Consider the following 288,358-nt stretch of genomic DNA (forward strand, 5'->3'; position numbering starts at 1 on the left):
ACCATCGTCCTGTGCTCATTTTCTTGCCAATATGATTCAACAAACAAACTGACTTCTCTCTCCCTCTAATTCAGCCCCAAGCTGGCACACACTCAAGCTTTCAGGTTTAGCACACAGGTGGACGTGCCGATTATAAAACCCCTGGCTCTAAACTTTGCCAAACACACACACACATATAAAACCTAGCTTCAGACCTGACAGGGTCATTTTTTTTTTTTTTTTTTTGCACTTTGGCAGCTCCAAAATGGTGTAAGAGGGTAATTTTCCCAGAGATCAGTCCCTCTGAACGCTCTCACAGGTCTCTGGAGCTGGAAGACGGTTCGTGTGACTTTTCATTTACCGTCTCTCTCATTGTGCTCCAGAGTCACATTTGAGCAATGTTTAACATGTCAGATATTTGGGATGAGGCGCTTGTCTCTGATGCTGCCCATCTTTGAAGTCAAGGCTGAGTTTTTGTGTTGAATTTTCTTCTTCTTCTTTTTTTTTTGCAAAGAGAGAGAGAACAGCCTTTATATCCCGTCTTTGATCCGCACCGCCAGTAATACAGACAAGAAGAAGCTTATTTCAACACAAGACAAGACGGAGGGACTGGCTGAACCTGGCTCTGCTCAACAGGTCCTCCAAAATAAAAGCCCTTGTCCTTGAGAGCCATGCAAGTGTTTTCTGATCTGAAGCCACTATCCACACACACACACACACACACACACACACACACACACACTAACACACTAACACACACACAGCTCCAAACCAACCCACCATGCCATCGCCCTGTAACATCAACAGATTACTTCCTTTGCTCCAGTTGTAGTTATTACAGCTGTGGGTTACAATATAAACATCTGGTTTAACCACATCCACCTTTCAACCACACTAAAGCTCAATGATTTATCTGTTTTACAGCAGGTGTTTTGTTCCAGGTTGACTCGTTGTCCTGGATTAAACACAGTTGTATAAATTGTATTAGCTACTGAGTTTTAAAGGGATAGTTCACCCAGAATTCAAATTGCACTCATTATCTACTCACCCTCATGTCGACTAAGGGCTGGGAGAAGTTTCAGAGTCCTCCGTGGCTTCTCTGAGTTACAGGGGGTCTCGGCGTAGCAGTGCATGTCCATATAACGGTTGCAAATGGATACCACTTTTCTTCGTAACAAAAAGACACACCAAAAAACATCCAAATACCTCCATACTGCTCGTCTGTAGTGTCCGTCCAAATCTGACACCGGCGCAAATCGCGCGAAATTTGGACGGACCAGGAAGAGGAGCTTCCGCTACAAACAAACTTGAAATATAGACTTAATTAATTTTTTTCGGAACAATTTCGTATTTCGGGGCTTAAATACAAGACAGACATTATATACATGGAGGTATTTGGATGTTTTTTGATGTGTCTTTTTGTTACGAAGAAAAGTGGTATCCATTTGCAACCGTTATATGGACATGCACTGCTACGCCGAGACCCCCTGTAACTCAGAGAAACCACGGAGGACTCTGAAACTTCTCCCAACCCTTAGTCGACATGAGGGTGAGTAGATAATGAGTGAAATTTGAATTTTGGGTGAACTATCCCTTTAAAGGTGCTGGTATTAGACAGAACCAGGCCAGCTGCCCCCCCCCCCCTGTTTAGAAAGTTTATGCTAAACCAGCTTCAGGGTCTATCCTTAATATTTACCATGCAAAAATAAGTGTAACACCACTTTTATTACCTAACGAGGCAATGGAGCCGACAGGTGTATTTCTCAAAAATGTCAAAAACTATTGCTTTAAATTCATAATTTTTTAGAGCAACTGCGGGGAAACTTTTAAAACACCTCTGTGCTGTGGAGCGGATCAAAAACATTTAGCTTTAAGGTGAAATTTTGAACTTCAGTCAGTGGCACAAAGGCTTGTTTTCTCAGCTGTCGTTAGTATTCACTTTGCATTCTCACAGATTGCAGATGGCAGATTGGGTCTGTCCACATAACAGTAAAATCTGATTCTTCTCTGCTGAAATGCAGAAAAAGATAAGGTAGAAATAAATTAGTCTTTTTATGGGGGTCTTGAGGGCAGAGGAGGAGGAGGAGGAGGAGGGGGTCCTATGATGCAGCAGTAGAAACTATCACAATAAAAAAGACACAATAAAGAAGAATCTACATATGAATGGATTTCTGAATTTGGACCAGCAGAGGAAAACTTCAGCTATGGAGCAAGAAGAAGAAACATTTTAAGTAGCAGCAGCAGAAGCTATTGAAAATGAAAGAAAAAGAAAAAAACATAGAAGAAAATAATGTTGCAGTGATGAAAACACTGGTCGGACGTGAACCTGAGCTTCGATTTAAACCTCCATGTTGTACCTGAATGCAACAGAGCAGTGAAACAGTACGTTGGGGCAAACTTAATCTAAAGGATATGAAGAAAAATGTGTGATGGGAGACGGCCAATGAACACAGGATATGAAAAAAATATGTATCGTGCTGAGGTGAAACCATCCATGAATAATCGGAGGTGTCTCCTCCGTGTTTGGACGACGCGTCTTCCACATTAGCAGACACCTTCGCAAGAAGTATATTTACATCAGACATTCAAGACTGTACAAAATGTACAGATCCCCTGTCCATCATTCTTACACCACAGCGGGAAACGGTGCACAGTGTGAGAAAAACCATGACATGCTGCAAAGCTCTTTGTGCATTAGCCTGTTGATAATCAAAATATTAATCAAGCGGGCTACTTTTCACACAGAGACGAGACATAAAACCATAAAAAATCATAGATGAGAGTGAAATAACAGTGAATAACGATTCAACAAATTGAATTAAATCCACAAATCATCTTAGCACCATGTAACACAGTGACACAGATGTTTATAATCCAAGCAATAGAGATTGAGGAGTCTTCTACTGTCAATACAGTTTTACTGTTGGACTGGATTCTGTGTTTTGTTCAGCTTTATGTAAATGATTTAACACATTTTATTAAATCTGCAAATCATTGTACATACAGTATACTTAACATAGAAATTCTGATCTCGCCCCTCCTACTTTACTTTATTTATTTAATTTCTTCCCTTCTTCTTTATCATTCTAATATTTTACTCTGTTTTGTCTATTTACTTATGTTGCTATGTAACAATTTAGTTGTTTACTGTGACTACATCTGACCTTGGCTGTCGGGAGGGATAATGGGATTCATGTCGGTGGTTTTTTTCACTCCAATGCAGACACTCTGACGTAAGGTGAAACTGATGTACTTTTCTCTACTGTCTGCAGAAACCGAATAAAGAAATTTGGAAGAGAGAAAAAAAGGTTAGTAACATTAAAAAAAACATATAATATCAGTGAAACGCACACAGTTTTAGGTTTGCAGTCTGCAGTGACGGTGCAGGTTGGTGCAGCAGGAGAACCTAAACAGACTCGAGGGTGGGAGGTGTCGTCAGTCAGAGACGGAGTTGCAGGCTGAGTGATGCCGGCTGCTGGTGGAGCTGGTGTGGGAAGAAGAAGAAGAAGGCTGAGGATGTGAGTGATGGACGAGCTGGAGGAGGGGAGAAAGGTCTGTCATCTCCCCCCTTGTGCTGCTATATTTACATCTTTTACTGAATTTGTGCGCACATCACACCAGGTTGTCATGGCACAGTCACTTTTTTCAGTCTTTTCTTTTCTTTTTTCTTTTTTTTTAAACTTTACAAAACAGATGAGGAGGAGGTTTGACACAATTTGCAGAAGCCTTGGCTGAGCTGGCAGGGAGTGAAAAAAAAAAAAAAGTTGAAGGGTGCTCATTTGTCAGATTTCATAAAGAAAGAAACACCGAGGTTATTACTGGGGGCGAATATTATAAGTCAAAAGTTTTTCAAGCACCATGGCTTCTCTTAAGGGTTTAGGAAAGATCAGTGAGCAGTGGGAAGCGCCCCAGCATGAGGAGGGTCCTAAAAAACACTGGAAATAAAAGTTTGTTTTTATCTGTAATTTGGGAATTTCACAGTATTATCACTGTAAGTCAACTTTTACTGTTGCTTGACAGACTAATCCTTCCTAAAAACAATATCGGAGGCTCACAGGAGTGAACATGGATTAGTCCACTCCTGCAGTAAAGAGGACAAAAACATTTACATTTCTTTTTGTGTTGAAGCCAGAGACTCTAAGTAAAGTTTAAAAGAACTATGTAATTTAGAAATAAAAGTCAAATTAAGGGCTAATAAAAGGAGATATAAAGACAGGAGGAAAAAAAAAACTGTGAACATAAATTGCTCATAGTGTTTCACATGGATTAACATTAGTGTTGAGCTGATTAAAATCATAATAGCTTGCTGATTAATGAAGCAGAATAACCCTTAGTATGGTACCAACCTTGTTCTATAGATATAAACTGTGTCTTTAAGTTGTATTATGCCACTTTTACTTTCCATTTTCTTGTACTATACATAAAATACAGTGTTCGGCAGACAGTGGGATGGATTCACACCTTTATCTTAATCTCAGGATGAAACGAAGACTTGAAAACTGTGGTGGTAAAGATGTTATATAACACTGTGAAATCCTATCGTAGCTGTAGTAGTAACACTTTGTAACGCAGCCAAATACTTACATGGTCATTTTGTTGTATGAATCAGGTACAAATTAAAGCCAGAAAAAAAAATTGTTCAGGCCCGAACCGCGTCAGCTGCATAACGCATGAACACTCATTAGTATGTAGTTTATAAATACAGTTAGTGCCAATCCATGTTATAAATGATGAATTTTGTATTTAATGCTTAACTAATGCTTACTAGTGTGTACTTATTATAAAGTCTTACCTTATAATGTACAAAAGCCAACTGTATGGTTATTTAGCCTGTAACTGTTGCTCTTGTATCTCTGAACAGAAACATCAGTTGTTACAGGAGAGAAGAGCAAATGTACCACGACCGATTTCTTCTAAAACGCTCTAAAGCTTCTCTCTTGTTCTCTCTCGTCTTGTTGTTTTTCCACTGTGTTAACATTTAAATCCCAGTGGGAAACAGTAAGTATTTACGCAGTACATGATTCATACAGTAAAAATGAAACTGTAAATAGCCATCCCACAAATTCAATTTATATATACGACTTGACTGCGATGGTAAATAACATTTTGTAGAGAATTAAAATGTTGGATAATGCTCATGATCATCTTCTGACTAGATATACTGTTGAATGTATTAATAATAATGAGGCAGAAAATAAACACCATGTTTGATAAGCTCTGTATCAACATATTAACACAATATGTAAATGAACATATACTCATTAGAAAACATAATCAAGTTGCAAATGCAAAAAAAGATATTTGCAATTATAGTGTTCAACACTACAGATGAATGTGTCTGTGGTTTTGTGCTTATTTGTGCCGAGGCTCAGACAAAAGGCAGGAGCGAGCAGTCTGCGTCTCAGGTGGAGCCATATACTTCACTGACAGGTTTTCAGCTTTATGTTGGACTAAACAGCAGCTCTGAGGCGTTTGTTGTCTCAAACAGTGTCCAACTGAGGAGATAAAGTCTGCCACTGCCAATATCTTTAGAGAATGGAGTCTGTGTTTTGCTCAGAGTCGTAGCTTTTAAAACCACTTATAACTCTAAGTAAATGTCTGTCTGGATGTCCCTGAACAAATTCCACCTATTGTTGATTTTTGAAGTGAAAACCTGCAATAATTTAAAAAGTTTTTTCAATTATTTGATTTTTTTTTTTTTTCTAAAGGTTGAGGAAATGGATGTGGCCTGTGCCAATGTTTGTAAAGTGCTACTTTCATTAACAGGCTATAACTGATGCATTAGGTCTTGTTACTGTCATAAAGTAGAGCATTCACATTTTAGGACATTTTAAATCTCTATTAATGCAGTATTTAGTGTTTCTTTGTTATATATATTATAATGACTTTATCCAGGAGGGTCAAACACATCTGTGCTGTTTAGTATTTTTCCCCTTACGCCTTTCCCTCCCTGGGTTGCCCGTCCTTTCACCTTCTTTTTCTTCTTATTCTCTCTCTTTATGGAGCCTCAGGGGGTAAAGATGCTGCTATGACAAGTCTAATCAACAAAATGTTGAACCCACCATGACTCTCAACTCCACAGGTTCCTCACAACTTGACTTTCATCTCTTTCTAGATCCACAATTGATTCCTTCCCTCATGTTCGACCCTTATTTCATCTCGTGTCCGGCCGTTCTTTGATCCCTGCAGTTTCCATAAGCTGATCAATACAATAAGTACATTTAAGATAATTAGCCGACAGACATCTATACCCTTAAAGGACAGATTTACTGTAGAGCTATTCTATAAGTAATCAAGATCAATAAAGTCCATGAAAAGACAACCAACAACTAGCCTGTTACATCTCAGAGCTCCACTGTTATTCATAAAACTATTAAAAACACATCAGTGAGTCACACCCATGCATGTTTGACACGTTCCTTCATTATGACCACGGACTGTGTGGTTAATTATGAGTCAGTCCCACATACTGCACTCTGTCTCACTGGTGTAAATACTCATTAAGCAAAAACTGAAGTATTTATTGCTAAAGTAAATTGTTCATCTTTTTTAAAATTACTTTTAATGAACTTTTGCTGCACAACTCCTTGCAGTTATTATAACAATAAACACCAAGGTCCCGTTTCTCTACGCAAGCTCCAGTGATGCCCCTCACTTTGGGTAAAAGTGTTGAAATAATGAGTAAATGAAAGTGTGAATAAAGTTTAGTGGATGCAACTTTCCCTTTACCTTTGGATGCTTCTGAAGCAGGGTCGGCGTCGGCAGCGTGAGCGCCTCGGATCACATTCTTGATTGTAACTAAACATTAATAATTCGCACAATCATGATGAGTGTAGCTTCTATATTGTTCTTTCTGTTGATTCTGTCCTTTAAAAAAAAAAAAATTTGCAGCTGCAGACCTCTAGACAACAGTCTCAGATGGTGCATTGTATATATTACGCTTGTATTTGTATTTGCAGTACAACATGACCGAGGCCAGTGTTTATTATGTTATCAACTCATGACTGACAGTTCAGGGACACAGCATGTCCTTCGTTGTACCAATGATTAATTAAAATATGTTAGAGCAAATTATGCTGTGCAAGAAAACAAAAGTGACACTATTATATTGTCTAACCTCTCTTGTGGTGCCCAGCCTTGGCATTTTGTCCCTAAAGGCGGCTGTCTATGTGTCTGTCTATAAGAGCGTTTCCACTGCAGGAACTCCAGGGTAATTTTACAATAGATTACGTCGCCTCAAGAGTCCAGTCTGTCCTGCTCTGCAGCGGAGACACGGCAGCCGAGAGTGAACAGTTCCTGTAAAGTTCCTGTTGGGTACTTAAAGCAGTGCTTACCAAATTCAGAATTAACTTTGGGCACGTTTAATAAATAAAACTCGTTGGAACGTAAGCGGTAATTGCTTTGGGATTTGGAGAAATAATTACATAAATAGAGAGTTGGACCTCTGCGCAAAGTCTTCTCCAGCACATCCCAAAGTTTCTCAATGTGACTCTGTGGTCACATTGGACCACATTTCTTCCTTGAAGATGATGGTAGTTAGGTTTAATAAGTTGTTGCCAGCTGAAACATAATCATCCATGCAGTAATCATCCAATGGGAGGCTCTTACCTATTAGCTCAGTTAAATGCAGGTGACTTTGCACTGTTGGTGCTTTGTACCTTTATTTTCCTGTTTCTGTTCTTCTCTGTCTGAATGACCTCTGTGTATGATCACGTGCTCTACACATAAATTTGCTTTGCAGAGCTCCCGCAAATCATATGGGATGAAAACATAGATCCATCATCAACCGCTATGTTTTATCATCAAACAGTGTGCAGCTGCTACGATCTGAGTGTGACAGAGTGTTGTCGGATCCGAGAGCGTCGCTCAGCTGGAAAAAATCAAGCAGCCTGAGCGTGTACTCGCTTCTTCATCTGAAGGATTTAGTTGTTGTTTTAAGAAGGAGGTAATCCCAAGCTGTTCAGATACAGAGAGAGAGACGTTCGTTACTGCTGCCCACTATTAGTTGGAAGCTGTACAACACAGAGCCTGTTATCCCGAGGTAAAAGGGGACTCATTGATGTAGCAGGAGCCAATATTTTCAGGGAATGTCGCCTCTTAAATCCTCACAAAATAACGCCGTAACTCATACTTGGCTGCTTTTTGTGTTGTTGCCTCTGCTTGAAAAGACAAAGAGCCAGTGAGCAGCAGTAGCACAAAAGCTTTTTTCCCCTCTCTTCTGACTGAAGCTCTCATTTCAAAGCTTTTCCCCGAGCTCCATTATATCAATTACATACACCCCCCCTTCATACTAAAATCCTGACTTGATTTTCTGCTCTTGAATTTGAAAAATGCATAATTACAAACAGCAGCTGGGGTGCAATTTCCAACATCAATTTTCTGTGCTGCCTGATGGCCTAATAGGCCGATTTAAGGCAGGGACTTGTCTTTTTGATGCAACAATTTTGAAATGTAATATATTGCTTCTATTGTGTGAGGTTTCTTTTGAATGAATCGTAATTTACAGCAGGAAAAGGGGGCCTATTATTTGCGTCTCCCTCTGTCCGGAGAGATTACAGTATGAGACACTGTTGTATATTTTCCTTCACATGTCAATCACTCCTTTTCAGGCCTTTTGAAAGTGTCAGAGTCGATAAGCAGAGTGCTGAAAACCATAAAAGCTACTGTTGGCTAAATGAAGCTTGCAGTTTGCCCACTCTAAGCGTCTCATCCTCTGGTATCAAATACTTTGCCAATGACACAGTCATGTCATTAGTGTAGCTGGAAGCCAAGGGGAGGAGGAGCTCTCGGAAATCAAATGGATCCCTGTGGTGACAGCTGGAGAGGCTGAGCAGAGCAGCACCAACCTGCAGCACTTCAGCTACTACATTAGGAACGGTTTCTATTAAAGCAGCTGCGAGGACGTGCGACAGACTTAGTTAGCCCCCAAATGATCTACTGCTTTGAGTTATAGGGGCCTGTAATTGACATCGGATACATAGTCATGATTTTAAATTAGAGGTCGACAAGTTAACAAAGAGGATTCAAGGTTCAGGAGGACTTAAGAGGCAAAGTCGGTCCGATTCATCAGAGGTTTAAAGAATAAGACTGATTATACATACTGTGTATTTGAATGGTTTTTTTTCTCTTTTTTGTGTTATTTCTACAGTATGTTACTATTTTTTATTCTTTCTTTTTGTCTTAAGGAAATAAAATTGAAAATATCTAATTACTATGTGCTATAGAGCTACTTCTGTGGTCAAAAACACTTCAGATAGCCACATTAAGTCTTAGCCCTCCACTATGCACATTTCATATCAGGTCTCCCAGTTCCCTTTTGGATGAAGGGTAACACAGCCCTTCACAAAGAGATTTCTCAGGATCACACTATACAAATTAATGGGTATGACAAATTTCCCACCAGAAACACCAACAAGATGGCTTCACAAGCAACTAGAGAGACACATAAATATTTGTGTTTTCACCACTGATATGAATCTTAAAAACCACATCAACCACTGTATAACCCATTCAACCTTATGCCCATATTACACAGCGACCTCATTCTTCATAGAAACACTTTTAAAAAATCCTGCTAAAATGTTGGTTTGTTATGTCAACGGAAATGTTTTTACCAGTGCATTATGATGCACATGTAAAGTGATGGTGTCTTATTAGGGGAATACTACTGGTGCAACAGGTAGGTGAAGGTAAAGGGGCATTTATGAGCAATGGGATTGGACTTTTCTATAGACTTCACAAAATTATCCTGAGCATTTAAATGTGAGAGTAATTAAACAAGAGTAAATGTAGTAATTGCACTGCCTGCAGGTGTTGTTTTCTGAATTTTTTTCATTTTTTTCATCTGGTGCATCAGAAACTAAATGTTATACGTTGGTGGAGAAACAATACTTATGATACTTCAGTCTTACATGAATTTTGTGTGACAGGAAATGCAATAATTAGAAGCAGGGATGGACTAATCAGAGTGACTTTACATGCTGAAACAGAGTAATGAACACATTTAATCTTGCCACAACTGGCAGTTTTATTGAATTACCAATTTTTTGTTGGTAATTTGGTGTCGTCACTTACGCAAAACTACGTCTGTTGTCTTTCACAGCTAAAGCAGAATTAACTCAATGAGACAATTTGTCCCGGAAAACTAGACAAGTAACATGATTCAGTAGTACAAACTCCTCTTTTTTATTGTGCGCCAGTGTAATGACTCTGACAGATCTGCAGACAGGCTGCGTTCGGCATTGTTTTGTTCATAAAAAAGGAAACATAAAGGGAGATTTGCAGACAGAGATCGGAGGGGTGAGATAAGTCTTGAGAGCATAAGAGACGTATCAATAATGTAAAGATATTTCATCAGCGTGAATTTGTCTTAGGTTGGCAGCGAGAGAGCTACTTTACAGGCGGCACTGCAGCCCAGACGGATCTCTGAAGACAACAAAGTCTTTCTCTCGTGTCAGATTTGTCATTATGACTGCAGTCCTGATGGAGGAGCCTCTGCCGGGTCTATTTCCTTTACGGCTCCTCATTGGACACACACAAACATTTTCCCATATACTGCTGCTGCTGCTGCTGCCCCCTGAACATAATGAGGTGTGGCAAAATAAAATTGTACCTTCTGTCGTTTCTTCAATGAAACTTTGTGGTGGAGAAAAGTAAAGTATGTGGTCATGCCCACTGAGTGAGGAACGACGGCATCATTAAAATACAACAGTAGCAGAAGCAGCATATGGTCCTGCAGCTGTGTCACATGAAAAATGACTTTTTTTTGTGACAAAACCTAACCAGTCCTTTTCACTTTCACCAAAATCCAATTTACTCGTCACACACACAAAAACACTCTTCCTGCTCTTTGAGTATGATAATCTGGAGATCTGCAAGAACTGGTCGATGAGATAATGTTTGGGACGATTAGATCTGTAAATTGGGAAAAAAAGCTCCTTGAATGATAAACATGTTTTATTCCTTTACTCTGGCAACAGCAAATTCTGCAGAGATTTAATTAGAGGTAAAAATGAGTCACATCGCTCACAGAAGAACACGACACACTCTTTATATCCAGAGTATCCGTCTTATAACGGTCTGGTCAACATGGAGCCTCCTAACCCCATTAACTAGATATTAAAGCTGCCACTGGCAACTTGATACGTCAGTTAACCCAAAACAGCAGCAGGTGGTGACTGTATGGCCGAATCTAAAAATGCAGACGTCTCCACACTTGCAGAATTAATGGCCGCCCTCCCGGTGAATCATGGATCTGTCCGGATCTACAATTCATACGAGTGCACGCCTCAAGAGCCTCAGGCCACAGGGCCTCGTGTTGGCTTCCTGTCAGTCCGCCTTGGGGTGTAAGCTTTACAAAATTAACCATAATCAACTGCATTGTGGATGTGAGGGTATTAAAAAAGGAACATAAATAATGTTACGCATGAAACAGCGGAGCAACTAATCTGTAGGCTGTAGTCTATTTCTATTCTCGACTGGCTTCAGTAATCTGATTAGTCAGAAATAAGCAGTTATTTGCATCACTGAAGTACAATGACAACGAATGAGGGTCCAACATTATTAGTCAATTATTTCTTCTCCCAGCCTGATGAAAGATCTTTGTGGAAAATCCTAATTTAAAAAGGAACTATGCTACATTTTTACCTTAATTGATGGTTAAATAAATGAGAATGGAGCCTCTCTGCTTTCCACGTAGCGTCTCTTGGCTGGAAACCAACCTTGCAAGATCAGCGTGTCCAACATGGTGTCCCAGATCTCGTCTCGGCGGCACTGCAACACAAATATACACATCAAAACATTGTATACGATAAATAACTTTATCCACTGCTCCATGGATTGATTTCTCGCCGGCTTTGTTGAAAACAAATGCACATGGCCGGGAGGAGGGTTAGCAAAATGGCAGAAAAGCGATGGGACTTGCATATTGTCCTAATGTTGATTACTTCATAAATATGGCAGAACCAACTAATCCTAATGCTACCTGATCCAGGGATGGGCAACTCATTCCACAACAGGCCGTCATGTTGTGGCTGCAGGTTTTTGTTCCAACCAGGCAGCCAGCAGCACATAAAACCTAACTCATTCAATCAACTGATCTCAGTCTTCAGTTGATTGGTCAAACTGTTGAACTCTTGATTGGTTAGAATAAAAACCTGCAGCCACCGCGGCCCTTAGTGAAATGAGTTACCCATCCTTGACCTAATCCAATCAGAGCAGCGTCAGCCTTCTCTGTCTTCAAGAAATTTCTTAAAACTCATCCTGTCGGAGGAGAGCACCTCCTCACCTGAGGTCCTTATTTGTTTTAACTAGCACTTGGCGGCGCACGTCCTTAATGAACCGTTTTGGTTAATTAGGTTGGAGGACTTGTTCACAGAGTACGTCTGAAGCTAGAAACATCAAAATCAAGTTGTGATAAACCACAGTGTGTTGGGTTGAACAGCCTCGAACAGATCAGCAGCTTTATCGGACTAAAGGTATCATCACATACACACACACAGCAGCAACATTAAAAAGCTTTTATGCCAAGGTGCAGGTGCTGGTGCGGCGTCAACGACTCCATCAGATCTGTATAATGTCATTCACAAAATAAAATTAAAATGACACCCAGTGGCTGAACGCGCCGCTCCACCTCTTGTCCTCCAGTGCTTTCATACATTTCTAACACACACTGAAGTTAATGGCGTATAAAGAAAAAGCATGAATCACTTCCCATTCTTTAATTTTCTGGGTTTTTAACTCTCTGGTAGCTAGCGGGCAGGAAAAATCATTGACTTTATACAAACTTGGTGGAAGTGCAGAAAAACTTATTGGAAAAGTGATTTGATGTTGATTACAGCGGTTGGTGTGCTGAAGGAACAGCGCTGTGTGCTATAGTCGCCGGAGACATTGTTGAAGAAGAAAAAAAAGAGGGTAAATTCAATAAAAAAACTGGCCTGACCTTTTCAGTGTAAATGCAGGCAATCGTTGGCGCTTATTTCCCCGCCGCGCCGCATCCAGTCACCGAAGCTTTAATGGAGCCGGCACTGAGTAAATGATCTGAGCAGGGGGAAGCAGCGATGAATAGCCTTTCAAAAATAAATGTGCAGAGGAAAAAATTTACTCCTCAAAGTCAATTTACTAGTCACAGCTCATATTTCACCACAACAAGTTTTTGTTTAGTTATTGTTTTCACCTTGTGTGTGTGGGTGTGTGTGTTTGTGGGTGTCATCATGGTAAAACTGGAGACCAACACACCAGCCGCAGATCCAATCAACATGTTGATGCTCTGACCCAGTAGTGCTCAGTTCTCATTACTACATTATTACCAGCAGCGACAGCCAGGCTGCTAAAGTGTGTGATGACAGTAAAATGTGGTGCTAGAGGCACCAACTGTATCTGGATCTACCCCAGAGACGCCTTTGACAAGTTTGGCATCTATCTATCTATCTATCTATCTATCTATCTATCTATCTATCTATCTATCTATCTATCTATCTATCTATCTATCTATCTATCTATCTATCTATCTATCTATCTATCTATCTATCTATCTATCTATCTATCTATCTATCTATCTATCTATCTCCATTGATCCATAAATCTATCACATAGAGTAATTACCATGCAGCAAAGGACCATTAGTTGGATTTGAACTCATGACTGCCTGAGTCACCATCCGTTTGTTTTCATTTGTTACTGTAATACAGTAAAAAAGTCTACATTTCTTTAAATTTCTTAAAAGTTTTAGAAACGTTGCCTCTTACTTACTTACCTAGTATCAATTACCATTGTTTTTGTTGATGAAACCAGACCGTCTTTGATGAAACTTGATAATTTGCAACATTACAGGTGCTCTCACGTCTTCGTAGGTGTAAAGGAAAACTTCACACATCAAGAAGAGTTAAGAAGTTGTAGTCAGAGAGAAATTACTTCAGTTCTGTACTTTTTCCATGCGTTGGCCAAACCTATTAAAACAAAACCCAATTAGCGTTAACCTTCAACGGTATTTATAAGTCTGATGTTCTTTCTCTGACTCACCTCTGTCACGATCACGGTGTGTGCTGTGCAGCCTCGTCGTTGCTGTGCTGCCGCTACAAACAACCACCTCCTGATTACTACTTGTGATGGAGACAGAGGACCAGCGCTGCGGCTCCATCACCATTCATCCCAAATGGGAGTCATTTGTTGCCACATGGCATCGCGCCTGAGAGGAGCTTATGAGAAGGAGAATCTGCGATAATAGATTTGTGGCGCCGCCATGCCTCCTTGACTCCAGCAGCTGAAAAATTTATGCAATTAAATTTCTAATTTCAGCGGGATAATCAGGTCAGAACTGTCTGACTTCATTATGAAGAGCAAAAGCTTGTTATTAAAACTGGGCTGTGTGAATGATTAAGTCGCCATGTTAGCTCCGTGTACATGTGCAAGAGTCTGTGACTAAAAATCTTTGAAATTAACCAAACTGAGTCATTCAAATCAGTAAAGCGATTAATAATTTCTATAATATTGAGTTTAGAGTCACTTAATGACCTGCACACACTTGTTCTTTCTACAGGATTGGTTCTAAATTTAGCTATTGCTCTATAGCTAGCGTTAGCATTAACAGCTATTGTAAGTAGCCTATGCTATTGCTCCATAGCTAGCGTTAACAGCTGTTTACTTGTTAAAAATAAACTTTTAGTATCAAACTTCATAGTCGCTTTATTTCCTTTTTTCTTTTTTCCTTTTCTCCTTTTCCTCTTCCATTTTTGTAGTTCTTTTCATAGTTGTGAGTGTTGCTAGCAGTAAGTCAGCTGCTTAAGAAGACATGTTGCAAATTTCATATTTTTTCCTTGGCTCCAGCTAAACAACACTAATGTTAGTAGCTACACCCCCGACCTGTCATGTCAATTTGCAATAGCATCAACTTTCAATAAGTAGCACACACTTGGCTATACTGACAAAAAACCATGTTTGGCGGGAAACTATAGCCCTTTAACCTCACTCAGCTCATTTGAACTTTACATTTCTATTACAAGTGAAACGAAGCATCTCTCTCCATTAGTTTTCCTTTTCTCCAATTGATTTCAGTTGTTTAAACAGTTAATAAGAAATGCATCCTATGTTGTATGTTTTTTATCACTATGCAAGTGTAAGAAAAATGGCACATATGGACTATACGCTGGTGACGTCCATTCGTTGTTCTTTTTGCCACTGACAGGCTCTACGGAGAGTGTCCCTTCAGGACTAACAATGTTTTAAACCATAAACAGCTGTTATATTGCTCTGTTCAAAGTCACCACACATTCACAAAAACATCATTTTACTTGTCCCCGCAGTCCTTTGGATTTTCAACGGCTGCTCTGATTCTTACGATTGCTCACTAACCACAATGCCTCGTCTCTCTCCATCTGCTTTTTTACTAGACTTGATTTGAAATCAGCCCGTTTTCTAGCAGCCTACATTTATGTTCGCCAACACAAGACTAGAGCTACTACAGCAGTGTTGCTTGCCAGATTTCTGACACTTTTCTCCCTTTAATTTATTAGCAATATTACAAACTTGTAAAGACCCAAATGCACATGAAAATTGTTGCACATTGTAGCTACCTTGTGATTTTCATGTCACTTCACATGTTTTTACAGCAGCCCATATTTATGTACCTACAACACTTTTGCCAGAGCGCTACTAAACCACAGTGATTAAGAGTAGGTGTAATATTTGTACTGAAAATCTTGTCTAGTAACAACGCAGCCTTTTTGCACATTATGAAATATATGTGTATTAAGGCTTGGTGTGACTTTGATTTCAACTAATGTTTAAAAACATTCAGCACATTGTTTGGTAGAGAGGAATTTCTTGGAGAGCATTTTGTAATTTCTTGCCATTACTGAATTTAAAATGTTGTGTAAGAATGGTATTTACTCAGCTTTAGGAAAGAAATAAAGGGGAATTACACTTGAATGGTTTCAAAATAAAACAACATACTGATGTGCTTAGTGTTATTATGTCTAGTATGAGACTTTTGGCCTTTTTGTTCTTTCAAGACGATAATAAAAATGTGCAATTTAAGTGGGCACAAACAATGTCAGTAGTGCACAGGCCGACTTGAGCTCCACACTTAAAACACATCCTTGCATCTCTGATCGCAGAGACCAAGACCCACCTAACTGCATTATTCAAAATGCAGATAATATTGAGATGATAACGGCCTTCAAGTCGTCTCTGCTGATTTAATATCCTTGTGGAGCTCCGCCGTCTTCCTGCCTCCAACACCTGAACCAAGAGAGATGGGGAGAGAGAGAGAGAGCTTTATAATCGTAGCTGCACCACCTGTGCTCATGCAAAGAAACCAACACATCCAGATCTGTACAGTCACAGTGAACCCCCTCACCCACCCACCCAAACACCCAAACACCACCACCACTTTCTTACCTCCAGCAGTCAGGGGCACAAATGCAAGCAGAGAAAACACATTATTGATGTTCTTGGATGTGTCTTTTCATGTGCTTGTGTGTTTTCTCCAGCATCCATCCCAGCGGACTGATGCAGAAAGAAACCCCTGCACAGAGAAGGTGTTTTGCCAAAGGGGCGGTGGGGGGTGGGAGTGGGGGTGGGTTTCAGTTAATATTAGACCAGGCGGCCACTATGGCTCAGTTTCAGGAGGATGGAGGATGAATTTAAGTGAATGAAATTTTAAGAAGAGGGAGAAAAATAGGTATAAAAGTGTCTTTTTCTGCTGTTGTGGATCCTGCACCTGCAGCACGAGTCTCGGCGGCAACAACCTTCACGACAAAAAGGCGGGAGAGGCTTTGATGAGAATCAGCGCGGCTTTCATGTGCAGCCAGAGGGGAAGAGAGCTCGGGGAGTACAGCTCATCTATCTCTCCTATAAGAACAGTCGCCTCAGGCACCAACAGACAGGAACTTGAAACACACACACACATGCACACACGCACACACACACGTGAACAGGCTTGATTGTTATACTCCACTGACTTACATTTACTGCCTAACTCCTGATCTAAATTCTCCACTCCGTTATGACGAATCACCGCCGTCACCCCAACCTTAAAAATAAGCTCGGATTCTGACTCCCGAGCCTAAAAATAAACCTTTGTGCTGCAGGGGAGGAGCAGAAACGCAGATTTCAAACAAACTTCCACAACACAATTGTTTCTAAAAACGCACACTTTTAGTCGAAGACAGAAAAAGACGGTTGAATCATCTCATAGCATCATCTTCTTCTCTGGGAGCAGAACTGATAGAGACGTAGTTATTGCTCAGTCTAAAGCAAACCAAGAATTTTTATGCACCGGACAACTCACTCTCTCTCTCTCTCTCTACAAAGTCTGTGCTGCATGTGAAAGCAAAGCAGTGAGTAAATAATTTCTACAAACACTGTAGTGGGTGATAAAACCGTGCAGATGGGCAACAGTCCTAGCAACAGGCAGCAACGTGGGCACCAGGATAAGAAGATGGGAGAAAGAAAAAAAGAGCTAATGTTCCCTGGCAACAAGGTTTTCCAATGGGATTTAAAAAAGAAAAAAAAAGAAAGAAAGAAAAGATGATGAGTGTGTTTAGAAAATCAGATGGGAAATTATCTTGGTTTTCTGGCCCTTCACAAGGAGGTCAGTGGTTCACGGCGAGAGAGGTGGTGAAGAACTGTTGAAGAAGAGGATCCTTCAGGAGAGCAGGAGCTCGCTGTGACGCAGGTTCATGTGCAAGACGTTTTTTTTTTTGCAAGTGACACGTTTTCTCCTGCACATTTCTGTCAGGAGCTGCAGCTAAAGATCTGTCTGTGTGTGTGTGTGTGTGTGTGTTTGTGTGTGTGAGTGTGGAGGCTGACAGATATTCCACGGTGAAATTCAATTTTACAGATAAAACTTTTGGAGATATCAGCAGTAAGGCTGGTTTTGGTATCCGCCTCCCCACCCCCCCCCCAAAAAAAAAAGATTTTTGACTTTGACTTTTATCCTATAATCCTATAACACAATATGTATCCTCATGAGATAGTCTCCACTCGCGGGCGTTGAAAGGTCACCGACTGGTTTGATCTGCACCACAGACTGTGAATAAAGACTGACGCAGCCTCTGTGACGTCACCCACTGGTTTTCTGAAGAAAAGCGTGTGATGCTTGTGATAGACATAGGTTCACCCACCTGTCACTCAAAGAGGCCACGCCCCCAATCACATACATTTTAAGCCTTAATAAAATTTCAAAGGGATGAGATATCTAAAAAAAAATCTCACTTGCACAGTTTACATGAAGGCGGAAAGTAGAAACCAGTTTATTTCTGTTAAGTTTATCATTTTAACATGTGCGCCTCCTTCCTACACCCTGACGATTTGCATTTGTTTTCAACGAACCTGATGAGAAGGCAATCTGTGGAGCAGTGGATAACGTTATATAACATATACGATACGTGTTACGACTTGTGTAGTCTCATCTGTCATAAACAAGAGATTATGGGTTACGTGTTGTGGTGCCGCTGAGACGAGAGCTGGGACACCGAAGCGAAGCCTCGGATCTTGCAAGGTTGGATTCGGTCCATTTCCCCCGTAACAAGTCATTTAACCATCACAAATACTCCTAAACTGTTTAATAAATTAATAATTTAAACTTAATAAAGGTAAAAATCTTGCACAGTTCCTCTTTAATTGTTGACTTTCAGCCTTGAAGGTTGTTGCTTGATGATGTTGGACATGGCACTCCACCACCACCATCATCAAACCAATAACATGTCGACACTTTCCCAGAGACGATATCAATCAAGTCATTTTTACGATAATGTGTTTTGTTTTTAATTCGTCACCCATCTGTAGTTTAACTTCACTGCTTTCATGCCTTTGTTTGTTGAGACTGTGTAATCGCATCGGCGTTTTTATCTCCCCACCCACCCATGTGGCTTTTAAAGACACAGTCCACACAGATGGACTTCCTCTGGGATAAACTTGATGTGTTCAATGTGATTCCTGAATATGAAAACATATGGACGCCACTCTGACTGAGCTTTAGAAGAAATATTAAATCTAAACTGACTGGATCCAAAAGCGAAAAAAAACCAAAACAAAACCCATGCAGCTTTGTGCTAATCTAGATGAGATCTCTGATGTTTGAAGTGTTGTTTCCTGTTTTAAAATGCATCACGACAGGAGGACGAGCTTTGATTATGTTTACTCCGTCAGTACAAATTAAGGAAGTATTCAGCAAAAACACAAACAAGGTCGGTTTTGTCAGGTGTTATTTGTAGCCGTAACAGCGTCCCTGTTGATAAATACCAATTAGCTCAGTTTAGAAAACAAATAAATAAATAAAAGATAAATAGGAGGGAAAAAAAAAAAAACTAAGCGTCATGTTTTTCCATTTTAATAAGAACACCAGCAATTAAAGCTACAAAGAAGTCTACATGATAAATCAATGATGTTGAGGTGGTCAATGAAATCTCTCTCAAGTCCTCACATGTACAGGCTGGTAAAGCAAATGTGCTGAGGGGGGAGGAAAAGCCTTGAAATGTCTCTGTTGTCGGATGTGGCTGGTGAGTGTGGATGTACACAGTGACCGTGGAGCAGTCCGGAGGGGAGGGGAGGGGCTGGGGAGGGAGGGGTGGGGGCTACGGGATGGCCCGGTTGGGTCTCTTTGGAGGGGGAGGGGGCATTAGCTCAGAGTCCGGGTCCGGCGGGTGTTTCCGGTTCTGGGCTTGGACGGCCTGAGCGCAGCGGTCCACGTACTCCAGCAGGATTTCCTTCGTGACGGGCTCCTGGATGCTTTTACACACAGCTGGGGAGGGAGAGAAGAGACACACACACACACAGAGGAAGAAGGACGTTACTACGGATACGGACGTGATGGTGAGAGACTCTTTCAGCTGCAGTTTCAACGACACCACGCGTTTCTCCACATTTTTAACTTTTAACACAACAGGGACGAGACTTCAGTTAAGAAGGACAACTTGACTTTACAAGAGTTTCTTCAGACGTCCGCAATCTGCATGACTGACTGACTAGTTTAATCAGAGAGGCTGAGAAAGGAGACGATTCACTTCCAGTTATTTCCTGTATCTGTGTCGCCACTTTAAAGGGATAGTTCAACATTTTGACAAATTGGCCCATTGCCATAATCCCTATAGTTTTAGGAGTAGGTTCGTTACCTTTAATTGTCGGTGCAAGCTGTTTTTAGAACGGTGGAGCAGAGCCAAGGGGCTGCTCAGAGCTACGCTACGGAGGCTCATGGGATTTCTTGGTTTCCCTCATCAAACTCATCAAATACACAATCCAACAACTCCAAAACGCTCTGGTGGACAAGTTGTGACCTGCACGTTCACCACGCTATGAGATAATAACGGAGCGTTACAAGACAGAGTTGTTTTAGAGGTAAATTCATGCAAAACCGCTGATGCGCGTTCCTGTCGGGGGCAGTTTTTTGGCAAGCGGTCTCTGCACCGACAATTAAACAAACAACCTACTCCTAAAACTATAGGGATTATGGCAATGGGCCAATTTGCCAAAATGTTGAACTATCCCTTTAAGAGACCAGCAGCAACAGGTCTGAGTCTGTTCGCTCCAATGGGAGACGTGAACTTGGCCACAGATCATCACTCATTCTTTCGCCCTGTTGTCAATGAAATAAAAATCTTTTTTTTTTTCACTCACAGACCCTACGAACATCCTGACATCAGACATTAAAGCAGATAACAGCGGCACGGCCGTTTCGGCTAATGCTGTGTTCAAGGCAGGCTTTTGAAACCGTAAGTTACAGCTTCAAGTCACAACTACGACTTGGTAGCGTTCCAGGTAACCCGTAGCTCGTGTTTTTACCGTCCTGTTGTCTGTGAAAGTTCCCTATAACGGCCACTCGTAACTTCCGACCCGTGAACTCGTACCAGAACGAACTGGTATGACTTCACAGGAAGGAAAAACACAAAGTACGAGTTTCCTTGAACGCACCATGAGTTAGCAGCCCCCGCCCTTGTCAGGCATCAATTGGTCCTCGTGCTACGTCACCACATTCACGCGCATCCCTTGGCTGCACACACAGCCCTTCATGCCGTTCTCTCCCCTCATTGGATAACACTTGTATCCCACAAGGAAAATTTTCTCCTCGGGTTACAGCAGAGCAGAGTGACGGAGAGACTCGTGTTTAGGCTGAAATACTTCATGTAAGTGATTGCTGACGGAAAATAGGACTATTTAGGACTTATATTAACAAAAACATTCCACTGATATCTGCTTTAAGCAAATGGATAGAAACAAACTGTATCAGTGATGCATTGTGTATTGTTGATATTTTTTTTTACATGAACAGGAAGTGTAAAAACTTTAATTCCACTGGTGCCGTCTGTGATGATGAGTCATCTTCTGTGTAAAGTATATTTAATGTTCACGTTAGTAACCAACAGACTTCACATATGATAACTAAGCGTTTAAAATTGATCACCTGCTGTTTGTGCCTCACATATAAAATAGTTTATTAGTCGTTATTTATTTATTGGATCTCCATTAGCACCGGCACATTAGCTTATACGTTATACGTTATGTCATTATGCAGAGACCTCTCTTTATCCATCTATCCATCCCTTTATCTTATGAAAAGCGTATGAAAGCCTAATAAATTGATTGATTGATTGATTGATTGATTAACTGACAGTGGCTGAAGACCTTGTCACGCTGGCGCTCGGCCCTTCTGGTTCAAATTTTGAGAGAAAGCACTTATTTTTTGTGCCAGTATTGTCGTGGTGGTGAATATTTCAAAGCCCTGTGACGAGAAGCTGGTCGTAGTTCAAATCAGAGCTCAACGGCCAAAATCAAAATGCGCGGTCGCTGCGGTGCCACGGTCGGCGAGAATCCGAAAGCAGAGCGACGTGAGCTTCTGCTGCTTCTTCAGCCCCTCCGACAAATTATCTGTAGCCTCCACCGACTGTTTGCGGAGCATGCAAGAGAATTTTAAACTCAGTAATTGGACGTTTCGTGCTGAAATGCTCACTGGGAGTTGTACTTAACTCATCACTTCATGTTTTTTTATGTACGCAGGCTTGTACCCTTGGAAACGGATGAGATGTGTACACTGATGATGCATCCGGGAGAATTTAACTCTCTCTCTATATATATGAAAGATCAGAGGGACTTTCTGCAGCAGCAGCCCAGACGTGGCTCTTCCCACTGCAGCGGCTCCATCGCTGCATTCATGACCGAACCATGACACCAGCAACATTTCGATGACTATGTATTACTCTCCAAATGGAGCAGGGTGTTGTTATCAGCTCGGGGAGAAATGCGGTCTGTCTAGATTTTTATATAAAGGGCGTTTTTGCCATCTGGGCTCCGAGGCTGCAAACAGCCTGCCTCAGGATCCAAAGCTTAATAATTCAGGACTATCTTCTCTATCTTCTTCTATCAATTCAATTCATTCTTTAAATGTGTTTTCTCTCGCTTTGCGCTTCTTGTTTTTATTGCTTCAATTTGTACTTTTATGTCCTTGTACAGCGCTGGAAAGTCAGCATTTAGGTAACTGCTGCACAAACAGGATTTATTACTGTGGCAAACTATTATTTTTTTCGTGCCATTATTCCTACTCCATCTACTTTTGTTTTTCTCCATTCATCTCGAGAAAGCCGTTACGGCTGCACAATTTTCATAAGGCCGGGGTTCGGGATTGAAAAAGAGTTAATCACTCACTCTTTTTTCTTTTCTTTTATTGAACCAGGGAACTTAAATTACTCTAAGATGAAAAAGCAGCTCGGCAAATACACTATGAACTTTTACAGAAACTTTGGAAAATCAAAACATTTAATCAAAAATACTTCAACTAATTCATATTTAACTGTAATTTAAACTAGTTTTTACAGCACTACAAAGTAAGCACGCCGATTATGTTCCAACAACTCTGCCCTTTTCCCACTTATTTTACAGTATAATTATTATTATTCATATTCAAAGCAGTGTTAATTACACTTTTTGCATCCCTGGGGACAAGTGTAAACAAAACACTGACATATCACCAGTGTGTGTTTGCCAACTCCTCCTTGTTTATGCATTCAGCAGCGATGGAGCAACATCTTCACACATTTGGACTCTCCTTCTCTTTTTATTTTGCTGTTGTTTTGTGTCTGTCTGCTGTTTGGTGCTGGGCAGGTTGTGTGCAGCGGGTTTATTAGAGCAGCTCTTTGCTGGAAACAGCTGCTCGCTGAACTGATTAGAGCAGCATTAAAAATAAAACCATTAGAGCTGCAGGTCACAAAGTCAGAACAATAAACTAGGGAGACTCGGCGCAGCTGAAGGGGAAACGGTGATAACGACACGATAATTATCTCTCACATAGGTGTTATCAATTGATCTATTCTTAATACGAAAATAATAAACAGTGCAGCTTTAAGATATAATAACACATGTACTGTAATGGCTGATGGGAGCTACAGATAAAAACGAGCCATTAATCGCAGGGATTGTTTCGTTGTTTTTTTTTTTAGAGAAGATGCTGCTGCGATCTTTAAGAGATACTGTAGTTTGGCAAATTGCCCATTGCCATAATCCCTATAGTCATAGCAGTACGTTTGTTACCTTTAATTGTCAGTGCAAGCTATTTTTAGAACGGCAGAGCAGAGCCACGAGCTGCTCAGAGCTACGCTACGGAGGCTCATGGGATTTCTTGGTTTCCCTCATCAAACTCATCAAATACACAATCCAACAACTCCAAAACGTGTATTTGATGAGTTTGATGAGGGAAACCAAGAAATCCCATGAGCCTCCGTAGCGTAGCTCTGAGCAGCTCGCCGCTCTGCTCCGCCGTTCTAAAAATAGCTTGCACCGACAATTAAAGGTAACAAACCTACTGCTATGACTATAGGCATTATGGCAATGGGCCAATTTGCCAAAATGTTGAACTATCCCTTTAATAAATAATGTTGGTGGTCTCACCCATGGCCGTTTCGTAGGAGTTGGGGAAGCTCTTGTCCACCCTCTGCCTCATGAACACCCAGGTGTTGTTGGCGAAGGTGCACTCGATGATCTTGTTGTCGTACTGTTTCAGCTCCTTCGTGGCCTGTGCAGACAAAAGATGGAAGGACACAGAGGGTTTTGTGCTTTTCCAACACGGGAGTCAAAGAAAAACTCTTGCGAGGTTTATTATTTTGTTCCTGTTATTGGTAATCATGGAGCTAAAACTGTGGCGGTGCTGGCATGTGTAGCTGCAGCTTCAAAAATGCCACAAATAGTATCATTATCTTCACTGTGCCTTTTATGACTTACCAATGGACACTTTTAGTACCAGATAAAAAGGCAAAATGAAGCTTCAGGCAGCTTGAAAGGAAACATCAGAATCCAATAAATGAAGTTAGGAAAAAAGTGGAAATAGTGCAACAGTGACTGATGTTCAAAATCAAAAAGAATAGGACGAAATACTATAAATGTGAATCCCGTCGTGATGGTTTTTATCGGTTCTGCCAGCAGCTGCAAATACATTTGTTAGTCTTTCATTTTCGCCCCAAAAAGACAAATGTGACTCTGGTATCCCTGTTTAAATCAGCAATAACAATTTTTGTACGTTTTAGGCTCCACATGGAGGCAAGAATTTTCAAAATAAATCAAACTTTGAGGAACCAGAATAGTTTGATTGATTTGTCCCATCAACATGTTCAGATTGAAGATATTAAACGTTATCCGAGAACCTAGAAGCATCAAATACTAAAAAAAAAGGTGATTTATAATCAAAGTTTTATTTTCTGTTGGTAAATTACGTATTTACTACTTATACTTGTGTATAAACTGTTTATAACCTGTTGTTTTAAGCTTCTTTTGTCTGTAGTAGTTGTTCATAAGTCATGTACAGTTCACATCTTTGAACGTCGTACCTCCATTTCTGCTGTTGTGCCACTTGAGCTTCTTTCTGTTTATTTGAAAGTTTATTTGATCAAATGTTTCAGCACTACACTATAACAAAAGGGGTATCGAGTATTTACAAATCATTTTGACTTATTAGCTTTTTCAGAGCTTTCCACCACATCTCAGATTCAGAGCACAGAGGAAAACCATGGGTTTTTACGTGAAAGCCAGTAAGGTGATATTGAGTTAATATGATTATGTACGACATTTTGAAATCAAAATGAAGATTCAATATCACACGGATATGTATGAACACCAACACCCAGAAGTGGCTGTAGTGTGACTTTAAGGAGGAGGAAGAAGAAACGCTGAGATTTCAAGGTTGAAGAAAAAACAACTATTAAAATAAAGATGGGTTATTCAAGCAGTTAAATGTATTTCTTTCTTTGGTGCAGTGCTGCTTAAGGATTTAGGCTGAAAGTGATGAAAAACACAGACAGACACTCGCACAGTGCGAGCATCTTCATCTCTTTGATGTAGCCTCCAACAAAGCAGAGCAACAGAAGTTCCTGCTCATCCCACTGAGCTACACGGGATCACTGACTTATTACATCACGCTCTGCTTTGAAAACAAAATCAACTCGATGCACCGAGCTCGCTGCAGCGCCGAGCTCGAGTGTATGAAAATGGCACATGATACCGAAGATCAAGCATGAGTCAAAGAAGACATTTGAGCATCTGTTGTTTATTTGTCGAGGGACTGTGTCTCACCGAGAGGATTCTCAGGACTTGGAAAATGCAAACCCAAAGGGGGCTGCTGGGAAGCGAAAAGTGCAGCTGAAATAGGGTAATGGTGGGCTTTCAAACGAGTCAAACAAGGGGGAGTCATTATCCAGTCTGTGATTTTCAGAAGGGGACGAGCGTGTAGGCTCTGTGGGATAAAGCCGGCCACCCTCGACGTGGCCATGTCACCTGCTGCAAAGGTCAGAGTGGAAACGCTGCTGCTGCTGCGGCGAGAGAAAGAGGGAGGGAGAGCGTCGGTGTTTGGCATGTTGCAAAAAAAAAAACACCACAAAGTATAAGAGCTTGTCTGATCCTGGAGTGTGGGGCATCTGGGCTCACAGCAGGAGGTTGGAAATCACACAGGAAGCAAGAAAAGTGTGTGAGAAAGGAAGACAAAAAGGGAGAGAGAGAGAGAGAAAAACACGGCAACGAGAGAAAATCTGGACGTTGGATTTCATACGACGACCTTGAGGGTTCAGCGCTCGCATTGTTGACTCGTTGTCATTTGTCAGTTTGATTCGTCTCCAAAACCAACTTCCTTTGATCGTGTTTGCATGTCGATAAAGACGGTGAATCACACGTTTATTTATTTATTTGGGAAGAAGAGCGGACGGACGACGATTGTAAAGCGGCGGCGATGACAGAGTCTCTAAGCAGAAGCTCCACGCCCCCCCCCTCCGCTCGCCGCCACAGAGCCGTGAAAGGGCGGCGCAGGCGGGAGGGACGAGCTGCTACAGTACAGGCTGGGATCTCTTCCTGCTGCCGAGGGCTGACGTGTTGGCTGCCATTTTTCCATCGCCACTCGGTGCTTTAATCCGTCCAAAATCTATCTCATTATGGCGGCGCACATGTGTCACCAGTTATCGGGGACTTTGTCGGTTGAACTCTTCATCAGCCAGTGTTGCACTAAGGCAGCAGAGAATAGTTCAGTCTCTCGGCTTTTCTCTTCCAATACACAAGATTAGAATATATCATAGGGATTACTAATGAGCCGGCTGGTCCGTCAACTTCTTCATTTTCTTTTTCAAAATGCAAAGTGAAACTACTGAAGTGTAACTTTTTGAGAAAAGCCTTTTTATGTCGACAGTGTCGAACAATATTTACTGACGTGCTTCACTTCACACACTTCACTATGCAAGTCTGGACGTTTCTTTTTTGCTGTTTTGGTCGCTTTTTTTCTCTCCCCTACAGTTTTCGCATACCGTATTTTTCGGACTATATGTCCCACCGGAGTATTAGTTGCATCTGTCAAGAAATATGTTGCAAAAAGGAAAAATACATATATAAATCGCATCGGTCTGTAAGTTGCATTTATTTTTGAAACATTTATTTCATAAGAATCCAAAAACAAATGCTTAATCTGGAAAGACTATTCAATTAGTCTACACATGAGCCTGGAACAATTCCGCCAATTTTGATATATACGTAAGTCGCTTCGAAATATAGGTTGCATAACCAGCCAAACTATAAAAAAAGTGTGAGTTTTAGTCCGGAAAATATGGTACACAGTGCATATTTTCACTGTTGTAACTCAGTTAATCCTCCTCCCTCCTTGACCATGTTCATTTGTTTTCAATGCAGTGGCGGAAAGGCAATCCATGGAGCGATGTCTACCGAGGTGGGTAATGTTAACAAGACAGTTTACCAGGCGTGTTTTCGTAGTGCTGTATGCAATAATCGTGACAGGCCTAGACGTTATATACTGTACATTATGAGCAGATTACAGAAAACAGTAGCTGTGCGCACATCCAATCCTGCTTTGGGCCAGGTGCCAGATGATCAGGGGATCCAAACAGAGAAAAGAAGGGGATATATTCATCCCTTGTTAAGCACTTTCAATTGCGAGACCTTGTAAGGTTGGTTTTCTGCAAGCGTCGCCAGGTGGAAGGCAGAGAGCCTCCATTCTCCCTGTAACAAGTCATTTAACCATCACAATTACTAGATGTTTAATTAAGGGGCAAATCTTGTATAGTTCCTCTAATACTATAAAAGGGCACAGGAAACATAAAAAAAAACAACATGTTCTGCAATTAGGGACTTCATTATTGTGCATTAGTTTTGACACACAGGCTCATGTCCCTTCAAACACTAATTGTTCCTGATGTGTTTGTGTCGCTGCAGATGCAGATTCACATTAAAGCACAGACCCACTGATTTATTTCTTCTACTTTAATAATTACCGTCTCTCAGGAAACATTTTTTTTTAGAGCAATTTTAAGCAGAACTGCATAAAATTAATGCTACAACAATGTTTATTCAAATTGTCTACGATTTTTGTGTCACATCTGTCAGATTCTGGGATAAAGTCGACAAAAAAAACCCTGAAAATAACAAACTACATAATCGTCTGGTACTTACTAGTTTTTTAGGTTTTTTTTTTTTTGGCTTCAAACACGTTTGACTCGTCATAGAGGGAAGAGTACAGGTGTAAACAATATCAAGGTCAGACCCTGACGCTGACGCAGCTAAATGCGATTCAGCCGCCATTACTGTTGTTATTATTTACACCAGACCCTTTCTTTTTTTCTCTTTTCTGCTGCTGTCACACGTCAAAGTGTTGTGTGAAAACAGGCCTCGTTGTTGACAGGTTGTTTTTGTGCGCTGACAAACAGGAGGGATGTGACGTTCGCTTGTCAGAGCGCCTCTCGGTACCGACGCTTTTCACACTTTTTCTAAGGAATAAGTCACAACACAGCTGGACGAGAGCTGACATTTAGTTACTGGACGGACAAAATAAGTACATTTACTTAAATAGTGTAGTTAAATACAAATTTGAGGTACTCGTACTTCACTGGAGCATTCCCACTCTACGTATGCGTTTACTTTATAGCTGGAGATACAGGTTTTTGTGTGTAAATATGATTGATCTTCTGAAATATAATGCATTTTCTTTGATTAAACAAAATATTAGTATTGTTCAGATTACGTACCTGTACCTGCTCTGTATATTATATTTATATAACTGTCTGAATCCTTCTTCCACCACCGGTTATATTAGTGTAACAACATCATTTTAAAGTCTGACAATAACTCCAGCTGCAGCGTTAATGATGTTTGGAGGAGGCATCGTTGTCTCAGCAGAAACAACAGTCTGTGGTGCAGGAACGCTGCCACAGACACACACACAAACACAAACACAAACACACACAGACAAACACAGACACACTGGGTTTCTACGAGTGTTTTTAAAGATAAGAGGCGAAAGTTTTTGGCGAGCGTTCTCAGACAGAACCGGCATCCAGACGTTACAATTTACCCGAAGACGAGGACGACGAGACCGGCGTACAAAAATACAGCCGTTATATGGAGCAGTGAAGCAGAAACTGGAGCCAAGAAAAAAACAAAAACAAGCAACAAACAAACAAGTTACTGAGAATTCATGACATCTGACCTTTTTTCACCAGCCGGAGAAACAACGAGGACACTCAACCTGCTTCTTTATCAAATATTAGAATCTGTGCGGGCTGTTGTAGCCTACGAAGACACTTTATTACAGCGCTCTCGCAGAGAGATGGCGACACGGATGAGTAAACATTCAAGAGTTTGCAATTTCCTTGAATAGCTTGATTTGTTTTGGTTTTTTTGCGCGGCCTACTCTTTGTTTCATTCTCGACTTAATCAGAGCCGTCCCCGAGGTCTGCGTCGCTGCAACGCTCGGGTCCATTTTAATAACGAGAAACTAGATGAAAGAATATATAAGCATAGAGGAGAGGATGCAAAAACGTACGAACACGGACAGACAACTCCCCTCAGAGGGAGCTGATGCAAAGTATAAAGACTAATGTTCAATCTTTAATATATGCTTTCAAAGAGAATGCATTAGATGTCCTCTGTCCATCTCCATCAGCTTCAACTGAAACATACACATGTCTGCAGAGTGACTCAGCAAACTGTGTATTATAAAAGTGAAAAATAGTCGCCTCACATGCCGCAATATCCGTTATGTAATTACTCCAGATTACAGCTATACGTGGCCTTCAGTAGCTGTGTCACAAAACAAGCAAGCGTGAAGCCAGGCGACTCAGCGGCTCCTCGTGAACCCATTAAGACTCAGGTCTCTGGCGAATATGTATAATACCGATCATTACCCCCACGCGTTCAGATGGGCTGTCACATCAGAGCCGAGGAGATCTCGCAGGAGAAAAACGAGGTAATAACGTGCGACAGAGATAAACGATGGGAAAGCTGACGTACGTTGTTCAGGTTCTGCCGAGTTTCAAAGTAACAAAGCACAAGAAACAAGCAGAAAAAACAAAACTTCCACCACATGACTCCCTCCAACTTTTAATTGATTTGTTTGTTGTGCAACTCGATTGAGTGTCTTTCTTAAGTTTTCTCTTGGCAGCACATTCAGTTCCTGGCAGGAATTGTAGTGTTTTTCAATCCCACATTTCATTTCATTTCATATAATGGACAAAAAAAAAGCTGGTGGGAGACAAATACCTTAAAAAAAAAAAAAAGGAAGTGAATGAACAGAATGAAAACTCACTTAAATATTTTAATTGAACTTCAACGGAGGAAAGTGTCACGGTTGATTACCCGGGAAAAACACTTGGTCTCGCTATCGCTTAATGATGCGCTCGGAGTCGGACAAATTGGGGGAAATCATTGAAGGTGGAAATCAGTCGGAGGCATTTCAGCGCTCGGGAGGTGGAGCGCACGCTGCCAAACTCTCCCCGCTTCATCAAAGCCGGCGGTCTTTGACAGAGAGCTGCTCTTATCTTCGTCTCTGGTGACTGCATCCGTCAGGCACCATTCAGATTATTTATGATTAATGAGCTCGACTTGCAGGCCACATATAGCTCGGCACAGGAAGCCGACTCCATCAAAGTGTGGGACTAAATCGGCGGGAATCAACAGCCATTACTTAACCCAGGTTAGTCGGTTCAGCTCGTACTCCAAACAGCTGATGACCCCTGTCGTCTGAGCTGGATATGAATGATAATATAAGTTAAGATGATGACTGTTGTTTGGTTAGTGTGAGTACAGCTTTTCAAAAAAATCTATTTAACTGCATCTAAAACTCCTCCTCCTGAATGGAAATCATAAATAAATGTAATTTACAGACCATCATCACTGGTGTAATGTTTGTGTTGTTTTTCCAGTTCTGGAGTAATGGGTAAAAAAAATAAATAATGCTGCTGGTCTGAACAGCCTGTGGGCTACAATGCTAATGTCATTATACAAAAACGCCACCGGGGTTCAGTGGAGGGGAACAAAGTATTGACAAAACACTTTCATTTTTTTGGTGCATCCACAAAACGTAATCAACTCATGTCACAAAAATTGATTTGCAGCGTCTGTGAATGGATTCAGTATTAAAGATGATACGAATCTCGACTCTAATGTGAATCGTTTTTCACCCCACCTCTCATAATGTCTCCAATCTTAATGCACTGTGTTTATATATTTCATTAAGACCCAGCACATCCCTGCAGGTGTCTTGGAGGATGTTACAAAACTCTACGGACCAGTAAGAGAGAGATATTTGTCTTCAGTGCTGCAACTAAACTTACAGAGGTGAAATCGATTGTCAATCAAGACACTCACACACACACTAAGAGGAGATCTCATCGGACACTGAGTGAAAACACAGAGGTGAATGGACTACGGGTTAAACCTTTTGGACTGGGTTACAGATGCACATTAAATACAATCGATACTTTTCCACTTTGTGTGTTTTAATGAGAAATAGTCCTTCACATTACGAGGCTTTTATTATTAAAACTTCAAGTGCTTGTAATGAGTTTCACCATAAGTTAACAAAACTGCACTTTGCAAGACAAAACATTTAAATGCACAATTACAGCTCGACTATAGGCTGTTTGATTGGGCTGCTGCTCTCGTCCCGGTAACAACAAGCAGAGAGAACGGGAATCGAATTATCGACCCAAGTATGTCCGACTCTTTATGTGTCTTTATGTTTACTCTTATGTCTTTTTTTTCCAAGTTCGACCTCATTACATCACAGACTAAACACCTGACAAACAGATTAGTTAGCAGCAAACTGGTAGCATGTGTAACAGTGATATGGACAACATTTCGTACATGCTGCACACTTATGTCATCTTAGTCTTGTTATGCACTTGTTCGGCTGTGGAGCATGCACAGAGTGAGTGCCTTGGTCGTTTTGTGTCCGGTTGAGAGAGGGAAACCACGCTGTCTGGGTGCATTGGTCCATTTTTGAGATACCGATTGAGCACGAGCTCAGTCGAACTACGTAACATGTCCACATGTATTTTAAAAGTCTGGGTTAATCTGAACTAAACACAATGTCATATAAACGTAAGATTTTCAAAACTGAGCACACTTCCATCACATGTTGTGATAAAAGGCAGAAAATGATGATGATTTATCACACAAAGCTCTCGCAAAACTACAGCGGTAACTGTGTGTCAGACAGAGACGTGATGGATTGTGTCATTATTTCATAAACCTTCAACAGGCAAACTGATTCTACATTGTCATAAAAGAGCTTCACTATGAGAAAAAAGACGGAGAGATTGGGCACCAGAAGCAAAACTGTAGGAGAAACAGTCAGATTAGTGAAACGTCGGTCCAACAGCAGCAGAGATCAGACAGGTCTTAAACCCGCTGATCTTTTAGCCAGCGGAGTTCAACGTTTTTTATAGGAGAAAAAGTCTTTAGTGTGTTTGATAATCCATCATCGCAGTGGAAAACCGAGGCGAGGGGTGTTTACAACAGACCGTCTGGGTCGTTATTCGACTCTTCGGAACAAGTCTACCAACTAACCAACTAACCTGGGAGACCTTGTGCGCCCGGTCGGAGCGATACGTAGCGATGCTGCTGCGTTTTTTTCCAGATCTCACTAATTACTTTGGTGATTACAATGTGATTATAGCCGGGGTAAACTATGGCTGAGTAATGCGGCGGCAGAATGTGCTTCAGTTGCAACATAGCCTACATTATTATATCATTAGAAGTGATGAACAAGCAGAAAGAGGCTGCAGCCGCTCACCAGACTCACCACCTTTATACGTTTCTGGAATGGAGATACAATCAGTGAATCTCTACATCATCCAGACATGCTTTTCATAATTAAACCATTTTTTGGGAGGGGGATAAATGCTCATGAAGTCTAGACACTGACCAGACAGCAGAGTCTCACCCGGCCTGCTCTTTCACAATATCTGCTCCCTTTTTCGAAAAAGGCTAAGCCGATAAAGCATCGTGAGAGCTCCCCTGCAAAACTCAGTTTTGCAATTCCCTGTAGGTACCAGCAGTGTAAGAAATGCAACAACACGGAGCTAAACTGGACGGATTGAGCCAATAAAAGAGGTTTTCATGAAGATTACAACATCTTTCTAATTACAGGAAAAAAAGTTGGTTTCATTTCTTTATTTTTTCACAGCAGCTGTGAAGCTTTGAGACGAGGCGGCGGCTGAATGTGCCACAGATTGCATCTAATCGACTTCCAGTGATTTCCAACATGCCCCTGAGCAAGGCAATGAACATCAAAACTCCTCGTGGAGAACTGCAGGCCACAAACACACAAACACACAACACAACAGCCTGTATACAGAGGTGGCACTACACTACATGTCAGATTTATCGAGAACACATTATATACGCAGGCAGCAAAAAAAACGCAGGTCGCCATGTTCGCACTCGGACCGACTGTAAAACACACGTTTCACACCGAAAATAGCAGCACGAGTGATGAGAGAAGACGACGACGACGACCTCGGGGCTGCGGTGTTTCTGCTCCGTCTTCCTCAGATGAGCTCGGAGACCGAAACAATAGAGCCTCCCTCCACCTTGTTCGGTTACGGAGCCCAGGGCTGAAACATGGGAATCTGGCAGCGAGAACGGCACCAGAGGGAACAGAAACTCTTATTCACTGTGACCGTGACGGCTGGGAAGCAGGAGAGTCATTTCGTCCAATGTGCCAGATTTAAACCGCATTAAAAGAAAAGCGCATGAGGACGGAAAGAAGTGAAACAAAGTTCTTCTCATCACTGCCCCCAGACCAGTGGATTTCCATAAACAGCCTCCTGTAATATGTACGAGGTGCTTGTTACTGTGGAGTGTGCTCGACTGTGTATCGCTGTAGGTCAAAAGTCTGAGTAAGTGTGTGTATGACGATCCCAAACAGCACAACTACACACTCAGACAGACAATATGCAGCTCTTAACTCAGTGTCGTTACAGTAAGAGCAGCAGCTGATGACGAATCCCTCTGACGGTGCAGAATACACATTAGCTTGAGGTTAATGTGGTTAATGCATTGATTAGATGCTTGATAGAAAATTACTCGGCTTCTATTTAATAACAAAATAATCATTGTAACCTATTTAAAGCAGAAATTTACTACTAATTTGCTAGTTGAACCTTCTTAAATGCTTTTTTAATAATGTCTGATTATTAACTGAATATTGTTTTTGAAGTCTTCGGGCTGTTTTCTCAAATAAAAACAAGCGACTATCTGAACGCATCATGTATCTTGAGCTGTGGGAAATGACAGCGACACTTTTATAGACAAAGGATTCATCAATTAATCAACGTTGTCATAAAATAATTGTTTTGTGTTTTTAATCAAAGAAAATATTCAATTTAAAACGATATAAAACAAAGAAACTCCTCACTATTTTTGTCTTAAAACTGTTGTTGACCAGCACAAACTTGTTTCTTTTACGTGCTCGGCGTAGAGGAGGCACCAAACACTTTGCTTTGCTCGTCTCTAAAGGGGAACGAACACTTTCCAGTTCAGCAAACATCTGTGTGAGGAGGTGTTGATTTTCACCGACGGAGCCTCAACACCGAACAAAAAAAAAAGATCAAAGTGCGACAGACCGGCGGGAATCAAAAAAATCCTTCACTTCCGAGAGCTGAGCAGCCTGACTGGAATTAATTAGTAAGCAAAGAGGGTGTTTGGCTTAAAGAGATAAATTAAGAGCAGTCGGGTGAAGGGAGGAAGGCTGGGTATGAGGACGGTGTCACGCTGACGTCCATTAATCTGAGTTTACCAAATTAATTTAAGAGAATGGGATAACACAGGAAATAAGGCACCGTGGGGTGTCTCTAATAAAGAGCTGGTTCTCTTGTGTGAGAATTTAGATAAAACAATTAATTGGGAGCACAGCTGTTAAATACTGGATCTACATGTCACAACTACATCTCGTGAACCTGCCTTCCACAAAAGTGAAATCTGGAAACTGGGAAAAGCAGCAGCAGGAGGGAGGGAGGAGGGTGCAGTGGGCCTTCAGCGGCTTGTTGTCATCAGGATGAACTCAACAAAACAACACGTTTAGTTTCTCACCTTCATCTTCGCAAAGGGCCTGTCATAGCTGCCGACGTAGAGCAGGCCGACAGTCTGTGGAAGCAGCCTGCAAAAAGACAAAAAAGACCACGGTTAGTTAACACACACCTCTGCAACGCGGTGTGTAATGTCTGAGTGGTAACGGTGGACAGACATCACTGCGTCACTTCCATTTTTCCATTTTCTATTTTCCAGCTAGTAACAGAACAGCAGAGATGTGAGATTACACCTCCTATATGAGCCCGTCTGTCTCCGCAGGCAGCGTCGTGCTGCTAAACTTACAGCACGGGCGTGTTCAGTGGCCAAGGCAATAATATTAACAACGATAATAACAATGTATAAAGAGACTGAACACAGCGCTGTGGTATTATAAAGGTTATGGAACCAGTTAACATGCTGACAATAATAAAGGTTTTTATATTGGATACACAAATAACTGATGTATGTGCCTTGTGTCTTGTATACTTTTTCATCAGCAATGGGCTGGTGAGACATGGACTGCAAACATTTATGATGATAAAACTTGAATATGGTGCTAAGAAACAAACATATAAACCCAAATATATAGTCTTATGGTTGAAACTGGACACTATGTATTATATTGATACAGATTCAGATTTTCTGATATAGAAAATGAGTTTCATTTTGTTTTCTATCATCCTTTTTACTTGGAAGTGAGCATAGTTTTGTTGGTGAAATAAAAGCAGATATTGTTTCATTACACAAGGAAGACACATCAAGATTAATTTAGCTATTCACATCTGAAATATGTGGACTAGGTAGTTACCTGGAAACATGGCAGATGAGAAAACAAACCTCTTTATCAAGATAATCTGTAGTGTAGACTATTAAAATTCATTTGAAGTGTGTTTTATTTTCTTATTTTCTCTATTTTTAAGAATATTGGTCACCGTTTATCTTGCATCTTAATCTATTTTTGTGAACTAACCAATATACTGTAGCTACCGCATCTCTCTGCACCATGAACATGTGTCTGAGCAGTGGGATCGTGCCCTTGCAGATGTCTTAATCACACACTGTCCGCAGACACGTTGCGAGTGCCAGATAGACCGACGAGCGCTCGCCCCCCCCGGTTTCATATCAGTCCGCCACTTTTAGAGCGGAAATAAGGGGGGCTATTGAGCCAAATTGATGGCTGAGCTGCAGCGCCTCTACGTAGTCTGAGGCCCCTCATTCAGAGATTTCAATTGGAGCTGAAATCAGAGACAGAGATCTTCCCACCACCCCCACCACCCCTCCTGTGTAATGATAGCTAGCAACGAGCAGGAAGGAAGCGGCAGTAGACATTAAGAGAGCCAAATAGCCGTGCAGTGATGGACACTGTTCAGACCTTTACAGCGCCAACTCCGTTCCCGTCACTGCTTCTATTAATACTGCTGATTTGCAACATTGTGGGGTTAAATACTTCTTGAACGTGCAAGAAGATCATTGCAGCACCAGATGATGATGATGACGCCACAAAACAACTGAACTGTCTGCAGCAACATCAGGGAGATTTCACCAGAGGCGGCCGAGCAGATGAGATGAGGAAAGAGACTCGGAGGGATCAGATATCAGGGTGCTTCAGAGCAACGGGCTCTTTTGTTTGTCTCCTTCTCGAGCTGTTTTCAGTTCACGACGCTCCGCTCAAAAGCCTGAACGTTTGAGGTTCATGTGCAATTGAGAGACTCCTGCTGTCTTAAATTACATTGCAATCTTCCCTCAGCATCAAGGTCAGATGAATTGTCTTCAAAAGAGCGCTGATATAAATAAACACTATTTTTTTGGGGTTTGTTTATTTAAAACAATCACGAAGCTGTTAAATGTCACCGTATAGTGTCAGCAGCATCCAGTCAGACCTGTAGCAGCTGTTAAACGATTTGTGAATTCAAAAACATAAAAAAAAAAAAAACACCCCCGTGATGTTAAAAATAGAGAACATGAGGTACTGTCTTTGAAAACGAAATGTTGATTCTCACAGCTTTCATAAAAGTAAGTAGTAAATCACACATTTGTGGAGCTCTAACGTTCACACACTCTCCTGTCAGGCTGGTGACACAAGTCAAAATGATTTTCTCTGGCAGTTAGCAGTCAGACGTGTCTGTCTCTCTGAGCTCCTCATCATCTCTGACAGCGGTAATTCTTCACTGCTCAACTGAAGACTCGGCGGTTCCCCGGCGTGTTTCTGCAGTCGCCGTCCGGGGACGCGTTCAACTCGTCATGAATTTATTCCCTCCACGGCTGTAAAAAGCTTTACACGAGCCATCAGACGTCTGGTTGAGCTGGGATTCACCAGGGGACTGACTAACTTTAAAAGACAGAGGCTGGCGTTGCAACAATACGGCTGCAGCCAACCAGTGGTGGACAGTAACAGAGTAAATTTACTTACTAGTACATATCCAGAGGATTTGTACTTTACTTGAGTATTAGATTTCTTTGGTACTTATTACTCTTACTTGAATACATTTCCAAGACAAATATTTTTACTTTTACTCGAGTTAAAGCAGAAGTAAGCGATCCGGTCGTTTTGGCTAACTTCCTGTCAGCCGATGGAGTTAGCAGTCCCCGCCCTCGTCCCTACGTCACCACATTCACGCGCATCCCTTGGCTGCACACACAGAGAGGACTGCCCCTTTATGCCGTTCTCTCTCCTCATTGGATAAAGATTGTAGGATACAAGGAAAGTTTTCTCCTCGGCTTACAGCAGAGCAGAGTGACTGACAGACCCGTGTTTCAGACCAAACACTCTATATAAGTGATTGCTGTCGGAAGATATAACTATTTAAGACTTATATTAACACAAACATTCTGCTTACTTCTGCTTTAATTTCTAGGAAGGCTGAAAAGTACTCGTTACTTTCAGGTCTGCTCTTTTTTTTTCTAAAATACTATTGGACACGCTGTTTGTCAGAGAAGGAAACCCTAACCCCTAAAAGCAGCACATCAGTGCAGGTGGTTTCAAAGAGTTAACTCTCAGAAACAAGAGTTAAAAGTTCCTTAAATTCATTTAGAAAAAAAAAAAAAGTAATTCATTGATGTGAAAAATAAGAAATTTACTCTTACTCTTACTTTTACTTAAAGTAAAATTAAAAGCAAGTACTTTTTTACTCTTATTCGAGTAACATGTCGACTGAGCTACTTTTACTTGTAACGGAGTAAATTTTAACTAGTAGTATTTGTACTCTTACTCAAGTACTGGGGTCGAGTACTCTGTCCATCTCTGCAGCCAACCCCCATAATGCAACAGTCTTCACTGAAATATGACTGAACTGTACATACAGTACTGCTCAAATACAAAACAACTTCTTTAACAAATTTTCCTGGATATTTTTTTTCTTCTATTAGTGTGGCTTCATGTTTTTTTTTTCTTACACAATCCAAACATGCTACATGAAATTAGTGGCAGAATGATCAGTCTGATTAGGAATTGATGAAGCCGTTACTCGTTCTCTTCCCCAGTGCACTCCAGTTTATTTTGACACAATCACCCACACACTGAGTCTCGATGACGTTCGTGCTCAGTAACGTACCATGTGTGTATTAATCAGCCAGGTCGCCAACATGTTCAAGATTTTCTGCTGTTTCAGTAACGTTTGCCAACACCCACAAGGCCCAGCTGTTTTAGGACATCACTGCCTCTTTCTTTAGAAATAATTGTGAAGTCGTCATCTGCAGAGGGAACAAATGGGCTTGGGGCTACGTTGCCATGGAGCGAAATACAGTAAGGCGCCGTTTCATTAACCCTTTCTGTCCGTTTGGAGGATCAATACGTGGAAGTCTTTACCCATGGAGCTCAAGACGAATCATAAAGCTTTTATAAATGAAAATTAGTTAAGATTTCATGAAGGAACTGGAGCTCTAGGGTTGGTATTTAGTTGTATTGTGTTGTTGGCGATGCTTTTTGCAAGGTTTGGCTGTAACTACTGTGCTGTCGTATCAGTTCATGCTACAAACTTGTAAATGTTCAATAAATATTGAGAGATGGATAAATGGTGGTGGTTGATTTTGGTATTTTTATGCATTTCTTGCATAAAAATATATTTATATACATATATTTTTTACCAAAAATCATCCCCTTTAGATATGCTGGCTACTATTGGCCAGTGAGGCATGTTGTAAAAGATTAACAACATTAATGACCTATAATTATACACGCTGCCAACATGGGTTAAAATAATCATAAGAACCCAGTTTAACAGCAGAAAATTAGACGCTAAGAACCATAAAATGTGAACGCTGGAGTTCAGCCAACACATTCCCTGTGATATGATGCCAGTTCGATACAGCTGGGCCAACTCCAGGAATCTTTCCGTCCATACAGAGGCATTTATTGATGGGGTGGCGGAGGTTCAGCCCAAAGACAGGCTTCATGTTTGTTCTGCAGAATCCTTCATGTTTGTGCTGACGGCAGAAACTCTGCGAGGGCTCACTTGACATCTTTGACCCCCCCCTTATTGTGAACTTCACTACACAAGTGCAGTGAAATGTCTTCCTCACCCTAAATCCTTCTCTGCAGCTTATAAAATCGGTCTGTGCCAACTGTTTGCATTGAACAATTGAAACTGCAGAAATACTCTATCTTCACGCTTTATAAGACGTTTGGAGTTTCACAGCACAATGCACAGAGAATAAAGTTTGTTACTGACATTTCAGATGGTGTTTGGCAAAATGTGGGAAATTAATTCTTTATTTCACCAAATGTGACAAGTAAAAGTGTCCTTATGGATTAATCCTAATTATCATTTACTTTGTGCACTTATATATGTCCTACAGTATATGTACTATGTTAATCTATTTCCATATTGATTTCTATTTTTTTGTCCTTGCCACTTCTTCATTTTGCTTTTTCGTCTTTCGTCTCTTTTCTCTGTTCTAATGGATGAATGGATGAATGGAGTAATGTTGTAATCTTTTCCTTCAAGAGTTAATCAGGATTATGTATATATGTGAAAACAAATTGGGACAAAAAGATGAAATAACAGTTTCACAGACATCAGGAACGATTTTTGAAAATGAAATATAATTTAAGAGATTAAGAAACTGCGATGGAGTGATACTATGATATTTGTTTCTTACTGTCTCTTACTAAAAACCCACCGACAAAGGGTCAATTGATGAAAATGGGAAAAACTAACACATCCATTCACATTATCCAACCTAAAAAAAAAAGAAGATGACATCATAATGGCGCAGTAATCCAACTAACTGCAGGACTGTATGGATGAATGAATTTCCCCCAAAACCTCTGAATCATATGTTGCACTTAATGTCACTTTGGCTCTTTTACATCGGCGATGAGGAGAGTGAGTACCTGAATTGTGAACAACACTTCACACGGAAAAATGGACTGGGATGCCGTAATGACACTCGAGTCAACAGAGTAGAAGGACCGGTAACAAGGAGCGGCCTCCTGGGAGCTAATCCGAGCCAGACGTACAGTATCGTTCTCCGTTCCTGGGCCCTCAAAGTCACTACACACCTAATGAATGATGATGTAACCATTAGTCACCGCCTCTTCAGAGAGATTCGCTGGCTCGAATTATCCCCTGGTTCAAGCGATCCTAGACAATACTCAGGACTGTTCAACCACCAGATTTGGGAGGGGCGCTACTGTATCGTTGCCTTTCTGGGTTTGCGTCAACTTTCCATTTTCATTCTTCTCTCCTCCTCCTCTCCCAGCCTCACGATGATCACTGTCTGCCTCTGTTCTCCGTCTTGGAGAAGGTAATAAGACTTGCAAGGCTGTGTGCCTCGGCGGTACACAAAGACGTGCTCAAGGATTGATTGTGTGGGCTGGTGAATAAACAGTTGTTACCTACTTGTCCATCTCTCTTTCTCTCTTATTCTCCCTCTCTCTCACTCTCTCAGTAACTAAGGAGAGATCTGAAAATCTACATCGAGCGAGATCTGGAGAGAGTGCTCCTCTCCCTCAAATTCATCTTTCAGCGAAACGTCTGAACGTTCTCAAATGGCAACAACAATCGTCTGTGCTCTCCCACACAGCGGGGGGGAGGAAGAGGAGGAGGAGGAGGAGGAGGAAGAGGAGGGAGGAGGAGTCCAAGAGCTGTCTAGCTGGCTGCCTGGCTTTGGAGTAGGATGAGTGGCTGTGCCGTGCCGTTGCTCCTCTCAGCTTAGGCTCGTGGCTAAAAAGCTGGGACAGTCAGTCAGCGAGGTCACCTGGCTCCCGGGGGGGTGAGGGGAGAAGGGGGGTGAGGGTAGAAGCAGAGGCGCTACTTGTGAACAGGCAAGGCAGGCAACTGCTTGGGGCCCCGAGCCATTAGGGGGCCCCCGAGGGACGGGGCCCGAGGGCAGTTTTATCGACAGAAATATTTCAAAATGCGCTACCCGCAGTGACCGCACCCCCCTCCCCGTATCGTCGTATAGCGTCGATTTGCAATGACATCGCAGTAGGAAACCCCCCTGACGGGGCCCCATGTCATTCTCCGGACCTGATCCCATCTAACGTCAACCTGTATGATGCACCTTATCACTGGGAGTTTCTAATGAAGCCGAGGGAAAAGAAGAGTCCACCTGGGAGCAAGACGTGAAGAAAAGAGAGGCTGAAGTAAAAATTAATGCAAGACAGTGGTGGTAAGTGGAGCAGAGTGTAACGTGAACAGTAAATAACTGTTGAACAAATGCTAATAGTCTAATGTTAGCTTCAGACCAGTGGTGACCAGTTAGCGAGTGGGACTGCACTGGACTGAGGGACTCGGTGCGGGCGGTTCTGGTGCTCCACTCGGTTACGGTCGTTAAGTGACAAAAAAAAAAAAAGAGCAAGGTTAACTTAACGTTATCTGCTGGCCTCCTTGGCAGCAAGTAACAACACTATTAACTTGCTAGCTAGCAGGGTGACATAGTAAAGCTATGTTACAGTATTGAAGTGAGTAGCCTATTATTATTATAATAATATGAAAGTGTAATATATTGGTGCTATGAAAGCTATGCCCAAGGAAAACATTTAAAAATCACTCTCTTAACTCTCCTCAGGATTATTATTTAGGTTTCTGACAGCAGCAAATCAGAAGGACAAAGTGCCCCCTCCCAGTGCTGACAGTGAAAACTGTAAGTATATTGTCATAAAGAATCTTTAGAGGGCATGGCATATTATCAATTAAAGTAAAACTGTCTTTTGTTTTTTGTCATATCAGTTGAATGTCCACCTCCAGTGAGACAGCAACACCTGCCCATCATGAAGACGACATGTCACCAGCTTACACCATAACTGGACATTTGGAATAAAAAAAGTTTAAATTTCATACATTTTTTGTTGGTGTTCGATTATTTATAAAATTATGGTGATAAACACTGGTTGGAGGGCCCCCTGGGGATTTTTGCTTAGGGCCCCAGCAGACTCTAAAATCGCCTCTGGGTAGAAGAGGGGGGGCAGCGTGAGCAGAGAGCCGACAGCTGTGGGTCTTGTTTGTTCGCGCCCAGACAATGCGCCCAGTTGAATAGCGGCAAAAGTACACAGATCAAAAAGAAGTGCATTGTGCTGCTGACATAAAGAAACTGAACAAAAAGAAAAACCAAGGACGCTACAGCAGCATCTCTGTGAGTCTGTACTTTAGTGCAATAATCCTGACATCAGCGAGTGAGCAGGTAAATGGATGACTGAGTGCTGCTCTATCTTATAATTTTCCTCTTATTCACTCGATTAACATGACAGCAGTTGATCGACCATGTGAGGCTCTGGCCTCCCCACAGCTCAGTGTCTTGCCCAACAACACTTTGACATGTGGACAGAAGGAGGAAGTCAGTAGTGCATGGGTTGCTCTTCTGTTTTTTTTCTTCTTGAGTTTAGCATATTAACTCATTTGTACTTTGCACTGTCTTTGTGGACACAGTGCTGCTTATTGTGAACTATTGATTGTGGGTTATGTGGCCGGTTTACATGGGGTTTTCTTCCTTTTTTACTCTTTTTCTGTAATGTTTTATCTGTAAAGCACTTTGTGAAATTGCTTGAAAAGTGCTACTGTACATAAATAGAACTTATGATTATTATGATTATATTAGCATGCTAATCAGTAGCCTACAATCACACTATGCACTCAAAAAACTACTTTTTTTAAACCCGATGATGTCATCAAATGAAAATGAACACCAAAGGACATCCTATCACAGGATTTCACCAAGATGTGAAAATATCAACCTGCTACGGGAGGGAAAAACAATCGCTGCTTCTGATGTGACGTTATTATCAAACAACAAACTTAACTCACTTCCACCCGATTCGAAAAGGGAGAAGTGACTCACAAACTTTACCGCACATTAAAAATCGCCAGATATTCCCGTCCCCATGCGATTGTAGAAAACCAGGAGGTTTCGCTCTGTCTTATCAACACTGGAGCCGAGATGCAACATCCCACCTTGTTGTTTCTTTAACGCGACAACACCGATACACCTAAACATGTCACAATGCCCGGACCTCCATCGCCACCGGATCAGACATCACTATTAACGCAGCTATCTGTTTATCCTCATTACTGATCATTACAGATCTGATGTCTTTTACAAACAGCAGGTAGTCACATAAAGAAAAAGCATTTTTGATGCATCAAGACGTATGGATAATCATTAGGATTCATCCCTTCGGGGAACATGTGTATCTGTGGAAAATGGAGATGGTAATCCAGAGCTGGGATGGAAGTGGGAGCATTGCACAACAGGTTTACTATTACATGACTGCATCTGAAACTCTGAATACTCGTGTCCAAGGCCTCTAATTACCAGCAGGAAATCGATTTGTCTTTTCTAGTATAGAACTGTTTTTCTGCGGATTTGTGATGTGATGTCTACCAGGAGGATGAGGACTACTGTACTGTAGGAGGAGCACTGGGAGATGTGAATAATTTATACTACAGAGGGTAGAAAAAACAAAACACAACATAAAACGGGAGAAAATGGGAAGGGTTTGCACATATAGACGCATAGAGCAAGTCAAGATTTTTTTTTTTTTTTTAGGGAGGGGGACTGCAGTCAAAAAACCCCCCCAAAAAAACGCATATGTAGGTGGGATGATGGTGAAAGGGATGAGCTTTTGCAGACTGTAGCAACTTTACTGTTAGAAGAGACTGAACCCCAGAGAGAGAGAAAAAAAAAACATAAAGGTATGAAACAGAGGAAGATGAGTGTCAAAGAAATTCGGTTCATTTCTTTGAAAAACATGCCTCACACAGAAACTGTACGTGAGCATGTGTGTATATGTGTGTCTGCGTGTGTGTGTATCCATGCATCAGAAAATGATAGGTGCTATTAGATTCATGAAGCAGAGCGTTTCCCTGGCAACAGCTACTTACCCCTCTCCTCCGACTTTGGTGATCTTCAGGCGAAAGTCCACAGAGTTGAGATTGGGGGGCTTCCACTTGAGGATTTCATCACACCTCCCGGGTTTGTACCTCTGCAGGGACAATGAGAAAATGACATTACATCACATTAAATGGAGGGAGGTGTTGGGGTAAACGAATACAAACACAAAACGCTTTCATCGGAGCGAGGTTGACAACCCTTGACACGGCAGGTTTTTAATGGCTGGGTAATTTGTGAGTCGAGCAGAACGGCTGAGCAGCAGTTTATGGTCTGAAAAGCCTCGAACAAATTAGGCTCCATTATGATTCACTGTTGGTATCTAAGTGTCTGGAGCAGCAAGACGTGGAAGCGAAGAAGTGATCTTCGGTTAAAAATTAGTCTCTGGGTATCAACCGTGTCGTGAAATGCAAACAAGTTCCCCGACAAAAACAAAAGGGAGCTAATTAACGAATTTGTTCAAGGACTCTGCGTTTGAAATGAAATGATTATAAGTGGAAAATTGCACGGTAGGAGCGTATTAGAACAGACATGTAAATATAATTAGAAGCTGACAAACTCTATGATTCAATGCGATTGCAGTTTTCCCCCCACGCCGTTACTGCCGTGGCTGAGCGAACAGCGACATATGACGCCCGTCACACAAAGAAGAGCAGCAGCTCTCCTTCTCCATCGTTTGGATTATTTATGCCTGTGTGCTTGACATTTAGGAGGACGTGAAACAAGCCGGCGCCGCACGGAGGGAACATGAGAAATGTAAAGGCATGACGGGTGGAGGCGGGAACAGATGACCAGATTCTGTCACTGTCAGGTTGCCCGGTAACAGAAGTCTACACTCCGAGGAAATGTGTGGAAAATGCAAGACAGGATTCCTCGGGAGGACCTGCGCTGTCACAACTCATGACCGGACGAGGAGTTTTCTTTCTGGCTCCACCCACGTGCAGGCCGGTGGCAGGACTTAAAGGAGAAAAAGAAAAAGAAAACTCCTCCACAGACACACGGTCGCTGCTGCTGCTGCTGCTGAGTCGCAGCCTGACACAAAACTTTCCCTAATGGCTTTCAATAAACTTCAGGGTCCGGCCCCGGTATCGCTTTTAATTATTGTCAGTTAGGTCTGTTTTTGTCTGATGATGTCAAAAGTGCTGTGACAAAGTTCTGGGTGTCTGTCGAACCCAATTAAAAAACTGTACTTGTATCTGACAGGTTGAAATAACAGCAGCAGCTGATGTAATCTCAAACCATGACACGACAGTTTCATCCACATCCTGGAATATCCTGGCGGCTCAAAACAAGGAAGTTGCTGTTTTTAAATCACCAATTTAACTGGTAAAATGTTACATGGGAATCATATAGTTTTGGCCCAATTTTATGTGAATCACATGTGAATTCCCATGTGAACCCATTTTCCACATGTGGTTAGACACATGTGCTCTACATGCGCCACAATTAGTTTATCGTAAAGATTCCTAAATACTGTCACTTTCCAAAAAATGATTATGTCTGAACCATATCGGCAGATGTGCGCCAACGTAAAGGTAAATGCACAGATACTGGTCCATTTACGTGACATTGAATTGGTAGGAATTTAAATGTTAGAGTCTCATTTGTAATTTAAAAACATTCATCAGTACAGACACCAGCTTGAAGAGCGTTTAATTTAAATTTAAAGCAGATATCAGTGGAATGTTTTTGTTAATATAAGTCCTAAATAGTCCTATTTTCCGTCAGCAATCACTTACATGAAGTATTTCAGCCTAAACACGAGTCTCTCCGTCACTCTGCTCTGCTGTAACCCGAGGAGAAAATTTTCCTTGTGGGATACAAGTGTTATCCAATGAGGGGAGAGAACGGCATGAAGGGCTGTGTGTGCAGCCAAGGGATGCGCGTGAATGTGGTGACGTAGCACGAGGACCAATTGATGCCTGACAAGGGCGGGGGCTGCTAACTCATGGTGCGTTCAAGGAAACTCGTACTTTGTGTTTTTCCTTCCTGTGAAGTCATACCAGTTCGATCTGGTACGAGTTCACGGGTCGGAAGTTACGAGTGGCCGTTATAGGGAACTTTCACAGACAACAGGACGGTAAAAACACGAGCTACGGGTTACCTGGAACGCTACCAAGTCGTAGTTGTGACTTGAAGCTGTAACTTACGGTTTCAAAAGCCTGCCTTGAACACAGCATTAGCCGAAACGGCCGTGCCGATGATATCTGCTTTAACTTTGGCCTGATCAGCTTAGTCATGGAGCTAATGTTAATTAACAGGTAACGGTGGTTGATTTGTCACCAGCTGAGTGTTTTGTTCACCCATCTTGGCTTCAAAGAGGAGAAATAACAGAGTTGTTAGAAGATCCAGTCTGCCGTTTTGTTTTGTTTTTTCCATTCTAGCTTTCACTCACACTGCACCGTGGAATAATCAATAAGGAGAGCAGCACTGCAACGCTGGATTGCACATCGATACTGATCCCTGTCATCAGTTCAGGACATCTCTAGCAGGTGGAGCAAAGAGCCTGCCATTAAAGCCTCCTCCAGGCCGCCTGCCTCATCTCCATTTCACTTCAAACACCAACAATGAATATGTTAAACGTTTCTTTTCTGGTTAACTTGGTTTAATTGTGGTAAATTTGTCGGGTTAAATTGTGTAATTATCACTTGATCGCCCATTATGGCCTGATGAAACGATCATTCAGTTGACCAAAAGTTCAGCAGATCAATTCAGCTGAGTCATCAAATTAAGTTACATGGAAACAATGTTGGCTTTCTTGCTGATACTTCCCAGCATGCACTGCATTTAAGTTTGAAACCTCTTGTTAAACCTCATATCTATGATATAAAATAGTATCCCAATGCATGCATTTTCATAAACATAAACATGTCTCTGATCAGCATTACAACTATTTTATAGTAAGTTGTCCATAGTTCACTTCACACACCGTCTGCAGCCTTGTTGTGCAACATAAGGAGTCTGGTAACTCTTGTTCGCAATGAAGCAAAAGGTGCAATATGAGAATGAAAACAAGCGTCTACACAATGAAAGATTGGAACGAAAAAGTAATGAAAGATCGATTAGAGAGTATATTCAGTGTCACTGTGTTCATCACTTAGCGTAGCCATAACTGCCACCCTTTATCGCAGGATTTCAGTATTGATGCTTCTAAGTGTAATGGCTGGTGGACTTTGTCGTCTTAGGTGTAGAGTGAACACGTGCGTGGCCGCGGCGTGGCCTTCGGATTTGTCCACGGTGGAGCTCTCGGTGTGGGAGGCGGCCTTGGTTCGCCTTTGAAACCAGCACACTTTACAAAGGCTATTCACTGCAGTTAGCTTGAGAGCAGGAAAGCAGGGCAGATCTCTTTTTTTAAAGAACCTCGACTGAGCACATCTTTTCTTCTGAAACGGTGAGAGTGAAAGGGAACGGTCTTTGATGCACTTAGTTATAGCTATACCGCGCAGCCAGGCATCAAAATAAACTCCTCTAAAAAAGAGACTTACTCCACTTATGCAGCTCTTATGTGAAATAAAGTCACTTCATTAATGATCTGGGTGAGCCAGAGCTTCTGAAGGGGGAGAAAGTCTGTGCAGAAACAACAGCACATGTACAGCTCAATTAGTTAAAGCAGTCTATGCAACAGTCAGCCCTCGGAGAAGCCGATGCTTCAGAGCTGAAATGTGTATGCTACGTTTTAACCCAAAGTAGAATTTGCTTTAAAATGAATCCAAGCCAGTAAAACCATAGCAACAACCCGATGAAAAGCCAATCAGACGGCAGATTAAATAAATAGGCGACCTTCAAATTCACTCCAAAATGAAAATGTGCTGCCAGTTGTACTCTCGCTTTCATTGCTATTGTTAGTCTTGTCAATAAGTGACTGCACATACAAAAACAAGAGCTTCATTATTGAAGTGCAAAGCAGACCTCCAAACCCGACCTTGCATTCAGGAACACATCTCTCATCTATCAAATTCATTTTCATGTAATGATGTTCCATTGCATATAAATTGCCTGCTATTTCAGGTTAGAAATGCAGAGGCTGGGCTGCCACTGTCAGACTGAGGGGAGGAGAAACAGAGGCCGATGCACAGTGAGAGTGCAGCTGCGTAACTTGTTAAATTAAAAAAAACAAAAACAAATAGAGAGAAAATGTAAAAGCAAATATTATATGCAATAGTTATTTCTAGGGAAGGGATAACTAGACAGAGGTTGTCAGCTCTAATAAAAATGAGAAGCACTAAGGGGGCCTAAAAATGGGACCAATGGAAGCTGACACTAATGCTGTTATTTCACATTTTACACCTCAGGAGTTGTTACTCGTTAATTTACACGGATCACTCCACCTCCCTTATGAATGTAGTGTAGTGCTTCGATTGAGTCCAAAAAATCAAACGAGCCCATCCCATTAGCTGTATTTATGAGCCCGAGCCCGATTTAAACCTTACATTTATCAATCAGTTGGCTGCTATTGTTCAAGTTTTACACAACCATTTCTGTTTTTTTCCCCCCGAAATCTGTTCAGATGAGATCTCGATGAGCAACACTGAAGCATGAATAATAGAACAGAGCAGCAGCTTTATTATGATCCTAAAACAGAAAAACTAACTAACAAGAATTAACTTTAGACTTCGTCTAACATAATATAACATGGTTTTATAGCCTCATATAAAATATTCAGTAAAGAAAATGAATGATTAACTTTTATCTGACCTCAGGACCGGACGCCAGGGACCAAAAGGAGGAAGGGAGGAGATCCTGGCCTGAATCAAGCTCCAGGGCAGAGTTGGGGCAGATAATCAAAGCTCTGATTTACATTTCATACACACACACGCAGTGCTGTTTAATAGTAGATGGCACGCAACAATGTAAATAGTTGGTCTGTGCTAATTCCTGAAGGAAACATCTGGCTCTTTAGCTGCTAAATCCTCCGCTATGTTCAGTTTGAGGGAGAAATTTGAGCAGATTACATATTTTGTGTGTTTTGTGTGAGAAGAAGTAAATATAAACCCAGCAGCAAACACACAGAGAGAGAAAATGAGCCTTTCTTCAAACGGCCACTCTTCACTCACTCACTCACCCACTCCTCTTCACAGATCCCTTTAAGTCCTGAGATATTTTTTCGACTGTCCTGGGCACACAGCGTGTTTAAGACCTGCCCTCTCAGATTTTCAAAGATGTCAAAGTCGGCAGCGCTAACAGACCGTTCCCCCAAAGCTTCGGCTTGATTTCAGTTTTAGTGTGTTTGTGTTCACGGTAGACTTTGGGCTCTGCTTTGAATCACTGCTCCTCTTTTTTTTTTGGGTTTCACTTCCCTGGCTGCAGGACATTTGCAGCCAACATTTGTAGACATTTAGTGGAATCAATTCTTCCCTCTATCTGCGTCCATCTCTATCTGAGTATTTTGGTTCACTACATCTAAAGTTGAAGTTGTTATCGAGTTTAAACAAGGTTGCATCAACACATCATCATTTACTCCTGTGTTGCTGAGCAAAGTAGCTTTTTGTCAATTTGTCAGCTGTCTCTGCTGTGTGGAGTCTATACATCTCCACATTTTCTTCTGCTTTGTTCAACCAATGACTCTATAGTTAATAATAACAATCATTTGTATGCAGAGGCTGCAAAGTGTCTAACTGCAATATATTCATTGCTTTCATGCAATTCTCAAGTGGAAATGGTGTATAGGCACTGAAATACCAATGTATACAGACAACATTCCCTTTTACTTCTATTGGAGTAAAATATCTCGTAACAGACTCCATCTCCGCTGATGATGATTAATTGGTAGGTAAACAAATGGCAATGGTTACCTTAAATACGATGAGTACGTTTTATTTACATGCGCCATGCCTTCACATTCAAAAACCTCATACCTGTAACCAAAGCTACACCGCTAGACGTAACGTAACATAACGATGGACTTCCGATGGGTCCCTCAGATACCACGAATGAAATGCATTTACGTGGCATCGCTCTGTACTGGCATGATTTCTTGTGTTTAGTCAACTTATAATGTTTGAAGTTTCTTTACAGCATGCAAGATTTCCACATCGTCTTCTCGGTTTTTTGTGTGGCAGTGTTACAGCGCCACCACAGGCCTGGCCTATGTACTACAGCGATTTGAGTCACTTTCAGTTAGCAGAGTTCCTACTAAAGCAGATGGACACAGCACGCCTGAATATTTGACTATTTATCGCAAGTCTTATCGTCATCGCAATATTGAACAGTGCCATCACACATCAGACATTTTGCTGATATCGTGCAGGACTAATTGTTGGTATCTATCGTCTTCTCTACCTAGTGTATATTTGCAGGTGCAGGCAGCTCCAGCACTGCAGCTACAGCTTTGAAATCCTTCATCTTTATCCATCCATCCTGCTTAAAGAAAACCTCTTTTTTGGTGACTGAGATAAATATTGAAAGTAGTCCACAAAACAATATTTAACTTTCAAGAGAACTGTCAAAGAAGCTCAAACAGACAAGAAATCCACAACACAGAAAACACACCCACAGTGTTTGTCCAAGCATGAATGGTACCATCACAGCTCCTCAAGGAACCAGCAGCTCATGAATAATAACATGTTGCGATTCATCAAAACAACAATGCATTACTCTTTACAGCACTTGACAGGCTATCACACAACCAGCTGTAGGGACGCTATTTAAAAACGGGGCTGCGGCTGACAATCAGTTATAAGTTTGTTGTGATTGATAGAAGAGGTCCAAACTGTAGCCCCCTCTCTGCCGACAGTACAGAGGAATAAATAACCGTGGGTGGGAGGTGGGGAGCACATATGAGAACCAAGGGAAAGAACAGCAAACAGACAATGTGACAAGTTATTGAACGGCGGCAGGTCTAAGATTTGTTACCCTTTTAAAGTCCAGAAATAGCCAGGTTGTGTTTGATCTAACGCAATCCATATTTCCACCAGGAAGAAACGGTTCCCTGTCATTTTCATTGCGCCTCAGAGTATGAGAAGAAATGAAAACGTGGAAAACACAGAAGCTGAATACTGATAGATGAGGCTCTTTTGTACACCAGAGTAAATACACCCCGCCAGAATAAAAGGTCAGTTGTTGGTTATTCTTAAACACATACTCCTAAAGGATTACTATTGATTAAACAATCCTTTTTGTGCTTTTAATACAACATTTGCTTGCACGTACTGATCCCGACTGCATTTTTTTCCCAAGAGCAAACCACACAGAATAGTAGACTTCGTCTTTTAACGAGACAGTCTGCAGCCAAGCCGGCGGCGACTCCGAGTTTAAAAATCCAAAACAAAGTTACGTAAATGACTGTTATCTAGCTATACTATATGTATTCACCATTATGTTTGCTCTTTGCTCCTGTTTTCATATCCTTTGCAAAATATGCAGCACTGTGTCTACAAACCACTGCAGAGATTTTAAAAGTTTACTGTACATACATAGATATAAGTATCAAATCTCCCTCTTGCTATTGTTTTGAAATGTTTTCACTTTTGTGCAAACAGAGAACGAGATAAATTGTATTAAACACCAACATTCATTTTAAGAGCAGTTTCAGTTTTGAACTGATTATTTGGCAAAGATAGGAGAACAACAAATGCTGCAGCTCAATTATTCATAAACCATTATGAGCCTCTTTACCGTAAAATGGACGATTGTCCGTTATTGTACACATATTGTTGCAGTTCACAATTGATACCAGAAGCTGCCCATAATAAACACATGCCTAATGAATGTAGGAAGTGTAATTCCACTGAGGAAAAAGAAGACTCCTTGAGGGTGTGCTTTAAGATAAGTCCTTTGATTACAGTGTTTTTTCCCTCTTTTTCTCTCTCCACCATCTCATTTCAATAACAGCTTTTTGCTCCGAGGCAGACTTATTGTTTGAGTGTGCTGCGGATTACAGACAAAAGGCTGGACAAGTCCAATAAATCTGTTCCCCAGAGAAAAGCTCCCTCTGTTGCAGCTCAGACACACTGGCCCATTTCTTAGAGAGTCACATTGACACTTCCTCTGTGTGTGTGTGTGTGTGTGTGTGTGTGTATATCCTAAAGGGTTGGGTGTAAATGGTGCTGTGGCATAAAAGATTAGTCTGAGAATAAACAGGGTTGAAGGATACAGGGACAAGAGGGCAAATTAAAGAAGGAAATATTGAGTTGACACGCAAACAAAAGAAGAGAATGACCACATATTTGGTGGATATTCTCATTCATGAACGCCACAAAATGCACAGTAACCAATGACCTGCCCTAAACTCCCATATCTGCCTCTGGTAATCTTTCACAATATGATTCAAAAGCTTTTATTTCAAAGCCGATATAAAAAAAAAAGACCTTCTGTACCGACTTGGCTTTTTGAGTGGAGTCAAAAGAAATGACTTGAGATTGCGAAGCGAGAACAGAAACCTCGTCTTTGTAGCCTTTGTGCAGAGATCACCATCTGGAGTGCTCTCTGATTAGCAATTCTGCCATCTGCGGCAACGGTTCTGTAAGAAATCCAAAAAATCTTTCAAATGTTCCCTCACGCAAAGAAAAGCATATTCCAAGGACACCGTGTGTTGGGCGAGATAACACACCCACCCAGAGACTGCGGCGCCGCTGCAGTGGAAACCAAACCTCTGCTGCTCTTATATTAATGGACCTTCACGGCAGCGGGACCCCGACTGAGATTAACCTCGGGAGCAACACCTAATCCCATTCACACGACAAGATCTTAACACCGCGTTGGTCGGTGCAGAGGTCAACCAATATCAATGACTTCTGGAAACCAATCTCAGTGTGAGGCAGTGCTGCTGACCCCCCCCTACACACTTCAGCGTATGCATGTAGTGTTGCTGATGAAATGATTTTTATTCGTCCCCACTGCTGCATCTGCTGCGAACAGACCTTGCGATATAAAAGTGATGAGTTTGCAACAAGAGTTTTGGTTTGATGTTGAAAAAGAGCAAAGATCAGAAGCCTTTCGCCTCCTCCTATCGATTTAAAGTCACAGCGATTTCTGTCTGTCCACTACCTCAACTTCAAGTATCCACAGATACTTACAGATTAGACAACAGTGGTTTCCTTGTCACAGGGTGTGGCTCAATCCTTTTGGTTTTTCTTTTCATTCTTATCTTGTTATCCAACATCCCTTATCTAAAGAACTCAACATGTTTGCTCCCACTGCTCAGCATCCTCCACAAATAATGGCTTAGCTACATGTGCTGGCATATAAAAGGGGATTTCAAACAAAGAGCTCCCAATCAATAATCCAATGACTCAGGCTAAAGGTTGAAAAAACTAAACACATTTTAAAAAGTGAATTAATTCTGTAAGCCACCATTACTTTTATATTCACGGTGTCCGGAACAGCATGGAAACGTGGATGGTTTACAGACACACTGTTTGACTTTGGGTGGAGCATTACGGGTGAGTGGCTTTGAGTGTGCGCTGGAGATAAAGTAGATGAGAAGGGGCTGCAAACATACAGCAAAAAGCATTGCAACATTGACTATTTTCATGATATGAATATGTTATATTTATAACAATGACAATAAAGTAAAGTAAAATCAAATGTTTATGGTCTCTGTTTTCTATAGTGGCAACATGTAGACACTGTAACACTGGATAAGACTTGCAGACTATTTCGTTGGTAAAGTTGCCATACTGTAAATCTGCTGCAGTAACACATTGGCACTGATGACTTTTTAATTACAGTAGATTTACAAAGCAGAAAACTAAAATTATTCCTATTCCCATTTTATGTGTTATGTTGTTTGTGCTAAGTCTGTCAGCCAGTGTTTGCCAGGCCTGCGGTGGTTACGGTTTGTTATTTACTGTTTAAATGAATCTTTTTTTTGCAGTATTTAAGTGTGAGGCTCTTGTTGTGACGATACCCAGACCACTGTCTCTGCTGCTCTCATTAGCAGAGAGAGTGTGGTTAGATGCATGTGAATAAATCTGATATAGTCTAAGTAATAACCGCAGTAGGGGTAACCCTGAATGGTCAAGGATTTGTTGATTCAATACCATTGACGTGTTCTCCGTCTATCAATTGTGCAGCTTGTATATACAAACAGCGCTGTCCATGGTGCTGTGACACTCGACCTCTGAACCGGCTATACAGGCGCTGATGCACATATCATGGCCACACAATAATGGGACAAACTCAAACACTCGTCACTACACTGTCCCCAAAAGAGAGACTGCGATGAATGTCGTGCAGGCAAGCCTTAATGAGTGAGATCAGGAAAAAGATGCCATCTGAAGAATCAAATTTGGTTTATTTGGGTGTTTTAAATCTTTTCTCTGGAGCGGAAAAAGATGAACAAATTAGATCATGAATCAAGACAACATTATTTGACGATTAGACGACTGAAAATCTTTAGCCGGGAACACCCCGCCCTCGTAATAACTGTTGCTTTATCGCAAAAACTGCTTGTTTTTCTTTCATTTCCGTCTTGACTCTTTCTCTTTGTCTAGACTCTAAAGCATATTCATAAAACCCTCATTAACAAGACGTATAATTGTTTAATGTAGACTCTGTAATAGACAAGTAAAAACCAAACACTGTTGCATAACATTTTCTTTGGTAATGTCGTATCAGATGGCTGACTATTTGCATCATCTTTCAGTCACATTAGACGTGCCTGCTTTTCCAGCCCGGCCCATTTGTCAGAGCAGACAGGGACCGGCTGCGAAGCTTCAGGAGTTCAGAGAGATTTCCTTCTGCCAGGTTCATAAAAACTGCTAAAAAAAAAAGAAAAGAAACATCTTCATGAACGATGATTTGATAACAAATCACACTGTCGACAGGCAGCTAAAATGAGACGCATTGAAATTTGTGTCTGCAGTGGTAATTTCTGGAGATTAACTGTATCTTGTGCACAGCCTTGCGGTGCTGTGATGGATTGTTATCTACAAGTCCAGGATTATATAAGAGGGAGGAAAAAAGCACCTGATAACAACGTAGACTCGTCTGAGGAGGGGGGGTGACCTGTCCGTGCAATCGGGTTTCAAATTGACAGGACATTTGCGCATTTTCCCCGGCTGATTGTATTCTTCTACCATTGTTGAACAGCAAGTGTGAAAAGCTGCTGTCAAAACAAATCAAGCCCTGGCTGACGGTGCGGCCCTAATCCATGACTGGGGATGTGGATGTTGCAATTTCCTCAGATGGCTCAATAAGAGCCATATACACCCTAACATCAAGGGGACCTCTGTGCTTTCAAAAGCCTCTCTCCTGCCCAGATTTTCCATCATCAGATTTACCGCGGCAACGTGGCAGAATATGACTCCAAATCGATGACGGGCTGCATCAAAGGCAGCAGCCCTAAATCCCAAAACTATTTCTAGTTAGATAATCTGGAAATTCAATAAAGCCTCCAAAGATATTCTCAAAGGCATCTCTTGCATAATGTGCAACTAAAAAAAGAAACCAATGATCACACCCTCTTTAGATAATTTAGACCCCCCCCCCCCCAAAAAAAAAATAATAAATAAAAAATAATTTCCCTGCAGTTCTACAAATCAGTATCCAATTGTGGAAGTAGGAAAAATTAACATACTAGACTCATCATGTAGATGAGACATGCAGCAAAACAAGCACTGCCTCAAAACCACCAAGACAAGAAAGACACAAAGAAGAGAGTCAGAAACATCTGCAAAAATACAACATTTAAGCCCACGTTTAGGTATTGATCAAGGCGTTGACACTTCAATTAACCAGCCTCGTAGTCACGCTTGTTTGGAAATGCAGATCATCTCTGCTTGTGCTGTGTTGGAGATAAAGTGCAGCTGTGCAAACCTGCCGCCACCAAATTTCATTGCCAGCTCTCCTGAGAGCTGTTGCTACCTGATGGCTGTATGATAATTACTTCACAAATCACAGAGAAGAGCTGATATTGCCCAACAAGAGGGGAAACAAAAACAAGAGCAGCAGCTACTGTATGCTATTTGCTTGAAGCAGGGGCCGACTGTGAAATCACTCCTTCATTCATTTTGCACACTGATGTGACACTTAGTGCCAACTTAAATGAAGACGAAGCATTTCTAATAGGGAAGTACCGAATCCTGATGTTTGAGGTTCTGCCGAATACCGAATCCACTGTTTACGTTTTGGCCGAATCCGAACCGAATACCGATTCTGACTCTCATCATCGACCCTGACAGTAAACATCACACAGTGTGTTTTAGTCTAACTGTAAAAAACAATGGGCAATAACCTTCGCCACTATTTTGCATTTGAATAGAAAGCTCACACTCATCACCGATCATTTAAGCTTCAAGTCATCCAGGATACAGGCTCAAGTATTTTTTCTCATTGAAAACAAGAAAGAAAAAGACCAAAAAGTGAAATTATTCCCACAGAGCAGAGGAAATATATGCCTGTAAGTATACTTATACCATGCTTCTGTTAAAATAACAGCTGTTTGTTGGTTTATAATAACCACAATAGCAGTGCTAATTCCTATTAGCCCGTCTATGATGTTTGCCATTATATGTTAGCATTGAGTTAGCAGACTTTATATTAATTTTGTGATAATGACAGCGATGCTGACTGTGCTGAGAGTGCTTTGAAACTTTGTCATTCAGGGAGGGCAGACTATTGTTCGTAAACCTTCCCGTAATTGTTTCCGGCATCTTTTGAAGGATTTGGTTCGGTTGATGTCCCCATCAAAAAGTCAAAAAATGTCTCATTTCTGATACTTTGCAACCTGGTCAGACTGCTGAAAATACGGCTTTGAATGGTCCAGATTCACCGTACCTCGCCACAGGGCATGAAGTATGGCTCAGCATGCAAACTGTATGGTCAAGTTAAGTCGTTGTGTCCCACAATGCACATACGAAACCAAAGGCCACTACAGTTCTGCTTATGCCCCCGACTGTTTCCTTGATATATGGGCAGCACCATCAAATGTCTGACCCCTTAAATCAGACATGGGAATATAAAAGCCTCAAGGTAACATCTACAGCCACTCAAGCAATCTCCTCCCCGGCCGTCCGTCCCTGAGACCTCCTACAGACCCAACAAATACCTCCTGCGGTAACCAGGTAATTCTCCACATATCTGAAAACATACAGACCGTTCCTCTTTTCCTGAGGTGTCTCGAGTGCCATCTAAAATGACTGGGTACAAAAAACTGGTAGAGACTCAAAGGACAGTGCAATACTTTTGACAGAACAATTTCCTCACAATTGCCAAATCTCATTTTGCACTGGAGGAGAGGAATAGTCATGACAACGGGGCGGCGGACCCAGAGAGCATCAGCTTGTGCTTTGAATTTCAAAAACTATGATAGATCCCCCATCGCGCAGGTCATGGTCTGGCCGTGCTATACTCTGCCTGGTACTGTAGTGAACTTACAACATTTCACAGACTGTAGCATCTAGCACCTACTCATTGTTTTCTCCAGGCACTTAGGGGGCTTTCACACCTACCTCGTTTGGTCCGGACTTTCGGACTTTCCAGATAGTTCGGATCAAATTAACAGGTGTGAAAGCTCCCCCGGACCACGGTCCGGACTAAAGACCGAGTCTTTGGTCCAGCCTCAGAAGGTGGTCTCGGTCCGGACTATCCTGGACCAAGGTCCGCTGCTGCGTAGTGTGAAAGCATTTTTTTGGAAGGTTCGAACTATCAGACCAAATACAGGAAATAACGTCAGATGCGCTCGTGCCGAAAAAAGTAAATAAACAGAAAAAAAGGAAAGAGGAGCCGCGGCAACCGGCGGCAACACTTGGGGAGAGGAGGAGATCATATCCAGATTTGGTCAGAGGGATGGGTGTGTCAGTGTAGGCTACACTTGTAAACATTTATACACGGAATTAAACAGTGGAGTGTTTAATATAAATCCCCAAACGGTATGCATATTTTTATATAGCCTATTTTTTTATATAATGACCCGAATACATATTTTTTCCGCCGAAAAAAGTCTGAAAAAGACGGATCAGCGGGTGACACCAAACAACGTCTGCCCCAGCAAGTCAGAGCTTTTATTTCTCTCACACTCACACACACAAGTGACCTGGAGAGATGCAGCCGCATCTGACAGGAGGATCACGCGCGTGTGCGCATAGCGTGTGTGTCCTCCACTACACAAAACAGCTGATCGCTGATCGCTGCCACTCTGATCAATGAGAGCAGCACAATCCTCTTTTTTTCTCTCCTTTCATCAGCTCTAAACTCACTCTTCTGCACCGCGATTACAAACCACAGCGTGCTTTCCAGCAGTAGGCTATATTTTTTCTTTTTTTTTTACACATATTTTTATTTTATTTTTTTCAGAGCACTTTCTATGCGCTAACGTCAGACGCACGCTCATCCGTCATGACGTCGGTAGATCCTTTAGTCCGCTGTCATAATAGCAGTGTGAAAGCGAACTTTGCTGGACTATATGGAAACAATGTAACAAAAAAAAAAAAATTAAGTCCGGACCTTGGTCCGGACTATTAGGTGTGAAAGCGCCCTTAGTTGAGAAAATATTGGATCTGCCTCTCGAGCACCAAGTGTTGTTGTTAGCAATTACTACGACTATAAGCAGCTTTAAGTGTGTTTAATCTGCTGCTTTCAACCTTCAACTTTTTATGGAGTAATTATATTATGGTTATTAAGTTAAAGTCCTCCTAAAGAGGCTTTGTAAAATTTGTAAAATGCTCAGCTATTACTATTTTTTGATTAAAATTGCTTTCCCACAAAAAAAGTTGTTTAATAAAACTCTCAAAGAGGCTGAAAACACTTCTACTATTTCTCCCTCATTGAAACATCCAGGTTTATTCATGAGTATTCAAATGCGTCAAGACTTGTACCCGTTCACGTCAGCGGGGCAGGGGAGACAGAGGGGCGATGTCAAAACATTAGGCTCGTATTGAGATTCGAATCCTGGTCTCCCGCATTCAAGACGGCACGTCAACCAATGATAGTGATATTGAACATCTAGCTGTATAAGTAGATGTGAAGTGTCACATTCACAGTGAACAACAAACAAAAAAATCAACGGTTACTAGGGATTCTGACGCATTAAACCCGACTGGGTGCTGAAAAATTGAATCCAACTTTTTCAGACTCTGGCTTTGAAACTGCATTTTCAAATCTAAAATGCTCAGTTATGGCGTGCATTAGCGACTTTGTTGCTGAAATGTCTTGTAGCAGAACCCAAACACTACCATTGACATGTTAATAATTTCCAAAAAATCTATTTTTGGTTTAGGGGGACTTTAATAATTGATCAGAGTTCCAAATAAACAGGAACATTAAACATGGTTATCCGTTCCCGTGTGAGGACGGTGGTGCCCCTCCGGATAACTTAGCCAGTAACTGATGAACCACATAGGCCCCAATATAATGGTGCCTCCTGTGAAGCACCAATGCCGAACTAACCCTGTACGATGGTGATATTTGATATTCTGGTGGCGTTCAGTGAGAGCATTCCTCCTCTTATTGTATCCAAAAGGAGCAGACAGACAATGTGCTGTTCTCTACAGAGTAAGCTTTCACACTTGACAATCTTTTTTTTTTTTTATGGTGGTGCTATAGTGAAGCCACAGATACAGTTCATACCAAGTGTTACACTCTACCTGAACTACTACCTGCTGCTACTGACAGAGATGCATGTCATATCAACAGTGAGACAACATGTGCCTATAGTCAAACACACAGTGACAGGCCACTGTGACGGAGCTCACCATCAGCCACACATTTGTCACAACATGGAGTCTCTCCACTAACACACCACCCATCACCGAGCCGTTATCTGACCTCGCCTGCGATGTGGCTGAGTTGCTTCTGTCAGTTGTCAAAATAACACACCGATGCACACCGAATGAGCACAAGGAGAAAACATCCACGACTGTGTTGAGTGTTATTATGACCATTAAGCTTCAATTACCCTCCATTGCTAACACGGAGATAGATACCTACGATCGCCAGATGCTTATTCTGATTTTATTTTACTTCTTTCTAGTCCATTTTGAAGACACTTGATACGTGCAACGAAGCATTTAACACACTATATTTTCAGTGTAGTAGAGTGAGCAACCAATGTTTATTTGTCATTGTCTAGAAGTAGGGATGCAGGATAACTATCGGTACAGATAATTAACGGCCCGATAAGCCAATAACTATTGGCCAGAATACAGATAAGTCTGATAACTACAGTATGTCATAGTTCTCCAGCATTGCATTGTTTATTTTTAGTCCATTTGCCTTCTGAGTTTATTTGAAACAACAAAAAATGTAGATTTTTCTTGTTTTTGTCGTGATTACAGTAGTGATGTTGGTTATATAATGTTAAGTCAGAGGCAGAGCCATAAGGTTAAATCCATCTTTACTCACTACATCTTAACCTTTCTTAACTTCTGGTGTCTATATAAACTATTAAAAATGTTATCGGCTATCGGTGAAAAAAAAACAGTTATCGTGCATCTGTATCTAAAAGCTTTGGTTCTTCTTTGCCAGCTACATCCTCTCATATCTTAGCAATCCTTTTAGCAATACAGGGTTAGGAAAGTGGTTCTCATGGTGGAGAACAAGATCTTAACTGTTAACAGTCTGCGTACTTCAGACATTCACTCGACACTGATGGAAAGCTAGGTGGCAACAACTCAGTAGCAGTTGTACATTGGGAGAAACATGTTCCTACCATCTCTACCAAATCCAACACTGTTGCAAAATGTTCTTTTCAGAATCAACAGTCAGGAGTTCATTGTGATCACGGTACTGATAACCACAAATTGAAATGGTAGTATCTCTTGCGTGCAAATCCTGCAAGCTGTGGCACCTAGTGTATGTTTTTACTGCTGCAACACGGATGTCAGTGAACATAATCAATACACGTTCAATGAATTCCACATCTAACAGTGACATAACATAATGTTTAAAGGGAATTCTTCATATTTTGAATGTAAGATGCTCATTTCATCCAGGGGAATAAGCTGAAAGTTTTTTTTGTAGAAATCCTTGTAAACATCAAGACAGCAACAACCAGTAACTTTTCTTTTCACTACAAACACACAAGGCACGAAATCTCTGTAAGCAACATCTGTGAATTAAAATTAATGTTGTGCTTAAGGAAGCACGGCAACTAGGAAAGTCAAATCCTGTGTGAAAACACCTGATGCCAGCTGTGAACTGATGCCAGATTTGAACTGCAGCCAGATCAGCAATGTGCTTGAACTATATCATATACCTGAGCCGTGAGATAGCAGTTACTCTCCCAGTTGTTTGGCTTTGCTTGAAGAGATACACAACCTTACCAGGGTCAATTTGCAGGTGTGCACATTTTACTGGATTCAATCCAGCCAAACAACAAATTTTCCTGCTTTTGGTGCATTAATAAAATATTACCTCCCCACTCGAAGGTGTGTAAATACAAAAAAGAAGCTTGGATGTAAAAAACAATACTTTAAATAACATCCCATGACACAGAGCGGGATTATTTAGACTGCAGTAAAGTCGAACTTGGCATGTTTTATACTTTGGAAGTCAAAGCTGTAATTGGATGTTGCTGAATGCATTTTCAATAGAACACTGTTTTTTTTATTGTTTGCATATTCTACTTGTGTGTTTCTGCCCTTTTCCTTTCACTGCACTTTATAAACTCTGGTTCTGAAAAGTGTCTTAAAATCTGTGATTTAATTAAAACATGACCTTCTAGTGGCTTTAACAATAACTTGCAATATGTTTATCTATTTGAAAGATGAGTGAACATATTTCCCTGAGATTTTAAGAAGACACAAAGCAAGTAAACAAGTAAAATGAGACAGATGCCTCAAGATAAAAGTAATCTACAGAGATTAGAGACTGACTTTGATACAGATGCTTCACATATGGAGAAGAAACTGGAAGTGCATGTGAAAGCTTAGTTTTATACGGAGAAACCTTCACTCTACGATAATGTGATTACTTTCCCTCAGCAGCATTCAAATCAGCAGCTTTATCCCATATCTCAAATACCTTAAATATGACTTGGCTCTCACATCCACTGCAGATACCCGCCTGTCCTGGTGCAATAGCAGATTTCATATTCTACAAAGTGGAATGTGAGTCCTTGAGTCCATCACAGGAGGAGAGGAGAGGAATAGTAGCACTGTCACAGATAAAAATGATTTTCTGCTCTTCTAACCAAGTAAATTGGTCTTGCAACCAAGGCCGCTTCTGTCGTAACACACACACACACACACACACACACACACACACACACACACGTACAGTGCCATGTGTAGGCTTTAGTGTGCAGCATCTAACACTGAGGTCTGTGTTTACGTGGATTCATGTAGGAGGCTGATTTCCTTTAAAATAACAGAGGGCAAGGCTGATATATGGAGTGACAAACAGCGGGTGGTAGTGACAAGCTGTCTGGTTCTCATGTAGCAGCTCGGTGGAGGAACGGCCGAGCATGACAATCGACTCGTGGCAACGGGGGCTACAGTTTTTTGAGAAAAAGAAAAAAGAAAAAGAAAAAAATCTGATGGCCATACAAAGATGGACGCTTACCCCGCATGGCTGGAAGATAAGCCCGTCGACTTCATGGCTGACTTGTGATGTGAAGCTGCCTTCCAATAGCTGTAAAAAGACAGAAAAGCAAAGGAGAGCAGAGTTTTAGGCAAACCAAACAGGTGACTGACAAGATGCTAGAGTGAAATAATATTGATTCATGAAAGTGGTTAGAGCTATAGAGTGTGTCAACAATACCTGAACCTCCAAAAGTAAAGACAAGTATTGAATTGAAACATCATTGCAAACCTCACCCCTGACAAATCCTGCAGAGTTAGATGCACAAGTCTGATAACTTGTCTTTCATCCACCTAGCCCCGAATCTAAGCGCTTATCTCTTTGATTGATAATGCATGACAGAGAGATCAATATCTGGAACTTGACAGACCAGGTTGAGGACAGGAATAGCTACAAATCATTAGGTTCCTGATGACTGGAAAGAGTGGGTTTCATCTCCTCCATTAACATCAACCATCAAGCACCACGCTCTTGTGGAAAAAAAAAGAAAAAACAGAAGGGAAATCACAGCATCGTATCATATGAGGGATTCCTAGGGGACGTGGCAGAGGTACCGCACAATGAAAGTAGATTTTCCACATCATGAAGCACATCAACAGCCACAGAAACAACAACTAGGATATTAGAGGTACTAAAATAAGACTGGATATAATAACTGCATATGGAAACAGATGAAGATGTTCTCTCTCTCTCTCTCTCTCTCTCTCTCTCTCTCTCTCTCTTTTCACCCTGTCTGATGGGTTCAACTCTCCCACAAGAAAAACTGAGGCGGCTTCATTATTGTATGCGAGTGGAATATTTACCATTTTCCAGCAATGGAAATTATGCTTAACAGACCCCTGACAAACTCTGTCACCTCAAAGCTGGATAAATTAGACATCCAATTTTAAGTCTTTTTTTATTATTCATAAAAAGTTCATGATTCCTGTGTTAAAAGAAAAAAAAACTTCAGGTCTTAAACCCTAACCCTCGGAGGAGTCCATTAAGTAAAAATCATTGGCAACCCTGAATTTTAAGTACATAATTCAGAATGTCTTGAGAAATAAATGCAAATGAATTAATTTTGTATAATAATATTTTCTATTAAAGGGGTAGTTCAACATTTTGGCAAATTGGCCCATTCTCATAATCCCTATAGTTTTAGGAGTCGGTTCGTTACCTTTAATTGTCGGTGCAAGCTGTTTTTAGAACGGTGGAGCAGAGCGTGGTGAATGTGCAGGTCACAACTTGTCCACAAGAACATTTTGAGTTGAGTTATTGAATTGTGTATTGGATGAGTTTGATGAGGGAAACCAAGAAATCCCATGAGCCTCCGTAGCGTAGCTCTGAGCAGCTCGCGTCTCTGCTCCGCTGTTCTAAAAACAGCTTGCACTGGCAATTAAAGGTAACAAACCTACTGCTATGACTATAGGGATTATGGCAGTGGGCCAATTTGCCAAAATGTTGAACTATCCCTTTAAAATTTCTAATATCACAAAACAAAAGGGAGGAAAAATCAACTGCTGTATAATAGTGAGTGCAACAACCGATAGCTCTACGTGGATCATTTTGATAGTGAAGACGACATAAAACCTTGATAATTTTCCTATGATCTCTAAGCACATTCACAGACGCTTAATCTCCACTGACATTGAGGATAATGATGATAACCACAGGAAGTTTAAGTCACACTGCATCTCATAATATTCTTGTATTGTTGTCATAATGTGTTTTCAGATTTGACGGAGTTATAACTCTGGCAGCCAGTAAATATTTTGATCCACCTTCACCTTTCTTTGAATTGAAGTCTTTTAAAAAAAAAAAGTGTCACTTTGTACTTTCTGTATTTGTCACCTTGCACATTCTTCAACATGTTTCACAGCGTGTTCTTATGGATTCATCATGTTCTCTGTTGTGCTGGCATTTTTATGAAGGACGGTGGCGGGCGAACCGCTTTAATGACTGTGAAGTCGGGTTTTCAAAAGGAGAAGCTAAATTGTACAATGTCAAGAATTCTAGGCAGTCAAGTATGAATCTGAGGACTTCGGGGCTTTTATGTGTTCAGACAGAGAAGAGACAATGTGAAGATGTCAGCCAAGGTTAGTTGAGTGCCCCATCTGCAGTGATATTTGAAAACCAAGCCGCTGGAATGCAAGACCTTCAAATCAATGTTTTGAGAGTGAATATGAGATATGAGATGAAACTCCAACTGCATGGTAACTCAACCGTATCCCTTTCACCAAACTAAAACAGCGTAGAGTTTAATGTGATGTTGTGCTCTTAGTGATGGATTACTGAACTGAAACGAGTTTATTTGCATACTGCGCTGCGTATGAAGAAGAAAAAAAACTTGCTGCTGCTGCTGCTTGAGTGGTGGGAAATCAATCTAAAAAGGTTTCATATGTCTTAGAAAATGTTTGGCTATAATGGAAGAACGATTTTGATATATGATCACAAATAACTACACAGAGCAGAATCAGATGAAAGGGTAGACAGTTACACAGATTGCAGGCGGTGTTTACGAGAGCTAGCTCAAAAGTAATTTCACAAAGATTCAAATGAAGTACTTCACATTCATTGGGTCGCAAGTTTCAAACTTGAACTAATTTCACAGTCCAAAAAAATGAATTAGTTCATGTTGAGTCATGTCGTATTTTTTTTAAGAGTTGTGCACAGACTGTGTATTCAGTGAGTTTGACTTAGGAGGAGGAAGTTTGGGGCAGTCGGCTCGGCTCATGGTTCTCCATTCAAATTACATTTCCTTTATTTGGCTGAAGTTTTCATCCAAAGTGAGGATGAACATCACTAAAGCTTCGGTGCAGTCGGAGACATTTGTGAAAGTAATACATCTATTTGAAGGGGAACTTTGCAAGTCCTGCAGCTTTTCCGCTGCTTTGCTAACGCTCCTCTTGTCCATGTGCATTTGTTTACAACGAAGCCGGCGAAAAATCAATCCATGGAGCGGTGAATAAAGTTATATAACATATAGGATGTTACGACGTGTGTATTTGTGTAGTCTTAACCATCATAAACAAAAGATTGCCGGTTAGCCTGTATGATTGAATTCAGGTATGTAGGTGCAGGACAAGAAGTCAAGCCAGCGTAGGTCTAGAAGAAGAGGGTTTAGGCTTCCGTAATGATGAATTGAATTGAACTTAGTGTCATACACCAATTAAGGTGCCCAGCTTGTAAGAGCTTACAAGACACATTTCATATTTAGACAACAAACAAAATCATCAGAGTATAAACAAAACAAAAACCACATGGAATTCACATAAATAATTCACGTTTTCTTGGTGTCCAGGCACTTTTTTTTGATGAAAGTAGCAATAGTAAAGACTTCTTTTCTGAAAAACCATTCCAACTTTACCTCTTGTGATCAGTGATTCACAGAGACTTTTAAAAACTTGTGGGACACTTCAACTCAATATGTTGTTTTGAATTCATCACTGATGTTTGGACTTGTTTTTCCAGACCCAACAGACACAATTTGCTCCCCGCCCCCCCTGTACTGCACTGATTTGTTCGTAAAAGCTGTTCAAATATTCATCTGGACTGGCTTCAGCAGTACCAGTAGCTGTTATGTCTGCATCAACAGCCCATAAGTGGCAGTCAGACAAACATCCCCAAAATTGTAATGACATATATATTTTTTAAAGTATATGTCCATCTTAGTCTGGAGTGCTTTAGAGAGAAATTGGGGATGAGTCATGAGTAGTCAGAGAAGCTTCATCATTATTCTCTGCGGAGGTACTCTTTTTTTTTTTTTTTTTTTTAAATCATTCATGCGAAAACTTGACAACCTTTCTTTGCTAGTCTTTATGTTCATGCTGGGTGTAAATATCTTAAGGCAAGCAGGAAATGGTCAATAAAACAGAGAGCAAATGCATTAGTGCACTACAGTGGATATCAGGTATCATATAGAGCCCATCAAGAAGACCTAAAGCAGAAAGCAGTGCATTTTATCCATGAGAGACGGTGCTGAGTGGAACGGCAACGTAGCTCCAAATCACTATATGTCTCGGCTCTGTCTGAACGATAGAGGCAATAAAGTGAAATTATGAATTTTTAATCAACAATGCCCGTTATCTCTGCACTCGTTGTCCGGCTGTGTCATTTCAATCAGCAGCCATGGTCACTGTAAGTGTCTGTTGACTAGGAGATAGTGAAGTGTGCAGCAGATATGAAGACTGTCAACAATGATCAGAGCCAAGACACATTTCACTGTGCAGGAGATGACAGATTGTCATCATCTGTCCCGGTGCTGCCTAGAGACAAACTAAATTATATCCTCAATTATACATACAAGAAAGCGTGTAATATAACACAACTATATCTGTACTTAGTGCAAGACTGGCAAACCAGACTAGGCCTTCCTATGAAGGTACCTCTGCTCTGACCCGTGCATTTTGTCCAGCATTAGAGCAAATTGGTCTGTTTCAGCTGCTCTCCGGACAGATAATCTTCCACGATGACACATTTTGTCCTTTGCAAAAATTCTCTTTGAAGTGAGCAGAGTGCAGTAATAGTACATCAGATAATATTCCCTGCAAAAGTAGGACATTTATTCATATTATGAAAGGACTGTGGACACAAAGAAAGATATTAAAACAGACAAAGATTAGAAGTTCTGATGTCATGTCTTCAACTAGCTTCTGTATCTCAGTCCATCAAACATTTCTATCATCCATTTCCTGGACCTGTCATAAAATAAACTTGATCCTTATAGTTTCCATTTTCTATGACATATTGACATCCACCACATCTGTTATTATTAGAGGTCGAAACCTTTAATCATTTTTGGCTCCTCTTGTAAAACAAACAACAAATGTAATGTGCGCTGTGTGTATTTTTGACTTACAGTCTTTATCTTGGCCCTTGTTGTGACACATCTAGAGAAATTTCCTCAAGGAATTGTGGAGACATTGAACCTAAAATCATATTTTGTGAAGTCACTGTGACCTTAACCATTGACTACTAAGATCAGTTCATCCTCCAGTCTTTTTCAATGTTTGTACCAAATTTCCAAGTTCTGTCAGGATACTAATAATAGATTGTGTCTAAAAGGTTAGGACACAACTCTGTATGATAATACAGACAAATGTAAAATTGCAAAAAAAAAAAAAACTACTTTACCCATTTTTATTCTTTTTAACCAACCAACACCTACCTACCTATCTATCTATCCATCCATCCATCCATCCATCCGTCCATCCATCCATGTGTGCAAAATTATTTCAATGACTTCTTGTCATTTCTCAAACAGAACTAGAAAGGTCTGGATTCACTTTGCTGCTCCGTATACTGGGCTTGGTGAAGCTCTCAAGCTGCAGGGTTCAGACTTCACAACAGTAAACTAACCTCTGTCTTCTATATTTATACCAGTGGATGATTTCACATTTCCACAGAACACTTTCATGGTAAAACATCACTATTTTTCCCACAGTGCGTCCCAGGGAAGTGAGTTAAGTCATCTGCCCCTTAACAGAAGAAGTGCCACATACATTTATCTACAGCAACAACGTCAACGACAACAAAAAGCACTTGCTCTCGGTCGCATCTGCAACGAAAGCGGAGCAACATCAGGGCTCTTCAGGATGATGAATGAGTCACAGCGAATCACACAAAGCTTGACGATCATGCTGACATGGAGAAGGCAGATAGCCAGACTAGAAAGAACCGGCGCCTTTATGAGCGAACGGCACGTAGGCGTCAAGATCTGGGAGTTCCATTTCAGTTCTCCTGCCATCTTAGCACACCCACCCACCACCTTCGTCGAGCACAGTGAACCTTGGAGGGAAGAGATGAGCTGAGAGAAGACTTCCACTCACACATCCTCCTACATGAGGAAGTTCCTTGGAGCGATAACGCAGAGAGGGGGCAGCGACCCTGCTTTCATGGTAAAACCCTTTTAGGAAGACAACAACACAAAGCTGTGTGCTGCATGGGTACAGTAGGACTGTGTAGGTGGAGGCGCAACAGCAAAGCCCCATTAAGAGATCAAGCTTTCATTGGAGACCCCCCGGGGCAGAGACGGGACAACGGAAGCACAATTCGACCGCCGACACGCCAAGCAACGTTTCCCCCCCTAGACAGTTGAATGTGAATGTCAGGGTGATGGAAGTCAAAGCATTTTCCTTTCCACTGTTTCATGTTGGGGCTCATTTGACATCGGGACACGCTGATGAATGATATCTGGCTTCATAATAGTCTGACAGCACAGACACGACAGGAGGTATATGTCATTCACCTCCACTCTCACTCATAATAGTCTATCTTCTCCTGAGCAAAGGCTGACTTTCATTTGCCAACGCCACAGAATCAAATTGCTCTCCATCAATTCTCGATGTCGCTTAAATCATGAAGATATGAAATAAAAGAAGACAATAAAATAAATATTGTATCAAACCTCACACACAAGACAAGGAGCCAAAGAAACAACACAACAACACAGAAATGCACTAGCAGCAGTTACTTACGGTAAATTAATCAGTCAAATCTATGTGCAACTGCAACTACTGAGTACTTTCTTCATCATTAATCAATTTCTTGATTAAATGATTGACCATTTGGTCTATAAAATATCAATGAACCATTCCCATTAACTGATCTTCTTTCCATGACTTGGTCTGTCTGACCAACACTCCAAAATCCATAAATACTCAGTTTTGTTTTGCTTTCCAATCAATCATTGGCCCCGAGTTTTGATGACTTTACTAGCAAATATTCTTTATAGTGAATAAATGATGAACAAATCTGAAAACACAGTACCAACTGAGACAAAAAAGAAACAACAACAACAACAAAAAACAATAAAACCCATAACTTCCCCTGCTGTCCTTGATCAAATAATAATAGAGCAATAATAACTATTCTGGGGTTATTTCACAGAATTTCAGCAGCTGGTTATATTGTATAGGCAATTCATACACAAGTGAAGAAGCCAGGCTGGTTGGTTTTGCAAAGACTACTTTCATTGCTTATGAATATTTTAAGGACTACAAGCAAATGCTTTGAGGGCTTTGTGTTGTGCATGATTTCCATAACTCTGCCTTAATGAAGTTACCCTTGTTTTAAATAACGTATTTCTTTCGTTTTAAGGCTATTCAAATGTGTCTCTGTTTCAACATGTTTTTCCAAACACAAAAGCCCATGTGTGAAAATTATAGTTTTGAACTTGACTTAACTTTGAGTGACCATTTCCCATTGTGGTTCAGGATAATAGGCTGCACAACAGCCACTCAACTGGAATACATAATCAGCTAAATTGAGTGTAGTAGAGGATAAGATTTCTGCTCAAGGTGAAATCCACAGGATCGAACAGCAAGGTGACAAGAAACAAGGAGGCAACTATGGTGTGCTTAAACTCTTCATTCAGTGATACACAATTGGCAAACACTTAACTGAGGAATGTCACCACCACCGCAACAAATATACAATATTAAAAAAGAGCAATGTGTTATACTAAACGAGTGAACAATCCATTTCTGTAAAGGCTGATGGACTGACTGGATTTTTTAGGTTGCGCATTTCCAATCCATTGTTAGCATAGTTAGCATGCATTAGCTTGTGGATCTGGCTTGTTTACTCTACTATGCAATTCGCCAATTAAAATAAAACATAAAATAATCTGTTTTGAAAAAGAAACCTACAGTAACGCTAATTTTTGCAAAGACCAGGAAATTGGGAGTTGGACATGAGTCATGCGATATGTGAGTTAATTTGGTCATTATTCAAAATGAACGTGTACAGTATCATGACACATAATGTATTGTGGCCTCTGTATCAGGATACATATTGTATTGTGAGGTTGTAGGCAATACCCAGCCCTAAATCTATATAATATATGTTGTATTGCACAGCCTAATACAAACTGACTGACTAAATTCTGAGTCAAGAACAGCCCCACATACTGGAAAAGCACAACTCTGCTCCTGTTGTGCTCTTTGCAATTGAGTGACTGGCATATTCAAAATATTTCTTCACCTTAGAGCCTGTTACTTTGCAGAATATGCGATGTAAGCTGCAGAGTGCTATGCGCTCTCATTAGCAAAGCAATGTTGTGGCTCATTTCCGATGCAGTGTCACAAGCTTTTCCTCGGCACACCTGGACTAATATGATGCACTTTGTATTTTCCTGCCGTCTGCTCATCCTCATCGCTCTGAGGAGGTTTAGGTGCGGGGGCTGAATCAAAGGCGGAGAGGATGGATTGATATTCCAGTCAGACCATGGGGCTGTTGCTGGAGGCTCCTTTCAAGCCTAATGTGAATGGCCCTCTGAAGCCAGTTTGCAGTTCCCTATTAAACGCAAAAACCCACATCAGAGCGAGCCGGCAGGGCTGCTAAACCACCGGCTGGCCCCGAGTCAAACAAGGTTACGCAGTCTGGAGAAGTTAAACGCCTTGGAAAAATTGTCTTTTGATTGATCCTGGTGGTTTCATAACATCAGCGATCCAGATCAAATTTTATACATTCATTTGCGGTGACAGGCGAGAGATGAACAGAGACATTAACGCTCGGCGGATTAAACCAATAAGGGATGGAATGAGACTAGAAAAAGGCCAGGATGATGAGATATAGCAGGGCACAGCGTGAAACTGAACTGTGGTGTAATAAAAACCTGTGGTGAACTGGACAGGTGTGTTGATGAGTGACTGGAATTAGCTAACTTAGCCCTCCCTAAAAACCCTTAAACCTTGAGGCATGAGGAATTGCACTGCACTTAAACTGATATATTTCGAGTTGATTTGCATTAATTCAACACATTGTTAAATTAGTGCAGTCTTTTTTTTGTTGCTAGAAATAAATGAATCTATTCAAGCAACAGTGGATTAATTTTCAGTCCACTGTCAGAAAATTAACGCGGCTTATCCTCAGGGGTTTTAAATTAAGTGTTTATGCCAGTAAAGCAAGTGGAAATAATAAGTGAAAGGTCACAGCTACACATTATTATGTGTTTATATCAGGTTACTACATGCAAGATAAATCACTGCTCACCCACCAGGCCAGCTGAGGGTGCAAATACTGGTGGGACCGAACATTGAAATGGATATATTATGTGTAATGTCAATGAAATGAAATGAAAAATGGAAAAAATACAATCTTTAGTTATCACGTTGGAGGGATGGGACTTGGGCCTGTGCTACAGCTCGACCACTGCCAGAGCTACGCTGCCGGACTGTCTCCGGGAGAGTAAAGATAAACCGAATCCACAAACGCACAGGAGTGCCGAGCACAGCCCACACACTCAGACACATCTAGTCACACTGATACAGACAGCAGACAGACAGTCAGTGTGAAGAGGCAACAACCAGGAGGCAGCCCTTCACTGGGCTCTGACAGCACGCTGGCCGAGCTGCAGAGGGAGAGGACTGAATCTGTGCTGAGCTAAAGATGGTGTTTAAATCTGAGTTTAAAGGCGTTTCTTTTACAAGTGAGCTAGGGATTTGGAGCTGACTATTAAAGATGTATTGTATTGATGTGCTGAATTAAATCATAACACTGGGCCTCATTCACGAACCGTTCTTAAGAACAAATTTGTTCTTAAGTCCTACTTACGAAGTTTTTACGAAGATTGTGGCATTCATGAATGTTTTCTTATCCAGAATTTGTTCTTAACTAAGAACAAAATCTAAGAACAGTCAGGAGTATACTTACGCACTTTTAGGTGCTGAGACTTCTGTAAAAATAACCGATTATAGCGTTTTCTTTTGTTCTGCAGTTGTATGATATTATATGATTTGAATAAGAATTATTTTCTTATCTTTTATGATGTTTTTAATAATCATATATATTAATAATAATAATTGACAAATCATTGCAGTCTCTTAAAAAACATTATAGACACTTAATTCATATCATATCTTTTCTTTGGGGGCGGGGGGGGGGGCATACAGCTGCCGATATGATTTTTTTTTCCTAATTGCGGGCTGCAACAGTGCACTTACTGTAAGTGTTTACACTACACACAACTGTTTTTTTTTTTCATATGTGATAATATGATGATATTTATGATGGCACACGTGAGAGTGTGGTCTCTCTGATAACAACCGAAGAGCTGCATCAACTGCTGACGCTACTAAATATAGCCTAAATATAAATATAAAAATATAAACTAAATATAAGCCTTTCGGTTGTTTCTTTGTTTCATTCCTGCCGCAGTAGCGCCACTTCACTACTTAAGTTCTTTTTATGTTTGGAGTCTGGTGCTCCCTCCCAGATTTTCATTTGAGCATTTCAACTTTCTTTCTCACTTCACCTTCTCTGCTCAGTGCCTGTGGGTGCTGTGTGCACACGGCCCTGCAGTCTCATGCCCTTTTACGGCCATTGATGGGGCGGTTACCTATGCTAATCCTATGTTAATTAGACTCACCTGGCACACGCCCTCAACTTACGAGGAGATGGCCTAAGAACACAGCTGCGAACAATTCTGAGGCTTACGAACGCGTTGATGAATCTGACGTAGGGTTTTCTTAAGGAACTTCTTAAGAACAACTTAAGAAAGAATCTAAGAAGGTTCTTAAGAAGATATTGGTGAATGAGGCCCATTGTTCCACTACTCTAAAGACCATGGTGCTACGTTAAAGACTGGATCTACGACTGACTATTGTTGTCTTCATCGGTTAAAATGTGGATTATTTTCTTAGAAGAACCACTAATACTTTAGTCAATAAAAAGATATTAAGTTCAAATATACCCACTGCGACTGCCTGAAGCTCTGTACTGCACTGTTTGACATTTTTTGCTTGACAAAGGTTAGAACAGCTGCAGATTCATTTTAGACTATTAACTATATACACATGATGTCAACCTGATCTCTCTTGGTTATCACATCTCTCTATACACGAAGAATTGCAGAAGGACTTTATATATATTTCTGTGACTCCACTACACTAACTGTATCCATTACTCACTAAATGAAATGTTTATTTCTTGCAGTGGTAGAAAAATTGCAGAGCTGCTTCTTGGTATGTAAATGTACATTACCACTCATTAAAGTGCAGCTTCGTTCCAACTGTGTTACATCAACTTTACTGCCAAGTGGATCTGCATAAGGCTGTGGGAGATTATATTTCAGACACAACTCTAAATGATCAAATAAACATTAAGTCTTGCATTTATAAAAGTGATTAAATAGCAAATGCATGCCATTAAAAAAAAGGCTGTAAACATTTAACAGGTGTTTTGAATACATTTAGTTTAATTTATTGGCTTTAACTTAGCTGTCTTGAAAGAATTCAGTTGATTTTACACATTTTTATATTTTATTGCAAGTGTAATTATTAGTCAAAATCTGAATTCATTTTCCTAACCTCACAGACACTAGGACCTGTATCCTAGTATTTGTCCACTTTAAGAGAAGCTAGCCTAGACTTTCCAAATTTAACACTTGAAATTTGTCAGGGGAGAAAAGGCTGCACAGCTGCTAGTCAATGATGCTAAAAGACAAGTGAATAAACAATCGGGCACCAAGGAGGAGATCTTCAGTTTGACTTAACATAAGTGGAAAGCTGCCTGACACTATTAAAAATGCAATACTTTGAAAAAACTAAACCTTCTAGAAAAATGCATCTGGGTTTCTGGTACTGCAGCAGCTGTGCTGCTAATTTCAAAAGGATACACAGTATTGTTCAGATAGAAGCATGTCATGACATCGCCACAGGTCAAACAGAAAAGGATGGACAAGAGGCGGTGGCGAAATGCAGAAAAAAAAAACATCAAGAACATCTAAAGAAAAAAACAAAAAAAAACAAACACCTGTTGACCCGACCCAGAGGACGCACATTCCCTTCCTCAAGTACATCATCTCTGAGCCTGCGAGGCACGAGGAGACCAGGCAGGCAGAACAAATAAAACGAGCCACTACGCTCCACACTGCCACACATTCAGCCCCTCTCCCTCTCCGGTGGCGTCGACCTTTACTGTATGGATGTGCCATGCATCATCAGACGTTGCATAATGTCTTGGAGGCTTTGGAGAAAACTAAAAAATCTCAAAGCAACTGAGGTAAACAAACATTAGTCATCGAGTCCATGTCGTGTGTTCTTCCAAGCAGCATAAGCCCTTACACAACAGTCAACATGTTTCCCTCTGTGAGTGGGTGCAGCAGTAGCAGAGAGAGAGAGAGAGAGCGAAAGAGAGAAAGAGAGAGAGACGATGCAGGTGATAAAGTGCAGCTTGTTCTTGATCTTAACTGTGGAGGATGGGTGTATTACCGAGGGCACAGGTGCAGGCTGATGAATGCTTTATTGCATTGTGTATTTCAGAAATTAAGTGGGACATGCGGTTAAACTGTGAGATATCAACTGTCTGTGCCAAAAGAACCCACATTCTTTCTGTTATTAACAACAACAACAAAAAAATACACTAGGTTTACAGGCCAGTATGGCAGATTTTACTTCACTAGTTTAGCAATTATCCACAAAAAGGCTTTTTAACAAGACTGTGAAGAGACCAAATCCCAGATAGTATTGAACCTCAAAGCACCTTTTATATCTTAATTTATATTTGGGTAGATACGCTAGGAGAGGAAACACTAAAGTTCGATGCAAAGCTCAGGATAATAGCAAACCTTGACTTCACTTTGCGAAAAACACCCACGCAGAAGAGACAGAGCCGATGGAGATCAGCGGGGCCTTGCTTTTTCCATCTTCAACAGCTGGAGACTTGACAGCTGAGGAGGTGTGAGGTCAGTGAGCAACAAGGAACCTGCAGACCGACAGCAATCAGGTAATGAGACATGCTGCTCGGGAGGAGGTTTTTTTTTTTTTTTTTTTCCCTTTTTCCTCTTCAGGCCAGGCCACTGCAAATCTGCTTCAATGAGAAAAGCAGGACCTTGACTCATCATGGGTCTGGGTATCAAGTCAAGAGGACATTTACATAGAATCAAAGGCTCTTTCCAGACGACCGAGTCAGGAGAAGATAAAGAGTCTTGTCATCACACTTGCGCCTCTGGCTGCAGATAGTCAACACACTGTCTGGGATCAACACTCCTGCCCTGCTACACCTGAGCAATCACTTCTGTGTTACCAGTGTGATAAAGGCAAAAGCTGAATGCAGCTGCTGTGCAAAGGTTGCAGCTCTATAAAATGTAATTATGTAGGTTAGAAGTTATCCAAAAATGTAGACATGGCCAGAATGCATCTGTCCTTGCAGAAATAAAACACTGGCTTGACCTAAAAATAAATATGCATTAGTTTGTCTTTAGAATGAATATTTTATTTCTTGAAGAATAAGAGACAGCCTAGGATGGTCTGTTCTGACTTTCAGCACTGATTCTGCAGAAATTTGGAGTTGATGTTTTTCGCATCTCAGTGTTAAGGTTAATTTTGCCCGTTGTTGTCTGTGTTTCTACTGCAGCCGAAGGTCTTGGGAAGATTATGCAACCTCATACATATTTTGGTATAGACCTTTTTTTGTTGCGGATCACCGATTCCAATTCCTGCTGGATATTTTCTTCTACATAAATGCCTGCACCTTGATGCAGGTCCATCTGTTGTACAATTTCTTCTGGGACTCCATGTTGAACCACGGTGAAGAAAACGGTCTCGAGTCAAAACAAAACTGCTGGATTGGGGCTGCAGGCTTCCAATGCAGTGGATGAAATAAAATGCAGCAGGTACTAGATCATTCAGAAATATTCAGCACTACGGACCACAGCACCAAAGTCGGCTAACTTTTGGAAAGTTCTACCCTGCCAACAGGGAAATGCACAGTACTTGTAAAGGTTTCTAGTTGCTGGGGAAAGTCCCTGCAGTCAAAACGAGGCTGATGTTTCCAAAGGCAAAGCAGCTTGGCATGGACTTGAGTGTTCGCCAGAAACACACAATGAGAAACATGAAACTGAAAATGTCAGGGTAAAGCTTGAGCTGGTGGTTGAGGTGCTTCGGGAATCTGATTCGGACGCCTTCCTTTGGAGGTTTTCCAGGCACATCGAACTGGGAGGAGACCGAAGGGGGGGGAAGACCCAGAACTTACTTGTGGAATTACATGACCCATCTGGTCTGGGAATGACTCCAGGTCCTTCGGGAAGAGCTGGAAAACGTTGCTGGGTAGAGGAAAGTCTAGAATACCCTGCTTCGACCAATGCCGAATAAATGCGAGAGGATGGATGGATGGATGGATGGATGGATGGATGGATGGATGGATGGATGGATGGATGGATGGATGGATGGACCTTCAATCCTCAAACAGGGGTTGACCTTCAAGCTCAGGTATGGACTGATTTCTCCTCCAAATATCTCAGAGTGGTCAGTATGCAAACAAAATATAGCAGCAGCTTTTTCAATTAACTTGCTAATCCTGTCTCGATCATTGGCAATTATGGTAACTGGTGAAACCATATGTCCATTTGATTGCATGCCGTCCATAGGCAGCAGTGACAAAAAGAGGGAGAGAGTGAGAAAAGAGCGCCAAAGAGGCATTTCACTGGCTAGGATTCAGTTATATACTCATATATGTGTGAGGAACCTGCAGCAGCAAAGTGGCCCTCCACAAGGCAAGATAAAGTAAGTGTTACAATGCACATCAATGAGTGTGATTTCATAGAGCAGTGGCCCTGAAACCTATTCACTTCTCTATTTACATTCCCCGGCAAGTCTATTCTCTTGGCTGTTTAGTATTCAGTATGTATGCTACTACACCTTTATCTCACCCACTGTGATTAGGTTTGAGCTCTGTGAAAAGACTGCAATCGCAACAAAGGATCCAGATAACTACTATTCAGGTCTCTATTCAAATTCAATCTCAAAAAAAGGTATTTCAATACGAAATGTACTCCCAGGTAGAGAAAAGTCTCCTTCTCCTTCTCCATCCCCTCAGCCCCACCGCTATGTGGACGCCTGGAGGTAGCTGGGTGACGACGTCCTGGGGTCAACTGGAGATATCAGGCTCACAAGGGGAAAATGTATTCATCTTAGGCCCTAATCTCTTTACAGGTGTGATAAATGAGTAAAGGGATATGAGATATTATGTGCAGGACAAAGACAAATTGGCACTATCTAATTTCCTTTTGCAATTTTGATGTTACCAAATTATGACTTTGTTGAATCTGGACATGAGCCACGATAAGTCAGTGAATGTAAATGTTGTTTTTTTCTTTCAAGCATACCTTAGTGTTGTTTTTTTTTTTCGAGGAAAATAAAAAATACACCATCAGTCACCATCAAAAGTTCTGCAATAGTTTTTCTTTATTTTATTTTTTTATTACGTTCTACGGTGTAGATTCATACCTAAGACATCAAAGCTATATTATGTAGTAAACAAAGTAGCCACCTTTTGCTTTGATGACAGTTTTGCACACTCTTGACTTTCTGTCATCAGCTTCATGACGTCGTCAGCTGGAAAGGTTTTCCAACAGTCTTGAAGGAGTTGCCAGAGCTGCTCAATTGGGTTTAGGTGAGGTGACAGAAAGCACTTTTGTTTTAATTACAGGGGTGCAAACTCATCAGGGGTAAAAAAGGTGACAAGATACCGAACCCCTAGGGGGGTCCGGGGGCATGCTCCCCCGGGGAAATTTAAAAAAAAAAAACAATTTTAACTCATTGAGTGCCGCGCTCCTTTCCAAAGTTTTAGTCAAGTGTACCGGCAATTTAGACCATTTTTGACTTTTTATTTTAGAGCCATAGTGTATTCTATATTATTGCCACCAACACATACTGTAGCTCAATTGAAAGGTTTAACTTTATGCTTCAAGTGACCACAAACCGTTTGTTTCTACGTGCCTCCGTTCCTGAGAAAAGTCAAGCTAAACATGGCTGGGTTTCACCAAAATCCCTCCTTTTTTTCTAGAAAAGGAGATAGAGCGTCTTTTATGAAAGGTGCGCTGTTTGTGCCTGTCGCTCTTCTCACACTCGCATTTCTGGATCAAAGGGCTCGTATAAGATAAATATACACAACAATTGTTGTTCTATTCACAAAACCACCATCGGGGGCGGGGGGGGCGCCACTAAACAACAATAACACAGACGCACCGTGCCGTGTCACAGCCTCTCGCCGCGGAACGTGAGGCTCTGCCGGCCACAGCGGCTCGCGAACACCGGTCCCGCCGGTGGTCGCGGTCCGTCTGTGGTACGGGTCGGTGACGGCGGTCTGCTTTGGTCCAGAGACCATCAGATTTTACCGCGGGAGGACTTTGGGGAGGACACGGTGTTGCTCCAGATGAAGACCGGGCGGACTGTGGGCTGAGAGCTTCCTGTTTCTGCTCTGAGCTGCTGGAGCAGCTGGAGCAGGAGCGCAGGTGAGGGCGGAGCAGCAGCGGAGCAGCTGCGCTGCATCTGCATGCAGAACTCCGTTTGCAGAAGCTGAGTTATGATAAAAACTTCCAGATCATGAGCTGTCATGTGACTTTGATCGTCATCTATTTCAGTTCTCCTCGTCGTAGAGTCCCCAAATTTACATATAATGTGTATTAAAGTGTCTATTTTCATAATTTAAAAAAAAAGCAAAAAACGAAAAATTCCGTTTTTGGCACTCAACGCATGGGAACGAAAAACGAGAAATTACGTGGTTGGCACTCAATGAGTTAAAGGTGAATTTACAGTCAATTTTAGCATGAGACTAGGGTCCAGATTTACTCAGGTTTGCACAGCTTTTGCTCCTGTTAAACCTGCACAATCTGTCAAAAGCTGTGCAAAACTTGGAGAATCTGTCCCTTGATGTCCATCAGATGAACCTTGCAAACCTTGCCTTCAAACTAAATAAAATTTAATACAGACTGATTGGTTCATTGTGAAACATTTGTTTATTGATGTAAATGTGTTTTCTGTAGGCTACGTAGGCTATGCTCCGAGGCAGCGCTGCTCTTTCTGTCCAATAACACACATGAAGCTTAAAAATGCCATAGGCTACATAAAACATAGTAAGCGGCAATATGCATTTAAAAGATGTTCAAGTAAACGGTTCGGTTCACGGTTTTGTGGTCATGGTTTTCGGTTCGGTTTGGTATACTTTGATCGTTGGGAAAATCAATCATGTCTTGTATATTCAGGTTAAAACTGAAAGAATGAGGCAGTCTGACATCTGATACATCATTGTGACAGTCTGAGGTTAAAAGTAGGTGAGATTCTGGCTGCAAGAGAGGAGACATGATAGTTCCAACATGTTTTAATTTATTGGGCAAATAAAGTTATCTAACAAATGCTAAGAACAATTAGATATTCACTGAAATATATAACCTATATTTATTAATTGTGGTTCTTACAAAAAATATATCTTATAAAATATAAAAGCTAAAATGTCTCTTAAAGTTCTGCCCCTTTAATTAGTGCATACAAAATAATTTAACTTTAGCCTACTACTTTTACAACCACATTATTTACCAGCAACATAAAGTGAAACAGAGACAACCTCCTCCTGCTCCTCCTCCTCTTCCTCCTGCTGCTGCTGCTGCTCAGGTCGCACTGGAGCTGGTCTCGCTCGCCAGACCCTCCTCCAGAGAAGGAGACACTGGAGCTAATAAATGCTAAACGCGCTAATCGCTAATTGGTCGCGATCCCGATCATCACACACACGCGGTCCCATACAGCACCTTCAAAGTCGCGTTAGTTAGTCTGTATTAAAAGTGAAGCTTCAGGTGTGTATTGCTGGACAGAAGCAGCGTTGCCACCACTTGTTGTCATCCAGATAAGGTGCACGCGCCTTAACCCTGTAAAACCCAAATATAGAAAAACGCAAAAAAAAAATTTTTCAACCATTAAGATGTTGTTGTAGGAGGCCTTTGGGGCTGAAAATGGAGTGTTTTAAAAAATTTTATGTTTTAGTAAGGTTTTACGGAAATGTTGTAATATTGCAACGTTGGGCTTAATTGGGAGCAGAATCTCCTGTATTTCCACTCATTGTCTGAACAGCAATACAGAACTAAGGATTCATTTGCAGGGTTTTGCTTTTCCCAAGCCAGTATATAACATGAATAATAATCTCAGTCATGTTGTTATGAAGAGTCATTTATTCCAACAAGAAGAACTTTGACATTTATTTATATTATTTACAGTGATAGTCCCAGAAGCAGTTCTTGTCCTCTGAAAAACAGAGGCAGACATCCAACCCAGTCTCACAGCATCACACTTGCTTTGGGTATTAGTATACCTTTTTGAATGATGTACTCATTCATATTTGTTGCCACAGCTTCAACCATGTCTTCTGACACAAACTTTTGGAAGTATTGCAGTGGTGTGAGGAGGGAGTTGACATCATCAGTGAGAGCTGGACCAGAAAAATCAGTATTGGGACTGATAAAATCTTTTTTTTTTGCCTGCGACATCTGTCACGGGGCATGATGTGTTTGTTTGATTGGGGCTCAATGTCCACATTGGCTGGGCAATCAGTAGGTTCTTGGTTTTCTTTGTCCACACAGGCATCGCTATCGGATTCTTCGTCACTTGCATCAGTGTCGTCGAAATCCATGTCCACATGTCCCATGTCCTCTCTCCGTTTTGGACGATGGCAATTACATCCTGCACGCTGTACCGATGATCTTGCCTTGCGGGTGGCATTCTGAAATGGAAAAAATAAAAATGAAACAAATGTATATACAAATAGCACACATGCTTACTAGATTCTAGATGGCCAACAGGAATGATGGGGTGGTGGGGAGACTGATTTCATTATGAAGTGTTTACAAATTGCACTGAAGTAGCCTGTTCACACATTTCACTGGTCACACAATACTGACCTATTGACCTATTGGAGACTGTGATTATCATCGTAATAGGAAATGCATGTAGCCTCCATCTTACAACCACACCTTACATCCATGAACATTAACACCTGTTCCAGGACAATGCCACAGATGCACCAGGAGCATCCCTGCTTTGACTATGAATTGCTAGGAACATTTTCTTATCAATAGAGACTAAGACAAAGGGCAGACATGCACAAACTGAATTTCTTTGTAAGAAAGTCCTGCATTCTGTGATAAGGAGAAAATACTGAGTGTTGAAGGTGGTTAGAAATTAAGTAAATTAAAATGTTTAAATATGGCAATATATCTTTGCTCTTTAGTTTCTAATACAATACAAATGTGTAAACATGTAATCCAATATAAGGCTGAAGGCTATAATGTGTAAATCATGTGTAGTTTAAAGTTATATTGTGAAAATTTCAATTGAAGTTCCTCTCAAAAACAGGCTGTTTTGGCTACCACTCTGACCCAGCGTTGTAATATTGCAACAACTATAAAACAAGCTCTAAATAAAATGTAGGGCATATTTTCCACAAAAACTATATATGTTCATGTTCTAGACATTGTAATAAACACAAAAAAAAATATTCAAAGCATTTTACTTACTTGAATTAGATGAATCCAGTCCAGTGAATCGAAGGGATGTTGCTCGATCAAAAAATTGGAGGTTGTGTGACTTCTTGACCTGAGGGCGGGCACTTATATACAAATGTTGGATCCAATCGCAATGTGAGAACAAACTATAGGACCCAATGATCATGTTAATGTGGTTGAACCAAAAAAAAAAAAAAGAATTAGACGTTTTTTGGGGATAATCAAAAATGTTGTAATTCTGCAACACTGGGTCTTACAGGGTTAAAGAGACAGGTGCATTGCCTCGCCTCGCCTCGACCCCCCCCCCTCTCTCAAAATTTTTTTTATTGCGGATTTACACGAATCACACAAATGATCAATTTGGGATCCAAAACGGCGAATTTCGCCGAAAGGTGACAAGTTTGCACCCCTGTAATTAACACTTTTTTGTTTACTCCATAATTCCATATCATAGTTTTGATGTCTTCAGTATGAATCCCAAAAACCATTGGATGAGAAGGTGTGTCCAAACTTTTGAGTGGTACTGAATGTAAATCTCCCATTTAAAGTGTCTCTTGTTTGGAGCTTGATGATTTTAGTCGGGCAAAAATGTGTAAAAATATGTTGTACCTGTAAATTCAGGTGAATAATTAAACATAGACATTACTGTTCAGATGAAAAAAAACATGTGAATGCAGCTAACTAAATTAGAAGTTCATCGTATCCACTTGGCATTACAGCTTGATATTAAAGCTGCAACTAGCAGTTATTGTCATTATTTACTGATATCTATTATTTTCTTGTTGAATCAATGAATCATTTATCTATAACAGTCAAACAGTGAAAGAGGCTCAATGTGACGTCTTCAAGTATTTTTTTTGTGTGTGCAACCGACAGTTTAAAACCCAATGACATTCGGTTTATGAGCTAACATTCATATTTGATTAGCTAGGACTGAAAATTATTAACAGTTGCCAATTGATTTCCTGCCACTTGTCTGTTGTTACAGCTCTACATGTAATTACATTGCCATTTCAGCGCCCAGGTAAATGAAATATATTTGTTCAAACTTATCACATTCAATTAATCATTTTACAGATTTTCAGTCCTGATGATTTATCCTCAAGATCAAGGAGTAAATGTGCCATAAAAAGGGCCATTTTATTTCTGCGTTAGGATTTTCACTATCTGGAACAAAAGCACAGAAACACCTGACAAGAAAAGTTTCACTTGGAGTTTTTTTGGCTTGTTAAGCCCACTTTCTATGGAAATTGCGAATATCAAAGTCTTACACTCATTCCCATAATCCTGGGGAGGGAATAAATGAATTTCTACCTCAAACAGATTCTCTGTGCAAATTGCCAGTGCTGTTGCCTTCAGTGAGCAAGAAAATGACCAGAAATCCCAGTCTTGACTTGATTCCTAATTCCCTGAAAGGAATACACAGATCTGCCAAATACACTCTAGGTAACTTACCACTGTCCATCACTGTCAGGGAGAAATTTCATCTCTATGTATCGAGATCGCTAATGTGCAGGATCCTAGAGCCTCAAATCCTATTAACACAATTATACAAGTGCACTACATTAAGAAAACATACTAATTTCCTTGTTGGCACACATCGGTGGGTTGACACAAGAGCTTATTTGACAGCCAGTAAGGGTTTGCTCATAAGAAAGAAGGAAACGTGAGCAGCATTACAAGTGTGTCTGCAGAGCTCAATGTGCAGCACTTGAAGGTACAGACATTATTTGCAGCCCTTAGTTTTTTTCTATACTTCTAATGTTTTAAAGCCTGACGCCAAGAATCTCATCATATTTAGTACTTTGTGGACAAAGACACACAATGCACAATAAAACTGGTAAATGGGATTTCATCAACGTGACTATTGTGACTGCAATGAGGCTGCATGTTGCCAAGGACGTCAGGCTATGATTGGATTTTGATACTATGGGTGTCTTGGATGTTACTATGGAAGAATCAGAAGGCCTTAATGAAACCAAAAACAAGCTAAATGAGGAACAAATTGATTTGTCTGCCTCTAGTGCATATGTCTAGAGTACATCCAAACAAGCACATACTGCTTTATAGGTAGGTGTAAATCAGAAATAGTGAAACCAGTAGTTTTCCATACTGGAGCAGAATCCCAACCTGACCAGGGGTGGACTATGGATGCTGCAGTAGCTGCTGGGATTACCCAAAAATTTAAATGTGAAAAAAACCAGTCTGTCATGGCTGCCATCAGCTCATTTCAGCCATGATAAGCTCCATGAGGTTCATGCACCCAAGCGCCGGCTTGACTGTCAGTTTTCATTGGTATTAATGATGCATTTCAAAAAAAAGAAAAAAAAGAACAGACAGATAAAGACAAAGATCCCTCACAACTCTACACCACCTCATGAAAACTAATGACACCTACTTTGCATTTAGTTTTTTACAGGTTTATGAAGTCCTCTGCTGGAAAACACTGAAATGCAATGTAGCTCTTCATTGTGTTTCTCGTGATTTGAAGTAAATCTGTCATGTAGAATTAACTTTTTGAAGACAAGATGGTAAATAATTATCTTTTCAAGTGCATACTTTTTCATTTAATGATTACAGTGAATACATGCACATTTTGCGCATTTTAAATCTTCGATTATTTTCATCGGTACTGCAGCAGCAGTATCTGCTGTAAGTGAGAGGTTTGGTTCATGTCTGTTACCAACAAAGCCACCAGTTAGAGTGAAGTAGAATCTACCAAATTGAAGCAAGTATTATTGCAACCAAGGTATACAATTAAACATTGTACCTGTGATTTACTGTGGAACAGGCACCACCAACTGGGCTCAAGTTTTATTAAATTGGGGGAAATTCCAAAAAAAATAAATCTGGTTGTGCCGACATGCAAATTCTGTTGTACAAAAAGGGATCTTTGTAAGATAATTGGACCGGTGGAGGAAGCAAAAGAGAATGAATGGTCCCAAATGGTGGGGAAATGGCGGCATGAATGTGTAAGTGTCTGAGATGAAAAACAGCAGCCTAGCAACAGACAAAAGCCATCATACAACTCCAGCTTGAGACTGAAATATCCCCAAAAGGAATCTCTGGTCGATATGCCAGGCAGTGCAGTGTTGTGCTGCTATGAATTAATGAGCCAGATTCCAGTTTTCCTCTTTCAATGTCCCGTACAACAGGGATATGACTGTACAGGGAGCAGATGGTCACCGCACGAAACAATAGAGCAGTCAGAAACCAGACAGAGCTCCAGTGACTTCATTGCTAGAGTATCATCAACATGGAGCCCAAAGGGTTGGGGGGTAACTCTTTCATAGAGATTCTTCGAGGAGTGGGTAGCACAGGGGTTAGATGGGAGATAGCCCAACCATTCATACCAGGAATTTTACAGGACACAAAAACGCCACAACACCAGTGTTGGCAGAAGAACCCATGTGACAGTATCACAAGAAATCCCCAAAGCTTCACTCCCAGTCCCTCCATATACTTTGATCATTTTGTGAATGTGCAGGGCCAAGAGTCTGGACTGATCTGGGCCCAAGCAGAACATTGTACAAATGAATTTGACTCTGACCTCCCACAGACCTGACATTAGGGCACAAATACACGCCTTAAAGGAAGACTTAACAGTTATTCAGGATTATAAAAGCTCTGCTGTCCTCAGGCTGGACAGCACAGAAGTACAGCAATACAAAAGGCATTCTCACATCTAAAATGAAAGCAGTTGGGGGACAAAATGACTCAATTATCATAAATACAATATGCACTTGTTCTTGCTATTATCAAGTAAATTACTCCAATACCAGGAACAAGGCAAGGTCCGATAAAATCTATCAAATTGTGTCCTTTCATTTCCTATACCTACCACTTCATGAAATGCAGATTCTCATCAGCAGTGTATTGTAAGGCTTTACTCCGCTGTCATTTATTCACATGAACCTACTTGTACCTCATGACAAAGGCATGGGAAGAGGCAGTCATTGTCAGTTGTAGCATTATACACACTCAGCGGAGATTCATGGTCAAAGCTCAATGTATGTGTTCCACCAATCAATGATACACAGTGCTGCAATCTACAGCAGTGCAGTTGCTGGGCTACTGAGAGCATTAACCATAAAGTAGGAACCGGAGCCTGGTTTGAAATAAAGTAAACAAGCCTGAGTTCCTAAAGAAACGTTACTGGATTTCTGGAACAAGGTACTCCACTGAGAAAGGACATAAAAATCAAAATCGATGACAAGGGTCCACCATAAATGAATAAGAGATTATATAAGACTTCATCCAGAGCTGTCACTACAGTTATATATGAACCTGATGAAAATAGCCCACAGCTCAATTTTTACATCCACAAACTAGAACACATCATGGACATGGTTGTAAAATCCACAATACATGTAGAAAATGAAAAAAAAATATGGTCCATTCCTGCCCAACCTCCTTAGAAAATGGCAGAAACCAACTTCTAGGACGGTGGCGTAAGTCTGTCCCTGTAGGTTTTGAGCGCCAGTTTCCATGGGAAGAGGTCACAACATTTAGGACCCTACTTTTACCAATGAACTCCGTGGCTCATCGCAGCGGCTACTGGCAGACAGACCAAGTTACTGGCCACTCGTCGGGAGTTTCCCTGCCTCAGGCCTGACTCCAGAAGGAGGTTTCCTCCTGGACTCAAGACCTAAGGCAGAGAAACCCCAGGCTCCAGGTTTCCCTAATGTGGAAAAGACTGCTCTTCCCAGAAGACACCAGCACAAGGATCTTTCTGGTGCTCTAGCCCATCACCTGAGACTAATTGGCCTTGGAAGACCCTACGAAGAACTATTGCCCTAGAAAACCTATGTTCCCAGGAGGTAACTGGGGCTTTACTGACTCACGAATCCCATTGGTAGATAGAAAATTTGGGATTTCAGGACCTAAATTTTTAATGGATTTTGGAATGGATTTTGGCTGGGTCACACCAGCGTAAGAAATGGAAAGAAAAATGAGCTTGGAAAGGGGAAAACAAGGCTTTGTTCACATTACCTTTCGTGACGCATGAATGTCAAAGAAGGGTTTATTCCGGACACTGAAGGGCTCCTTGGTTTTGTCAATTTGTCCGGTCTTCATCTTCTCCATCCGGGGAGAAATGATCTCCTTCTCTATGCACAACAGCCGGATATTGAAATCACACTGGCCAACGGGCTGTGCCTGAAAAACAAAGAGACACGGTCATTTCCCTAATGTGACCTGGGAATGTTACTCAATCAGACATGCATGTATAAAAATTACATTCACACTTTGCTAGAAGAAAGGTCATCATTATCGATATTAACGGAAAAGAAAGAAAGAGTCTCCAGATGGGCTGTTCTCCACTGTTACACTGTTGGCACACATCAGACATACATACTAAAATAAAATATCTTTTGGAAAAACATTTTACAAATTATCCAACATTAATCAGCTGCCAATTCAACACTGTTAACAAACTTGTTACAAGGTTGAAGACGAACACTTTTGTGAGGCTGAAGAAGACAGGCATCTTTAAAAGTAGACACAGCTACACCGCTGCCAGGCCAACTCTGATATACACTTTGTGCAGATTTTCCCTTGGAAATATTTCTCATCAGCCGACATGTAGGAAAGCGGTGATGGAAATAGAACAGTGCTGGGTATGAAATAATTAGTTGATGAAAAAATTAGTCAGTAAGTCAGTCGTCTGAAATGAAATTGTCAAATACAGTTTTTCAAACAGATAAAACAGGGAAATGCCCTCAAAGTAACATGTGGTCATATTAGCACATTTTACAAAACCACTGACATTTTAATCAAGAAAGTGATCACAGATTAATAGATAGTAGGAAAAAAACGTATACTAATTAAAGGGATAGTTCAACATTTTGGCAAATTGGCCCATTGCCATAATCCCTAAAGTCTTAGCAGTAGGTTCGTTACCTTTAATTGTCGGTGCAAGCTATTTTTACAATGGCGGAGCAGAGCCGCGAGCTGCTCAGAGCTACGCTACAGAGGCTAATGGGATTTCTTGGTTTCCCTCATCAAACTACATTACATACAAATACACAATCCAACAACTCCAAAATGCTCTGGTGGACAAGTTGTGACCTGCACATTCACCACGCTATGAGATAATAACAGAACGTTACCAGACAGAGTTGTTTTAGAGGTAAATGCAGAGACTGCTTGCTGAAAAACTGCACCGACAGGAACGCGCATCAGCGGTTTTGCTTGAATTTACCTCGAAAACATCTCCGCCTGGTAACGTTTCGTTGTTATCTCATAGCGTGGTGAATGTGCAGGTCACAACTTGTCCACAAGAGCGTTTTGGAGTTGTTGGATTGTGTATTTGATGAGTTTGAAACCAAGAAATCCCATGAGCCTCCGTAGCGTAGCGATGATGGGCAGAGTGGAGTGTATTTGGGTTATTACATCAGTCATTATCTACATTACAGTGAATGAATATCAGATGCAAAAATCTTAAGGTGAACATGTTATATTTTTCTTCTATTACTGTATATGCAGGTTTGATGTGTAATGTTGTTGATAAAATATGTTAGTGTCGACTGATGGACTTTGTATTTCTATTTCCTGATGTGGTAGAGACACTTTAACCTAGTTCATGGAAAACAATCAACAGATGAGCGTGGAGTGTAAATAACTGTTTGCTGCAGCGCTTTATATTTTCCCTACAAAACTTCAGCATCCACAGTAACACCTAGTGTGTGTCTGAAGCGCCGTGAGTACAGTACACTAAGCCACAGCCAATAAGACCTTGGCTTTGCTTGAGCTCATGGGAATAACAACTCCAAAGGTACACGGTACAGTTTAATGAGGTTTTTTCTTGTCACTATGACAACAAATCCACACACATTCACACACACACACACACACACCTCCATCATTTGCCAACCACACACAGTTACACACTCACACACAGATGAGCACAGCAACCTCAGCCATCACTGCCTCTCAAACAGAGAGGGCCACTTAAGCAGAGCAAAAGGTGACAACAAAACCATCTGGTCGACCACGGTGACGGTGGCAGAGAAACACACACACACACACACACACACAAACAAAAAACAAACACACATGTAACACTACTTGAGTTCTTGCCCTTAGGCTATAAATAAAAACACTTAGAAGAAAATTAGAGCAGCCAAGTAACACAGCTGAGCCAAACATGACTGCATGACTACTTTAAAGTGTTAAATGGTGCAGAGGAGTTGTGATGAATCTCCCTGGTAAAGCAACGGTCAAACCGCCACATATCTCCGATGCTCAGTTGACAAAGTTATTAAACATAATGACTCACAGATTCCACTTTTGTCAGCACAAAAAAAAGGAAACTCACTGACAGAAGAAGAGGAAGAGAAGAAAAAGAAGGAGGAGAAGGAAAAAGTGAGTTCTGAAAGTCTGCCAGATGGACCAAAAGTATGACAACAATTTGACATTTAATATTTCTCACAAGTTATCAGAGACGGAAAGAAAAGCAGCTCAAACTCAGCAAAGAAGCTGACATTTCTTTATTGCCAAGAGAGAAGAGAGAGAGAAAGGGAAAAGTGTCAAATGTTTTATACGTCAGCTGGAAAAAAAAAAAAGCTTTCTTACAACTTTTGCACAATTGTAATCGATCCTATCAGGCAGAAAATTAACGTCTTCGAAACACAGAGTGATTTTTGTGTCCCTGTGATCGCTACATCCAATACTACATGCAACACTTTAATCAGACTAGAGAAAGCTATTAAAAACACTATTTGCCAGTTTGGTAAGAAAGAAAAACTTAAGTCATTCAGTAATATGAATAGAGACCTTAATTACATTTTTTTAAAAGACAGGATCAAGTTTTCAACACTGTTAACTCTAATTTTCATCACAAAGGGTTGGGAAACAGCAGGGAAAACATCATGTGTGATTCCTCAGCTTATGAAATAGAGGTTCATTGGGTCCAGAGCCATAATCTAATCTTACAGTTATTTATTGATTTATCATTTTGTCTATAAACTGAAAGAAATTGGTGAAAAATAACCGTTCTATATCCTTTTTACCAAGGTGATGTTTTCAAATGTCTTGTCCAACAAAGACGTTCAGTTTAGCGTCACAGACGACAGGTGAAAACATCAAATCCTCATGTTTGTTTCAAGCTGAGAGCAGGAGAGGTTTCGGATTTTGGTTGAAAGGAATAAGACGAGAATAATTAATCAATACTTAATTCTTGAAGCTTCTGGTTCTTCTGGAAGAGTATTGCCCTGAATTGGGAAATCCCATCTTATTTCTGTCTAAACTTTATTGTCAACAAAGAATAAATAAGTTATTAGATTTTTTTTTTACTTACTGAAATGAAATGAAGCTAAGAAATATATGATGAAACAATTCCACCCTTATTGCGTCTACACCGGCGGGTTATGGATCAATATTTCCTGATCTGTATCGGAAGGCACTGAGCGGGGGAGGAGGGGTGGAGGAGGGGACTCGGGTGCATTTGTATTCTGCTTTGCTGCCGTTTGCTAAAGGCCACTTCTCTAGAGCTTTCTGTGGGATTATTGGAGATGAGGGGAGGGGAGGCAGGAAAAAGACTTCTGTTCAAAGTGAATGAGGAGGTGGATGACCAATAATTAGTTAAGATTAGATGCAATTATAAGACTGTGCTGCCTTGTGAGTCATAGATCAGAGAATTCTTTTAAGCACGTAGTCTTATGTGAGCAAGTACAACAAAAAGCCTTATGGACACATCCTCAAACAATTACCTTTCATTTATAAACGTACAACTACAACAAAAGACACCATCATTACTATTCAAACACGCTGGGAAGGATGACAGCTTTCACACTTTCCTTACTCTTTTCAATTACTCATATTATTTCCTTGAAATACAAAGTCTAAAAATGTGGTCCTTGGTCAGTATTCAAATGTTATTAAAATCCAGATTGTAGGAGAAAAAGATTCAGATTCAGATTCAAGGCAAAGTTTGGAGACCAACTAGTAGTTTCACCATCAAGACGACATATTATAACCATGGAACTTAAGAGATAAAGCAATTAGTTGATCAGATAGAAAATGATCCAACTTTATGATGACGAGATCAAAGTGTAGGTCATTTTAAATGCAAGCAGCTCTCTGGCTACAGATTCTCATGCCTGTTGATTTACGTTTCCATCTACTTAATGTCAATGTAAATTGTAAAATATTTGGGTTTTGGATGATAAACTGAGAATCAGAAAAACTATTTAGGAGGGTTTTCACATTGATGAAGAAAAACAACACTTGAAAATGAAAACAATTGGGTATTTGCAGACTTTATTCGGAGTTTCTGCTGGTTAAATTGGGGATTGTGGTTCAAAACAGTAAAAAAAAACAAAAAAAAAACAGGTATAAGTGGTAATTTATAAACAACAAATAAGTTTACAGGTAAAATTAAGTGTCACCTGCGACTTTGAGGATTACTTTGAGGACTTGTATTAGTTTTAGGGTGTCCGCAGAATGAAACCACGGTGCGTTATCGTGGAGCAACAGCTGGTATCATGTTTCACACGCTCTGCTCCATCTGTCAGCTGTGTCATCCGGAGGGAACAAGATGTAAGTGACGTGTGGGTGATTCAGGGCATGTGCTGCTGCCCATGCCTTGTTCCACAGGAAAGCACAGCAGATATGAATCTTGTTAATCCAATGTTACTGGGAATAAGGACGATTATAATTGTGAAATTATCCTTTCTTTTCTTTTTTTCTTCTTTTTCCCTCCAGTGGTTCTTGTTGTGTCTCTCTCCATAGCCATAAAGTGTACAACACTGTCAACTCAAACTTGAGGCTGCGGCTCCATGTTCACTTACTGTACTGTCGTCACTGAGGGATTCTGTGCACAATGTTTGACACAAAACAGCAACAAACAGCTGATTCCAATCTTTAAAGACAGATCAGCTCCGACACACACTGTGTTAGAGCTCAGAGTGGAAAATACTGCAGGTGTTTTGGAAATCTCAAATTTCTACATTTTTTTAAAAATGCTGAACATTTACTGGTTCCTCGTTCATAAATGTAAATATTTGCTGGTTTCTCAAGATTTATATAACAGTGGGGCGTCATGTAGCTCAGTGGGTAGAGCAGGTGCCTCATATACAGAGACTATTGTTATTGCTGCATGTCATTCCCCCTCTCTCTCTGTCTCTTTACTGTCCTATCCATTAATTAACAGTCTGAAAGCCTAAAAAATATACTTATAATAAAAAGTTTTATATGGTAGTAAACTTTCATCTTTGAGTTTTGGATTATTGGCAGAAAATAACAAACAACTCCAATGTTTCATTTGGGCTCTGGTAATGGGCATTTCCCACCATTTAATGACATGACACGCAAACTAAACACTTAATCAAAAATATAATTTGCAAATTAATTGGATAATGGAAGCACAACCATTAGTTACACCTGAAAAAAAATCCAAATTAGTTTAGTAGAGAGAGATATATCCTTTAGTCCAAACATTCACTTGTAGAGCACCATGTTGTCATTAACTATAAATAGATTAAGTTTATAACAATAATTTAAATATATATATATATATATATATATATATATATATATATATATATATATATATATATATATATATATATAATATATATATATATATATATTTTATATATATATATATATATATATATATATATTATGAAATAAAAGATAAGATTATCTGTTAAGATTGCATCAAGTCCACAAAGATACAGATCAGTGCATCACATAAGATCCTTTGTGGGTAAACTCAACAGAGCGCCTAAAGAATCTATATATATACCACAGATTAAAAGTTAAACACCAAAGAGCCACAGAATCAGAAGATAGAGAGGCTGAAGGATGAACCCAAGAACAGAGCCACAACAACAACAGCAACAACAGCACTGGGAATACTGTTGAAAGCTTTGTGACCACCTCGGATAATTTGGGATAAATGGCATTATACACTGGTGACAAAAATCAGTGTTGGGGCCGGTGAACAGAAGCTTAATGTGCAGCTTCCCTGGGGACATTTCTAACAAAAACATTTGAGGCTTTCAAGCTGTTTTGGCCTAAAACTGTTATCAGGCACACAGTCTGCTTATCTGCCTGCATCAGAGAACCACCAGTGATATTTCCAACAAATATCAGACCCACCTGTTTTTACTAGCATGTGGTTTATATTGTGATGGGGATGGGGGATGCATTTGCAGAATTCCTCTCTATATAATTTATAATATATGAAGACATTTCGCAAATTGGCGACGATTAATGAAAAGTTTCCAACATATTTCCAGAAAGTTTTACATGCAGGGTCCAAATAAGGTGAACGACCCACACAGAGCAGCTTCTTTATTAAAAGAAGCTGCTCTTCTTTGACGTAAAAATGTAGACTGACAGGTCGTAGGTAACAATTTATGACTATAGTCTCTCTAGTTATATCGTAAGCGCCCTGAGGCCAAGTGTTTCTGCTCCCGTATGAGTCACTTTGAGGCGGACAAAGGCTTTTACCTCTCAGATACGGTTTCAAAGCAGCATTAAAAAAATAAATAAATAAAAACATCTTAAACACTGCAAAGAGCTTTAGAATCAAAATTCAGATTCATGACTATTTTTATCTCAAACACTGAATTTATTATCTTCATATGATTAATCCAATAAAGCAACACGAAAAAAGGGGAATAACAGGCTTTGGGGGTGAATTGTGCTAAATAAATAAAAAGGCAGTGGAAGTGGTGGTGGCTCCCAGTTGATAACCAAGTACATTAGTATTCCTAAGAATCCACCACACAACACCAACCTGCAGTCCTGCAGTGAATGTTCAAGCTTTGTTGCTTTTCACACGGAGAGCGAGGACTCCACAGACACATTTTTGCTATAATTACTTCCACAATAACCAATTATTTCCTTAATCGACGTCCGCGTTGAGCGACCACATGTTCAACATGGAAATGAGGGCGGAGGCTGATGTGGTAATCAAAGGCAATAAGGCTGACTGTGATTTAAACTAACGTGACTGAGGTGAGCTGTGAAGTCGCTGTTAGCCAGCTGCTGAAGGACAAATCTACAAACCCGTTCAGCATCAGGATCAGTGTTGATCCACTCGAACCAACCTGCTTTTATCTGCTTAAAGGGATAGTCCAACATTTTGGCAAATTCTCCTATTGCCATAATCCCTATAGTCATAGCAGTAGGTTCATAATCGGTGCTTGTTGTTTTCCGATCTGTGGGGCAAAGACGTGAGCTGCTCAGTGAACGGTGCAGGTCCCCTGTCCCTCATCAAACTCATCAAATATACAATCCAACAACTCCAAAACGCTCTTGTGGAGAAGATGTGACCTGCACATTCACCACGCTATGAAATAATCATGTACAATTATGCAACATTACAACACACAAAGCAAATACTCCGCTTTTGAAATCCCTCCTCCCAGCAGCCGTGTCTGGGATGTAGTTACGTCTACACATTTGCCTCGAAAACAACTCTGTTACATTATTATTTCATAGCGTGGTGAATGTGCAGGTCATAACTTCTCCACGAGAGCATTGTGGAGTTGTTGGATTGTGTATTTGATGAGTGATGAGGGACAGGGGACCTGTACCGTTCACCTCCATTGTGTTCACTGAGCAGATTAAGGATTACTTTGAGGTAATGAACCTACTCCTATGACTATAGGAATTATGTCAATAGGTGAATTTGCCAAAATGTTGAACTATCCCTTTAAGTACAAATCAATCCCTCCATAGGGAAAAAGCGGATGGTGAAATGCGACTGCGAAGGAGCGGTAGCGTTGTCAGAGTGATGCAGCCCAGTGACTATTCTTAGGGTGGAAAGTCCTGCAGAGCTACAGACTGCACCTGCAGACAAACTCCTCAAGCAGAAGTAAATGGAGCTGATGTAGGTAAAAACTGTCCCGATCCCTGAACAGATGAAGTTTCTGCGGTGAATTCTTTAAGCAGCTTTCTTTGTGCTGCAGTTATTAATTTGATTGAGCCAATTATCTTGTCTAATTGTGCACCTAACAGCGTAACCAAAGTTTCTTTGGCGAGATGAGCGATAACAAGGTCAATCAAAGTGTCAGGAGATAGACGGCGATGTCAAACTCAAACCTCCACAGCTTCATTATTTCAAGATAATAGCTTTTCTACTGGAACTTGAAAATTAAGGACATATGTAATTGTTGTTGTGTTTTCATCACATCTTGTCAGTTCTCCCCCACAGTGGGGGAGCTGACAGTGACTGACAAGCACCGGCGACTTTCAATGAGGACGACAAAAAAACCAAAACGAGCCGTTTTGAAGGGAGAGCAGAAATAGAAACTTCCCTCCATGTCTCAGGGTGACAGCCAGAGTCAATCAGTCACATGCTTGGAGAAAAGGCCATTCACGTCAGCATGTAAAAACCTCTGTAAGGCTGAGTTATAACAGTCTTGACACAACTCATTTGTATTCATCAAAAGCCACAGAACTTAGTTGAGTCTGACCGGTCGCACGCTGCCAAATCTCCCATCGCAGAGCGAGAACACAGACTCCTCATTACTCTCTAATCCCAGAGCACACTGCTATTGTGTTTCTCTCGACTCTCCAAACAAGCGAGATGTCACGTTAGGCCACGGGGCCTGGCAGGTGGTGCCATCTCCCCCCCTCCTCCCCCGCTGCATTTCCTATCCTCGATCTCAGGATGGGAACTTTCGGGTGCCGGGGAGCGGCCCACCACGTAATAATGGAGGAGGCTAATAATGGCAAGCGAGGATCGATACCGCGGCGCTTCGGTGATGGCTCGATGGGAGCCGTGTGGAGCTGCTAACCTCTGCACCGTCTTACAAAAGGCGTTCCCCCTCGCGGCGTGTGGGCCCTCTGATCGGAGGAGGGAAGAGGAAAAAAAGGATGCGACATACAAACATAATCGCCAAAGCGTCCCCTCTCCACTCGCCCGCTTTGTCTCGAGGTATTCATCAAGTTTTTAACAGCGAGGGAGTGAGAGCTGGGGGGCAACACTGTGAACTCATTCGTCTGTCTGCTTTGCCATTAGCAGCACGGGATGAATTAATTTACAGTTCGGGAGAGTGTTAACAGTTAACAGCCTTGTTATGCTGTCCTCGGGCTGTTCGAGAAAAACGGGCCGAGTCAAAATAATATAAGAGGAGAAATATGCTATTACACATATAGGAGAAGACTGACGGACCAAGGCGACTACTGCAGCCAATCTATAATGCACCGTAATGTTATGACTCCGACAAGTGAATGTAAAGATCGTCAGAGAAAGAATAAGTCAAGCACAAGCACCAAAACGTCATAAATATTAGATACGGATCACATGCAGTTCAGCCGCTGTGTTGTGGTTAAGGTCAGGCTGTAGTAAAGCCCAGTGTGCGACAAGGTGTGGGGTCAGACAGAGTCATGCTCTCCCCCTCCGGCCTGCAGAGCGCTCGGCTTCGGCCTTAAAGGAACCCAACCGAGAACTTGATTTCCCAGGTTTGAGGATGAGCAAATCCCAATCCACCTTAATACGTTTTCCTTTGATGCTCGGCCTGGCAACTCAGTCCGATTACATATGGTGGCAACGGCTGAAAGGCTAGGACCACAAAATTACATTTTTTTCTGTTGAACTGTGTCAGACAGTGGGTAAAAAAAGAAAAAGAAAAAGGGAGACCTGCTGATGGACCACAGTGTTAGAAACATCCTCCTCTATCTGCTGCCCGTTTAGAGATCTTGACATGATTTATTTTCAGGATTGACTGGTTATAGCAGGGGTGTCAAACATGCGGTAAGTGTGCCAAAACTGGCCCGGCAGAGGGTCCAATCCGGCCCTCAGGATGAATTTACCAAGTGTGAAAATTTGAAATTGCACATATTTTTATCAATGTCAGGTTGTTCATAACATGTTTTGTAATAGTTCGGTAACACTTTATTTGACGCCTATCTCTATAACGCATTATAACCATACTTATGAGTTATAATGCAGTTATAGCACTGTATAACTATAGTTATAAGCACTCATAAATGATCATAATGCTTTATAACAATAATCATAACACACTATAAAGCATTTTACTATGACTTATAAGGTCAGGTATTATAATATGTTATAATTGTTAGTAACTCGCTGACAATGCCCACATCGATAATGCATTATAAATATAGTTATAATGTATTATAACTACTAACTATAGTTATACAGTGCTATAACTGTATTATAAGTTATAATACAGTTATAGCAACCATACTTATAATGAGTTATAATTTATAACTCATTATAAGTATGGTTATAATGCATTATAGAGATAGGTGTCAAATAAAGTGTTACCAATAGTTCATTAACTGTAGAAATATCTTTATAATGTACTTAAACAAAGGGAAAAATTAAAGGTTATTTTTATTTATAGGTTATCATGCTATTATTTTACTGGTCCGGCCCACTTGAGATCAAATTCTGCTGTTTGTAGCCCCTGAACTAAAATGAGTTTGACACCCCTGGGTTATAGGAACAGACAACACGTTCTCTACTCACATTGAATTTGATGATGTCGTATATCAAATAGCGGGGGACGGGCTGGCCGTTCACCTTGTCGATGATCATCTCCTGCAGAGATAAAGACAAGAGCCACTTCAGGAGAAAGCAGGAGAAAAAATAAACACAAAGAGACACAGACAGACAGTTACTGTTATACAGATTTATGATGGAGCGGAGATGGATGTAGAAAAATATATAGAAAGAAAGTTTCTGAATGTGTCTCTTAACGTGACAGCGAGTTGAAAATGACGCTTGTTTGAAAGTAGTTATGCAGGATGGGACACAAGGGGGGTGGGAGTGCTCTCAAGGGGATGTATGTTCAGAGAGGGAGATGCCTGTGGCAACGGGAAGGATAGCAGGAAAATGGGAAGGAGTGTGTGTATGTGTGTCTGTGTGTGTGTCTAAGGACCTGAAGCAGAAATAGCCCTGCACATCCATTATGCAAGACTCTCAAGTTGAGAGTCAGGTGCAGCGCCGGTGCAGGACACCCCGACGGACACATGATTACTTTTGAAAGAACTGTTACACAACCGCACGATGACGAGACAGCGGAGATGAGCTTTGCAAACGTCACCGCTGCTGAAGTATTGGTATTGTCAGCGGAGGAACGGTCGCATGTCGCAACTCTGACGCCTAACCTGGCTTAAATTTGAAAGTTAGCGTTAACATTTTTCTTTTTTAAACTATATTTATTACCTTTCCCGTCATTAATGATTCAAGTGGATGCACTCTGTAACCGAGAGGTAAAGGAGAAGTAGGCAACATGATGGTCTTTACTTCAGACTAGAGTTACTTCCTCGTGGTTGCACTTGGGTCAACGTGAACTGGCAAGCAGCTGGAAATACATTATGGTCACAGAGTTACATCACTGAGTAATGGACAGAAAAGTCTAAGTAGCACGTTATGAAGTGAAGTTGACCTTTGAATATATTTATACAGTACATACATCTCATTTTATCCTGTTTGACATTTGCACAGAAAATTGCCCCTTTGGGAATAATAAAGACTGATTGAATTGAATTGAATCGGTGTTAAATTGTGTCAGGTCACCATATTATGAACCAAACTGTGTTTTGTAAGGTCACAGTGATCTCTGTCTAGTCAGTTAATTCTGGGTCCAAGTTGTTTGTACCAACTTTAAAGAGAGTCCCTTGAGGAACAGCTGAGACATCGTGTTCACACACACAGGACCTAAACTGTGTTTTAGAGAGGTCAACGTGACCTTTGACCACCACCATCTAATCAGCTCATCCAGTCCAAATCAATGTGTGTGCCAAATTTGAAGCAACTCTCTCATGCTCTCAGACATGATTATATGTAACAACAAGATTAGGAGAATATATATTTTTTTAAATCAAATGTGTGCTTTATCCGATTGTTTTCATTGTATATTTTAATAATTACATCATTTTTTTTATAATGTCATTATTTAAAATTAACAATGAATGCAGCCTTCCTTTGGGCAAGCTGACATTTAAATCATGCTGTCAGTATTGACAGTGGGTTTATTTGGGCCCCGGGGACTGTTCTATAGAGCCCGTGCCGGATGAGCTTATCATAAATACTGCACCGTGTTTGACTGCATTCCTGGCACTGCTGATTAATGCCCCATTTTTATTTCATTTCCTACACAAAGTGGCCCCAGACAGTAGTTTCTCTCTGCTGGACCTGTTACATCCAGACTACTGCTGCTCCATCTGTGCTCAGAGTTGTAATGTTTTACGCTCCAGCCCTGTTGAGCTGTTGAGAATAATTATGTTTCAAATGTCCCTTTACAAACATACTACATTTGTTGGATTAAATGTAGAAGAAGTACACACAATATTTTGTTCTTGTATATTTTCAAAACAGCCAGACAAGACGTGTTGATTACAGCTAATCATATTCTGTCTAAACCAAATTAGTATCCACACAAATATTGCTCTGTGCTCTATTTGTGTCGGGACCGTTTCCTGTGGGAAAACGTAACCTCCACAGTTTCCAGCAGGGCTGACTGAGGCCATGTCAGACTCAGCACCAGTCACTTCTGCAGTCTCTCCTTGTCTGCTGGCTTCACAGTCTCCCTTCGGGCCCTTCCAGCTGACGGGAGCTGATACTTTGGTACCAAGAAGTCGATGCTGAAATTCTAAAAACGTAGCAACGCGCGTTTTTATACGGTTCCATAAATACAGTAAATGCGGCGGGTACTCTTCTGGCGCTGAGGAGGCAGTTTAATAACCCTATAAATGTGCTCGTCTGACATCAAACTTGGTGAGGGGAAGACAGGTGCAGTAAAAATCAGCAGGCAGGCAGCCAGGTACAGCTGACTGGTGCTGAAGTGTGTATGAAGATATTTTATATTTGACACAGATCATCGGTGACAGGTTATAGCCCAAAGGCCAGGCTGCTGACGGTGCCACAGAGCATTTCTGATGAAGGAAGGAAACACCTCGTTAAGCAGCTACAGAACTCAGGCTCTGGAAATTTCACTTGTTAAACTTTTATTAAATGTCCTGAAATGTTATTTTGTTTGTGTTTTATCCACGATACAATCGCAATGTTCACAAAGGCTGACATAGAGACAGCTCATAGTTTTAGCCTGGTGGTGGTCACACCATTATCAGGCTACTGTCACTACCATTCTGTCAGTGTAAAAATATAATCAGAGGTTGGAATCTGCCCCATGAGACAATATTTTCACAATACTGAAGTCACAATATGACATTACTGAGTATTGCAACAACAGTGTGATACATTTGCAATTTGTGACTTTCTTGCAACTGCAAGTTGTGTCCTCAAGGGAAAACATCCGTTTTATCTAAGGTAAAGTTCTCAGTCTGCTCATCTTACTTAAATCATTTTTATTCTTGCAAAATAGGATGGTCAAGTCATAAAAAAGTACTGTGTTGTATTAAAAACTTAAGTAATAAAAGATCAATACTCAGAGTTCATGTACCGACACAATATTGCCACACAAAATAGTGTGATTGTATGAAATATTGATTTTTCCACCCACCTCTGAATATGAGAATGCCTTTGAAATGGATATTTTCACACCATGGGGCTGTCACCGATTTAAACTACTGCTGTGTATATATGCGTATGTGTGCGTGTGTGTGTGTGTGTGTGTTGTGTTTGACTATTTTTCTGGTGACGTGATGACATCCCCTCGTCTACAAAGGGCCCAAACCGTCAACACTAAACAGGGATGAACTGGAGGCGGGCTCAGCATTAGAGGAAGTGTTAGAGACATGAAATGATGTCATTCTAGGAGGTTGCTATCACTTTGCATCTGGTGAACTGAAACTATCACACACACACACACACACACACACACACACACACACAGACACAGGCATCGGAAGAACACATTAATATGACCAAAGGAAGCTGCCGGGGAGTTCAATCAGCACTGCACACTCATCCGATATCGGACCTGGAGTTGATGTAAAGCTTGTTATAAATTGTAAAGACAAAGGCTTTGGGCTATAGATGAAACATATCAGACGATACAGCTGGGCTTTCTGCGGGGCTACACAGCCAGACGCAGCCTCTCTGAGCTGAAAGCCAGAAGCATCGGCAGATAGATGAATGAATGAACAGGAGTCAAAACAAAGCTTGTGGCAATCTAAACACACTTCCGCACCGATACACTACAATTAGACGTCCTGTCTAAGTGCGGGGACTGAATTCGCCGTATCACTCAGCGACTGTTAAGCCGAAGAGGAAGCACAAACCTGTTTTAGATAATTCTGCTAAAAGGGGGCGGCAGCAAAACAAAAACAATGACGAGAGACTTTATCTGTGATCTCCAGGACTGGAATAAGCAAACACAGGCAGCGCCAGATGTTTCTAATCCAATCTGCAGCGATGACATGAGCATTTCCCTCGCCTATGTTTTCAGTTATGGACGGTGATAATGACTCATGCATGTGTGCACCTGCTGCCGGGGAGAGCTGGGACCTGTGTGACCTACAACCGCCCAAACACGCCAATAAAAAAGTCTGAGCCTGGTATTACAGGGCGAGGATAAGTCACAGGCCCCCGCCGCCACCTGGGGAGCTCGCTGCCGCACAACGCCGACTGTAAAACATTTAATTAGCAATTTTCCCAGGACGGATATGATCATTTTCCCCGTCACTCCGGTCTTTGACACTCCACCGTCGGACTGAAACATGCTCCTCTTTCACCCTGGGGTTTTTTTTTGGAACCGATGTCAATTATCTGCAAGAGTGAGCAGCGGGGGCCGGATGGGAACGCGTTACAAGCCCGGAGATGGAGGCAACATGCGCTTCCAGTAAAAGAGAGAAACAGGTCAACTTATAAGAACGTCAGCCAAGTTTCAAGAAAAAGGCCTCGGGGTCACAGTTTCAAAATAAAACAACAACAAGAAGAGAAAAGTAACACTCACCCCATCCAGTAGAGTGTTTGCTAAGTGGACGCGTGGATCCTTCCGGAAAGGAAACTCTAGGTTTGCTATGTGGAAGATGGTGTTGTCTCTGTCGATCATGAAGACTTCATTTTTCCCGTTGATCAACATCATGTACCTGCGGGAGGAAGAGGACGAACAGTTACGATGTGGTTTGTTTGACTCACAAAAAAGGTAGCAAGTTGTGCTTGTTGTGCCGGTGGCTGTTGTTATTAAAAATGCCATCTGTGGGTTTGATGTTGTTGTGTGAGTCATTCCCATTTACATTTAAGGAGGAATCTATTAGTGAAGACGATGTGGCATTGAGCTGTGCCCCCTTTAGTTATACTATGTTCCTCAATCTAGACAGCATGAAAAGAGCTGGCGCCGTCTTCTGCTGAGTGACAGATTTTTAATATATAAAAAAAAGGATTTAAAAGAATATTTCCGTGAACTGTAGCACAGAGGAACTTTTATAAAGAAATTTGGCAGCGAATTAACGTTCATGCTGGATCTCATCACTCATACTTATAAGCTTATTGAGAATATGTTTTCAGGGCCGTTTAAAGGGGCTTTTCAAACTCTGATCAACTAGACTTGAATGAATGTCATTTAATTAAATTAAGGGTAACATGTATTTTTCACAGCAAGGTTAGTGTTAACTTTGTGTCTCTTTTGGTTTGAGAATGTTTCTTTGAATGTAACTTTCTTTTTTTTTTGGGACAGTTGGATGATGGTAAATGTTCTGCACGGTTTAAGAGCTTTTCTAGTCTTTTCAACCACTCAAAGCTCTTCAGCATTCATACAGCACTTTACCCTGCTCATGCACTGGCAAACAAATGAAATGATATATACGGGTGGCAATTCAGTATCTTATCCAACACATCCAAATGCATGATTCGTCTTCTGTGTCATCCGATGTATATGTCTGTCTCACTACACCGATCAGGGATAACATAATGCGCACTGACAGGTGAAGTGAATAACACTTCATCATGGCACCTGTTGCAGGGTGGGACACATCAGGCAGCGAGTGAACATTTTGTGCTCAAAGTTGATGTGTTAGAAAAATGAGCCAGTTTGACAAGGGCCAAACTTGGACGGATAGACGACTGGGGCACAGCATCAGAAAAACTGCAGCTCTTGTAGAGAGTTCCCGGTCTGCAGTGGCGCGTGTCTAGGGCTGTCACGATTCTGAATATTTTAGTTGACGATTAATTGCCATACAAATAATTGCAATTAACGATTTGATTATCTTTTTCTGCTTTTAAAACTTTTGCATTTTAAGTTAAATGCTGGGTTTTCAACCGCATTTAACGGCTATATACACTGCGTTACACTGTCTGCTAATGTGCGCCATCTGGCTTCAGGAATAGACAGAACTGCGGCTGCGACTGTCTTTCTAAGTTTGGCTCTATGGGTCGGGTGGTGGATCCGTAACGAGATGATGTCATTAACAGAGCAACAGTCAAATCTCAATCGGGCGGAAAGCGACGAGAAAATAATGAGGGAAATATAAGTCACATTATTTCACAAACAGAACTTAAAAAAAGGAAATACAGACTGGAGCAGCTTCACTTCTTTATGATGACGAGGGCCCGACTGATTTAATCATTTGAGCTTTTCTCAGACATTTCAGTATCAGCAAATTTGTACACAGAATATATAACATCTGTGTTTCACTGTCATCATATATTACACTTCATACAGTAATACTTTCCTCTGATAAAAATCCATTCCTCTGCATCAACAACCCTGCCTATCATTTTCTTAATTAGTTTATTTGGAGGATTTAATATGTTAATCATACTTTAAAACCAGACTGCTGTAAGCAAAGAGAAACAACACTTGAGACTTGGGCTCCACTCAACACAACAAAGCCTCTGTGTGCATCTCTAATGTGCATTCCGAGCAAAAACAAAATTCCGAGCAAAAACAAAAAGGAGAAGGCGTAAAAGCTTTTCATCGTGTCTGAAGAGAAGAGGAAAGATACCTGCTAATTACGACGTATTACCAAAGCAACTGCTCTTTAATCTGGCAGCGTTTCACAGGATCCATCATTGCAAACAGAGAGCACTTTTGGTCAGAGTTACTGAGGACTTTCTTGGCTCATAGACACTCTCTGAAATACAGCTTTGTGTTTAAAATGTTTCTCACATTAAACTGTAGGCAAATGTTCTTTTCTACCCTACTATAGTCTGCAGTTGCTTTGCCCCGTCACCAAAAAAAAAAACCCTTTCCTTGCAGGAGATTACTCTATCTTCAAATTGCATACATCACCAGGGGTTGGGTGAGTTTTTTGCATTAGCATGAAGCTCAACTAATCCATGGCCAGTCTTTGCAGGTAAGATTAAGTCTTAGAAAAAGGGAAAAAATATATTCAGTCTCCCACAAATTCAACCTCTGCAGCAATGCAACAATGAAATACTGTTGTGAAGCAGCAGAAGGTTTCCGCCAACATGCAATGACATCAGCAGTGAGCACTTTAACTAGCTGTAGTAGCACTTTAGCACCTTATAATATATATATTAATATTTCTCTAATTGTTGCCTTTTTTTAGATGAACACCAACCTGCCTGTCGCACTACAGACAGAAATTAGCCGTGGCACAATCTTAAACATATTTACATGAAAATGTTCATTAACATGTGTGTCCCATATTTAAAAAATGAATAAATCTCAGTTAAATAAGGACATTTAGTCGCCACCAGTTTTCAACTACAGTATATGCATCCAGGGATATCATTTTGTCCAGTGCAACACCACCTTTAACTATAAAACCATTGATAAAAATGTAATTAATGTTATTGTTACACATTCTGACAATAACATTTAAAACTGTAAACATCGCAAAGGTAGAGTACATGTCTAAAGAGTTTAGGTGTACCTAAAAAAATGGCAACAGACTTTATACCATTGTTAAGATTCAGGCGCTTTCTGTTGGTCATTCTTGAGCTCACTGCCACTGGATCATCCTTTGCTGTACATTTCCCTGTTCTGGCTTCAGTGAAAGTGGAATAAAGTAGACCCGAAGGAGAAACTCCAAAGACAGTTTAACACGGGAAAATTACTTTTTCCCCCCCTCAACAAGTGCACTCGACTGAGATATTCAAGAACTTGAAGGCCGTGATCGTTAGACTGTTAAAATATCTGTCAAAAACAGGCCAGTTCACCCGCATTGGTCACGACACAAGCATCTGGTTGGTGTTAATTTGACTCCACCCGTCCTGCATGCAACACTCACAGGTGTGTCAGGTTGCTGGCGCATGAAGCACAATCATTCAGACTCTCACACTTTGCTTTTCAGACCGTCGCTTTTCAGCATTGTTCTTTCCCCAAAATCTCTGCTCAGAGGAGGCAGGTATCTTTAAAAAACTTCAGGTGTGAACTCAGATCTACTTTTTGGGATAATCTTCTCTAATCTGTTGACAGTTCTCATGCCATATGTGCTTATCTGTTCCAAAACAAACAGCCCATCTGGACAATAGTCAAACCATTTGAAACCCAATTACAATTTGAAGCAATCATTCTTCTCTGCATGAGCTCCTCAAATTAGAACGATTAGCCCAATACGTAATGGGATGTTTCGGTTTGATTGCTGCTAAATTAAACTATGCTTGATGAGTCATTAGAAATAGGTCACTTTGTGTAATGCCGACTGTTCGTAATGTAAAAACTAATAAACAAAGGGCTTAGTTATTTTCCACTTTACCCCCAATGGGGCTAAAAGTGGAACCACAAAATCACAGACATAATCCCTGATCCTCCCTATTGCTGGTTCAAACTGAAAAGATAGGCCACACCCCAAGAAAAAAAAAAACAGGCACCGTTGTTGGCTCTGAAATAGGCATCAAGTCTAAACAGCAGCAGCAGCAGCAGGAGGCATTTACTGCTTCATTAACAACAATTTAGGTTGCATGGATTTCTTACTCTGAAAATGATAAGCATTTTCAAAACAACAACGGTAATTTGCATATGAATGTATTTGGGTGCTCTGAGCATAATGTTGCATAACCCCAGAACTGTTATTAACCCGTTGTCATTCGTCATTCATAAAGACTCATCAGGTGTGGACGAAGCCTGGACACAATTTACACCTCAGAGGTCGGCGAGCAACTCGCCATCATGTCCACCGATGCATCAGAGCGACAACCAAACTGGTGACCAATTACGCTTGTTTCAATCCCCACCCTCCCTCCGGAAATGGGAGCACAGCTGCTTTATGCCACATACAAGTACTTCAAACTAAATGGGAGGGAAACCTGAAGAGAAAACTGCCCAAGTAGTTAGCAACAAAGGTTTATTTCCATTATGAGTAAAACTGTTTTTTGCCCCCCTACTGCAAATTAGCCCATCAACTGTTTCGTTTACAGATGTCATAAAGAAAAATGTCCTGACTTGTTTCGACAGTTTAAATCTTGAAGATATTTGCTTGAGAAAATCAGCGTATGTCTGCCATGTTTCACTGGAGAAATGACTTGAATAATTAACTGACCTGATAACATGACTACTTGTCTTCCACACTAATTACACAGCATGGTTTTGTTTTCTGGTTGAGTAGTTACGACTGGAGGAGGCTTGTCTTTGAAAAGTCCCCTGAGACACACTGCTGTCGAGGAGGGGCTGGATTATAGTGAACCAGCTCAGCTGTGAGATAGATAGATAAATAAATAAATAAATAAAAAGTCTATTGACAAATGTCCGTGTTAAGCAATCTGGTGGCTTCATTACACACCTTTCATGAGCCCAATTACACTTTGCAGGCTGCCTGCTGCTCTTTCACACAAAATACCAAGTGGTGAATAAAGTAGGATGAACTCGTGTTCTAATGAGCAACTACAGTCCAGCTGTACTTTGAAAGGTTAAGTATCCAAATCAATGTAACTGACAACCGAAGCTAATTATCTTGTACCTTTAGCCTGCGATGTATTCAGGCCTGTTCCCTTTGTCACATTTTATTATGTTGCAGCCTTCTGCGAAAATCCTTTCATTTCATTTCCCCCTCATCGGTCTGCACTCAATAGCCCATATGCCACAGCGAAAAATGAACTTTGTCTTCTTTTTTGCAACTAAAATGTCACATCGAAATACGTATTCAGACCCTTCACTGTGTTCGAAGCTGAAGCACCGGTGGCAGTGATCACGGTCTCGACTCTTCGCTCTTGTGTGATGCAACGAGCTCTGTTCACCTGGATTTAGGGATTTTCTACTATCTTCTCTACAGGTCCTCTCAGGCTCTGTCAGGTTGGATGAGGATTGAAAGTTTTTTTTTTTTTTTGAATGGGTTGAAGTCAGTCAGGGCTCTGGCAGGGCTTCTGAAGAACACTGACATGGTTGTCCGTAAGCCACCTCTGTCTTGTCTTGTCTCGGCTGTGCTCCTAGGGTGACTGTCTTGTCAAAGGGTGAACCTTTGGCCCAATCTGAGCTCCTGAGCAACTCTGGACCAGGTTTCCACTGAGGATATCTCTGTACTTTTTGCTCTGTTCAGCCTTACCTCCACTGCCTGATTTCCTCCAAACACGATTCTTAGAATTGAGGCCAAATAGTTCAAACGCAGTCTGCTCTGTTTGGCCGTGAAGCCAGTTCAAGAAGAGTCCAGGTTGTCTGAAACTTGTTCCACTTGAGAATTGGGGAGGTTATTGTGCTGGAGTGGAAATCTTCGATTCAGAAATGATACTTTTGTAGCCTTTGCCGAATCTGTGCCATGACACAATCCTGTCTCCAAGTTATCCAGGTAGTTCCTTCCACCTCATTGTTTGGTTTTCGATATCCATTGTTAGCTGTGAGACCATACCTGTATAATCTGATTCCTACCTTTCTAAATTATGTCCAATCAACTGAATTCATCACAGTTGTACTCCAGTGTTGACAAATCTCAAGGATCATATAAATAGAAATGTGAGCCATAAGACTTTTTAATGATCAATAGGGTGCAATAAGTTATTCTTATCTCAATCAATGTTTTAATTATTTAAATGTGTTTTATTTAATGCTTGCTGTTTTCTTGTGTCTGTACGAATGCTGCTGCAACAATTTCCTTTACGGATTGATAAAGTATCTTGACTTGACTTAAATTCTAGTGTCACAGCAAAACCTCAGAACACTTATGTCAATGTGATTCGCTTTGAGGTATTGAGTATTGATTGGAAAGGGGAAAATTATAGATTTCAGCACAGGGCTGCAACATTAGTAAAGCTTTATAGAATTATTCATGCTATTAAAATGGACAGTAAGCTTTGATGGTGAACAAACTCAGAAATAACACAGACCAAGTGAAAGTGCAGCTTTCAGGAAAACAAAGTCTGAAGACAGAGATGGATTTCAGATTAATGACTTCCTCGCTGACAAAGCTATGCAATTCTCATACCTGCTGTGTCTCTCCGCCATTATCACAGAGGGATTAGATGCAATAAATATGCCATCAATACCAGCTGGTTGAAAGCGGGAAAGTTGACAAGCTTCCAGGGATAAGTACGTGGGCATAATGCAACGCCAGCTGACAAAAGTCTGCATTGTGAGCAGAAATGTGTTCCTTTTTACGAGAAGTGTACTTAATAGTAAACAGTTTTTCCATTGTAAACATAAAGCTACAACTCATGATTGTTTTTACTGTTGATCAATCTTCAGTTCACAATGTCCCAGAAACTCATGCCAATTTAAAATTGGTTATTTTTTTGTCCACTTACAGGTCCATAATGTATTGAGTTGATTACTACAACTGATAAAAGTGGAAAATCCTCACAGGAAGTTGTAAAACTAGTTTCAACTGGAGTAAAGATAAACTATGACTTAACTTCAATAGGCCAAAACTGAAATGTACTGCACCAGTAGAAAGAAGTAACAACAGGCTGATAGATATCACCAGTGCTGCTGACAGTGCTTTAGTTTGTAGGTCTTAATTCTCATTTGTTTTAATTAATTTGAATATGCTGCTCTTCATTAACTTTTTATACTGTTTATTCTATTGTATTGCTTTTAGTTTGAGAGCAGCCAAACCAAATTTCACTGTTCAATATTTTCAAAACAGTGTAAAATTTCAATTCTAAACTCAGGTTTAATATTTCACCTCAAATACTGTTAAATTAAAAACTATCCATATTTTTTTATTCCCTCAACAATTTTCTTTTGGCATCACAACATGCCACCAAACAGACAAAACTGTGCATTTCTTTTTTGCTATGTCCATCACTTTTAAGGAGCAGTAAGGTGTAAAATTACAAACTAGCTCTGAGGGAATTACTATTTTCAGCAGCTAGCTTGGCAGCACAATTTTTCAAAATATCAGCAAATATTTTGATGTCATTGTGATACTAGGTAGAGCTGTGTAGGCATCACAACACAGCAACTGTCTCCAATTAATTTTGTACCTTGGGGAATAAATGTGTAGGTAGATGGCACTCCCTGTACTGTCACGTGTGATTGCAGAGCTAGACATATAACCTAATTGTTTCCATTAAGTCGAATGCTTCTCAAGGATGCGGGGCCAAGGAAAAGTGGTAATCACAACCCTCATCGCACTCTTCTGTTGACAGATGAGTGGAGAGCTCAGAGCTATGAGTTTCACCCTGTCTGCCCAGTCATGACAGCAGAGAGGAAGACAGAAAACACCAGCCTGAAGATATGACTCGGGGTCGTTTGAAAGTCTTGTGGAAACTGCAGGGAAGAACAAAAAAAAAAAACGTGGGAGGAGGAGAGGGAAAAGAATGATGAGTGGGCCAGATATAGCTGCACTTACATTTTTCGGGGTGGGAGTGGACCCACAATGAAAGCATTAAAAAGACATGCAAGCAGTGAGAGGCGCACCGGATAAGAAATGGAACAGGAAATGCCTGAAAATGTTAAAAGCAAATGATGATTCCCACAGACATGAAGGTCCTCTTGTGCAAAAAAAAAAAGGGATGATATTCTTTATCTCAGAGAAAGGGACGAGCGTGTGAGGGGATCAGACAGACAGGCTAAGTGTCACAACAGCGCAGATCTGTCAGCCACTAAGGACACAACAGGTCTGTGCAAAGCGGCGGTTCCTCTGCTGTCTAATTGGCCGGTTAGCCACGGCAAACGCTGTCAAGTATGTTCAGAGGGAAGCAGGAGGAGACCATTAGGACGGTCAGTGTAACTCCCACTTGTCCTATTCTTCATTCCAGCATCGCCTTCATCTCCAAGTGCGTCTGAAGTTAAGGTAACAGAAGACACAGAGGTTTCTTTTTATGACCAAAAGGAAAATACTCAATCTAATGTGCTGCTTCATTCACGCCCCTCCCCTGCTGCCGGCTCACTCCCTTTTTCCGTTTCCGTTCTGATGATGGGCGCTGTGTGAGAATCAGTTCTCATTCTCATCCTCATCCCCGAGCCCTGTCCCCCGAGCACTTTAGCCCTAATGAGGCACAGACGGCCATTGTGTCGGCTTTGTCAGTCTAGTCCCGCAGCATGACTGGCAGCAGCTGAGCTCCGGGGGGAGGCCTTAGATCAGATCCACAAGCTTTGCACATCATTAGTGGTGCATCAACGGGCTGGGCTGAATCTCTTATAGTTAGGGTTGATTTCTCATTTTAGATCACAGAGCCAAAACAAAACAAAACAAAACAAAAAACGTACAATGTTGTGGAGCACAAACAATATCTGATGTTAGATATTTATGATGTTGGTTTGTTTTTGAAGAAGAAGCGACAAGGGAGCACATGAGAAACACACCTCGTGGGTAAGCTGCATTTGCCCCAAAGTCCATTTCTGTACAGGCTGTTCATAAACAGAATAAATTCATTCTACATTTGTATTGTGAAGATTTCTGTTTATTTTTCAGGGGAAAAACAAAAACATATGAGTCTTTGCAAAAACTCAAATCACGAGTCACTGCAGAATAGAAAAATATAAAGACATGCCACAGATTCACCCACATTCAACTGGAACTGAAGCAGACTAATGACAAAACCTTGTTTACATCAGCCCCGGACTTGGAAGTCCATGTTGAGGAAACTGGGACTTTCCAACTTCACCAAAAAAAGCACCACGGATAAACTTTTAGTAGAAGCAACACAAATGCAGCACTGCTGGAAATGTCACTGAAACACTGATACAATCCATTCAGCTCATGTTATAGACTTGATAGACCGCTTGATTCCAGCAAACTGCTACAAATATGTATAAGAGCAAAAGATGCCACTACAGCCTGTTTCCATGGTGTAGCATCATGTCACATCTTGTTCCTACCATTGTGACAACAACACCTGAATGCAGCATTATCATTACCCAGTTTAAGGTGCACACACCGTGTGTACTTGTGTCATAAATGCTGCATATAGAAAAGCTCCGATCAATTGGGGGGTTGAGGAGGTAAATCAGATGTGCACCTGCCGACCCATTCAGTTACTCCTTGTTTTGTCTTGTGAGACCAAAACACATCATCATCATTGAGTTTTGTATTAATCCTAAATACATTCATTCAGCCTTCCTTTTACAGCTTTCTTTGATGTTCAGGCTATTATTTCTTTGGTATACCTTGACAGTGTCGACTGCAGTCTTCTTAAGAAGAGTCATGTGATGTGTCTAGAGTGGAGTGAGGTGTCACACATGTATGCACTTTGCACTTTCCACTGCAATCTATCTATCTATCTATCTATGATGTCTGCTGTGACGTCGGAAAACTGGACGGTGCGTTCCCCCTACATCGGATGGACCAAGGGACAGCGGAGAGCCATGCCCCCTGACACCAGGGGGCACCGTCAGGTGAAATGACGACACAGTACAGCAGACATCACAGAAAAATCCTGTGACTCTCCTGAAAAATACTGCGGGAACAGCAGTCAAAACTGTCAAGGTGTGACAAAGAAATAAACACCTGAACATAAGAACATAAAAAAAATGAAGTGTTGTAGCCAAAGGACAGAAAATATAGTTGGATCTGCAGCTGCAGTGAGCCACCCAGGCTGCTAAACCAGCTACTAGTCTGACCTTAACAAAAAATAATCTGTTCAAATTTCAACCAGAATGAACTTTGCATCCGATGTTGCATGTGATACTGAACAAATGTCTCTGCCAGTGGAGAGAGTGACAAATACAGAGAGAGGTGCAAACCGTCTCCTAACTGCAGACACACATCTAATAACTAAAACACGTTCTGTAACTCACATCCCCTGTGGTTCCCCTGACAGAACAGGTGTAGAAGGAAACGAGTGTGTAAGTATTGCCGTTTACAAATTCTCTCGTTTTTTACCATCTCTGCTTTTGTGAGCTGAGAATTCAGCACAAAGCTTCAGTAGCAACATCACATCAGCCTGGATATGGTGGAGTCGGTCTGCTGTCCTGGCACACAGCAGAGGTACACACACCATGAGTCAACTAAATGAGTGTAAAAGACAAGTGACAAATCACTGACCAATAAACCGAAAACAACCAGTCGGCAAACTACGCTCACTGCAAAGATCTAATCTGGCACGTCAAAGAAAACAAGGGATTATTGATTTCTCATTGGAAATGAGTGACTGCAGAGTTAGTCCTGTTGGCGCAGGACTCTGAGGAGAAAATTAAGAAAGCCAGAGTCCAATTTCTTTAATAAAGTCCAAGTTGAGCAGCGTTGTTTGTTTAAAGTCCCAAGGACATAATTGGCTCCTCCTTTATCCTCCTTCATCCTCCTCTTTCTGGGGCTCAAACCAATCTAACCCTGACAGAAGACTTTACAACAAGATGAGTTAAAGCCCAACTCCGCCTGTCGTTTCCCCTCTTGGCAAATCCACTGATTTTGTTGTCCTTTCCAAAAGCCCATTAGAGGACACCTTCTTGGCAGTTTCTCCTCTGTATGACTGCTCAGTGTGTCATGGATGGCTGCATAATGGTTCTTAGGTGAGTGAGGTTGCTGCGGCACTTTGTCACCGTCTTTCTTGTTATTGTGCAGCTGAGCAGACGTGGTTTAGCAGCCAGAGCTGTGAATGCAGGAGTCGTTCATGTAGGACTGGAGAGTTAAGTATTAAAGGAACATTAACCTTTCCCTCTTTAAAAATTGACGCTGTTCTAGGAGAAAAAAAAAAAGCAAATTACTCATTCTGAAACTACTAATGAGCAGCATCACAATGGGAAACTTTATTATCTTCAGCAGAATGACAATGGAAAGCTGGAGGGATTCAGAATATGTCATAACTTGAGTGAGAACTTCTGGTAATATGCAAAAAGAGAGAGAGGGGGGAAAAGATCTTTCTAGACCACCTTGAAGAGACAAATTTCCAATTAAAAATCCATTTCAGGTCCTCAGGTGCCCCTGGGGTAGAAAGTAGGACATTTAATAAGAAATGTTCCGCAATGCATGCAGAGAATGACAAACTGAGATCACGCCTCACCCCACCGCAATCAGGAAATCTCACTCAGTCGGTATACATACAAGCTCATTACTCAGCAACACCAGCTGATGGATTGTAAGTCATCCACACATGAGATGATATTTTTCATCATTGTGGACATATTTGCATGTAAAGAGGCCCCCAAAAATGGTTACAGGTATAAATGAAGCAGTACGATTTTATTTGTGTTCACAGTTTTGGTGTTTTTGCTCTAATACTTTTTGACAACTGATGCCTGAACAAAAATCCATCTTGGCTTTCACAACAGTTTTTGTTGTCCTTCAACCATCATAAAATTTCATATCTGAGGTTTTTTAGGTTTCTAAAATGTCTCTCATCATCACATTTTGTTTGTGCAATTTCAATCTCACACAAAAGCCAAACTCAGATGTGTAAAGGTTTATTTTCTGGATAAATTAAAAAAAGAAAAAAAACTGGTGGTTCAGGTGTGACACTAATAAGGCAGCACAAAAGGCTGTGATCCATTTCTCGGGGGTTGGTGGAGCGCAGTAATAGGAGAGGTAATAACAGGCCCGCAGCTTCGGAACGAGCTGTCCCTCACAGACAATGCAGCCCCTTCACTTTACTGCGCATAAAAAAAAAAAAAAGCCCGAAAGCTTCCCCCAAATGAGCGTGCTGTCTTATTACCTGCATGAAGCAAAGGACACACACAGGCTACAATGCTGCTGTGGAGTCTGAGTGGAGAGAAGCAACAGAAATGCCGACAGGAGACCGATAGATACGACGCTGACAAGATAGACACACACAAAGGAAATCATCAAAGTTTACCGTCGGCAGAATCAAACCTTTTGCTATGTAAATACTGCCGAGGCGCAGGTTCTGTGGTTGTTTACACACACACACACACACACACACAGAGGAGGAAATGAACAGCGGCTTCAACCCTCTGTAGTGGAGTGTCAACAAACTTGAGGATATTCTACAAGGAGTTGGGGGGAAAAAATATTCTTTTTGATGAGACTGGGCGCAGCGTGGTCTCACAGGATCAGACACAGTGTCTGCACCTGTAGCACCTTTAGTTTGGTAAAAAAAAAATGATAACAGGTCCAAGAAGAAGTGAGTATAAAAACCACTGAGCATCACTTGGTGAAGACCCAGGCTTTACTAATGCAACACACTCACCCACACATACGCATACACAACCGGCACTGATTGAATTACGCCTAAATAAATTAGTCTCTCCCAATTAGACTGGGGCACAATATGTTCTGGTGAGACTTAAGTCTAAATTGTTCTGGTGGGTGGGACTGCTCGTGTCACAGAGCTCATATTAGCTCTGGAGACACAGAAAGTCATTAGCATTCACCTCAGCTCCAAGCAGCAACATGTCCAAACCAGCCTCAGCCGAACTAACTCAACAAGCACCAACTGCATCAGGTCCACGTGGAGATCTACAGTTGACACCTCATTTAAATATCATTAAAACATGGTTTATAAAATAAACGGCAAAACAAATCTGCACAATTTTCATGGCTAATTACTGTGGTGATCACTGAATCTGTGAGTCTCTTAAAGGGATAGTTCAACATTTTGGCAAATTGGTCCATTACTATAATCCCTATAGTCATAGCAGTATGTTTTTTAAATTGTCGTTGCAAGCTGTTTTTAGAACGGCGGAGCAGAGCCGCGAGCTGCTCAGAGCTACGCTTTCTTGGTTTCCCTCATCAAACTCATCAAATACACAATCCAACAACTCCAAAACGCTCTGGTGGACAAGTTGAGACCTGCACATTCACCACGCTATGAGATAATAACGGAACGTTAGACGGAGTTGTTTTTGTGGTAAATTCATGCAAAACCGCTGATGCGTGTTCCTGTCGGGGGCAGTTTTTCGGCAAGCAGTCTCTGTATTTGCCTCTAAAACAACTCTGTCTCGTAACGTTACATTATTATCTCATAGCGTGGTGAATGTGCAGGTCACAACTTGTCCACCAGAGCGTTTTGGAGTTGTTGGATTGTGTATTTGATGAGTTTGATGAGGGAAACCAAGAAATCCCATTAGCCTCTGTAGCGTAGCTCTGAGCAGCTCGCGGCTCTGCTCCGCCGTTCTAAAAATAGCTTGCACCGACAATTAAAGGTAACGAACCTACTGCTAAGACTATAGGGATTATGGCAATGGGCCAATTTGCCAAAATGTTGAACTATCCCTTAAAGATTGTAGCACAACAGGATCTGTGGAAAGATTTTAACAAGTGGCAGCACTTCAATCCTTTTTTTTGTGTTTCTTTAATTTGACAAAATGAAGTGTTCCTCACTAATTACAAGGACTGCAACTAATGATTACTTCCATAATATTCTCATCAGTTACTTTGATGACTGATCGGTTGATACTTTGTTTATAAATCAGTGCCCACTCTCATTCCCCACAGACCAACCGAGGTGTTGTCTTAAACCTCAGGAGACATTCAATTTACTGTCACTGGCAACAGAGAAGAGCATCGAATACTTAATTTCAGGAACTAGACCCTGCAGATGGCTGATAGTGTAGCTTAAAAAATGATTTATATGATTACTCTGATCAGACTTCATTAATTTAGATTAAACCTAATTTTCTGTTGATCAACTAAATGATTAATAAACCTATCCCGGCAGCTGCTGCTCTATTACAAACCCACTCTTTCCTCTCTGGGATTTGCTGCTGTTTTGATTATTATGAGGAACATCTCATGTGCTTTCATCAAATAAATAATTCTATGTTGCTGTTTTTTTTTTCCCTTATGAAAAAAACAACTCAGGTTTGCTTTTTTCCAATTTCTTTAAATATGAAGAGAAAGTTGGACATCCTATTCTCAGCATAGTGGATATCCCGCAGTGGAGGGATGAGTCATACCTAACATACTCTGGCGCTATGCATGAAAAAAAAAAAAAAAGACATGAGCTATGACTGCTCTTCAAGGCTCAGGTGTTGCTGCAGGGCAAAAGAGGGTGAAGGACAAGAGCTGGAGTTAGCAGAGGAAGAGCTCGCCGTCACTCTCTATTCAAATCTAAAAGAGGTAAAACTTTGCAGCAGCGCTTTGCGAGAGATGACGGCGGTCGATTACACACACCAGCAGCAGCAGCACCTTGGTCAGAGGCCAGATCTCTGCTCTGCTCTGTCTCGCTCCTGGAGGAAATTAAAGCGCAGATATGTAAAAATTCTTGAAATTGTCTGCAGTCATTAAATATTCACCAGCACACGGCACATTTGCACCAGCGCGAAAGAGAGAGAGAGAGAAAGAGAGAGAGACAGCCGACTACTGGCACATTAAAATGCCTTTCCCCCCCTCTCACCTCAAGCTTTTGGCAGCGGAGGCATAAAATTAGAGAAAACAACAAATTCCCACCCCAAATGTGACGCCTTATTGCATTTCCTATTCTACACTGGACGCAGTCGAGCTGTTTCCTCTGTGCAGTTGATTTATAATCCAACATTTCCACAGCTCCACAGCTCCACCATCACCACTCAGGTGGATGTAAGCTACACGATTACCTACTAAAGCCTAATAAGACGCAGTCACGTTAGCGTTACCTCTCGATCTTCACTAACAAGCCGGGGGGAAGTAAATGAACACCTCTGATGTACACACAACCTTTATAGACAACTCCCATGGCCCTGTGTATTGACTTTAAGGAAAAGGAGACTAATGAATGTGGAGGAGAAAGCCATCGGTCCAGTCCGAGACACAAAGAGCGATACCTTCACTGACAGCTGTGGACGAGGAGGAGAGTGTATTTGTTGTGAGGACGTTTGTTTGAACAGGCGGACCCACCGTGTGCCGTCGGCCTTCCAGCTGACTTTGTATGGATTCTGTTCCAGGAAACGAAGATTTTGTCGGTCCATGGACACGGGCTGCGCACCAGGGAAACCAGACCTGCAGCAGCATGGAAAAGCACAAGAAGTGACGTTTATCTATCAACAAAAGTATTTGCACATGGTTACTTATTCTCTCATCTGTTAGGATCGACCAACAGAGGCAATATTCATTTTCTGGACCCCAAACCCCAATACAAAACAACAAAGTGTAACGTAATAACGTAATGGATTCAGCACAGGGCTCCAGACTGCCTCTAAATGGAGGCATTTTGTTCTTAAAACTTGAGACAGTGCAAGTAAATTATAATCTACTTGCACTGGAGCCCTGCAACATAAATGCATTATATCCATAGTAAGAACAACAGTTTTTATTATACAATCTGCAATATGTATACAGCTGTCCTGGAGGCCTGCTATTGGGCCGATTCAGCTCCCTGGAGGGGGTGCGGGTGAATTTTTGGGAGATATAATTGTCGTCACTTAGAGGATCTACAAAGAACTTTCACTTTGTGTTGATTTTGGCGTCCCCCGTGGACAAAAGCGGTCATGTTTTGCCGGAATGAAGACTGCGTTTCCCATGAGCTCTAGCGAAGATTGTCGCAAAGACGCTTTTCTGGCTTGCGTGCCATGAATCATTTTGTCCGGTGGACCGACCCGACCACTGCCTCCCGAAGGTACAGAGTTACACCATTTAGAAACAGCTTATCTTCCCACCGATGGCTTCATTTGCTGTTGTAGGTCACACAGAGACATCAGCAGAAACGAGAGACTTTTGCAAATCCAGTTGAAAGTTTTTTGTAGTTGCTTTAAGTCCAGATAGAAATTATTTTAATTATCTCAAATATGTTCTGACATCTATCTAAAAAGGGGAAAAGGTGACGTCAATGTCGCCTGCAACCTGAACTCACTGAGCAGCCTGGCAGCGCTGCGGAGATTTTTCCTCACTCTAACCTATCGGAGAAGGCCAAACCTTAGGGTCGGAGCTCATGGCTGTCAATCAATATTTCACTGGGTAATCAAACAGGTGCACAATGACTGTATGAGCTAATGGAAAACATATTGGGGAATATGTTTGTAGTATTTAGAGAACACTTTGTCTTATATCTGGTGACAGAGTGCCACAAGGAGAACAGCAGATTTTGGCTCTAGACAAACAACAGATCCACTGAAAACAGTCACTGTATGGAAATACTGCATTCACATCTACATTTGGATGTCATATTAGAAAATATAGGCGCACACAGGTAATACCAACAGCAGGTTAATGGAAATAGCAGCTCGCACTGTTCCCTCTGCTCCAACAAAGAAACAGCAGTGGAGCCGTCCACTCTCTCTCTCTCTCTACTGCTGCTTCATTACAACATGATGCAGCAGCAGCAGCACATTTTTGCCAGGAAAAGGAAATATCTATTCCCGACTGTGCCAGTTGTCATGAACGTGTCATAATCTTCAAAAGAACAGGTCGATTGGAGACGAAAGAGTCGCTCTGAATAAACATTTATGTACAGGCAGATGTAAAGAGTTTCCCCAGAGGCGCATGAGGAGGAGGAGGAGGAGGAGGAGAGCGGCTGTTACCTGTCCCACTCGGCCATCTCCTGAACCTTTCTTTGGATCTCGCCTAGTTTGGGTTGTGTGGTGACCTGTGAGACGCCTTTCACCGTGATGCCCTCGAGGAATACTGCACCCTGGGAGGCAAAAAGATAAAGAAAACAGAAGCTTGAACTTGGGATTGATTTAGGGGGAAAAAAAAAACACACACACACACAAATCCAACCTACACATACAAGAAATACCGGTGATACTTTCCAAACAGCTGCTTCTTTGCTTTATGAATCCCTGTGTGCAGAGGCAACAGGTTGAAACATTATAAAGTCTTTCCTTTTTCACTTCTACACATTTAAAACCGTTTTAACTTTAATTATTTTCTATGAATCCACGATTCCACTTTATAAAAATCCTACTCGTCGGCTTCAACTCCCAGGAAACTGGACTCACTCTACCCACTCGCTCCCATTTATGGTCAATACAGGAATCCACTCATGACTCCTCTGATAGAAAAGTTGGCAACATCTGTGGCACTCGTTTCCTAATCTCACTTATTTCTCATTTGGCCTGACCTTTCTCGCTCTCACTCAGCCCGGCTAACTGGTGTAACATGATAATTTATGCCAAGTGTAAATGGCTGCGGCGAGACGAGAAAAGCCGCCATCATCTCATATCGCATAAATTAATTTGCCACCTTTCAATCCAGACAGGGCTAATGCAGCGCTACATGCTTGGTCTCGTTCATCTGCCTGAAACTCAGGGATCATTCACATCAGTTCACCACCAAGGACGGCATTCATTAGAATCATCTATTACTCAATGATCGCTTTTTTTTTCTTCCTCTTCTTCCAGCAGCATATAACAATATCTCTAACGATGTAATTTAATTAACATGGCCTGGCAGGGTAAAAAGAATAGATGGATAAACCACAGACAAGTGATTTATTGAAGTTCATTTCAGTCTTCACTTATATCTACACTCGTCTGAGAAGAGTTGTTGAGCTGAGTTTCCTCGCTCCTGTTTACCTCAGGCAGAAGTGAAACTTTACAAGTAGTGACGGAAGTACTCAGATCCTTTACTCAGGTTACATTTAATTGTAGATGCAAGCTGTTTTTAGAACGGTGGAGCAGAGCCACGAGCTGCTCATAGCTACGCTACGGAGGCTAATGGGATTTCTTGGTTTCCCTCAACAAACCCATCAAATACACAATCCAACAACTCCACAATGCTCTCGAGGACAAGTTGTGACCTGCACATTCACCACGCTATGAGATAATAACAGAACGTTACGAGACAGAGTTGTTTTTGAGGTAAATTCATGCGAAACCGCTGATGCACGTTCCCAGCGGGGGCAGTTTTCGGCAAGCAGTCTCTGCCTTTGCCTCGAAAACTTGCGGCTCTGCTCCGCTGTTCTAAAAACAGCTTGCACCAACAATTAAAGGTAACGGACCTAATGCTGTGACTATAGGGATTATGGCAGTGGGCCAATTCGCCAAAATGTTGAACTATCCCTTTAAAATGAGTAAAGGATCTGAGTACTTCCATCACTACTTGTAAAGTTTCACTTCCACCTGAGGTAAACAGGAGCAAGATAAAGTACCAATGCCGCAGTCTCAAAGTGCTCTAAAGTAAAAGTTCTCACTCACTCTACCTACTCAGTATCTTATTTTACAGTATATGTATGATGTATTTGGATTATTATCACAAAAGTATAAATATTTAAGCAGCATTTTAATGGTGAAGCTGGTGGCAGCAGGCCCATGATATGATACCACATGATACGATATTATTGCGATTTTTGAAACATTTTGTGGTATCTTGGGTAAAGGTATTTTTATTTGTCACTTGTTGTCCCAAACGTAAAACTTTGTGTGTTTTATCAAGTCAGATAAAGCTCTCAAGTCTGTTTATCTCACTCAAATCATTTTTATCCGTACAAATTGAGATTGTCAGGCAGACCAATTGATCAACACAGTTACAGAAAGTAGTTAAAATTAAGATTCGTATTTGCAATTTACACATTACAGATCATTTTATGACACAATATTGCCACACAAAAATACCATAACACTATGCTGTATGGTTTTTTTCCCCTCTACCCCCAGTAGAGGGTTGAAATAGTCGACCTCGGCCACGGCTGCATCTCCCAGAACAACAGGGAGGTCTTGTTGGGCTGGATTAAAGTTTACTTTTGATGAATGTTTGATGCTATAGCAAAGCCCCACTGGAACAAGCTCCAACTTTCGCAAATACAGTACATGTCAGCTAGTAGCTACCATGTGGTGGTTCAACAACCTGGCCATCTCCTCCTGTGTTGTTTTGTTTGGGCCCTGTTCAGACCCGGGCCGATCGATGATTAATCTGAGTACGTGCTGTCCAAAACAGCAGAGCTGCATTTCTACTTTTCAAAATCAAAACTCTGTTTCATCCAAGCGGACTTTGTGACATTTCTCCTCTTAACAGCCAACTGGCCGCCGACCAGTCTGACTGTGAGGCGGGCGCTCCACTCAACCAAGAGACAGTATTGCTTAATGGCAGTGAAGTAATGCAGCCTGCGAGAGCTGCTCTTTCTTCCACGACCTGTCTGCCGTATCACATTCTCAGCTATTAGATTTGCCTTGATCCAAGTTTTCGGTAATAACGTTGGTAAATAATCCGTAAAAAAAAATCTATGTCCTGCTTTACCTTTGTTGTTTTTTGTCTTAGCAATGCCTCCATTACTCTGCCTGCTAGGGATGTTGGCAGTGCCTTTTTATTATTCTATTTTATTTTTTTATTTAAGCTTCTTGCAACTACTCAAAATTATCTGGAAGAAAGCATCAGCTGGATGTAAAGGGGAAACCTAATTATACGCAACTGGATATTATTCAACACTTCTAATTTCACTAAACTGCGCTGATGAGACTTTACATAAAGGATATGACTTTTATCTAATTAAAATGATACCTTTCCCTGCGGCTGAGAGGATGTAAAGCTTCATTTTATCTGAACACGAGACTCAGTTTGTTGGATTATTATATATAGTTGAACATAAGAGTCTTATCACTTAGGAGGGAAGCCTCCCTGGAGACCCTGCATGAGGCCCGTGTCGTGCAGATAGGGGGCCGACAGATATCCACTTAACAGTCCATTTCCTGCAGCTCCCCGGAAGTCTTACCAGTTTTAGCTTCTCTTTCTTTCGTTTGCCCGGCGCCGACCCGGAGGAGCTGGGGCCCGACTCCTGGCCGACCGCGTTGCCGTCGTCGTCCATTTCCCCGCCTTCGTCCTCGAAGCACCATTCGGGCAGCTCGGGGGCTGGGGGCGCGTCCTCCTCGTCCCCATAGCGACGGAAAAGCTCTTTGAGGTAGTCTCCCTTATAGATCCCTGGGGCGCGGGCCTGGGCGAACGCCGCCACGGCTGCTTCGACGCTGATAAGAGACAGAAAACACAGACAAAGAATCTTTTTAAAAGCTTTAGTCTTTGCATTTGATAGTGCACTTTCTAAATATGCTTTACTTTGACAAAACTGAAAAAGGAAGTCAGTAGTATTTAAAGGGATAGTTCAAAATTTTGGCAAACGGAGTTGTTTTCGAGGGAAATTCATGCAAATCCCGCTGATGCGCGCTTCAGGGGCAGTTTTTCGGCAAGCAGTCTCTGCATTTGCCTCGAAAACAATGTTCCGTTATTATCTCATAGTGTGGTGAATGTGCAGGTCACAACTTTTGGCATTTTGGAGTTGTTGGATTGTGTATTTGATGAGTTTGATGAGGGAAACCAAGAAATCCCATTAGCTTCTGTAGCGTAGCTCCGCCGTTGTAAAAGTAGCTTGCACCGACAATTAAAGGTAACGAACCTACTCCTAAAACTATAGGGATTATAGCAATGGGTCAATTTGCCAAAATGCTGAACTATCCCTTTAAGGCTGCAAATGCCAATTAATGAATAAAATACAAATTAACCTTCATTAAAAATGGATATCATCAAAGTTAACTGTAATATTTTAGTGCAAAAAGGAAAAGTGTTGAATATTTGGGAATTTGTGCATCTCTAATTTCATCATCGTTATGATACCTGGTTTATAAGGTAAGGTAAAAATTCAATTAACTCCTTATCTGATTGAGACAAGAAACAATCAGAAAAAATTTTAAACATTTCATGGTTGCTGGTTTAAATGAGAGAAGTAGCCACTTTCCCTCGTCTGGTTACAACAAGAAAAGCGGGAAATCGTCACACTGACGAAGCGGAGAGGAGGGACACTCAGCATTTATGTCTGAACATGGATTAACTGATCGTCAAAATGGTGTCCAATCATCTTTCTGTCATTGAATAATCCATTAATCAACTAAATGTGTCAGTTCTCAAATTAAAACAGATCAAAATTTGTCAGATATTTTGAATTTAGAGAAAATTCAGCAAACTAATCAGTACTGAAAATGATTTTGATCATTAACAGGCTGAATATTTCCTCCCTCCGGCTGTATAAACACAAAAAAAGACACAGAGACAAACATCTAAACTAGTTTCGATCACTTAGTGGTTGAATTATCTCCCAACATGTGACACAGGATGAGGGCTGTAAAGGCTCTGCTCTGAGAATATTCATTACACAGGAAGAAGTGGGTGGTGGGAGGGTTTTATCAGCCTACCAGCTTCCAGGGAGACTCTGCTCTCTCAGACCGCTGCTCCACCTCCTGAGTGGAGACACATACCACCCGCCCACCCCACCTCTGCTCTGCTCTGCTCTGCTGCTGTGAATTATTTAGACATCTCTGTGATGGGGAAATGAACTTGGTCACTGTTGAGAGGGCAGCTTCATGTTGGAGGGAGGGAGGAGGGGAGAGGGGTCACGCCATATGGTTTGTGTTACCATGCAAGACGATTTCTTTTTTTCTTTTTTTTTTGCGAGGATGAGTGATCGAAGGAGGTCAGCGCTTACCTCCAGTCCAACTTCTCCACCAGATACGCACATATCAGAAAGCCTGTGCGGTTGAAGCCGTGCGTGCAGTGAACACCTTCGGGAGAAGAAAGAGGAAAAACTCAGACAAAAAAAACACAACACAGGCATTTTCAAAAACACTCTTCGACGTGTATTGATGGAACGTTTTGGGAGTCACATCATCAACAGCTCCTCTCTTCCCTTATCTCCACTCGGTGCCCTCGTGCAATCAGTTTAATGCAACATAATGTGAGCAAGGCGTCACAGTTTCGACAGCGGGTGGTGGTTCAGCACAGAGTTCTCCTCTCACATCAATAACGTCAGGTCTCTCTGAGATGTGCGAAGGCTGTTTTGATTGAGTCACACAATCAAAAGCCTCGCAGGCAGCCCCTGCCTTTATACCCACATCAAAAAAAAACAAAAAAAACAGTCCGACTGACACCCTGACACACAGAAGAAACCTAGAAATTGATGAAACATTCAGGAGATAAAGAGTGGATGACAAGGGGAGCAAGGGAGAAAACAAAAACAGCTCTTTAAAGGGATAGTTCACCCAAAATTCAAATTTCACTCATTATCTACTCACCCTCATGTCAACTAAGGGCTGGGAGAATTTTCAGAGTCCTCCGTGCCTTCTCTGAGTTACGGGGGGTCTCGGCATAGCAGTATTTGTCCATATAATGGTTGTGAATGGATACCACTTTTCTTCGTCCAAAAAGACACACCAAGAAACATCCAAATACCTCCATAGTGCTCGTCTGTAATGTCCCTCTTGTATTGAAGCCCCGACATGAGAAATTGTTCCGAAAAAAATTTAATAAGTCTATATTTTAAGCTTGTTTGTAGCGGAAGCTCCCAGTGTCTCAGTTCACTGCTCTTCCTGTGTCAGTGCAAATCTCGCGTGATTTGCACTGACCGGCGGAACAATTTCTCATGTTGGGGCTTCAGTACAAGAGGGACATTACAGACGAGCAGTATGGAGGTATTTGGATGTTTTTTGGTGTGTCTTTTTGGACGAAGAAAAGTGGTATCCATTCACAAGCATTATATGGACAGACCCCCACGTAACTCAGAGAAGGCACGGAGGACTTCTCACAGCTCTTAGTTGACATGAGGGTGAGTAGATAATGAGTGAAATTTGAATTTTGGGTGAACTATCCCTTTAAAACAGCTTCTGTAGAGGACTGGACTCGGAGCCACAGCCCCTCGGAGAAAGTGGCGTTCTCCCAAAACAAGCAGGTGCAAAGCAGAGTTACAACTACACACAAAAACCTGTAAAACCAAAAAAGCATCTGACTCTCATGCTTCCGCTGCACAGGACGTTTGCCTGGCAACACCAGCGCTAATGAAGACAGAACGAAGCGGTGTCAGAGGACGAGGGGGAGGTGGGGGGGGGGGGTCACGTTTTACCGACCCAACTGTCTAATCTGGAACGCGCGTATCGTCAGGACAACAAAGCCCTAATGACCGGCTGGACAAAAGGCGGCACATGACATTCACACATTCTGCTGCTTGCGACGTCTGAGCGCTCTGCTTCCCGAGGCCAGGCAGCAGTCAGTAGGTAAAGGAGGAGCGGGTCTGAGCGGGAGGATTAGCAGACCAGACGCTAGAGGGAGGTAGGAGAGAGCGCCCTGCTGTCTGCGGCGTGAAAGCACACTTCCAATATCCCATCCCATGTGCACTTGATGGCGTCCCTCAAGCTGCCTTTGGGCGCATTGTCACAGCTGAGTATCATTTCAAACTAACTAAAAAATAAAGAGCAAGATGTTCAAAAAACAGAACGAATGCAAATAAGAGAGAGAGAGAACCAAATTGTTCATTTTAATTGCACGTGAGGATTCTTTTGAATACTCGCAACTAAAATAAATTCAATTCAATACAATTAATGAAACTGTTTTGGGGGATTTGTCGAGGCTGCACTCCGTGGCGCCGTTTGTAGTGGATTTGCTGGCGTTTTACTGACAGGTGTTTCTGTTGTTTTGACAACTAAATAACACAAGACGCCCCTCTGCGATCATACAATTGAATCAACATGTCTCTAAAACAGTTTTAACAAAAGCTGAACAAAACAACTTTCATGCGGGGAGGATTAGCAGCTGGATTAGACTACATCAGTCTGTGCACCTGCCTACCTACTGAGTGGATAAACTGGAATAAGCACAATTTTCTTCTCTATTTTACACATTCACACCCGTGTTGTATAGTTTTGATGTTCATGATAAGATGTATCTGCAGTTCTGAGGCTCTCTTCTGACTGATTTCTTGGTGCATGAATAAAAAATGGCTATTGCAAATGCAAACTTCAGGTGAACACTCACAGAAACCAAAACCTGCAAGGTTGGATGACCGACATACTGATACCAATACATCTCTGATAAACTAATACTGGTATATTGGACTTGAATGCACTGCAATATTCCTCTGTATATGCAGCATCTCCTGTGCAGGGTGGAAAGTATTACATATGCATGAAAACATCAACACTGAGCAATCAGCATGATGCCATTCATATTACCTTCACTTATGAGAAGCGTAGACTGAAACATTTCAGCTTTTAATGATATGCTGAGTAATGGATAGATGTAGATATACAATTTCAATGTGATTGAAAAAGAAAATACAAAACAGTTGGAGCTGCAAAAAAAAAGAAAAAGAATCTGCCTACATATTAACTTTTAACCAAACTGATTGAGCCACGTTTCACCTAGAAATCACCTACACAGTGCACTCAGTGGGAGAGAGGAGCTGAGTCTCATGTGAAACTCCTACATATTTATAAAAGCAAAAAGCAAAAAAAACTGGTGAATTGAAAACGAAACTGTTTTCTGAAGGACATTTGTTTAACGGCCATGCACGTTTGGAGAAATGCAAATGGGGCTCGACTCGAGGGACGAAATGTGTCCTGACTGAGCAACATGATACAGCCGTTTGACCTCCAGCTCTAACACACAGTGACTCTGTGGCCGTCAGCAGGCGACTGGCTGCACTGGGAAACAGTCTGAAGTTAAGAGACGATGAGTATAAGTGAAAAGAAGATAAATGTGAAACAAGTGAAAATAACCACAGCAGCTTATCTGACTTTAATTTGCACTGATCCAACTGTAGAGTAAGGCTGCTCTCTGCTGGACACACAGGGCAATGCTGCTCATAGGCCACTGTAGTTCATCACTTGATGGACAAATATTAAAATATAAATGTTAGATGCTCTTTGCCAACATAAAACCTCAGGTCAAGGTGCATTCACAAGATTTTTCAGTCGATCAAATTCAAAAATCTTCTTTCACAATAGAAATAAATGTAGTCTCAATTACAGTCAAGTATCAAGTACAAACTGCTGCACCATAAACTGGATTTATGGTGTAATTTGAATGAATGTATTTACTTACTTAGCATAGTAACAAAATAAAATCAGAAACTGAATGAAAACAGTTCTGTTAAATTCAAGTTGCACAATGTTTGTAAACCAATTCACTATAATCATATCAGTGCCTTTTGACATTCTGCATCAGTTTTAAGTCATTAAAAGTGCTCAGTAATTTAACTTCTGTGTAAAAGGACAGAGCAAACAAACCTTTCAAATTAAACTGAAATTGTGGGATACAGAGCCACGACAATAAATGTCCTATTAATATAATGTATAGTTGGTATTTGAGGACACTTTAGGCTACTTAGGAATATCACATAGTGACTAAATGTATTAAATGACAGCCTGCTCAGTAAAACATTAGTGTTTACCGAACACCGAGAGACAGTAAATGTTCTCAGAAATCAAGCGGAGGTGCTGCAGGTGCTTCTACTTAAGATTCAAGGTTTCTGAGACGTTTATTCCGACATTAAGATTCACGCTGAGCCTGATAACTGGAGGCTCGAGTGCCAGCGGAGAGTGGAAATCTGTGGGGTGGTGAAACATCACAACAAATATAAATGAGTTATCGCTGAGGCAAACCTCTTCCTACAGTCTGAGGAAAATGATTCACAGTGCAAAGTCATTTACACTCCCGACTGGTTTTATATCCACTGAAGGTCTACTTTTATGCATCCTCATATTCTTCCTTGAGCAGAGGCAAAACACAGAAAACCTAAATGGGTTTTAGTCGCTTCAACTGGATTTTTAGGAGCTGAGAGGCAGACGAAGGCCGACGGTTTTCTACTGTTTTCAATGTATCATCGTTGGACGTTAACAAACATAAAACCCTGAAGCTCTTCAACACTGATTTTGACCATTTTAGTCACTGTTGAACTAAAGCTCACCATTACCTACTTACTAAACCTTTACAAGTAAATCCTTTGCTTATCAAAGACTGAACAAAACTCAAAAATGTATCAAGGACATAATAAAAATAAGTTCTGCTTTCATCCATGACATCAAGGTCACATAGGGTGACCGATTAGTCCATAATTTCCAGATATTCAAAAAGGGTTGGTTCATATTATTACATAAGAAATGCAGTAAAACCAAAGAGGAAGGAGCTAAGTGCCGAATAAAAGCACGTAGTAATAGGTTTTTCAGCCTAACCCTCCAATTCAAGGATGTAACACACAGTAAATACGGTCACAATAATCTCAACTCTACCATTTCATATCTCTCCAGAACATTAACTCCAGACGTCCCAAGGCTGTGATACAAGAGCTTGTTCACAGACATGTAACCGTGGTTTCTGTCACTGTGGAGCGGAGGGTTTGCTTACCTATCAGTTCTGTGGGATTCTTCTCCATAAAGTGTTCGCACAGCGTGATGAACATGGCGGTCGTCTCTTTCGAAGGACATTCCCCGTGACTGGAGCAAAGACAGAATGACATCAGAGTTAATACTTCACCTCTAGATGAGCAACAGCAAAACGATTACTTCAACTCAAGGCAGCGACTTGGCCCCCGTACGTACCCTTTACACTGAAGCTTCACGTATTTTATGCTTTCTTTTTCAATGTCGTTGCGGTCGTAAAAGCGAGTAGTGTTCGTCAAATCCACAAGCAAACCCATCTTCACCTGGAGGAAGAAACAAAAACAGACGACAAGGTGAGTCATGGGATTTTCAGGAGTTGAGTTTTTCCCTCAGAGCTTCAGTCACCGAATGTGGAGTTACTTACTTTTAGACTTTTTAAGAAGTTGGACAGCATGCTCGGGTGAAACCTGTTCTCCTCTGCAACTTGCTCATCATATCTGGGACCCAACATTGTTTTCATAGGCAGGAATTTTCCTGTGAGGGAAAAAAAAAGCAATGAACCATTTGTCTTACAGTTCAAAACCTCTGCACTACTAATGCGTTTCATTGATTATTTTATTGCAGAGTGCTGCAAAGCCCGGTCTAATAGAGTTTCACATTTTGTCCCCAGTTGCCATGATAACCACTCTTTACCATACCAAATCAAATTTTAAAAATAATAGAAAAACAATTATCTAAATTTGATCAACTGACAAACACAGTGTGGTCACAGAGGGGGAGGATTTGTTTTTCTTTTGACTCTGATTACATATGGCAATTTCATTATTTACCCTGCACCCTGGAAACCAACCAGCTCTCTAGAGGTGAAATGAAATATTGATCAATTGATTGGCTGATGAACAGAAAAACATGTTCAATGACGTAAGTCTGATCAAAAGGATAAATGCCAAAAAAAAGTGACACACTTGCTATGTCTTGTTTGCAGTGACAGTAAATTCAGCATTTTTGACAGCTGGTCAGACTACACAAGACATTCAAATATGTTAACTTTTTTTTCACTACACTTTCTGACATGTCATACACAAACACAAAACAAGCATTTGGCAGTTAATGAACATATTGCTTGTTGCAGCCTAAAAGCTATCCTATGTTAAAATAACATGACCTCATACAAGGACAATATTCTGTGTATACATGACTTCACATAAGGAGAAAAAAAGACCACAATATAAACTAAAACAATTCAGATGTAAAACTCAAAACTCAAATTCATATAATCTATCACTAGGAGACCTGGAGGAAGACTGCAGACCTGACATTGCTGATGACACTTGTTGTTTACATAGTTGGTCAGGATTTAAAACAGATTTGTGATCAATAAATTGATGCAGATCTTTGAGTCTGGGGCCCTTCGGCCTGCACCAAGGGAAACAACATGTTCCTGCCTTGAAACTGAACACCTGTCTAAATTGGTGCTCTGGTGAAACGCAAACGTAAGTGGAGATGCGTCTGGCTGGCTGGCAATGTTGTTGTCCAAACAAACACGTACAGACAGAAACACACACAGGTTTTTGATAGAAAGGAATATAACCACCATGGACAAACACAGACCCAGCTGCTGCTGCTGCTGCTGCTGCTGCTGCTGCTGCTGCTGCTGCTGCTGCTGCTGCTCGCCACGCGACAGGCTCCGGTTTGTTTTGACACGTGACGCCTCGACAACGAAGGAGAAGCTAACCAACTCAGCACTACTCTGCTCAACCCCTCATTTCTTCTTTTACTTTTTTACTTCTGGGTATATTAAGTTAAAGATTTATCCGATTTATAGTTATTAAAGTAAATTACGGCTCAGTTTAGCTTTGACAACCCGTTAGCCACAGGTGCCAGGTCAGGCTGGGCAAAGCGCGCCTGAATAAAATATCACACTGAACTCCGTTTAAAAACAACACGATGGATTCACTGAAAAATTAAAAACGTACACACCGATTAGAAAGCAAATTTCACTTTATACATTCATTAATGTCATTTAATTAATTTGCCTTCCCAAATCCACACCGCAGCCTCATTTTATTATAATAAACTGGCCTCATGTTATAGACTACGATATAATCCACTTAACATTGCCATTTTGTGATGCTAGCCTTAGCAATAATATCTTTCATGCCTGATAGTAGACCAGATAACAGCTCAGCAGCTATACGCAGTTTGTAAAATCGGAGGAAATAAAATACAATTTGTGATTAAAAGCAGGTTATAAGGTTTTAGATATATCATTCATCATCATCATCATGTTGCTCCTGTATCACAGAGCTGAGCTAGCATTAGCATTAGCATTAGCCGTTACCAGCTGGTTTATTCGTTTCTGCGCTCACCTGCCACCGGTTGTCCTCGTCTGGGACAGTTCCGCCACCGTGAAGGAGGTCCGGTGTGTGCCATGGTGTTCAGGAGTCAGGGGGGAGGAAGGAGAAGGAGGAGGAAGGAGGAGGAGAAGCAGGTTTCGGTGCAATGAGTCGCTGGTTGGTTGGTTGGTGGGGCGGTAGGTAGCTCACCTCCCCTCCCGGTCAGACCGCGACTATCTCCGGCTGTGGTTCACTCGAGCACCGCGGCCTCAAGGCCTCGCAGCTGCTGCTTCACCCGAGATCATCCAACGGATCTTATGCCCGGTCAAGCTCCTGACCTGGCCGGCAGGCAAAAACACACCGCTTGTATGTTAGTAAAGACTCTCCGCGGATCAGCAGCAGCATCCCGAAAACAACAGGGTTTTTTCCCCCCCTCTTTCTTTTCCCTTTGAGTCCGTTTTGTTTTGATCCACAACAGACACCAGTCGAGCTAACTAGCTAGCCTGGGCTAAGCATGCTAGCCTTCTTCTTCTTCTCCTTCTTCTCTCTGTGGTTCACACGACTTCCTGTGTCGTAGCGCCCCGCTGCGGGAGTGCACGAGAGGACACACAATTATAAAAACTATACCAGGGGTCAGGCACCCCTAATTTAAAGCAGAAGTAAGCAGAATGTTTGTGTTAAAGCAGAAGTAAGTGATATATTTGTGTTAATATAAGTCTTAAATAGTTATATCTTCCGACAGCAATCACTTACATAGAGTGTTTGGTCTGAAACACGGGTCTGTCAGTCCCTCTGCTCTGCTCTGAGCCGAGGAGAAAACATTTATCGTATCCTACAGTTTTTATCCAATGAGGAGAGAGAACGGCATGCAGGGCTGTGTGTGCAGCCAAGGGACGCCGTGAATGTGGCGACGTAGGGACGAGGACTGTTATGGTGCGTTCAAGGAAACTCATATTTTTCCGACCGTGAACTCGTACCAGTTCGATCTGGTACGAGTTCACCGGTCGGAAGTTACGAGTGGCCGTTATAGTGACTTTCACCGGTAAAACAGGTCGGAAAAACACGAGTGGGTTGCCTGGAACGCTACAAAGTCGTAAGTTGTGACTTGAAGCTGTAATTTACGATTTCAAAAGCCTGCCTGGAACGCAGCATTAGCGAAAACGACCGGACCACTTACTTCTGCTTTAATATAAGTCTTAAATAGTTATATCTTCCGACGGCAATCACTTATATAGAGTGTTTGGTCTGAAACACGGGTCTGTCAGTCACTCTGCTCTGCTGTAAGCCGAGGAGAAAACTTTCCTTGTATCCTACAAACTTTATCCAATGAGGAGAGAGAACGGCATAAAGGGGCGGTCCTCTCTGTGTGTGCAGCCAAGGGATGCGCGTGAATGTGGTGACGTAGGGACGAGGGCGGGGACTAACTCCATTGGCTGACAGGAAGTTAGCCAAAACCACCGGATCGCTTACTTCTGCTTTAATAAAAAGAAAATGTGTATTAATGTTTTTATTTGAAACGTGCAAGGTACAGTGAGTAGTGGGTGGACATGACTGCCATTTATATCCATATAAAGCAGAGCATATAGCAGACCTTGCAGACCTTGTGAACTGATACCAATGCTGATATCAACTATGTCTGTCAATTGCATGATTATCATGCACACAAGGTTTTTCATTTCATTTCAATTTATTTCATTCATGGTATACATTCTCACATGGTTGCACATATTTACATAATGTACACATTTTCACCATGAATGAAAAGGAACAGGATGAAGAAAACTTATAGTACCTGCCCCTCTCTGTTGTTACAATTACATTGGCTTACTTCAACACCATTTTTTTTTCAACTTTACTCAACCAACAGTTCAACGACCCCCCATCTCCACAGACCCCCTGTTGAGGACCCCTGTACTATAACTATAATAACTTTATACTATATCGTTATGAATGACTGTAACATATATATAAACTATAACCATACAGTGGCATCTTTTTTAGGCCCATCCCTTCAGATTATAGAGCTGAACTGCAATATTGGTTATAGTATATAGCCTATATATATATTTAGTAAAAAGAAAATGAAAAAAAGAAATTTGAATTTTTTTCTGTTACAGAAATATAGTTTTTGTGTGTGTGTGTGTGTGTGTGTGTGTTTTTAATGCATGATTTTAAGCCCTTTTAATGTTTCCATCCGTGTGTGTGTTTGTGCGTGTGTGATCTACTCCTCTAGGCTGCAGGGGGAAGCAGCTACCTTCACTCCCTGTTAGACCATATGAGCCAAGCAAAATGTCTTCATGGCAATGTCCTTGGGTTCTTAAAGTATGAACCATTTAACCATTAATATCATAATGTTTCTGTGGAAAATAAAATTGTTTATTTTTGGAAGGTGGCAAAATAAAAAACTACATTGAGTGACAACTTTATAGTCTCAAACATATTTACTCTTTTTTAAACAAGTGTGGGTATCAGTGATAACAAACAAGGAAGAACAGAGAATACCTTTATAATACATAGCTAATATTATGTTAACATTACTCTTCCTATTTACATTTGCATGCACAACACAAACTTATACATTACATGATTTCAGTCTCTGCTGCATTATCTTGTGTGTGTGTGAGTAAAAAAAACAACTTTTATTTACAGTGCTGAATGTTACATTTGGTCCGTATTACGTAGTAGTGCTTAACATACACAGCCATATACACATCTAAATATTCTTACATCAGGTACATGCAGCAGCTTGACTTAATAACACTGCTACTGTACTACTACACACATAAACATAACACATTTCTATCAATAAGGCATAGACAGTGACAAAATGTACATTTATTTACACATCTGGGTGATGAGAATGAGATGATAAGATAAGATATAATTATTCTTATTTAGGTTCACTCCACTTTGGACAACACAGCTGAGCTTCATTCAGAGCTGATAGTCCGTGTATCCTGTTGTATGTTTCTGCTACTCTCACCTACCCTGACCTTGTTCAAACATGTTCAGCGTCACATACACAGTCATCGGTGCTGTTTTTTCCTGCTGTTTCCCTGAAATGGGCTTACATGGTTTAACTTTCTCGGGGGACTTAATTTCCACTGAACTCTGACTGCGGTACGGATTGAGTGAGCTGTTGTTGTTGACCGGAGGAAGCAGCAACGCGGTGGATTCTCCAGAACCCACGTGCTCCGTCTCTGGGAGTTCAACTTCAGCCGGTTGCTCATCCTGTACGTTTGGTCCGAGAGCAGCTGGGTCGGTGTATTCCTCAGTCTGGTCAGTGGCTCGGTTACAGCCTGAAGCAGGTGGAGAGATGGACGTTCCCTCAGGCTCCACTGTGTAAATCGGGTCACATAAACTTTCAGATGGATTACTGAACGCCTAGACGGGGCAGATTCCATGTGGAGAAAAAAAAAACACAGAAAGGAAGAAAAATAAGATATAAAGCACTGCTGTTTGGTGATTGGGGTTAATTGGGAAAATTATTAAATTGAACCAGATGTCATTAATCAACCAGATGAAGGTAACAATACAAAAGTATACATGATACTGGTGGGGCCAGAGCAACTTTTGACAGTGAAATTATTTCCACATTTTGTTTTGTTCTTTAACTGAAGCATATTAGAGGAAGAAGTATCCATGAAAAACATTAAAATGCCTCTGAAAACGAGGAGGTCCAAAAATGTTAGGTATTTGGGTTGAATCCAGTATGTCATTTTAAATCTGAAAACGTTTAGCCCAACTTACATGTAGCAGTGTGGAGAAGTCTTAGGCGTTCCTGATAAACAGCTGCCTTTTTGTGACCTCCACACAATGGTTGTTTTTTGTTTTATTTTTTGGCTTTTCATGCCTTAATTAGATAGAACAGTTGAGAGAGACAGGAAAAGGGGAGGCAGAGAGAGGGGGAATGACATGCAGGAAAGGGGGACTGTAGCCTTTATACATTGGGCGCCTGCTTAACCTGCTGCGCCACTCGACGCCACTCGACCTCCCCACAATTGAATGTCTCTGGCTCCAAAACCACCAAGATTTCTATGTTTAGCTGTGTCTTTACTTTTGCTTTTTAAAAATCTCTGTGGCCTTGTGATTTTGTGGAGAAATACTACCACATACAATTTTGTGATTTTTCATGACCACCAACTGTATAAAGGAGCACTTGGTTAATTTTTTATTTTATTATTATTTTTTTTTATCTGCTGCCTCAATATGAAGGCAACTCATTCCTCCCATTTCACCTTTTGATGATCTGACGATGGCCACAACGCCAGAGAGCTCAGGCCTGGGTTAGGAACCGGCTTCTCCCTGAATTTCTTCCACCTACAGGGCAGATTTAGATGTAAGAGACCAGTTTTAAGATTTTATGGTTATTGATTCAGTGTTTTAAAGGACAATTCCGGGCGAATTCAACTCTGGGGTGTATTTTCATATCATTTTAGGCCTAAAAGAATGAATCTGAAGATTTTCAGTTTAATCGCTCCTGTTTTGCGGTAGTTGCATCTGTCCCCGCGTCCCCACGGCAGCAATGAATGGGAGTGGATGTAAGTTCCGCTGTTTAGGCTGTTTACAGCCCTCAAAGCCGCAATTTTTTTCCACAGACAGCGTCAGATGGCTACTCAAACATGCACCGAGAAGTTTATTTACTTCAAGCAAGCCGACATGTTTGTAAAAGTCGATCTAATTCAAAGTCTCCCGGAGTCTCGCGCGAGACCCAGTTGCCGTGCTCGGTGTGTTCAGGTGCAGTGGGAAAAGCTACCGTTTGTGTCATAAACACAGGAATATCAACTCTTTACTTGCTTCAAGTAAAAAAAACTTCTCGGCGCATGTTTGAGTAGCCACCTGACGCTGTCTGTGGAAAAAAATGTACACTTGAAGCAAGTCAAGAGTTGATATTCCTGTGTTTATGACACAAATGGTAGCTCCGACTGCGCCTGAATACACCAGCACTGCAACTTCGGGCTCGCGCGAGACTCCGGGAGACTTTGAATTAGATCTAGTTTTACAAACATGTCGGCTTGCTTGAAGTAAATAAACTTCTCGGTGCATGTTTGAGTAGCCATCTGACGCTGTCTGTGGAAAAAAATTGCGGCTTTGAGGGCTGTAAACAGCCTAAACAGCGGAACTTACATCCACTCCCATTCATTGCTGCCGTGGGGACGCGGGGACAGATGCAACTACCGCAAAACAGGAGCGATTAAACTGAAAATCTTCAGATTCATTCTTTTAGACCTAAAATGATATGAAAATACACCCCAGAGTTGAATTCGCCCGGAATTGTCCTTTAATTCAAAATCAATCCTTATTGCATCATGGAAGACACAGAGAGATCGAAACTTACTGAACAGCACAGCATAATCCAAGAGAAAACACCAGAATTATAACGATGCTTCCAGAGATGCTGAGCGCTGTGAGGAGCCTCGGATCTGCCATAGAAAAGAATTTATGATCATGTTGCAGCAGTTTGGTGCGCGCAGAAAATGAATCACTCCCACAAAACTCTGTGAATTGCTTGCAAGGTATTTCTGCAAAAAAACAACAATGACTGAAACCATGATTCATGATCATTTCAACAACTACGAGCCATCAATCCAAACATGTTATGCGTCACTCAAGATACCCTTTGAGTAGTAATAGCAGTGTAGGTGAGTAGTATGAGTAATAATATGATTAAGCTTGTTGTTAGAGAGGGATTAATCATACATTTCATAACATGACAATAAAGTAAATGATACATGTTACATCTGATCCAGTAATGACAGTTAACTTCATATATTAATTTTATAACCACTAAACAGACTCATGTCATTTTACAAATTAACAGGCTTCAGTCAAATTTACTTGAGGCGTCGTACTGTTTTACAAACCCAAACAAGCTGTTGTTGAGTGCTGCCATCCAGGGGTCTCTTTACTGTAGAGACAAAAAAAAAAAAACTTCCCTTCCTTGTGGCCTTCCATGTCTTAGGTGTTGACACTAATGTCCGGAGCTTGGGTCATACCAGACTGAATACGGTAATGCCAATGCAGCTCAACTCAAGAGAAGCAGAGCGTTATTTTCTCTCTTACTCAAAAATGTGATTCACTTCAGAAGAAAAATGCCACTGGAGATTCTCACTCTGACAAAACAAACAGGCATGTTCATACCTGTTCATGGAAATTCACCAAAAAAAACATTAATACTTAGGAGATGTTCAATGTGTAGAACCAAGCTATCAATCCTCCCCAAAGATCATAATAAGCCACTCCTGGCAGATACGTCTGGGTGGTGGTAACATTAACACTTGAGCCTTGGCGCAGCATCAGACATGGGTCAGTAATCGTATCATGATCATTCGCAGAAGAAACACAGATGGAGGTTTTAATCTAACTCTGGGGTGCAGAGTTTAGGTGATTGTGCAATGATCCAAAGGCCACATCTGCAAGCCTCTCTACCAGAACAGAATAGTACTCTTGTTCAAGGACATGGTCAGATTTTAACATTTTCCTTGTTTATTAACATTAACAACAACTTGCTCATGTTGAAGCCCTGCTGCCCGTCAGCCAAATATATATAACCGATGAGGGCTGCAGCTGTGCACATATTACTTCTTTTTTTGTTTTGTTTTTTTACTTTTACTCAGCATATCAGCTCCTACTTACCAAATCTTTTAGTTTTAAAGAGCCTCTCGTTGCTTTTGGTGGTTCCATTATGAGCTGTGCCCTTGATGTAGATGGTGTATTGGGTTTCTGGATCCAGATCTTTTAAAGATATGTCACGTTTTGTGCTGCCAACAGTAATGTCTACAATAAAATCACAGAAACATAACAATGTTAAAGGAAATATATTACTTCAATCCATGGGCAATATTCATCAGAGAGTGTGGTGGACTTACTGAACGTTGGCCGTTTCTGTGTCCGGTAGAAGATTGTGAAGTTGTTAACAGATTCACTGCATTCCTCCTGGGACTTGATACTCCAGCTTACATAGGCAGATGTGTCATAAGGATGAACACTGTCAAAAGTGATATTTCCGGGATCTGTGAAGACCATGTTTTTAGGTTAAACTGTTGTTTTTGTTTTTTAGTGCGGTTTTTTTTGAGAGTCATAAAAAAACCCTAAGAGTAATGAAATACCTCCTAGTGTGGCACAGACTGGCAGCGCGTCTGTGCCATGACCTGTCCTGTCATCGAAGAGGGGCGTTACCGTGATATTGTATGACTTCTTATCCAGCAGGCCTGCAAAGAAAGGGGGAGATCTGAACGTCAATTACAAGGTGTAGGCAAGTGATTTTCAGGCATTGATCTAGTTGGTACCTCATGTTTGTTTGTGAGGCACTTTGGTGCAAAGACTATTTGCTTTTAAGGTGCTGTGTAAATGAAATAAACTTGAAACTTGAAACTTAATTCTCCCTCCACTAATGGCCCTGCTCAGCTTTTTAGCCAAGCTATCAGATGGTCAGTCGGTTTACAGTTTTGCTCCAATCTGACATGTTTTAAAAACGGTTGAAGAAGATGTCATGAAATTTTGTACAGACAACCTCCAACTCCCCAGTTACTGTACGACGGTGAGCAGGGCAAACATTACAAACCATCTCAACCATCATGTGTTGAGAAAACTCTAGACCTACGGGCATTTGCTGAGTCACTGTTGGCAGGGGAAGAGTCTCAAGTAAAGGCAGGCAAACCGGGCAAATACAGGCACTGGTAGAAACATGACTGGAATGTGAGAACCATAAGCGTGAGCGTGTTAGCATGCTGCACCTCGCTTGTGACACTGAAGTGTCCAAATGTGACCTAACACAGTCGCAAGTGTGTTTTAGTCTCAAACTGTTACTGACTGTTGTTACATAAGACCATCTGACATCTGAAATGTGAAAAGGTGTCACACATGTCAACTTGGTTGAATAAATTAATCTGAAAAGGTGCTGGTATTCATAATTGTATGTTGTTTGTGTGATTTTGGTCATTAGTCACTTATTTTATCGTAATTTTATTTTTTAATTCATTTTTATCTGTTCTTTACTAATTGTATTTTAAATCTTATTCTGTTATTTTATTATTGTAATTTATTTAATTTCATCTTTTATTACCCCGCCTCTCACCCGAAGTAAGCTGAGATAGGCTCCAGCTCACCCATGACCCTAGTACAGGCTGAGCAGAAAATGGATGAATCATCTTTTATTAATTCATCAATTAGTATCAACTGTTTTATGTTTTGTTTTTTTTGTTTGTTTGTTTTTTTTTTGGGGGGGGGGGGGGGGGTGCATATGTTACTATAGATTTTTAAATCTATTTTATTGTATTATTTGGTATTGTATCTATGTATTGTATGAAAAGTGCTATATGATTGATAGATGGGTGGATGTGAGCCATAGTTTTCAAACACTCAACTGTTAATCTTAAGATCTTTCCAGTGAATGTGCATCAGAGCAGCTTTTAAAAGTCTCTCTCCACCGCTGCATCCATTGTTTGCCCAGACAAATTAGTGATGGGTTTGATGAGTCACTCACTCTTTCCATGTTTTCACCCTATGACTCATTAAGTATTTATCTCAACATCCATCTCTCTATCTGACACTCATTTACTCTTTCATTTGTGCTGTCCAACCTACCAAACAGTGTCATGTTAGTGTACTCAGTCTCCATCCAGTAATATTCATGTCCATTGTGGGTCCAGTCGATCATGTAACTTCTGACAGGTTCAACAGGAGGCTGCCAGCTGACCAGAATAACACCTCCTGTGGTTGAAGTCTCGACTTCAGAGACTTGAGGGAGGCCTGCCAAGTGAGAAGATGAAAACTGTTTGATAATGGACCACTAACATGCATTAAGATGAATCAAAATGATCAATAAAGTGTTAGTCATGAAACAAAAAAACAAAATCAATAGCATTACAACTCACTCTCTGCGATGGCTGGAACATAAACAGACTCCTCGGCCAGCTGGGTGCCATTACGGAAAACTGTGAGATTTAGTTGATGTGCCTGTTGGCCCATGTGCACATCACAGGTTGAACTGTTGCAAGAAGTGTCGACTTCAGTCTCGTTTTCTTCGTAGGCAGTCTGTTTAATAGTGTAGGTGAATGTGCCTGGGCATGTTGCAGGAAGCCCCTGTGTAGACAGTTTGAAGCACTTCAGGTCAGGAAATATCATGCAGCAACCATGTCTCTTAGGAAATGAAGGAAGTGAATTTCAAAAATATGTAAAAGCAGCATTTAGTGTCTTCCTTACCGTCCACATTGCATGAACTTTTCTGATTCCATTGCTCTGTGGTTTGGACACTTTTCTCCACAGCTGTAGCTTGACGCCAGTCTCTGTTAAAGTATGTTCAAAATAGTTACTGACTGGAATACAAATACAGAAACAACTGGACAAAAATAACAGAACATGACCTGTTCTTTCCTGGAACAAAAACCAAAACAACTTTTAATAATAACTATGGCACCCGCTGCTCAGCAATTACTGTATGTCATTACCAGTAGTCACTGCTTTTGTTTTGGATTCTGTTATCCTTCCGAGGAAAGTACCTCCCTACTCGTGAACCACTAATTGTTTACAAGAATTATCTGGAACAAACCATTAATCTTAAAGCAGAAGTAAGCGATCCGGTCGTTTTGGCTAATGCTGCGTTCCAGGTAGGCTTTTGAAACCGTAAATTACAACTTCAAGTCACAACTTACGACTTTGTAGCGTTCCAGGCAACCCACTCGTGTTTTTCCGACCTGTTTTACCGGTGAAAGTCACTATAACGGCCACTCGTAACTTCCGACCCGTGAACTCGTACCAGATCGAACTGGTACGACTTCACAGGTCGGAAAAACACGAGTTACGAGTTGCCTTGAACGCACCATAACAGTCCTCGTCCCTACGTCACCACATTCACGGCGTCCCTTGGCTGCACACACAGCCCTGCATGCCGTTCTCTCTCCTCATTGGATAAAAACTGTAGGATACGATAAATGTTTTCTCCTCGGCTCAGAGCAGAGCAGAGGGACTGACAGACCCGTGTTTCAGTCCAAACACTCTATGTAAGTGATTGCTGTTGGAAGATATAACTATTTAAGACTTATATTAACACAAATATATCGCTTACTTCTGCTTTAAGATCTTTCCAGTGAATGTGTGTCAGAGCAGCTTTTAAAAGTCTCTCTCCACCGCTGCATCCACTATCCTATTCCTGCTTTTCAAATCTTTATACTCTCAGAACCAGTAATAATGTTCCTGAATTTCAATTTTTCTTGAATTTTGTTTTATGCATACTGTATATACATCTAGGGCAAAACCAATCGTGGGTTTTAGTTGATTGTCTGTAACAATGTGCAACAATCGAAGCAACATTTGAAAATACATACAATATATGCTTGTTGTGTCCCTCCTCTTTAAAATAATATCAGTGAGGGTTTTTTTTGTTGTTCTTGTTGTTAGGATCCCAATGCCAGTATCTCAGTGTTAGTTAGATTTCCTTAAGAAAACTGTGGGGTTGGTCAAACTCAAAAGTAGATAATGTTGTTTATACTCTCTGAAAAGGTCTATAATCACCCCATTCACTTCCTGGTTCTTACCATTTAGTCCAGTCTGAGCTGTCTGTTCCGCGCTCCAGTCGCTCCAGGGAGCTTTGTCTAAAGCACAGCGGGCCGAAACTTTGTAGGTACTGCACGACTCCATTTTTTCCTTGACTCTCCCATTTTCATCCTTGGTCAGAGTCCTATTGACAGTCGTCTTGAAAAAAGGAAAAGGAGCCATTCAGTCAGAAGTTTGTTTTGTTGAAATCAGAAACAACATCCAAAAAGCCATAATTATTACTTGCTTAGCCTAGGGTGCCATCACAAATAGCTGTTAAAGTTTACAACCTTCTTATTTCCACAAGGAGGGATAAAAATGAATAACAAAAACACAGTGTTTGCCTTTAAAAAACACTGTGTTGCTATGGTGACCACTGCCGTGTCTAAGCTCGAGTGCCGTTTATTGATATTAGACTGACAAATCTGTGATCAAACAATTAATGACATGCATCTTTTATCCTACAGCTATTCAATTGATGCTGGTTGTAATTAGTGTGACTGCTGAAGCAGTCACACTATTGTTCTTCTGTTTGGCCATTTTCTTCCGCCTTTTTACGGTCTTCTTCTAGTCCTTCATACTTTGTGCTATTTCAACAATTCATATATCAAAACGTGCAGCTTCTTTTGGACTTTATCGGCATTACTTTTCTCTTTTTAACTATTTATACTTTTTCAAATATTTAACTTTTTCTGATTTTTTTCAGCTTTATAATGTGTGTGTATTGCGTCTAACGAGCAGAGCCAGAGTGGTGTCAGAGTGGAGAGAGGCAAAAAAACATTCTAGAGTTTTTCTGGCTAAACTGTCAGCATGGCCACAAATTAAACTCTAGACAAATTATTTTCTCCAGTGTTGTAGCCACACTTGTCTTCTGGCTAAAATTCTGGTCAAAAATGCAAAGAGACTTAGATAATAATTTTAAATATTTTTTAAATGCAGCCAGGGAGCTCTCTGCTCTCATTAAGCTCAATGCATTTTTTTCACATCAGCAGGAGAAGGAGCTCAACTTTGTAACTTGCTGTTAAGTGCTTTTTAATTCATTTTAATTCACCAAAAAATAGTCACAGGTCACAAAAAAGTCCTCTTCCTTCTTGGTGTGGCTAATTTATATTAATTTATTTTTGTTTTAAGCATCATTGAAAAATCTCACATTCATCAAAGTCTCAACCTCTCTTCTTGACAACTCCTCTGTAGTGTAGGGGTTAGGGTAACTGCCTGCCAACCCTAAGGTCACTGGTTCGAATCCAAGGGAAGAATTCTTGTTATGTTATGTTCAATTCTGCTCTCCTCCCCCGCCTTCAATTGGTTACAGGTGTTTGTTATCTCCTTGATTACTCGTACCAGTTTGCAGCACATCATCACATTACAATGAATGACAACAGTCTTGAAAGCAGTGTGCTCTCTGTAGCTGAGTGGCAGAGTAAAGGTTTAGTGATCATATGGTCATGGGTTCGATTCCTGCCTCAGTCATTTCACATCATTGCTTGACTTTTGATTCCAATTATTCAACTGTCATTGGACAGTCTTTGATTCCTCATAGTATAAAGCTCATTGTAACTCAGGTTCTCTGTGGCCATATGGTTAGTGTGTTAGGTGTTGTGCTATTTCAACAATTCATATATCAAAACGTGCAGCTTTTTTTGAACTTTATCGGCGTTACTTTTCTCTTTTTAACTATTTATACTTTTTAAAATATTTAACTTTTTCTGCAAATTAAACTCTAGACAAATTATTTTCTCCAGTTTTGTAGCCACACTTGTCTTCTGGCTAAAATTCTGGTCAAAAATGCAAAGAGACTTAGATAATAATTTTAAATATTTTTTAAATGCAGCCAGGGAGCTCTCTGCTCTCATTAAGCTCAATGCATTTTTTTCACATCAGCAGGAGAAGGAGCTCAACTTTGTAACTTGCTGTTAAGTGCTTTTTAATTCATTTTAATTCACCAAAAAATAGTCACAGGTCACAAAAAAGTCCTCTTCCTTCTTGGTGTGGCTAATTTATATTAATTTATTTTTGTTTTAAGCATCATTGAAAAATCTCACATTCATCAAAGTCTCAACCTCTCTTCTTGACAACTCCTCTGTAGTGTAGGGGTTAGGGTAACTGCCTGCCAACCCTAAGGTCACTGGTTCGAATCCAAGGGAAGAATTCTTGTTATGTTATGTTCAATTCTGCTCTCCTCCCCCGCCTTCAATTGGTTACAGGTGTTTGTTATCTCCTTGATTACTCGTACCAGTTTGCAGCACATCATCACATTACAATGAATGACAACAGTCTTGAAAGCAGTGTGCTCTCTGTAGCTGAGTGGCAGAGTAAAGGTTTAGTGATCATATGGTCATGGGTTCGATTCCTGCCTCAGTCATTTCACATCATTGCTTGACTTTTGATTCCAATTATTCAACTGTCATTGGACAGTCTTTGATTCCTCATAGTATAAAGCTCATTGTAACTCAGGTTCTCTGTGGCCATATGGTTAGTGTGTTAGGTGTTGTGCTATTTCAACAATTCATATATCAAAACGTGCAGCTTTTTTTGAACTTTATCGGCGTTACTTTTCTCTTTTTAACTATTTATACTTTTTAAAATATTTAACTTTTTCTGCAAATTAAACTCTAGACAAATTATTTTCTCCAGTTTTGTAGCCACACTTGTCTTCTGGCTAAAATTCTGGTCAAAAATGCAAAGAGACTTAGATAATAATTTTAAATATTTTTTAAATGCAGCCAGGGAGCTCTCTGCTCTCATTCAGCCCAATGCTGAGAATTCTCCACAACTCTGTCTGAAACATGCTTATGTCTGTGCTCTCTGTGGTGAAGTGGCAGAGTAAAGGTTTATTGATCATGAGGTCATGGGTTCGATTCCTTACTTTTTTTTTTAAGCAGAAGCCAGTGATCCTCTTATCAAAGGTTTTCTTTACCCCTCACACACTGTCTCTGTCTGTAGCCTAGTGGTTAGCTTGCTGGTCTGGAGACCTGAAGGTTGCTGGTTCAATTCTTGCCTCAACAACAATTATAGTGAATTATTTTCCCAGTTGTCCTCTGTTGACTTCTGATAACTTGCTTCATGTTGAAACTGCTGCTCTCAGCCTGAAATTCACAGACATTTTCATTCTAAGTCATTCAAGCTGGACTCTCAAGCTTTCTTGATGTTGACAGTGTGCAGATCATTAACAGACAACAGTCTCTACAACTGTGTGTGCACCGTGGCCTAGAGGCAGAGTGGAAGTCTAATGACCATGAGGTTGTGGGTTCAATTCCAACCTTGGTCAAACATTTGTATGGTGATCACTGCTTGCACTATTTGCTAATTCTGCAACAGCGTTCAGTTGCTATCAGCAGTCACACCATTTCCATTCTTGGAAATGCTTTTTCTAGTTTTGAGATATTATTACCAAAAAGCAATAAACAGTTTGCAACAAAACTGGGTGGAGATGTGGAGCATGGGTGTGGATTTTTTTTTTTTATCACATTCTTCAACATTTCCATATATGCTCTGTTGAGAGCCATTCAAGTTAATTTGTTTGGGACAGGGAAGAACACTTAAAGTTTTCATTTAGATTTTTTCTGTGATCTTCATAAGGGGAAAAACAAACAGCCATTACGTTACCTGTGCTGATGAAGCTGTATTCATTTTGTCACATCAAAGTTAAATTGTCAGTTTTGACTTTGTGAATACCATTTAAGTCAACATCACCATACAAGAAGCTGAGATGCCCTTATTATGTAAACCTGCCCTTACCTCTTCAGTTCCATCACTGACAGCCTGGGAGAGAAAAAAAGAGAAACGATAAAAGCCTCATTTAGCCGTGAGTGCTTTTTGAAAAAAGAATCCAAAACAGCTATCCAAGCTATCACATTACGGTTGAACAAATCGAAGTTTGGCTGACATTGCTACAGCCATTCGTTGAATCTGTTACCAATCAGAAGACATTGGGCATCTTTTATCTACTGTTAAACATCATACATGAGCTATTTTATGACCATTTATTGCTAAATAAATAGCTATTGTAACGTCCTCAAATAAACTATAGTACAAGCCAAGACATGCAGTATTTTTTCATATTTTAATGAATACATTTATCTTTACTTTATTCTCCATTCTTGGGAGAACTGGAACATAACGTAATTTCTCCCTGATGATTAATAAAGTATTTTTTACTTTCATTGGGGATTTCATTTACATTTACATCCCAGATAAATCACTCACTCTTTTAGGGTTTTCTCTCAAGAACTGTAGCTACAGTATACATTTCCTACACTGATTATTGTGTCATGTGTGTACTTTGTTTCTTTCTGGTCTTAGCAATAATGAAACATATGGTCATGTTCTTCTGATTTGTAATTACTATCACCGAAATTGTGTTTTATACTCTGTTTCATAATTGCTGCATAATGCATCAGAGAAAAACAGCTGTCTTCAGTAGATTGTAGGACATACCTTGCTAAACTTGACTTCACAGTGACACTGTATTTTTAGACATGGCTGTTGCCGTTTCCACTCAACCAGCAGATGATCAGACGAGACAGTAACTTTAATCTCCGGTGGGTTAATTTTCACTGAAGGGAATATAAACACAACAGCATAATTTGAATGCAGAAATGTGCAATGTTGACATGCAAATAAATGATTGAGAAATGCATGTTTTCATAAAATTTACCTCATGTTACTTACTTATACTACAGCGGGCAAATTCATAAGAGTCAGACTCGGCTTTCCAGCTGTCAGTTCTGGCTTTCACAGTAACATTAACTGTGCTATTCCCTATTTGAGGTATTACATTTGCTTTCATTGTGCACGTAGTTACACTTGAGTTGCAGTATGCACTTAGAGGTGGTTGTAATGAAGAGACACTGAAAGAAAATAGAAAGAAATATGTTTTATATTAAGTACAAAAATCAACAAGAGAAAATGAATATTTCTATAATAATTCTTATACAAAAGAAAATGTGGAACCACTCACAGCACAGTGTACTTTATTTTTTGAGAAGAATTCATGTGATGCTTCCAGTTGCAAGTGAACAGATTTGGTAAACCCGGCAACGTCTGATATTCATAATGCAACATGCATGATATTTCACTGGGTTTCGCTGTGGGGAAAAACAGACGAGTAACTAGTATTAAATATTTCATCTTATTGCGGGTAGCAGAACGATAGGGTATAAGTCATCAAACTGGTTCTTACTGTAGGTTTTGATGGTGACGCCTCCGATGACTTGGTGAGTAGCAGCAATGTGGCATTGCAGTGTAGCACTGGGGTAAGTGAAGTTCTTCAGTGATAACGTCGTGTGGGAGGAGTCAATGGTTTTGGACAGGCTCTCATTGATGCGCTTGTTGTTCAGCGTCCAGAAGACTTTGCCACGGACACATGAGGACTGACATCTTACCTCAGTATCAGATCCAGCTTCAACGTACTCGTTTTCGGCGCTAACATTGTGACAGGTGTTTGCATCCTGGCCTACAGGGAATAAATACATCAGAAAATGTAAATGAAATCCTCACTGATAAGTCTTGAGTCTGTATAGAGCCTGGCTCTGTCTAACTAACTCATTAACACATCAGACTTTATTAGTCACCTCTGCATTTTGGATCTCATATGAAATAAACAACATGCCATGTTGTGTTAAAGTACATGTCTTTATCTGTTCTGCTCTACCAGGTGATCCTAGTCATGCTTTTCAGTTGCCAGAACATTTTTTTTATGTTTATAATGAGTCTGTTGATAATGAGTCCTTCAGTGCAAGTTCACTGATTCTTCCTGCCTTGGGTGACTTTCTTTGGGCTAATAGAATGTATTTGTTTGTTTTGGACTGTTTCCAATGATTTATTTAACTTTGTTGACAAAAAATCAGTGCAATCCCCCATGTTTCTCTAATCCTGCATGCACCAGTTGTAAAAGAAAAAGAAAAGGAAATGCCTGTGAACTGTCCAACAATCATAAACAACAAAACGCAATGTGTTTACAAAGCCTTCTTACAGCTAGCAACACAGTAATTTAGTTTTTTCCTTTGTGTGAGTGGTCTAATGGATGATACTCACACTCATTTTATCATGAGTGGATTGGAAACTTTTACCATCCCACAACATCTGTGGTCTCAGGACTCTAAATTGAATTCAATAGTTGGCTTCTTGGACACAGAGCAGAACCAACGTATTGTAAAGTGCGATAAACTAATCTTCAAATGGTGCAATTACTTCAGGTCTGTGGGGACTTTCTACGGATGAAAAATGACGAGTGAGAACATCTGCTGCAAAACTTGTAGTCAGGCATTGAGTAGGATTATCGTACTGCTTTTCAGTGAAGTGGGGGAGTAATCTGACATTTTGATTCAGTATTGCTGTATTCACAAATATGATTTAACTTAAGCGCTTTATTATGAGGGTTACAGAACAACCTGTAGACAAAGAGGATCTAGTAATAGTTTTTTAGACACTTAAAACAATCAGTTTTGCATATGATAGAACCAAACTGAGTCCATCTTTGTTTACATGGAAGTAAGAAATGCTTCTTTGCAATTCTTCAAATAATTCAACTGGTTACTATAGGCTACTTAATATAGCCTACTGTTGAATGATAATGATCACCTTATTATGCATTTCTAGACAATTTTCAAACTGATCCTTGTTTATTAGCCCACATTCACAACCATAATGAGCATGGTAGTATGAAACCAAAACAAAAACGAGCATTTCCCTGAAATCCAGCTAATGAATTTGACAAGTCATGACATTTATCACACTTAACAGAACACCGAAATGTTAAAGCATTTCTTACCTTTGCATTCGGAGATGACTGAAACTAGAATAAAGACAATTAAAGACGGATACATTTCCTTTATCCTATAACCAGGACTCAAAGAAGGCGCCTTTTAGGATACATTTAGGACTGAGGAGTTTTCCAGACGCGTTAGACGAAAATATTAAAAATCGCCGCTGTTCTGCTGTAATGACAGACTGTTCCCCACACTGCACCGCATTTCCCCAAGTCCGTATCTTCACCAAGTAAAGGGAACTGAAGAGCAGCCTGAAATAAACGGGAGGTGTTGCCCAACACACAACGAGCCAAGAGGAAGTGAAGTAACTTGTCGAGAGCTTCTCAGACTTCTCTGATATATCGTCTCTGCTAAATCCCCGGAGCAACGTATCCTACCCATGGATGTATTAGATCCTACCTCCTGAGTAACGTTATTCACACGAAATCATTAATTATGTAGGATATGATAATGAGTTACACCTGACCGCAATATAAAGGTAGCAAAAGACCGACTGTAAATGTTCCTTTCTGGGATATAATAATAATAATAATAATAATAATAATAATAATAATAATAATAATAATAATAATAATAGTATTAATATTAATAATAAATGCATGAGTTAGGTACTTCTGCCAAGCATGTTTCAGAGCTGTAACGTTACAACAGCACCCAAATAACTCATGTCTGAATGGAATCAAAGGAACAAACTGAGTCTGAGTAAATTGTAATTTATAATATATAATAATATAATAGGCCTATATATTATAATTCATAGGTTTCATGAGAATTTTTTTTAGACCAAAGGAGATTTTTTTTGCAAGTCATTTTTTTAATTGCACTCCTAAAATTATTAGTTAGGGGTTAGTAGCTAAAACAAGTGAAGCCCTGGCCTAGACCCTAACAACTAGGGTGAAGGAGAATGGGATAGTAAAATTAAGAAATAATGAAAAATAACCATTAACTCACATCCTCCATTAACTCACTCACGTCCAAATTACTTTAACCCTACACTGATGACATAAATTAAGATTCACTCACGTCCACCTAAGAAGTTGTGGCAGACAAAAAAAAAAAAAAAAAGTTTAGATACCCATATATACTAAGCCGAACAACGCCGATATTGTACTCACTGAATAATAAAAGCATATATAATTTACTCTATGTGAAGAAACATTTTTAAACTGGTGTTATGTTGTAATTAGTGAATTATCTAACGTGGTTTGGTTAGCTGAAGATACACCGGAAGTAGTTGGCGCAGCTAATGTGGCTAGCTTAGTTAGCTTGCTAGTTTGGGCTACTTACTTTGCTCCTTTGCCGCCGTTGAAGTGTTTGGTAACTTTACTGTTTGCCTTTATTTATTTAATAGCAGCAGTATGTTCGTTTTTAAAACTACAAAAAAAAAACACGATAAAACAAATGACTACAATATTTTGTGCCCCGCTGGTAGTTAAGCTAACAACTTGCATAGCAACTGTTTCCGGGGTAGTTCTGTAACTAGGACTCGCAACACACTGGACCGCGCATCTACTCCTACTCCTCTCTGACCTGTGCTCGGTCCCCGTCTTCATGTCGACTGCGGTGCTAGTAGCCGCTGTTGTCGGCGGAGGGGTCCTGTTCCTAATGCGCCGTCTGTTCCCCAGTCAGAAATCCGCAAAGCAGCTGCTCCGGTATCCAGCCGACACTATGCGGGGAAAGACAGTCATCGTGACCGGGGCTAACTGCGGGATAGGCAAGGCCCTCGCCGCGGAGCTGCTGAAGCTCCGAGCCCGGGTCATCATGGCCTGTCGGGACCGGAGCAGCGCCGAGGAAGCGGCCGAGGACATCAAGAGACAAGCCGGACCAGAGCAGGGGGAGGTGGTGATAAAACACCTTGACCTCGCTTCTCTAGGATCAGTCCGGAGGTTTTGTGAGGAAATCAAAGAAGTAAGTTGTTGTTGTGATGTTTTGGGGGATAAGTTCAGACAGTTTTTCTGTTTGTTTACCAGCTACAGTGGAGTTTTAGCTTTTGAAATGATTGCTGTCTGGTTCCTTCCTGCGATTATTGTATCTGGTACAAAGGAGAGTGTTACCAGTACTTTCTCTGTAAGGGGGCTGTCCGTGGTGCTGAACTGTAGTAGGCTACTACTCATAACAACAGTACCCCCTCCGCCTTATCTTCAGTACTACCCCTATACCTTTATCATTACCCCTTACCTGAAGTACTTTACCTTAACTTCAATACTACCCCTTATCTTCAGTACCACCCACCCAATCACTTCTTTTCCACCCAGTAACTCCAGTACCACCCCTTCAGCTACTGCCCCTGAAATCCAGTAGCAACTGCCCACTAACCAATAGTTAACTTAAAAAAAAGTTTTTACAATTAGTTTAAATAGATGGAAAATCTGACAGCGGCAATGTAACTTCTTGAATTTATGATCAAATCTAAAATTATTGTTACTTTGACTTCATTTGAGGTCATCCTTTGGTCTAAATAATCTATTACCACCATTCAAATAATCGTTTTGTGTATTCAATTCAATTCAGTTCAATTCAATTCAAATGTATTTATATAGCACCATATCATGCAGAAGCAGTTCAGAGTGCTTTACATATAGGACAACATATTAAAAGTTTCTCAGACATTCTCTGTATAAAACAGAGAATGCCCAACACAGTTTTCTGAGACCCGAATTAAATTTCCACAGGTGTCTTGTTTATCAACAGTCAAAATGCACAAAACATTAGATTATGTTAATCAACTAATCAAGTCATAAACTAACCACTGTAGCTGTACACTCAATATATGAAACATTTAGATTGGTTTAATTATTAGCAGTGCACAGACATTTTTTTTAGCACCCTCTACTCTGGTAGTTAATTTAAACTTTATATTTACCATTTAATCTAGTCAGTGGTGTCATGTAAATTACTTTTCATTTATGGCTGCATTTTAATAGGACTTCTAGATTCATCTCACAATTAATCCCAGGTGTATGCTGTATGGCAGGCCTCTAGATTTCCAGACCTTCCAGACCTAACATTATATAGTGTTACCTGTGTTTTCTAGGAGTATTTCTCAAAATATCATCAATATAAAGTATCGTCATCATGGCATTTACCAACATGTACCTCACATCACCACTGGGTGTCAGGATGTTCCCAAAAGACCCATTTATTGTCAACCAAAGGGTCCTAAGATGATAATGAGTGCTTTAATAAAGGTAGATACAGCGTAATAATATGCCAGTAAAGGATGTGTATGTTTAAACACAGAGACAGTGGTAGCATCACAAATATACTGTATAGTGAATTATTTAGCATAATCAAAGCTATTTCTCATATGAAGGCATAACCAGTTCCTTCCTTACCTGATTCTGTTATTAAGTCTTAAATGGTCTAAATGTCTTTTTAGGAGGAGTCCAAGATTGACGTGCTCGTCAACAACGCAGGTATCTACCAGTGTCCCTACGCAAAGACGGAGGATGGTTTCGAGATGCAGCTCGGTGTGAACCACCTGGGTCACTTCCTCCTCACTCATCTCCTGCTGGACCTCCTGAAGACCTCCACTCCCAGCCGCATTGTCGTGGTTTCCTCTAAGCTTTACAAGTACGGCCAGATCAACTTTGACGACCTGAACAGTGAAAATAACTACAACAAGTCTTTCTGCTACAGTCAGAGCAAATTGGCCAACCTGCTGTTCACACTCGAACTGGCTCAGCGGCTGGAGGGCACGGGGGTCACGGTCAACGCTCTCACCCCGGGCATCGTGAGGACCAGACTAGGCCGGCATGTTCAAATCCCTCTCCTGGCAAAGCCGCTATTCTACCTCGCCTCACTGATCTTTTTCAAGAGTCCACTGGAGGGGGCCCAGACTCCTCTCTATCTGGCCTGCTCCCCAGAGGTGGAGGGAGTGTCGGGGAAGTGTTTCGCTAACTGTGAGGAGGAGGAGCTGATGGTCAAAGCTACAGATGAGCAGGCAGCCAAGAAGCTGTGGGACATAAGCAGCAGGATGGTTGGACTCACTAACTAAGCAGAGTCCTGGTCGGCGGACGGCGTTTCAGGGGACTTTCGTACTCTCGAACAAGATAATTAATCCCTAGCAGCCCCACAGACTCTGCACAGGGAGAGATGGCTTGTGAAAAGACCAATTGCCACCTTTGGGATAAAATCATGAATTGACTGATATTGTGCCAGTGAAGTGTCTGAATTAGGTCTTAGATTTTAGACAATTTGAAAAATTAAAAATATGTTCCTCCACTTACATGAACTTGTAAGAACCAGGAATGTAGGTCTAAACAGAGAGTGCACATACTTAACACTTAAAGCTATACTCCAGCTGTTTAAAATGATGTTTCCATTAAGCTAAAGAGATGATACCATCAGAGTTAAGCTTTGGACGACTTCCTTCAGAGCCGCAGACGACATTATACAGCTCTTTCTAGAGGCTACGTTGTGCTTGTGATAAATTAGCTAACTTTAATGCGTAAAATTGGTGGAGTGCCTCTTCAATTGTACATTTCCCATTTAAAGTTAAGACTTTCATATCGTAATATAGCAACTGTGGAAGTACCTCAGTGCCAAAAACATGCTAAAATATTTCCTCATGAATATAAAACCTAGATAGCACCTTGCTCTTATGCCACTGACCAAGATTTACACACACATCACGATCAAAAGGAGTGAATTCATCTCATAGCATTTCATCAAAGCCGAGCTGAGCTGTCACATTTTCCTCCACTGTGAGGTCACATTATTGCTTGTGCTGTGCAAATCCTCGGAGCGGAGTGAGGAGCATATCCATTTCTGGTTCAGCTATGGCGTTTGAATGCCAGATTTGTGCATACTTTAGCATGTTTTTTGTTTTGTTTTTTTTGCCGTGTATAAAGCGGGGAGGCAGGAGGGGGCAGCTGTTAATCTAGTTTCCCTCTCCTGGTGTGTTTGAAGTGTAAATGCTCTCTGCTGTGTCTGGAGGAGCTGGGACAATAATAAGGTCGACAATGCAGATCAGTGAGCTGCTGCTTCGCTGTGGCTCCCTCCTGTGGATGGACTCGGCCTCACATGTAAATGTCCTCCTCCCTCAGCAGGTAAATAGAGGAGAGGGAGGAGATGAAGCAACACATATAATGTGAAATTCAGATGCTCAAGAATAAATAGAAGACTGAATGTACTGTATGTGCTAATAAACAAGGCAGATGATGAACTAAATATGAAGTTGCAGATGACTGTTATTTCCATCATACTGCTTATTCTCACACCTCATCATTATGTGTGAAACATTTGAAAATCTAATTTTCCTGAAGCCCAGAGAGAAATCTTGTTAGTCAGTTATTTGATTAATCAATTTTCAGAAAAACAACCTACAACTGTTTGGATTAATTTGAGTTCAAGACAAAAATGTCAATTTTTTTCTAATTTAGCTTTGTGTTGTTGACATATTTTTGATTTTTCTGACATTTTGCTGAGCAAACAACTAGAAAATAAGATTGCCCCTTGTCGTCTTTTAGTCCAAAATGTCAAAATTTCAAATTTTAAGCCTGATTGAATTATCAGTTAATCAGCAAATCATTTCAGACCTAACTACATACATGAGACAAACAAGTGGGTTTTTTTGAAAATAGTCTTCAAATATCTAATAATTGTCAAAAACTACTAAAAACTACTACTATATTAGTGTAAAACAGGAAGATATCATATTCAGGAAACAGGAATTAGCATGTTTGGAGTTTCAACTATTTAATGTGTGAAAGGACCAAATAATTATCTAATTATCTCATTTTTAATTATCTTGACTAATCAATTAATCAGCTAAATGCATCAGCTCTACAACTAAAAAGAACATCAGCTTCACGAAAGTGCTGTTTATCAGAGGAATCATGTACAGCTGCTTTATATTGTAAGATAGTAGATACACCTTCAGCATATGCTGAGTGTTGTACTCTCCGTCACATGCTTCACTTCCTTATCTTGTTGTGTTTTTCTTGACGATGACTCTCCGGGACACACAAATAAACTTCCTCGCTGTTTTGCTTTTGCTGATCTTGGTGAAAAAAACAACAAAAAAACCCTCTCTACCAACCTATTTTTAAATCGACAACAGTGATGAAGCCGGGCTTCATGGTGACTCAGCAGGCACGCACCACATGGCTGCAGCAGTGTGAGTTTTGAGTGATGAAGGGTTCAGTCACTCCACTTTAACACCATGGATCGGCAGACGTCTAATTAAGTTAAAAACAACCAATTACATGCGACTTTAAAAGCAGAGGGACATTAAAAAACGTGATGTCTGGTTCACGCCGTCGTAATTCAAATCCCCGCACAGCAGCACGTGAATATGAAAGGCAGGCTTGGAGCTTATATGTGTAATTTGTGCTTTATTAGGCGAACAAAACAACCAAAATATATAAACATGCATCGTAGTCAAAGAAACAAGGTTACAGTGGCTTAATGGGGTGTGGGCATCCAAATCTGAGGTAGAATGGGTGCAGGAAAACCTCTCCGTGGGATAAAGAAGAGCAAAAAACAAAGTAATACTGACTGCTAAGACAGATCTCAAAACGCTCCATCAATAACAATATAACACACCCATCAATACTGTCAACTTCAACCAACAGAAGAAAAACAAAATCTATGTTTCCTGTTGTTCATTTGAGTGATAAATAATTCTTTTTGACGTCCTCTTATGTTTGATAACATTCACATTTAAATCCTCACAAGGCCAACACTGTGTTTTCAGTCGGGTAAAAATAATGACTGAAACAAATCTATATGCAGTTTACTTCTTACTTTATGTATCTTTCTCAAATAGGTTTCAAATATAGTATTGGCAGTTTTTAATTTATGTACAAGTTCCAGGTTTAATCAAGAAGATTTGCATTTAGTGTGATTGTTTTGGATGTACAGTATCTCTCGCTGACGGCCACATACAAAATATATCACTCAATTTGTAGTTACAAGTATATATTTATACATTTGTAATTTAAATACATACACATTCTTACAAATTTAAGGGCTGCTCGAGCTCCACTTCGCCTCCTCTAGTCCCACATTCAACTGACTGATCTGCTCTGGACAACTGTTAATGTAAACTGTCGCCATCCACTGCCATACAGTCTAAGCTTTTAGATGATCAGCAATAGTTTCATGTTCATGGTAGTGAATCGTTTTGGCTCCTGGCTTCTACTCAAACCATTTTCTATCAAAATGGTTGGTCGTGCTAACAGAAGGTTGCAGCAGCAGCTGGACGCGCCGCGACTTTTGCGTCTTCCTCTACATCCTATCGAAGAATAAACCTGATTGGGAAAAGTCCTTTCAGTTCAGAAGCGTTCCGTAAAGCTGCGCCTTGGTCAGACTGTCCTTCCTGGAAAGTCCCAGGGAGCCAAATTTTTGGTTGTACGGGGGAGGAGGAGGGGGCGGCGGCGGCGGCGGCGACTGGCTGGGCTGCGCCGGCAAGCTGTGCATCTCCGCTTGATAGTGCTGCAGCTCGGCGGCCATCTCCAAGGACCTCTGGTTGAGCGACTCGGTGGAGCTGTTGGGGCTGGGGTCTACGACGTAATCTGTGCTCTGGCACGCTCCACCGGCCGCCACGTTACCGTCCCTGTCTTTGGAGCTCCCTGAGTGGTAGAGGCTGTGCTCCGACCCCTGACTGTCCTCCGCCGCTCGGTACACGTGGGCCTGGCTGTGCGCCGGCCGTAGCCCCGGGCTGCACTCGGGGCTGGGGCTGGCCGCCACCCACACGGGGTCCATGGCGCCGGCCCCGTGGGGATAGTAGTCGCCCCCCTCCTGGAAGCTGCTGTAGAGCGGCCCCAGTCGGATCTTCGCCGGCCGCACGGAGAAGTGCTGCTCCGAGAAGCTGTAGGGTGAAGCTCGGCCCGGGCTGCGGTAGCTGTGGGCGCTCAAGTCCTCCACGCTGAGCTGTCTCCACCGACCGATCAGCTCCTCCTCTTCGGGCGCTAGTGTGCTACCTCGACGGCTGTCTCCGTAGGCGACGCTCGGGGACGAGGAGGGAGGCAGGGGCTCGTAGGGTTCGCTGAAGCACGAGGACATGGTGCGACTGTACACGGGCGAGCTGCCGTTCTGGTGGTGGCTCATCTCCGTCTGCTGGAAGGGATGAGCGTTGGCGAAGCCTCTCGGACTGTCCCTCTCCCAGGAGGAGTCGCTCTTCCTCTCGTAGTCGCCCGCATCCCTCCAGTCCATGTAGAGCGAATGATGGCGAGGGGACGAAGCCACGCTGCTGGGTGGGCCGTTGCCTTTGTCCTCGGACCCCCCGCCGCTGAAGCTGGAGTAGGAGCTGGAGCCGGCGCCCAGAGTAGCGGGGAATTTCGCAAAATGCTCCTGGGAGAAGCCGGCTCTCAGCCCGACAGACCCCTCCTCTGGGGTGCTGTCGGTGGAGTTCTGCGGCCCGTACAGCAGCTTCCTCTCGCCGTGGAGGTCCATGCTGGGTCTCCGCTCACGGTGCCGCTCATCGGGGCAGTACAGCGCCGTGTCGCTGCTGTACAGGTCGGATTTGTAGGCCGCGCGGAGCCCCAAGCGCCCCCCCGGGCCCAGGCTCTCCAAAATAAAAGCATGGTCCTGGGCTTGGGGGCTCGGGGAGCGGGAGGCCTGGCTGCTGCTACAGGCCTCGTCCGGCTTCTCCAGCACTTTGGCGATGAGAGAGGCCGGGACGGTGTCGGGGTAGGTGTGGCAGAGAGGAGACTCCTCCATGTGCATGGTCAGTCGCTCCTGAAAATCAGCAGGCAGCTGGAAGCATCAGAGAAAAGAGAAGAGCAGGAGCACACGTGTTTAAAGAGTGGCTGTAGAAATTATGTAAAATACCTTATGCTAGTCAGTGCATATAATTAGCTGTACAAAATGTCACCCTGGCCATTGGCTTAATGTGGTTTTCTGGTCAAGCGGCAAATTCTGAATCTGAAAAATGAAAACAACATGGAAGTATTTAAAACCTAAAAACTTCTTCAAGCCTGGCTCCAAAAACAAGTCATTCCCCATAGACTCCCATGTTAAATCCAGCTTTACAGCAGAGATAAACATGTTTACAGACACAAACAGAAACACTTTTAGTCTCTAGGGCTAATTTCCAGCTTTATGCTTTGTGGAGGGGGGTGGGGTGGTGGGGGGGTTATGTAACACACTAATTTAAATTTTATGAAGGCTTAAAGTTCTGCATAAATGAGGGCGTGACATTTTGAGTGGCAGATGTGCGAGCATATGGTTGCCACTAACCGTCATGCACTTAAAGGGGACATATTATGGAAGTGTCACTTTTTGAAGGCTCTTTAACATGTATCTGGGTGTTTCTCTTGCCTTCCGGCCCCTAAAATGTAAGAGACAAAAACATCTGTAATTTTTAGGCTCCACAGGTTGAAATCCATGTGGTTTTATGAGCTGTTCCCTCAGTTGTCTGACAATGATGTCATTAGTTTTTGAATTTGCATAACCCCACCTCTACCTGGTACCGGTAGAAGGGGCGGGGCAAGCAGTGGCTCATTTGCATTTAAAGGGACAGGCACTGAAACCAGCCGTTCTGAACAGGACTGTTTTGAGAGGATGAAAAGAGCTGTGATCTTTGGTCCTTGGCGTATTTTGAACAAAGCATGTCACAGACATGTCTTTAAGACACCTGCGAACTAATTTAAATTTGTGGAAAGGGGCATAATATGTCTCCTTTAAGTTTGGGCTCCACACACACCAAACCTTCTTTGCCCATGGACGACAGAATAACAGCCTGCTCTGAGCTTCAGACAGTGCAAACAGGCCTTAACAGGGAAAAACACTCAATGAAAACATATTTATCAGCTCATATTACATTAAATCTTCTAAATCAATTAATCTGTAGAAGTGTGGATTTCTACACACTTACTGCAGTATGCGTGTCAGTATGTCACACAGAACAACAAGTTATTTCCAAGTATGTCACAACAACATACATTTGTGTGTGTTTAGTAAAGAAAACAAAAAAAAACAAAATCAGTGCATCAACAACAGAGGAAAATAAATGTCAAAATGAAGGCTGAACTGAGTCGCCTTCCTCGGAAGAAAGACGAGTGCTATTCTGAGCATTTCCCAATAAAAAGCTTATATCCACTATCTGTGCCTCTCCATAGCAACAAGCATTAAGCCAACTGCAGCACATCATCAACAGGAATCTAGTCAGTTGTTCCTAATTGGCAATGAAAGGCGAGCTAATTATAACTTTGTAGATAGAGAAAAAGACAAATACCAGAGAGAAACTTTTTTTTTTTTTTATCGCAACACTTTTATTACAACTTGGACCAAACTAAATGCCACTTAATTGCTGTCCACACATTTTTCATTTGGGTTTGTTTTGACCAAGATCACAATTAGCTTTTATGTGGCGTTCAGAAATCCCCAGCCCAATCATTTCGTGCCCCCTCTGCTTGTTTTGCAGCAAAACAAACGACTAAAGCACTTCAGTAGGAGCTGAAGAGCCACTGCACTTCTCAAAATGCTGCAGCGCCATTCATCAATATGCTTTCGATTAGCTTCCACCCACAGGACCGGCAGACATACAGTGAGCGCATGTATAGCCTCTGACCCCCATTATGTTTGGCAGTGAGCCCACAGAACAGTTTTTCACTCTATAATACGTCCTATACTGCGCATAGCCGCGGTGGTGTGCATGTGTTTGTGCAGTATATGTGCTGGGGAGGGCGGGTGTTTTATGTGCCTTACATAACCAAATGTAGTTTGCATTGATATTTCCATTCAGCTATATGGGCAAAAGTGTGTGTGGCTGTGTGTGTGTGTAGAAAAAGGGGTGTGTGTGTGTGTGTGTATTCTCTAACCTCATGGACACTTGCCAGCTTTAAAATCTACTCTTGTCACATGGGCGAGACACAAGCTCCCAGGGCTGATGCAGTGGGAAGCGACGCCAAGCTGCTCTGATGTTAAAACACTTATCAATACTCCCATGCATTTCCAGCGCGATGTGCGACGCTGCGGTGCACTCTGTATTTACATTTCCTCTGCTATTGTAGATTCAGCCCCTTGAACAGTTCACTGCCTTTCACTTTTGTGCACAATTTGCCACAGAGTGGTTTCTGTGCTGCTCCGCGCCTAATCATTGTCAAACAATTACATGATCACCCAACTCAGTGCGGTATAATTACACTCTGACTTTTGCGACGCATAATGAGTGACAGGAGGAGAAAGACTTAAGAGCCCCGGTTTACTTTAGACTCCTCTGTCTCAGACGGTGCAAACAAAGGACCGGGCTATTGTTACTTTTCATATCCAAGCCCACATGTGATTCTGTGAGCACAAGGCGAATGTGATCATTTCACTGTCTCAATCTGTGGAGTGAAGCTACACAACAGTTTTAATATGGATCTAAAACTGGTCAAACATGAACCATTTTAAAAACCTGGTTTTCACAGGATGCAGGGATGATGGAGGGTGGCAATCATCAGGTGTTTTTAGTGGTTATTGTTTGTTTAATTATTAAATCAATGATTTAATATTAATTCCAGCTTGTTTTTCATTTTTTTCTTTAGAAAATAATTGAGACAAGGCAAGAGCAAGGCAATTTTATTTGTATAGCAGTTTGTCTCAAAGGTCTTTACATGGCATCATAACAACATCCTCTGCCCTTAGACCCTGATTTATTTAGCATTGATGTAAAATGATACCATTTCAACTTCCCACTCTTTTTGAATATGTTACACAAATTATCAAGTGTATGAATTCCTTTACAAATGTATCATTATTATTATTATTAGTAGCAGTAGTAGTAGTAGTAGTAGTATTATAAGTATTTGCTGTTTGACGTCCATACCTTAAATTAAAATTTTTAGTAAAAAAAAAAGTTTTTAAACTATTATTTCTTGTTTGTTACATATTTGAAATAAACATTTTCAATCAATCAATCAAACAATCAATCAATATCTCTATTGTTTGACACACATAAAAAGGGTTTTTTATTTTGGCTGATTAGAATATGAGCTTGGTAAGACAGATATATTTATTGAAAACCAAATATATTTTAAATCTTAAGTGGCCAGTGTTGAATTTATCAAAAATTTAATTTGACAGAGAAAATGAAAATAAATTTGACGTCATGGTAGGAACGATCTATAGATCTACAGATTTACATAAATGCAAATACATTATATCTTATATGGACATCAGATTGTTACTCCATTAATAATGTGGTTATGTGTCTACACTGTAGCTTGGTTAAGCTCTGTAATATTACACCTTTTTCTTTCTTCTAACAGGTGAGTGTTATTTAGCAGGAAAAAAAACACCCTCTTCAGTCTGTGCCCTTCCTGCAGTGACCTGCGGTAGTCATCGCTCCACCAAGTCTCCTCTCTTATCTCTGCTGCTTCACAAAGACCAAGATGACCTTCAGTTACAGTCGAGCCGGCAAATTTCTTTTCGCCCGCCTCACGCCAACGAGTTGAAAATTCAGCTTACTGCTGCTCACAAAACTCCTCACTCCTTACATCTCGTCTTTCCCGGTAATCACAGCTATTTCACCAAATATTTCCCTCTTACCCGACTTCCACTGTATTGAAAAATTATTGACTTTTCTCTTCTATGTAATTTTCTGGGTTAACATCAAATGTCAGTACAAAAAGCCTGAAGCTCTTACGGGTCACAGCCTCGGTTGGATGTGAGCTTTGTGAAGCAAAAATTGAAATGCAGTCTGGTTAAGCTGCTCTGGATTAGACTGAAACCTGCATACCACGAAAGAAAAAGGTGCAGTGGATTTAACTGAAATAAAAAAATAAGATCTGAGTTAAAAATGAGACTAAAAGACATGTAAAAGTCAGGTTAAGGCTCACCTCGGAGAGCTGGGCTCTATAAAGAGACTTGTTGCACTGGAGAAGCTGAGCAGCCAGGTTACAGTCCTTTCTGTACAGATCCTATGGAGGCACAGCACGACCACAATTAGAGGAGATAACAGGGATAAATGCTGGAAAATGCTGCTGATGACTCGTTTCCGGGTCTCCACTGAAACTTCTTCATCTCATCTCTTCACCTTCATTGTCATTGTCCTTTTTGTTGCTTTTTTAAAATCTTTCATTGATTTTTATTGACAATCCTAAACCAAGATGATAATTTCTAGTTTTCCTTCTATAACCTTATATTATTAGTTACTGTACACATTTAATTTGGGGAACTTTCATCACTTGAATTTACTATAAATGTTGCTAATATCTGTAGTAGTATTGTTACTTTGGTTTTTGTGTCTTTCTAGAGGGATTTTTATAAAAATTAAACTACTACTATTATTACTGGTCTAATATATTAAATTGTCATTTTAAAACATGTTAACTGTTACAATTAGTTATCATTATAAATGTAAATGTTTACGCCCTCATTGCATGACAATAATTTTAATTCTGTTTTCATTTTTCAGTGTAACTGTATCAGAGCAGCATTAAAGTCAAGACAACACTGTGAACTCTGAGAAAATAAAGTTAGATGAATACATTTGTGTTGGGCTGGTTAAAGACTGTTGTGACTGACGAACACCACGGACCACAAACTGTTATAGTCCAGAACTAGAACAGAAAGGAGCCATGAAAAAAATAACAACAACCAAAACCTGCTCAGTTTGTCATTATTACGACAATATCTTGTTACAATGAGAACAGAATCTAAATGTAAGGAGAATTTACAGCTCATTTTATCTGTTGGGTTCGAGGAGGAGCGATTCCTACTGGACTCTTACTCACATTGTCCTCCTGCAGCTTCTCGATGGTGAGCTTGGCCTCCATCAGGTGGTTGTTGAGAACGATGATCTCTCGGCTCAAGGCTCGCTTCTCGTCGTCATGGTGCTGGGACTGACGATAACAAGACAGACAGGAGTTGTATGAAGCAGCCAGTTACAGCTCGACTTTAGTTATGTTTCTTTTTTTTTTCGGATGCACATAAATTAGGTTTGTGCTAAACATCTACAGGCCTGTCTTTCCACATTTATTCACATTGTACATGAGAAACAATGTGTGCTAGGAATCTTGAATATTACACAACAAAGGTTTCTGTGTCCAAAGACCTCGGGACCTTGGGCGCTTCGAGAGAGCAAATCTGCTACTTTCAAAGCTCTACCATGAAGCTGTGTCCTCTGTCTGAAGCCGGGTGCATAAGATCCTGGCTCTAAATATAAATACAGGATGAATACACTAAAGATACACTACGCAGTCTCACACACAGTCGGAGTTGAAGAGGTGGCAGGAGATGCTGCGTGTGTGCGTGGCTGTGTGTGTGTGTGTGTCTTTCGGTTAATACTGGGTAACCAAGAAACTAAAGCATGACGTCAGTAAACCGAGCGCTCGAAAGAAGTAAGTTTTCCTTTTCATTGGCAGAAATGTTTGTTTTCACTGAGCACTTTTTGTTTGCTGCTGTTGAAGAGACGACTTTGCATTCGGTGTGATGCTGCAATAATGTGAACACAGGCCAGATTGTAAGTATTTGGACAGTTACACTTTGAATGTGCTGAAACACACACACGTCCGTGTTGCTGTAGACATCTTTTCCTCTGGTTTACTGTAGGTGTGCAGAAGTTTTTTTTTCTTTTTCTTTTTTTTTCTTCTTCTTCCGTCTCTCATTCCCTGGAAAACTGTGTCTGTGGGAGTAGAAGCACGCAAAGTACATCGCTGTGTTTATCTGTCTTGTAATTACATTCCCTATAGTTGAACGAGGCCAAGGGGTCAGATGGGTTTGTGGCACCTCTGGAGTAAACAAGCTTTACGATTACAGAGAGACTTACTCAGCACCTCTCTCACCCTTGAGGAGGGAAAACTACGTGAGATGAATCAATAACGGCTGATGAGGAAGCTTCATAGAAAATATATATATATTTATAAACTATAAAGCTGTTTTAAAAATGGCAATTTTTATTCCCACAAATACCTCGGTGACCTTCAGCTCCATATTATCCGTACCTGGCATCTCGCATTATAATCATGACGGTTGTGATTATTATCTCGTCCGGTAACAAACCCTCTCCTTAAGCGTTTTTCAGCCGTGTGCTCAACAGCGAATAAGGCACCTGATGGTCATACAGTGTTCTCAGGCAGCGGGCTAGTTAATTGTATCTTTCCACCGGCAAAAGCAAATGTCTGACAAATGAAGTGAGGTGCGGTGAGCGGAGGAACAATGGGTTTGCTATCACTCTGCCACTGGAAGGAGGACAGCCAATTGTAATAAGCCATAATTAACGTCAGTGGTACCAACAGCAGGGCATTCATATTCAAATTGTCTCTCCAAGTGTTCTGCGCCATCTCTAAACCCCATGACTTGCTTACATGCTGCTCTTTCTTCAGTCTACAGGTACTTACAGGAGAATTTCAGTCATTTACTAAGAAACTCTCTACAGCTCTAGGTCACCGAGTTTGGAAAATATGTGCAGACCGGACCTAGCTCTCCTCCTGCTAGCTGCGCTACACTGCATTTTAACAGCAAAGTAATGGGGGCAGTTCTAACCGTGACTTTGTCCTCTATATAATGCTCAAAATATCACTACAAATGCACTACAAAAGGAGGGACAAATGATTTTGGATGGGAAAAAATGCATCAATATGAATATAACTGCTTTTTTTCCCATCCAAAACCATTTTTCCCTCCTAAATCCATGTTTTCCTCGCAGCTCGACAGTCGACTAGTATAAGGTCTACTCAGAAAGCTAGAGTAAACAGAGGTACGTGATAAAAAACACACGTTAACGCTGCTCTCTCATATTAACAGAGTTATGCACACTCAGTGTTGTGTGGTAAGGAACTGGTAGATGTTGCAAAGCATTTGTAGTGATATTTTTGAGCATTATATAGAGGCCAAAGTCATGGTTAGAAGAACTTCCCCCATTACTTCGCTGTTTAACTGCAGTGTAGCACAGCTAGCAGGAGGAGAGCTAGGTCCAGGCTGCACATATTTTTCTCAGATTTTTTTCCTATGGTCGCACTCGGGGACCTAGAGCTGTAGAGCGTTACTTAGAAAATGACCGGAATTCTCCTTTAGCTTTCCTCTTGTGTTAGGGTCACCACTGACCCGTTTTTAGGTTTTTAATGCATAAAAGTACCACATGAGTTTGTTTATTGCATCAAGGCTTTTTGACTTTGTCAGGAACCTCAATTTAAACAAAATGAAACTTTTTTTTCCCACAAAATTCGAAAATGCTCTGACATGACATTTGTGTTGTTAGGGTCGGTTTTGACCCGGTTAAAAAGTGCAAAACCAACCTTTTCATGGATAAGGAAGCCTAACAATGTAACCAAGAGATGATAAACAAATGGATCATGATAATAATTGTTTTTAATGTGTTTTATAGCTGATTTAAGACTCGGGTCAAAACTGACCCTAACACCATAGATGGTAGCAGAAAGCTAACAAGAGGAAGGTTCAATTGAAGTCAAGGGGTATACTGACAAAAAGAAGCCCCAGGGGCCCACACCAAAAATATTAAAACCAACATTTTCATGGATAAGGAAGCCTAACAATGTAACCAAGAGATGAAAAACAAATTGGATGAAAAAAAAAGTTTTTCTTGTATTTTACAGCTGATTTAAGACACGGGTCAAAACCGAACCTAACACAAGAGATGGTAGCAGAAAGCTAACACAAGAAGGTTAACTGCAAGCATAAGACTGGATACACACTCTCTTTCTCTCTCACACACACACATGTAGGCACTTGAACACTTACGTCTCTGTGGATCTTCTCCTCCAGATCTTGGTTGATCCTCTGCAGTGCCGAGTAGCTGCTCTGTATTCTAAACGACACAATAAAATAAACTCACTTGCAGAGAGCGGTTTGTACAGTCGCATACAGCACCACGTGTAACCGTAGCAGCTGGAGACCTCGCCAAACTCAGAATAAACTGTTTTGGAGAGGTCGTGCACTTCATAGCACTCGTGGAAGTAATTTTCCACACCTCGCTGACCTCACTTTACTGATACGATGATTTAGTAAATGTTTTATTCTGTTATTTGGGATCCGGGAGGCAGAGAGGGCGAATAATAGGAATCTTTTTCTCTCTCGTGCGCTCTCTCTCTGTGACATGGAGCATCATGAACTTTTGTACAGTTGTGAATGGTCCTCAGAGGGTGTTATGCTAATGACTGTGCGCCATCGAACAGAGTCTGAGAGTAACTTTTCAACAACTGTTAATTTATTGAATTGGTGAAACATGCTCATAGTGGATTAAAAGCAAAACTTGTAACATTCCCATCAGCTTCAGTTTGATTAGTTTGTGTTAGACTCTTGGCTTTCATTGTGATAGTTTGCATACTTATTTAGATTTTTGGTCTTATATGCATTTGACTGCCTTTCCAGTAACCTCTTATATTTAATTTCTTATGATTTAATGTTTATTCTCTTATAATCTACAAGAACAGTTCCAGTTAATTGTGTGTTTTTCTTTAGAAGGCAGGAAACCTATCCTGTCTGCGGTTGATATCCCGTAATGACACTTGCAGTTTATCACTTTGCCTTGCACTTTATGAAAGGTGATAAATCTCACACCATGTAAATAAGTCAGCTGGTCGTCATTAGCAAAAAATAATTGAATTACTCGCTGTCTCCTCCACAGTTTATTTAATCTCTTCTCAGTTTTAAAGCTGCTGTTTAATGGTCCAGATGTCAAGATGTCTGACTTCAGACACCCATGGTTAAATGCTGAATTTGGAAAGTTCAGTGAAGCATTATTCTGTCTCATATAAATGGAGTGAAAGTAATTCAGACTTGGATGTGTTATCCCACCGGATCATTTTTATTAAAAAAAAAAAAAAAGTATCGGCCTCTGTTTAAAAATATTATGACATGTTTTTGATGCTATTTGTGTGTTATTGTGTCATCTGTCTGTGCTGTAATGAGGTTTCTGTTCCAATAAAGATGCCAGACTCTCAATGAGATCTGCTAAATGAGATCAAATAAATCGTCAAACAACCCAATTTCTGACTAAATTGATTGGTGGTGGCAGGAATACTTCTACTCTGCTACGATGCAGAGGAATATACGGTTCTGCTACATTTATTTGTCCGCTACAGTCAGAGGTGACATGTCACCTTAAGAGTTTACAAGAAAAAACACTCAACCAGCTTCTCTCAGTTTTCTCTGGTTGTCTCATTTTAAAGCAGAAGTAAGTGGTCCGGTCGTTTTCGCTAATGCTGCGTTCCAGGCAGGCTTTTGAAATCGTAAATTACAGCTTCAAGTCACAACTTACGACTTTGTAGCGTTTCAGGCAACCCACTCGTGTTTTTCCGACCTGTTTTACCGGTGAAAGTCACTATAACGGCCACTCGTAACTTCCGACCGGTGAACTCGTACCAGATCGAACTGGTACCACTTCACGGTCGGAAAAATACGAGTTTCCTTGAACGCACCATAACAGTCCTCGTCCCTACGTCGCCACATTCACGGAGTTCCTTGGCTGCACACACAGCCCTGCATGCCGTTCTCTCTCCTCATTGGATAAAAACTGTAGGAAACGATAAATGTTTTCTCTTCGGCTCAGAGCAGACCAGAGTGACTGACAGACCCGTGTTTCAGTCCAAACACTCTATGTAAGTGATTGCTGTCGGAAGATATAACTATTTAAGACTTATATTAACACAAATATATCACTTACTTCTGCTTTAATATAAGTTCAAGGCTCAGAGAGGTAAAATGTCCAAAACATGAATTAAGATTATTGCAGCAAAAACTTGTCTTGACTTATTTATACCCCAATAATTACCCTCTGGCCCCTCTAATTTATCTTGTGACCCTCCTAAAAGAACCTGACCGCAAGGTTGGGCACGGCAGGATTAAATTAGAAGAAGGTTCCCAGTAGAAAGTAATTAAATCTATCTCTGAGTTTCTTTGTGGTATTGTTACTTTTTTTTTTATAAGTGAAGGATCTGAGCATTTCTTCCCCTTTTAATAAGTGTTGTTACAGTATTTGGGCGACGAACCTGCGCAGTTTATCAGTGAACTTGTCCAGCTCCTCCTGTGCTCGGCGCAGCTCCGTCTCCAGGTACTGCCGCGTGGAGTCGAACTCACTCTGCAGCAGCTCCAGCTTGTGAGTTGTGTAGGAAAGTCTCTTCCGTAAGTCCTCCTTCTGCTCCAGCAATGAGCTGCACACACACACACACACACACACACACACACACAGAGTAGATGATTGTGTTAAGGGCATGTCTTGGGGGGAAAACAACCTTGTAGCCTGGGTATATCCTTATCAAAATTAACTTATCAGGGTCTACATATCTTTTTAATGCACCCCTGAATGGCCATGCGGTGGAGATGAGAACATCATGAGAGGGTGATAACACCGTGAGTAAAAGTGCTTTGTATGTAGAAAACATGAAAACCAAAACACAGATCTCCAATTAAAAACCCAAGCAAGGATACAGAACCTTTTGGATCATTAGATCTTTAACCATCAGAGCATTTTATTTATTTATTTTATTTTTTTCCCCTTTTCTCCATCTCCAGTATTAAAGCTCTGCAGCACATCACAGAAACCCAATCATCAGTGAGATTGGTCTCGCAGAAAAAAAAGAAAAGAAAAAAAATGGATGGTGTAATCTGTGATGAAATATGAGCCAATGAACTCTAATACATCATATGAATAGACTGTGAAGGCTCAGATTTACCAAACAGCCAACCCCCCCCCTCGTCCACATTATGCACACACACACACGCACACACATACACATGTAATTCAGTGAGACAGCACAATGATGACTATTTTTAGAGTATGAACGTTACCTGGGTTTCAATCTAATAAAAGGGCAAGTGTGAGTGGGAAAAGAGGAAATGTCTGTTGCGGTGATGGATCCGAGTGTGTGAGCGGCCGGGCCTAATGGACCCTGTATTGACGGACAGATGGAGGAAGGAGGGTAATGACTCTATCTAGCAGCCGGATAACAGATAGCAGGGAGTGGATGGAGATGTGGTCAGGTTGCTCTTTTCACTTCCTCTTTTTTTTTGTGTCTGTTTCTCTCTTTTTTAACACGATTATAGACGCGGAGGGAGGGTGAGGGCTGAGAAAGAGAGGAAGAATATCAGGGTCTGCTTGGTTTCAATGGGTTTTTCAGGTCTCACTAAGTGGAGGTATCATCCAGTTTCCATCTCATTAATATGAGGCCAGTGCGCACTTACAGCACTACGCTCCGTTAGACTACACATTATGAATCTAGCTGCTTCTCCAGAGACTTGCCATTTTAGTCGAATTTATTTATTTTTTGTCTTTAGCTGGATTATTGGTTACACAAATTCCTGGTATCAATTATACACCCACAATATCTAATAGTATAATAAAGCATTTGACACATTTTATACCATGTATTGTCTTTCTCTTCCATTTGTAGGATTCAAGTGCTGTCAGGCAACTTTCATGTTTGTGATGAATAAATACTGATATTGATTGATTCATATGGAGATGCAGCAAATACGTGCTGCAGAAAGAGTCTTTTCTCGGAAGCAGAGCTGCTCCGAAGGCAAAAGAGATCTCACTGGTTGAGTTAAATGTCGAAGGGCGAAGAGACGAAAATAACAGCTCTGGTAACAACAGGTCCCTCCTGCAGCCAGAGAAATCATCAGGCCATTTGTTTTGCAAAAATGACTGAAGTTTGGGCAATTTTAATTGGTTAAAGTTTGTAGGTGGCCATCATTGTTTACAGAAACTTAAATTTGACTTTTGGACAGTGAAAAACAGAAACACCCCCCACACACACACACACTGTGAGAGGTTCAGTGGCAGTCTGATATTCACACAGAGAGAGATAAAGTCTCTGTGCAGCAGTTCACTGCAAATGAATGTGTGTTCAAATGCTAAAAGCTACTGATGCTACTTTTTCACAGGACAAAGTCAGACATGTCTCAGTTTGTAAAAGAAAATATGTAGTAATTACAAAATGCACAATGGCTGTATTAGGTTTAGTTGCCCTGGTGTATGTGCTCTATCATTGACGTTTGAATATTACAGCTACTGTTGATGTTACCTGTGCTCTACTGTGGAAAAGCTATCGACAGTTTTCAGTATGGTGAATTTAGAGAGAAGATTTGGTGTAAAAGATTTATTCACACTGTACGTTAAAAACATCCACCTACTTCCGCATTTTCAAATGAGTGAAGACAGTTGTCATTTCCGAAGCTGGAAGAGTTTGCTTTCCAAAATAAGTCATATTTGGACGTATTTGAAAAGTGCTTTTCCTACAAGTGAAAATCAGAAATTATAATGTCTCGCTGGAGCCGGATCGTTGTTTACCACAGTTTACAGGGGAGAAGTGCAGCATCTGCAAGCGAGTGGGTAAGAAATACCTGCCTACAGAGTGATTCAATGACTAGATGGCATTTTAGTGCTGCATTACCCAAAAGCCCCCACCTCCTCACCTCCTTGCTTCTCTTTGATTGGCATGGCATTAGCAGGGGAATACAGGTGTTTGTTGTTTGATAGAGGATGACTTTACGTGAAGTAGCTCCAGGGATGAAAAAATCCCCCATTAGTGACCTCCTCTGCGAGCGGGAGCTGAGTCAGACGTAATGAGTGCTTTCATTCCGGTGAGATGAGATGACGAGGCAGCATGACTCCTGGGCTCGGAGAGAGGCGGCATGAGGCTGCTTTAGCACCACTGGACGGCGAGAGGAGACACCTCGTGGGCGGGTGAACGGACAAACAGATATATATATAAAAAAAAAAAAAAAACGAGGACGGATGGAAAGATGGCGTCTTAAGAGATTCGCTCTTACCTCTTTTTCGGATGTTTGCCGCCATTTCGGGGGACTTTTAAGGCGGTTTTGCCAATGTATATCTTTTTCATGGTTTGTCTGTGTTCCTTCCCTCTCATGTGTTTATAGGGGTTGACCACAGGGAGCCGGCATGTGTGTTAGTTTCCCCAAAGGAGAGCAGCTAAGTCTGGCCTGCAGAGTTACTGAGTGTTCTACCTGTGTTGACCCTGCCGAACAAAGAAAACAGACAAGTTGGCGATTAGTAACTACGGTTCAACCAGAGATCCTGCGTGAAGGACAAAGTCGGTGTTAAAAATTCTGGACTGATGCTGGCCAATGTTTTTGCAATGATAGTCCCCTTTAATGACAAAATCCCTCACAGTTTTGTCCTTGGCAGGAAGAGAAATGCTGAAACAGCATTAAACTCCACTTCATTTTGAAGGTTAGCAGCTCTTAGAAGGTGAAAATGCACAATTAAACACTTTGAACAATCGCTGATGTAGTTTTTAGGTTAATTTGACCGTTTTTTTTTTCTTTAAATGTACTTCCTTCCTCATTATGTCCCACTGTGCTATTCCCCACAAAGATAAAGTGGAAGTGAAAATGAAAGTATCTCAGACATCAGTGGTAAATGTCACGCTTTGGTCCCAATCTTTCAGACTTAAAGAGCAAGAGTTTCTTTCTGTTATGCAGCAAGGTTCAACATCATATGAGGAGAAATCCATTGGGAGCCAGACCGTATATATTCCATAGCTTACATCCTTATCCATTCAACTTATTTGCACTCATCCCTTAAATCTGGGTTTCTCATTTCATGTATTTAACATTTAAAGAAACTAGAAGGTTTTAAATCCCCTGAAAACTTGCCTTGAAATCTGAAGTATTTCACTATAACATTAAATATTTGTAACTAAATAAGGAACAATCAAAGAGAAATAGTTAAACACTCACAGACTCAGCTAATTTGCATCTACGCGACTGCGTGGGTGTGGTTTGATCCGATTTTGACAGGGCCTGACGACAAAAGCAAACAACCACAAAAAACTGTCATCGCATAGTGATTTTAAATATTGCAACATTTCTATCTGGTGACACTTCAAACCAGCCAGAAGAGAAAACAAAAAACACAGAAACTGTTCTAAATTTAGCAAAGAAAAGAAAAAAAAATCCTTACACGTACCGTCCCATTACAGAACAGTGTGCTTTCAAGGGCCTTTGAAATAAAATAAACATATCAGTTTGCAGAACCAACACCACCACCACCACCACCAGTACCATGCATCTCGATGACATCCGCAGAGCAGGTGCAGCCGTCAGCTCGCAGACAAATGGTGCACGTTATTAGATGAGACGGGGCGTCAAAACCTGATCAAAGCTCCTCTGATCCAAGCACTGGACTGTCCACTCAGGAAAACCAAACACTGGCAAGACTGAGGATGTGACTGCAGCAGCCGAGGACGTTCCAGCCATAGATGCGGCACACACATACAGTACACATGTGCATACCATGTGGAAAAAAAGTTTAAGATTTAAAAAAAACAAAAAAAAAAACAATGAGAGAGTAACATGGTGATCCACTGACACCCAGTCGTTGGGAGTTGATTTATTCTGCTGGCTGAGGAGAGAGAGAGACATGCACTCCTCCAGATGGTGACAGCTCACCACCGCCACTGGAGCCTTCACTCCAGCTGCTTCCCTCTGAGTCATAGCATACTTGGATATGTGTGTCTGTATGTGTGTGTGTGTGTGTGTGTGTGTGTGTGTGTGTGTGTGTGTGTGTGTGTGTGTGTGTGCAAGATTTGGTGGGTGTGAGTATGTGTATTGTTGGTGACCAAATGCTTTGTGGTTTATGGACGTTTGAATGAAGTGTTTATATATTTAGGTGCATACTACTGTAGTGTGTGTGTCTTTCTGTCCATGTGCTTTTGTTTGATTGAGTGTGTACCTGCACGTCAATCCTTTTGTGTGTATATGTGTGTGTGTTTTTTTTTTGCTGCGGCATCGGCTCTGCCCATTCGATTCCCCTTCTCTCCTGAATGAAATAAATCAGCACTATCTAAAATAAAAGTCAAAATAAGGACAGCTGTTAAGGCAACCCATCTCAGAGCACGTCAGGTATCCGCTGTCAAACCGCCAAAGACACTCACTCCCTCGCTCATTCACTCACTCACTCATTCGCGTCTTCCTTTAGCCAATCCTCACACTGCAGCAAAAACCAGAGACGGGGCTCGTTCAGATGGCGCTGCCTGCCACCCACTCGTGCCACACTGACATTTGAGAGGAACTCGGAGCATTGAAAAGGAGAGGAAGGGGGAGGTGATAAAGCAGGAGGAGGAGGAGGAGGAGGACATTAAAGTTGGGAAATGGGGAAAGAGGGAAAAGGAGAGAGATTGCCACCCAGAGTAGTTGCAATTTAGCCAAAGACAGGAAAAGAGGGAGAAGCCTTCGCCAAATTAGCGAGGGGGGAAAGCAAAGAGAGTGGGTGTGAAGTCTCGACTGACAATCGTCATTTCTCTCTTTCTCTCTCTCTCTTTCCCCCTGCCTCCTCTGTCTATCTGTTTCTCCCTTACTGCCGCCCTGATCGCATCTACCTTGCAGATAGATTGGCTCTCAGGAAAAGCCCTTATCGCAGGCCCAGACCGCGTTAGAGCGGGGGAACCCGAGTGGCTGACTCATCCAGCAGCAGCAGCAGCAGCAGAGAGAGAGAGAGAGAGGGAGAAAGCAAAGAAGATGCTCTTTCCACCCTGTATTCCTTTAGATTAACAAGGCGGCCAACCTGCAGCAGTCGCTCAGCTCCGATGACATGTACAGTATGACTCATTGAAAAAAAAAAGAAAAGAAAAAAGCTCTCAAATTAAGGTAGACTATTCTATGAGTGAGCGTGTGTGGGTTTATGTCTGTTACTCTGTCCGTCTCTAATTAACTCGGGAGCAGACACCTAAGTAGTTACACACCAACTACCAACATCATTAGCAGCAGCAGGGGATAATGACCCGCTGAACGGATTTCATGTGCTGCTGATGGCACAAGGGAGGGGGGGGGGGGGGTAATCACGACAACCATCCTGAGAGGATTTTAGGATGAGCAGAAAAGGTGACGGAGGCTAGCTGAGCTCCAAATGCAAACACAAAAAATATGTCACAGTTATATCTTCTTACACTGAAACCGCCCAGAAAATCCAACACACATACATTATCAGATTGAGTCCCACTATTGACACCTGAGCAGGTTATAAACTGCGTGTTTGGGATTTATACATGGAATAGTAAAAGACATGGATGAGAAGATTGCTGCCTATTACATAAATAGATAAACACTTTATTTATCCCAAAGGAAATTAAGTTTCTATGCTGCACAATCAATCATCAACAAATGAATCCATAAAAATAATAGAGTAAAAGAATAATTAAGAATAAAGAACTCAAGTAATAGGTAATAAATAGTAAATGATAAAAATCAAATAAATAGCCAATGATACATAAATATGAAGCTAGGTTGACCAGACAGTTAGCTTAGCTTAGCATAAAGACTGGATACCGTTAGCCTGGCTCTGTCCAAGTCATAACATCCATCTACCAGCACTTCTTAAGGTCATTGGCATCTTATATAAATAAGTGTACACAAGACAAGTTTTTTATTTTATAAGGGGTGATGCACTCAACTATTTCTTGGCTGGGTGCAATAACTTTCCTTTATACTTAAGACGTTTCACCTTTGGGCCGGAGCCAGGCTAGCTGTTTCCAGTGTGAGTATGCTAAACTAGGCTAACAAGCTGATGGATGTAGCTTTACATTTCGCTTACAGGCAGGACAGTGGTATTGATCTTTTCATCCATCTCAGAGAGAAAGTGAATAAGCCCATTTCCCACACTGTAAAACTGTCCCTTTAAGGTTAATCGGCAAAATAAATGTTAGCTGATGCTATATGTTAGCAAAAAATGTGAACCTGCCTCCAAGTCACTGTGGCAACACACTAGGCCTCTCTGAAATATAACTCTTTTTTCCCCCTCTATTAGACCAATAGATCAATTGAATTGTTTTCATCCTGGGTCAGGCACTTTAAATCAACTTAGGCTATTAATGGTTCGTACGTGTGCCTATACAAGTAAACAAAACAAAACAAAAAAAGTTCCAATGGTTGTGTTTGCTACTGCAACAGGAAAAAAATGGTGTAAAGACAAAGTGACAGTGTAGCTAAAACTTGTGTTTGTATTTTGTATGCCAACATAAATAAGACAAATACAAAATAATTTAATATAATGTCACTAAAACATTTTTTTTCTTTTTCCAAAAAAAGTGTTCAACAAATTATGCAAGCTGAAGTAAACACAAGTTTGGAGTACGGTCATGGCAAGAAAAGCCTTTGAGTCATAGAGAGCACTGACACACAAACACACACACAGACACACAAAAACACACACACTAAGCACATGCTGTTCTACAAAAAACAGCATCACCCTCCAGACAAGAAAACCATGTTACGGTGCCAGTGAATCCTACTGAGAGCTGTCCTAGGAAAGCTACTGAGACCTCAGACCTAGAATCCAAACACTTACGCTGAAACAGCTCCATAAATTCGAAAACTCAAAAGTTTGGAGTTTCTGGTAATTACTGTGTGTTACGAGTCAGTGGTTCTGGATTACTTAAGCAAGTCAATCTGTTCAGAAACTTCAGAGTTGAAAAAACACACACACAAAGAAAAAAAACAACAACATCCCAAATCTGTCTAGTCTCTTTGTTCAGTCTCCTCATGGTTTTGCGAGTCATTGGTCGAACGGTAGCCTAATTCTCTGATAAAAATACATAGTTTCCTAAATATTGTGGTGTTTGTCTCATTTTAGCACAGCTGGTGTTTTGCTATTTTTTCAGCCATGACCAAAAACACAATGGGACACAGAGGAACACAAAGCTTTCAAAAGGGTTCAGCTCATTAAAAATAAAAGAGACACAAACACAGATACACGCACACACAAACACAGAGAGATACACATGCACAAACACACACATATACAGTACACACAGCACACCGCCCACCATCACAACATATTGTTTACGAGTGGAGCTCGAATGGACAGGTAGTGATTAGACACAACGCAGGAACCACCTCTGCAAATGTGCTAGCCTGCAGCATACTGCTCCATGTCTCCATGTATCTGTGTGTGTTTGTGTGTGTCTATAGTGGACCATAGTGTGTTGTTACACACTCAGCGACAATGATTTGGTGAGCCAACTTTAGACATTTTGGAGGTCCACTTGTCGTGCCATAACACATGATATAGTTACGTCCAAAACTTATTTTTTAATCTATTTTAATTTCAGCCAAGAGAGTACCTGCAGGTGTTTGAGTGATAAAGTTCATACTCAGCACCGACTCTGGAGGGTAAAGCAATGATTTTATCGAGTCATTCACATACAGTATATTTTTTTCATGGCTTGACGCTCCAGGCAGGCTTTCAGACTGAGACCTCCTATTTGACAAATTGCGTACTGAGGGAACTAGTCTGTTTTTGTCTCTCTGGAAGTGTCCTCATTCACTTTCTGTCGCAGGATCAGTTCTTACGGTCCAGTTACCAACAATGGAAAGGTTCTGGACCAGACATTCATTGCACCACTGGTAGCTACAATCACCAACATATCCACCACCACACAATAAAGTCCATGTTTGACTCTTTTTCACATCATTTTTGAACTTTCCCTCTGCATATTGGTTTTGAAAATACAACAAGTTGCTTGGGGATCAAATGCACTTCTTCTGAATGATCCAGTTACTTCCTGTTGCTTTTCCATAAAGTGGATTCTTAGGTCCAACACCCCAAAGTGAAGACTGAAAAACTAATGTTGGCCTTTAAAAAGTTCTAAAAAGCACGAACAAGTTTTGATGTAAAGGGTTTGATCATTGTAGTGCTCATAAAATTTTGCAGTGTCCAAAGAGAAATGCTTCAAGACACGAAGCTCAAATACTTTTGGTCAAATAGCTCAGAGGACCACCAGGTTTTGAAGTCTTAGCTTCCATCTAGCAATGAAGTCTCTAAAAGAAACTTAAGATACTATCTGTCAAAGGTTCTGACAAATGTTGGTCAAGTGTCTTTTTATAACTAGCTCAGGGTGTTACAGTATAGGCAGCATGCTTGGAAGTTTTGAGAACGTGGGTTAGATCTTTATTATGCTCACTGAATTTTAAAGTCAGGACTCAAATGTTCTAAGAAGTACAGCTGCGAAATCTCTGACTAAATGACTCAAGGTGTTAGAAGATTGCTCTGAAGTCTTAAGGCCATTGGGTTCAAGCTTTGCTGAATTTTCAAGGCCAATGCCCAGATGAAAGACCTTAGTCCACTAAGAAACTCTCTGACCATATAACTTGGTGTGTTAGAGGAAGTTCTGAGGATGTTGGCTTGACGTCTTTATTCATAAGCCGATCCTGCTGCAGTGTCCCCGACCCCCCGGACGGACAGAGGCAGTGGGTTGTGGAATGGAAACCACAAGCCATTCAGGTTTTATTGAAATGTGAGGTTGAGGCATTTTTTTGTTGTTGTTGAAATGCTGGGATTTTTATATTTTGTATCTATAATAAAACTGTGGTACTGAGCTAATCAGCATTCTTTTAGCCAACAACATCAATAGAGGCTTACATTCGTCGCATACATACTGTTTTTGATAACGTTGTTTGATGTCTCTTTGAAATGCGCATTTTGGTCTCGCTTATCTCATGTCAACAGGGAGCAACACCACATTAACGATATTAGTTTACATACATTAAAATGTGATTAGAGTGGAATACTTTGCAAAGAAACATTAAATGATCCATTTTTTTCCTAAGACTTCAAGAAAGCCATTGTACAAGCTCCTCTCTTTGATAGGTAGAAACCAGCCAGAGTTGCACATTTAAAGAAAACTGTGTAGGCAGTTTTGCTGTTATATTATGAAAGGAGACCTTAAAATAAAAGTTTGATATGTGTTTTTTGTTTTTAAAAAGGACTAGAAGCGATGGTCGCCAGTTGGGAAGGCAGGAATGTATGTGTGCGCGCGTGTGTGTGTGTGTGCACTCCATAAGCATTTGCCTTATGCTCTTATACACATATAGCAGGCGGCTCAGCTGTACTTACTGGTCCATCCATGACTCTCAAGAGGCAGTCTAAAAGGCCTCGACTCAGGGATGCATGAATGAAGTACTCACAAATAAAGACACAATACTGAGAGCGAGGATATAGAAAGCCATATAGCACTAACAGCTTTCCAGCATACCGCCATTAATGTAGTGGCATATAAAAAATAAAGAAATAAGTTTCTCTGTGACCTCAAGCTTGGGATCATCACAGTCAAATGAGCAACAGAGAAACTTTTAGGAAGGCATTCATTTACATGTTTGATTTCCTTTAAAACTCCGTCACAGTTTGATACCGCTCATTAGGAGGGTCAGTGCAATTCAAATTTTAAAGGGTCACTTTGGTTTAAAAGGGGATTTAAAGCAAGTTCAGCATTTTTGGAAAAATACTTTAACTGTTCACCTTGCCTGTCTCTACGTAAAAATCACAAGCTGCTGTGCTGTGCTTATGCGTATGTTTTCTGTCACACACGGACACAAGGGTTTATCTCTTTATTTAGCTCTAGGCAATAATAGCTATTTAGTATGTTTCATTGTTTATAATATTTCCAAAGTTTAGAGGTGCGAAGTTGTGTTTTTTTTTTTTGACATAAGTGCGACTTATGTGTTTTTTTCTCGTGTCCCACTGTTTTCATTCTAAACTACGAAAACCATCAACCAAGAAGCCAAAATATTTTAAAAGCTATCGTCCCTTTCCCTTGCTACTCATTTACTTTGATACAAACTAAAATGTGCTTGGTCCTTGTTTTCTGGTGTACACAGTAAAGCAAAGAAAACATTTAATTCAGTCCAGTCCTTTCAGGATGACACAGCTTGGTCAGGAAACATAACTAACCCTCTGGTGGTTAATGTTAGTCAATGTTGCAGTCACTTTGCTAACTTTAAGATCCTTCTCTGCTTATGTAGCATTTTAGCTTTATGCTAAATCAGCCGTTAAGCATTTAGCATTGCTCTTGTCGTCACGGTGGCTGCTGTCCAGTAAAAGTTACAGTCTCACTTTAAATTTCATTAAAGCAGTGTCATTGTGCCCTTCTCTCAGGAGGGTAATTGACTCAACGCATACTGTAGATTAATATGTAAATATTCAACTGGAGTCAAACTGCCAAAAAAAGAAAATTTAGTTATGCAATGAAGCCTTTCAAGCATTTACATGGCCGACTGCTTCATCATCATGAGGAATAAAGCTGACCTGTAAAATCTGACCGCTGGTGCTGAAGAGGGCAAAGGCGAGGAGGAATAATGGGGTTGAGATGATAAGATACACTTAATGACCCCCAGAGGAGCTGTCAGTGCTTCAGGAGACCAACAGACAGAGTGGGAGAGAGGCTGACGGCTCAAACCACAGAGGACAGAGAAGAGCATTAGTCTGTTATACCAGCTCTGTCCACTTAGGCAGATCAAAACTAACCTCTAGCCTCTTCAGACCAGACCGCTCTCTCCCACAGCACTCTCACTCAAATATGTCTGCTGTTGCTCCTCTCTATCAACACTTGATCTAAAATCAGAGTGATTCAGAGGACACCCAATTCATCAGGGACGAGACAAAGGCTGAAGTTTTTAATATTTCTGGTTTTCTATCAACTGAAATTCCTTTATGCCAAATGCAATAGCTCAGTTGGAGCTGTAGCCATCGTTCACACTGGAATCCATTATTGTTTGTGTGTGTTGACCAGCCTGTGACAAAAAGGCACTTTTTTTACCCCTGTGGACATTAAAGATAAAGAAAAACCGTTGTTTTGTTTGATCCGTACAAAAACTCTATCGTAAAAGTTGCTATTTCACAAGATGTGATGCTGCAGTGTACTGTATGTAACGGTTGATAAGACTTGGGAACAATTGCCATTTACGTAGTCTGAAGTTGAACCAGTCAAACTTGAGATGGCCACAGCCAGTCTTCCTGTGTTATTATTTAACTCATCTGGTTGCCTGAATCAATAACAACAGTGACAAAGCTCAATAGAATGACACAAAGGTCTTGCTAGTAAAGAAAAACTACAGATTACTGTCCATTCAATGCAGCCCTGTATCTATTAAATTCAGGTGTAGCTTTCAGGAAAATAACATAATGTAGTGTAATTATGGATTGCATATTGATGGGAAAACTGTTAACTAGCAGGAAAACCGTTACATTGTGTTAATATGGTAACTCCTCCTATGAAATGAAGTCTGCCAGACTGCAATCTTTATTGCTATGCTAAATAACTACCTCCTGGCTGCAGCTTCATGATTTACACAAACGAGACGAGTACTGACTATTTTATCCAACTCTCAGCGAGAAAATGAAAAAGTGCATGTCCCAAAATGCAAAACTAAATACATGGGGGGAAATGACGGACTCAAAAGGGGTTTGAGTGGTTTGATGTGATTGAAAATGGTGTGAATTGTACAGTGTCACCTGAACAGTCACCAAAATAGTCAGTATGTGCTGAAACTTACAATTGATGATATTTTACAAAAATCAGTAGCAATGATTTGCCAACTCGACAATTGCCAAAATGCAATTTGGATGAAAAACAAAACAGATTCCGTCAATATTGTAAAAACTATAAAACTATGTTACACTTTGGTTTGTTTGTCTTGCCAGTTGCCACCAAAGTATGTATGACATTTCATCATCTCTGTTCCAGAGAGCAGCATAATAATAGTTCAGTTTGGTCTGTCAAACATCCCAGAAGATCAGTTCTTACAGTTTATTTCTTTTTTTTTTGGTGCTCAAATGATGTCAATCTCAAAACACTTTAAATTGTTTAAAGCAGAAGATCAACATTTGACATTTGCTTGAAAATTTGCAACTTTAAAGCAGAAGTAAGTGGAATGTTTGTGTTAATATAAGTCTTAAATAGTTATATCTTCCGACAGCAATCACTTATATAGAGTGTTTGGTCCGAAACACGGGTCTGTCAGTCACTCTGCTCTGCTGTAAGCCGAGGGGAAAACTTTCCTTGTATCCTACAACCTTTATCCAATGAGGAGAGAGAACGGCATAAAGGGGCGGTCCTCTCTGTGTGTGCAGCCAAGGGATGCGCGTGAATGTGGTGACGTAGGGACGAGGGCGGGGACTGCTAACTCCATTGGCTGACAAGAAGTTAGCCAAAATGACCGGATCGCTTACTTCTGCTTTAAAAAAAAAAAAAAAAAAAGCTATAAACGTCCAACTGAAGTCTCCCCTGCTCTGCGGTGAAGCTCTGGCGCTTCGATGAGTCTACATGTAAAATTTACAGATCAATCTCAGCCACCGGGCCCCTGATGCAGGAGCCCGGCCAAGGGAGGGACAGAAATTGCGAAAGAGAGAGAAAGTGAGAGAGAGAGAAGGAGAGCAAGAGCGAGAGAGAGGAGTGATTTCAGGACATTTCATCATTTAGACTGGAAGGCGTCTGGAGATGAGGTGTGGGTGTGGGATGGGGGGGTGGGTGGGTTGTAGAGGTGAGGTCAGACCCCCAGGTAGATCTGGCTTCCTGTTTAACCTTGTCACGGCTTCTTCGGAGGCCACAGGTGACCTTGTTTCCTATTAAGCAAAGAGCAAAAGGGTTGGGGGGGGGGGGTGAGGGGGGGCGCGTGGGACTACCCCCTCTTATCTTGGCAGAGCTGCTATAATTCAATTAAAGCTGTGACACAGAGGTGAGGACAATTGATGCCTCATATTGGAGAAACTCCCCGTCAGATTAATTACCCCTCATCGGCTCGTTAAATGGCTTTTAAACTGTAATCTGCCTGAAATCGTAATAACACCATCAGTAATCGAACACAAAAGGGAAAGCTCGGGATCTATTTCCATCTGCGCTAGATTAATAATGGTTCATAAGTAATAGTATTAATTAAAACCTATCTGCTGTAGGACAATAGGCTAAAAGAAAAAGAGAATAAGCGTAGGGAGGGGGGGGACTGCAAAAAGCCCCCTCCTGCATCTCGTCATGTTTGCCTTGCTGCCTTAATTCCCCTGTAATGCAACTTTAATCAGAAAAGTGGGTGAACACTTTCAATTTTGTAATGAGCTCATTAAAATTTGTTTGTGAAAGCATCCATTCAGTCATTACCTTGGTTTCATGTGAAGATTTTAGACTGTCGGGTTCATTAACATCCACAAAAAAAAAAAAATTAAATCACTAATCAGAGCTGCTATTGCTTAGTTATTCATACTGGTAAAGCAGCGCTATCATGCAGAGCAATCCATTATTGGTATAGGTGCATTCCGACAGGTGACGCTCCGAAATCATGCAGAAGCGTGTTCGCATAAGAGTCATAGATGGACGTATTTACAACCTAAGGCCTACTATATTATAAGACTAATCAAAAAGCCCTTTTTGATTGATGCCTCAGACAAAAAAAAAGAAGCTTTTACAGTAACGCCACATATACTGCAGTGAATTTCAAGCCAAGAGGTTTCCTGCGTACAAACCAAAATAAAACACCCTCTCTTCTATCTTTGAACAAACTATCAGAAAAGCAGATCGTTCCTAACAGCACTGCATCGGTACACAGGAGAGCACGAACTGACACTGCGAGCGCAGCCACATCACATACAGATGAGCACATTACACGCACATTCACACACACACCAAACACACACACGCAAACACACACACACACACACACACAGCCACAATCAAGCCAGCTTTTGTAATCCAAATCAAAGACGCAAAAACAGTGAGGCAGTACCTTCCGCTCACGCAGAGCTTCATCCTGGAGACCGAGAGATAAAAATCCTGCTGCCTGAGCTGAGCCTCGCCGGGGGAAACGGAGAAAACCCCCTCTTCTGTATGCGATCTGGATTGGCTTACCCCAGCTCTCCCTTAAAGCTCAGAGAAACCCCAACACATGCACACCACACCACACCACACCACACCACACCACCACCTCCTCCCACTGCCGCCGCCACCTCCGACACCACCACACCACTCCAGCAGCAGCAGCAGCAACAGCAGTAGCAGCAGCTGAAGCAGCAGCAGCAGCAGCAGTACTAGTTGTTGAGCCAGTAGAGAAGACAGAGAGGGAGTGAGAGAGAGGAAGAGAGAGAGACTGTGCAAGAGTAGAAAGACGGAGAGGAAGAGTGGGAGGGAAGGAGCTTAAAGGAAGAAGACAGGGGGAACGCGGGGGCGTGATGATGGAGCGCTGAAAGATATGTGCAGAAAGAGAGATGGAGAAAGAAAGAGAGTGAGAAGAGGAAGGGAGGGAGGGAGGGAGGGGAGGTTACCTGATAGTGTCTATATGGTCCACCTCTTCATCAGGCACCTAAAGGACAACAACAACAACAACAGTATGTGAGTGGAGGAGATCCATCAATTAAAAAAAACAAAAAAACTGGCCCATGCAGGAGCAAACTGGAGCACACATCCCAAAAAGAAACGAAAACATACATATTCAGCAGGCACGCTCTCTGTTTCCCTCTGTTTTTGTTTATGTTTCTCCCTCCTCCCTTCCTTCCCTATCTCTTTTTTTTCTTTCTCCCCCTGCTCCCTCATTCGCTCACCCCTCCCCACTCCCCCCCCTCTCTCCCCTCCACTCCTGCACGTGAGCGAGCCCATGCAACGCTCATCATCATCATCATCATCAGACTGCACTCGGCTGCCGTCCACATCTACGCTTACTTGAGGTGAGAAGAGAAGGATCATATCATACCAAGAGTGTGAGAGGGTGAGAGAGAGAGAAAGGAGGAGGAGGAGGAGGAGGAAGAGGAGGGGAGGGGTAGGCGAGAGGAGGGAAGGAGGGAGCGCGAAGGGAGAGCGGAAACCTCCATTGCAGCCAGACTGCAGATACATGGCAAGCCCCCCCATGAGGGATATTGGCAGCAACTCAATATCGAGTCGAGGTGCTGAATCTGAGAGAGGGAGAGAGGGATGGAGGGAGAGAGGGAGGGGAGATGTGGACAAAGACAGAGGAAGAGGGGAGACTGGGGGTGAGGTGAGGAGGGGGGAACAGGTGGTTCAATCTGTTGAATCTTACATTTCAAGTCTCAGGCTGTTAGGGAGAATACGTTTCATACAAGTCTGTTGCTGCCCTTTTTTTTTTCTTTTTTTTTCTTATTCTTGAAGGCAATGAATTATGCATCATTTTGAGAATATTCTCATCTCCATTCAGACTTCGGGTGCAGGCCTGATCGAGTGTGGCATCTGCCGCTGCGGTTTGTCATTCGGCGGAGTAGGTTTAAAACATCTGTGGCTCTAAAAAAAAAAAAAAAAACGAAGAGTATAGTGGCGGTTTTCGCGTGCAGATTGTTTGATCTCCGGGGGTCAGAACAGAACAGAACAGAACAGAACAGAACAGAACGCGGGTAGAATATCATCGACAAAGAAACGTTTTATGATGCTCGAGTCGACGGATTTAAGTTTGAGTCTTCTACTTCGCCGAGCGCACAGCATGAAGGTCGTGTGCCTGTGAAGAATGTTTCGTTACTGCGAGGACTTGTGTGAGGAGATGAAACTTTGCAGCGACACACACTCTCAGACTCTCTCTCACACACACACACACACACACTACGGCGCGATGAACACCAACAGGCTCGCATGCCTGCCTCGCAGCCCCCACACCGCCCACCTTTTTTCAAGCAGTTGCTAAGGTGACGGCAAAGGCTGAATTTTAATCAGACAATAAATTAAGGCAATGTGATCATCTTTTTTTATTATTTAATAGCAGTGGGTCCTATTTTGGAGATCTGGTCAGGTGTGTTTTGGGTTTGTGGGTAAACATCGACAAGACTGGTAACAGTTGAATCGGTAGCTCAGAGATGCTTCCCATTGTTAAGGGAATGCAAAATAATATTATTTAATTATTTTTAATGATTGAAATAATGCACTTTTCATCAGTAGGGAATTGGATTATCTATAACTGCAATGAAATTTCAGTGCTGTGATACTTCTGATGCAGTGTTTGCAAACTGTCCTCCTGTTACAAGCACAAGGAAACCAACCACCAGTTGCTATTCCTGCAGGAAATAAAAACAGTTGTTTAAACAGGTTCTCTGCATCCACAGCCATTTTAGCAAGGTTATGTCTCAAGCTGAGTAAATAATGGATGTCAGACAATAAATGGTGGTGAGTGGGCCGACTCAGTAAATGACTGCATTGTTCAGTTTGAGATTGTTTGTGTGGAGGAGCTGCTGATGGGCAGAATGCTAATGAGCACAACCCGAAAAAAAACAAAACAATAAAAAACACTGTTCACTGGTCAGTAAGGAGCGCTCCAGCTCATCCATCTGAACCTGTTGAACTATGAGTAGCAGCACGTCTGTGTCAATCATCTGCAGGGTTTTTTTTTATTACATAGTTTTATATTTACCAGTAGGTCAAATTTGAAAGAGGTTGCTTGTCTTGACAAACACAAGAGAAGAGAATTTACAACAGGGCTGCTGCTGCTTATTAGCATCCTCCAGCTCATCTTATTGGCCCACAACTGCACTGTTTTTTTAATTCACTCTCACTTCTCTCATCCAGTATCATTTTGGATGCAGGAGAAGACAACAGTTATTACAGCACTAAACAGCAAAGAGTCAAAAATAGCTACTAGCTGGGGAGCAAAAAACATCCAGCTAGTTAGCGGAGAACAAAAACAAAAGAGATAAAAGAGAGTGAAATTTGGACGTACAAAGGCCAGATGTTCAGAAACTCCAATCCAAATGAATGATAACATCTGTTTCTGCCAGATGTGGAAAAAAATCAATATCGTGCTCACGGATTATTTTTGCTGCCCCCAAGTGGCCAGAAAGTTGTTAATCTAAGTTAAAAGTAGCCAATACTGATAATATACTTGTTCTTATTTTCTTTCATTGTGTTTTCTATATTTCTTGCATGTGTTTCTTCTCTTTTTGTTGTTGCTGATGCTTGTATTGTTTCCTGTACATTTTTGTTTGTCATACCCTGACGAAGACCATTACGGTCGAAACGTTGGTTATGTTTTTTCGATTCTATTAAACCATTTTGCATATGAGGCTACGAGTGTTCAACATCCCCTCTCCATCTTCTGTTAGTCCGTATATTTTTGTTTAAAATCTTGAATTAAACAAAAAACTGCATTCGACAAAAAAATCAAAACTATCTTACTCCTTTTTTTTCGCTGAACCTCTTTACGCTCTCAATAGTGCAACGAAAAGACCCTTGAAAAATCAAGTACATCTCTCTCAAATCATCCAAAGACTTCATAAATTCAGACATCACTTCAGACTTTGGGAGGAAAAATCTGATCCAATCACAACATATGTTCAGAGGCCTGGCTTTGATAAAAGACTGCATGGGACAGCTTTCATCACTCACCATGTTGATGCCCCTGGGCAGAGAGACAGATCTGTAGGGGTATCTGGGGAAGTCACGGTAAAACTCCGGACAGGGACTCTTCATCTCAAACCCTTGACAGAACTGCAGAGGAGGTGGAATCACGTTTTTCTCGTCTAGATCCAGCTGTGGCGTCGTCGCATCCGCTTTTATCTCCTGATACTGCGGCTCATCATCATCATCGTCGTCGGCCCTCACAGCATCGATGTCTGTCTCCAGATACGGTTTCTGTGTCAGGTCATGGGGCGTCTGCTCTTCTTGGGGCTTCTTCTGCTGGAGCAAAGAGCCGTGCTGCTGGGCCATCGAGCAGGGCGGCCTGGGGCTCCACTGACTCACCACTTGGATCTTTTCTTCAGTCAGATCTGGGTTTGTTGTGGTGGTGGTGGTGGTGGAGCTGGAGGGCGAAACCGGTCTCCCAAATGCCTGCAGGCTGTTTGGGTCGAGCACGTTGGACGTCACCTCATCCAGGAACTGTGAAAACTTGAGTTTGGTTTCAATCTTTTCCTCCAGCAGCAACTGTAGTTTCACACTTCTGGTGCTGGTGCTGGTGCTGGTTTGCGCCGAGCCCCTCCCCTTACACAGCCCACCTCTCTCTGGCCGTGCATGTCGTTTGTTATGATTATTGCCTCCTCCCTGATCTGCCTGTGGACGACCTCTGCCATGAGTCCATCTGGACGGACATGCTGCGAGCTCCCCCCACCGTCCCTCCTCGCTGAGTCGAGTTTGAAAAGCTTCCTGGCTCTGTTTCTTGATTGAGCTGTGCAGGAGGCAGGTCACTCCCGAGCTCCAGCTGTACAAGCTGCCGGTGCCTTCACCGCTGCTGCCTCCCGGGCTGCTGCTGCTGGGGGACGACTGATTAGAAGAAAGGCCTATCAGCTCCTCCAGCCAGACCTGGTCGCCATTAACCGTGGCGCAGAAGGGTGCAAAGGGGGCCCAGTGTCTCCGTGATGGCTGGCCCTGCTTGGCGCTGCCACTCTGGGAGTAGAGGCAAGCTGTGCTGCTTGTCCGTTCCATTGGTTTGAGTCCCGTCTGCACGGATGTGTTCCCCCTCTAATTGTCGCAACTGGCAGATGATCCACGGTCCAGTGGATAGCTCTGATTTTAAAGAGTTCTACCCCAATCCTGTCTCATTATTGTGTAAGCCCTGACCTAGAAGAGATCCAATACTTTTCACTCCAGGCTGAACAGATGGACTCCTTCAGGGCCAGGATAACCCCCTGCTATGATAGGCAAGGACATCCATGACTTAAAATTTCATGCAGAAAATTGTTGAGACACCCCATAACTATAGTTCGGGATAATAAAACTACAATAAAACTTTTATTAATGTACAAGCCGCTAATGACATGATAATGTCAAGAAATAGAAGAGAAATAACAAGTAATTGCGTCATAATATCTAGAAATAGCCTAGAAATAACGGTCAATTTCATAGTAAAGTCGAGAAATATAGCCAAGAAATAACAATTGATTGCGTAGAAATACAGGTAGCCCAGAAATAACGGTCAATTGCAAGGACTTGGTGGAGAAAAATTCTGGCTTTTCTCAAAACATTCAAAGCATGAAAAGCATGTGTAATCTTTTGCCATTATGAAGATCATAAAGGCAAACATAAACACATATTTCTTCACATTATCACAAAATTAGAGACCTGTTATATAAAGGGTTACCAAAACTACCACTGATTCTTCAACATTTTCCCACAAACGTCATATCTTCTCATGATAATGTATTACGGGGTCAAAGTCAAAGCGAGCGAGAATCACAGCGGCACGTCTGTTAATCTGCAGAAGCTTCAGGTTTGAGTTTAATGAGAGTGAATTTTCATACAATCCTACCAAGTGTCTTTGCCGGCTGAGCAGAGCTTACTCTGAGGGTGCTGCTCTTAATTAGACTGTCTATTGATAGCAGAGCAGCCAAAGCTTTTTCAGCTTTTTCCAGGTCAGTGGTCGTAGAGGAGCATTGATCCAACAGAGCACATGGCAGCTGACACACAGACACACGGACTAATGGACGAGCGTGTCGAGTAATGGATTACGGTAATCTCATCAATATCTCTCATTAACAAAGAGAGTGGCGCTTATGAGAAGTCACTTAGATGTATTTAATGTTTGAAATGGAGGGACGCTTTCTCTAACACTGCCTACTTTACATTTCTATGTCAAAAATGTCTTTAAGTGGACTCATATGCTTTCTTACAGAGTGTTTAACTGTATAAAGCTTCAACCAATCTCAACATAGTTTAACAGAAAGACTGGGAGAATTTAAAAAATCTGCCAATTTGTGGTTTCACAGGGAATTTGTTTACTATTTTTTAGAAACAAAACAAACAAAAGCCAGGTGTGCTGGCATCCTAGACACTAGAGGAACAGGGCATTTTGCTGAACGGTTTTTCAACAATACCTTAAAACACATCTATAAAACCAAAAAACTGTTCCCTTTTCTGATTAAAGAGAAAAGATGCAACACGTTGGTTAACCTTAGAGTGGCTACCAGTCTCCCTTTGCTTTATAACTCTCTCCTCTCTCCTCACTCCAACTTTATACAGTAGGCTACTTGTTGCAAAGATCGTTCCTAAATGTTGAGTTATTGGGTAACCCTTGAATTTACAGGCCGTTCATTACGTGACAATGTGAAGAAATAGCCAAGAAATAACAATTAATTGCACCATAATGTCTACAAATGCCCTAGAAATAACGGTCAATTTCATAGTAATGTCGAGAAATTTAGCCAAGAAATAACTATTGATTGCGTAGAAAAAGCCAAGAAATATTGGTCAATTGCAAGGACTTGGTGGAGAAAAATTCTGGACTTTCACAAAGAATTCAAAACATGAACAGCATGTAACATCTTTGGCCTTTATGAAAAACATGACATTACTATGAAACTGACCTTTATTTCTTGGCTTTTTCTTGACAATAACTACACAATTAATTATTATTTCGTGGCTATTTCTTGATATTATCACATAATTTAAGGCCTGAAAATTAAAGGGTTATTGCGTTAAAGAAATGTATTATCAATGTCAACATTATAGAGACTAAACAGGTCAACACATGGAATTGATTCCCAGGATCTAACTCTCAATGTTTAAATGTACTGGTAAGTTTCCAAATTTCTATTCATTTAAAATGGATAAATTCCCACTGAATATGAATAGAAAGAAAACCAAAGGTTAAGTTTGACCAATTTGTTCCAATACAGTATTATAATCCTACTCTCACCTCACATCATCAGCCTCTACTTTTTTCCAGGCACTTTGTGGTTTTATAACTTAATTGAATTGGTCATGACTGCAGTTAAATGCACAGTTTCACATTTTTGTTCTGCTACTACGTCTTCTAATTCTAAATTTAACCATCTACGGATATGAATGCAATCTATATAATGAAGACAGCTTTCACTTTCTGAACCGTGAATTCATATGGGCATGCTGTAGCTGTAATGTTCATCAATATTCAGGTGGTTACATAACTGCATCGATAACACCCCTGTCAGTTGGTGCATGGGAGGGGTGTAAGAGATCAGGGCTGGCAAGTGAGTGGCAGCAGTTTGACAGAAATGAAGTGCCACATACCAAGCCAAGCTGGTGGCATCTCTTCAAAGAGACAAGTCAGATATTTTAACGCAAGTTAAAACCGAACACTTGTACAAAAAACATCAGGGGAGAATCCACACAGTGCAACATCCAGCATTTCAACTAATGGTGTTCTTGAGGTGTCTGTACTGTAACAGTGTCTTTTCCTGCAAAAGACCTAAGTTGTATTCTTGGCTGCAAAGACTTCTGAACCAGAGAATTATCAATATTACATGCCATTATGATTCAATTTGATCTCAGAGCCTTAAAGACCACAGAGCAGATCTTTAACCTGTTCTTCCTGTGCAGTCTCTCCCCAAGAAATCACCCTGGTTCAGACGGAGATAATACCCCTGCACAGTGCATCTTGTCATGCAGGAGCCAGACTGTGTTGGTCTCCAGGGATATCATTAACGCTGCATCCAATATGTGGGTTTTTTTAGCCATGACTGGGTGGCCTGCTGCTGTGCATGCATTCCTCCGGTCTTGGGGGCCCAACATACTGCCTGCCTGCTGTTACAGCCCAACAGGACACCCAGGGGACCACCCTGTCTGGTGCCAGCCGGGGAGGAGCACCGAGCCCTCAGCACGCAGACCTATACTGTATCTCTACATCATTTTCTCTCTGCTCCATCCCTCCTTTTCTCCTCTTTCTTCAGGCCTTCTCCATTGTGTCGCCATTTCTCACCATTTTCAGACTTTTCAGACAGGCTCAGGCCTCTTCTATGATGAATGTCTTTAATAATCTCTTTTCAATCTCAGGAAGTGTAGAGGGGTGGGAGCCAATTTAGAACTATCGCCCTGACGGGAGAGACTGTCAGCCCGTGGCTGCCCAGAGGTAATGGTGCTGAAATGGATTCCTGCTACAAGCACAGAGGTGGAGATAATTGGTGATGCTTGCTTGTTCAGTGGTTGCACCCTCCTTTCCCTTTGCTTGGTTGACTGGGTTCAGCCTCTGCAGGGGCCACGCTCTGCATCCTTTACTAAGCCTGCACAGCAGACTAAATGCCATGGCTGGTCAGCTCCGGCCATAAAGAAGTATGGCCTTGCGCCGCTCAGTTGCTACTGTGGCAGTGTTTTCCTTTTTCTTTTTCTTCGCTCTCCTCGGCCTGCCCTTCTCATCAGACCAGAGGCTGCTCTCCCATCTGTCCACACCGCCTCATGCTAAACACTGGCCGGACAGGAGGTCAGTGGGATGCTACTCAAGATGACAAAAGACTCTTTAACTTGTGGCTGCATTACAGCAAAAAAAAACAGCAAGGAACATATATTAGAGATGACAGTGACAAAGAGCAGGTGGTCCCCTTTCTCACAGGCCAGATAAATCTAAAACGCTGGAAGAAAAAGTAATCTCCTATTTTCACTCTGCACCATTTAATGTTTTTACCCGTACAAACTGATAAAATGTGTCAGTGAATTAATAGCTTGTGTGGAAGCAACAGGAAGCCCGAGCTAAAACTTAAAGCAACATGATATCATGAAGATCCCTGCCTCCCTCCCCTGCTTGTCTTTCAAAGCAACAGGCAAAAGCAGCGATTGATCCCACACTGTTGGAGGCATTTCCACAGAATCACTTAACCTGTTCCTTTCTGTAGGTACAGGTCTGCATATTGGAGTATTCGAGTATGGGGCTCACTAACTGTCTTGTATCTTAGCTAAGCCTGTCAATAATTGCAAACAGGTGCTCTTGTGTGAAAAGCCAAGATGAGGAAACAGCGTGTCGATGAGGCATCAGCAATCCATCTCATGCAGAGACACTTGTCAATGCCTTGGGACTTGTGGGGTCGCTTTCAGAGAATCACACTGTGCAATCAAATGAGAATGGGCTAAATTGAATAAGGGCCAGCTCATTCTGGAGGTGTAGATATAGGTTTCCTGGGATCCCTGCAGAACACACAGTTAGGTCTGCAACAACATCAGTCAGACAGCAATTACAGAAGCACATAACACATACCACAAGGGCAATGAGCATCTGTTTCAAGCAGGAACCATATTGGCAAAAAAAAAAGTCTGAGTTTAATTTTTTACAAAGCATCTACCGACAGCTTTGTACTGGAAAACATACTCCTAAAAAAACATACTCTCATATGAGCTCTGTAGATTAAAATCTATAGCTTTAATTACTGTATAGTATATACCCTGATTCTATAAGGATGTACGACAAGGGAGGGGGACCAGCTGACCTCAATACATGTCATTATCATACCACAGTTTTCTGTCAACAGAGCCTGTCACATCACTGTGTGCGCGCGTGCGACACCAACTCAGATACACAGCAAATGGTGACTGTAGCATCGTGCAGCAGCTTCAGATTCACTGCGTTGTGTTACCACGAGCGCTGACAAGATTTCACGGTTGAACAGTTCAAGAGATGAGCGCCACCTGCAAACTTCTCCAACAAACAGAAACTCAACACAGAGGGAGTAGATTCTCTGTGTTTCTTGAAAAGGTAGTTCACAAAGCTGCAGACAATATAAGAAAAAACATTAGTGCAGCTTTAATTCTAAAAAAAAAATATATATATATATATATATATATATATATATATATATATATATATATATATATATATATATATATATTGTTAGTTGTTTGTACTCAGCCATCTGTTCTATTATTCAAACATTAACCAATTCATGTAAAATAGTGTTACATGCCTTCGCTAATTAGCACAGGACATCTGAGGCTCATGGGAATGACATTTGTTTAGCAGGTGTTTTGTTACAGACCAAAATACTCCAAAATATGGATGAAAATTTAAGGGCTATGCACCAGATTTAATGGTAATTTATGCAAAAATGATAATGAATTGCTAAAAAAAATTGATTCCAGTCTGCGCTGCTCCATATAAACATTAGACAAAGTTTTGTGTTCATGTCATTTAACAATACATTTTAAATGAATATCAATTATCTAATTATGCTTCATAAATGTTCCCTAGATATTCACTATGTAGGCACGAATGCTCCCACCAAGGTGATGCTGGTCCAAACAAATTACTTTCAGCAAACATCTACCTACAAGTTTCTGGCCACCAACCAAGAAAACATATTTAGAGCAAATTGCTTGTCAAGAAGATAAATGCGGCGGCAGTCTGAGAGTATGTTTCCTCTGTTATTTTTCGGTAACTTTTCTTGTTGCGTCCTCTTACACACACACACACACACACACAAAGAAAGGATGCCAATTATAGTAACTGTGTGATGAGGTTTCTCATACTGAGCCCCATGCTACCTTTGCCTCTAATCCTTTGTTATTAATTATATCTTCAACAAGCCTACACAGTTCTTGTGGTGTCAGCAACCAGTATCCATGGCAACAGCCGGTTAGGTCCCAGTTCTCAGGCATGCACACAAACACACAGACACACACACACACTCTGATGCCTGACAAAACTGAGCCTCGCTGCAAAGACGATCGAGTGACGAGACGAATACATGAACTGTAGAAAAATATTATAAAATTAAAATAAATCCCGACCCCCTCGAGCGTTGACTGTGTTGAACCTCACAATCTTCTCCTCCTCATAGTTTCTAGGTGCGGAACAATATTCACAGTTATTGCCATGGTGACCAAATTGGTAAAGATGCCTGTTGCTGAAATTGGATCAAGAACACGAGACGATCGCTAAAAATCTGTCGAAAATAAATGAACAGTGCACTGTGGGGGGCTGTAACTAATAAAAATGGACTCAGACACAGTACTTCAGTACTGTTTTCTTGAGTACATCCATCTATTTTATGCACTATTGTATGTTTCACTGCAGTTAACAGTTATTTTCATTATCACTGCTCAGTCTTGTTATTAAAATGTCAGACAACAATGAAAATGCCCATTATGATTCAGTAACAATCTGCAGTAACACATTAAATGTGCAAAAATCCAAACATATTCAGTTAATTATCATGTATGTTCATATATAAATCGTGTATACTAATGAATTATGAGCACAACGCAACAGCAAAATTCAATATATCATCATCATAATAATCTAAAGTTATACCTTGAATATTTTAACTATGGTACTTGAACCCCCAATAAAGTGCCTTTCTTCTCCACAGCACGTATAAAAACATAAAAATACTTGAACATTTCTGAACTTTATATTAGGTGTTATTTTAGTCTGGAAGGATAATATTTTTAATATATCTGGAACCGCAGGATATCTCATTAACTTCCAATTAGGCCTAATGTTAGTTCACTGAGGAGAGTGATTTGCATTTTGTTTTTCTTGCTGTGCTTTGCAGTGATATTTCGGTACCTGGAAAATTGGGCCGAGTGGGAGCTCAGTTACGACAAACAGAGGAAATATATCTCTAAGCATTATACACTGTGAAAGTTAAAAATATTATTTTGTTTCAGGTTCCTTTTTTGGACTTATTTTATATTTAAGCCTAAATTATGTTCACCACATTCATTGATTAAGACTTGAAACCTCCTCTGGTTTAATCCTCCCAATCAATTTGAGCAAGAGCTCCCCCTTGTGGCTGTTTTCACTCAGTACCGACCAGATGAAGGGTGCACTGCTCCCCATCAGACACTGAGGAACATACAGGGTTAAAAACAGGACAGATCTGCTGATATATACTGCTGACTTTATGGCTTCAGCTGGTTTGGACTTACAAGGAAGTGACTCATCTCTGAACTCAAGGACAATAAAGGTGTAGCTCAAGCATCAGTGTGAACAATTACAGCTAAACAGCACCATCTACTGCTGAGATGCACTAAAGACCAGCGTTATGGAAAAACTACCCAAATTCTCAACTTGACTAAAGGTAACAAAACATACATCAGATGATAAGCAAAAATCTTGCAATTTAAATCCCACTGATTTTCCCTCTGAAATGTGAGGGGAGTGGAAGTTTAAATTAGCACAAAAAGGAAATATGCATGTTAAAGGAGAAATCTGGCCATTTTTGATCCCTAAATTGTCGTCCTGATGGTCACCCAGTGTTGGAGGGAACAAAAAACGCGACTTAAATTGATGCAGGCAAACCAGAGTTACACCATGGCTACCCGGCCCTAGGGATAGCGACAACGATAACCTATGGGGGCAGTTCTTTCAAACACTCAAAAAACAATCAAATATCTATGGTACATGACTCGAATCCTTACAAGACACCACTGAACTCATATAGTTTACAGTATAAACAGTATAAACTTTGTGTTTTTGCATGTAATCACTCACCTCAGATAGCTGAACTCTGAAACATCCTGGAAAGACATTAGCCTACTATCTGATCGCAGAGCGCCTGCTCTCCCCGCCACAGAAACGAACACTTTTTTCCCTTGTGATGATTTCTGTACAAAAATAAACGGTTGGAGATATTATGGACATTAGCTACCACTGCACTACTCGACCGTTTACACATGTAAAAACAACATTAAAATTAACGTTAACATATAAAAATGATTGATAAAAAAATATTTAGAGATTTGTGTAGTGCTATGATCCCAAAGCTATATTGAGCTAAAATGCTAACGTAACTTCACTGCGGTTAGCCAAACACTGTTACAAACTAGCTAACAGCGTCCAAAGGAGACACACAGTGTGATTCAGAAACGTTTCTTGTTTTTGTTTTTAGAAAGCAAAATAAATGTAAGAACTTAGTTAATGCTACTTACATGTAACTTGCTAGCTCATCATCATTTACTTTTTTGAGGTCAACAACAGAGACGCTGACCGACAGGCGACAGCGGAAGGAGACGTTGCCAGGTGGTGACATGGTATGGTCCATTTTAGGGGTGTCTAATATCGCAGTGCAAGATATTACCACTGAGCTTCCAAATGATTTTGTTTGTGAAACTGGTTTAATAAAAAAATAAAATAAAAAATAAAAAAAAGACAGAGAGACAATGGTCTTCGCGGTTGAGTAGAAATAAATGAACGAAACAAGTTGAGACGTTCCGCTATCGTAAAAATAGTTCCTGCTTTTTAATGGTGTCGCCCATGGAGTTTGGAAAGCACCAAAGCACCTGTTCAATGCAGGTTCAATGTCTTATCAATGCATCGTGCTGCATCTTTTAAATGAATTTACACTACTTTCCTCTTAAATATATATAAGTATAAGCAGTATGTAACTAAATACATGTACCTTAACTTACTGCTGTAATTAGCCTACTTTAATTCATTCTCAGGACAAGCAAATTGAGTTTCTCCGCATTCTTTTATTTGTTTTCCACAAACTCAGTGCTCAAAACACAAAGATAGAAATCAGAATGTAGAAAAGTGAAATGGTACAAAATACACACATGAGTAGGTACAGTCAATATCAATACAGAAATATTAAAGGTCTTGACATTTAAATTTATAACCTAAATGTAACTGTTGTACTCCTTGATGACATTTAGTTGTTCATACATTTCAAGCTATTTTGCAATATTAAATGCAAAAAAAATCTGCAAATGTACATTATGTAGTCACTCCTATATAAAAAAGCAGTATACCATGATAGAAAAGTGTAGTTACAATGTGGCGCCTGATATGAAGGTACATTTTATGAAGGTACATTTTTAACAACTCACAGAACATGATTGTGAAAGTTGAAGGAAAAGTAGTTCTCTATAGTGTGCGCATCAGCAGCAAAGACAGTAACAAAGACGGACAGAATCAGTTTTCCTTGAGTTTCCTAAGCCTGATAAACATCCCTTTTAAAGATAAAGCTCAAATGTTAACGAGTGGGAGAGATTACAGCCAGACCCCAAAGATCCTGAAATCTTTTAGTTGGAAATTTACCCTCAAACCGGCTGGTGACTTCAAACGATCCACTGAAGAAAAACACAACTACTACAGCTGATACATTTGCCCATTCTTGCACAGCAGTAAACTTTTAAAAAGTAAACAGGTACACTGGTATAATGAGGTTAAAAGGCACTCTAAGGTCATGAATTTGGTGTTGATCATAACAGTGTTAAGTGAAATAGTGTCTTGCACCTAACTTTTGCTTTGAAAATACATCACCCTACTCTTCAATAATACACATCATGAAGAAAACACTTTATAAAACTCTCCATTACCAATTCATTACCTCAATCCTCTTGAAAAATATACTATACACACAACAACATGTAAATCTAAAATAAATCTCTTCTTATGCGAGTGAGAACGTAGTGCATAGTTGATATTTTAACTCTTATGTGAGGTTATTCCTTTTTCGCAGGCTGCTCGATGAGTTTCCCCTTGTGGTACTTCTGTCCGATGCCATAGGGGACGTGGGCAGATATGGTTCCCAGCTCTTGGGCTCCCTCGATGTGGAACATCTGGTCGTCAAAGAAGATGTGCGGCCTAATTTTCTGCAGCAGTGGCCCTTTCGGAGCACCCGCCAGGAACAGAGCTTCGTCAATCTCCAGGCCCCAGCTGCGGAGGGTCTTCAGGACTCGAGCCCCCGAGCTGGCAGCGCTGCGGGCCGTGACCAGGAAGGTTCGGATGGGACAGCTCATACGCTCGTTCTTGGCGTAGAACTTTCTCTGTAGCTTCCCCAGAGCCTCCAGGAAACACTTTAACGGCCCCTGAAAGAGTAAAAATGAATTAAGTTAAAACATTGTCTCTAAAGGAGATAAGTAACAACAACTGCTGAGCATCTCTTAAAGGGGAACTATGCAGGTTCGTTCACTTTTTCGCTGTTTTGGTCGCTTTTTTCTCTATGGAGCTCGCCCTTCAGTTAATGAGTGCATATTTTCACTGTCAACCTCCCTCTATTTGCCCCATAACAAGTCATTTAACCATCACAATTACTGAGAAGCTGTTTAATTAAAGCAACTCCAAAAAACTTTTAACTGGATATGCAAAAGTCTCTCGCTGATGCCTCTGTATTAACCTACAACAGCAAGGCCATCGGTGAGAAGATAAGATATTTCTTAATAGTGTAACTCTTTACATTAGGGAGGCAATGGTCGGGTCGGTCCCCCGGATTAGAACAATTTATGGCACCTGACGAGGCTATACATTGGCATTGAGTTGTTACAGCTAAAACCGAGCTCAATTTCATCGCTATATTTTCATCACGTCTGATACTGGGACAGGATCCGCAAAGACAAACCTACCACTTTTGTCCACAGGGTTTGCCAAAATCAACACAAAATGAAAATTCTTTGTAGTTGCTTTAAATAAAAAATAAGTTTTAAAAAAAAGTAAAATCTTGCATAGTTCCCCTTTAATTGTTGTTAATAGGGATAACTGGTTGATTATACAAAACTCCTCATCTGTTTTGTGAAATAAAAGAATACCACTTATTAAAGCCACAGTGGCACAATCTCACTATCCGTCTGAAACCCAGAATGAGCCGGAGTCAGGTTTGGTCTGAGGAATCTCTTGACTTCCCAGTGATGCTATAGTACATGAAAAAAGACAAACATAGGTTACCTGAGCGAGAGGTTTGTTCTCATATTCCTTCTCATGCTCGAAGAACGTGTCCAGGCCGTGTTTCTTCACGATGATCTCCGACTCATCCGAAAAGAGGACGGCGTCGCCATCGAACGCCACCCTCAGCTGAGTGTCGCTCAACTGCGTCTCCGTGCTGGGCATAAACATTGTGGCTGCAGCGATTCCTGATGGAGGGGAGATGAGTGTTTATGTCACAGCTTTATCAACTTGACACTTTACTGGTTAGGATTATGCAACAAGGACAACTGATTTTTTTTTTCTTTCATGAGGAGATGCTCATCTAGAGGGGACAATTTTTAATCTACATAAATCAGCCAATGCAGCCGCACAGCTGCCATGTGACACTGCCTTGTCTTTGTCTGACACTTGGTTACTAAATATACTACTGGGACAGGATCCGCAAAGACAAACCTACCACTTTTGTCCACAGGGTTTGCCAAAATCAGCACAAAATGAAAATTCTGTAGGGTTGCTTTAAAGCAGAAGTAAGCGATATATTTGTGTTAATATAAGTCTTAAATAGTTATATCTTCCGACAGCAATCACTTACATAGAGTGTTTGGACCGAAACACGGGTCTCTCAGTCACTCTGCTCTGCTCTGAGCCGAGGAGAAAACTTTTCTCGTATCCTACAATTTTTATCCAATGAGGAGAGAGAACGGCATGCAGGGCTGTGTGTGCAGCCAAGGGATGCCGTGAATGTGGTGACGTAGGGACGAGGACTGTTATGGTGCGTTCAAGGCAGCCCGTAACTCGTGTTTTTCCGACCTGTGAAGTCGTACCAGTTCGATCTGGTACGAGTTCACGGGTCGGAAGTTACGAGTGGCCGTTATAGTGACTTTCACCGGTAAAACAGGTCGTAAAAACACGAGTGGGTTGCCTGAAACGCTACAAAGTCGTAAGTTGTGACTTGAAGCTGTAATTTACGATTTTCAAAAGCCTGCCTGGAACGCAGCATTAGCCAAAACGACCGGATCGCTTACTTCTGCTTTAAATAAAAAATAAGTTTAAAAAAAAGTAAAATCTTGCATAGTTCCCCTTTAATTGTTGTTAATAGGGATATAGTCCAGGCAATCTAGCTCATTTTGGACCCAAAAATAGAACTAATTGTAACAGAATGTTTTTCACCATACATCATTTCTTTGAGGTGTCCAGAACAACATACTATAAGTCCTAAGAAAGCCTAGTTGGGGAAATATGTTTAATTCTCATCCATCTAAAGTCTATGGTGCCAATAAGGCAAAAAAATGTTACTTTTCATGTATACTTTCATTGTGTAAAGTTTCATTGTGGTAGGAGTAAAGGAAAAACAACAAGCCTATTCGGATGTATTTTGGGCATATTCCATTAGTGTATGGCTCATTTGCATATTCAAATTAATTTTAAAAGAAACTTGTAATACAAAAAAAATTACATTTCATAGATACTTTCATTCTGTAAAGTTTCATTGTGATAGCAGTAAAGGAAAAAAATAGCCCCATTGGGGTACATAAATCAGCCAATGCAGCCGCACAGCTGCCATGTGACACTGCCTTGTCTTTGTCTGACATTTGGTTACTAAATATACTTAGTAAAAATGAAAGGTTCAACAGAAACTACAAACATCAAGCCCATACTGTCGTCTTTTTCTAAATAAATCTGGAGCCTTTAGACGATGATATCCTCAAATGGCAGCACATGTGAGAAATGACCCACACCCCCATCTGTCCATAAGGTCGACGCAACATTTAACAGATTTATTGGTCCAAATGTCACACATGCCCTGCAATGACAGGCTGCCACAAAAAATGTGTAGTAAACAAATATGCAGGCGTTCGCAGCCTGGTCTGAAGTCTGTCCGTGTACAGGTCGGTGCAGTCTCATTTGAAAAACCTGACACGCTTCAGGCCGCTGTTAGTATGCATCACATGCACTGTATGTAGGCAGCTGTGGGCCTGGACATGGACACCGCTCATTCTGAGACTTGTAAAAGTGAGTGTTATCATTAAGCATACAGACAGACAGGGTCGCTAACTAATAATATGTTCATTATTAACACAAATACATTCAATTTACAATGAAACAGAAAACAGAAAAGGCGAGTATTTTCACATTTTTGATGAGTTTCTTATCAATTCATGTGTTAAGTTGTGCGATAATTAGTGTGCTTTTGCCTCTTTTCTGTTTGTTTTGTTTTGTTTGCGTTCAAACGACTGCAGGCTATAAATCACAACACGCCTTCAGCCAGTTGTGTCTCTTTGCACAGTGTGAGGTCCAGAGTGAATAAAGTCAACAGGCAAGTGTGTAAATATCAGTGAAGGAGATGAAGCATCTTAAGTCTGCTGTGTGGGGCCGTTGTCGTGTTGTGATTTATGACGCAAGAACAGCTTCAAAGAAGGTCATGTTTGCCTGTAAGCCTCTCTTACCTTCCTCTATGGCCTCCGTGACCTTCTCCGAGTCCTTGGAGAGATAAAGGTTGGTCATGTAGGCCTTCAGGTAACCGATGGGACTTTGCCCTCCCGTCATGCAGAATCTCTCGATGGTCAGCTCTGAAGGAATAAAAAGCAAGTCAGAGAACAAATGTGAGGAAAGAACTCCCAGTCTAATTTTCCTACAACAGCTCTTCTTCTGTTCTAGTGCGTAATTAGTATAGTGAGTGCAGCTCTTGATTAAGCCCGTTGCTGCTGCTGCTGCTGCTGCTGCGCGCGAGACGCCACTGGTAATCAGCAATGTTTGGTTTAGGGCGCAGCGTACCATAGTGATTAATGCTGTTTATGAGGCGCACTCCGACTTGGGCATGGTTGTTAGTCATTAAGACGATGTCAAACAGCTCCTCGCTGTCTGGGTAGAGCTCCCTCAGACGAGAGTTGACGTTCATCAGCGCCTGTGAGAGAGGACAGACACCGGGGTGTTGTGTCAGTGTTCGTGAGGTTACAACACAAACATTGCTACATTTAACCACCTAAACCGTTTACTTGCTCAATAATGGAAAGTCAATACAAAGTACATGCCATATATCTGTTGCTGTATCAAATATTGGTAATAAACATTTTTGGGGAAAGTACTGCATATACTACATGATGTGAAATGATAAATATCTGCACTTTCATCTCGCAACATTACAATAAGTCACTCACTGCCTAAGCATAGTTTTCTCAGGCTTAAACAGGATGTTACAATCTGTATTTCATCATGTTGTGTGACAAATTTATATTACTTTCTTTACTTAACAAAAAACAGGAACCAAGATCCTGCCTTACACATAGCTGGTTCAATAAAGACCAAAAAAAAAATCTTGCAGAGCGCTGCCAGGGTTTAATGATGGATCAAAATAGATCATTGTCCCCTAATGACATAATCATTTAACAGTACAGGCATACCATTAGCATATTCATTACATTCTTCCTAGTTAAAACATTACTATAAAATATATATGTAAATATGTAAGTAAAAATATCCACAATTTTAAGAAATAACTTCTTCACTGGTAATGTTGATAATACATTTTGTAAATGAATGAAATAGGAAGAAATAAAACAAAAACTGTTCATAGAGGGTTTGAAAACTGAGATTATGGTTATTCTACCAAGGTGGAAATGATAAACATGTTTCAGTGAGTGAGTCAACTGTTAGTTTACTTTGCATCCAAGTAGGTTTGGAGAAATCTGGCCTATGACAGCAGGTCTGCAACAACAGAGCTCCTGTCAATGAGTCAATGAGTCACTGCATGGCTGCCAATGAATACAAGATAGATTCTGCCGTGCAATCACACTTCCTGTAATGTTTCTTACAAAACTCATGAACTTGTTGAGCTGCCTGATGATGAACACCAACACCAGTACATTTATTGACCCTGAACATCCATCAGCCGTTATGGGCAGTTTGTGCCAAAAAAGTTTAAGACTTGTTTGACAGCATTTCAAGATGGAGAGTGATGCAGGTTTGAGAGCAAAGAGGGGTATTGTATTGTCCATTGTCTGTTTATGTATTTATTCACCATGGCTAGGTGCAACTGCAAACTGAATTGCCCATTGGGATCAATTAAGTTTTCTCTCTTTCTCTCTCTCTCTCTTAAACACTCTCCTTCTTTTCACCTGGTGTTGTACAGCAAGTCTGGAAGAGTTTGTCTTAAGATAAGGAATGTCCTGAGGGGCCTCCGTAAGGTCAAAGAAGCATGGTGTGACAGTGAGTTTGTAACACCCAGCCTTGCCTTTACATGACTAAGGGTGTGTGTTTTCATAGGCGTATTGTAGGGCAAGCTAGAAAACTATTTTTTTTTAAACCAGCATGAATAGATGCACGTATGGAGCCACGCCCTGTGCAAACCCCCTCTGCACAGGGCTCAGACCTGTACCGTACCTTGACGAAGGGGAAAGCAGCTCCAGGTTTCAGGGGCTCGTTCTCGTGCTCCACCTGATGAGCCACGTACTTCTCCACTCCTTCGTCCTCATAGAGCTTCCTCTCTGCCACCATGTTGAAGAGGGTGCGAGAGGAGACGGCGATGGTGACAGCATACCGGGGTTTGGGCTGTGTGGAGTGAGGGGAAAGAAATAAAAAAAATTGCTAAAGCTGTTTATACGCACGTATGTATGGAGCCTCCCAAAACGTGGCAACAAACTAGGCATAGTATCTGCGGCTACACAGTAACCTGTCGAGCAAAAAAAAAAAAGAAAGAAAAGAAAAGGGGGGAAAAAAGCTACTTACAGGTCTCGGTACTTTTGTTTTGAGGTTGTCAAAGAAAGCTTTGGCCGCGGCCCAGTCCTTCTCCTCCCCGTTTTCATCAGCTGCTGAAGCTGCCTCGTTTGGTTTAATTTCACTCATTTTGTTTTAACACCCTCCTCTTGTGTTTCCTGAAACTGAAACAAACTGCGAACAAGGTGAGACAGCGACGGATGAAAACTTTGCGGAAATGTAGGACCGCTGTGTGGGGGCGTGTCCTCAAGCTGTGACGTAAGCATGCCCTGGCATCACTTTGGTTGGTTGGGTGGGTGAGATAAGGAGGCCAGAAGTATGTGGACACCCCTTACTATTACGCAATGTTAATGTTTTATACTGATAACAATAATAATGATAATACTGCTTTATTATCATTTTTATGTTTTCTAATTTATGTTAAGAGGAACAGGATTTTTAGCCTAACTATTCTACATTTTTACCTTTATTAAACAGCTTTGGAGTAATTGTGATGGTTTAATAAATTATTTGTAACTTGTTACAAGGGGAATGGAGGCTCTCCATCTTCCACGTAGCATCTCTTGGCTGAAAACCAATCTTGCAAGATCATAGCCTCCTAGCCGGTGTCCCAGCTCTCGTCTCTACGGCACCGTGACACAAACCTGCCCCGTAACTTGCAATGTCTTTTTTTATGACAGATAAAACTATATATACACGTCTTAACATCGTATATGATAAATATGGTTATCCATTGTTCCATTGATTGATTTTTCGCTGGTTTTGCTAAAAACAAATGCACATGGCCGAGAGGAAGGTTAGCAAAACAGAGGAAAAGTGACCAGACTTGCATAGTTCCCCTTTAATGCAATTATATTACAGAAAAATACAGTGTTCCAATCCTAACTTTGTGGCAATATTTAAGGTATAACGGCAACTCTGCAGAAAGACGTGGTTTTCCCATGGTGTAGAAAATCTTGACTGGTCCTCACAGACCTGCAAGTCAGGCCTTATATTGACATGGGAGGATTGTTTGGGATGAGTGCCCTGACCCTTGATCACCTGGGCCTAGTAGTAAAGAATGAACAGTGAAGAGGAGAACAAACAAGTTGAAATAAAGCCTACACCACTAAGCATAGGCTAAGTGTGCTTAACATTCCCCTAAAGTTCACCAGCAAAATGTCAAAGAAACAGACTCATTCTTATTATAAAGGGGCATGAAATGACCACAAAGGTGCTCAAGATTAGTGAAGAAAGGGGCAAAACTATCACAACCACGAAATAACAACACACAATATGTCTGCTTTGTAATTTTTCTCCCCCTGGATACCTACCTGTTGTGCATTGATCCATACATACCATATGTGGTGTATTTCCTCTTATTACCGAGAAGGAGTTGCTGCTATAATAATATAATTACTGTAAAATATCATAATCAGACATCATATAATAGCCTATAAGATATCACATTGGTCCATTCATGCACAACCCACATCATATCATGTTACCTTTCTCAGTAATAAGAGAAGCTACACCATGTTGGTATTATATTGTATTATATAACTTGAATCCTACCTATACCTTCTGTCAAAGAGCTTAAATGCTGACACAATCAATCTCTCTCTCACTCACTCACTCACTCTCACTCTCTCTCACACACACCGGTTCATGAATGACCTCCCATCTCCATCTCCATCCCACCCACCCCCCCTTTACCCCCACAGTTGGTAGAGTCCGAGACGGAGCATCATGGCGATTGACGGTAAGTACTCGGTCTCAGGTGTCCTGCGGGACTCGTGTAAAACTTTGCTCGGGGAAGAATGATAACGCGGGTTTACAAAAAATATATAAAAAATGACAGTGTTTATTCACGGGCTTTGTCACCACCGTTACCATTATCATTGCCATTGTTTATCCAGTTTATGTATAGCCTGCTACAAATCACGTCTCGAGTGTTACCGCAGTGCTCCGGAGCTGGGACGGCAGCTAACTACGGTAGCTGTACGGGGGCTGGTGATGCTGCTGAGGCGCCGCGGACACCTGCACTGATGCGGGGACGTTGTGGTCTCTCAGCGCCGGGGAAGTGGAGCTCAAAGTGGGCAGAGAGGCGCAGACAGCCCCCGCTGCCCCGGACGGTGCTGTGGTTCTCTGAAATAGACTATCACATTGGAGAAAAAATAATTGATAAAGACACACACGTGACAGTGGTAGTGAATGATGTAAATAAATACTGGGCTTTAAATCACAGCAGCACTAATAGTTTTTTGTCACTGGATGAACTATTATGATTCAGCGGATGAATATAGAATGTTGTTTATGTGTTAACGGTTTAAAAAAAGAACGTTCCGAGTTCGAAATAACTCCGCCGTAGGCACGTGCAGGTGATGATGCTCAGTGTGTACAGCATCGGAGAGACGTGTTTATCCCGTCCAGTCAGTATAACAGCTCATTAGTAGCATTAATATTATATGAAAGATAACTGCACTAACTGCAGCTGACTGACTGACTGAAACATTATGCATGTGCAAGAACACAACGTGCAATAACAGAGTTGTTTTTATTGAATGGGAATGCAGTGCTTGCAAGATTGTGTTTTCTTTCTTTCTTAGCCTATATCACATAGCCTATTTATTTATTTTTACCTGTTTTGTTTTTTTTCCTTTTTAAATCTATCACTATATTCTATTCTATTCGATCAGGCTACGGGTGATGTGCACGGCTATAACACGATAAGCTGTACACGGCTATGGATAAGTGTCTCCTCCTCCTCAAGGTTTTAGTGAAAGTGACCTGGACACCGAGCAGCGACAAAAGGATGCATGCAGTCAGTCAGTGAGGAGTAGGCGCGTGCAGTTCCCCCCCTCTGTCCCGTTACGGACGCTGTTCTTATTGTGTCACGTGTAGCCATGCGTGCAGCAGTGTTTGCTGATACACCGTGACACCAGGTAGCCCACACTTTCACTCCGGGCAGGGCGATGGAGATATTAATATCATAACTGAACCGTACACAGACTACCATGTATCATTTATTAGATTGTCTGTGTTAGTCAGGTCCTTTTTTACACTCAAAATATTATGAATTTTGTGAAAGGGGAACATGTAATTATATTGTATCATATGATATAACAGGATATTACATTATATTATTTTTAGGGCTGTTAATTGATTTTTAAAAAATGTTAAGAATTTACATAAAAGGGACAGTTCAACATTTTGGCAAATTTGCCTATTGCCATAATTCCTGTAGTCATAGTGGTAGGTTAATTACCTTTAATTATCTGTGCAGTGTGCATGTTGTTTTGAGGGGCAGAGACGGGAGCTGCTCAGCGAAAACTCATCAAATACACAGTCCAGCAACTTGAAACGCTCTCGTGGACAAGTTTAGACCTGCATGCACTGATAATTAAAGGTAATGAACCTAGTCTTGTGACTATAGTTATTATGACAATTGGCGAATTTGCCAAAATGTTGAACTATCCCTTTAAATTGTATATAGCATATATACAATACAATATAAGCATATATGCTTGCTTTATGCAAGTGCAATGATGACAAATATGATCAAATGATGTCACGACAGTGTCATCTGAGTGGTAACTATTAGCAGAGCCAGATTAGTTTTGATCCAGGTTTGTATTAAAACTATTGTTGGGGCCAGAACGCCAGTATGAAAGAACATGTGTTGATTTTGCATAATAGTGTGGCTGAAATGAATTTGCATTAATGCATTATTATTGTGTTACTTTGATAGTTGACCTCCACTGGTGCAGAGTGGTGTATTTGTTTTGAGACAAAAAAAGTCCTGCCCAAACTAAAGGCTACACTCAAAAGTTTTAGAGCTCCTCTGTTTTGGCAGGATTGTTTCTAGAACAAAATATGATTAGATTGTGAAATGAAACATTGTTTGGAAAGTTTGTTGACAACATGTTGAACTCGTAGGTCACTTCGGTTTCACCTTTTGTCCAGTTCATCCTAAAGAAGTTCAGTATGCTTTGAGTCTGGAGGGTCATTATCTTGCTGTAGGATGAACCCCAGTCCAACCTGTCTGATTTCTTTTTTCTTACCTCTAAAAATAGTTGCATACAGTACAACTTTCTGTTCCTGCATTGTCCAGGGAAGTCTCAGAGGATGCTGAAACAGTTTGTTCCAGCAGTGTCTTTCTATACAGAGCTAGGGCTTCAAAGTTGGGACACCTGTTTGCATGAAATTTCATGACTTACTCTGCTTCAATTGCTGCAGAAAAGCTTGAGAGTGAAGTTGTAAGGTACCCTATAACATGACCCCTGGAAAAGGCAGATTGTTAAAGTGTAATTTACATCATTCTTTGGCTGGTAGTGCAGTTAAGGATTATGAATTGTGCACTTTGATTTCTTCTACAAGAGAGTTTCTGTACCGTTAAGTGAATTGGTCTGCACGCTGTCTGTCTGCTGTGTGACTGAAGACAATCTGCTTCAGTGCTCTCTCTTCATCTTGGCATCAAGTCCGTGCCTCAGACCACTTTCAGTATCCAATCCTCGATGTGAGGAGAGTGACACAGTAATCCATGGATGATTTGTTTAAAAGGAAATTGAGCTGTGTTGTTGTTGTGGGAGAAAAATCGTCTGCTGCATGACGTGAAAAATCTTGTCAACAAAGACATTTCCACCATCTTTAATATCTTCCCAAACCACATTGATACAGATCTGCTCCTGCCACCCTCTCGCTACTGCAGACATCTGAATCATTAAACACCGAAGTGTTAAGCCACGAGGGATATTGTGCAAATGTGAGTGTGTAAGTGCATAAGCCTGTGTGGGTGTGAATGTGTGATGGTGATACGAGTGTCGCTGTCTTTCATTAACTTAAGCCCTGGGGGAGGGGACGTTGAAGAAACCGATATGTAATAACCATCAGGTTATGTAATAACAAGCAATATCAGTGAGTGAAAAAAGGTCAAACACGTCTCCAGATAACGTAAAAGCTCCTATTAGTTATAAATAATTACTATGATGATTGAGTTGACAGTAATACGACAGCTGTTACCAGGGCTTAAGAGGTCACGACCTTCATTACTTTTCTTAGTGATCTAGTTGGCTGACCAAACTGAGTGCATTTACATTTCAAACTTTTACATTTTGGTTATTATTTTACAGTTTTAGACTCGTTATCATTTAATTTGACAACAATGAGGTCAATAAGCAGCAGTAGGACTTTGGAAATTGTACAAGAAAAAAAAAGAAAGTACATTTTTGATGTCTGGGTAGAGATTTATTTTTGCGGCATTCGAGGGAACTTGTGATCTTGATATTCAAATCTTATAAAACATGCATTATATTAATAATCACTGCATTTAATAGTTAATTTATAATTTATTACATTAGTGTGCTTTAGCACAGTTTTGACCCACATAGAGAGAACAGTGTAAAAGTGTTTGTTTTAAAGTGCATTATGATATTTTAAAAATCTGGTAAAGACAATTTCTTGCTGAGAGTTAGATGATGAACCTCTCATGTTTCTCTGTTTTATATGGAGCTGAAACCAGGAGACGTTATCTTATCTTACACACAGTGAAGACTGGAAACAGGGGCAGCCAGCGTAGGTGTTTTTCTAAAGGGAACACTCCCATATTTATAGTTTTTATAGATACTGTAGTCAGCTGCTTTTCCCAGTTTTATTTTTAATATACAAACATGAGAGAGGTGTCAGTCATGTTATCTAATTGCAGGAAAACGTGTATTGCCCAATATGTTAAACAATTCCTTTAAGACAGATGATTTGAACTTCCATGCACATTATACAATAATATGATAATAATTGTATATTATCATAATTTTGCAAATTTATGTTAGTTTGATACCCAAAATGACCCCTTTTCAGTTGGTTTCAGCTAATCAGGTTTATGTTTGCTGACACGATGACCATCTGCCAGCTCCTCTAACCTGAGGCCTGAGCATATGTTTCTACAGTACATGCAGTCATACTTTAACCTCCTGACTCCGTTTCATCTGTCTCTTTTCTCTCAGGAGGGGGCAGAAACTGTGGTGTTCATGAGCTCATCTGTGCCAGACGAGGTAAGGCCACATTACAGCCGAGCTTATCCCTGCACTTGAGCATCAATAAACATAGTGCTTTTTTTTTTTCTTGGTGTTTGTGTGTTTGTTTATTTGACCCCTGAAGGTCTGTTTGGCAGGATGAGCGATTTGCCAGGGATTTCTACATCGAAATATTATGCCTGAGCTCTCAACGTCCCCGTCTTTTCACAGAAAAGTTTCTTGTATAGGAAGTTTGTCTATATAAATTCCAGAAAGCATAATGTCTGTGTGTGAATTATGCATGGCATATCAAGTTTTAGTTCACTTCAGCAAAAGACGGCAGCTGTGTGTTCATGATTTATTCAGCGTGGAGGTTTTGTTTCGTATCCGAGGTCTATGTGTAAGCAACATTTCCAGATTGCCTACCTCTTTTTTAAACAAGCATGTGGGGTAAACAACAGCAGAGTTAGGTATGCGCTGGTCCAAAATCTGGGATAACAGTGGGATAAAAGTTACTACACGAGTAAATTAATGAAAGCCAGCAGTCCTGATGAGGAACTTTTACGTAATTTGTCTCCATCTGTGACCCATTTATGTGGAAACTTGACATGGTGATTTGTTTCCCTCATGTTTATTTGACACAAACATTTCGGTTGTTGTTCATTTTTCAGTTTTTACATGGCGTGGCTGAGTGGCTTCACTTTCATGTTTGTTTGTCAGTACAGCAGATTGAATCCTGAGGCTCATTTAAGAGACATGTGTTCAGCTTCAGTACACACGCTGTAAAAAACAAAAAGAAAGATTTATTCTAATTTATTATTCTTATGTTTTATTGTTTATCCTGCATACAGACCGATAAATAGGTTGACCAGAAAAAACCCCAGTGTAGTACAAAGACTGTTTTTATGTGGGACAACCAGGGCCGTTGCTAGAATTTCTGGGCCCCCTGAAAAAATACTGAAGTGGGCCCCTTATGTATTATCATTTTTTATTTATTTCAATAGGGAAACGATGACGGTGCCTGTCATTCTGATTTAACACTTTGCCCCTATGTCACGTGAAACATTTGATTTTCTTGTTTCTCAAGCTTACCCTTCCCGTTGGCAAAGTGACGTTCCTTCAGTCATATTTAGCAGCAAAAATTCACACAGGAGCGACTTACAGTATGTGCCAGTTATGCAGCGCAGTCCCCGTGAGGGAAGATCAGAGGACAAACGTTCACGGCCATAGATGTGCATCACCTGTAACAACAGCGCTGCTAAAAAAAAAAAAAAAGGATGGCGCTGCGGTCTCCAGCTGGTTCACCTGCAGCTCCACAGAGGAGCCTCTGCTGTTCCTCTCTCTTCAGCCTGGTGTTTGGCTGCACTTTGTATAAAAACACTTAAACATCGGAAGATTTAGCTACAAATGCTGCTCAGCTGTAGCACTGTGTCTGTGTTTTATAACGACAAACCCCCCCCCAAATAGAGGATCTGCACAAGCTTAGTCACAGACACTCAATAGAGCGTTTGACTTTGAGCCATGTTTGTCCCCTTTTGGCTTCCGTATTCAAAGATGGCGATGCAACATGGCAGCCTCCGGTGGGTGCACCGCCACCTATGTATTTGTAAACAACTCATTTTAACCTACTAGAAAGCTTTCATTTGTATGCGATTGTGATTAGACTTCGGTAAAATACGTATTTATGAAAGCAATATTTGATTTTTGCTAATAAAAATCCAAATAAGTTACACACTGTCCCTTTAAGTCAAACCAGGCATATGAAAACGTAGTGTAGCATTAGAGTAGGGTGAGACAGTCTTGTATTATACGGGATGATCCAGTGTTATTATCACTTTATTCATCATTTTAGGCAATTACTGTGCTCTCCAAGGGACACTCTGAAACTCAATGTGCACGTACAAATGGGTACAACACATGGGTCTGATACAATAAAGTATAAAAAAAGATAAAAGTAAAAAAAAAAAAAGGCAGAGAAAGAGAAAAAGAAACAATAACATCAGCTCTGATCTGCTCTGACAGGGAGAAAAGTATCAGACTTTCTCGAGTGTTGTGAGTTTCACACAAAAACGAAGTGATGGCACAGTGAGCTCCGTGATGGACTGGCTCGCTGCCACTCCACTTTTCCAGTGTACGTTGGGACTGCATGGAGGGATCGGGTTACTTTAGTTGTCTAAATTATTTAACTGTCGTTGACATTTACAGAGCAGGGCCATGTATGAAGTGTCATCACACGGCGGGGGCGCGGGGCCATACGCTGCTCATTTTGGACAGACGTTGCTGTAGCTGTTGTGTTTGCAGAGGTCACGGTGGCTCAATCAACACAACTGACGGCAGTGAGAGTTGATACGTAAGCCTGGCAAGTGCTGGACAGGACTAAGTGTAAGGGATTTATTACATGTCGGATCACTTCAGAGCAGGACGGCTTTGTGTTTCCACCCACTGAGGCCGTTTTCTACTGTATCTGTAGCAGGCAGAAGTAGTGGTGGTTGCTTTTTGGGAGCAGCTGCCCTTTAAATAGGATATTCATTTAGAAAAGGTAAGACTCTGCCACCGTATCTGTCTCTCTGTCTCTCTTTCTCCGGCATCTTGGGAATTTTTAGCATTCATCATTTCGGCAGTCTGCAGCAAGCAGCAGCAGTTGTCAGGCTGCAGTGGTCTCTGCCTGTTGCCATGGTGAAACAAGTCTGTCCATAGTAAGTTCAGCGTTGTGCTTTGACAAAGTGTGCCTCTGTTTTGTTATTTTTCTTTCTCTTTCTTCCTCTCTCATTCGTGCTCTCAGGGAGATACCAGTTCTCACACATTTGACCCGTTTAATCAGTAATTGGTGATGAGTGCTGTGGGTACGTGCACCTGCTACAACCCACATGCTGCAACATTTGGGCTGTGTCTGCTCCACCAGACGCATCGGCCTGAGCTGCACCACCATTTCATTCTCCTTTACAGGGATACACAAATAATTATCATTTTAATCGTTTGATTTTTTCCTGAATGTTTGGTGAATTGATCAGTTTAATGTACTAACATTTACATAAAATGTCACTATTTTTAAAGGGATAGTTCAACATTTTGGCAAATTAGCCCATTGCCATAATCCCTATAGTCATAGCAGTAGGTTCGTTACCGTTAATTGTCGGTGCAAGCTATTTCTAGAACAGAGCAGAGTCGTGAGCTGCTCAGAGCTACGCTACGGAGGCTAATGGTATTTCTTGGTTTCCCTCATCAAACTCATCAAATACAAAATCCAACAACTCCAAAACGCTCTCGTGACCTGCACCCTGACCCTGATCCTTTGCTAAAATATTGAACTATCCCTTTAAATTTAATAATTTAATTAAATTTAATTACTAGCTCAAGAAAACCCACAATAATCATCCGAAAATTATCATATAATACAGGATATCCTCAAATTTGGAATGCTAAGAATTAGGAAAGTTTGGTATTTGCACTTAAACCACATTGCCACTCTGACATTGAAAATCAACAGATAGGCAGAGTTGCAGACCAACAATATAAAAAAGTAGAAGTGTCACAAAAGGCAATTATACAGTATTATAAACAAAAAATCATTTGTGAATTATTAAAATTATCTTATTACTGTAAGTGCTGAACAAGTAACGTAAACAAGAGCTTGACAGACTTGCTATCATCATCATCAGTATCAAACATTTATTTATTCTAGAAATGGACACTGAGGTCTTTGCCCTCATTTGCAATGTTACCGGGATCACAAACCGTATTCAGTGCAAGAGCACATATAAAAAGCATATAAATTAGGACAAAACACAATTGCAAAAGGTTAAATTAAAAAAAACAATTACAGACTGTGGGACAAACAGATTACAGAATTTATTTATAACACAAACTATTACTTAACTTAATTTAAATCTTAAGAAATGAACAGATTCACTCTATTTTTTCAACAATGTAATGATAGTGCAGCCCTCAGTTGCCCTCCAGGGTATGTATCAAAACTTGTGTGAATGTGCTTCCTATGTTTTATGTTTTTACCTGCCTGCAAAGAAAATTTCCCTCAGTGGACAGTAAAGTTGAAGTTGAAGTTGAAGTTGAAGTTGAAGTTGAAGTTGAAGTTGAAGTTGAAGTTGAAGTTGAAGTTGAAGTTGAAGGAAGGTTTGAGATTATGTTTTTGTAATGTCCGTAGGATAGAGGAACATTGATTTTAAGTGTGAGTTGAAAATCATTCCAGGAGGCAGGTGCATCATGGCAAAAGGCAGACTTACCAAGTTCAGTCTGAACCCTGGGGACTTTAGAAGTAAGCCAGTCATTTGAGCGAGTTGGACCTGGACTATGGGTCAAATCTAACAGCGTTGTGATGTATGGTGGTTAGCTATGATTGCTGTAAGCTCTGATTAGACAATCAGTGTTTGAGCGAAGGGGTGAAGTGTTAATTCATTACAGCTAATTGAAAACACCTGTGTGTGCATGTAAAGCCTTTCAGGTTGGTTTCTCTAATAAAGCGCGGCCTCGTCGTTGAATACGGGGATCAGAAACTGAATTATAGCTCAGACTCTCCTTATCGCTGCACCTCGCCTGCAGTATGCTTTACTTTATAAGCTGCCCCCTTTTTTCCACGGAGGCATTTGGCCTTTAGAAATGCCGCTCAATGCTTTATCGTCCACTGACATCCCCCTTTTCTTCAGCTATTACACCGCGGTGCGTCAGTGTTGTAGCCTATTAAGTGCCGGCTCAGTGCGGTTCTGCTGGCTTTAGTGAGTCTGCGTTTCAGTCAGATACAGTCCCTTTGAGGCCGTCATAAAAATAGCACATCGCCAGCAACTGGGGCTGCACGGTTACATGGAGTACGGTTGGCCTACATACGGCGCTGTAGATTGCATCTGGTCTGCCTTTGAAGTGGGAAAAGCACTTCAAAGTACAATAGCTAATACTCCGCTGACAAGGCAACACTTGAGGAGTTTGATTTCAAAATAAGATGTATATCATCAAACCAAATGATTTGTGCTATCAAAGTCGACTTGTTTACAACCTTTAAAAGCGTTTTCCAGCTTACAGCCATCTGTGTTTCGCTTTATCTATAGCCACGGGGACATTTTTTCTTTTGGCTGACTTTGGGAATTTAAACTGCTACATCTCCATAATCAGTATTGCTTATGTTTGTCTGTGTCTAATTTCTGTGTCTTTTTTTCTGTCTTTCTTTCTTCCCCCTCTTCCCTCCCTCTGTATTTCTGTTTCTTCTTCTCCTCAGTCTCTCCTGAGCTTCTGGGTGTCCTGTCTTCCATTGCAGCCTTCATGGCGTTGATGGCTCTGTTTTTTCTTTACCTCAGCAACAAGCTGTCAGTCGGGAGTCCTGACGATCTGTCACATCTCAGTGGCTATAAGAACGCCCAGCCAGGTACTCGACACACTCACGGTGTTACCACAGTTGTCACACTTACACACACACATTAGGCTGAGTGTTAGGTTTGCTGTGGTTTCACAATAACACCTCTTATATCCGTCCTATATACAGTCAAAACAGAAACCTGCAATGTTGGTCAAAACCAAAGGAGAAAAGATGGAAAACTAAAAATTATATTTGTAATCCAGCAGAGAACATGGATAAAAGTAACAGTAAATGAAGTTATAGGATGATATAATACATCTGTTTCCATCATTGCCCTGGATAGACCCAAATTATGACACAAAACAAAGACTGTTGTGCTTCTGGTGCTTTAGCATTTTAAGTGGAAGTTGTGACATGCAGATGTAATCAGGTGTTAGACAATGCAGCTTCATTTATATGCCACATCTCAAACACAGGGGGGTAAATGTTTTACATTAGAAAAGAAAACAATAGAACAACATTCAGAAAGGGAAATAATAAAATACACTATGAAGTAATTTGAAATAGAATAAAATGTCATTTAATAATTAGAATAAGTAGAATAAAACTGCAATAACAACAAAATACTAGAAATACAACAACAAGTTGCAAGGATTTACTGCTAGTACCATGAACGCTATCGTACATTGACACATCTCTCCTCGGTCTAATGAGCTCAAGTTGACCGAAACGTGTTGCCTTTATAACCCATGCTATGATTTCAACATCTTTAGCATTGCTTAAAAATGAAATTCAGTGATAATTCTGTACAAATTGAGTCTTTGTGCACCGTCCGTCCTTATCAGTTAGAATAACACTGTAGATGCATAGCGGCTGAGTAATGAGACCTGAGATCAGCAGCCAAACAGCTTAACTTGAATTGCTTGGCAGCGAAGGCAAATGTTAATGGCTGGTTATTCCCTAGAGCGTCTGTTGTAAATATCACTGCACTATCGCCTTGTGCAACGAGGAATTATCACAGATATTCACATTAAGGTCTCAATTACCCTGTATTTACCAGTTAACTTGGTGTCATCCCGGGCCAATAGTGACATTTAAGAAATAGAAATCCAATACATGATTAAGCAGTTGATAATTCTCATGTTTACACACTATTGTAACACTTTTTTATTTTATTTTAATGATCCCATTATATGGTTCAAACACGTGTGATTTAATGAAGGCTCAACATATTACTGGTTAACAATATATAACTTTTATTCGTCAACATGGTCTCAGTGCAGAACTGCAGGAAACTATTGGTGATAAATGTAAATAATACAAATTGGGCAAAAGCTAATAATGAAGAAGATGCGTTATTTAACCTATATAAATGAATGAATAATGACCAATTAAACCTGCAAAGTTTAAAGGGATAGTTCAATATTTTGGCAAATGTAAAAAAAAAATTGTATTTTCAATTTTGAATTTCTCAAAGCTTTTAAAAATTCTAAATAAATACCCCATTGCCATAGCAGTAGGTTCGTTACCTTTAATTGTCGGTGCAAGTTATTTTTAGAACGGTGGAACAGAGCCGCGAGCCTCCGTAGCGTAGCTCTGAGCAGCTTGCGGCCGTTCTAAAAACAGCTTGCACTGACAATTAAAGGGATAGTTCTCCCAAAATTCAAATTTCACTCATTATCTACTCACCCTCATGTCGACTAAGGGCTGGGAGAAGTTTCAGAGTCCTCCGTGTCTTCTCTGAGTTACAGCGGGGCTCCGTGCAGCACTGCATGTCCATATGACGGTATAGCGAACAGGGCTCAATTTTCTTCGTCCAAAAAGACACACCAAAAGACATCCAAATACCTCCATACAGCTCGTCTGCAACATGCAGTGCTGCACGGAGCCCCGCTGTAACTCAGAGAAGGCACAGAGGACTCTGAAACTTCTCCCAGCCCTTAGTCGACATGAGGGTGAATATAGAGTGAAATTTGAATTTTGGGTGAACTATCCCTTTAAAGGTAACGAACCTACTGCTAAGACTATAGGGATTATAGCAATGGGCCAATTTGCTAAAATGTTGAACTATCCCTTTTAAAAGCACAAAAAGAGTTCATCTTGTTTCTTATTGGCCAATGCGTGTAGAGATACCAATATGTCAGAGAAAGGCTCAAATCAGCTGATTAAATAAACCGATTAAATCCCAAACTACAAAAACGTCTGGCATTTATTCCACTGAAAACAAACAGCGACATGAAAAACACAGAGATTTCCTGTCTTGCCATGTTGTTGTTGTTGTTGTTGTTGTGTATGTACATGTCGGTCCCAGCGCACACACACTGTGATGCTGGCGCCGCACCCCGCTAACAACCACATGTCCGTGTCAGTGCCTCCGAAGATCTAATCTGGTGGGTCAGCGTGGCGACGAGCTCCCCGCCCAGGCTGAGTCATCATGGCCTTCTTCAAGAGCTTCCAGCAGACCCTCCCATCTGTCAACATTTCCTCCATCCTGGACTCGGTCACCAGCCGCGTGGACGACTTGGCCAACGCGGTCAGCGACGTCACCTACGCCGTGAGCGACCAGCTGACCGAGCAGGTCACCACCATCATCAACAAGGTGCAGGAGGATGAAGAAGGGGAGAATGACGGCGGTGGAGGTGGAGGTGGAGGCAGCGGCGGCGGCGGGCAGGGGTCCAGTCAGGCCGCCACGGCACACGAGGGGAAAGTCAGCAGCATGTGGCAAATGTCTCGAGACCCTGAAGCCGATAACACGAGTTCAAAACACAACCAAGCTGGCGATTCGGCGGAGGGAGAGTCCACGCAGGGCCAGATGGAGTGGGAATGGAGGGACGGCTGCTGGCGCGTTAAAAAGACGGAGGCCGAGTTAGCAGAGGAGGAGAGGAAGAAGAAAGAGGAGAGGGAGCTGGAGGAGAAGAGAGAGCAGAGGAGGAAAGAAAGGAGGGAGAAGCAGCTGGAGAAAGAAGCCAAGGCTCAGAAAAAGAAAGAGGAATCCCAAGAGGAGGAGGCTGCTGAGAAGGAGGACGACAGCGGCGAGCGAGAAGGAAAGACAAGCGATGGCGCCGGCGGAGACCGATCAGCTGCTCGGCGGAGGAGTGAGGGGCGTGATGATGAAGCTCCCGAAGCTGAGACCAAACAACAGGAGAAGCAAAAAAAAGAAGCGGAGGAGGAGGAAGGAGGAGAGGTGGATGAGGAGGAGGAAGAGGCACGGCTCTCGAGAGAGTCTTCAAAGGTTAAGAAGAAAAAGTCAGACAAGAAGAAGAAGGGAAAAGACTCGAAGAAGTCAGAGAACGGCACAGATGTGGCCAAAAAGAAGGAGAAAGGCAAGAAGAGCAAGAAGAAAAAGAAAGGAAACCAAGGTTAGAGGGTGTGTCAACTCTTGTCTCAACACCACTCTGGTTTTCTTCTCCTTCTTGTCTTGTCTTTCCTTTTCTTTCCAACCTGAAGCATCTGCATCTCGGCTCCTCTTCAGGGCGTTGTGTTGCACCACATTATGCTGTGTTTTCAGGAGACAATGATGCAGTGTGGACGTAAAACATCTGTGTGTGTCTGACTGTGCAGAGGGCGTGTTGTCAGACAGCGAGGAGGACAGAGGCCCCGAGGCCGCGGCCCAGCAGGACACCAACACCTCCTCCTCCGCGTGGAGCAGCAAGCGCAAAGAGTCCGCAGCCGAGCAGGGAGGATACAGCAGCGAGGCCTCCAGTGAACAGGGTAGGAAGAACATACACACACACACACACACTGTATTTATTCTTTAGAAAACATCATCAGCTATAAATGCGTCACTTAAAACAATCAGACACAAATTTATATTCAAGAAGTCACTTAAAAACTAATTTTTCCCTTCATATTAGCTAATTATGTGCTGTTTTTAGTGGTGCTGCTGTAATTTGAGCTCTATCAAATGTTTTAACTTTCACTTTGAAGCACATAACTTGTCGTTATTAGTCGTTGTCTTTCTTGCTTGCTTCTTTTTTATGTCTTTAACTTTTCATTTACATTGTTTTGTTTATAATGAAGTTTTTACTTACTCCAAGAAGGTTGAGGATGTGGATTCAAATAGATATATTATAATAAATAATATGAGTAATGATTTCCTTCTGTGGCAAGTTTCAAGTGAATTTGGTTTTATCTAACCCTCTCAAATGAAATCCTCCCGACATTTCATCCTAAAGCAGAAGTTCAGTGGTTCAATTTCTTGTCGTACAAGAGCCACAGAAGATAAAAGGAGATCAATACTACTCTGGGATTGGATATAGATTAGTATATGAAGCTGCTATCAGCAGGCGGTTAGCGTAGCTTAGCACAAAGACTGCAACAAAAACCACCCACTGGCTCCTCCAAACATCACTAATTACCCTGTTAATCTCATTTGTTTGTGATGATGTTCAAAGCCAAAGTGTAAGCCAAAAAAAGGAGGTTGTGTGCTGGAACGTGTCTTGGCCCAGAGGTGAGGGTTAGTTTGCTGTTTCCTCCCGTTTTCATGCTACAGTAAGTTAAGTTAACTGGCTGCATTGTGGTACTCGAGACCGGTCGTTTTCAAGGTCTTGGTCTTGTCTCGGTCTCGTTCGAGCTGGATTGAGGATATTTTCTCAAGACCAGTCAAGACCACAGCTGCAATGAGACGTAAATGTCTCTTTAAGATAATAAAAAATAGTTCTACAAAAGTTTATGCTTGTGTAACCATCTGAAAAGTCTGGTTGCACCAGTGTCAAACGTGGGAGACTGACAGGTTTTGTGCTGTTTTGCTCTGTTCAATCGAAACGTAAATGTGGTATAGCTTTTACATAAAAGTCTCTCTACCATGCCCTTATATTATATTACTGCATATATTATATTATATTATATTATATTATATTATATTATATTATATTATATTATATTATATTATATTATATTATATGCGCTACTGGATACTTGAATTTCCTTTGGGATCAATAAAGTATCTTAATAATCTTTTCTTTTAAGCCGAGGAATAATATAAATATCAAGCCACATAGTTTTTATGAGTACTGGTAGTGAATACATTAATGGTCTTGAAAATGGTCTTTGGTTTGGTCTCGTCCTGGACTTGGTCCCCCAACCCCCCACTCCAAATTTTAGAAAATAAACTATACAAGTATTTACAATAACAATATACTACGTCTGTAAAGATGGATTCACCCGTGTGTCCGGCACACTTTAAGAGGTTACCTTGACTCTGGGGTCGACGGTATGTTGCATTCATAATGAACATCTCTGCGGAGGACAGTATGTCTCCAGTAACACTCCTTCCATATCACGTTTCTCCTCCTGTCTCCTCCTTCTCCTCGTGTCACCGTCATGGAAGCAGCCAACAGCATCCAGAGGATAAAGAAGGATTCCTCCCTCACGGAGCTGCAGCCTCCTCCGTACCAGGACAAGGGCCCGGGCGCCTGCGTGTCCTCCCGCTCCCGCTCGGAGCGAGGGGTCCGGAGGGGGTCGTCCCCCCAGCGCTGCGACAGCCCCCGCTGCTCCAGCGAGGCCAGCGTGGACCAGGACACGGAGAGCTACCTCAACAAGGGCTGTGAGGAGGACATACCCAGCGACAGCACCGCCGTCCTGGGGCCAGAGGTGAACGTTGCCCTCTTAGATCTGCTGCTCTGTACGGCCCTGGAGGTCACCGCTGATTTATAAAGATGGACAACAACAACAACACACTGTGTTTTGTGACGGTGTTGTTGTGGGTTGTTATCACCATCTATGTTAAACCACTTTTTAACTGTGTATATAACAACAACAATTTTATTTATATAGCACATTTCATGCGATAAACGCAAATGTGCTTCACAAAAACAAAACAAAGCACAACATTACGTAAATACATATAAAAGCACAAAAAGAAGGAAATGTTGCTAAAAGCTTGTGAGAAAAGAAAGGTTTTTAGTCTGCTTTTAAAAGAAGATACTGTTGTAGCAGACCTGAGTTTGTAAATAAATTATCAGTTTTTTTTTTCTTTTCTTTTTTTTGTGGGGGGGGGGTATTTATTTAGAATTTTTAAAAAGCTTTGAGAAATTCAAAATATATATATATATATTTAAAAATATTTAAAATACAATTTGAATCTCAACAATTTCGTGTTTTAATAACTAATTCGGCAGCTTGTTTAGCATTTTACAATTTCTAATAAAGATATTTATTTAAAATTTGGAAATTATTCTTAAGATATTTCTTTAAATTTATAAAAGATACAAAAGATTTCAATTCCTAATTAATTTTTTTAAATTTTTATGTATTTTGTATTAACCATCCTTAACACTAGGGCACAAGGGAGTTGTTCTGTAAACTGTGTTTTCTCACACTTGTTACCACATAAATCAAGGACACATGGAGACATAAAACCTGTTTAAACCAATAAGCTCTTTTCTAAGAAGCACATTTCCTGGGAAAATCAATAGAGACGGACATGGTTAAATATTTAAAAGTGAGATCAGTGTAAATGAAATCTATCTAGTTTAGTTTTTTACTAGATACTGATGTTGATTATGGCTTTAATCAATGTAATGTAAATGACAGATGAATTATCAGAGATTACAAGTATTAATTTTTTTTCAGTCTCTTTCAAACTCCCTCCTCCTCTAACTCACCCCTCTCTTTCTCTCCCTCTCCCTCTCTCTCTCTCTCCGTCAGGATGGCTCCGGTCCTCAGCTCCTCTCGGCCTACGAGCCAGAGCCCCTCGCCAAGTACGGCACTCTGGACGTCGCCTTCGAGTACGACTCCAGCGAGCAGTGGCTGGCTGTCACGGTCACCGCGGCAACAGACATCCCCGCCCTCAAACAGACGGGAAACATCTCGTGGCAGGTCCACCTGGTCCTGCTGCCGACCAAGAAGCAGCGGGCCAAGACCGGCGTGCAGAAGGGCCCGTGTCCCGTCTTCACGGAAACATTCAAGTTTTCCAGGGTGGAACAGGAGGCCCTGGGGGATTACGCCGTTCGATTCCGCCTGTACAGCATCAGGCGGATGAAAAAGGAGAAGGTCCTGGGAGAGAAGGTGTTCTACCTGACTAAGCTCAACCTGCAGGGCAAGATCGCTCTGCCTGTCACCCTGGAGCCCGGCTCCGAGCTCACGGTGAGAACACTTTGTGAATTCAGATTTTGCACCATGTACAGTTTTGTCTGAGGGAATATGACACTGGGTCGACAGAGAACATTTATCAACTTTGTTCCTGCTCTCACTGTTTTACCACCAATAATTAGTCATGGGCAGAACCTAATGAGTCTTTTAATCACTGCTCTGATTTATTATTTGCAAAAAAAAATTTGATGCAATGCATGAAGCAATGTGCCAAAAATCCTCATTTCATGTGAGAATCAGACACCAAAAAAATGTTTGTCACAATGTTTGCTGAAATAAATTAGCAAAGAATATTAATCACTTAAAGGGATAGTTCAACATTTTGTCAAATTGGCCCATTGCCATAATCCCTATAGTCATAGCAGTAGGTTCGTTACCTTTAATTGTCGGTGCAAGCTATTTTTAGAACGGTGGAGCAGAGCCGTGAGCTGTTCAGAGCTACGCTATGGAGGCTAATGGGATTTCTTGGTTTCGCTCATCAAACTCATCAAATACACAATCCAACAACTCCAAAACGCTCTGGTGGACAAGTTGTAACCTGCACATTCACCACGCTATGAGATAATAACAGAACGTTACGAGACAGAGTTGTTTTCGAGGCAAATGCAGAGACTGCTTGCTGCCCCCTACAGGAACGCACATCCGCTGTTTTGCATGAATTTACATTAAAAATAGTTTGCACCGACAAATAAAGGTAACAAACCAACTACTAAGACTATAGGAATTATGGCAATGGGCCAATTTGCTAAAATGTTGAACTATCCCTTTATGTAACTCATCATTTCAGGTCAAAACTAATCTATTCTTGTTCAAACAAGGTTCAAGTTTTACTCCAAATTATATAATTTCATCAAAAGCTCTTGCTTCATAGTCTTGCTATGTACTTCCCACAGAGGAAATATACAGAATTACAAGAAGATGGGATGGGAAAGGTCTGAGAAACTCAACATCTTTTTTTATCATGTTATTATTTGCTGATTAGAAATTAAAGGGATACTTCACCCAAAATTGATACCGCCGCCATTATATTAAAACTCTTTATTGACTTTCAAAGTTCTCCGAACCCTGACGTTGAGTAGAAAATTGGTGAATTATTGATTTTGGGTGAAGTAACCCTTTACAGCAAAGCAGAGCTGAGGCTGATGGGAAATGTTGAGTAACACAAAGTCAGAAGATTCACAATCTGGAGACCATGAAAACTGTCAAAATCAAGTTATGGTTGAGATTATTTTTCCGTTGATTAAACTTGAGCATGTGGCTGAAAAGTTTTTTACATAACTCAACAACTTGGACTTTTCCAAACCACGGAGGATCTGCGTACGGTGCAGACTGTACCGGTAATAATCCCTCTGAAGCACCGCTGACTGACTAACTTTGTGTTTTCGTCCCTCGCAGGGCTGCGGCTCTGTGGTGAGCGTGTCCCGCAGCGCCGGAGCTCTGTCCTACCGCTCCACCGAGGACTCGTCGCTGCCGGAGATCCTGCTGGGACTCATCTACAACTCCGCCACAGGACGGCTATCTGCTGAGGTCATCCAGGGAAGCCACTTCAAAACCACAGCGTCCGATAAGCCCGTCAGTGAGTACAAACGCTTACCGCCGTAAAACGTTTGATTTCTGAGGTTTTGTAGCAGCTTGAACCAGTAAAATTCTCCTTTGTTAGCCTCTAAGGGTCCTGATACACCAGGCAATTGTTTTGGCAAGACTCTCAGCAGCATGTAATAAAAACTAACTGCGAACCATTACATTTAAATGTTTCCTGGCAACCTTTTTTTTGAAAGAAACTAAAGCTGTAATGCTGAAGCAATTGCTGCTTATCAAGAGTTACTTCTGGTGTGTAATCTGTTAATTCTGACTGCTGCCTCTCTTTCTTCTTTCCAACCTCGTGTGCTGTGTGTGTGGTTGTGTCACAGATGGTCTGTTTTGTTGTATAAAACACTTCGTAGGGGGCCAGCTTTATATCATGAGAGGTAAGTAAGTCACCAGGGAATTACCCAAAACACTTAATCAGTAATAAAGATATTTGCATATTCAGCATTGAAACGCTCGGTAACTTTAGAGTTAGGGTTAGTATCACTGAGTAAAGTACATATAGGGTAAGGATGCAGCTCAGTTCATTATTTTTGAGAGATACGTTTAAATGTGACAACACTGGTGCAGATTGGACAAAGCTTTTTTTACTTGAAACTAGTTGAAAATTGACCATTTTACTCAAATTTGCACTTTTGTGTATACGCTACACTGTGTATGATACAGTACCAGTTTGCAATAATAAGCGTTTCAGAGCGAGAAAAGGTCAAAAGTAAAAAAGCAGTGGTACAATTTCAATAAACTGTGCAAACTTTGCATTGGATTATTTGAAAATTGACCACTTTAGGAAAGGCAATTTTATTTGTATAGCCCATTTTTATAAACAGTTTGTGTCAAAGGGCTTCACATAGCATCATAACAACATCCTCTGCCCACTTTGGTTCACCACTTTTGTACATACCCTACCTACACTGTGTATGGTACCAGTTTGCAAAAATAAGCTTTTCTTAGTGCAAGATAAAACCAAAAGTGTCAACGCTGTTAAAGTTGTGCTTCTTTTACTTGATATCAGTTGAAAATTGACCGTCTTACTTGTGATTTCTATCACGCATGCTTTCCGTTGGTGACCAAATTAAAGGAGAAGATGAAAGCCTTGTGTATGAATACATTAAGTTCATATTTATGTAATCCAACCAGCCCGTCTGTGAATGCTCTACATTGTGCTTGGACATCAGACAACAGCTACATGAATCAGTGTTGTTGTTATCCACAGACCTCATTATAAACTTAAAGTAGTTCCAATGAAAGCTGTCCAATTTGGTCAATACTAAGAAAAAAAAAACTTTATAAACTTTTTAAATCAGTTTTCAGCGTAATTTCTTTAGTGAACTGACCCTTTAAAAAATGTGCAGCTTATTATGCAGCACTGTTTTCCACTGGTACAACAGTCCTCTGGTTTCCTCTCATTCGCTCCCAGGTCTTTATTGATCTTCCAGGACTTTAATTCTGTAACTTGGCTTCTCGTCCGTCTTTGATTAGAGAACAAGAAGGAAAATGTCTGAGGGTAGTCGTCGCCGTCGGCCTTGAGGAAGCCTCACTTCAAACCCCTGTAACACAGTTATCTAACGTTTCCTCAGTACTGCTGTGCCACCACTGGATGGCACTCTCTCACCGCTTCCTTTTCTTTTTCCCCCTCAGACACCTACGTGAAGCTCACCATGCTGGACTCCAAGGGGAAGGAGATGTCCAAGTGCAAGACGGCCGTGTGCCGCGGGCAGCCCAACCCCACCTACAAGGAGACGTTCGTGTTCCAGGTGGCGCTCTTCCAGCTGTCCGAGGTGTCGCTGGTGCTGTCGGTGTTCTGCCGCCGGAGCAGCATGAGGCCCAGGGAGAAGGTGGGCTGGGTCTCCCTGGGCCTCAACAGCACCGGCGAGGAGCAGCAGGCCCACTGGAGCGAGATGAAAGAGGCGGAGGGACAGCAGGTCTGCCACTGGCACACGCTCACCGACACATAGGAGGAGGAGGAGGAGGAGGAGGAGGAGGAGCGCTTGGAAAGACTGGATTCATTTAAACAGCATTCCCTGGATGTTCAGAGTTCCTGGCTGAGCAGGAAGCACCTTGCAAGTGAGATGTGCGTGCGTGCGTGCGTGTGTGTGACTTAGAGATGCACCGATCCGATAGGCTACTGATACGATATTGACTAATTAGCTGGATCGGATATCGGATGCATTAGGCCGATCCAGCATTCCGATCCAGTCGTTTCTTTTTTATTAATATCATACACAGCAATACAGATACAGCGATCTAGTGTTAGGCTATTTATTTATTTATTTTTGCTGCTAATGTACACTTTGTTATTTGTTAATAAATAATATTAAGTACATTTATATCTGTGTTAATTTGTTACCTTTTTTTTTTAACAAGGCTAAATGTTTATGTCAAGCCTGATGCCTTCACTCACATGGCAAGGTATACGGTTCATTCATTCAACAGTAGTTATCGGATCGGTATCGGGTATCGGCCGATACGCTCAGCCCAGTTATCGGTATCGGATTGGATCGGAAAAAACTGGATCGGTGCATCTCTAGCGTGTGTGTTATATGTGTGTGTGTGTGTGTGTGTGTGTGTGTGCATACAGGTGTGAGGACAGGTATGGGTTCCCAGTCTTCACTGCCAGAGACTGCATGAGCTCCCTTTAATCTGCCACTTCTCTCTAAAGGCAGACAGGCGGAGGTGTAAACTCCAGCTCCGAGGCGCAAAAAGGGAGACGTACTAGTACAGTACAGGAGGGAAAACAGCAAAAATCTGCATGTACACACAATAACTTAACTGTTTACAGGACAATGTTAAGACAAACTACCAAACATTTTCTGTCTCTTCTTGACACCCGGACCAAAGAGCTCTCTCGGTCCAGGACTAAGCAGCAGACTCCTCCCCACGTCTCCTCTCTGGGCTTCTCTGGACTTCAGCTGCCACCAGCACACCAGACATTTCTCTATCAGTCACAGCCACTGACGACAAAGAAGAGAGGATGCAATGAAAAAGACTGTTACCAAGGGCCTACAACATGCTGCAACTACGCTTACGAGCTATGCTTTGTACAGTTTGTTTACATGCACGTGACATTATGCAAGATCCATTCATCGGTTTCTGCTTTCATCTCAGTCCAACGGTTTACCAGTTCCATGTGTTTTTACACAAAGACAGATCTTTTTTATTATTATTATTATTATTATCGTGGTCTTGCGTAACTCGGTACACACTATGCATCTGACGCCACTTTAAACGAGACGAGTGAAACCCCCCCTCCCGTCTCCTGCGTTTTCGCCGAGTCTCTTCCAGAATTGGACACAGCTCTGCATGCCACCGGTATCAAAGAGCAGCTTCCCCTCTTCTCTCTCTTTTTTTTTCTTTTCTGTGTAATACAGATTGAGCCTGTTTCACCATTCAGCCTTCTGACAACTCAGCCATGTTCATTCATGTAGAAACACGGTGCTTCCCGCTGAGGAGGAATATGCAAAAGCCTGTGCAGTCCAATAAATCTGGCTGCGTCTCTAAAGGCAGTGCCGATGACAGCCTCAGCTGTGTTCGCTGGGAAGTGAGTTAGACCGGCAAAAATAAAATAATATATATATATATATATACAGAAAAAGCATATTTTCTCTGGAGGACATATTATTAAATAAAAGGTTATAAAATAAAATAAATAAAACCCAGTGGCCAGGGTTGTGAGGAATCTGGTTTTACCTGCACTGTCTTCTTCTGGCACAGCGCCAGTGTTTATTTCCCATCAGAAAAGAAAAAGCTATGAGTCAGAAAATCCCCAGAAGGCGACTCAAGACTCCACCACCACCACCACACCCATGATTCAGTACAACACCCACCCTCTCCCCTCTCCCCTCTCCCCCTCCTCTCTCTCTCTCTCTGTCTGCTGGGTGAGGTTCAGGGGTGTGGGGAGTGTTTTTCTTTCCCCCTCCGTCCCAGTGATGTCACGTTCAAACCCTCGCTCTTGGGTTCGGGGTGCTACACCTCATCCCTAAGCGAAAGCCAAAACTCCCAACAGTTTTTTATTTATTCCCTCACAAGATTATTTCACAGGGTTGAATGGAAACCAGATGTGGAAGGAGGGGTGGGGGGAGAGGGAGGGTTTACATGCCAGATAAACAATTGGCTTTTAATGGCAGAGAGGGGAATATCAGCCACTGGAGTGCTTTTATCACAAGTGGGGCCTGCATTTTGTTCTCAGCGCAAAACTTTGTGCATAACCAGCATTTACAACCATTAAAGGAACTGCTGTTTGACGTTTGGGGAGATACTTGAATCTGGGCTGTTGTGTTGTTGACACTCAAGGGAGTTTCACCGCTACTGGCCAAGAGATACTTCCGCACATAACTTCCCCTTAAGTTATTTTTTACACTTTTTTTGTTTTTCTTTCATTCGACAAATCAGATATCCCACGATAAGACGTGAGCTTTCGGGGTGCTCGTTTCTTATTTGAAGCTACACATTTCACGGAAAGATGCGAGGTGTGAAGTACTGCACAGATTCAAGGGTAAATTATCTCTGATGAAATAAAAGCATCATCCCTCTCAGTAGGTGCCATTAAAAAAAAAAGGAATATATTTTACAGTCCTCTCTGTATGTGGGTCGGAAATGTGCTGATGAATTATACATAACGCTTGTATAATAATATATTATACAGATCTGCCTATACCAGCACCTCTGAACCTCACAGATTCACACGTTACATCTTGTGGTGTTTACACAGGGATTATTATGTGCCCGACAGTTTCTCAGCCAGGTGTCCAGGCTGGTTGCCAACCAACGTTCCCGTCCACGTCTGACCCATTACCCCGTTAAAAATCACAAATTAGCATTTTTACACCTCTTTTTTTTTTTTACCCAAGAGAAATACATAAACAAATGAACAAGATATGAGGTGTTAAATTAGAGTTTTAGATTTGCAGCTTGAGTGTTTCTCAGAGAAGTAAAAATAGCCTTTTAAATAAAGTTCTGTGCAACTAGGAAAGCAAAAAAAGAAGAAAAAGTTAAGATTGTTTACTTGACACTCTGCTCACAAACTTGAAACAAACGATTCAACTTCTTTTGACTTTAAAATGCTCTGAGATGTGAGAGCTCCTGAGGTCTCAGGACAGATCTGCAGCAGAAACAGGCTGTTTTCTGTCTGACGATGATAAGAATAATATTCATAAAGTAGCTGAGGCAGTATGATTAAGATTATTTGACAGTGTGTTACACCACCTTTTCATCTCCTCCCTGTTTTTTTTTTTTTACCAGTTATGCAAACATGAATAAATCTGGCATTGATTTTTTTTATTTTATATAATCACTCTCTTTAATTCTTGAGTTCCCTGACGTACCTCTTCTGCCAACAGCAGGATTTTAACTCCATTTGCGGCAAAGTTTCTTATGATTTCATACATTCCTATTTTATACATTATAATGTTGATTTTCAATGTTAATTATTCCTGATTTCTCACAAATAAAATGGGCTTTTTAAAATATAATACGTGTCCTTGCAGAATGACGCACAACTGAGTGAAATAATAAAAGAATGTACATGATATGACCGATATGGGTCAATCTATATCTGATATCTATCGGTTATTCCTTTGCATGTGATCAATCAGGATCACTTGAGTAGCTCTTAAAAGTGGGGCAACATTTAATATTGCATTAATTAAGCATTATTAACCATTAGTTGAGCATTATGTAATACTTATAATCATCATTTATAGAGTTTTGAGACTAATTAGTATGCAATTTATAAACAGTTGTAAATGTTTAACTGGGGATTAATAAGATCATCTATATTATGGTTAATTTTTGTATTTTCATACTTATTAAATTATTTATAAATAACCTTATCTATCAATCACAAAGCAGTTATTTATGTCATTGGTTCATAAGATCTATAAAGATTTATAAAGTGGAAGGAAATGATTAACAAACAATTTAGATGCACTTATACTGTGTGTGTGTTGATAGATGTTTTAAACACTTTCTAATACTACAATAGAAGATTAATTCAGGTAGTTACTACTAGTACTTTCATAAAAATCATTATCACAATGTAGTGTTTTATGAGTGTTAATAAATTACATATTAATCAGCGTACAAAAAACACTTATAAATGATCAATCAAGTGTTTATTAATGCTAATAAAGTTGCTTTAATCTCGTGTGACTGACATTCAAAGTGCAGGAGTGAGGTGGAGAAAAGAATGAGCACATTAGTCAGATAATGTTTTTAACAATGTTGAGAGTTTTTTATTTCCATTCATCTGGCCCTCAGCAGTTTGAGTAACGCTGTCATCGCTCATCAGTCTCGTACAGACCCTGGAGTTTCACATAGTTTCACCATAAACTCCTCTACACACCTCGCAGAGCGACTTGCAGCCTTCCGGGGGAAATGTTTCCGGCTTCAGGCCACGGAAAACCAGCTGTGCCACGGACGCTCAAGGGTGTGGGGGTGGATAGACAGAGGGAGAGGGAGGGAGAGAGAGCGGAGGAATGAGGAGGTCGACTTCCAAAGCACCAGCTGACCCAAACTGAGCCCTGAGGACAGGTTTAGAGTCAGCCAGGTAATTACGAGGCCCCTGCAGCTCCGAATAAGCGCGTTGAGATGTGATGAGGGTTTTTGAGAGGAGGCCGGACTGGTTTTTCCAGCAACATAAAATGTAGAATTTGGATTTGTTTCAGCTGCTGCTCTGCCTCAGACCCACGGTGATCAGCAAACCTGGCTCTTAGATAGATGAATGTTGCAGATTAGGTTTATTATACATCACTGGAGGGCTCAGAGCAGGTATTTGGCTTCAAAGACATGTCAACCTGCAGCACCGGCTCTGTCAGAGGCTGAATTTATGACCTTGCAATGCACATATATAGTCTGACCTCTCCGTCCACACACGCCTTTATCTGCTCTCAGGTCAGTTCAGTTTCCCCCTCAAGTTCTCAGTGGTACGAGCTGGTTTTCCTTCTAAAATGAGATGACGGCTCAGTCAGAATGGGTCCCCTTTGTTTCTAGGAATAATAAACTATGATGTCTTGTCATTTTATTGCATGTGTCATTATCAGTTTTTAAAAAAAAATCTTTTTTTTTCACAATATATTCAATAAATATACAGGAACTGTGGACTTTTTGTAGAACAGTTAGAAGATAATTTGGGAAAGAAGACACTAATCTATATATATTTTAAACATGAATCTTTTTAGGCTGATCTTTTTTGCCCAGATTGCAGGAATTTCGAGTCTGACGAGGTCAAATAAAGGACTTTGGATTTATAATACATGATGGGTCGGGCTCCAATTGGCTGTCTCCGGGTAAAGTACCATGCAGAGTGGACTTGGGCAGTGTACCAGACTGCATCTCTTTAGCAAGCACTGTGCACTCTGAAAAGTTAACGCTGGAAAGCAGCAGACATCGTACCTATTTGGCAAAGGAAACATTCATCAATCAATGGTAAAAAACAAAACAAAAAACAAAACACTAAGTCAAACCAATATGGCGAAACTATAAAGTGACGTTTCTGTCTTTAGCTGGGAACGTTTTTTTAATACAGCAGGGTGACATGAACACGGCGGGACAGGTCTAATACTTCTGATGCAAAGCCAGGTCTAAAAATGTTGAAGATTTTGCTTTCTGGCAAAGAGATGTTCCTCTCATGTTCCTAAAATATAAAGCTACAGCTGGAAGCCAGTTATCTTAACTTAGCAAAAAAAAAACAAATATAACCCTAAAAATTGACTTACAAGTTCATATATTAACATTTTATACCTCATTTGTTGACTGATGGATTTAACACATGAGATAAAACAGCTTACACAGAGAGCAAACTGAAACATCTCCCTCTGTCTGTTTGTGCTAAGATGCGGTGATAACTGGCTGCTGGCTGTAGCTTCATTTTTAAAGGACAGATGTGAGAAATCTTCAATCTTCTCATCCAGTTCAAACATTTTTTCTTTTTAACCACTTATTCTAATAGTCCTCTGGAGACATAATTACAATCTAAATCAGAAATCAAAAGCTTTTTTTTTGTTTTGTGAAGTTTTGGGCAGCTGTGGTGCGGTTGACATTATTACATTTAGACATGACTATACTTCGACCTCGGATCAATTATAGAAACATTAGTAAACACCCTATAGCATAAAAAACAGGCCATTTGTAAAGCACTCATCGAAGAGGAGCCGAGTGCCTGTAAGCATAACAAAACGACAACATGGTGGCTGGTTTTCATGACAGGTTTGAGGCATTATGGTGACTGCTGAAGTGAATTCCTTCCTTTGACGTGTGACACTACTAAACATGATCGGGCCCACTTGTTTTGACTCTTCAGCCGAGGTCCTGTCCAATGTTTGTCTCATCTCCCACAGGCAGAGTTTCTGGAAAATGTTCATTCCACATAGAGATTTTACACATTTAAACGACATTATTTAAAAAAAAAAAAAAAAAGTTTGTTCAATAAAATACTTCTGACCATCAGTGCTTCTCTCACGTACATGTACAAGAAGTACAGTTTGTAACTGTAAAATGGAAAAAAAACAAAAGAGGAAAGCGACAGCGGCCGCCGTGTGCCGCCGTCGCTTCGACAGGCTGCTGAGCCGAACGCGGCTCCACATCAAGTATGTCAGTGATTCTCGAGCCGATCGCTCCGTTGTCAGGTAGAGTTTGTCCTGGGAGATTTTTCTGTACACTGTGTACAACTGCCCCTCTTTCCGTCAGCGGAGGGGGGGGGGCTGTCAAGAGGTGCAAATGACATCTGTAGTGGTTAATGATTGAGCGTGATGGGAGAACAAGAAACAGGAGGAGTGACGCCTTTGTCGCCATCGTCGCCGTCCGCTGAAAGGCTCGTTGTTTTCTTGGCAGTGGTCCCTTTCAGCTTCCATTTTTCAAAATTTTCAGTAGAGTTGCGGATTAGGCCACCAGCCAACAGCGTTTAAGGTTAACTCGTCTATCCCCCTGGGCCAAACCCCAACCCAAAACTTACCCCCCCCCCTGTGCATTTCTCTCCCAGCCCATCCATCCATCTTCATCGGCCGCTCGCAGTGGGAGCTGCTGCTCTCTTTAAATACTTCCTGCCCTTCAGTCCGCTCCGCTCTTGGCTCTTTTGCAGGGTGACTCAGCCCCCAGCGCTAGATGAACTTGAAGCACTTGGTCTTGTCGTGGGGTAAACGAGTCTTAAACAGCACCGAGTCCACCCGGAACTGCGTGTACAGCAGCGGCATGTAGCCGTACACTTTGACAAAGAAGTTGATGCACTTGTGGCGCTCGTGGAAATGTGAGTCGTCGTGCGAAAGGGCCTGAGGGCAGCCGGGGCAGCGGAAAGTCCAACGAGACGTCACCTAGGGGAGATAAAGATCAGTCAGTGTGTGAATATGCAGTATGTGGAAAATATTTTAGGATGTTCATACATGCGGAGCAGCACAGAGACCAAACCAGACACAGCAAGTCAGTCAAACTTTGGATTTTTTAAGTTCCTGAGTATGACATGCAAGAGGCTGCAGCTATGGTAACCGAGAACATCAGCATGGTCAGCCAATCACAGGCAATAACCTCGATGCTACTAAAAAAAAGAAAAAAAGAAAAAAATGTGTGTCAATGTGTGTACCCTTTTTTGTTACTGTTATTATTATTTTTATATTATTCCTATTATTTCTTAACTTGTCAGCTTGTACCTTATGTCATGATATCTCTTTTTGTCTGACCTCATGATTGTACGGTTCATTACTTTTCAATAAAAGGGGAAAACAAAAATAACAAAGTTGGCGTGTATTTGACCGGATGAAAAGAGAGTTTAGGCTACTGTTGGCATGTCTGTCCAGCTCTTTATTTGATCGCAGCAGGATTCAAACAAGTAAAATGTTACAAACACATGTTGCTGAAGGCTTTTTTGTTTTACAACTTCTAAAGCAAAGCACCGTTTAAAAATCTGAATAAATATCTAATTTTAAATAAATTAAAATCATTTTAGAAGCTAAATGTGGTTATGTTAGAACAAAATAAAATCTGATTATTTATTACTGCACGCACGGTGAGTGATGCTGACTTGACTTAGTTGTTTAGCATTATATCATTCACATTTTTGACATTAACCAGCTGAAAATGCTAAAAAACAAAAACATTTAACCAACTCACTGAGAGAACTCGCTTCTAACAAGTTGCTGCTAACTTCTAGCTAACGTTGCTATTTCAACAAACAACAACTAACAAACTACTCTGATGGCGTTTAGAAATGAGAAGTTGAAGCACAAACAACCATCTGGACTCAAGACCAATTATTCAAACTAAAACACGGCTAATGTGCCACTGTTACATTCGCCATGCAAGAGCGTAAAGGATTTAAGCATGAGGTCAATTTAGTAACGGACATACAAGTGAATAGAAATACTGGAGAAATGAAATAACATCCCTGAAACTGAGTCTGAATGTTGTCAATTCAGCATCAGTGATGCACAGCAAAAGCAATTTATTTTCTGCTTTATTTGGACTAAAAGAGGAAATACAGTCAGTCTGTCACCATTTAGGACTCCACGACGTTCAAACTTGCCCCAAATTCATTATTCACAAGGCTTATTCCTAGCAGCGAAATGCTGTCATGCAACACGCTCCATCAAAGCCGGCCTTAATTCCCCTCTGAAACACCCCTGAATATTAACACCCCTCTAAATCAAAACTAACTTAAATTGAGGACTGCAATGGTGTTTCTGTTCCAACAGCTTCCCTGGCTTGATTGCTATAATTATTTGTCTAGCCATAAATACGCTCTTCTGTAATAAATGTCCTTCCAATAAGAATCCAGGAGGAAAACCAGGCAGAACGCACCAATTCGATCTTGTGTTTTTGATTTACTATTTGTGTGGAGTATTGGATGTGTCAGTTTGAGTAATGGTGAAGCTAAGTGGGCAAAAATATAAATACACAAGGCCTGAGGGAGATACAATGCTCGTCGATGCTGAGCCGAGCCAGGCAGAGCAGAGCAGAGCAGAGCAGAGCGGAGCGGAGCAGCGCCGGGCTACGTGCTCCGTCACTGACCTTGATGGGTGGTTTGCGGGTGATGTGAGATACCAGGAAGTTCATGGCGATGTCCTCGCAGTTGATGTACTCATCCACCATGTCCCTGATGGCCTGGGGCATCACGTAGGAGTACAGATAGGCGTAGTACTACAAGAACAAAGAGAGTTTGGTGTGATAACGTTAGGATACAGTTAGAAGATACATTTGCAAAAGTTTTTTTTTTACATTTTTGATACTTTTTATTTAGTTTTTTCAATTTAAGGGAAAACAAGCTGACAACAAGCTCTGAAGGAAAATTAAAGAAAGAAAGAAAAACAGATACAAATGTGGGGGCTCCTCTGTTGATAATATTATTATGTATAATATCCAGGGTCTTTAAATGTTAATGTGTAGCATCCTCTATTGTTTTGATAGAAGCAGCCTATTTCTCCCATTTCCTGGGAAGGGTGAGGTCGCTCCTCTAGATCTGAGAGAGAAACTCATCTTTTCCATTGAACACATTTCCGTCCAGACCCTAATTTCCTGACTTCTCAGTGAGTAATTGAGTAATTAGATGTGTATCATGTAAATAAATTATGCAATTAACTGTTTGTTGTACAAAATAACTAACCCAAATAACTTCAGATGAGACCAAACCCAGATAAGTATTAAAATAAATATATTTCCATTTTCCATACTTTTCCAGACCTGGAAATGTATAATATCAAATTCCATACTTTTCCATACTTGCATAGGAACCCTGTTTATGCCAGCACTTTGTTATAGCCTTCTTTTTTAATAATCACATTCTTGTTTAATAGAGGACCATGACATTGTTAGGAACTAAGTATCCCAAAATCTTTCCCACAGTCATACATACTTGACCCCAAAAGGGTTGAATTCTTGGGAGTGACCCGTGTTCATGTTTCTGCACAGCCTCCATCGCTGTTCTTGTGATTGAGAGAATTTGCTTTTTTTAAAGAAGTGTAAATGAATGAAAAAACTAATCAAATGTTTCCAGCCAAATATTCTCCACTTCAATGAACTCGTAGATGAAGGCTGTGCAACTCCATATGGAACGCCAATCCTCCTCTGATATTCCCAATTAAAGGTTTTTTTTGCTATTATTATTTTTGCATTAGTTTTTTTGTTGGTTGTTTTTGGCGAGCGTAAAAGGTACAAGATCTGACCTTGTGGAAGAACGCAGCTCCCGTCAGGACCATGGAGAGCTCACAGGAGTAGTTGGAGTTGTAGAGCCACGACTGATGGTTGACGTCCCACGCGTGATACCTCCCAGGGAAACCCACGATGCGGTCTCTGGCCTCGCGCCACACTCTGCGAAACACCACCAAACACACGCACACACACACACACACAGCAAGTCAGCACAACGCCTCATTTTCAATCGGCTGATTAACACCAACTCTGACAAATGTTTTATGGGAAACTTTTATTTCTTTTTATTGTGGTTATTTGTTACTTTGATATTGTCTACTCTACTATATATTACTTTGGATTCCACTCGTCTATCTGTGCACACGCCGCTCTTCTGCATCCATCTGTTTCAACCTGTCAGCTGTGTTTGCAGAGCGGTAACCGTTTTTCTTGTGGGAGTAATTAAATAACCATTCTCTTGTCTTCTATTATTGTGTGACAGTTTTATCATCTATCATTATTTAAAACCAAAACATCAAACAGACAGCAGCCAAGTCACTGCATGAGAAAAAAAACACATCTACAGACACGGAGAAGATGCCGGAAATCTCAAACGAGCTCATGTGACTTTAAAGCAGTCAGATGGTGCATAAAGTGTTCGTCGTTGGTGGAGCTGGAGATGAGGAAACATTCCTGGGTAACTCTGAGATAATTCATGACGAATGACCCCGTACACAAACGGTGACAGGGCCAATTTTTGCCTGCCTGGACAAGCTGCTGCAGCACTAAGTTGTAGACAAGTCTGAGTGAAGGGAGGAGTGGGGAGCACAAAAATAACTGAGCAGCACACTTGATCTTTTTTAATGGGTTTAAACACGGCCTTCAAATTCAGCTTATCCAAGTAAAACATTAGCAAATGAATCATGAAAACGAGAAGCTTGACAACAAGTTTCCCTCTTTGCTTCCTCTGCTTCAGTCCGGTGGTTGGTTGACTTTCTCCGTCTCATTCAGTTTTTCTTTTCAGGAATGTAATGCTTTTGCAATCTTTTGTTTTTCTTCTGACAACAGACAAAGACCTCCGTGTTTATTTTATGGTGTTTCTGTGTTCACCTCTCCCTACATCTCCTGTGAAGATCTTCCCTCCCAGTTGTGGATTTCTTTTTTTCCCCCCTACAAAAATTATCAATCAACATTACATCAGTGTGTACAGGTTCATACGCTCCGTCGCCGTCCCTTACCTGAACCCGAACATGATCTCATCGTGGCGGAGATGAGCATCGTCATCGATTGAAAGGATGGCCTCGGTTTCCACGGCGTCCCAGGGAAGGAAGCGGTTGTTGAGGCTGTTTTTCTCCGTGCGAACGACCTGCAGGGACGAGACAAGACACAACTTGGTGAGAGCTTTTAGAGCAGCGGAGGAGCAGCAGAGTAGTAGTAGGTGCTTTTCTGTAGAGCCACTGGTGGTTAAGGCCGTCCCAGAACTGTCAGGCAGCTGTCTGACATGATGATATGATTAAAGTTGAATTCGGCGGTGAAAAACTGCATGTCATGCATGTGTTAAGTGCTTTTTAAAGATCGACTTCAGAGCCTGGGTGTACCCATGCTGCTTTGCGCGCAGTTTTATTCGCTCTGCAAGTCAGCCTGGAAACCATGGACCCAATTTTTCCCTCAACAAGGGAGCCAATCACAGAACGGGGGAGGGGTCTGCAACACGATGACGACTCACCAAAGCGACTTCGTTGATAGCTTCGACGATCCAACATGGCGGCAGACGCTTTACCTTTCAATGCAGCGTTAGAAAGTGTTTTAAGTAATTTAGACTGCAAGTTTATTTTGAAAAAAGAGCAACGTTTAGCGTTTTTTGTCGCTCTACATACCTGATCGGGGATGATTGATACGATTGGCTATAAGCTACGTACAGACGCATTTGATAGACATTCATAGCGCCCAATAAACAGCTCTGGGCTTTCGTAAACCACGCCTCAAATACGAATAAATGAACGGGTGGTTCCCAGGCTGAATCTCAGTCTACATTGAGATGAGCTCTGGTGTTAGCCAAGCTATCGTTTTCATAACTTTTCCAACCAACCAACCTTCATAAAACTCAAGATATTCAGTTTACAAAGATACACTCGAGCAGCAACTCCTCAATTTTTAATGGGAACCTGAGAAGAGCATGGTAAATATACCTGTTATGATAATCCACTAACCAATTAATGGAGTTGATTGATTAAAATTAGGAACATATGAGCTTGTTCAGACTCTCACATCTCACCACTTGTCCACAGATCCTCCGTCACAACGTAATGGTGTGATTATGAACTGGATGAATATTTTATTTTTCAGGTTTAATTCGAAAGCACACATTTTTATTATTCATGGGCGTCAGACTTTTTCACATCCTTCTAGTAAAGCTGCTGTAATTTGTTCAGACTCCTGGAGAGTTTCAAAGAGGCTCTGAGCCAAAAGCTCTTTGTGAAGTATTTAAGCAAACTGCACCACCTTTGACACACTTTGCAGATTAACTAACATCATCCAATGAATATATGAGCACAACTGTTGAATGAAAGTTTTTTTTTTTTTTTTCTCTCTCACCACAATGGGAAGGCCGATGTCGGGCCACAGCAGATCGTCTGAAGGAGGTTTGGGCGAGTTCCACACCACCACCACCTTGTTGAGGTAGGGCAGCCCGTTCAGCCGCTCCAGAGAGTTCATCAGCACCTCCTCCCGCTCGTACGTCAGCATCACCACCGTGAACTGTTCTCGCGGGACGTTCCCTCCTAAAGCCGCCTGGAACTCCTTCCCCGAGCCGCCGGTGCCGCCGCCGATGGGCCTGAACCCGGTGCCGGAGCCCAGGAACTTGGCTTCGGAGGGCAACACGGGGTCGAGGGGGGTGTGAGGGAACAGGTGGAACGGCCCCGGGGCGCGGTTCCACGCTCTGTAGGTGTCCGCCGCCGTGTACGTGAAGTTGCGGAGAAAGCGCGGCGAAGCGTAGGGCGGCTCCGTCTCGACGGGGCCCAGGTCCAGATCGCCGTTGTCGGCCAGGTTGGCGTCGGTTCCCGCCAGCTTCCCGGCCTTGTGCGGGATCTCCTGGGCCGGCTCCTCTTTGATGGGCGCGGCGGGAACCTGGATGCTGGTCCTGATGCTGGCGAGGACGGTGCTGAGGACGTTCTCCGAGGTGGAGAAGTACGTCTCCCACAGGAAGCGTCCCTGCCGCCGCATGGCCAGCATGTCGTTGTCGGAGAGGCTGCGCAGCAGGAAGTGCAGCTCCGTGACGCGAGGCTTGGGCACGACGATGACGGCCTCGCTCCAGCGGATGAACTGGTGGTACGGCAGCCGGGAGTGGTCGCCCAGCACCACGGGGATGGCGCCGACCTCCAGGGCCTCGAAGAGCCTCATGCCGCAGCCGGCGGACGCCACCAGCTGCCCGTCGCCCGGAGCGATCACCAGAGCGAAGGTGGAGGCCCTGAGCACCTCCATGCGCTCCTCCCGGTCCCCGCACAGCGCCCACTCCGTCGGCAGGCTGGGCCGCGGGCTCTTGCAGGTGAACTCCACCAGCACCTGGTCCAGGTGGCTGTCCTGCACCGCCTTCAGCGTGCCGATGATGCGGTCGTCGTAGTCGGCCGGCGGGTCGCCCTCCATCTCCTCCTCGAAGGACTGCGGCGGCGCCTCCTGCAGGCTGCTCCTCAGCGACTCCACGCGCTCCCCCTGGAAGGTGAAGAGGTATTTCCTCTTCACGGGCACCTGCGGGGGAACCTCCAGGAAGTTCGGCTCCGAGAGCGCGTGGACCAGCGGCGACACCACCAGGTCGAAGCCCTCGCGGTACTGCTGCTCGAAGAAGGTGGACTGAGCCACGGCCGCTCGCCCCGTGCTCACGTTGTACAGGAAGTTCTGCGTCATGGACTTTCTGGAGAGGTGCACCAGCACGTGGTTGTGTCCGTCCGACCGCCAGTAGGGGAGAGCTTTGAGCTGCTTCTCCAGCTCCGACGGAGACGGAGACGGAGACGGAGACGACGGCGAGGAGGACGACGACGACTCCTGCAGCTCGCCGACCAGCACCAGGTACAGACAGGCGATGCTGGGGTTGTCGGTTACGTAAATGTTGCTCTTCACCGACGCCGCGAACGCCTGCTTCACCAGCGGGTCCAGGTGCTCCCCCCACGCGTACGAGCCCGTGTCGTAGACGTAAACGGGAAACCCGGACGTGAGCGGGCAGCGTCCGTAGTCGAAGCAGGAGCGCAGGCGGCAGGAGCGCGAGGACTTGGGCGGCGGCAGCCCGGCGTCCTCTTTGTCCGGCAGCAACCGCACCGGCAGCGAGAGCTTGGGCTGGTTCTGCGCCATGAGCTCTTTGTACGAGTGCTCCGTCTGGCTGATGACGTTCTTCAGCTGCAGCAGGTCCTGCTTGGCGCTGTCGATGCTGCGCTTGCACGCCTCGATGCGCAGGTTGAGCCGCGCGATCTCCCCGTTGAGCTCCTGCCGCTTGGCCTCCAGCTGCAGCAGCTCCTCGCTGACCGACTCCCGGATGCGGCAGAGGTCCTGCACGTGCTTGGCCTCGCACAGCTCGCCGCCGGGCCGCGGGCCGAAGATCCGCTTGTCGGGGCCGCCGGCCTCGTCGATGGTGGTGAGGTAGTAGTGGGCGATGAGCGGGAAGAAGACCAGGATGAAGAAGAGCATGAAACTGAGCCACGTGAGACGCACGCGCCGCAGCACCCACGGCTGCCCCCCGGCCCCCACCCCGCCACCGTTACGCTGCATCGTGGACTCGACCTCAGTCTGCTCCTCGCCCCGCCAGGGAACCGTTGCTATTATGGGGATCAGCAGCAGCCATGATCGACCTTGTCAAGCAAGGGCGGCGGGATACTAAATCATCAAAACCGGGGTGTGAGCAGCTCTGTCCTTCTCTAAAAGGTCGCCCGAGGCCGCTCGCCTCCTCCTCAGCGCTGCGTGGTCGTGGGTGTCGGCGACGGATTCGGCCTCACCTGTGCTCCGACACGAACTCCGCTGCGTTACAGCCGCCACACACAGATGCCATTTTTTATCATGAGGGTTTAGCTTATTCTTCCAAATGTGTCAGAAAACCGTCCCGCGGCTGGGGAGGGGAGCCCCTCGACGGGCGGCGCATGGCTGCTCACAGGTCAGTGAGGTCGCCGGGTGTTTCTATCCTGCATGCGCTCATTTTCAGCCCTTATCGGTAAAATCCTCTGGAGATGGAGAGGCAGAAATGTTGTCGTCCCCCCTGCTCCTCCTCCTCCTCCTCCTCCTCCTTCTCCTCAACACAGGAACCTGAGACAGAAGAAGAGAAAAAAGAACCAATGAGTGACAAAGATTATCTGCAGCAAGATCAAAAACTGCTCAACTTAGGGATGTCACGATTACTTGTTTTCAGAATTAAACGCGGTATTAAACGCCACAATTAATTAATCGTAAAGCTTCCTAAATACCGTCACTTCCTAAAAAAGATTATGTCGGAACTACTATATCAGCAGATGTGCGCCAAAATAAAGGTAAATGCTCAGATACTGGTCCATGGAACATAACATTGAATTGGTAGGAATTAAAATGTTAGAGTGTCATTTGTATTTAAAAAAAATAACAAAACAAAAAACGATTAAAATAAACGTAAACATTTGGTATAGATGACAATTTATGACCTGAATATTTCAAACACTTCCACTGGGAGATTAATAATTAGTCATATATTCATAGATACTTGAAATATTTTGTGTAAACAATTAATAATGTAATTATATTTTGACTATATTTGATTTTACACATTCATAGTGTTGTGAAATGAATTAATGCATAATAATCATGATAATCGTAACACTGTGATTATTTATCTGACAATAATCGTACCAAGAAAATGTATAATCGTGACATCCCTAGTTCAACTACAAGAAAGCGTGAGTGGAGCTGAACGTTTTTTCTTGGTTTTTTTTTGTTCTAAGATGTCTGATGGTTTTCATGCACCTTGTTAAACAGTAAAGAACATTAAAGTGGATGTTTATTCTGGCTTTCTGCTATCAGAAGCTGTAAAAAAAAAAAAAGTGAGTGAGACTCGGCAGCTCATCCTGTTTTTCCACTGCATTCTGCACATGATTGCTCGGTCAAGGAAGAAGAAGAAAAATCATCAGTGTGCTGCTGAATGAATGCCAGGGGATATCTTTCGCTTTCAATTTCCTTTCTTTTCAAAATTGCAGCACAGAGGGGGGGGCATCACTGGTAAACTACACACAGTAGGCAAACCCGACACCAACAGCACCACCAGCAAATCTCATTAAAGGCCTCCTCCTGCATCCCGACCTCATCACTGACTCAAATTACTGAGCCTCCCTGATAACGCTCCATCTCAGAGAGCTGATGTAGAATTATCTCCGCGAGTCCAGAGGAGAGAAAGACTCAAAGGAAACACGGAGGGAGAGAAAGAGAGAGTGAGAGAGAAAAAAAGGAAAAGAAAAACTCAGCTGCATCCTCTGATGCAGGCGCTTTTCTCCTGCCAGTTTTATTTCGGAGTTTGTAGGATGATCCCGAGGCCACTGGAGGTTGAGCTTTCAGACTAACAGCGGCTTATGTCCCATCTTCCCATCAATGCAAGAATAACTCAAATTCTTTCTCTTCAGCCGACTCTCACCTCATGTTAGGTAATGGTTTAAGAATAAACAGAAAAAAAAAGTGAAGACCTTGGGAGCTGCTTTTTCTAGTTAAAAAAAAAAAAAAAGACAGCTCTCGGCTAAAATCCATAGCAACACTGGAAGTTACATTAACTCCCCTTAAGGAGGCGAAGACGCCTGTGAAATATCACTTCATCTGGAGTTTAATCTAAACTTGAGCACAGATCGTTTCTTTTCCACACGCAGCAGCAGCAGCAGACTGTGTGTGCTGTACAGCGCAGGCCCCGAGGATGTCAGCCGATAGGCCAGGTGCCAAACAGCCCTTATCAAAACGCATTGCTAAACCCACAACAACACCGAGAGGCGGCTTTGATAGAGCAGCACGATTCAGAGAGTGACACAAGCACAGAAAAAAAAAAAAAAAAACAGGGGTGAAAAGGAATGCAGGTGGTGTTTACTGTACCATGTGCCGACATAACAGCGCCTCTTGATAAGGATTATTATACCCTGGGCGACCTCTGAATTCAAACCTCAAACCTGTGGGTGTAACGTTTTCATTACAGCTCGGCGAGATCACAGAGGTGACAGATACCATCTTAAAACCAAACACAGTTTAAAAAAAGAAAAAGTCTTTTCTTCTGTCTGCGTCAACTCATCCTTTCCCTCTGCTGCCTCCATGTGACCGGCATTTCTCATGTTTTCGAGATTTCTTACTCTCCTGAAAACGCAGCATCTTGCAGTACAGCTGGTGTGTGTGTGTGTGTGTGTGTTACGCCTGTCAAGGAGAGGAATGAGGAAAGGAGAGGTAACCAGCCAGTCACCTAAAAACACTCCTGTGTGTCTCACTGTAGCTGCATGTCTGGACTGAATGCACCTTAAATCTTACATACTAGCAACATAAACACACAACTGTTGTTTAAATTGTTTAGTTGTTTTTTTTTTTTGATTAATCATTGCTACTATGACATTTCCAAATGAGAAATATCCAATGTCCGAAAGAGGCAGAATCTCTGAATGTCATTTCTGTCTGATATTCAGTTTAATGTCTTTAATGTTTATTAAAAAAAGCTGTAAAATCATCATATTGGAGAAGCTTTAAACACGTTTTGTAATAGACTCAATATATTCACATAGAAAAAATAGTATTTGTTACCAATTTTCTGATGATTTACTGTTAGCACTGATTGGTTAGCTATTTTGCAGTGAATTGGTTCATCCTTTACAAAGAACAAAGAACTGAAAAGCTCATCACAATCTCTCAAAGTCTTATTCTGTAAAAAACCTGACGTATTCCATTTGCTTTGATGTAAGACAGGGGAAAGAAACAGTAAATCATCGATCGTTGCATTTGAAAAATGACTGAAACGACTTCTTTCCGCTTGATAACGAAGAGATCAGTTTGTCTCGGCCCTAATTTCGTCTCGAGTGTTCAATACGAGGAGGGAAATTGTGATGTGAAGGATGTGAAGGTCAAGATTCATTTCTGCCTCCTCATCCTCAATCAGCATACAGCGTGTCAGACAGAGCTGCATGATTGAGCAGCACCTGGATACATCACCGACCAAACAGACTCCAAATGACCATCAGACCATATAAGGCCGTCCTAAACCATTATTTTTCTCCCGATTTTTTCGATTAGTCAAACGATTCCTAATTTTTTTTGATTGACGATTGTTAATTGTGAACGTTAACGTCTGCTGTGCGTTTGTGTAAATTGTGTAATCAACGTAATCGTCAACAACTCGACACTATGTTACATCACCTACGTAATCGATTAAGTCGATTAAAGGGATACTTCACCCAAAATCGATAATTTCTACTCACCGTCATGCCAATGAAGGGTTTGGAGAACTTTCAGAGTCGTCAAAACGCTTTTGGAGATCCAGGGGGGGTCCGGCTGCCAACAGATTTTCATATAATGGCGGCGGATAGAGTTCACTTTTGAATCGTCCAAAACACACACTATGAAACATCCAAATACCTCCATACTGCTCGTCCGTACTAACCCAAGTGTCCTGAAGCCGCAGCATGAAAAAGTTGTTTGGAAAAAATGTATTTGATCTCTGTTTTTAGTCTTGTTGTAATAGTAGCTCCCAGTGGCTCTGTTGATGTTTTGCTGCAAGATGTTCGCTGTAAACCATTAGATGTGTGATGTAATGGAGGTATTTGGATGTTTCATAGTGTGTGTTTTGGATGATTCAAAACTGAGCACTATCCGCCGCCATTATATGAAAGTCCGTTGCCAGCCGGACCCCCCCCTGGAACTCCAAAAGCGTTTTGGTGACTCCAAAAGTTTTCCAAACCCTTCCTTGGCATGATCGTGCACAGACAATTGGTAAATTATCTACCTTTAATTGGGACAGCCCTTAGACCAGAGCATACAGTATGAGTTGGACATGTGAATGCAGCACAGTACTGTATGTATTGTTTGCTTCAAAACTGTGAAGCCACAGTCAAATGAGGAAATGGAGCATCTGGGTTTATTATTAGCCGCGGAGCTGCAGAGTAACTACAGGTCAGCGGCTCCTGCTGTAGTTAGTTAGGAAGGAGCGTGTTACAGTGTAAAGTCCCAGAGCAGAGAGACTCGGGCCCTTTGAACGCCGACCTCCATCCCTGCTGCTCGGTGATGCGCCCGAGGTGCAGCGCGAACGAGCGGCAACTATCACAACAGTCTGATTAATTGCTGCATGACTGCCAGTGTCACCGGGGGTAATGGCAGACAGATGTTGGCAAACGGCTGTAGCTGGGCCTAATCTGGGGGCCAGAAAACATGCTGGTTTAAAGCTCCGCCTGTGAGGCTGCATCTGGGAAACAAGAGCAACACACGACACACACACACATACACACACACACACACACATACAAACACACGCACACACAAACAAACAAACAAACAAACCAGATAGAAACTAAATCTCAATCTCTTCAGTTGCAGCTTTCTAATCTGCAGAATGTCTTCTCCCCACTACAGTCGGCTTAATCTGTCTGCATGGGAAACACACAGCGAAGCATTGATCGCTCTGGACTTACTTTGCCGGGGGATCAATGATAATGCCATCATTACCTACCGCTGAGCTGCGAGGCGGTTTGGTGTTAAGCACATAAAGGGCTGCCGATGTAGCCGTTTTCACTTGTAGGCTTTACATGCACAAGGCGGGCAGCACAGATGTGAGAGTCTACTTAAAAAAAAAAAAAAATTAAAAATGTCTCTCACACAGAGGCACTGACACGCCCGTCCTTGACTTCACCTTAAACAGCACAGCCTGAGGCCACTGGGCAACAGTCGCCGGCCGTGTAGCTGCAGGAACCAGGTATCATATCCTCATTATTTTTTCATAATACAATTTGTATGTTGGAATAGTTCTTCACAGATGCTGACAGGCGACTAATCTCTGTATTTTCTGCCATAAATATTCCATTAGTCATACTGAAAATCAATACAAATCTGATACACAATCCAGCTCCCCCTCCTGTTTTTTTTTTTTTTTGTTGCAGAGGGTAAAAAAAATCTTACACTTTCTGAAATGAAATGGTGTGCGGTTTTTCTCAGGGGAAAGGAGACGGTGAAGCGAAGCCGCCACAGCCGCACTGATGACCCAGATATAAAAAAAAAACACAACCCTTTGCTGAGCACCGTGTGAGCAACGACTTACTCAGCAAATTACCGCTCAGGCCTATGAATAACGCAGACTGCAGCCGTCCAGCTCGTGTGTTAATTTGATTTGGGAGATGCACAAACCGACGAGGAGCTCCGGAGTTGGACGGCTGTAAACGTCAATCAAAACCAAAAAAAAAAAGTTCCCTGCCTGCGCCAAGTCTGAGGAGCGTGAGACGGTTTTTACAGTAATGTTTGCAGGCACTCAGACATGCATCACACTGTGATTAATACTGAGCAGGTCTGAGGCGAAATAGCTTCATCTGATGTCAAAAGAATAACCACAGCAGGTGCTGAGCTCAGAGCCTGAATGGAGAAGTGAGGAACGCCGCTTCCAAGTTCCCAGACTTTTGAGGGCATGCGCTTATATAAATGTTTGAACAGTCTCTCTGCACACTGGGCCGGCTCTCCGAGACAGGGCCTGGCATTCCTCTATGACGGAGCAGGAAGCAAAAGACAGCATCGACATCCAGCACTGGCTTGTGTGTGTGTGTGTGTGTGTGTGTGTGCTCCGACGCAATGGTTAACTCAGGGTAGGGTAGGGTACCTCCACATATGGGTGTGTGGGTGAAGAGTGTGGATGACAGCAGCAGCTTGTGAGTGAGTGAAAGCTGAAGTTTCTGAGAAATAGCAACATCCTGCAGCAGAGTTGAGAATGAGGTTTTGTTTGGCGTTTTTTTTTTTGTCTGTCTGTCTGTCTACAAAAAGTCTGGCTGTGGTTTTTGACACATCACGGGATGAAGTGCAGGATTCCAGGCCGACAGAAAGATCACACAACTTGTATTTTTAATAAGGCCCCCGGTAGCAAGTTTCCAAGAGGTAGCGACTGCAAAGGACTGAAATATTAAGAAGATGGATCTTTGATTTTTCTTTTAATGTCTCGGGGAAAAAGAGAAAGAAAGAAAAAAAACTTCTTAAGAGGAGAATGTCAGAGATTTTCAACACTATTGCAAATGGTCCCTTCCACTGCTTTATGTATCTCTGACTCACTTGCTGAATCGACATGGACATAAATAATTGAGAAATAAATAATATAATATAGCAATCTGTAATTTTTGTCAGACAGACGCCTTCGTTATCAGTCAGTCTGTTTCGGGGCTCTGACCCCAAACACAAACAGTCGATCTGGGAGTCTTGAGGGATGCTAACAGCTCTGAGAGGCTGTATCCAGGCAAAGTGGTGCTTTGTGACGTAAGCGTGCTAACATATATAACCTTAGAGGACACAATGCAAAGGACAGGAGGAAGGACTTTCTTTCCTACAGTGTAACTTACAGTGTCTCCCACCCCTCCCTGCAGCACTGAGGGTCATTTATACTGTGGGACTGGGACCACTTATCGTAAAAAACCTGCAAAATCAATGAGAAAACTGGCTTACTGGTTTTATTTCTCTCTCTCCATAAATAACTGCCTTACACATGTATTACATTACTGTTAGTACTGATGGCACAGAGAGCGTTTATCATGTGGATTTTCTCAACTAACCATTATTTCGATTATCAATCCAAATGCGACAGTTAATTGATTGTCAGATAAGCTTATTTTTCCTGACATTTTATGGACTAAACGATTAAAGGGGAACTATGTAAGTCTGGATGCTTTTCCGTTGTTTTGCTAACCCTCCTCCTGGCCATGTGCATTTGTTTACAACAGAGCCAGTGGGGAATCAATCAATAAAACAGTACATAGCGTGATATATCATATACGATGTTACAACGTGTATGTTCGTGTAGTTTAACCTGTTATAAACAAGAGATTACACATTGCGCTTTACTCAGCACTAGAGCTGGGGCGACTGCGCTAATCTTGCAAAGTTGTTTTTCACCTAAGAGTCGCTTCGTACAAGGCCGAGAGCCTCCATTTTCCCTCATAACAAGTAATTAATCATATATTCAACCATCACAATTACTCCAAAGCTGTTAAATGAAGGCAAAAATGTAGCATTGATAAGCTAAAAATCCTGCCTAGTTCCCCTTTAATGGAGAATCATCAGATAAATAATATTAGCCAGTAATAGAAAGTGTAAACTGAGGCGGGAGTGCTATAAATCTAGTCTTACAGCAGCACAGGCCTCTGGAGGTGATGCTGCTGCTGCTGCTGCTGCACTTCAGAAAAATCATCATGCCTGCTGGGACTTCAGGTTACCCTGATGAATTTCTTCCCCTTAAAAGGGCTTTGGGCTCATTGTACTTGGACACTACTCTCCCCATAATTAATTGTGATTTCATGGAGGAGATGGAGGTAAGGCATTCCCTATGGAGGTGATGGGGAAAGGAAAAAAAAAAGAAAGAAAAAAAAAGATGGAGGCAGCTGCAGGGGAAGGCACAGTCACAGGGCTGTGCGAGGGGAGCAGCTGTTGCAGCCATGGATCACAGCTCATCTCCAGACGGCTGACTGAACCATCTCAAGGAGCTTTTTCACTGGTAAATTACAGAGACGCTTGCAGGGATGTGGAGTGACACTCGAAAAAAAAGGTCAGGGGGAAAGTCAAAAAAATTCAAGGCTTTTCAGATGTTGAGTTATTCACTGAGAAAAACAACCCAGGATCAGTCTAATTTAGCGCTCCAACTGTTGATTAATTAAGTGTTGGTTCATTTGCAGTTTCACCAGCTGTGAACTTTTACTTTTTTTCCTTATGAATAATTTTATGAAAAATTCCCCCATTTAATTTTCCCCATTAGGTTGATATTACCATTATTGTTGACATGGTGTTGTTCAGTCATGTAAAAAAAAAACCCATCCAACTACCTCATCACAATGTGTGTAGAAGGTATCACTAAATGGAGTTACACACTTGTTAGATAACAGGATGGTTAACAATGTAATGACGAACAATGAGCATAAATGAAAGTGAATGTCTGACACCAGCGATGCAGAAAAGCTCTCGCCTTTCATTACTGATCAGATGGAGAAGACAAACCCGGCGGAGCGTTAAATCCAACAGAGTCCAGAAGACAGAAAACTACACTGGCTTCTTTCCCCCACTGTTGAGGTAACTCAGTCAGTGCAGGAAAGACAGAGAGAGACACTTCAGAAATGTATCAGAATCTCATATAAAAGGATTTTACCAACTGGGTTTCCCAACACTATTCTCAAATAAGATCAAACCGAGACACTAGCGCGCATGTGAACAGAGAATGATAAGTAATACTCTACACTGCTGCTGCTCCAATCTGAGACACAACACTGTGGTTTAGTGATGGAGAACATGAATAAAATGGAAATCTCAAAATACAAAACATCTAAATATAACTATTGCGGATCAATGGAAGATTTTTTGGGGGAAAAAAGAGCAACAAACAGATCAAATGTCAGATTTTGTCCAAAATAATTAAAACCATTAACCACATTAGTCCAAAAACCCAAATTGCTCAGTTGCTAATTGCTTAATTAGCAGCAGTCTCCAAAATGGCCCATTACCTTCCACTCTATTAACAGTATGGACACATTATTTACAGTAGACATGTTTATTTAGCTGTAATCAGTGTTGTGCGAGATAGTTCATTGAACACAGAAGTGATCATCGCTCGTGTTCTTACACTTCGCAGCACACTGCACGCCGTCTCCAATGACGACACGGACCAGCATGGCTAACTACTGCTAACAGTCCAGATGTATGTACGACTGCTGCTGAAGCCAGTTTGTTTGAGCATTTTAAGTTTTATGAACAAACAAGTAGAGAGAGAAAAAAAAACACTACATGCAAATTGTGTCCGTCAGTTATTTCCATACTTTAATCACACCATGACTACACCTCATTCTTTGACTTTCAGCAGAATATGACACATTGTTTACATGGTAAAATATATATTCTCAATCAACACTGGGTTTTTTTGAGTTTTAAATGTAACTCTAAAGTGGTGTACAGTATTTTATGTGGTTTGGGAGTGGCGATGATCTGGGCTGGTGATGGATGGTAGAGGGAGTTTCTATTGAAAAAGAGTGGCGGCCTATTTATTTATTTTTTTAAATGAACAATGAATGTGAACTAGTTTATTTTCATTTGTATGAACTGAACTTTGCACTTTTAAAGGGATAGTTCACCCAAAATTCAAATTTCACTAATTTTCTACTCACCCTCATGTCAACTAAGAGACACTGGGAGCTTCCGCTACAAACAAGCTTAAAATATAGACTTATTTAATTTTTTTCGGAACAGTTTCTCATGTCGGGGCTTCAATACAAGAGGGGCATTACAGACGAGCACTATGGAGGTATTTGGATGTTTTTTGGTGTGTCTCTTTGGACGAAGAAAAGTGAGCCCTGTTTGCAACCGTCATATGGACATGCAGTGCTGCGCCGAGCCCCCCTGTAACTCAGAGAAGGCACGCATGACTCTGAAACTTCTCCCAACCCTTAGTCGACATGAGAGTGAGTAGAAAATGAGTGAAATTCGAATTTTGGGTGAATTATCCCTTTAAGTATGCACTGGCACAACACTGGGTTTGATAATGTAATTAATACCAATATCAATTTTGAAGAACCGCGCCCTGTCTGGCCTCTGAAAACTTTACGGTGAGTTCTGCTTTTCTTCTTTATCTTCATAAGGCTGAGGAGATCACAATAAGGCCGTCAATGACTATCAGGAGTATCGACATGGCGATGAGCCAGCAGAGCAGCAATTAAGATCATCCCTCCGTGCGGACCGCCACCTCCTACTCGGAACAAAACCTACGAGCGCATTGCTGACCTTTATCTCTCAGCGTGTGCATTAAGAAGCGAGAGACAAACAGAGGCAGGAAGAAAACATGCCCTTCGCTGCCCTGTTGTTTGGAAACAAACATCACACACACACAGTTTTCTGATGATGATGTGTATTTTTAACTTTACAGAACACCACTCTGCAGCGAGAGAGATGTAGATAAACAGAAAGAGTAGAGGGAGCGAGAGAGAGAGTGAGAGATAAGCAGTGGAAGAGAGGGGAAAGAAGGAATGAGTGCATAATGACAGATGGCCCTGGGTGCCTTCCAACCTCCAAAGCTCCTGCAATATGACAAAGATTACACAGGAGAGCGATTCAAAAAAAACAAAAAGACACCCATGTCCTTGTAGGATCGCATATGTTTGTCCTTAAGGAGACAATCCAAGGTAAAAGGAATACAAAAAACCTATGTGATGATTTCTCTAGAGTGTCTGTAAAAGAAAAAAGTCTGGCAACTTTACCTGCCAACCAATCAGTGCAACTCCTTCGGTGACGAGGGCTGTGGGTTCGTATAAGGGCTGCGAGAGCGAGAGTGATAAACAAAATGCATCACAGTGGCTTTGCAGCAAGTGCTAATCTGTCACCGGAGCCTCGGCTGTAAAACTGCTGTGGCGCGGGCGCTGTGTGCCCCACAGGGGTGAGGCGAGGAGAGACACTCGCTGTGATGGCGAGAACTGAGTGTGTGACAGCCAATTAGAGTCAATGCAGGCGTACAGACACACAGGATTCCTCTGGTTTTCCAACACACACACACACGCACACACACGCATTCAACAGCCTCCACACATCACATTTTTCTAATGAGTTTCAACTTCCAGAAACCTCTAAAGGGATTCTTTTGACATTTTTAATTTTTTACTTGGCTTTTCTTTCCCAGAAACTCCCGCAGTAGGCAGAAATTTAATCGTGTACCCTTGTGCTTCCCAAAAGTGGTTAGTTAGCATTGTTGCTTTGCTCCTCGCAAAAACAAAAGGAGGTAGTTGAAAATCTGGAGCTGGTTTTCCCTCTTGCCTTTAATTATGGTTCCACTGGTATCGATGATACATCCATGATGTTGGACTGAGTCTTTTGAAAAATGCAGTAAAAATGTATCGACTTTATGTCTATGTTAATAAAAAGGAGAATAAAAAAACCCTACAATTTAGCTTCAGCCCCATTATTACAGCCTGCAGTAACACACTGGATCTGCACTACTGTAATATGTTTCTGTGCGTGTGATGAGAAGCATTTCACAACTCTGCTCACTCTTCTTCCTCCTGTGTGGCCTGATTTAGCTCTGTCAGCTTTATTTACCGATGAGATGAATTACTAATGAGACCATCTACAACACGTGTTACATGATGCATGTCTGCAGAAAAGCATTTCCAAACCCCCCCCCTCTCTAAGGACAACTGCTGTGGCACTGAAGCGTAAACTGACTGGTGAATACACTAAATACATGGTGGTAGTCACTGTAGGACCTGGCTTTTTCTTTTTTGTGATCAAAAGAAAAAGAAAATGAGAAACATAGATTAATCGATGACAATGATTGAATTACTGATGGAGATATTGCTAACAATAATAGAAATTGTAAATCAGCACTTAAATATAACTACTTCCATGTCCATACTGTATGTAAACAAATAGGTACAACACCTAAACAGGTTTTAAAGTGCTTTAGATCCTATATTTGAGGCACGATGAAGTATTTGAGAGAAGAAAAAAATACCAATAAATAGATGAATGAAAAAAGAAAAAAAAAAGAGGCATGGCTTTTATTTCATTAATCAGTGCAGAAACTGTCTTGCAGGAACGGGCTAAAAAAAGAAAGTCACATCTGCGGTGATGGCAGATAAACCCTTGTTTGGTTTGAGTAATCCAATGTGTGGTCGCAAAACTGAGCGTCCTGTGCGGTTTCTGCAAAGCCACATGTAGCTTGTTGTGTGTGGCGTATATACTATGTGTGTGAGTGCGTGTTCGTGTTTGCGTGTGTCACAGTTTGCAAATAAATTAGCTGGCCTCGCTTTGTTGATTAGTCTGCAAAGTCGGCGCTGATGAGCTTCCTGGATTAATCAGTGCTGTTGGGGCTGATACCGTTTACTGATCGGGGAAGAAGCTGCTCCACTGTGCGGTGGCAGATGATATAAACGCTCCAAAACAAAAACAACACACAGGGCAAAGTCAAAATGTTCACTTTTGTCTCCCAGAGGTCCAAACTGCGGCCTGGCTAACACTTGTCTAGTTACGCTTCTTTGCCAAGTACACAAACATTTGAAATAGCAGTCGGTGGGGGTTGCAAGCTAGAGGAGGAGGGGTTTCAGCGTATTCAGAGACTGGCGGCCTGTTGGGTCTCAGCGTCGGGGAATTTGGGGCCGGTTCTGTTCTGAAAACCTAAAAATAATGACTGGAAAGTTCACCGGCAACTTCTGTTTGGTTAAAACGCTTGATGAAGCACAGCCGGCGGCGGCGGAGGCGAGCGAGCTCCCCGTATTCAGTTTTTACTTTTCTTGTAAGAACAAGAGCAGCCTCGGTCAGGATGGCATCAGGCGTAGCGGGACAGATCCCAGAGGAGCCGTCGCATCAGTCAAACTAAATCTGTGAAGGTTTCGCCGACACCATCGGTCTCTTCAGCAGCCCTCTGTGTGAGCCGAGCCCGTCAGCGCTGTGAGCAGAGCAGACGTGTCTCAGGACTGGACTTACAACATCAGTGACTGAACTTTTTAAAGATTTAGATCTGTCAACTTGTTAGTCAATTTAAATGATTGGAACTTATCATCCAGTCTATAAGTATTGGTATCAACTATCAAATAACTTGTAGCATGGCATCATTATTTTAATTATCAATAAATGTGTTGATTTCAGTGAGTTGGTTTTGGTTGATTATAATCTTAATAAAAAAAGTGGCAAATACAGTTGGAAAATAAATATTTGATCCTCTGCTGAATTGGTCTGCTTCCCCACAAAGAAATGGATGGGCTATAGTTTTTATAGTAGTAGTAGTACAGTTTATTTTAACAGAGAGAGACAGAATATCAATAAAACATCCAGAAACAATGTCATAATATAAAGGTTATTAATTAATTTACATTTGATCAGGTGAAATAAGGGCAAAAATCACTGTAGCTGTTGGAATTCCCCTATATAGTCCAAGGTGATGTGTTCAAGTGTCTCAGTTTTAGTATGACTGACACAAAAGTGTTCAAAATCTCAATTGTTAAAAGCAGAACCATAAAATATTTGGCTGTTATTGCTCCAAAATGTACGGAAGCCGAGAACGGCCACGTCCATAATATTTTTTTATTATCGTTTTCTCGTGATAACGACTTATTATTTCGTTATCTCGAGATAACAAAGTCCGTTTTCTCGTGATAACGAATTAATTTATTTCGTTATCTCGAGATAACAAAGTCCGTTTTCTCGTGATAACGAATTAATCATAGAATGTGTCGTTGACATGGTTGCCTAGCAACATGTTTCCCCGGTGCAATCGCTTCTGCTTACGGGGTTAATATAATACATCCATGGTAGCAGCTGGTTAGCCGCTGTATATATGTTCGTAGCAGGAGGCTAAAGCGAGTCTGTTGGAAACACTCACTACACATCTACAGATCTAACGTAACAGAAGAGATGTTTTTCGTGGGATAGTTGCCCAGAACCATGTGTAGAACTCAAATCAGTGAGCTGATTAATGTGATCACATCATCCTGATTTCAGCCTTCAAGAGCTGCCACTAACGTTAGTCTGCTCTGAGGAGCTGTCAACAATGAAGTACCGGTAAGTTACACTTAACGTTAGTTTGTTTACTGAGCTGGGTTTATTTAAGGGGCTACAGGTTAGCATAAACACATGAGAGTAGACTACGTTATGGCAGCTTCAGCTAAGGTAATGTTAGCTACTTGCTGCTCAGATAAAGCTCATGAACACTGCTGTCTTGCCAAATTAACATTAGCTTACATGTCAGTGGTCGCAGGCAACAGGTGTCTGATGGTTCGAGATAAGGTTGTGATTTCTGACAGCAGCAGCAGCCAGTAGCTAACGTTAGCTTAGCGGAAACAGGATAGATAAATAAACCCAGCACAGTGACGTTATACAAACTAACGTTAAGTGTAACTTACTGGTAAGTTATTGTTGACAGCTGGTGTGGACAATAATCACACCAGTGAGTATGCTAGAGTAGAATAAAGTTGACTGCCCCATGCTCGAGCTGAACAGTAGGCAACCATGTCAACACATTTTACCATAAATTAATTAGTTATCACGAGAAAACGGTCTTTGTTATCTCGAGATAACGAAATAATAAGTCATTATCACGAGAAAACGGACTTTGTTATCTCGAGATAACGAAATAATAAGTCGTTATCATGAGAAACCGGTAATAAAAAAAATACGGACCTGGCCGTTCTCGGCTTCCGTAAAAATGTATTGATCAATAAGCTGATCGATGCATTAACTCAACGTTGTGGCTTTCACAGTGTGAAGAAAGCTTCGTCTACGGGTTTTGCAAACTGACATTTAAATTAGCTGACGTGTTGAAATCAGACCCTGAATGCCACATTTATCATCAGCCCCAATCTCATATGAAGGCCTCTTCAATGTTCAACACTAAAACACTTTTTTTTTTCTTTTTGGGAAAACCAAAGTTCAAACAAGCTCCTCGTCCACGTCCTGTAATACAGCAGGTCCCCGTCTCATGTGACGCACCGATTTTATCGTCTCGCCCCGTGTCTTCAGAGGGAATTTCTGTGCCTGAATGCTTGCAACTGGTATTTGACCCATTCATTACCAAAAATCTAATTACAGGCTGCCACATGGTACTCATTTCACCATTTGCGTCTGCGTAATTACTTTAGGCAGAGATGAAAAGGGACAGAAAAGTCTGAGGCTACAAACAAGCCTGTCATACACCATGTCTGTCCGCCCTGGCGCAGTCAAGTAAATCGTCACCTAGAGCGGAGACTAAAAGCAGCGCTGCTCCGAGGCTGCAACATGTTGTTGTCTTTGTTTACTCTCAAACTTTACTTCTCAAACTGATATTGATCTCCATGTCTGTTGATGCTACTTTATCCCATGTTTCCATCAGCCTGTTTAGATGCGCATCTAGATGTATTGCATTGGAAAATTATGATGGAAACGCCATAATTCGAACTATAAAATCCCCTGATTCGCACAAACTAAAATACGCTTGCTAAAGGTTTTGGTTGATTCGAAAGGAATGGAAACAGTTATGTTCGTATTAAGTGTGACGTAGCACACTTTAACCCCAACTGCTTCCAGTGTTTGCGGTTCACTCACAAGACAACAACATGGTGGACAACATAAGATTTGTGTGGATGGAGGACGAAAAACGTCACTGCTATCCACTTGCCCTATTGTCACTAAAGCTTTTAATCCTCTCTCCATGGTGATATGATATCCACACGGGAAGGTGGTAAAGCGTACTTTTAATGGAAACACACAGGATTAGAATTTCTATTAATGTGCATTTCCCAGTGACTCAAATCACTTTTGGATGGAAACATGGCTAATGATACATCGTTTCATTTTTCAGCTCGTACGATCCGCATTCACACATATTTGTTTTCACTCTCGTTGTGTTCACACTGACCCACCGGCACTGCACTCGGGCCCAAAGTTCAACTGGGTCAAGCTAAACACTGCCCGTGTGAAAGCACCCATAAATCCGGTGTAATTCATCTACAAAATACATATTGTTATCATCACCATCTGTGTACATGTTCAAAAATTAGGCAAATGATGTTCCAATATCTCACAGATCAACTCTTTCCCTTCCTTCAGTACATTGTGTCAGCAAAGACATTGATTTTAGTTTAGCATTTAGTGCGTGATGTTCAGACTCTGATCTGTGACCACACTAAAAAGGTTGTCTGATGTTTGCCAACCTGCCGCATATCAAATAGGTATCGCTATAGCTAGGCAGAGTTAAATTAAAATTGCTCTCATTAATCAAGAGCCCAGGACATTTCACAAGGCGAAATGTCATATATTTTGAAGGGCAGGGCCATCTTTAATTAGTCGCCCGGGAAATAATTAAGCTTTATCAGGAGCAAAGAGAATCCAGTCGACAAAACTACATGAGCTTCGACAGCGCAGTGTATCCAGCTTTTTAAAGTCAGGAAGAAGAATGAGGAGAGAGGGAAAGAAGTCTTTTTGTATTTGAGAGTGGACGCTGCTGCAGTGATTGAATACGTGTCAACTTGACTGCAGCAGAGGCTTGAGCGACTAGTCAAAGGAAACCTCTGTCTTCCTCTCAATAGAGCAGCTTCTGTGGAGTACTTGAGCGATTTGCACCGAGGCTTATTGTCCGACAAATCTTTGCTATGAGCACGTTCAGACGAACTGCATGGAGGTGGAAATGTATGAACTGAACAGCTGCAGTTCTGTATCTCCTAGGGGTGTGGGAAAAAGATGATACAGCATAATATTCTGATATTTTGTGGACAATATTATACAGTATTGGTTTTTTATTATGTAAATTGAAAATATGAATTACATTTTCTGTATTAGATTACTAGAATACCTCCATATCGTAGCTCTGAGCAGCTCGCGGCTCTGCTCCGCCGTTCTAAAAATAGCTTGCACCAACAATTAAAGGTAAGAACCCAGTCCTAAAACTATAGGGATTATGGCAATGGGCCAATTTGCCAAAATGTTGAACTATCCCTTTCAGTATCATTTCATGTTATACTGATCCCCCACTCATAGTATCTCCTCATTCAGAAAGATCCTGTTTAACATGGTTAGAGAATAAGAGAAGTAAAAAAACAAAAACATTTATTGTCACTGATTCAATGTTTTTATAGGAGTAAGGAAGTCAGTATGCTACTACTATTATTTTGAACTTGAGGTTGGAAAAGAAGTTGGCAAAGTTTCACCCAGATGGAAAACATCCTCTGAGACTGAGTGTAGTTTTGTATCACAATATTAATGCAGTAAATTATACAAAAACTTAACTGACACTGAAGTCGGATAAAACAACAAGCTATGAATGTCTCAAAGTCAAAGTATTTTACCACATTGTCTCAAAAATCACATAAACATTGCATAGGGCCATAAAAGCTGCAGTCCCACTGTGGTCTTAAGACAAGCAGCAACATTAAAGACATGGCTGCCGCAGTATAAACCTTTAGTACGACAAAATCTCTGATGCACGACACGTTTATATTGTCTCTCTGTACACATCAGAGATGGGCTCGCTGTTGACTTAACTGATAAAAAATCTTTCCGTTGCCATTTCCCTCTAATGTCTTCAACGCTGGCTCTCTCCACACAGTCAACGGATTTCTGCCAACAAAATAAACTAGTTAATTGCATCATAAGTTGCTCTGTTTCATTGTTCCCTAAGAAAACTCTGACTGAAAGAGGTTTGTGCAGGGAGAAGGGAGGAGTAGTGAGAAAGGGAAAGTACCGACTCAAATCTGGTTTTTCCTTGTGTAGATGAAGTGGATTAAAGCGGAGCTTCATGAATCGTCACAGGCCCTTAACTATGAATTTCAGCATTTGGCCCCGGGGGGACAAATATAATCAACTTTATCCTGGCTGGGAATCCCCACGCGGTGGAAACACAACAAGCTTCATATGAAAGAGATCAACTGTGAGACCTTTGATGACAACAGCTTTTACCACTCTGGACTCCTCATGAAATAAATGATGCCATATTAAATAAATGTTGCAGACATCCTCACTTGTCAAACACAGTTGGATTTTGCTGCACTCATGTGACGGGGTCCTGCTGTTTTGCATACCGTGTCATGACCCTGTTGTGTTCCTTGTCTTGTCTTAGTGTTATGTCCTTTTGTGGGTCCATGCTTAGTTAAGTTTAGTTCCTGTTTTATTTTGAAATCCATGTCTTAGTCCTGTCTTCCTGTTAAGTTTCCCGCCTGTTTGATTACCTCATGCCTCTCACCTGTGTCTCGTTTCCTTGTGTGTATATATAACCTCTGTGTTTCCCTTTGTCTCTTGTCGTTTCATTTGTCATTGTCGCTGTCGTGTTCCGTGTCATCTTCCCCTTCCTAGTGTGTCCTTGGTTTTCTGTTTTTGTGTTGTACTTATTTCCTTTGGTACTTTAATACTTTGATGTCCAGGACTTAGGCCTGTTGACTTTTTAGTTGATACTTTGTGTTTTTCCCTTCATTTGGACTTTGGACCCCTGTGTTGTGTTTTACGTTGGTTTTCAAAAAAATTGTTTTTGTTGCTCCGAAACCTTGGTGTCTGCATTTGGGTCCTCCTGCTTCCCCCTACCCTGACATACCGGGCGGCTCACTGACAAACCTAAATGAGCAGAGCCGTTCATTTTAAAGGTTACACCTGTGCTTTTCCTGCTGTGCCTCACCTGGTCTTCATTAAGGATGATCCTAACAACTCATTTCCCTGTTGGTAATTTGAAATTAGTCCAGTGTAAGAAAAGTGGGATGACAACTTCTGCAAGTAAAAAGAAACACCATGCTGGCTGGCTGCACACTAGACGACTGTAGGCCCAGTTTCAGGCCAAAGTTTGGCCCGATATGATTATTTGTCCAAATAATCTTCAAGGGTGTTGTGTCAACTTGATTATTTTACCGTTCCCCATGAATCACAGCCCCCTCGATCTCTTCCAGATAAGGCGGTCTCCAACAGATATACCTATTGTGCAATGGCCAATGAGAGCAAACCGGATGTTGTGTATTTTTACAGCTTACAAACATGGCATCCAACCAAGCTAAACGACATACCAGAAAGAAAAAAAAGCAAACTTGAGGGCTTTGACAATGTCTCATGCAAGACAGACTTAATGTTTTAGGAACATTCACTGTGAAATTGTAACTACGCGGTGTGTGGTCTCTGAACGGTTTAGGAGTGTGTGTCTTTGGAGGATTATACATTTTTAAAAATGAGTTGAAACTATATTCTTATCCGTCACCATCTCTTGTTGACTGATCATGCATAGTGTGGTTTTGCACCTGCATATTCCACAGGAAGTGAAAAAGTGAAGTTGGTGTGCCTTTGCCCTCCAATTGCCCTTGAAAAGTTGTGAACAGACGTGAACTCTCAACACTCTGCAAATGGAAGTATGACTACAAATATTTGCTTTGACGACTGAGTCTAATTGTGAGGTCTCTGCCAATTCCCTCTCTCCCCGCATCAACACCACCCTGTGCCAGCCCTGCAATATCAACATTTTTTTTTTTTTTTGCTAAATCCATAAATAGGACTAGTTTGTAAGCCATGATAATCACAGAAAAATAGAAAAATGTCTGGCTAATGCTCTGAAGTCCAGGGAGTGCTGTCCTCGTTCCCTAAATAAAACCAATTTAAACATATATCACTTTGATGGTGTTAGCACAGATATCTTAAAAGCCACTGGCACTTCCTGTGCAGATATGAAGCTGCTGCTCTGGAGGAGATCGAGTATGGCTTTTTGTGTTAAAATGATAAAACATGCATCTGACACTCTTCATGCTAATTTGCTCAAACTGGAGTGGATATTATGGGCTGTGCATTGGAGAAGTCTATGCATTTTTAATCAACATTAGTTTCAGTTTGGGGCATTTTGTACTACAATGGTATTGTTTCTGTCATTCATAGCTGAAACTAATGATTAGGCCTGGGACGATAATAAATTTTGCTGGACGATATATTGTCCCACAAATTATTGACGATAAACGATATTATTGACACATTTTTTTGAGAACAAATTAACCACTAATATAATAATAATATTTCATAATAATGTAAGTAGTCCCTTTTAAATGCGATAAACTTTTATTTCTCATGAGTATTTTTTTTTTTAACCATTGTAATTGGAATGACAAGAACTTATATAGCTACCATCCTAAATAAATAAAATAAACAAAACATAATAAACAGTGCAGCTCTTCTGTCCAATAACGTTATACTGAAGCTCCACTTTTCATTCAAACAAACTAATATGACTTCCACAGGTGTAAGATTTCATCAATGAGACTAGCATTTATCTCCTAAAAAGTATTAAACCAGCCGGCGGTAAACCTCTAAAAACCTGCTGATAAGTTTTAGTTGTTTGCTCCCCCAATGACGGAGGTTGACCGGCCCGTGAGCTGCTGCAGACGGCTGCAGACTGTGGGAAGCCCCGCTCCTCCTGCTGGCTGCTGCCACATTAGCTCCAAAAACGTCGGAGGAAATCTCCTAACAGGCGATATGTGGATAAACTGACCACAGACTGGGGCTCTAAACTGTGACTTTCTCGCATGAAAAAATATTAAAACTTTATAAAGTGACGTGTTAACAGCGCGGCAGCAAGAATTACGGTAAAACAGCTTTTTAGCTGCTTAGCTTTACAGCTAGCGCTGCCGGTTGCTGAGAAATGCATTCTGGGAAACAAAGATCCTGGATGACTGAAAAGAGGGTTCACTCCTTTCATTCTGCTATGAAACAAACGGCCCAGGTGCTGAGACCGATGCACAGAGTGAAGCCTCTTGTCATCCAGCCTGGTTGGAGACCAGAGACCAGGAAAACAAATACGTGCGCATGCACATGGCGATTTATCGAGGCCGGAAAAACTATCGAGTTCATTTTCATTTATCGTGCGATTAATTGATTTATTGATTATCGTCCCAGGCCTACTAATGATTATTTTAATTACCTTATTAATCTATGGATTATTTTCTCAGTTAAAGCTGTACAGAAACGGCCGTTTGTCCTGTTTGTCGCGCCGAGTTGTCACGAGCTGCAACACGAGTTTTCCCGAGTAAGGAAAACGAATTTGATTGGTCGTTATCGAGCGGGCGGGATATTCAAAGCTTGGGGCGAGACCGAGCTCCGTGTGTGTGTGCGTGTCAGACGTTTGAATGACGGATGACGGATCCAATATCAGTGGCTGGTGAATCGTGTACAGGCTGACGCATAATCCGTGCGCCTGCATTATCCAATGCGAAAAAAAAAACTACACTAAAATACATACTTTCATCCCGGATTTACTCAAAAATAGAATTTTGCACAAAGTTTGGCCTACAACGTCTGATAGATGAGTTATTACACTAATTATATGACCCAGAGTGGGCTTAAATTCAATTTTCTTTTCTGTACACCTTTAATCAATGCCTTTGATGACTTCAAAATGTCTTGATTTGTCTGACCACCAGCTATTCAATTTATAAAAACGCTAATCCTCACACTGGAGAAGCTGCAAAGAGTGCTTTGTAATATTAGTTGATAAATGACTCATTGAAACAATTATTAAAGCGATTAATTTCATGTCCATCAATTAATCATTCCAGCCTCCCTCCTTTAGTCATGTGCGGTAACAAACTTGGCTTTACCCACGCAAATATTTCACAGTGGAAACAGTTAGTGGGTAACAGAAAAATTAACACGCAAGCCCTGAAACCCTGCCCTCCTAACAAATAAATCCTCTTGTTATCTTGCCACAGCAGTGGCAGCAGCCCTGCTCGCACTGGCCTCCTGAGAGCCCCCCCCCCCTGCACAGGCTGGCGTAGCCCATAACAGATTGACTCAGCCCGACAACAGCTGCCAGAGCCCCGCAAGCCTGGGTCCTCCAGACACTGATGGATTGTGGGAGGGGAGCCAGGGTGATTAGCCCCTGACATGGGAGAATTATTGCAGTGTACCACCCCAAAAGAAATTGCACCTGAGTGTCAAAGTAGGGCATCCGCACTACATTAGGTCACGGTGTTAAAGCCCACTCGTTCTGGTCTTATGAATGCGCAGGTCCTGAGCTCGGCGGGTCAATATCCACAAGTGGCGGGAATTATGTGGGGGCATTGATCAAACTTGTTACAATCTGGAAGAAAATACAAGGATGGGAGAAAGTGATGTCCTCATGTGACAGTGACAATATGTTCTGGGTGATTCGTCTGGAGAAAAAAGAAAGCCTGACAATCAAATATTCACCCTTGCCTCGCAACAAAGGGTTTATTTTTAACTACTTCACTCACATACAGCACTTAACGTGAGCTTGACAGTCAAACTCGCTAACTAACGTCCGCTGGAGAGGGGAAAATGGCGCTTCTATTTAAGGATATATCGCTGCTTGGAAAATGAATTAGCCGAGAAATCCTACTGCTTGACTAGCAGGCATGGCACGGGGAGCTGCTGTTTGCTTACGCTGCCAAAAGTAAAACTAGTCCCGCCGTCTCACTCTTTCCCCGGCATTTTTTCTTCTCCTCCTCTCACACAGCTACGAGCTGTTACATCTGTTCTTGTCAGAAATTTTATTCATGCCATTTATTTTTCTCTCGCCTGGTGCAAAAAAGAAGAAGAAGACGAAGAAAAAAAAACCCCTATCCTGCTGTTATTCAATAAACATACAGAACAAGATGTCCTAGGTTAATGTAGCTTAACTTTTCCTGCCTCTTAAAGCAGATGTTCATTAGAGTGGAGGAGCCCACACTCTTCCACACCGAGCAACACTCAGCTGTTCATGTGGAGCAAAACCTCAGCGCTTTCTCAGAGGACACAACAAGTCAAGAGGCAGCGGCTGCATGTAGTGATTCATCCACACCATCATCTCAAGAAGGATACGCCAATTAAACGCAATCTTCAGTGTTCAACAACAGCACAACAACAAATTCTTTCACTGTGAACTGTGGGATTGTTACCAGGCTGCCAAATGTTCTCCACCTCCGATATTGGTACAGTCAGTGGCACATAGAGCTGAGTGTATGAGTCAATTGATGAATCGGCGACTTGTCCACGAGTTGCAGCTTGAAAGTTGAACTTTTTCAATGGCTTCCTTTGTCTTATGTGACGGTAAATAGAATTTCTTTGGGTTTTAATTGTTGGTTGCAGCTGGGTGGTGTGCTGCACTGTCAAACCACATCCCAGACCACATCACATGTCAGCCAGAAAATTCAAAATAGAAGTCTTTGAACTGCGTTTCTTACAGCAGGAAGGAGCAGGTACCTCCCTGACAGATGCTACATATATACACCACTGCATTTTCATTTCTCGAACGGCAAGGCAAGGAAAGGCAATTTTATTTGTATAGCCCGTTTTTACAAACAGTTTGTCTCAAAGTACTGGCATCATAACAACAACATCATAACATCCTCTGCCCTTAGACCCCCACATCGACTGAGGAAAAACTCCATGGAAACGGCCTCGGAAAGGGCCTTTAAAAACTAAAACGATCTGCATTCATACGACACACCTGAAATATATACATACCTGAGCCATCACGCACACCAACCAGACGTAAACAGGAAGCAGATAATCTATTCTGCAGTTGTTTAGTTGCAAGAAATACTACAAATAGGAACAGTAAAGCGCTGCAATGTTAAGATGTAGAACTGAACCGGACAACAGCTGCGGCAAAGACGACAAGTTCAGTAGCACTTATTACATTATCTGACTGTTGCAGTTGAGGCTGAAGAGACCAAATCAAGGACGGAGCAATGACTGGACACAGCACAGCGGTCTGCAAACTGTAATGGTCGGGCAGCGTTTCCAAAACACTCCATGTTTAAAGAGGAACTATGTAAGTCTGTTCGCTTTTCCGCTGTTTTGCTAACCCTCCTCCTGGCCATGTGCATTTGCTTACAACAAAGAAAGAAATCAATCAATAGAGTGGTAACGTTATATATCATATATGATGTTACAACGTGTACGTTTGTATAGTCTTATCTGTCATAAACAAGAGATTACGGATTACAGGGCGCGTTTGTGTCGCGGAGACGAGAGCTGGGACACCGGGGCGGTGGCACTGATCTTGCAAAGTTGTTTTTCAGCCAGAGACGCTACGTGGAAGGCAAAGAGCCTCCATTCTCCCCTGTAACAAGTTACATGTCGTTTATTAAACCATCACAATTACTCCAAAGTTGTTAAGATTAAGGTAAAAATGTAGCACAGTTAAGTTAAAAATCCTGCAGAGTTCCTCTTTAATGCTTGAAATCTCTGGAGTCGCGTGGATGCGAGGCCAAAATGCAAACGCAAACAAAAACGTTGGGAGTGTTGATGAAGCAGGGAAGGAATAGATGTCGGGTAGATGAGTTTGTGCTTGAAAACACCAGCTGGATAATGAAGGTGTCCTCCTGACCGCCCCTGACCAGCCTGTCTGCATCATGGCTGCCAAGTGACCCCGAACCGAAGAACCAGTTTTAACTGTGTCAGAGCAGCTTGATAAAACTAGGACTATGAAATAGACAGAGAAGCTGACCTTAACAAACCCTCATATTTGACTTTGAGAGGAGTTTCCTTTTTTCCATGTTTTCCTGAATAACGACTTCAATGATTAGATTATTGAAAGCTTTACATTGTTCAGTCTATCACCTAATTGCTGCAGCTCTAATCTTACTGACACAATATGAATGAGTCTAAATGAAAGCAGCCATTACTCCTGTCATTAGTTACACCTGTGATTTCTCCATTACCAGACGTTCTCTCTCTCTGTGAGATCGCTCTCTCGGTGGCTCTTAGCTGTGTTTTTGGGGACACAGAGATGATGTGAGGACTTTCTCTTTCCTCCCACAGGGGACACTTAAAACAGAAACCACACAGGTGTAACTAATGACATTAATAAAGGCTCGACTGCCCTGATGTGTCTCAGTAAACACGGCCGATGAGTCAGCACACACACAATATCAAGAGATCTAGGAGATAGTCACACATGGTTAATGTTATTCGTTCACACCTGTGCTTCTCCTGCTGTATAACATGTCAGAGAGTCTGCTGTGATAATGTCATGCAGTCGTCTCGAGCCAGAACAAGAAACCACCACTTTTGTTTTGTTGTACAGTTCTGTAGAGTAAGAAGAAGAGGAAATGCCTTTAAAGCAACCTTCTTTTACAGTGTCCAACATTTATCTCTGCGACCCAAATGTAAGCTGCCGGTAATACAGTCCAGGCACAAACTGAGGCCACTTAATTGTAAGACATTTTGTTTACCATATCGACTTATGAAATTACACATAACCAAAAATGCAGCTATGTTATAATTTTGGTTTTGTGTGCAAAAGGGATATGATTAGGGGAAAAAGTTACAAAGTGTAGTTAAATGGAAATCCAAATAGCATTGAACACTTGTTTGTATGTAACGTCCAAACAAATCCATTTCAAAAAGCCACGGGTGCTATTTGCAATTATGGATTTTTTTTTTTTATTCTAAATTACAAACTTAGTACGAGTCAAAAAATATTATACACTGATTCAACATTACGAATGACCTCTACACAATGTTTCAAATAACTGCAATGTAGGGCAACATCCTGAAAGCTTTTTTCTTTTTATTTTTTTTTATTTTTTTTTTTTACAATTGCTCTGTATTGTGGCATTTGTGGATTTCCAAGAGTGGCAACCTCACCCCTGTGAAAATAAATAAATCAATATCTGTGTCCACAGGAGAATACATGCTGCCATGTACAGCCCATACTAACAGATGCTGTGTCGGTTCAATCTGACCACTGCAGGACCGACAGACTTTACTGCGACATTTATTCCAAAAGGGTTCGTGTTTGATCATTATTATATATATTTTTTTTTTTTTACAAAACAGCCTCTTTTGTTTTTGTTTCATCCACAGTTTACAGATACTGAAATAACTGTGGCCGGACAGTAAATAAACATCCGAGGCAGAAGAATGCCTTCAAATAAAAGCACCAATCTGTAAACAGTAAACAGTGCTCGCATCTGCTGTGATACATTCACTGACCATGGCAGTGACCGGGTGAGAACTGACCTACTAAAACTACAATCCACACCTTTGTACGGGGGTAGCTGCTGCCCAGTCCTCGCAATCTCGCACAAAGACTCTGAAATCTAATCAGTCATCACGGATTTAATTGATAATTTAACAAAAGAGGGTGTTTGAAGAGTGGGTTGGAAGTGAGGAAAGACCAAACAATCCAGACACCAATTTTTTTTTTGTTGCTCCCACTGTAAAATCAGGTAAATTGCACATAACCAAAACGACACAATCCCTTTTTTTTTTTTTTAAGATTCCTCTGCATCATCAGATTCAAGAAGCTGCATATGAACGTGCTCAGCAACTTTGTTCTCCCGCTAATTCTCAGACTTTGAGTGTCATAACATACACACAATGATTTGTTGAGCAATTTCTCATCCTGTCAAGTAAAAAATGCACACAGGCGTGCTCTGATGATGCACACAGTCCCTCGCAGCCACAAATAAACTGACCACACAGCTCTGGGCCAACCACACGGCTAGAAGGCTGCTATTAAGTGATCAACTCCGGGCGCTGAAATCTGAGTGAAAACTGATTTTGCTTGTTAGCGAAACATGTTTTCAAAAGCAGCAATGCCCCTGGCAGTTACCTCGGTGCTCCCACAAACATGCTGAGCCTCGTCTTAATAGTGGCGACTCAGGCAAGTTTCCCCAAGTCGCAAGGGGCTTGAATACCACACTCAACTCTCACTCAGTGGAGATAAAGACTGATTCATGAGGACTGTACTGTCTGGACTCCCGTTCGTCATTGTTTGATCACCCCAGTGCAAATTACATAACATCTGTGCTGAGTTGCCAGGTTGTTAGGTGCAATTAGCGAAAACTAATGCGATCAATGCAATGCAATGCACCAGTTCTGCAATGAAAGTAGGTTGCAAAGGGCCATATCTGGTTAAATATTAAGTTTAAGTTGCTCATATAGGAGGTTTACTGAGGTATGCATGCATTGTGATATGCAAAAAAAAAAAGTGCAGTCTGTTTGTTGTCACGTAAATAGATGAGATGATAACAGAGTACCTAGCTGCAAAATAAAGACACTTTACATACTACTTTACATGGGAATACAAAAGGTCACTGTAAATAGCACAACAAACAAACTATTACACTTTGCTCCAGTACGTTTTGAGAGACCTCTGACACTTTTTCCACAGAGACCTAAGAAAACTTCCATTGCCACATCTTTAATTTTACAATTCCTAAGAATAGCAAAACAATACAATATCTCTGTGCTTTGAGATGGATGGATGTTTTATATAGGCTATATATATTCACCATAGATACTCATGCAACTTGTGATAGATACGTGTCATTTTCCATTAGGAGGATTAAATTGCCACTTTTTTCCCAATGGGATTTTGCATTGACTCTCTATTCAGTCCACATGAGCGGGATGTTCTGGGGGTCGTGGGTTTGACAGACAAACACAAGGTCCAAATGTGAAAACGTGCACGGAGCTTCACGGTGTTTTTGTGTGTGGAGGGGCCCGGTAACGGTAACGTTAGTCGTCGTGTACACGGCACAGCACCTGGTTAAGCCTAACGTTACATACAACACCGGCTAGGTTGACGTGTGTGTGTGTGTGTGCGCCTCAGCCGAGATCAAAGCATACACACTCACGACTGGCAGGCAGCGGCTGCACAAAGTCTTCACACACACAAAAAACTGCAGGACGTTCACGTTTACGTCACAGTTACAAAAAGACACAACGAGAGCGCGAGGGCATGAGGCTACTGTATTAAAAGGTGGATAAGAGGAGAGATAGAGAGAGAGGGAGAGAGGAGGGAGGGGGGTCGCAGGGGAAAAACACAAGGGGCCATATGTCTCATCTGGCCAATTAGCTAGCCTGCTAGCCCAGCACAGCAGTGGTGGTCACAACAAAATGTATTTGCTCTCACTCACTAACAACACAGGCAACCACCATCCAACGTTAGCTTCACGAGCTACTCACCCGAAGCCGAAGAGTAGTCGCGAATGTCCCGAAAAGAACCGAGTCACGGCCGTTAGTCGGGTTCGGTTCGGTCCGGTCCAACCGTTAAAATCTCGTTGACGGTTGAGTTGAATCCGTGCGGCTACGGTCCGTCTGTGCGTGTTATGTGTGTGTGTGTGTGTCTGTGTGAGTGAGTGAGTGGATAAGCCTGCGGTGGTGCTGCTGCTGCTGCTGCTGCGATTTCAGCCCCGCACCGCTCACAGCTCCATTAAAAGCTGCATTGTTGGAGCGACGACCGGACAAACAGCGCCGACAGCCCGCGGCAAAGCATTGTGGGAAATGGTGTTCATTAGATGTATTTGACTCGAATACAAGGGGGTGAACATGGCTCCACCTGGCGGTCAGAGTCGGTACTGTCGTGTAAAAAGTCCAACATAATCTTTATGACTTTTTGGGATCATTTTATATGATTGGATCGTAAAATGTATCAGTACCACATTATAACTTAAATAGAAGCACTTAGACAGAAGTAGCCCACTTGTATAATTTATATTGTCATGTGTAGGATAATATAGTTATTATCACTGTCTATGGGTTAATATATAAGTCGTTTAAATGTTTGCACAGTTGAATCAACAACACCCCTTTATTAACACAGTTTTTACAACATCTGAACATGAATAAGTTCACAATGGGGGATCTATTGCAGGACAGAGTGTGCAACACATGCAGAATATTAATTTATGTGCTGGTAAAATGTAAATGAAAATTTAAGACTGAAAAATAACCAGCCAAGTGTTAGTTGAATGTAGTGGGGTACAAAGGTCAAGCGTGAGTAAAGTAAAAAAAAAAAAATAGCTTTCTGCATTTTTGAATAAATGTATATAAAAGTTTCTTCCTCTGTTGGTTTTGAATAAGAATATTTAATTTCACTTCCTTCTCATGTGTTGATATCATCTTCATTTCAGCACTGGATGATGAAGAGGATAAACAGTTATATGTTAAATTGAGTAAATACATACTGATATAAACCAAATTTCATAAAACACTAAATTTCATCGTCAAAATCTTGGTTATTTTTAATTAAATGACGGTAAACTACCCTTAACATAATGATGACAATGTAGCCTATTAATATGTTTCAATACAAGAAAGTACAACAATTTAATTGCATTCAAGCATATTAAATAAATAAACAGTATTAACCTGTGCAGAGACAAATAAAGTCATTTTTAAAAGTTACAGTAAAACCTCCAAACTCCTCAAGTTGTAATTTACGGTCTCAGCCTATGGGTGGCGGTGGTGAGTTCACTAGGGAGCAAATCTACTAAGATAGTCCGAAGAAGAAGCTGCGACTACAGGCGCAGGCTGATGACGTAGCTGAGGGAAAATGGAGAGAAAACACATGTCTGCTTTTGCTTTATATCAAACGATATCAACGGAGGTGTCTCCTCCTGCTAAGAAGCCCTCACTGCAGGTAAACATTATTAAAATGATATGTTTAATACCCTGGCTCAGTGTTTTGGTTGTTGTGCTGTATTTGTGTGTGTAATGTCACAGCTGCAGAGGTGGCAGCACTGAAACTGGGTTAACTGTGTAACTTAAACCTGTGTGTCACACCAGGTGGCCGCTAAGAAGAAAAAGAAAAAGGAGAATGGAGTCGCAGTCAGTAAGGTCAGCGCACTCAAAACTCAAATCAAGTCTGAGAAGAAGAAGAAAAGGAAGGTTGTGAAGTCTGCACAAAGAGAGGAGAGTCAGGTGAGTGTGAACTACCTACCTACCTGCTGCACACACACAAAGATGTCAGTCTGTGGCCACGTCCAGTTTGGCCTCATTGATTCTTTATGTTTCTGCAGCAGGAGGAGGACGATGGAGAGGCGGAGCAGTGTGTGAATGGAGATGGAGATGGAGAGGCTCTGGATGCTCTGCTGGCCGACCTGGCAAGAGTCAACAACAGCAGGGAGAGAGCGAGCAAACTGTTCCAGTGGCTCATCAGCCCCATCCCTCTCAAAGCCTTCTTCAGGTATATGATCATTTAGATGTGAAATTCCAGAAATGTTTATCATAATATACTGATCATGTATTTTTTTTAACTCATAAAATGGGAAAAGTTTCTCAACTACATCTTTAGTTTCATCAGACTTTCTAAAAAATCACCCAAACTCACAGATTTGTTATATTGTTTTTGATAGGTTTTTTTAAATTCAAAATTATAAAATATGACTCACTGTTAGTGTTTTTGCAGAAAAACTTTTAATTATTATGTATACTTTTTTTTTCATCAGGGAAACGTGGGAAAAGAAGCCCGTTCTTGTCCAACGCAGGAATCCAGATTACTACAAGGGCCTGTTCTCAACAGCAGAGTTTGATCGCATATTAAGAGAGGTAAGAAGCTGAGTGATATGCAAACCTCAGGGATGGTTCTCAGACGAATCAACTTTAATAGTATTTCTTTTTTTTCTGAATTATCCTGTTTATTTATTGGCCTTAGTATTTATTATTTCTTCAACTCTGCTCTGCTTTGTTGTAATGTAACGTGCAGTGTATCTTTTCCAAAAAAAAACCAAACTTTGAATGAAGACAGTGGCTCAGCAGATAGAGCGGGTCGTCCAGTAATCAGAGGGTTGGCGGTCCGAATCCCGCTCTTTCCTTTATCCAACTTCACCTACCCAACTTGCCTCATGTAAATGCGTATGAATGGTCTTGGTGGTGGTTGGAGGGGCTGTATGGCGCACATTGGCAGCCACGCTTCCTTCAGTCTGCCCCAGGGCAGCTGTGGCTTACCAGCACTGGTGTGAATGTGGTATGAATGAATAATGGTTTCTGTGCTGTGCTGTATAATGTAAACTATTATTTTTTTTATAAATAAAACATTTCACTCCAAGTCTGAGCTGCATGTTTGTGTTGCTTGATTTTCAGGAGGACGTTCAATACGGAGTGAACCTAGATGTCACGAGCTACACTAATGGCCAGAGGGAGACGCACAACCCTCCGGGAAGAGCTCTGCCGTTCACGGTGTGGAACTTCTACAAGGTAAAGAGGACACACAGATGCAGGCAGTTGCTCCGTAGATGTACACTATGATTATTTCTTATGCAAATTATAATAATCATGCATTTTTATGGGCCTGATTACAGTCCTAATAACTGGGTCCTTTGCTGCAAATTAGATGCATCGACGCGCTCTGTGTGGGGAGGGGTCATTAAAGTTTCCCTCTCACTTTCAAATTTTCCAGGTCCACCTTCATTAAAAAGCAGTTAGATGCATAATTATCTACTAAGGAATACATTAATTTGAATATTTTCAGCGGTGCGAGTCTGAAGTCATTCTCTGCTCAGTGCGTTACCCACATCAGTGCACCATCTGCACAGCGCAGCTCTCCCACCGCAGATTAAGTAAATCACCGTACGTGCTGTATCTCTGTTCTCCAGAGGGGCTGCTCCCTCCGAATGCTCAACCCCCAGGCCTTCTCCTCCACCGTGTGGAGCGCCCTGTCCATCCTCCAGGAGCAGTTCGGCAGCATGGCAGGAGCCAACGTGTGAGTGTTTTTGAGACAAAAAGATAAAAACTTGGAAGCTGCAACTGGTTTCTGTGTTAAACTGGGTTGTGTTTCTTCACCAGATACCTGACACCAGCTGGAACACAAGGCTTCGCTCCACATTATGACGACATTGAGGCGTTTGTGGTTCAGCTGGAGGGGAAGAAACACTGGAGAGTGTACAGCCCAAGGTCAGATGTAGTGAGGATGATGATCCGGTTATGCAAATAGATTCATCATATGTTGATCATGACACACCAAACGATGCTTTTCGAGTAGCTTTATATCAAATTAGTCTAATAAACAACCATTTCAGGCATTTACAGTTGAATATGTGACAGACCGACACTATAAACACATTGTGATTTTGTTTTTCTAACTTTTTCTTTTAGGTCAGATGATGAGGTCTTACCTGTTCTTTCAAGCCGTGAGTAAAAAATTGTTTTAAAGTTTTAAACACATAAAGACCGGTTCGAATCCCGCATTGGGGTGGCCCTTTACTGCATGTCATCCTGCTATCGCTGCCTTTCCATTTCCTGTCTCTCTCAACTATGCTATCAAAAGGCAAAAAAATGCCCCAAAAATATCATATCCTCTTTATCATATAATATAGGTCCAGTGTGTAATATTTGTCAAGGTTTATTGGCAAAATCTGAATATACTACCAATGAATATATTTGTATAAGTGTATAATCGCTATAAAATAAAATCTGTTTGGTTTTCATAGCCTTATAATTCTTCTTTTATATATACATATAGCAAGGGTCTTGCTTAGAGAGTGTCGCCATCTTGCGCCGCCATGTTTGTACGGAATGGAAAATCCAGCCAACCAGAGAGCACGGTTCAAGAGTTTCACGTTCATAAATAAACAATAGAGTTATTTAATAGATAGATAGATAGATAGATAGATAGATAGATAGATAGATAGATAGATAGATAGATAGATAGATAGATAGATAATTTATTAGTACAGACTCTGGGTCTAGATAAATAATATAATCTGAATGCTAGATGTCACTGTTTTCCCCTCATTTTACACACTGGACCTTAAAAAAATTGCCATTGTACTTTTGTTTGAGGCAGAGAAACTGTCATTTCTTAAAAGGTGATCACTGTGTGTTTCTTCTCCCAGCGAACTTCGATCAGAGCGAAATCGGGAAGCCGATCCTGGAGGTGGTGCTAGAAGCCGGAGACCTCCTTTACTTTCCCAGAGGCTTCATCCACCAGGGCGACTGCCTGCCCGACGCCCACTCCCTGCACATCACCATCTCCTCGCACCAGAAGAACAGCTGGGGGGACCTGCTGCTGAAGGTAACACTCTCTGATGCCCACTGAGATACTTTTAGGATTTTACTGGGTTCAAATAATGGTAGCACCAATTATACAGATTTTATATTACAAGTATATTGAACAGACCAGTAACAGTCATTGAACTCCGGGGGAAAAATGCTTTAGTTCAACTCCCACTGTGTTACCGTTTTGGTTTTGCAGAGTGTACATTATAAACACACTGCAGATGAGATGAGTACATATACTCTAACAGCAAAAACAAAGAAGAATAGAATAGAATAGCTACTTTATTGTCATTCAAAATACACAGTGTGCATAGAACGAAATTTCGTTTCACTGACTCTTGGCACAAACAGAAATATATGTGTAAAAATAAATTAAAAAACAAGACAAGTGAGGTAAGGTAAGAAGTGTGGATCATCATTTTAGATTCAAAGATAGTTACTGGCAATTCTCTAAATGTTCAGGACATACAGAAGAAACAAAAAGCTGTTTCTCTCTCCTAAAATAAATATTATATAATAATATTATAAATCTAAATTAAACTCTAGGGTACAAGAAAATTAAAATATTAGTTTACGCTACTCAACTCAACTCAAATTTTATTTATATAGCACATTTAAAAACAACCTCAGTTGCCCAAGTGCTGCACAACATAAATAACAATCCAGTGCCAGCAATATAAATAACAGTATGAAAACATCATAAATTAGCACCATAGATTAACAATAAAAGTTATGACATTAAAAACAATCACTAAAATAAGTTAAAATACAAATAAGAGCTATACTAATAATAGGATAAAAGTCAAGGTGTCTGTGTCAACTTGAGTTGAAAGCCGGCGAGAAAAGGTTTGGTGTAATAAACGATGACATTGTTGATCTTCTACATGTAGGACCTTCCAGTAGAAAGTACCGTACACCCGGTTTTAATCAGCTAACCACATTATATTGACCAAATGTTTTTTCTAACTTTCTTTTTTTAGGTGGTTCCATCAGCACTGGAGATAGCCATGGAGGAGGACGTGGAGTTCAGACAGGGTTTACCTCTGGACTACCTGACGTACATGGGAGTACAGAATTCTGATAAGGTACAGAGTCAGATTCTCTTTTAACAACTTTGTCTTTCTAGCTGCAGACACAGTCCTTTGTGTTTTCACTGTTTACCAACTCAAGAGACAAGTTCTCCTTGTGCAGGACGACCCCCGCAGGTCGAAATTCTTCTCACGGATCGACAGCCTGATGAAGAAGCTCACAAATTACGCCCCGGTGGACGCTGCCGTGGACCAGAAAGCCAGAGACTTCCTCCACGACTGCCTGCCTCCTGCGCTGACTCCAGGTTTGTAACGTCCACATCCGCCTGCAATCACCTTATTCCACTTAATTCAAAGGAAGTTAGAATAATTGCACCACCTTGTTTCAAGCTGTGCAAATCGTCTCGTGACTGAATAATGAACATCTGACTAACGTATTCGCTGTAGATGAACTGGCCACCAGTGTTCAGGGAGCCCCTGCTCGGTGGGAACGCGGGCGAGCTATGGATGTAGGTGTATGCATCACCACCCAGACCCAAGTCAGAGTCCTCCGTGCTGGATGCGCCAGGTAATAGGATTTTTTATAGATTTCAAGGCATCTCCATGGCAAGTTCACAGTGAAATAACCAAAAATACAGATAAATAGTGTTCAGATCACCTGCTTCATTGATTCGTTGAAGCAAAAAAATATGTATCGATCAAGTATTTCTCTTCTTCACCAGGTTGTGCAGTGATGGAGACGGTGTACATCTGTATTACACCACTGACAACTCCAGAGTTTACCACAAAGAGGAGCCCAAGAGTTTCGAAATAAACCCAGAGGTGAGAGATGGGAAGATCTGTGCAGATCTCATCATTCGTACATTGTGTCCTAATAATATTTTCACCGCCTGATAATTGTTTTTCTTTCAGCACACGGACGCCGTCGAGTTTCTGATCCATTCTTATCCCAAATTTGTAACAGTAGGAAGCCTGCCGTGTGATTCTGCAAAGGACAGGGTATGATGTTTATGTACATTACATTTTTTATGGAGATATGCTATAGCTCGACATAAAGGATTTTATTTTCTGTTTATGCCCATTTTATTTTTGAGTTACTGCATTTTGCAGTTTATATACAGCTGTTTTAGAAATGAGTGTACCCAAACTAATTCCAGTTTATAGATATTGATAGTACATATTTGTCTTGTATTTGACTTAAACATTCTAGTTTGTACTTTTGTAAGGTGTATGGTTTAATCTGTATCTGGTTTTTCTTCTTTTGTCCAGGTTGCTTTGGCTGAGCTGCTGTATGAGAGGGGGGTTCTCCACACTGCAGAGCCTCTGTAATGACCTCGGATTCTTCAGTCATGCTGACTGCATGAGTTTATTCAAATTGCCTTTGTACAAAATACAATTTGTGATTCAAAACCTCTCTCTCTTGTTTCATGTAGTCTTCATTAGCTGTACTGGAATGGTCGTCTTGAACATTCGTTTTGTGTTCTGCAATAAATAAACCTTTTTTTTCTTAAATATTTATATACAAAAATTGTTCTTTGACCCAAGTACAAATGAGTTTGTTGAGAAAGAGCATGTTTATTATTGGTTGATACAACTCAAACAATGAGACATTACTGATTGGTACAACTCAGGAGCAGAGGTATAGGAATCTTCTTAAATAATTTTATCAGTGGGCCACCCAACAGTCTTTCACACCACAGATGACAGGACACATTGCGAGCAGGAGTCGTCTACTTCCAGGTCACCTCCTCCCCAGGCTTCAGCTCCCTACAGAGAAATGAGAAAGTTGCGTAATGAGCCTTGACCACGCATGGCATCAGATGACCTTTTAAGGGCAGAATAAATCTGCTTTAACTTCAAATACTCTTAAGAACTGATGTGAAAAAACCATTTCTAAACTTTCACATGTAAAACTGAACCTGTTTAATCTCCACTTTCAGTACTTACTATCACAACACAACAGGCAGTAACCAGCATTTTGATACAACTGTAGGGTGAGTAACTGAGTTTTTACTGGCCTGTTTTGTCCTTATATATAGATAGGATACTTCTTTTTCTTACCTGCCACCATACAACAGACTTTTGTTCCTGAATGCTGTCAACTTCTGGTCCTGCTGTCTGTCGAAGTACCATCCGATCACAAAGCCCATGGGCACCAATATGTTTGCCCAGTGCTCACGCGCAAGTGCCACAAAGTTGACCATGGTTCCTACAGAGAGAAGCAGAAGGCACATTGCAACATTAATTGATTGGCACTGATTTTAGTCACTGATCCAAATACACTTGCATTTCCATTAGCACTTGTACAAAGTGACTAAAGCTTGTCACTTTTCTATTTCCCACACACTTAAAACTAATGGATACATTAAACGTTTTAAGTGAGAACATGAAATCAATCGATAAAATATTGGCAGTGAATTAAACTCTTTTGAGTCTGATTATCACAACTGACAAAAGACCAACATAAGGGAAAGCTGAATTCATAGACGTATATTTGCAATATAAGGCCAGGATTCCACATTTAACACTGAAGTGGGATGTCCTACCTGGTAGTAAATAAATATCTATCAGTTTTAACTAAGATTTGATCTGGAGACACTAAATCAGTGGGATGTAATTCTCAGCAAACAGTGTTTTCATACTGGACCTATCTGAAATACTGATATTTACAAAACTACTAATAATTGCTACATGAAATCATGCAGTATCTCCCCTTAGAGGACAAGCAACTAGTGTTATATTAAGGTTATCCTTACAGATGACTGCCTTTAAACCCTTTTTCTCATCCTATGGACAAGCTTATTGGTGTGGACACAAATTGGACAATGTGGCCACTGAGAAACACTGCAGGTTACATATTTCATTGTTGCTAATGTTTGTCAGACAAAGTTCAAGGTTCTTTACTGAATTATTTCCATTTTAGTTTACTTTCTACTGTGCAAAATGAAATGCTCTGTCTGCACATCCACCAGGTGTTTTTAATTACACTGGCTGATTACAGTTGTGATTACAGTCAGGTGTGAATTAGGTGCACTTATGTAGCAAATTACAAAGTCTGTGCACTAAGAATGATAAGAGAACAAGTCTGCTGCACCTGTCAGGTTTAAGAAAGTTACAGAAATGTCACAGAGATGTCAATCAAACATAGCCAATGCATGCATGAAGACCTCCGCAGTAATTAGGCAACATGAAAATAGTTTGTTGAACCCCCATCTTGCATAAATTACTGAGGTAGAAGTTTCCTATGTAGTTCTCCCTGTGTGATGTTATTCAGCCCAACCTCACTGCGTTGAATGGTAAAGGCAGAGTTACACACACATCCGCAACGTAACTGCAGCGTCTAACATTATCAGCTAAATAGGTTAATTTCATTAAAAACCGAAAATTACAACTACCATGATAAATGGATTTACTGCAGGATTGTTGTAATATATCATATCCCTTTTCAAGATATGCAGCATGTATCGATTATACTACCCAGTACTAGAAATTAAGTAGAAAACAACAGCCTCAAGGCACAGCTAACTGATCATTATTCAATAACAATAACCATGAATTAATGACAGGGCTCCACGGCTGTACGAGTAACTTACTTTTACCTTTGATATTACTCAAGGGTAGTGTTTTTACTCTGCAGTATGACCACTTTTACTTTATATGAATCCGCCCATGCTTCAAATCCCGTATACAACAGTCCCCATGCATTTGTTTGCAAAGAGTGAATTAAAACTTAGAATCAAAGAAATATAAGAAATATGACGACCTTGCACAGTTCAAACACAAGCTGATCGGACAACAACCACCAGCACCTGGGTAGCTAAACAGATAGCCTAGCTGTGTAGCATCAGCAATACATGTTAGGCTTTCATTGACAATTTATCCCACTTGAAATAGTTACATTGTGTTAGTCATTAGTTATTATTATACAGTGCAAAAGTTCAAACAATAAAGATAAACGACAGCGGTGTATCGATTATAATACCTTCTCTTTACACTTAGCCACGGCCTTCAGCTCTTCACACACCAGACAGAGGACATTGGACTCTACTATCTGTGCACCGACGTAGTGATTTCCTCAATGACGAAATTATTTCAAACACTATTATTGCCAAAATAACTAGTGGAACACAAACACTAAAATATGAATATAAAATAATAAAAATCATTTTTATTCAGATATATTTTGATAAAATGATCACACTTTGTTTTTTGGGGATGAAATAATATGTTACGTACACCCCTCCACTTGGTACGCTCCTTTGCCCCTTCACCCCATGATGCAGCGGCAAATATGTCTGTCCGCTAGTCAAGTGTGCTGAAACCGCTAGCCAAAATGTCTTAAAGTCGGTGTTACAGGAACTCCACTTTGCTGTTTTTCTGTAATAACGAGAGAAAAGCAGTGTTATCTCATATTTAATGGTGTGTGACATGTTCATTTGTCGATTCAATATACGTAAAATCCCCCTAGCAGAAATTGTAGCTAGCATGCTAAGTGGATGAGCGTCATTGATTGTTGTGTATGCTAACTGTTAGCTAGCAACCAAAGCATGTTTACTTTTATTGAACTGTTCCACAACGAAACTGCATTTAACATGTAGTTTGTTCTACATTGTGTTACTGTTTAATTTTAATTTAAAAGTCACAACCATAGTTTTCTTTGTAGATTGAACCGCTGAAGTGTTTGCTCATTCATAAAGAGCCACACAGCACTTAACGCAAGTTACTATTGTTTTTGTGGAGTAGGTTGTTTTGCATAGCGGTCAGCTCATGCTAATTATATCTTTCTTTCTTTCTTTTTTTTTAGCGTGTCAACTGAAGAAAAAATGACGTCCATTATCAAGCTGACAGCCGTGTCAGGGGTTCAGGAGGAGTCGGCCCTCTGTTACCTGCTGCAGGTGGATGAATTCCGCTTCCTCCTGGATTGTGGCTGGGATGAGAACTTCTCCATGGACATTATCGATGCTATGAAACGGTATGTGAATTGAAAGACGTGTGTGGTGTTAATTTCGCTGTCACTGGTGAACATCTGTAACAGCATAGGTCCTCTCTAAAATGGATAATAAGTTGGACTGGTCCCTTAACACAGACGCACAGAGCCGCCTCTTTTTCTTTGAACTCAGATCTCTTGACAGCTACAGCGAGGTGGAGCAGATGTTTTATCAGTCTGTGGTGGCAAGTGTGTTGTTTTATGCTGCAGTCTGCTGGGGAGGCAGTATCAGGCACGAGAATGCAAGGTGACTGGACAAATTAGTTGAAATACAGGATGGAGAGATATAGAAGATCCTTTGTACCTTCAGCCATCAGGCTTTTTAATTCCTCTGCAAATGGTAGATGAGCTAGACAAATGAATTTCCCCTTGGGGATTAATTCTTGAGAGTACTGCTCAATAGGCACTAGTCATCTCTGTGTGTTTACCTTTGCAAAGTCCCTTCTGTCTGCATGTTCAGTGAAACATCTGCTTGGGATCCAAAAACCTAAAAAAAAAAAAAAAAGCTCCCTGTGTTTGCTCACCTTAAATAATAGGCTCCAAGTCTCCTCATTCCTCATTGTCATAAAGAGATTTGCTCCTAAAGCACTAAGTGATGGGAGACAACATCCATAGTCCTGTGACTTCAGCTGTCAAAATCATAAATATTTTTCAACATTATAATTAATATAGGGACATGTTGAGTAAACATTACACTATGTTGCGATTAAAGACTGGAATGGTTTATTTGACTGCTGCAGTTGCATTTTAATTTTGGTTGTATGTTGGAATATTTAAGAGGGTTGTGGATTTTGTTCCCGTTACTTACACTTTAAAAGCTTTTGGGGCAAATTGTTCATCGCAGGCAAAAGCTGCACTGTTTCAGTGTCCATATGGGCACACAGCAAAACCTTTTCAAGACTGACTTTGAGCCTATCACCTACAGAGTGACCACTGGCACTGCATCTGCCATCCTGAGTCATTGAGATTTATGAGCTCTCTTCCTTCGCTATTATCTGCGATATGAATGATGCCCGGTCCGTCCATCACTGTGTGGCAGAAAATCTCTTCTGCTTTGTGACCCGTTGGTGATGAAATGAGTCCCCACACTCGATTCACTCAGCAGAAGCCTTTTCTGTCCCACTTCTTCTGACAGTACACCCTCATGTGCCCTGTCTCTCTCTATCTGTTGATCCCACATTAGTTGTTTTCATCTTCCATAGACACTTACTGTATGTGTTTTTTATGTATTTTTGATTGTAGCTCTTTTGTTTGTCACTGTGGGGAAAAAAGTGCCTGCAAAATGAATAAATATAAATATAATTTGTCCTCCTCAGATATGTTCATCAGGTTGATGCTGTGCTGCTCTCCCACCCTGACCCCCTACACCTGGGAGCCCTGCCATACGCTGTGGGCAAACTGGGTCTGAACTGTACTATATATGCCACAATTCCTGTCTATAAGATGGGTCAGATGTTCATGTATGATCTCTATCAGGTAAGACGGAGGAGTGAATGATGCCACTCGTTTACTTTCATCATTGGGGTTGAACTGCATGCTTACAATTGCTGTCTTAATCATTTATACTTCTTTCCCCTTTAGTCTCGAAACAACAGTGAAGATTTCACTCTCTTCACTCTTGATGACGTGGACTGTGCGTTTGATAAAATCCAGCAGTTGAAATACTCTCAGATTGTGAACCTAAAAGGTGAGTTAGATGTAGATCTTCATAGGCCAAGAGTTTCCCAGGATGATGCGTCACAGCTACAGCTAAATGTTTTTATTTTTTATGTTAACTTGACAGGGAAAGGACATGGTCTCTCCATCACACCACTCCCAGCTGGTCACATGATAGGAGGCACCATTTGGAAAATTGTGAAGGATGGCGAGGAGGAGGTTGTTTATGCTGTGGACTTCAACCACAAGAGAGAAATGTAAGCACAGACGCACATAAATATATAGGTGGAATTTTTCTGTTTTTCATTTTTTAGTCTGTTAATTAATGTCTTAATGTCTTAATGTCTTTACTCTTGTTTCCAGCCACCTGAACGGCTGCACGCTGGAGAGCATCAGTCGTCCTTCTTTACTAATCACAGACTCTTTCAATGCTGCATATGTGCAGCCACGACGTAAACAAAGAGACGAGCAGCTTCTTAGTAAGTAATCTTCACATGACTATAGAAGCAGTGTACAGCGGTCAAGTGATTTATAATTTTCCTAACACATGCTAAAGCTCAAACAAATGAACCGTATAATCCTGATGACTGTCCTTTAAGACAAAGAGAGTTTGTTTTTGTTAATGCTGTGCAGAAAATTACATTGTGTGATGTTTTGAGAACTCAGTTGGACATGGATTGAACTGCATGACATTTTTCCTCCAAAGGACACATTGTTTTTCCTCTTCTCAGCTCCTCCTTTGATTCAGCATGAAAGCTAAATGTCAGATTTAATAGAATGGGTAAATAATACGTTTCCTCACGTTTAAACATCCTCTCTTTGTGTTCTCCGTTTTCTCAAAGCTAATGTAATGGAGACCCTGCGTGGCGACGGCAATGTCCTCATTGCCGTGGATACAGCTGGCCGTGTGCTGGAGCTGGCTCAGCTCCTGGATCAGATTTGGAGGACAAAGGATGCCGGTCTGGGAGTTTACCCTCTGGCTCTGCTCAACAACGTCAGCTACAACGTGGTGGAGTTTTCCAAGTCTCAGGTAACGTTCACTGATCACGCCGGAGAAGATTTTTTACAGGATTTTAACATCAGAATCGTTTTTATTTGCAAAAACAGCTTAAATGTTGGTGGTTTCTCTGGTGCAGAGACAAGCAGCAGATCAGAATATATGATTTATAATCTCTTGTAGGTTGAATGGATGAGTGACAAGCTGATGAGGTGCTTTGAGGACAAGAGAAACAACCCGTTCCAGTTCCGTCACCTGACCCTGTGCCACAGTCTGGCCGACCTGGCCCGGGTGCCCAGCCCCAAGGTGGTGCTCTGCAGCCAGCCCGACCTCGAGTCCGGCTTCTCTCGAGAGCTCTTCATCCAGTGGTGCCAAGACACCAAAAACTCCGTCATCCTCACCTACCGCACCACGCCTGGAACCCTGGCTCGCTACCTCATCGACAACCCCGGGGAGAAGATGCTCGACCTGGAGGCAAGTCCAGCAGTGATTTATCTCTTCATGTGTCAAGTGTTTGCCCGACAGGACGCTAACTGTCTCTCTTCTCCTGTGACAGGTGAGGAAGAGAGTGAAGCTCGAAGGCAAGGAGCTGGAGGAATACCTCGAAAAGGACAAAGTAAAGAAAGAAGCAGCGAAGAAACTTGAACAAGCAAAGGAGTAAGTCCCAGCAGAGATAGTACTACTTCCTCTGGTTGGTTTAAGGGATGTGTCTCTATGTGATGTTGCTTTTATGCCTGTCGGTGCTGCAAAACACCCTGTGCATCTAATTTTACAGTCTGAAGATAACTAAAACAGTAAATTATGTAATAAAAATAAAAAATAAAAACCTAGAAATGCTAATGATGATCTAGATTCTCAGTCTGAAGACGGCTGTTTAAAGAGAAGTGTGAATGCGTGATGACTCATGGCCCCGTTGAGACATTTATACCAAATCTGCCGTCTGCCCTTGGAAAAAACATAACTCGCATGTATGTACGTCTTTTTAATGTTTGTTTGATGCCGCCGCAGGGTGGATGTGGACTCCAGCGATGAGAGCGATATGGACGACGACCTGGATCAGCCCGCCACGGTGAAAAACAAACACCACGACTTGATGATGAAGGGCGAGGGGAGCCGCAAGGGCAGTTTCTTCAAACAAGCCAAAAAGTCGTATCCGATGTTCCCCACGCACGAGGAGAGGATCAAATGGGACGAGTACGGGGAAATCATCAGGTATTACGATGTTGCATCAGAGATCAGCTGCATCATCATTAAACTGGGCTTGTTACTGGTTTTAACAGACGACATCACAGCACTCGTCCTTGCACTGGCTTCATGTTAGTTTTAGAATTGATTTTAAGATTTTACTGATCACTTTTAAAGCTCGCACTGGTCTGGCTCCAAGATACTGTGTATATATCAGACCTCATGATGCCTTATTAGCCAGTCCTCGGCCTTAGATCCTCGGCAGCGGCTCTCCTGGTCGTTCTAAAGTCAAGGCTCAAATCCAAAGGTGACCAGGCCTTTGCCTTCAGACCCCCCCCCTTCCCCCGACCTCCCCAAGACGTGCGGACTCAGTGTCGGCTTTTAAATCACTTCTTAAAACCCACTTTTACAGACTTGCCTTTATGTGATGTCATCTTCTTCTTTCATCATCATCATCATCATCGATTTTATCTCACAGAGGCTCTGAGTTTTACTTTACACCTTCTTCTGTTTTAACTCCTCTATACCAACTTTTATTATCTTATTGAATTCCTTATGGTTTTATGGCATTTGTGACTTGTCTGCTGTTTTGTGAAGCACTTTCTCAACTTGTGTTTTTAAAGGTGCTGTATAAATAAAGTTATTATTATTAAACTGCTGTTGTGTTTTCGAAGGCTGGAAGAGTTCCTGGTCCCTGAGCTGCAGGCCACAGAGGAGGAGAAGAGCAAACTGGAGGCGGGGCTGACCAACGGGGACGAACCCATGGACCAGGATCTCTCTGTTGTTCCCACCAAGTGCATCTCCAGTATAGAAAACCTTGAAATCAGGTCAGTGATCATCTCAAGCTTTAGAGGCTTCCCAGAGCGCTGCAGGTTTAAACTGACCCGATCGCTTTTCTCCCCTCCACTCTGCCCCTGCTGCACAGCTGGTCAGCGGCCAGTAGTGTGGTGCAGGACAGTGTAGTGTTGTGCATGTTGGATGACCTCCAGGTGTGCGTAAATGTTTGAATGTGAAGCTAAGTGATGCTGGAAAAGACAACGTGTTGTCAGCAACCCCCCCCCCCCCCTGGGTAATTTACAAATATGTCAAGAAACCTCCCCTGCGCCGGTGTTAAACAATGTTTGACAAATCAGCAGCTTTAAAAAGCTTTATTGTGTCCGCGTTCCTCTTACAGAGCCAGGGTAACGTATATAGACTACGAAGGTCGCTCCGATGGCGACTCCATCAAGAAGATTATTAATCAGATGAAGCCCCGACAGCTCGTGATTGTCCACGGGCCGCCCGAGGCCAGCCTGGACCTGGCCGAGTCCTGCAAGGCTTTCAGCAAGGACATCAAAGTCTACACGCCCAAACTGCAGGAGACGATCGACGCCACCAGCGAGACGCACATCTACCAGGTCAGGCTCGTCAAATGCCCCGCTGCTCCGTTGGAGTGAATTTGTTTTTTCTCTCTTGGATTACTGCACCAGAGCAGAGAGAAGCAGCCTTCCTTGACAGCCCAGTGTCCTCACTCCTCTCTATTTCTGTCCCCTCACAATAAAGGTGCGGTTGAAAGACTCCCTGGTGAGCTCGCTGCAGTTCTGCAAAGCCAAAGACACGGAGCTGGCGTGGATCGACGGCGTGCTGGACATGCGCGTGGTGAAGGTGGACACGGGCGTGATGCTGGAGGAGGGCATGAAGGAGGAGGTGGAGGAAGGCGACCTGGCCATGGACGTGGCTCCCGAACTCGGCATCGACCACAGCGCCACGACGGTGGCGGCCCAACGCGCCATGAAGAACCTGTTTGGAGAAGACGAGAAGGAGTTTTCCGAGGAGAGCGACGTCATTCCCACTCTGGAGCCTCTGCCTTCGCACGAGGTGAGAGGATTCACTCACACAGAGTTCACACTGTCGGGCAAAGTTGTTACACTGATGGCTGATTTTTGCTGAATATGAGGGTCTTGGGAAGTGAGTTGAAAATTAAAGGGATAGTTCAGTTTTTTTGAAGTGGGGTTATATGAGGTACAAATGGCCATTAAGTATAATATCTGCAGTAGAAACGTCTCTGCCCCCTCCCCCACTGAGAAACACCAGCGCAGTAACAGTAAGTACACTGTTGTGAATGAGGGACAATTAAAGGAATAGTTCACCAAAAAATGAAATTCACCTCACCCTCATGCTGATGAATACTCCGGAGTAGTTTTTTAAAAGTGCATCTGGAGACCCGGGAGGCCGACGAAATCCTGATATGAGAGTCAATAGCGCCCGACCCAAAAACGTCCATAAAACTACACAAAAACCCTCTAATATTCCTCCTTACTGCTCGTCCGCTGCAATCCAAGTGTCCTGAAGGGATATAGTCCAGAGTTTACTTGAAACAACATAATTTAGGACATTTTTACAGCCTAAACAGTCCTGTATTGGGCTCTGACATTCACGCGCCCCAGACAAATTCAGTACAGGACTGTATTCATCAGTATGAGGATGAGTCAATAATGACTGAATTTCATTTTTTGGTGAACTATTCCTTTAAACATCTTATTTTCGCCGCCTACGAGGAGTCCTATCTGAGAATAATACACCAGTACGATATAAAGTTAAAATTTACAATGCATCAGCTGGTTGGTCAGCCGTATACTGCCTGTGACTCGGTGCAGCACGATGCACCAGTGTTTTTCAGTGTGGGAGGGGGGCAGAGACCTTTCTACTGCAGATATTATACTTAGTGGCCATTTGTGACCTGTGAATAATCTAGAAACAAGATAATATACTAACAGCTCATTCTCAGTGCCTGTGCTTTCGGGGATCTGCATGTTAATCACACTCTTAATCTCACTGTTGCGTGTTTGTCCAGATGAACATGGACAGACTTGTAATGTCAGACACATACTGTATATTGTTCTGCACAGTGAAGCTCCCACATCTAAGTGAAGTTATAATAAGTACAGCCCACTTTTAAGTAGAGGGTGACTTAAAATATTAAAAACACTTAGAACAAGTATTACTTTTTGTTATTGCCAGATAAAGAGGAGGATTAGGGTCACTTTTTTTTAGCATTAAATCTCAGAATTTCGAGTTTAAAGTCAGAAATCTTATAAATGAAGCTGTTACATCTGGTCCTAATCCTCTTCTGTAGACAGAAGACCAGACACTATCTGTAACCAAGGTCAACAGTATCATATTAGTGAAATGGCCCATCTCTGACTGATGGCTTCATACAAGTGGGAAGAAAGCTGAAGAGGTTGCTGGCTGCACTTTCTCTCAGCTTAGAGAGGTTCTGTAGTATTTAGGTGACGGGTGTTAAGGTAACCTCGTTTCAAAACACTTTGCAGTCATGTAAATTTCAAGCAGCAAATGACACAGAGGACCCAGCACCTCTAAGAATCACACATTAGCGCTAATGCTTAATCCTTTAATGGGCCAATTAACGCTGCTAAAGAAGTTGTTTGCTGGGAGTGAAGAATAAAGATTATGTTTTTTCAAGCAACTTTAAAAATCCACCAAACTGGAGCAGGCACTTAACTCTGCTGCAGTTACATAAGAAACAGATCAGATAAGGTGAACTGGAAAACTGAACTTGAAATGAAAGAAGGTGAACTTTCCACATCATTGGATTAAAAAAGGAACATCTTATCTTTTTTATATATATATATATATATCTTGAACTTACTACCAAAATGGTTAGTGCAGTCAATAGAGATGTATGGAAACAACATTATCTTTTTTCTTGTTCTTGACACCGTTGAGGAATGAAAAAAACAAATTGTCCAACATCCTGTCAAATGTGTATTTGGAAACGGCGTCTTGCCAAAGAGCATCAGTCTAAAATGAGAATGGACTGAATTATACATATTGCTTCAGATAATACAGGAAGACCAGTGTGTGCTCAATCCAAAACATGTTTCAGGAGGTGCGTGCCTACTCCCCTCTCTGTACAGTAGCTGTCAGATGAGATGGAGAAGATGCTCTCTTAAAGGAATAGTTCACCAAAAAATAAAATTCTCAATAAAAGTCATTATTGACTCACCCTCATGTTGATGAATACTGGAGTACTTTTTTTATTCCTCAAAGTGCATCTGGAGACCCGGGAGGGCGGTTCATAGTCCCAACGTAAGCTTTATATGAGAGTAATGGTGCCCAACACAAAAAATCCATAAAACTACACAAAAACCTTGAAATATTCTTCCACACTGCATGTCCGCTGCAATCCAAGTGTCCTGAAGGGATATAGTCCAGAGTTTACTCGAAACGACGTCATTAAGGACATTTTTACAGCCTAAACAGTCCTGTATTGAATTTGCCTGTGGGGCGCGTTCACGTACATGAACGTCAGAGCGCAATACAGGACTGTTTAGGCTGTAAAAATGTCCTAAATGACGTCGTTTCGATTAAACTCTGGACTACAAACCCCCCACCCGGGTCTTCAGATGCACTTTGAGGAATAAAAAACTTATCCGGAGTATTCATCAGCATGAATTTCATTTTTTGGTGAACTATTCCTTTAAACTTTAGGACATTGTAAGACAAAGCACTTTGATAATTAGGTTTTATTTTGTAGGATTTTTTTGTTGTCTTTTGCATATAAATTTAAAAAAATGTGACTATACTGTTGCAGTTTTTCATAGAACAGATAATCGCACAACTCACAGCTGCATACGGTAAAAATGTGAAGAGAAGGGCCATGAGATTGGTCTGTAACGTGATAACACGCATACCAGCTCAGACGGCCCTTTGAGAAACACTCTGACATCCGCTCTTCCTCTGCTCTCCCTCTTTTCAGATTCCAGGGCATCAGTCGGTGTTCATCAACGAGCCCCGCCTCTCCGACTTCAAGCAGGTCCTGCTGAGAGAGGGCATCCAGGCCGAGTTCGTGGGAGGAGTGCTGGTGTGCAACAACATGGTGGCCGTCCGCAGGGTGAGTGTCCTTCCCCCTGGCTCGCCGAGCGCTCTATCCATCAGCGCCCCCCCCCTCCCCTACCCTCATCTCTCGCAACGCTAGTCACCCCGACCCATCAGCAAGGGAAAGCAGCCAAGAAGACATACGGCACAGGCTTGTTGTCGCCAAAACCACTCATTGAAAAAAATGTTGAGCTCCTGGTTTTATTCCCTACTGATTCATACTTAGTTCCATGAGCAGAGGAGTTGCATCACTTTAATGAAACTCAGAATTAAATGTCCGGACAAGATGAAAAGCAACGTCAAAGGGCTTCGGTTCATTATGTTAAAAAACATCCTTTCACGTCTCCCGTCAGCAGCCTTCAGGTCCGACACTAATTCACTTGAGGAGAAATAATTCATCACTGCAACAAACAGGATGAAGACATTTCCCAATGACATGAGTATTCATCGCCTGAGAATCTGTTGACTGCGAGGCATCAGAAGTGCATACTAATATTGTTGTGAAGCAGCGTGACACATTCATTGTCTCCCTTTGTTTGATGATGATTGTGCAGCAGTCAAGAACAAGCAGCATTTTTCAGAGCAGCCGGCAAAGTTGCTTCAGACGCCATAAGAAATACAGCAGCTTAGTCTGGAGGCTAGAGAAACACAGGCAGAAGCAGTAGGCTGTACATAATGTATGTGTTAACAGATGTTGGCAGTGAACCAAAATCAAGATTCATATTTTGTTTTGGATTTTAAAAAAAGAACTGAATGATCACAAAACGTATCAAACAAGAAAACAAAGGATTTCTCATTATAAACGGCTTCGAATGATCAAAAAACAAGCGAGATCTCTGGTGGTTTCAGAGGTCGAAGTTCATTAACTGACACGCTATTAAATAAAATACCGGTATATTCCACACAAAGTGAAACTTTAAAGCGCAAAGAGAAACAAACACAGACAGCCTAAGTAGGATACAAAAACCCAAAGGCAAATGAAAACATCTCACCTCAGAGAAAACACACACACCAAAAAAATCACAGGCAGAACTTAACAACTAAAGTAAAAGGAGAAGTACGAGTGAGCCAGGATACCAACAACAAAATGCATAATTGACGAGAACTTAAAATAGATGCAACCCAGAAAATGAAATCAAAGAGAACTGAGACTGTTAAAGGAGCGTGCGGGTACTTGTGCTATTTAAATTGGAACTCATGATGGATTGAGATTCATTAAACAACTGCAATCCCAAGTCTGGAGGAAGTAATGGGGAGCATGTTTATCTTAAAGGTCAGCTTGTGTTGCTGCACGAACACTCGCACCAACCCTGTCTCCGTGTTGTACAAAGTGTTAATGAATGTTCTGTGAGGACCCGGGTGACCCGTTCGTCTTTGTGCTCTTTGTCCAGACGGAGGCCGGTCGCATCGGGCTGGAAGGCTGCCTGTGTGACGACTACTATAAGATCCGGGAGCTGCTGTATCAGCAGTACGCCGTGGTATAGCAGCAGCAGCAGCAGCAGCAGCAGCAGCGATGGCAGCAGCAGAGCACGCCATGGCAACACAGAGACAATCCTTTACCAGAGGACAAGAGAATACCACACTTGGGCTACCTCTGCCCCATGGGCGGCTCCAGCTGTTTTACTGCAAACCTTGTTGTACATGTTCCATTTTATAATCTTTTTCCAGATAACGGTGTTTTGTTTGTTTGTTTGTTTGTTAGTTTACCTCTCCAGAATGAGAGGCAGATGCTCTCCCTCTGGATCGACCTCTCTGTTGTGTGAACAGACTGGATCTCATACACTTAAAACTCCTCCTACTGTACAGTAACAACCCAATGCACTGGATGGACTACAGCAAGCCCCTCCCCCTTGTTTGATTACATTAAAGACAGTTTTTCTTTTTCACAAATGCGTTGTGAAAGGTTTGTCTCAGATATCTATTGCAACAAGCGTATTAGACACCTCTGTGCAGTCTGATACAATACATCACTGTTCTGCCATAAACTCTCCATGATATGTTGCGGTGGACTGTATAATATTCAGAGGTGTTTCTCACTTTGGGTCGATCAAAAGATTAGGAACACCTCTCAATACTCTGCAGTTAAGTAACTAATAACTCTTGGTAAAGGTAGATGTTTTGGCAGAGCTGTTCTTTACTGATTTGTTTAATTTTGCATAGGTGTATTTTAAAAAAACACACACACACACACACATGCATATACTTCCCAGGTTTCCAGGTTAGTTGTATTTGGTCATTTTATACACCAGTTCTTATGCCATTGTTTCTGTTTCTCTGTAATTCAGCAATCAATTTCCATTAAGTTGGAGAACTTGCAAGTGGCAGACTTAAAAAGAGGAATGGTCCAAATTTCAGCAGCAGAGACTGAGATATCCTGAGATTTAGTCCCCAATGTAGGTCAAGCAAGCCCCAAAAAAAGCAAGATACTACAGTTTCCCAAAATGCAGTTTAATGGCGTACAAATCATCCCTCCCTGTCTGGACAACTCCCACAGCTCTATGGGCTTATATTTGTCAGCTTGTAATGTTTCACAAGTTTAAAAGTAATTTTCTTAGAATTTACAAATCTTCTACACAGGAGGGATCTGTTTGCATATATTGAAATGAATTATGTTAGGCTGAACCCCTTTTAGATATGTCACCTGCTTTTCTAATGATGTCCCAAAACAATCACAAGAACAAACTAAACACAACAAGAAATTATTAGAAAACTTAACATAAAAAGAACCAAGTCACAACCTGAGGATTGACACTAAAATCCATGCTATTTAAAGATGAGATATCTTTTAAACAAGCCAAATACAGACAAGAAATAAAATTATTCAATTGAAAAGGAGACTCACCTAAGAAGTTTTTGTCTAAATATGATTCCTTATGACTAGAAAATTCATTCTCATGTGTAAAATTGGTGTAGATCCCCTTTTAAACACTGATGCATTCGGTTTGGAA

The 288,358-nt window shown here is 41.5% G+C and overlaps 10 protein-coding genes across 21 annotated transcripts; 4 read left to right on the forward strand and 6 right to left on the reverse strand.

Moving 5' to 3' along the window:
• Positions 1-19,287: 19,287 nt before the first annotated feature.
• rngtt (RNA guanylyltransferase and 5'-phosphatase) lies at positions 19,288-130,818 on the reverse strand. Its single transcript, XM_085770375.1, has 16 exons — positions 130,320-130,818; positions 128,375-128,484; positions 128,170-128,273; positions 127,976-128,064; positions 123,288-123,363; positions 121,530-121,779; positions 118,402-118,511; positions 116,783-116,884; positions 101,689-101,824; positions 97,296-97,367; positions 86,828-86,992; positions 62,566-62,634; positions 44,118-44,218; positions 34,819-34,885; positions 23,854-23,977; positions 19,288-19,720 (listed from the first exon to the last, which is right to left on the reverse strand). The coding sequence occupies exons 1-16, from the start codon at positions 130,381-130,383 to the stop codon at positions 19,554-19,556; spliced, it is 1,806 nt and encodes a 601-aa protein (XP_085626501.1). The 5' UTR covers positions 130,384-130,818; the 3' UTR covers positions 19,288-19,553.
• Positions 130,819-132,725: 1,907 nt separating this feature from the next.
• Positions 132,726-149,241, reverse strand: LOC146961474 (interleukin-31 receptor subunit alpha-like). Of its 2 annotated transcripts, none has more exons than XM_085770601.1 (16): positions 149,120-149,241; positions 146,002-146,274; positions 145,780-145,906; positions 145,491-145,669; positions 145,257-145,375; positions 144,558-144,581; positions 140,822-140,978; positions 139,491-139,573; positions 139,163-139,370; positions 138,873-139,037; positions 137,396-137,497; positions 137,156-137,299; positions 136,923-137,063; positions 135,625-135,709; positions 134,525-134,606; positions 132,726-133,670 (listed from the first exon to the last, which is right to left on the reverse strand). In XM_085770601.1, the coding sequence occupies exons 3-16, from the start codon at positions 145,881-145,883 to the stop codon at positions 133,266-133,268; spliced, it is 1,998 nt and encodes a 665-aa protein (XP_085626727.1). In that variant the 5' UTR covers positions 145,884-145,906; positions 146,002-146,274; positions 149,120-149,241; the 3' UTR covers positions 132,726-133,265. The 2 variants fall into 2 exon arrangements, with proteins under 2 accessions (XP_085626727.1, XP_085626726.1); XM_085770600.1 differs by lacking the exon at positions 149,120-149,241 and adding an exon at positions 147,592-147,927 and having other exon boundaries at positions 132,730-133,670.
• On the forward strand, positions 149,101-152,723 carry rdh14b (retinol dehydrogenase 14b). The gene is made up of 2 exons (XM_085770602.1): positions 149,101-149,497; positions 150,969-152,723. Exons 1-2 carry the CDS (start codon positions 149,141-149,143, stop codon positions 151,584-151,586), a joined length of 975 nt encoding a protein of 324 aa, XP_085626728.1. The 5' UTR covers positions 149,101-149,140; the 3' UTR covers positions 151,587-152,723.
• Positions 152,724-153,907: 1,184 nt separating this feature from the next.
• Positions 153,908-185,872, reverse strand: LOC146961476 (brain-enriched guanylate kinase-associated protein). 7 transcript variants are annotated; one of them, XM_085770796.1, is made up of 8 exons: positions 184,576-184,730; positions 181,524-181,561; positions 169,253-169,458; positions 166,471-166,632; positions 164,222-164,288; positions 161,257-161,364; positions 160,360-160,440; positions 153,908-156,292 (listed from the first exon to the last, which is right to left on the reverse strand). In XM_085770796.1, the coding sequence occupies exons 3-8, from the start codon at positions 169,348-169,350 to the stop codon at positions 154,865-154,867; spliced, it is 1,944 nt and encodes a 647-aa protein (XP_085626922.1). In that variant the 5' UTR covers positions 169,351-169,458; positions 181,524-181,561; positions 184,576-184,730; the 3' UTR covers positions 153,908-154,864. The 7 variants fall into 7 exon arrangements, with proteins under 7 accessions (XP_085626922.1, XP_085626920.1, XP_085626917.1 ...); XM_085770794.1 differs by lacking the exon at positions 184,576-184,730 and adding an exon at positions 181,687-181,739; XM_085770791.1 differs by lacking the exon at positions 169,253-169,458 and having other exon boundaries at positions 184,576-185,869.
• Positions 185,873-195,293: 9,421 nt separating this feature from the next.
• On the reverse strand, positions 195,294-201,425 carry LOC146961477 (cytosolic 5'-nucleotidase 1A-like). Its single transcript, XM_085770888.1, has 6 exons — positions 201,236-201,425; positions 200,891-201,058; positions 199,286-199,415; positions 198,958-199,080; positions 196,532-196,716; positions 195,294-195,678 (listed from the first exon to the last, which is right to left on the reverse strand). Exons 1-6 carry the CDS (start codon positions 201,350-201,352, stop codon positions 195,313-195,315), a joined length of 1,089 nt encoding a protein of 362 aa, XP_085627014.1. The 5' UTR covers positions 201,353-201,425; the 3' UTR covers positions 195,294-195,312.
• A 1,406-nt stretch (positions 201,426-202,831) lies between these two features.
• Positions 202,832-223,429, forward strand: syt14b (synaptotagmin XIVb). 3 transcript variants are annotated; one of them, XM_085770921.1, is made up of 10 exons: positions 202,907-202,964; positions 207,205-207,252; positions 212,517-212,584; positions 214,885-215,874; positions 216,077-216,226; positions 217,848-218,107; positions 219,164-219,601; positions 221,003-221,183; positions 221,518-221,574; positions 222,833-223,429. In XM_085770921.1, exons 4-10 carry the CDS (start codon positions 214,950-214,952, stop codon positions 223,147-223,149), a joined length of 2,328 nt encoding a protein of 775 aa, XP_085627047.1. In that variant the 5' UTR covers positions 202,907-202,964; positions 207,205-207,252; positions 212,517-212,584; positions 214,885-214,949; the 3' UTR covers positions 223,150-223,429. The 3 variants fall into 3 exon arrangements, with proteins under 3 accessions (XP_085627048.1, XP_085627049.1, XP_085627047.1); XM_085770922.1 differs by lacking the exon at positions 214,885-215,874 and having other exon boundaries at positions 202,832-202,964; positions 212,438-212,584; positions 217,845-218,107; XM_085770923.1 differs by lacking the exon at positions 214,885-215,874 and having other exon boundaries at positions 202,832-202,964; positions 212,438-212,584.
• A 6,581-nt stretch (positions 223,430-230,010) lies between these two features.
• extl3 (exostosin-like glycosyltransferase 3) lies at positions 230,011-266,060 on the reverse strand. Its single transcript, XM_085770594.1, has 6 exons — positions 265,868-266,060; positions 235,898-238,585; positions 234,541-234,668; positions 233,338-233,482; positions 232,187-232,315; positions 230,011-230,496 (listed from the first exon to the last, which is right to left on the reverse strand). Exons 2-6 carry the CDS (start codon positions 238,055-238,057, stop codon positions 230,287-230,289), a joined length of 2,772 nt encoding a protein of 923 aa, XP_085626720.1. The 5' UTR covers positions 238,058-238,585; positions 265,868-266,060; the 3' UTR covers positions 230,011-230,286.
• A 1,156-nt stretch (positions 266,061-267,216) lies between these two features.
• Positions 267,217-273,212, forward strand: riox1 (ribosomal oxygenase 1). 3 transcript variants are annotated; one of them, XM_085771829.1, is made up of 15 exons: positions 267,217-267,323; positions 267,470-267,604; positions 267,703-267,869; positions 268,132-268,231; positions 268,766-268,879; positions 269,278-269,384; positions 269,468-269,575; positions 269,777-269,811; positions 270,517-270,695; positions 271,660-271,764; positions 271,871-272,012; positions 272,155-272,275; positions 272,430-272,529; positions 272,620-272,706; positions 272,977-273,212. In XM_085771829.1, the coding sequence occupies exons 1-15, from the start codon at positions 267,237-267,239 to the stop codon at positions 273,034-273,036; spliced, it is 1,647 nt and encodes a 548-aa protein (XP_085627955.1). In that variant the 5' UTR covers positions 267,217-267,236; the 3' UTR covers positions 273,037-273,212. The 3 variants fall into 3 exon arrangements, with proteins under 3 accessions (XP_085627955.1, XP_085627956.1, XP_085627957.1); XM_085771830.1 differs by having other exon boundaries at positions 267,706-267,869; XM_085771831.1 differs by having other exon boundaries at positions 267,709-267,869.
• A 50-nt stretch (positions 273,213-273,262) lies between these two features.
• ndufb1 (NADH:ubiquinone oxidoreductase subunit B1) lies at positions 273,263-275,843 on the reverse strand. The gene is made up of 3 exons (XM_085771832.1): positions 275,690-275,843; positions 273,769-273,916; positions 273,263-273,474 (listed from the first exon to the last, which is right to left on the reverse strand). The coding sequence occupies exons 2-3, from the start codon at positions 273,909-273,911 to the stop codon at positions 273,438-273,440; spliced, it is 180 nt and encodes a 59-aa protein (XP_085627958.1). The 5' UTR covers positions 273,912-273,916; positions 275,690-275,843; the 3' UTR covers positions 273,263-273,437.
• A 137-nt stretch (positions 275,844-275,980) lies between these two features.
• cpsf2 (cleavage and polyadenylation specific factor 2) lies at positions 275,981-287,300 on the forward strand. Its single transcript, XM_085771833.1, has 15 exons — positions 275,981-276,126; positions 276,512-276,679; positions 278,011-278,170; positions 278,276-278,381; positions 278,478-278,607; positions 278,714-278,829; positions 279,193-279,380; positions 279,531-279,821; positions 279,904-280,004; positions 280,356-280,559; positions 281,207-281,359; positions 281,707-281,929; positions 282,075-282,389; positions 285,292-285,426; positions 286,802-287,300. Exons 2-15 carry the CDS (start codon positions 276,531-276,533, stop codon positions 286,892-286,894), a joined length of 2,364 nt encoding a protein of 787 aa, XP_085627959.1. The 5' UTR covers positions 275,981-276,126; positions 276,512-276,530; the 3' UTR covers positions 286,895-287,300.
• The last annotated feature ends 1,058 nt before the right edge of the window (positions 287,301-288,358 follow it).

The sequence above is a fragment of the Trachurus japonicus genome, chromosome 24 (assembly GCF_045865225.1).
Source record: "Trachurus japonicus isolate A0001 chromosome 24, Traja_1.0".
Classification (NCBI taxonomy): Eukaryota; Metazoa; Chordata; class Actinopteri; order Carangiformes; family Carangidae; genus Trachurus; species Trachurus japonicus.

Excerpts from the sequence above, each read along its gene's own strand:
- rngtt (XM_085770375.1), bottom strand. The coding sequence starts at position 130,383 with ATGGCACACACCGGACCTCCTTCACGGTGGCGGAACTGTCCCAGACGA. Across the intron at positions 116,885-118,401 it reads GAGATGGCCGAGTGGGACAG|GTCTGGTTTCCCTGGTGCGC; the intron begins GTAACAGCCGCT and ends ATGCTGCTGCAG. Across the intron at positions 34,886-44,117 it reads ACCAAAGTCGGAGGAGAGGG|GCTGCTTCCACAGACTGTCG; the intron begins GTAAGTAGCTGT and ends GTCTTTTTGCAG.
- LOC146961474 (XM_085770600.1), bottom strand. The coding sequence starts at position 147,646 with ATGTATCCGTCTTTAATTGTCTTTATTCTAGTTTCAGTCATCTCCGAA. Across the intron at positions 144,582-145,256 it reads GTGAAGTCAAGTTTAGCAAG|GCTGTCAGTGATGGAACTGA; the intron begins GTATGTCCTACA and ends TTTCTCTCCCAG. Across the intron at positions 134,607-135,624 it reads GGATTATGCTGTGCTGTTCA|GTGGAAGAAATTCAGGGAGA; the intron begins GTAAGTTTCGAT and ends TCTGCCCTGTAG.
- rdh14b (XM_085770602.1), top strand. The coding sequence starts at position 149,141 with ATGTCGACTGCGGTGCTAGTAGCCGCTGTTGTCGGCGGAGGGGTCCTG. Across the intron at positions 149,498-150,968 it reads TTTGTGAGGAAATCAAAGAA|GAGGAGTCCAAGATTGACGT; the intron begins GTAAGTTGTTGT and ends ATGTCTTTTTAG.
- LOC146961476 (XM_085770791.1), bottom strand. The coding sequence starts at position 185,607 with ATGGAACGGACAAGCAGCACAGCTTGCCTCTACTCCCAGAGTGGCAGC. Across the intron at positions 166,633-181,523 it reads GACCATATAGACACTATCAG|CTCATTGCTGGAGCAGAAGG; the intron begins GTAACCTCCCCT and ends GTGTGTGTGCAG. Across the intron at positions 164,289-166,470 it reads TTCACTGATAAACTGCGCAG|AATACAGAGCAGCTACTCGG; the intron begins GTTCGTCGCCCA and ends TGTGTCGTTTAG.
- LOC146961477 (XM_085770888.1), bottom strand. The coding sequence starts at position 201,352 with ATGAGTGAAATTAAACCAAACGAGGCAGCTTCAGCAGCTGATGAAAAC. Across the intron at positions 199,416-200,890 it reads CTGCTTTCCCCTTCGTCAAG|GCGCTGATGAACGTCAACTC; the intron begins GTACGGTACAGG and ends CCTCTCTCACAG. Across the intron at positions 199,081-199,285 it reads AAACAGCATTAATCACTATG|AGCTGACCATCGAGAGATTC; the intron begins GTACGCTGCGCC and ends TTATTCCTTCAG.
- syt14b (XM_085770921.1), top strand. The coding sequence starts at position 214,950 with ATGGCCTTCTTCAAGAGCTTCCAGCAGACCCTCCCATCTGTCAACATT. Across the intron at positions 216,227-217,847 it reads CGAGGCCTCCAGTGAACAGG|CCAACAGCATCCAGAGGATA; the intron begins GTAGGAAGAACA and ends TCATGGAAGCAG. Across the intron at positions 219,602-221,002 it reads AGCCCGGCTCCGAGCTCACG|GGCTGCGGCTCTGTGGTGAG; the intron begins GTGAGAACACTT and ends CGTCCCTCGCAG.
- extl3 (XM_085770594.1), bottom strand. The coding sequence starts at position 238,057 with ATGCAGCGTAACGGTGGCGGGGTGGGGGCCGGGGGGCAGCCGTGGGTG. Across the intron at positions 234,669-235,897 it reads ACATCGGCCTTCCCATTGTG|GTCGTTCGCACGGAGAAAAA; the intron begins GTGAGAGAGAAA and ends TCGTCCCTGCAG. Across the intron at positions 232,316-233,337 it reads GAGCTGCGTTCTTCCACAAG|TACTACGCCTATCTGTACTC; the intron begins GTCAGATCTTGT and ends TTGTTCTTGTAG.
- riox1 (XM_085771829.1), top strand. The coding sequence starts at position 267,237 with ATGGAGAGAAAACACATGTCTGCTTTTGCTTTATATCAAACGATATCA. Across the intron at positions 267,870-268,131 it reads CCTCTCAAAGCCTTCTTCAG|GGAAACGTGGGAAAAGAAGC; the intron begins GTATATGATCAT and ends TTTTTTCATCAG. Across the intron at positions 272,707-272,976 it reads GTGATTCTGCAAAGGACAGG|GTTGCTTTGGCTGAGCTGCT; the intron begins GTATGATGTTTA and ends TCTTTTGTCCAG.
- ndufb1 (XM_085771832.1), bottom strand. The coding sequence starts at position 273,911 with ATGGTCAACTTTGTGGCACTTGCGCGTGAGCACTGGGCAAACATATTG. Across the intron at positions 273,475-273,768 it reads AGTCTGTTGTATGGTGGCAG|GGAGCTGAAGCCTGGGGAGG; the intron begins GTAAGAAAAAGA and ends ATTTCTCTGTAG.
- cpsf2 (XM_085771833.1), top strand. The coding sequence starts at position 276,531 with ATGACGTCCATTATCAAGCTGACAGCCGTGTCAGGGGTTCAGGAGGAG. Across the intron at positions 278,171-278,275 it reads TCATGTATGATCTCTATCAG|TCTCGAAACAACAGTGAAGA; the intron begins GTAAGACGGAGG and ends TTTCCCCTTTAG. Across the intron at positions 280,005-280,355 it reads AAACTTGAACAAGCAAAGGA|GGTGGATGTGGACTCCAGCG; the intron begins GTAAGTCCCAGC and ends ATGCCGCCGCAG.